At 58.0% G+C, this 275551-nt stretch overlaps 9 protein-coding genes, 1 long non-coding RNA gene and 2 pseudogenes across 20 annotated transcripts; 9 read left to right on the plus strand and 3 right to left on the minus strand.

Moving 5' to 3' along the window:
• Window positions 1-13284: 13284 nt before the first annotated feature.
• On the plus strand, window positions 13285-32266 carry CTDP1 (CTD phosphatase subunit 1). 2 transcript variants are annotated; one of them, XM_045850111.1, is made up of 13 exons: window positions 13285-13428; window positions 18948-19031; window positions 19431-19524; window positions 20008-20136; window positions 21438-21588; window positions 22307-22397; window positions 22985-23151; window positions 23525-24511; window positions 24788-24929; window positions 25381-25584; window positions 28697-28859; window positions 31062-31249; window positions 31552-32266. In XM_045850111.1, the coding sequence occupies exons 2-13, from the start codon at window positions 18991-18993 to the stop codon at window positions 31688-31690; spliced, it is 2496 nt and encodes an 831-aa protein (XP_045706067.1). In that variant the 5' UTR covers window positions 13285-13428; window positions 18948-18990; the 3' UTR covers window positions 31691-32266. The 2 variants fall into 2 exon arrangements, with proteins under 2 accessions (XP_045706067.1, XP_045706066.1); XM_045850110.1 differs by lacking the exon at window positions 13285-13428 and adding an exon at window positions 16040-16549.
• Window positions 32267-63351: 31085 nt separating this feature from the next.
• KCNG2 (potassium voltage-gated channel modifier subfamily G member 2) lies at window positions 63352-74802 on the plus strand. Its single transcript, XM_045850449.1, is given in 3 exon segments — window positions 63352-63378; window positions 63381-63998; window positions 72073-74802. Coding segments are annotated over 3 exon segments (1449 nt in total). The 3' UTR covers window positions 72877-74802.
• A 125-nt stretch (window positions 74803-74927) lies between these two features.
• On the minus strand, window positions 74928-95601 carry SLC66A2 (solute carrier family 66 member 2). Of its 2 annotated transcripts, XM_045850450.1 has the most exons (6): window positions 95448-95601; window positions 94873-95179; window positions 90622-90755; window positions 87651-87698; window positions 83372-83588; window positions 74928-76563 (listed from the first exon to the last, which is right to left on the minus strand). In XM_045850450.1, exons 2-6 carry the CDS (start codon window positions 95073-95075, stop codon window positions 76356-76358), a joined length of 810 nt encoding a protein of 269 aa, XP_045706406.1. In that variant the 5' UTR covers window positions 95076-95179; window positions 95448-95601; the 3' UTR covers window positions 74928-76355. The 2 variants fall into 2 exon arrangements, with proteins under 2 accessions (XP_045706406.1, XP_045706407.1); XM_045850451.1 differs by lacking the exon at window positions 87651-87698.
• On the plus strand, window positions 80304-82096 carry LOC123826447. The gene is made up of 3 exons (XR_006787038.1): window positions 80304-80387; window positions 80889-81560; window positions 81794-82096. It is a non-coding gene; the product is annotated as an uncharacterized LOC123826447 (long non-coding RNA).
• A 2534-nt stretch (window positions 95602-98135) lies between the features above and the next one.
• Window positions 98136-102917, plus strand: HSBP1L1 (heat shock factor binding protein 1 like 1). Of its 3 annotated transcripts, none has more exons than XR_006787039.1 (5): window positions 98136-99081; window positions 99234-99361; window positions 99789-99856; window positions 100766-101201; window positions 101704-102917. XR_006787039.1 is itself a non-coding variant. In XM_045850455.1 (5 exons), the coding sequence occupies exons 1-5, from the start codon at window positions 99034-99036 to the stop codon at window positions 101734-101736; spliced, it is 372 nt and encodes a 123-aa protein (XP_045706411.1). In that variant the 5' UTR covers window positions 98136-99033; the 3' UTR covers window positions 101737-102917. The 3 variants fall into 3 exon arrangements, 2 of the variants coding, with proteins under 2 accessions (XP_045706411.1, XP_045706409.1); XM_045850455.1 differs by having other exon boundaries at window positions 100766-100860; XM_045850453.1 differs by having other exon boundaries at window positions 100766-100860; window positions 102484-102917.
• Window positions 102918-106655: 3738 nt separating this feature from the next.
• Window positions 106656-114674, minus strand: TXNL4A (thioredoxin like 4A). 3 transcript variants are annotated; one of them, XM_045849950.1, is made up of 4 exons: window positions 114548-114674; window positions 114114-114283; window positions 108828-108931; window positions 106656-107770 (listed from the first exon to the last, which is right to left on the minus strand). In XM_045849950.1, the coding sequence occupies exons 2-4, from the start codon at window positions 114264-114266 to the stop codon at window positions 107599-107601; spliced, it is 429 nt and encodes a 142-aa protein (XP_045705906.1). In that variant the 5' UTR covers window positions 114267-114283; window positions 114548-114674; the 3' UTR covers window positions 106656-107598. The 3 variants fall into 3 exon arrangements, with proteins under 3 accessions (XP_045705906.1, XP_045705905.1, XP_045705907.1); XM_045849949.1 differs by having other exon boundaries at window positions 114114-114286; window positions 114548-114645; XM_045849951.1 differs by lacking the exon at window positions 114548-114674 and adding an exon at window positions 111960-112029 and having other exon boundaries at window positions 114114-114249.
• Window positions 114675-117348: 2674 nt separating this feature from the next.
• LOC123826260 (probable 2-ketogluconate reductase) lies at window positions 117349-127353 on the plus strand. Its single transcript, XM_045850246.1, has 6 exons — window positions 117349-117483; window positions 119881-120265; window positions 121276-121447; window positions 122746-122924; window positions 124167-124263; window positions 127153-127353. The coding sequence occupies exons 2-6, from the start codon at window positions 119884-119886 to the stop codon at window positions 127307-127309; spliced, it is 987 nt and encodes a 328-aa protein (XP_045706202.1). The 5' UTR covers window positions 117349-117483; window positions 119881-119883; the 3' UTR covers window positions 127310-127353.
• A 1224-nt stretch (window positions 127354-128577) lies between these two features.
• On the plus strand, window positions 128578-139840 carry RBFA (ribosome binding factor A). Of its 2 annotated transcripts, XM_045850158.1 has the most exons (7): window positions 128578-128775; window positions 129623-129665; window positions 130687-130863; window positions 131440-131552; window positions 133839-133923; window positions 137593-137660; window positions 138624-139840. In XM_045850158.1, the coding sequence occupies exons 1-7, from the start codon at window positions 128615-128617 to the stop codon at window positions 139054-139056; spliced, it is 1080 nt and encodes a 359-aa protein (XP_045706114.1). In that variant the 5' UTR covers window positions 128578-128614; the 3' UTR covers window positions 139057-139840. The 2 variants fall into 2 exon arrangements, with proteins under 2 accessions (XP_045706114.1, XP_045706115.1); XM_045850159.1 differs by lacking the exons at window positions 131440-131552; window positions 133839-133923.
• A 10866-nt stretch (window positions 139841-150706) lies between these two features.
• Window positions 150707-174448, plus strand: ADNP2 (ADNP homeobox 2). Of its 4 annotated transcripts, none has more exons than XM_045849945.1 (5): window positions 150711-150849; window positions 157998-158149; window positions 158623-158743; window positions 167707-167796; window positions 169693-174448. In XM_045849945.1, exons 3-5 carry the CDS (start codon window positions 158636-158638, stop codon window positions 172975-172977), a joined length of 3483 nt encoding a protein of 1160 aa, XP_045705901.1. In that variant the 5' UTR covers window positions 150711-150849; window positions 157998-158149; window positions 158623-158635; the 3' UTR covers window positions 172978-174448. The 4 variants fall into 4 exon arrangements, with proteins under 4 accessions (XP_045705903.1, XP_045705901.1, XP_045705902.1 ...); XM_045849946.1 differs by having other exon boundaries at window positions 150719-150853; XM_045849947.1 differs by lacking the exon at window positions 157998-158149 and having other exon boundaries at window positions 150707-150849.
• Window positions 174449-176326: 1878 nt separating this feature from the next.
• On the plus strand, window positions 176327-178887 carry LOC123825987 (annotated as a pseudogene).
• A 5044-nt stretch (window positions 178888-183931) lies between these two features.
• Window positions 183932-238633, plus strand: PARD6G (par-6 family cell polarity regulator gamma). Its single transcript, XM_045850435.1, has 3 exons — window positions 183932-184188; window positions 208204-208426; window positions 235959-238633. Exons 1-3 carry the CDS (start codon window positions 184117-184119, stop codon window positions 236768-236770), a joined length of 1107 nt encoding a protein of 368 aa, XP_045706391.1. The 5' UTR covers window positions 183932-184116; the 3' UTR covers window positions 236771-238633.
• Window positions 238634-268830: 30197 nt separating this feature from the next.
• The window catches only part of LOC123825988, a 14496-nt pseudogene continuing 7775 nt past the window's right edge, over window positions 268831-275551 (minus strand).

Genomic DNA, 275551 nt, shown 5'->3' on the forward strand with positions numbered 1-275551 from the left:
TGGGGACGACGCCCCAGCATTTGTTTAACGAAGGACCTTTCCCGAGGGCGGGTAAAGCAGATCAAATCCAGCACAGCGGGCGTCTCCTCTGGCCTGCCCTTCATCTTCCTCAGCAGCAAAGTCGTGTGATCTCGGTGGACTGCAGTCGGAGGAGAGCACAGGCCCGGCGGAACTGGTGACGTGGGGAAGACGCTCCAACAGCCCAAACCGGCGGGAAGAAAGGGAGCCAAGCCCAGGACGACTGCAGCGGACTGACTGTGCGCCGCAGCTCCCGGCCGGCTGATGGACGCAGCTCCCGGCTCCTCCTATTACTTGTGCTGGTCAGCATACTTTGGCCCTGATACAACTGTTTAAAAGATACGTAAATTTGTAATGGATGTTTTAATACAAAAAGCTTACAGAATCCGCTTGGGATTGAAAGCTAGGGCTGAGGGATGGAGGGAGACCGGGGTAAGGAGTCCAGGCACCGAGCCAGCAGGTGCCCCTGGGGCGGCCACTGCCCTGAGGAGGCCGCCGTCAGGGGGTGGACAGGGGTGGGGAAGAAGGAGCGCCCAGCTGGACATGGCCTGGAGGACGTTCTCTGTGTGATGTCAGAAGGAGCCTCCTGCAGATGCGCCTGCATTGGGAGCAGCTGGCCGCCAGGAATGCTGAGCCTCCTTTCATGCTGCGGGTCCTTTTTGCCTTGTCTGCTAGGAAGCTCACCGTCAGAGGCCCGACCACCCCTCTCTGGATTTTGTAGCCCTTGCTCTCTGCAATGCGTACCCCCCGACGGCCTGTGCTTCCTTTCCCGTACACAGCCTCAGATTCCTTCTGGAGACAGGTGGGCGGGAACGCAGGCTCCCGGGAGACGCCCCTCCCCGCGCACACACAGGGCACCCTGGGCCTTCTGCACACTGACCTGCCGCGCCCTGTACCCACGGACCCTCCTCGGGGAAGGGACTGCGCGCGTGTGGCGTCCACAGGCGGTTCCCTCCGGAAGCCTGTGGGACAGCGACGTGCTCTTTCCCAGCCGCACACCCAGCAGCAAAGCCGGCGGCAGCTCTGAGGGCGCCCGGGACCCTGACCCCCGACACAGGCGGGCAGCGCTCAGGACGCCCACCTGCTGCTGCCGGTAGTGAGCGCGTGCACACGGCCCAGACTCGCAGCACTGCACAGTCCGAGTCCCCCTCTCAACTCCGACCGCCGTGCTGAGCCCCGCTCTCAGCCACGTGGAGCCCGGGGGGCTACTCCCGCAGGACGCTCAACGGAGACACGTGACCTCCCCCACCCCAAGCCCCGCCCCCGTCGCCTGCTCCCCGCCCGGCCCACCTGGGCGTGTGGACGGGGCTCCAGCCCTAACCCTGCAGGGGGCGCAGTGGAGCCCGAGCCCCGGACCCACCGGCGAGGCCCTGGCTGCCCGGCGCCCGCTCACTCTCTGCATCCCGAGCGCACGTCTGGAATCAGTGTGTCCCCGGGCGCGTTCCTGGAGGACCTGGGGGTCCTCCTGCCGCCTCCAGCCCCTGGCAGTGCCGGCCCCTGGCTTGCGGCTGTGTCGCCCCAGCTTCTGCTTCACCCTGATCACCAGGGCACCCGAGAGAGAGGGAGGCTCCGTCTCGGGACTCCCGGAGCCGAGGGCTCCTCCGCGGCCTCCGCAGCAGGGCGCCGCCTGGTGGGCCTTGGCTTTCAAGGCCGCCGTCCGGGGCCCGGAGAAGTTCACGAGGGGTCAGCGCTGCGCGGGGAGGGCCAGGGCCGTAATCTAATATCCCCCGCTGACTGCGCCGTTGCACGCGAGGCCGCTCTCCCTCCCGCAGGCTCGCCTGCCAGACCCCGCCAGCCACGCACTGTGCAGGCATGTGGCGCTTTCCAAATTAGCTTTGAACCTCGGCGTAATGAGACAGCGAGAGGCGCACTAATTCACTTACCGGGAGCTCGGGGAGCGCGTCTGCAGGCTGCCAGGTTTTTTTCAGAGGGAGCCCGCGTTGTCGCACCGGGAGGCTGCCCCCCCCGCCCCCCGGCCGGCCGGGGGGGCTGCGGTTCCGTCCCCCACGACCGCGCCCACATCTGTTCGAGTGTCCGAGGGCGTAAGTGAGAAACGGACCCTTAGAATCCGCGGCTCCAGGTCGCGCGGTCGGCCCCCGGGGCCGGTCCCCGCCGCTGCGGCTGTGACTGGCCCCTCCCCCACCTCTGTGTCCGCGCCTTCCTCGCCTGGTGGGACACTGTCAGCGCTTCTGCCGGAAAGATCTGCTCCTGAGTAGTCCGTCGCTCCTCTTGGTCCCAAAGAAACGCTCATCGCCTCTCACCTTCAGGCCTTTTCCTCTCGGGGGAACGGACCCCTGAGGACAAAGGGGCCTGCAGGGGCCTCACCTTCCAGGGCCGCATCCCAGGGCCGAGGTGTGGCCGCTGCAGAGCCCGACCGTGTTCACGAGCCCCCGGCCGGCTGCCCCCCCCACCCTGAGGCCCTCTTAGTTTCAGAGGTCTCCCCGCCTGGCGGAGGTCACATGCCTTATCTGAGACCTGGAGGGGCCCTTCCCTGGAGGGGCGACACTATAGGTGCTGTGGGAAGCCACAGAGCCGGGCAGCCCCGGCCCCTGCCCCCCTCCTCGGCTTGCTGGACTGCGGGGCACAGGGGCTGAGTCAAGTCAGGGACACTTGGGGAGCGCGGGCCTCAGCCGGCTCTCCAGGGCACTCCCGCCGGGGAGGCAAAGCAACCTCCCTCGCCCACGCGGGTCTCTGTGCCGTGGCTGGGGCACACGTGCGGGCCTGTCTGTCCTCACACTTGGTCACCGGTCCTGTCCCCTCTGGCCCACAGGCCAGAGGCAGAGCTGCGTCCGTCGTATTAAGAGGAAGAAAGAAAGAAAACGGAAAGAATTGCTCTGAAATGTCTGTGTGCACACATGCCCACCTTCGGTCTTCAAGCAGAATCCACGTTTCATCATGTGCGTTCGAACCCGTGTCACTTGCACGTAACGGAGTGCCTCCTGCACACACGTGAGGAGGTGCCGGCCGTGCGCGAACCCGCCTCCCTTCGGGGCAGGTCTGCAGCTGAGCATCGTCACCTGGGGGCGCTCTAAGTCACCGGGAGCCCCAACTGACAAACGCCACACCAGGGCTTCAGGGGGGACACAGGGTCGGTGCCGGGAGCCTCCGCCCACATTTCCATCATCCTGGACGCACGGACACTTCTGTCTGACGAGGCCATCGGTGCACATCTCAGGCTTGGTGACCTCGACCCCACGCAAGCAGCGAGCAGGCTCCTGCCACACCGCACACTCGGGAGCGACCGCCCAGCCCCCCGCAGCTCGGGGACAGGAGGCAGCCCCCCAGCACCGGGGCCACTCACCAGCAGGGCCACCAACCACGCGCACAGACATGAGCACAGTGTGGCGCTCAGCGGACAGCAAGGACTCGGCTGCAGGCCGAGTGTCGCCCTGCCCCGCCCCGCCTGGGAGTGCCGTGGCCTCGCAGGTTTGCGCGGCGCCTTCCCCCGGCTGCACCCGACTGACTGACGGCAATTTTCCTCGGGTTGCGATCATTTCGGGGCGCCCCATTTGCCCACGTTAAAGGCTTAGAACTGACATAACATCCACTCAGCGTTTACTTCTGTTTAAGCATCTGGAGTCAGAGCACTTTTTCTGCGTTTCCTGCGGCAGTGCTGTGTGGTCGCCGACACTCAGAGCACCGCGGGCAGCGGCACCCTCACCTCACGCACCAACACGCGGGCGGCGGTCCGGGCCCGAGCTCGCAGGGCAGGCTGGGCCCGGGGACACGCGGGTCCGGGCGTTGTGGGTGAGACACGAGACACATTCTCGCGGACCAGCGAGTCCTGTGCAGGAGAAGGGTCGGCACGGCCACTCTCCCTGCCTGGGCAGGCTTTTGTTGCTTCTCTGGGCACATTGCATGGAGGAAGGTCCTCATTCACTACGCACAGGCTCACTGCAAGTGGTTAACTTTTACAGAAAACAAAGGGGAGGATGTTGCTAATTACATCAGAAAAGAAGGGTATTTGCAAATACAAAGGGAAAAGTGGTTGAACTGGTCACCCTCGTCCTTGGAAGGTTTAGCACAGATTTTAGGAAATTACTGCAGTAGATAATGCATTATCTTCTTTAGGAAGATAATGCAGTAAAATGTTTGCTGCCTCAATTCAGGGTGTGGGAGTCTTAGCAAAAAGCGGGTCTCAAAGTGGCCTAGGGACAATGCAGACCTGATTCTCCACGGGAGAACCTATCCGTGGGTGTGGGTCTTGTGTACCGGACCTCACTTCCCACTGGCCTTTCCCAGTGGGTGCTGGGCCCATGCCACCCCGAACAGTCTCCTATAGATCTGGTCTCTGGTCCCAGGGCAGGGAGACCCTCACTCTCAGGGCCCGGGCGGCTGCCACTGACCCCTTGTGATGGCAAGTAGAATCAGCCCCAGGACGAGGAAGAACAGAAAGAGTCAAAACACCAGCATTTGCTGTCCCTGAGCTGCTGGGTCGAACCATCCCTGAAGCCCGTACTCTGGACCTGTCAGCCGGAAGGAGCGACCCATCCCCTTTGTTAGGTTACCGTGCGTGAGTGTGAACTGACAGCAGCTGCGCCAGCGCAGGTGGGTGCCCGCTGAGGGGCGGGGCTTGGCTGCACACCGACCACGGGAAGCGCCAAGGGGCGTATAAAGGGAAGCCTCCCGCAGCCTCTGGAAAAGATTCGCTGAGTGAGTCACAGCCCTGGACGGCTTCTAACTGGGGCGGCCTCGACGGCCCCACGGGCCGAGCCCACTAACTTGGGGCCTCTGCGTCCCCACGGGAAAGCTGGTTTGGGGAGCTCTCTTTCTGAGGCCGAACTCCCCACGTTACAGACGCCGTCTGAAACAGGAACAAGCTCCGCCTCCCAGAGCAGAGAGGGCCTCCCGCGCCAGGTCGGGGGCCGACACCCGGGGTCGTGCGCTTTGACTCACTGACCGGCCAAGGAGCTCTAAGGACAAAGGGGACTGACCGCCGGCCCGGGGACGCGGGGACTTTCCGGTGTCTCAGTGCCCGGCGGCCACGCCGTCATGTCTGACCAGCAGAGCTATTTCTGGGGAAGCAGAAACGGCAAGCTCACTGAAAACACTCATGATCGATCCAAGCTTCCTCTTTCAGAGGAAACTCGGAAGTCTCCCCTTCCGTATTCTTGTGGAAACCCTCCCAGGTGCCGCACACGAGGCCCCCGAGGCCCTGCCGCCGGCTGACTCACCGGCCGGCCGCGCCGATGAGTGACGCCCGGTCACGTTTTGGTCACTGGGTGCTGCGCACTCACCGCGGGAGACGGTGATTAAAGCCCGAGTGGGTTCCTCTCTCGGCCTGGGCACTTGAAAATGGGCGACGTTTCCCCTTGGAGAAGTACAAGGGAGCAAAGCAGAATAAAGCCAACATCCTGCCCTCACGGGAAGGGTGTGCGCCCCCAACACAGGCAAAGATTTGCAAGGATGCAGCCGCGGGGACTGAGGGGCGAGCTTGGGGCCCAGACAAAGGCTGGGCTGGGGGGGCGGGGGGCGGGGCGGGGGCCCGAGTCAGGCCCGGGATCCTGTGAACACTAGGACATCACACGGCAACACCCCGAGTCATCGGCAGAAGACCGGGCTCTCCCACACATGGCCGAGAGACCACCGTGAAAAACCAGTTCATTAGGAGACGGCGTGTGTTGCAATAAACTCCAGCCAGATGCAGGCCAGGCGAGCCGGGCTCTCTGCACAGACAGGTGTGAGCCGGCGCCTGGCTCCCGCCCCCCTCCCTGGCCCCACGTGAGAACCTGGGCCTCTCATCAGGCGCCGGCACTGAGCCCGACAGGCCCCGCACCTGCAGGCGCTCCCCGTTACAGAACGCAGGGCAGCGGGCACCGGGCCCGGCCCGGCCTCCACCCCCAGCCCTGGACGCTGGGCCCCTCGGGAAGCTGTCACCCCGTCTGGAGTCCTTGGTCGGGCGCCCTGCCAGGTGGGCTCCGGGGTTCTGCATCTCGCCATCAGCGTGGGCCCCCGACGGGAGACCCGGCCCCCGTCTGCTGGGTGCTCGTGAGGTCAAGGGCTGCGTGTGGGACACAGTGGAGCCCGGGGCGGAGGGGCAGGCTCCCCTCCCTCGACCACACGGCCGTGGCCACGAGCCCCTTCCCCTGACCGGTCTCAGCCCGCCACAGGTGCCCGGGCCTGGAATCCCTGCTCTCTGGGCCGTGCCCCCGCCTTCTGGACCTCGGCCCGATGTAGATCTGTCACCAGGCGGACCCCTCAGGCCTGATGGTTCCAGCTCCGGGAAGCGGCCCTCGGCTGATGGGGCTGAGAGCGGAGGCCGGGCACAAGGAGTGGGCGGCTGTCTGCTTGCGTCGTGACCCACAGGACGCACGCATGCAGGGCCTCTGCAACACGCCACCAGCACAGAGGTCCCCGCGTAGCCTCGGGGGGCCCCTGTCAGCACCCCCGGGTGTCCCCCCAGCCGGTGCTGTCCTGCCGTTGCCAAGAATAGCGGCCCCGGGGCTGCGGCCATGGCCGCCAGGAAGCCACCGGACTCTCCCGCCCACGGGCGGGGTCTGCGCTGGGGAGAAGCCTGCGGTCCAGGCCCTGACAGACACGGCAGCCTGGTGCCCGGGGGCCGCGGCCTCCTGACGTGCCGCCCGCGCGTCCCCAGCCGCCATCTGGCTGCGGAGGCGGCTCCGGGAGCGCGGGGGAGGCGGCCGATTTCCGAGGGGCGGGCGCAGTGACTGCCCAGCTGACGCCCGTGCCTGACACCCAAATGAGCGGGTGTCCGCCTCCCCGCGGGGACACTGGCCAAGCTGCCGCCGTCCCTCTTCTGTGTGAAGGGCTGCGGCCCCCCCAGCACGGCCCCGGGGGCAGGCGAGGCGACACGGACGCAGGATGAGCTGACGGAGGCGGGGGCCGGGCTGGCGGAAACTGGGGCCGGGACACAGACACACGCGGTGGACTGCCGGCCGGCCGGCCAGCCAGGGCCCAGCCAGACTCCAGGGCTGCGGCCAACACCCCGTCCAGGGCACAGACGCCCGGCACCTAGTGAGGACTGGACAGACGCAGGGACACCCCGGAGCCAGGCAGGAGGTCGGCCTGGACCTGGGGTCACACTGGACCTGGGGTCACACTGGACCTGGGGAGGCCGAGCCCGAGACAGCCCGGACGGCTGCACAGGAGACGCACTGGAGGGAGCGCCCCGGTCTCACGTGCTGTGAAGATGCACAGTGCTGTCCCCCGCCCCTGGCCGGCCTGGACGCGCAGCCCCCACACGGCCTCCGTGGGCCGAGGGAGAAACAGCACCTGGGAAGGGACCTGCAGGCTTGCGAGACCGAATCACGGTCCTCAAAGCCAGGGTGGGAAGGGGCTGGGCCGGGGGCTGCTGGCGGCCACGGCCGGGGGAGTGACTGGGTGGACGACGAGCCTTCTGCTCTGCCCGGAGCCCGCGGGGTGAGGAGGCGCTGCCGGGCCACGAGGCCCGGGGCTGCTGTGTCCTCTGGCCAGACCGAGGTCCGCCCCGGTCACTGTGGCCCCGCCAGACGCCAGGGAGGGGCTCAGAGAGAGAGGGTCCCCCAGAAGGCCCCATCCCTGGTCGGAGTGGGTGTCACTGACATCACACCCACGGTCTGGAGAGGTGCCGGGGTGGAAAGCCTAACTTCTGAGTGATGGCTTCCAAAGGCTCCGAAATTTGGGGTGGGGGTGGGACCCAGGTTTCCCTCAAGAGTTTTCCAGGGTGGGGGGGGCCTCTCCGAAGACCTTCTCCCCCCTGGACTAGGGTCAGAAACGCTCGGAGAAGGGCCGGGGCCGGGAGTGTGTCCGCACCTGGGCTGGTTTCCGGCCGGTCAGAGGCGTTCGCCTGGGTTTTGAAGTGGGACAGTCCGGCCCAGGTCTGGCCCCACCCGTCGGCATTGGCACCGCTGTGCCAGCGTCCGGCCGGTCGCTGAAGGAGGAGTCGGACCCAAAGCCTCTGTAAGTCGGAGAGTGTCAGCGAGGCCCCCCGGGGAGCAGCCTCCCTCTCTGGCGTGAGAAAGAGCATTCACGTTGCTCAAACGGCAGCCTGGCGCCCCCCCACCAGGCTGTGCTCCCTGAACCTCGCACCTGGCCACCGGGCCCACGGGAACCCTGCCCCCCAGGCGGCTGCTGTCTGAAAGGGCCGGGCACCCTCGGAGCAGCCAGAGTCGGCGGGCACTGGTGCCCAGGCAGACGCGCCTGCGGGCCGGGTGCCACCCCGCTGGGGGTCCGTGTGCGAGGAGAGAGCGCTGGACCGCGAGAGCGCTGGACTGGTTCCCCGGGTCTGGAAAGGAAGAGGGCTGCCCACCCCGACCGTGTCCTGGGCCCCGTTCGTGGGGCGGGTGTGGCTGGCCGACTACCAGGACGTAGAAAACGGGAGAGAGCAGAGGGCGGCCGCGGCCGAGCGCACGGGCCGGGACTCCAGCACCTCGCCAGGTGGGCGCACGCGGCGTGGTCCGGCTCGTCCCACGAGCACGCCGGCCTCCAGGCCCCTCCGCCCCCCAGCGGGTGCCAGGACCCCCTTCCTTTCCAGCTGAGCTGCATCCCACGCTGTGAACACCAGTCCCCAAACACCAAGTACGGACGGACGGACGGGCGGATGCCCCTCCGAGACCCTGCAGCCGGCTCTCTGGGGTGCAGACCCAGCCTTCTCTGTGGGGCCTCCTCCACGGGTCTGTGCAATTTAACCCGTTCAGTCCAGGGACCCTGGGACTAACCTTCCTGACGTTCACAGCCAGTGTCGTCCCCACGTGAGCCACGAGCCAGCAAACATCTGGGATCAGAGAGACTGACTGATAGACAGACAGACAGACAGATGCAGGGCAGCTTCCGGGGGCCTCGCTGCTGCCTGGGCTGGCTTTCCCTTTGCCGAGTCTCGGGGGGCTGCAGGCCCCGCCCGGAGTCCGGGGGCTGCTGCCTGCGTGTGGGTCTCCGTCAGTAACACCCAGGTCCTGCCAAGGTTGGAATACGGGCCTTTTGCTCACTCGGGCAACCGCAACCCCCGGGACACCTGTGCCCCCCGGGCCCTGCCACCCCAGCCCCGCCCCCTCCCGTCCGAACGTCCTGCCCACCTCCTGTCCGTGGGGCAGACCTCAGGGAGGTCCCCGAGACCCTGCCCTGAGAACCAGGCGCCCTCAGGACCAGGTGGCTCTCACGTTCCTCCTCAACCAGGGCCCTCGAGGCGAGGGAGGTCCTGGCGAGGACACGCGGCCTGGGTGCAGGGCACGGCCCTCTCTGCCACGCCTGGGCCCGGTCGCTCCCCCCGCTCCCCATTATTCCAGGGAGGACTCGGGGTCCTCACCCCACCCCACCCCACCCCGCCCTCCACTCAGCCTGTGTTCCAGCTCAGTAGGAACGCTTCTCCCCCCTTCTCTGGGTCACGCGATGCTGCCTCTCTCGTGTGGAAGTCCCGTCCCCTTCTTCCCCTGCTTCCTGCACTGGGCTTTGCCATTTTTGTGTGGACCGTGCTGTAACGACCAGAAATCCAGTTGGTCCTGCACTCGGAATCTTCAACGGTCCAATTGCGCCCCCGTGTGGGCGCACACGAGAATGCAAACCAGGGAGCTCGACTCCAGGGACTGGTCTGATCGCTCTGCAGGACCCGGGTTCGTGTCGTACTTGGTAGAACTCATCGGCTTCTTCGTTCTTTAAGACCAGGAGCTGTGCTTATTATAGAATGTATCCGCTAACTTTTTTCCTCAACAAGTATTTCCTAAGACCTGTATATCCCCCCAAGAGTTTTAGGCAGATGCTTAATAGGACATAGCACCGTTGGTGCGACGCGACTGTTTGTGCGAGACCGCAGCTGTCCTCACGGGCCCGTGAGAACCCCAGCTGCCTCCCCCGCCGCCACCGCCACCGTCTACGACGTGAAGGCACCCCAGAGAAGGCGGGCAGCCGCCGTGACCAGAGAAGGCGGGCGAGTTTGCGCAAGCAGCGGCCTGGTCTGGCTGGGGTGGGAGCAGTCCTGGGAACGTGTAACGAACGTGGTGAGAGGAGGCCCGAATGCCACCCCCCAGGGGCCCGCGTGGCTCGGGCACGTCGCCCAGCCGCTCTGCCTGCCGGCCCCTCATCCGGACCACAGGGCTCCGCGCTGCCACTGCGGCACAGCAGGGCAGCAAGGCGGCTCCTCCTGGAGGGCCAGGGGCTCGCCGGGGCAGGCCTCAGGGGGCGGGAAGGGGCCAGAGGACGCCGAGTGAGTCGCCCCACTGCAGGCTCTTCCGACGCCCCACCTGTGGGAGCGCACTAAGGGCTACCAGCACCTATGGGTCCTACTGTGCGCACAGGGCAGACTGACTCCCGGCGTGCAGACCGCGGATCCCATGAGGGGCGGCTCCTGGCCACATTATCTGCGCGAGGAAGCTCCTGATGACGGCAGGCTGCTGTGCCCTCGTGGCCGTGAAACACAGCAGACCCCAGGCCTCTTGCGTCAGAGGCTGGCAAGAGCAAACGAGCTGGAACCTCCCCTGCCATCACCAGAGTCCCAACACGCATGTGAGGCAGCAGTTTCCGTGAAACCGTCACCACTTCCCACTGGTGCCGTACCCACGTCACTCAGGCAATAGATGCTAAATATCTTCCTTTTAAAAAAGATTTTATTTATTTATTTTTAGAGAGAAAGGGAGGGAGAGAAACATCAAGGTGTGGTTGCCTCATGTGCGCCCCCTACTGGGGACCCGGCCCCCAACCCAGGCCTGTGCGCCGACTGGGAATCCAACCAGCCACCCTTTGGTTCTCAGGCCGGCATTCAATCCACTGAGCCACAGCAGCCAGGGCTGAATGTCTTTCTTTAAATCAATTTTTAATGTAATGCTTTTTTAACTTAGCCTTATCCCAAGTAACACAAATAACAACCTGGCTTAACATATTTGTTCTATTCCACAATCGAAACTGTATGACAAGTGAGATCAAAGGAAATGTTTGTCCATGTACTACCTAAAAGCCTTTCTTGTACCAAAGGGTTCGGCGAGGCAGTTTGAGAAGCTGGAATTAACGTTTGCCTCTGGGGAAGCGCGTGGGTCACGCGCACCTGCGAGTCCCGGCGCAAAGCGCTCCCCTCCCTCCTGTGGCTCCCGGTGCGGCCTCGCGCCGCGCGGGGCCGGGTGGTGCGCAGCAACCCTGGCGGAATGTCTCCCTCTAGTGGCCGCCGCTCTCGTTACACCCAGAAGCAGCTCCCGCCGGGGCGCTGGGTAGCACAGGGTTTTCTTTCAGGGGCTTGGACACGTGGTGGGACTGGATGGATGGTGTGAGGGCTGCGCACCTGTGTGAATGCACGAAACCCGCTGGATTGTGCGCCTTAAAGGAATGCTTTACGTTTCGAACGTGTGTCTCCGCTTTTAAAAAGGAACCCCTGTGGAAGGATTCAACGTGCCCGGAAAGTGAAAACACAACTGGCGCGGTCTTCCGTGAAATTACCTGACACGCGGCCAGGGTGCCCTCTTCTCCCCTGCGAGCTGGGGGCGTGGCAGTCCCACCCAGGGGCCAGCAGCCTTAAAAGTGGAAACGGCTTCTCTCCTGTGCATGTTTCTGAGCCGTGGCTACAGTCCCCACTAAGCGCCATCTCCCCAAGCTTCGTTTCTCGGATATTCTAAGGCCATTTCCGCCTAAAAAGAGCTTCCAGCGGTGGTGACGCGGACCTGAGTGTGCAGCGGTCACCGTCGCTCCTGTTCACCGTCGTGGAGTCCGTGGGTGACACCGGGACGCTGTCTCCGAAGGGGAGGCTGAGAAACGTCCGTGCTCCCGGGGGCCAGGCGGGTGCCCGGCACGCCCCTCGAGGTCACACTCCCCTGAAGCGCTCCGGCCGCCGCACGGAGGCCCTGATGGCCCATCACGCACCCGCTGCAGCGTCTCCCTGGAGCTCTCGGGGATGGATCACTGCAATTACTCTGTAAAGGTCTTTGTCACTGGATGCAAAACACCCAGAAAGAGTAATTGTAATCATTTAGAACTCAAGCATTAATTTTCCAGCTGAGATGCAGCCTCAGCCACACACAGCCACAGGTGTGGGGGAGCAGGAAACAAAGCCCCCTGAGCACAGCCCATGTGTAGGGGGGCGGGGGGCTGGGGATGAGGCACTGACAGGGGCTCTCCTGGTCCCAAGGACACACGAGACCCCTCGACCCTTAGGGCTGCCACTGCCACGCCTCGCCCGTAAGCCTCAGGGACACGCCAGCACGGGCCACGCAGGGAGGCCCTGCTGCCCAGCTGCAGCCACAGAGGGGGGAGCCCCCCACCTCCGTCCCCATCTGCAGAGCTGCACACAGGCCACGTCGGCAGCTGGAGGGCCACATGTGCCCGAGTGCCAGGGCCGGCTGGGCAGCCAGCGCTGCAGTTCAGCTCCCCTCTGCCCGGCCTGCTTCCTCTCTCCTCTCCCTCCCCTCCCTCCCCCTCTCCCCTCCCCTCCCTCCCTCTCCCCTCCCTCCCTCCCTCCCCTCTCCCTCCCTCCTCCCTCCCCCTCCCTCCCTCCCTCCCCCTCCCTCCTCCCCCTCCCCTCCCCCTCTCCCTCCCCCTCTCCCTCCCTCCCCTCCCCCTCCCTCCCTCCCTCCCTCCCTCCCCCTCCCCTCCCCTCCTCCCTTCCCTCCCCTCCCCCTCCCTCCCTCCCCCTCCCCCTCCCTCCCTCCGCACTTGGACCTCAACGCACCTCACACGCTACATCAATCCCAGCTCACCCAGTCTGCAGCGCATGGAGGCCGTCCTGACAATGTGCCTGAGACATCAGCCTCTCCGCTGCCCAGGGCTCTGCCACCGGAACCCCCAGAACTTTGATCTCGACAGCCCCGATGCCTGTGTTCTCTTCTCCTCGTGCCGAAACCCCACACACGGTCTCCTTCTCCCGGTGGGGTGGAGAGGCAGGTGCCGCCTCGCTGCTGCTCTGCAGCAGAACTGGAGAAAGCGGGCACCCGCGAGCTCTGGAGACAAGGGGGCTGAAAGGAAGAAAACCCCAGAGAGAGAAGAGCTGGCTCTGGGTCTCCTGCCATCAGCGGCCTTTCCCTCCCCAAGGCACTTTGTGGGTGTGGGCAGAGCCTGAGCCTGAGCTTGTCAAAGATGCAGGGGCTTGGCCACGGCGAAGACAAGCCTCTCTGTGGGCTGTGACAGACCGGAGACAAAGGCTTTCCTCCCGGGACATTTGCATGGTGCTAGGGAGGCCTGCAGGGCTTGGGGCTGTGCCCGGGCTTGCAAGACGGTGCGCCATCCCCTGCCGTTGGAGAGGAGGGTAAACAACTTCCCACCAGCAGGAAGGGCCTGCCCCAGCGCCCAGGCAGCCTCACTCTCGAGATGCCGGAAGCCAGGAGGACGGCGCCACACCTGACTCCAGCACAGCCCTGGCAGAGCTGGTTGCCGACTCGAGGGGAGGCCATCAGCCCTGTGCCCTGTGTGGCTGCCGAAGGAAGACAGGTGTTCTGAAGGCGTTTTGTGGAGGTTCAGGGACCGCACTGGGCCTCACGGGCCTGCGCAGGAGGGAGCCTGGGGGTGAGTCCCGAGACTCGCTGCGGGAACAGTGCCCGGGGGAAGTCGAGAAGGCTCTCTGGGGCGCTGCAGAATGGTCCCTCGAGGCTTATACAACTGTTTGGGGAGGGCGGCAGCGGGAGAACTTGCAGGAGCCGCTGAGCCAGGAAAAGCAGGCTTCTGTGACAGCTGGGCTGACCTGGGCTGATCAGAGGGACTGAGGTCACCTCCTTTTGTCAGGAAAAGGATTCAAGCTCCAGAAAAAAACAATAGAGTACCACCTCTGCAAGGCAGACTAGGTGGTACGCACGTCACCGTGTGGGCCAAGTACGGGGGAGGCAAAAGTGGGTTACAGTTGTGAGTACACAAAACAAGTTTATTCTGAGTTATTTATCAACTATGGTGTGGTTTTCCATAGGAACAACCGCGTGTTAGGATTGGGGACAGCCAACCACACCTGCATGGCAGCAATGTGAAAATTGTGTTGCTGTTTTCTAAACAAGGGTCGAAGTCACTTTAATGGAAAATACGTGCTTTCACCAAACGTGTTAGCTGTGTTAATTCCAGAAAAACAGCGCTCCCTTAGTGAGCCATGTGTGCTCCTTGGAGAACCAGGGAAAGAAAATCAGCAACAGCCGCTGCTGGGACGGGTGGCTTCGTTCAACTCCTGGCCACACCTGAGGACCTGGTCCTTGAAGGAGCCTCGAGAGAGGACCCTGGGCACCCCAGGGAGCTCCACCAGGGTGGGGCCAGGACGCGGGTGCAGAGTGACAGGTGTGGGGGGAAAACCCTCGCCGGAAGGCCAGAGTCTGCCAGGCTTTGGTAGCGCCCAGACGGTGGGATCAGTGCCAGCCACGGGCTGCAGACCCGCCCCCCCTTCTCCCGTTTCTGCACTTTTGTTGCTCCTCCAGGAGGTCACCTATGTCACCTGACTTATCTGACCCTGAACTCGGTGACGTGCGGGCGTTCACGTCGTTCCTGCAGAACCCTTTTTAGACCTGTGAGGCCGGCAGTGCTGTCTTCCCTCCCGCTCCTGACTGGAGTGATTCCTTTTCATTGCCTTGTCAATCAGCTAGTTTGGTCAATTTTTTTAAAAGATTTTATTTATTTATCTTTAGAGAGGGAAGGGAGGGAGAAAGAGAGAGAAACATTAATGTGCGGTTGCTGGGGGCAGTGACCTGTAACCCAGGCATGTGCTCTGACTGGGAATCGAACCTGCGACACTTTGGTTCTCAATCTACTGCGCTACGGCAGCCAGGGCTGGTCAACTTTTGAAATCTTTTCAAAGAATCAACTTTTGGGTTCATAGGGTTCCCCCACTGTTGCTCTATTTCGTTTGTTTCTGCTCTAATAATCATTTCTCGCCTGCCTGCTCGGGGTTTCGTGTGCTCTTCTCTGTCTGACTTCTTACTGCAGAAAGCTGGATGACTGATTTGAGAAACTCCCTCTCCTGCGGGGATGGGTATCTCAGCCGCACACTCCGAGCGCGGCGTCAGCTGCGGCACCCAAGTTCAGTCTACGTCCTCCCTTTCAACCCCGCGTTCGTCCTGCTCTGCGACTCCTGAGCCACGCTCGCTGCTTGTACGGTTTCGTTTCCAGCCAACTGCGAACCCCCCACGGAGACCCCAATTTAACTTCATGGGGGACAGGGAACAAGCTCGGTGCGGATCGCGCAACCTCGGGGAACCGTTGTTAGTCCCGCCCGAGGCCGGGGCGCGCGCTGGCCCCGCAGCCTGCGCCGCGGGTCCCGCCTGCACGTGCTCGAGTCGGGCCCCCGACCTCCGCGGCGGCAGGGACAGGGGCTTCAGCCCCCGGCTGCCTCGACAGCAGGGGTCTGGTCCCCGCTGTGAGGGATGCCCTTCCCGGTCGCCACCGCGACTTCCAGAAGCGCTCCGTACTGGGAACTGGTGACGGCACCACGGCCTCCCGACGGGGGCACGTGGGCACGTGGGTGGAACAACAGCTCGGACGGCAGCCAGAATGCACAAGACGACCTGGGGCGCCCCTCGCCCTCTGACCCCTGACCGCGCGCCAGACTGCCGGGACGGCGACTCTGAGGCCCGCGTTGCATGCCGGGACTCGTAGTTCTCAGAACGACCGCTTTACTCTCCAGGGGTCGTTCGGGCGGCGGCCCGCGTTGCAGGCCGGGACTCGTAGTTCTTAGGACAACCGCCTCAGCGCGGGAGGGGTCAGTAGGTCGGCTGCTCGCGTTGCATGCTAGGACTCGCCGCGTCTAAGGGAGGTCCGCAGTCTGGTGGCGGGCGGTGCATGCCGGGACTCGTAGTTCCCAGGGTGCACACCTCCGCGGGCGAGAGGACAGTAGTCGGCGGCCCGCGTTGCATGCCGGGACTCGCAGCGCCTCCTGGAGACCGCAGTAAGGTAGCGCGCGGTGCACGCTGGGACACACGGTCGGAAAAAAGTCCCCGGGTATCAGCGCGTAAAGGGACCAGTGGGACAGCGGTCCGCGTTGCATGCCGGGACCGTTATTCACAGAGTAAACCGGCGTAGTAACACTATCCCGCCAGATCCAGCCCCACGGGTTGGATCCAGGATGCTTCTGGTACCTATGGCTGGTGCAGCGCCCGTCGGGCCCCGCGTGGGCTTGTGTTTACACACGGGCCTCCTAGCGCATGCACGTGGCGTAACGACGTCACACGCTGTCCCGGAAGTCGGCGCGGACCCGGGTGGCGGGTGGAAGCCGGTGCCGGATTGGGAGTCGCAGCGCAGCCACCGCCGCCGCCTGGGCTGGAGTCGCCGGCCCGCCCGTTCGTCCGCCATGGGCGCCGGACCCTGAGCGCCCGCCCGCCCGCCGCATCTCCGCAGCGACCCTGCCGGCCACGATGGAGGCGCCACCCGCCGACCGCGTTCCCGCCGAGGGTACCCCGCCGGCGGCCGTGGCGGAGGTGCGCTGCCCGGGCCCCGGGCCGCTGCGCCTGCTCGAGTGGAGGGTGGCGTCGGGCACGACTGTGCGCATCGGCTCGGTGCTGGCCGTGTGCGAGGCCGCCTCCTCCGCGCCGCCCGCCGGGCCCGCCCCTGCCCGCGCGGGCTCCGGGAGCTGCGTGCGCGCCGAGCGCAGGCTGAGGTCGGAGCGCGCCGGAGTGGTGCGGGAGCTGTGTGCGCAGCCGGGCCAGGTGGTCGCTCCCGGGTGAGTGTGTGCAGGGGGAGGGCGGACGGGCACCCTGGGCCAGCAGAGGGGCAGGGGCCGGTACTAGGCAGGAAAGGGGCTAGGGGCTGTGCTCCGGGGGAACTTTCCTAGGTGGGACTCCCCAGCCCAGCTGCGTGTTTGCGTTCCTTTTTAAGGGTGCACGGCGGTCATTGCTTGCCAAGTGTCTTTTGAGGTGGGTTGTGTTCGTTTCTTTTTTGTAGTAGGAACCTGTTTCCAAGACACCGCGTTTGTAAGTTAGGAAAACTCGGGGCGACAGCGAGCGCAGGACGCATGAGCGTGCTGCACGCTTGTCATCGCGCTATAAACTCTAGGGGGTGTGCACTTCAGATCCTCGTAAACCTTGTGGAACGCGGTCGTAAAATCCGCTGTTTCTCGTAGTAGTTCAGGAAGGGGATACAGCCGGGCGCGGGTGGTAGTACACCGTCTTAGGAGGGGCCCAGACGCCGGGGCTTAGTGTTAGCCTTGTAAAGGGGCTGTTTTCCTCTGTCGCGGCGAGTTAACCTGTCCGTGCATACTTTGTGTGCTCCTGAGATCGGGTTGAAGTGCGCACAGGTGTGTGTGCCTGAGACGCCTCGATGTTTTTATTGTCAGGAACAGGCGGGGCAGGTGAGCACTCCCGCCTCTGCTTGGAGTGACTGGTGTACAGCTTCTTTCCAGGGGGCCACAGTGCATCCCCGCAGCTGGTTTCTTTCTGTCCACCCCGTCCTTCCTCCTTCGCTGGTGGTGCTGCTGCTCCCTGTGATGTGCTCCCCTCCACCTGGGGCTTGCACTGACTCTCAGCCGCGGAGCCCGTACCCGCCTCAGAAGCTGAGGACCGGGGAGCGATGGGACACGCCCATCCTTCATCCCAGTCCTGATAGTCTTGCCCTGCGCCCACTCTCCCTGCTCGTCCTTTGGAGATGACACTGGGTGCCCACGCCTGCAGCTCAGGCGCCCACGCCTGCCCACTGGGACAGGGCAAGGGGTGCGGCCTGGGGACAGAGCTGGCTTCCTTAGAGGGAGGGGCTCACTGTTGTCCAAGTGACACACTGTGGAATGCTGTCATCGCTGTTCTGGAGTCAGAGCTCAGCTGACTTTTGCTCGGGGCCCAAGGAGCCTGTAAACCCGCCATCCGTGCCTGACGGAGGGGAAGCATGGTCCTGGCGTGTCTCCGTGTAGGAGGCCGCTGAGGTGAGGTGCTGTCCACTCTGCCACTCTGCTCCTCCGTGCAGAGAGGGCCACCGCAGCCCGGGCAGGTGGGTGACGAGACCCGGCCGGTGACTGACTCTGCCACTCACTGTCAGACGGGGGGGGGCGGGGGGGGACAGTGGGGAGGGCGCCTGTATTGAGAGCGAGAGCATTGGAAGGGGGTCTGGGAAGGGGCGGGGGAGAGCCGCAGGTGGGGCGGGTCCTCAGCGCAGGAGCTGGGCGCAGGATTGGAGAAGAGGGTGCAGGTGCTCCTGCGGGGCCACTGAGCCCGGGTAACTGGAAGAAGGGGTGCCCACGAGTGGCTGGGTGTGTGTGGGGAGCTGTGGAGCCACCTGGCAGAGAGGGGCAGCTGGGCCAGCGTCCCAAGAGGGGCCTGAAGGCTGGCTGCGGAGAGCAGAGGTAGGAGGCCTGGTGGCGAGAGCTGAAGAAATTCAGGGACCCCAAGGGGCCAGGCGGGGACCTGGGGCAGAGGCGTCTGGCCACGCTCTGTGGGGCAGGGCGCTTTGAGGAGCGGTCTGGGGTCCGCTGCGGGGCTGGTCTGTCCCTGTTGTCGTCTGTTCAGGGCGGGGAATCGGGGCACTCTCTGTTCAGGTGTTAACTGCGGTTTGGGGGCGGGGGTCCGCCAGGGGGGAGGGACGCCCTGCTGGGGACAGAGCACTCTGGGGCTGGCGGCTTCCGGGACCGGCTGTGAACTCAGGAGGGAAATGGCGACCCCTGTGTGCGTGCGTGCGTGCGTGCGTGCCTGCCTGCCTGCGTAGGAGCTGGAGCTGGGACGGCGGTCTCGGCAGACACGTAGCTGCGTGGCCGCCTCTCTGCCCCACGGACAGACGGATGGGGGAGGGGAGGCGGGCGTCCATTACTTGCCGCTGTTACCACGCCTCATCTGTGCGCACCTTGTCGGTTCTGTGAGCCGTTTGTCCGGAACTGGAGGGAGTGGGGTGGTTTCCACGCCGCCCCTCGCCACCTGCCCCTGCGGGGCGTTCGTCGTCCTGCGCCTGCCTGTGTGGCTCGTCGTGTTTCGGGGAGACAGCTCCCCTTCATTTTATGGCCAGAGAGCTGGGCCCTGGAGGGGGAGACCTGCCGCCCGGGTGTGCAGCGGGCCAGGCATCCCCTCCCCTTGGCATTCTGGGGGGGCGCGCCAGAGCTCCAGGGCCGCCCTTCCTGATGGCTGTGTTCGCCCCGTTCCCAGCGCGGTCCTGGTGCGAGTGGAAGGATGCAGCCACCCAGTCGTCATGAAGGGCTTGTGCGCCGAGTGTGGCCAAGACCTGACTCAGTAAGTCCTGGTCGGGAGAGAACCCGAGTCCCGGGGTGGGGGGGGCGTGGTGCCAAGGAGAGGGGCAGAGGGCACGGGCAGGCTGGGGCCGGCGGCTGCTGGCAGATGCCCTCCCCACACCCCACACAGGAGGCTCAGCGCTCCCGGCACCCGCAGTCGAGGGAGGGGTGCCGCCGGTGGGTTCAGGTGTGTTTCTGACCCCGCTGTGCGTGGGGTGGTGTCCGCCGGCCCGGGCTCCGGGCTGGTGTTCGGGAGCACTCGGGGCAGCTGGGACGTCCCAGGTGGCCGGTCTCCCGTGTGCACCAAGTGGGGACGCGGAGCAGGTGCTGGCAGCACCGCGAGCCCCACGGGAGGGAGTGTGCTCGCCGCGGCTGCCTCACAGCCCCCTCGCTCCCGCAGGCTGCAGAGCAAGAACGGCAGGCAGCATGTGCCGCTGTCCACGGCCACCGTGTCCATGGTGCACAGCGTCCCGGAGCTGATGGTGAGCTCCGAGGTGAGTGCCGCCCGGGGATCCTGGGGTGACCACAGGGGGCGGGAGGGGGGGCGGGCAGGGCTGGGCTCGTCTCCTCCCCGAGAAGGCCCCTGGCCTCTGCTCCCCAGGGCTGGGGGGATGAGCCACGTGACCGGTTGAGGCTGGGGGGCCTGGCCCCCCGGGCTGAGCGTGCAGTGGCTACAGAGCTCCCCGGGGCCCCTGTGCGTCCGCATGCCGGCGGCCCCCACGCCTCAACCGAAGGGGTCTGCGCGGGTGGGGAGCTGGCACTTCACCACCGCTGTTCCTTTCCTGTGTCCCAAGAGCCCCCGAGTCCCTGGCGCCTCGTGTCTCCACGGCCGGGGTCTCCTGGTGGCCGGGTGTGGGCGGAGCTCGCACAGCGGGCTCCAGTGGGGGGGGCGCAGGGGCCACGCTCGGCCTCCTCCCGCGAGCCGGGGGTTGTCTTGCACTGCGAGTGCGCACGCCGCCACGTCTCTCCCGCCGCAGCAAGCGGAGCAGCTGGGCAGGGAGGACCAGCAGCGCCTGCACCGGAACAGGAAGCTGGTGCTCATGGTCGACCTGGACCAGACCCTGATCCACACCACCGAGCAGCACTGCCAGCAGATGTCCAACAAGGTGAGCCTGGCCTTCCACACTCCCCGGGGTCCCCACTCGGGTCGGCAGGAGACACCTCGGCGCGCTCCCGGCTCCTCGACACCCAAGCCCGCCGTGTGCCGGGCCCACGCGAGGCCGTGGTAGCCGGTGGCTGGGGGCTCGGGAGCAGGCCCTGAGGGGAGGGGAGGGGGCGGTCTCACAGTCCCGGGGAACACCTGCCGTGTCGGGGGGCAGCACAGGTGGACACCTGGCCACAGTGGGGGCTGGACGCCCTATGCAGGCTCTCCAGGGCTGGAGGCGTGGGGTGGGTCCCCTGCCTCCTGTGTGTATCTGTGCACGGCGTGGAGCTGCGAGGGCGACTTTCCGGACCTCCCGGAAGGTCTCCAAGCTGCGAGCGGCTGTTTGAGGCCGGTGTCGGCTCCTGCGGCCGTTCTCCACGGAGACGCAGCGTCGCCGAGGCCGTCGTGGTTTGAGCCCCGTGGCCGCTGGACAGTGACGTGCAGACCTCTGCCGGTGCCGGGTTTTTGCTCGTGCAGAGCTCACGGCCCGGTCAGGACAGCGCCGCCGCAAGGCGTCCCGACGGGCGGGGCCCGGCAGCTCGCGGGCGGGGCCCGGCAGCTCGCAGACGGGCGGTGCCTTTGAAGTCCGTCCGGCAGCTCGAACAGGCTGTGACTTGCCGGTTTCTCGGCCGGGGTGGTCCAGGAGGCGGAGGTGCACGGCATCGGCACAGCCGGGCCTCAGCGACTGCTGGTGGCTTCCTCGTGCCCCTGCCACACCCTGCCCGTGGGCTGTCCCTCCGAGGGGCCCCGCACAGCGGGGACGGGGCTTTGCCCACCACCCGGTGCCCACCCACGTGCTGCCCCTGCACCTGGCACTGGTGGCGGCGTCAGGAAGACGCCCCCAGTTCCCAACTCGTGCTTTTGAGGGTGTGTTTGCGGGTCACGGACTCCCTGACTGCTGAGTGGGGAGCTCACAGAGCTCAGACGCCAGAGCCTGCCCACAGAGGAGCCTCATCACGAGCACTTGGACTAGCCCGGACCAGGAAGAGTTGACTGAGCCTGAGGTCGTTTACCTTTTTTCCCTCAGCTGTGGTTCAGAGTCTCGTTCCTGAGAAAATAGCGACCGGCGGGTGGGGAGGGTCGGAGCGCACTCCCTGCGGAGCGCGAGCTCGCCGGCAGGGCGGCGAGCAGGAGCAGGCGCTGCCTCGGGGGCCCTGCCGTCGGCGTTTGGGCGGGGGGGGGGGTGGGGGGGTGGGCGCGTGGGTCTGTGGGTCTGTGGGCGTCCTCGCTGGCCCCTCCGCTGACGCCCCCCCGGCTCCGCAGGGCATCCTGCACTTCCAGCTGGGCCGGGGCGAGCCCATGCTGCACACCCGCCTGCGCCCGCACTGCCGGGAGTTCCTGGAGAAGGTCGCCCGGCTGTACGAGCTGCACGTCTTCACCTTCGGCAGCCGGCTGTACGCGCACACCATCGCAGGTGGGCTCCGGCCCCTGGCCTCCCGGGCGGCCCCTCCCGCCCCGCGTGGGGCCCCCCCCACCCCGCCGCCCCCCTGGGCCAGGCCAGAGGGACGGGCTGCTGTCGCTCACGTCGGGCGGGTGCAGCCGCGGGCCAGTTTGCAGGTCGGTCAGCACCGCGGGGCCCGGGAAAGGGGACCTGTCGCGTGAACGAACCTGAAGGCCGTGTAAGTGATGGGTCTGGGGGCAGGCGCGGAGCCGCGCCGTCCGGTCCGTCTGCGTTTAGCACTCGAGGTGCCGACGACGGCGCCCGTGCTGGGCGTGAGCACTGTGGGGGCTGAGCCTCGACCGGCGTCTCTGCCGGCACTGGGCCGTGTGGCTGCGCTCCTGCTGCATGTGAGGGCAGGAGCCCTGGGCCTGGGGTTGCAGGGCCGCCTCCTGGGGCGCAGGGGCCGACACGAGGCAGCGTGCCTCGCCTGGGGCGGGTGCCCGTGCTTCCCGGGGGGGGGGGGGTGTGCAGCCGAGCCGCGTTGGGGCCAGTGTCTCCGGGACGGCGCCCCAAACCCCCGCTGAGTGAGGAGCGGGCCGCGGGTGGTGGTGGTCTGGCCCGAAAGGGGAGGTGAGGCTGGCGTCCGGGTGTGGCGCTCCGTCCGACGGTGGAGAAACGGGAGCTCCTCGCCGTGCCGTGGGGCCTCCGGCGTCTGGGGCGCCCGTGACCACAGGCGGTCTCTTCCTCGCAGGTTTCCTGGACCCCGAGAAGAAGCTCTTCTCCCACCGGATCCTGTCGAGGGACGAGTGCATCGACCCGTTCTCCAAGACCGGGAACCTCAGGTGCGTCCTTGCTGCCACGCTCCCACGGGCTCCCTGCTCGGGCCGCGGAGAGGCCGCATCTGGGGCGGCAGGGCAGCAGCTCTCTGTTGCTGCTGCCGGGCCTGCTGCTGTCTTTGCCGCTGCCCCCTGGGCACACCTCCCCCCGCCCCCCACCCTCCCAGTGTGTCCTGGCGGCGGCGGTGGGGGCCCAGGGGGCCGGTGCGTGGGAGACGGAACTGGGAGCAGGGCGGGGCGCGGGAAATGGGGTGGCCGTGTGGGCCTCTGGGCGTGGGCGGCTGTCCACTCGGCCACACCTGGCGGTGTGGCATCGGGGGAGCTGGCGTGCCTCGGGGGCCGCGAGCGTGAGCAGCCTGGGTCACGTTCCCACAAGCCCTCCTGCGAGAAGCCCCAGGGCAGTGGGGCAGACCGTCACCCTGCCCGGTGCCTTCTCTGGGGACGGCGTGCCCACCCGGCAGAGGCCCAGGCGGTGTGCGCCTGTTTGCTGCCGCTCGGCTGTGTGCTGGTCACGTGTGCAAGGTCGTCGTGATGCGGGGCGGGTGAGGTGGCTCTGCAGGTGCGCTGGCGGCCCTGACGCACGTTCCCCGCAGAAACCTCTTCCCCTGCGGAGACTCGATGGTGTGCATCATCGACGACCGGGAGGACGTCTGGAAGTTCGCCCCCAACCTGATCACCGTGAAGAAGTACGTCTACTTCCAGGGCACGGGCGACATCCACGCCCCACCCGGGTCCCGGGAGCCTCCGGCGAGGAAGAAAGGTGGGCGGCTGCCTTCCGGGCCCCCCCAGAGCGGGGCGTGCTCCTGTGTCCTGACAGTCCCCGTCGGTGGGGGGAGGGCGCGGCTCTGAGTCCCGGGGTCTGTCCGAGTCTCGGGGTCACGGAGGCTGCGGGGTCGCGTCGGACTGGAAAGCAGGGTGCTGCTTGGTTTCACTTCCGGGTTCCGTTAGCAGTGCTGGCCTGGACGTCTTTGCAGCTCGGGGGTTGAGTCAGGTCTCGGGGTCTGCAGTTTCTGCCGCAGCCCCTGCGGTGGGACTGGGGGTCTGGGCTGCGGGCAAGCGGGGTGCAGCCAGCGCACCCCGCGTTTTCCCGTCTCGGGAATCACGGCGCCCTCTTCTCTCGTGTGCACGTGCAGTGAGCCACCCTCCCAAGGGGGCCGACGCCGCAGAACGCACTCCGCCCGTCAAGGACGCCGAGGACGGGAGGCCAGCTGCGGGGCTGGAGCAGAGCAACGGCCTTGGGAAGCCCTCACGGGAGCTCAACGGGGACGTGGCCTTGCCCGGCCCCGCGGAGGAGAGGGGCCCCCGGCCTGCCACCCGCACCCCCCCGGCCGACGACCGGGGGCCCCCAGCGTGTGCTCAGCAGCAGGGTCGGACCTCGGCGGAGAGGCGGCCCGCCCAGGGCGCGGCGGGCAGCGACCTGGACTTCGACCTGTCCAGCGACAGCGAGGGCAGCGGCGAGTCCGAGGGCCCGTCCTCAGCCGCCTCTGACGGTGAAAGCGGGGAGAAGGGCAGCCAGAGGCGGCCAGAGCCCGCACGGGACGCCGGGCGGGGCGGGCAGCAGGGCGGGCCCGCTGGCCCCGGAGGGGAGCGGCCCGCGGGGGCAAACCACTGTGGGGAGCCCGCGCCCGGCGTGCACCCGGACCTGCAGGAGGAGGGCGAGCGGGACAGCCTCTGCGGGCTGGCGGGCGGCGCGGCGGACCGGAAGGAGGCGGAGACGGAGTCCCAGAACAGCGAGCAGTCCGGCATCACGGTGGGCGAGTCCCTGGACCAGAGCGTGGAGGAGGAGGAGGAGGACGAGGACGAGGACGAGGACGACCACCTGGTGCACCTGGAGGAGATCCTCGCCCGCGTGCACTCCGACTACTACGCCCGGTACGACCGCTACCTGCGCGGGGAGACGCCGGAGGCCCCCGACATCCGGAAGATCGTCCCCGAGCTCAAGAGCCGTGTGCTGGCGGACGTGGCCATCATATTCAGCGGGCTGCACCCCACCAACTTCCCGGTGGAGAAGACGCGGGAGCACTACCACGCCACGGCCCTCGGGGCCAGGATCCTCACCCAGCTGGTGCTGGACCCCGACGCCCCAGACAGGGCCACCCACCTGATTGCTGCCCGGGCCGGTGAGTGCCGGCCGGCCGCGGGGCCTCCCCCGGGGGGACCGGGGGCGGCGGGGGTGGGCCTCCGTGGTCTCTCTCAGGAAGGGGCAGGGCTCCGACTCCATGCGGAATTCTCAGGCGCGTCGTCCTGGGGGTCGCCTGCCGGTGAGACCCTAACGGGGCTGGTTCCGGGCCTGCCCGCCTGGACCCTGCACGCATGGGATGGGGGTGTCCTGGGTGAGGGCGGTGCGTGCGGGCGCTGGGCCCTTGGGCAGCAGGGCCACTGGCCCCTCGTTGCAGGCACGGAGAAGGTGCGGCAGGCCCAGGCCTGCGGGCGGCTGCACGTGGTGAACCCCGACTGGCTGTGGAGCTGCCTGGAGCGCTGGGACAAGGTGGAGGAGCAGCTCTTCCCGCTGAGCGAGGATTACGGCAGGGCGCCCAGGTGAGCCGCTCACGGGCGCGTCCCGCCGGGGCTGTCCCGCCGGTGGGGAGAGGGCGCTGTGCTTCCCGAGCCCACGGGGCTGGCTGTCGGCGGGGGCCCCCGGCTGCAGGCGGGCACGTGAGCCACACGGCCGCTGCAGGGTCGGGTGGGGGCGTGGCCGGGCTGTGGTGAGGGTGCCCGGGTGCCCGTTGCGCCCTCTGTGTTTCTGTTTCCGAGGGCGGCTTGCGCAGGGCGCCCCATCCTCTGTCGGAGTCTGTGTGGGCTGCTAGTGGGGAAGCCCGGGGCGGGCGCGAGAGACCCACAGCGAGCGCGGTCTGTGCTGGGGCCCGCGTCCTGCCCCACTCGGGCGCCAGGCGACCGGTGGTGGGGCGAGGGCTCAGCTCACGGCCCGCTCGGGGCCCCACGTCCACAGTCAGCCCAGCCCCGTCTCATGGCCCGTTCTCGCCCGCAGGGAGGATGGCCCCGCGGCCTTCCCGGACCGGCAGGGCGTGCTCCCGGCTGCCCTGTTCCACCCGACGCCCGTGCACCCCAGGGCCCAGCCCGGCCCCGACGTGCGCATCTACGACGCCAGCACGGGCAAGCTCATCCGGAAGGGCGCGGCCGGGCCCGGGCCCCCCGGCTCCCTGCAGGTCCACGCGGAGCACTCCTCCTTCCGGTGCGTCCCGCTGGGCTTGCCCCGCGAGCTGGGGGGGTCGGGGGGCTCGGGGCTGCGCCCAGTTCCGGTTCTGGATCGGACTTGGCTGCCTGGCTGCGAGCCCTGGCGGCGAGCCCTGGCGGCCAGCACGGAGCCGCCCCCCCACCTCCACGTCCGGCCTCTCCGCGTCTTCTGCCCTGCCAGGGGCCCACACCGAGTCTGGGGCTCGGACTGGGCCAGCGGGGGTGACGGGCGGTGGCGCGGCCGTGAGGCCGACAGTGCTCCCAGCGCCCTCCTGCTCGGACTGAACCTCAGCGCAGCCCCCGCACCGGGGACCGGGGGGCGCAGGGAACGGGGCGGCTGCCCTGTGCAGTCGAAGACCCACACACGGCTCCTGGCTCCCCAGCACGCACGCTGACCCCAGCACCCGCGGGGGACGCTGGGGTCCCCTCTGGAACAGTGCGGGTCAGCAGCTGCAGGTGCTGATTGGAGGGAGTGTGTGTGCCCGTGGCCCACGCCAGTGCACGGGCCGTGCCCGTGTTGTTCAAGGGCCGCTGCGTGCTGCTCTGTCCGGCTCACACAGTCCGGCCCTTGAACAAGATGGCCCGGACCGGCCCGGAGTGGCCACTGGCGGGGCTCCGGTGGCCGGCCTTCTGCTGCAGCAGGGGACGATGCCGTGATTCGCTGCCTTGAGCGTGAGGGGCTGGCGTGTTCCCGGCAGCTGCCGCTCCGTCCCAGACCCTGCGGTCCGGCGCTGCGGGGGGAGGGACGGGCAGGGTGCCGCGCGGTCAGGGCTTCTGTCCCATGCAGGAGCCCGTCGGGGGGGGGGGGGTCTGGGCGTGGGAGGGGGGCAGCGAGGCACAGCCTGGGGGCTGCAGCTCCACAGTGGTTTCTGGAACCCACAGCCGTCAGACGGCCGCTGCGCAGCCTGCGTGAGCGGTGCTTACGTTTCAGACCTGCGCATCACGTCGTTGAAAGGGAAACCGCAGCAGGTGACTTGTGTTAAACCTGAGGAGCACGGGCACGTTGCCTTAGTTGTTTGGGGTATTTAAAAGTCAGGCACGGAAATGGGTTCTGGGTCAGCCTTGCTGCACGCAGGACGGGGCCCTGGCCAGGAGGTGGCGCCCCAGGCTGGGCAGGCCCGCCCCTCCCTGCTCTGGGGCGAGGGCGAGGCAAGTTCAGGGTTCAGGGCGTGAGTAGATGTTCCGCCTCCGAGGACGGCGCCCCGCGGGCTGCACTGGACCCTCACGGGCTGGCTTTCGGTGAGGTGTCCTCCTTTTCCGCACTCGGAAGTGCTCGGTCCCTGCGGTCAGCCACTGCACCGACGTGGTCGTAGGCGTTGCCGCGGAGCCGCCCGTCCTCCCTGGTGCCGCCAGGGAACCGGATTCTCCTGGAGTTCGCGGGCTCTGGGTGCCGTGTGGCGGGTGCTGCGTTCCAGATTGGTGGGGTATCCGCGTCCTGTAAGAAAAGAGGGGTGCCTGTCTTAGCACCCACTGTGCAGTCGGAATGCCCGAGGGCCCTGAGCAGTGGGCCTGGGGGTGCTCTCACGGGCTGTCCCCGTCTGCACGGTCTGGGGGCAGTCCCAGGGAATCCGTGAGTCGAGCTGCCGCCCCCACTGCGTGCCGGAGGGTGGGGCTGTGTCTTATCTCAGGGACACAGAGGGGGCGCTTTTTCTCATTAGAGGTTTTATTTTAAGACGACTGTGGACTCACGGGCAGTGGTGAGAAGGGCCATGGGAAGACCCGGCTGCCCCCAGCTGCCGCCCGGCCTCCCGGCCAGGATGGGGACAGGCGCGTGGGCCGCCCACCCTCCCCCACCCACCCCGGCACCCACAGACCTGTCTCCGTCCCCAGCTCCCAGCATCCGAGGTCCCTTCCTCCTCGTCTCCGTCCTCACTGCTGAGCCTTGCTTTGTGGTGACCACTCGCCACCATGGACACCAGGGTCTGTCCTGCGTGGGGCTGCAGACACCGCCACCCTCCATCCCAGGGGAGCAGCCAGCCGTGGCTGCCACGCCGGGCACTGGGAGTGTGTGTGGTCTCCTTGCGAGGACCTGCCCGGCTGCCCCGGTGGGGGCTGTCTCGTGTCCCCAGCAGCAACTCTGACGCTCGGCGTCTGCCCGGCGTCGGGGTGTCCCCTGCCAGGACACCGGCCCCACGGGTCCAGCCTCACCTCGCAGTCCGCCGGGCGGGCACCTCGTCTGGCTGTGGGGTCTGCTGCCAGCCTTCCCCGCACGCTCTGGTGTCAGGCACAGGCCCGTCACTCCCGTGCGGGCCGAGACTGCCCCACCCGCCCCTTGTCCGTGCACAGTCGCAGTCTCAGCGGAACAGAGGTTCCCGCGCAGACGGGGATGGGGCTGGGCTGTCCCCTTCCTCCCTCGGACCCTCCGCCCGCTGGGCTCGCACCTCTGCGTCTCCGTCTCTGTGTGTGGTCCACCGGGGCTGCCACCCACACCCTGGGACTTGGGGACCGTCAGAGCAGGGGGACCTGGGCCAGCGCTGGGTGTGTCTCGGCTGCGGTCAGGAGACCTTCCCCTCGTGCCCGGAGCGCGCCGTCTCCAGTGGGTGCTGCCCCCCGAGGCCTGTCTGCACCGACGGAGCCGGCCCCCTTCTCTCGGGCCCCTCAGCGGGGAGCGAGGTGCCGGCCCCAGGCGGAGCACCTCGGCCTGGGCCACAGGAGCCGACCACGGACGTGCACCGGGACGTGCAGCCTCACCTGCGCTTTGGGGGTGGGGGCTGTTCCGTCCCCGAACCTCAGCGTGTTCGGGTGTTCTGGGTGTTCTGTCTTACAGCCTGGATAGCACAGAAGTATTTTTCTTTTTTTCTATCTTACTACTTGTTTGACCGTATTTTGAGGATAAGTAACACTTTCTGCTGGTTTCTGGGAAGTTTTCCGTCTTTGCTCTTCCCATTTCCCCTTTGTCAGGAAATGGGTAAAGCCGCACCGGTGCCTGGGAGGGCGGGGGTGGGAGCTGGCTCCCCGCCAGCCCGGCCCACACAGCCCGGGGGAGGAGCAGACTGCATGTATGTGCGTGTGCGTGCGTGTGCACCTGCCCCGGCTCAGGAGTCTGGGTCAGCGCTGGAACGGGGACCTCCAGCGACCTCCCTCACGTGGGCCCTCCACTCTCCTTGCAGAGCTGTCCAGCCGCACCAGCAGCAGATGTTTGGGGAGGAGCCGCCAGGCGCTCCCGACGCCGCGCGGCCGGGCCCTTGTCGGAGGCAGCGGCAGCCCAGCATGTCCGAGACGATGCCGCTGTACACGCTGTGCAAGGAGGACTTGGAGAGCATGGACAAAGAGGTGAGCCGCTCGCCGGCCCAGAGCCCAGCCGCCCGGAGGCCAGCACAAGGCGTGGGACTGAGCTGGGGGCTGGGCGGGGACGCTGCGGGACGGGTGGGGCGTGCGGGGCCGCGCCCGGGGGTGGGGGGCGGCCCTAAGGGCTCGGGGAACTTGGGAGTGGGGCGCAGAGGCAGTGCACGCCGCCTTACCCCTTGGGAAAGCTGGGTCGCCCCGTGTCTGCGGACGCTTCCGTCTCGTGAGAGAGGGTGCAGCGCGGGAAGAGCGGGAAGGTGGGAGGGGGCGCCAGCCCCGGGGGCTGGAATGGGGCCCGAGGGCCGTGTGCCGGGTCTCGCCCCCCCGGGGACAGCGTCCAGCCCCTCCGCCCACCTCCAGGTCAGTCCCCCTGGTTCTGGGGTCGCGTGTCTCACAGGGTCGCTGGAGACGTGTGTGGTGGCAGTGTACGTGTGACCAAGCTCGGGGGGGTTTCAGTCGCTGACTCAGCGAGAGTGAGTTTTGTGTCTCTTCGCACACCTGCTTTCGGATTTCTAAGACTGGAGCCTGTCCGCCTGCGCCCTGTAAAACGACGTGGGGTGAACAGTCCCCCAGACGACTGACTCTCAGGAACGGCGCAGCGGCCGTCTCGTGCGAAGAGCCCGGAAGCTGCCGGCCTCGGGCGCCATCTGCCAGGGGAGCGGGAGTGGGGGCGGGTTCGGGCGGGAGGCCGGCTCCCGTGGCCTCGGTGTCTCTGGCCGGCCGGCCGTGGCCCAAACGCCGACACCGACAGTGAGACCCGGTCCGACCCACAGCAGCTGGTTCAGTCCCGTCTTCTCTGAGGAAAACGAGTGACGCAGTTCAAGGCCTCAGGTGTTTCAGGGCAAAACGCAGCGTCCCAGCGGGAGGCGGGCTCGTCTTAGAGTCGAAACAGCCACGCGCCCGGCGCAGACACCAGGCAGGGCCGGGCCCCTCGCTGTGAGCAGGGGGCACCGTGGGCGCCGCCCTCACCCTCCCCAGGAGGGAGCGGGGGTCAGAGCGTGTTGGGGTGTGAGCGTGAGCGCCTGGGCCCGGCCGGTGCTCGCGGTCGGCGGTGAGTCGGTTTGGAACAGGAGACCGGCGCCACGAGGGGCTTGCGTGGGCACAGTGGGTGCCAGGCGCCCTCCCTTGCACCAGAGCTGGTCCTGGGCTGTCCTGGCCCGTCGTGGGTGGGTGTAGTCCTGTGTCACTCAGAGGGGCTCCTGTGACCGGAGGGCGGGTGTCCACGGCAGGCACCGTGGACAGTGACGCCTGGACCCCCAGTCGAGGGTACCATCCCATGTCAGGTGCCCCAGGCTGTGGCCTCAGCCCTGGCAGTTGTCTGGGTCCCCATGTCCCCCACTCGTTCTCCCATTGGCCGAACGGCCCATGTGCGCCTGTCTGTCACATGGGGGAGGGTTCCCAGGCGAGCCCCAGGGGCCCCGAGTGCAGGAGCTCCCGTCCCATGGGGCAGGGGACACTGCTGCCCAGTGCGTGGGTGCTCCCTCCCATCTGAAGTGCCCGCGTGGGGGCACGTCCCAGCACTCGGGGCCCGGGGGGCCTCCTCGTGGAGGGGTGACCGACCGCCCACTCCATCCACGGCCTGCTCCCCGGCCCCCCCGGGCCTGAATGCTGCAGGGGGCCGAGAGCTGCAGCTGGTCACCACGGCCTGCTCTTCCTGGCGACCGGCCCTGTCCAGGGGCCACCAGAGCCACAGAGCCATGCGGGGACAGAGGTCGCCGCTCTCGCCCACGAAGCTCCAGGGGTCCAGGATCCGCGCTGGGAACCGGGCCCAGTCCAGGTGGCACAGGCCTCGTCTCCCAGAGGAGACCCCCTCGCCGGCCCCGTCGTCGTGGTGACAGGCGGGATCGCTGGGTGTCGCTGCGTTTTCTGTTTACCTTCCTGGGAAAGCAAAACCCCACTACGGTCAGCCGTCCTGCCTGAGCCCACGGGCAGTGGCAGCAGTCCCCTCGCCAGCTGAGTCCTCTGGCGTGGGGTGGCCGGAGTGCCGGCCGCAATCCTGGGTGCCCAGGTTTGGCCGCGCTGGGCCCCGCGCGGGAGCATAGAGCCGCAGCCCATGCGCAGCCCACAGGCTGCGCTGCAGGCGTGTCTGCAGAGTAACAGGAGGGGCCGCGCCGCGGACCTGCCTGCGGGGACACGTGGGCGGGCTCTCCGGGGCGCCGCTGCGTAAGCACTGACCCTCGGCCCCCACAGGTGGACGACATCCTGGGGGAAGGCAGCGACGACAGCGACAGCGAGAAGAAGAAGCCGGAGGAGGAGCAGCAGGAGCAGGAGGGCGGGGCTGCGCCCGGGGAGCCCGCGGCCCCGGCGGCCCCGAGGCGGCCCACGCTGGCGCCCAGGCCGCCCAGCGAGAGGAGCGGGGCCGACGGCCGGGGGCCCAGGTGAGGGGGGGCCCAGGTGAGGGCGGGCCCGCGGGGGCAGGGGCGGCCCCAGGCGCTGGGGGTGAGCGGGGCGCCGCAGGGCACGCGAGCCGTGTTTGGGGGGGGGGGGTCGCGGGCCGGAGCCGCCCTGCCCGCTGTTCTCCCAGGGGCGGGGGCCGGCCGCGTCCTCAGCCTCCGCGCCGGGAGCGTGGCTTCCGGGTGGGGCCTGGGCGGCCCTCCCCTCGGCGCCCCCCCCCTCCAGCCCCCGCTGACGGCCGCGGGGCGCGTGCGCCGGGCCGTCTCAGCGAGTCCTGCTCTTCCAGGGGCCACAAGCGGAAGCTGAGCGAGGAGGACGCGGCCAGCGAGTCCAGCAGGGCGTCCAGCGGCGAGGACGAGGAGGGCAGCAGCTCGGAGGCGGACGAGATGGCCGCGGCGCTGGAGGCGGAGCTCGACCTCGTGTGACCCCCGAGGCCTGGCGCGGACCCACCTCGCCTTCCCGTGCCGGCCCTCTCGTGGGGTCTCCTCCTCCCCGGAAAGACGTGTCTGTTTTGCAGAGCTCCACGCACAGAAACACAGTATTTTGCAGAAGTTAGGGTGTTCTGAGAAGTTTTACTACCAGGAAGCGTGGGCCATGCCAAAGACCTCATCGTGGAGCCCGGCTGCGCGGAACCGGGAGGCGCTGGGGGTGCTCTCCCGCGAGTGCCGCGAGCGCCACGGCTGACGGTTCCGGCTGTGGGCGGGGCCTGGCGGGACCCGGAGGCGCGACAGGAACCCACGGCCTGTACTCCGTCGTCCCTCGGAAGCTCCTGGGTGTGCAGGGGTTTCTGAGAGGCTGGCGTCCACCAGTGGCCAGGCCTGGGGGCCCCACGGCCCCTACCACCCTCAGGGCTCGTTTCTGCGTGGTGCCTGGCCCCTGGCACTGGGCCCGGCCCGGCCATCCGCTCCCGCGCCCCAGACCCGGCGTGAAGTTTTGTACATTTGCTACCCGACGCCCCGCACGGTGGCTCCTCCGTTTAATAAAGTCCTTTTTGTACGCTCTTCCGTCTGGTGCGTTGCCGTGGCGAGTGGGCCCCTCCGCGGTCAGGGAGCTTGCAGGGCAGCCCCGTGCCCAGAGGCCCCGGGCGAAGGACCGCTGTGGGGGTCAGTTCTCAGCCGCCCGTGGCTGTGGGTCCCCCTGTTACTTGGAGAGGCGGTTCGGAGCCTGTGGTGAGGCACCGGGAATGCGGAGGGGTCGCTGCCGATGCGGACCCTTCCATCCGTGGAAACGAGGTGGGAGAACCTGCAGGCGCAGCAGCGCTGGGCACAGGAGCCCCCCCTCCGGCGAGCTGTGGGGCAGGGCCCGGCACACACAGCGCACCAGCCGGGCGTCTGGGCCCCCCGCTGCCCTGGGACCCCTGGGCCCCTCCTCTGTCCCCCTGCGGAGCTCTGGCTGTGGGTTGAGAGCGCAGGAGGCCGGGAGCCCCCGTGGCCTGTGATGCGCCCGGACAGGGCGGCCGCTCCAGGTGATGTCCCAGAGGGTGTGTGGGACGGTGGCCCAGCTGCTGTCCCACGAGGGGGCCCTGCTCCGAGGGGGCCCTGCTCCTCCCCAGCAGCCCCTGTCTCTGGGCATCGAGCCCCCGGGACGCCGAGTGGGACCCTGCTGGTTCCCTGACCTCAGCAAAGGGCTGCTTTTCTCACACGGGAGGAGGCGGCCTGGTGGCTCCACGGTCTGTCTTCAGGGCCAAGTGGGTGTCGTGAGTGTCCAGGCACCTGGCCTGGCCTGGCCCCAGGTGTGCTTCCCCCGTTCTTCCTGCCTCTGCAGAAGCTCCGTCCCCAGGGGGGTGGGGGTGGCTCAGGCACAGCCAGGGGGCGCCAGGAGGAGCCTGAGCTGCAGAGCAGGCCCCGGCCCCTCGAGGCGGGCATCCAGCCCTCCTGAGCACCCTGCCCCCGTTGGTTTTGTAACAGTTCACGTGCGTGGGTGGAGCTGTCCCCCAGCCCCCCAGCAGGACTCTGCTGTCTGCCGTTGGGGCAGCAGAGGCACAGACCACATCCTAGGATGGGCTCCGGACACCCGGGGCACGGCAGCGGAGCGGGGGCAGGCGGAGGCCTCTCCCCCTACGAGTGCACACGCACCACCGGCGGCACAGCTGGGGCTCGGCCGTCCCTGCAGCAGGAGCACGGGAGCCTCCGCGGGACGTGGGGCTCGTGGCGAGCCCCACCAGCCTCTGCAACAGGACGGGGAGAGCCCGCTCACAGGAGCCCTGAGCCGAGGGGCCCCTGGAGGGGGGGAGGTTGTGGGGGTGGGGGGGGTGGCGCAGGTGTGGGAACAAGGACCTGAAGACACAGGCTGGGGTCCAGTTTGCAGGACCCGGCCGCGTTGTCCTGCCATGTCTGCTGGCGACCTTCCCAAGCCCTGGTCCCCAGGCTCGCGGGCCCCAAACACGCCGCCCCCACGCCTGCAGCTGGGAGACATCCTGCTGGCATTTTCCCGGGACCCTCGGGCTGACGGGTCACGTTCTCTCAGAGTGAGACCCTCGAGGAGTGAACACCGAAATATGTGGGAAGAAGTAAAACGTCGCTGTGCTCCTTTGGGTGTTTCCCACAAAGAACACGGCTCCCCAGGGCCCCTCGCCAGGTCGGGGAGTGGGGTGGGTGACACGTGATCCCCCCGTGGGCAGGGCCAGGTCCCAGTTCGGGGCTGCCTGTGCCGGGCATGGAGCCCACTCGCGTCCCCTGTGCCGAGGAGGGCAGGTCGGGCGGCCCACGTACCCCCTCTGCCTCTGCCCCGGGGTCCAGCCCCGGGCCTCACGTGGCGTCTGGGCGCCTCGGCTTGGGAACTCGCAGCCTTTCCTCACGTTGCCTTGCGGATTGGACCCGCCGGGGCACGGCCTGAGCCCGGACGGCCGTCGGGGGGGGCGGGGGCCCGGCTGGGCTGCGATGACGCTCGGGGGCGGGGACGGCCTGTCTTCACACAGAACTCCGGGGAGGGACGAGAACCCAGAACCGTCAGCAGAGGAGCACGGGGAGCGACAGTGAGGGGCTCACGTCCTTCGTTTGGGGAAAATCAGTGCTATTTGAGGCATATCGGAGAGGAAGTGTTTTTTAAATGTGCTGGCGAGGTGGCTTCCACAGGCACGTGTCGTTGGGGTGTCCGTGCCGGCACCAGCACGGCGCACACGTGAGACCCCACCCAGAGCCCGCCGCAGCGACCTGGCACTCTGACAGGCCCCGAGGACGGACCCCCGGGGCGAGCGGCACACAGGCGGGGCTGCGCTCACCCTGTCCACGGGGCCGGGGCACGGGTGCTGGGGAAGGGACCTGCCCCAAAGCGACCGGGCCCGACGGCAGAAACCAGGCCCAGCGCAGGGGCTGGGGGCCCGGTGGCCAGCCGGTCCCGGAGGCTGAAGGCTCTGGCGCACTGACTCAAACACGCTAACTCCCCCGCTGCCTGGGGTCCTCAAACACGCTAACTCCCCACTGCCTGGGGTCCTCAAACACACTAACTCCCCGCTGCCCAGGGTCCTCAAACATGCTAACTCCCCGCTGCCCGGGGTCCGCAGACCCGGAGCTGCCACCCCGCAGGGACACCCACACCCGCCGTGGGAAAGGCCCCGGGACTCTGCAGCCCCCCAGCCCCCAGGGAGGAGGACAGCCCTCAGCTCAGAGCGTAGGGGCCGGCTCAGGCGGCCCCCCAGGCAGTTCTGATCACGGGTTCCTGGGCTCTGAGGATGGACCGCGTCAGGTTTTAAATGGTGAAACCGAGTGCCCAGGTGGGAGGGCGCGGAACGGGGTCGGAGCCTGGGGTTGCGGGAGGGGGGTGGCTGGCGCTGGCAGTCTGGCCACCCAGCACCGGAAGTACGGAGTCCAGAGGGGCTGGGAGCTCAGGGATGCGGGGTGGGGGTGCCCCAGGGCCGTGACGGCCGCCCGGCTGTGGAGAAAGGAAAGGCCGGTGCCCACTGTTGGGACTCGGGTTTGACTGTTCAGACGCGGGTCCGTCCGTCCTGTGTGAGGAGGCCCTCCGTCCTCAGGGGCGGCTGTGGCCTGGGGCCGGGGTGTGGGCCGGGCCCAGACCCCTCTGTGGCCGGGGGGCTGCCCCGGTTTCCGCCCCGCTGCGCCTCCCGGGCCTGTGAGCGGGAGCGTCTCCCCCGTGGTTCACGTGGCCCAGGCCCCTTGTGGCCACAGCAGGCAGCCGCAGGCCCGGGCCGAGCGGCTGGGAAGGCTGTGCCGACCGGGACCCGCCGGGCACAGGCCCTGCTTCTCGCCGGCCCCTCGGAAAGCGGCCGCCAGGTCCCCACCCGCCCAGCTCACCTGGACCAGGAGTCTGGTCTCAGCGGGCACAGGTGAGCCGGCTCACAGGTCTGTGCTGGGATTCGTTCGGCATGGGTGGGCTGGGCTGTGGCATCCGCTGACCTCCGGTGCGAGCCCCCGCCCCCACCCGGCCGGGGTCAGACACGGCCCTGTCACTACCGCGCCAGCGAGGGTAAGAAAACGCAGGACGGGGGTGGATGAGCTTGACTCAGCTGCATCTCCTTCGTGGTCGGTTACGAAAGTCAGTCTCTCATCAGGGCTGTGTGCAGGGCCGCTGCTGCCTTGCTCTCTCGGCGCCCCCTCAAACCCGCCGGCCCCCCCGCACTGGCCCCTGGCAGCCTCAAGGTGAGCAAGCCTTCCTAACCGACACTCGCCTGCTCAGCTGGTCCCTTTATAGCCTCTTAAGAGCCGCTGTTCTTTTCATAGAATCCAATAAATGTCGAGCAGGAGAGACCAGAGATTGGGGCGGGGGGGGGGCACGCTCTGGAACTTTCTCGATGGACCGTGGGCATCGTGTCAGGGGCCGGGGGTGGGGCCCGAGCCCGAGTCTCCGACAGGCTCCCACCACGGTGCCCACCTCCCCTGACTCTGAGGTGGGGGCTCCCTGCCCTGAGAGGCCCCGGAACACCCCCCAGAGCCTGCCACGCGCTGGTTCCACTCGGCTGCTGCCCCCCCCCCCCGTCAGCTCCTGTCAGCCGCCCTTGACCTGCCTCTCTTCTCTCTAAACCCATTACAGACCCAGCTCCTCCCGCACACGCCCCCGAGCACACCTGCACACACGGGCACGCACACACCCTCAGCTGCAGACACGGGCGTGCAGGCGTGCACACGTGCACACACACTCACGCCCCCCACGCCCACCACACGGGTGGGCTGCTGCAAGGCTCGTGGGCAGGGGAAGCCGCACGCCCTGTGCGGCCTCTGTTGGGCCGGCGGTCGGCCACACCCCCCGGACCGGACCACCCGGCTCAAGGCTCCCCCCCCACGTTGTGGGTCTCCTCCGTGGGTGCCCCCAGCCCTGTGCAGGTCCCCAGGCGGAGGCGAGGCGGCTCTGCCCAGGGGAGGAAGCTGGGACCATCCGCCCTCCCCCCGAGGGAGACGAGGGCAGAACTGGTCATGTGCAAACTTAGGTCTGGCAGTTTTAGCTGAAGATGCTTTGTCCTGGAGGGTGACACTCTGGAGGTCTCTGGGCGCACACAGGACGACCCCACCAAGTTCTGTGCCACTGGGGGCACGGACCCCAGGCACAGGCGCCGTGGTATCGATGGCAGCGCTGCCCGCCCGGAAGTTTCCAGATCACACGCAGTCATACCCGGACAGGGCGCGGGGCCGGCTCTGCGGACGGTGCTCTCCCCTGGGTCAGAGTGGTGGACTGAGGCCGGTCTCCCGCCTGACCCGCAGAGACTCTCAAACCAGTGGCCCACCTCCTTCTAAATCCACCCCCCCAGTTCCCTGCTTGGCCAGAGTCCAACGCAGCAGACAAGAAAAATCTAAACCTGGCAGCAGGAGGTGCTTTTTCTCGGTAGCTGCTGTGTCTCCAGCCGCTCCGGCTGCCCAGGCGCCCGGGTGCCCGGCGAGTGAGGGCTTCCCCTCGCCGGGCTGGGTCAGCCTGCAGGGCACGGGGTCTTCTGTCTCTGCCCCGGGCAGCCCCGGGACTTCCCGGCCGTCCCCCAGCAAACCCGGGAGAGTCAGTGACCGAGAAGCCGTTTGAGTCCGGCCCCCGACGGTCCCCAGTTCCTGTGGGACGTCCCACTGCCTCAGGCCCCTTTCGGCACCTGTCCCAGGCAGTGGCCGGGGCGCCTGGCCCTTGCGGGTCCCTGAGGATGGCTGCTGAGGACCGATGAGCTGCAGGGGAAGGGGCGGGGCCAGCCTGGACCCAGCGAAGCTGCCCTTGAGGTCCTCTCGCACACGGCCGCAGGGTGGACGACCCGGCCTTGGAGCCACTGCTCCTGCAGCCTCAGCCTCTCCACCCACACCGCTGCCCGGGCTTCCCACCCAGAGGTGGCAGTCCGAGGGGCCGTGCCCGGCACAGGGCTCCAGACTACAGGCGGGCGACCTGCTCGAGGTGGCTGGAGCCAGGGAGGGGCGGGGCTCCACCCGTCCAGCGCCACCCCCGGGTCCCCCGGGTCCCCAGCAGGACAGACCCCCGGGCAGCCAGGCACGTGCTGCTGCCTGAAGTGTGGTGTCCCCAAGCCTCCATTTCCTCGGCCATCACCCCGCCCCTGCGCCGTCCGGCCGGCACTGTGTGCAGCTCCGCCAGAGCAGAAGGTCCTCGGTGACCGGAACCCTTTTCGCCGCCAGCGCCCGGCACAGACCTCGCGCTGCGAAGGTGGTTCCGGAAAGCTCTGGGGGCAGGGGAAGGACCACTTCACGGGGATGGGAAACTGCGTCGACGGCACCTGTCCCTGCGGCCCGTGCGGTGGATTTGAGGTGACATGTGACGCCTCAGTGAGCCGACTCAGCAGCTGACAAGGGCTGTGGGTTCTGGTCGGTCGCCCGTGGTCAGGGCAGCGCGACCCGTGTCCCGTCTCTGACAGCGGTGGCCGGAATGCAGCCCAGCATGGGCGCCCGCCACACGGGCTCTGCACCTGCGCAGGTGAGGCAGGGCCTCGCAGGTGCAGCCCGTGGAAGCCGCTGGCTGGGCGGGAGTGCCCGAGCTGGGAGGGGTGGCAGGCTGCACTCACCACCCAGAACATCCCGTGTCCGGCCCCGCGGGCCCCACGGTGGGGGTCCAGGGCTTCGGGGACGACAGGGCGGACTGCCATTGTGGGCTCTCATGTTTAGAGGCCCCCTGACTGCACCCACGAGACGCCAGTGTCCCTCCAAGCAGCCCCTCCCCCATCTTGGCAAACAACTCCCCAGTCCTGACCCACCCCTCGACTCCGGGGAGCGGGGACCCCAGGCGCGGCTGCTCTCTCTCCCCCGATGGACCTCCCGGGCCATCACCGCCCTCTTGGGTTTCTCTGGCTGCGCCCTGGCCCCGGGTGGTCTTCGGTGGCGGCGATGGGGCGGGTGCGGGTTCAAAGACAGGATGAGGCAGCTTCAAACGTCCGGGGGAGACGTGGCCGGACTGTTCCCGGGCGTTTCCATTCATCTGAGAAGAAAGGACCCGGCGGAAGCACCACATGAAAGGCGGCGTTGACAGCAGGGGGAAGGGCCTGCGCCGCCCAGATGGGGGGCATGTACACCCCTGCTGCTGCAGCCACCCCGCCCCCCAGTCCTGCCCACGGGAGCTGACACCCCCGTCCCTGCTGCAAGGGCAAAGCAGGGCCCGCGCCCCCAGCCACCCGCCCCAGGGTCCTGTCTTGGGGCCGACAGGCTTTGAGCACCACAGGTGCCCGGTGCAGAGACGGACACCCTGCAGCGGGTTGCCGTTGCTGGGGCGCTCGGGCCACGCCCGGGGGTCTTGGGGTCTCGGGGCCGGGACAGCGTGAGTGACTCTCTTGGGCAGACAGACCCAGGACAGGCCACGCCCTGTCCCCCCCCACCCCGGCCCAGGGGCACCGCCCCCGCCGAGGCTCTGCCGGGGAGTTCCCCGGGACCCGTGGACCCCGATGGTCTTCTGGCCGGGGCCTCGCCTCCTGCTCCCGGAGCCCCGTCAGGGCGACCGCGGTCCTTCCCAGCAGCCGCGGGGGGGCCGAGTGCCCCCGGGGGCAGGTGCCGGCTGGCGGGGCAGCCCCGGGCAGATGTGCGGTCCGCGCCCTGTGACTGAATTGGGCCTCGGAGGGTCGCTGACGTGGCTCCTCAGCAAAGACGCGCCGAGAGCCGACGGGCTGCGCGGGGAGCTGCGGTCCAGGCGAGGCGCCCCGAGAGACCAGGCCGACCGAGGGCCCCCCAGGTCCCGGCCCCGGCGATGTGCGGTGGACACTGCGGGAACCGGCACAGAGGGCGGGCCCTCAACTGGAGCCCCCCCCCCCCCGCGGGTGTCTGCACCGGATCCCACTCACAGACTCGTCACGGGCGCCGGCTCGGGCGCACGCCCGCTTCCCGGTGGATGCCGTCACCCCCGGGCCACGCGGCCGAGGCGAAGGCGCCCCCCCCGCCCCCGTGAGCTCCATGCAGCGGCCGGGAGGGAGGACGACCGACTGACTGTCCCCTGCGTGGAGCTCAGGTTACGACAGGAGACGGGTGACGGACATGCAGGCGCAGGGACTGGGGCAGGGGATGCAACGTAGGAGCTATCTTCAAGGAGGAAACCGGAGAAGGTGCAGCCGGAGCGTCGCTTTGTGAGGGGACGCGTCTGATCTTTCAAAGGGGACGAGAGTCGGGGCAGACGAGAGGCCGCCCGGGACACCGCGGGAGAACCCCCGGGAGGAAGGAAACCGGGGAACAGAGGCGCAGGAAGACGCTGTGTTCTGGGGGCGCCGGGGGCGGCGGTGCGGGAGGGGGGCCGTCGGCGGGAGGGGGTCCCCCGCAGAGGAGGGGGAGCTGGCTGCCGCCGCTAGATGCAGAGGGGGCAGGAGACAGAGTTGGAGACGACCCCTCCTTCCTCGAGAAGAAGAAGAAAGAACGCAAAGGAACGCTTGGAACCCGGCAGACAAAAGGGAGCACGCCTGCCTCTGAAGGCCCCGAGCCCGTGGGGAGCCCCCGCCTTCTCGCTCTGTGGTGCCGGCGGACCCAGAGGAGACAGACAGACAGACAGACAGTCGGACGGCAGCCGGTCGTGCTGCAGGGGCTGGGAGGGCTGGGTGGTGACAGAGGGCCCGGGTCCCCTTACGGGTGACCAAGTGTTCTTTAGGAAGAGGGATGAGCAGCTTTGAGCACCCCAGAACCACCAAGCAGCACATGGGAACTCGTGGGTTCGGTGGGGTCCGAATCCCTCTCAGTCAAGCTGCGGCCAGAACCAGGAGGGAATGTCTCATCTTGTTTTGAAAATCAGCCAAGAAACGAAAACCACAGCTCGACCCCGAGAGGAAAATCACTAACTGGGGAAGCACCGGGGGAGGGAGAGCGGAGACATCCGTGCAGGCGCCGTGCCGGCCGCGGTCCTTGCTGGCGCGCTCCCGGTGACCGCTCGTGGGCACACCGGCGGGTGCCAGGCCGGGACCCACACGCGCCTGCCCCGCCCGGGCCCGGCCGCCGGCTCACCGGAGCTCTGCTGAGGTCCAGGCCGTGGTGCAGCTGGAGCCTCGGAGGCGAGTGAGGCGGCGAGCTTTCCAGCGCTGACACCTGGGAGCCCGCGCGCCCTGCGGCGGCTTCGGCTAAAGGGGGGACCTAGCGCGGGGCGGCCCCGGTGCACTCGCTCGAAGTGACGGGGGAGCCTGCAGTCGGCCGGAAGTGCTCCTTTCCTGTCAAGGGATGGAAACCCGGTGTGTGGGCGGCGGCGTTTTCGCGTGTAAACAAGCACAGACGTGGTTTTGTGTTAGAGAAGACCGGAGTGTTTGGCACCAGAGCAGAAGCGGGGAAGACGTCGGGACGATGCAGGAAGACGGGAGACACAGGAAGTCCCTGACTTTCTCCGTCGTGTCTTTCACAGAAAGCTTACTGATTTTTTACAACGGCCGTTTATTGCATACAACAATGCTTTGTGAATGTTTCCTCCTTTCCTAAAATAGAAGCCACGCACAGTGCAGATGCAACCGCCAGACACAGGCCTGGCGTTACTCAAAAGCAGCAGCGGGGACTCTGCCCGGAAGGACGAATGCCACCCTCTGCACGCGAATGCCACCCCAGCGGCCCCGGCCTCGTGACCGGGGCTGGGGTCCCAGGCGCCTGGCCGCCAGGACCTCCGGGCCAGCCCCTCACCGACGCCTCGTAGCGGTGACACCAGTGTGAGGGGAGCGGTAGAGTCCCACACCCAGAAACACGGCGATCGGAGCGACCCAGGGAGCGCGCGGCAGCCAGCGAGGGCGTGGGAGGGGCTGGGGGGTGAGGGGCGCACACGGGAGCTAAGAGGGATTTAAAGGGACCTCAGCCCCTGAGATTCGGGGTGTGCGCACCTGCCCACCGGCTGGGGCTCTGCAGCTGCGACAGTGGCCCCACCAGCCCCTGGTGTCGCCGGCAGAGCCCTTGGGGGCAGCAGGATTGAGTGACGTCTCCATGGGTGCCCTGGGTTCACCGTCTCGTTTCCACACCCCCGAAGCCCCCCAGGTCACCCTGTTGTGTGAGCCCCCAGACAGCCCTGGCGCTCCCTGTGCTCACGGCCGTGTCCCCGAATCGACCCGCGCGGCCGTGGCGAGGGGCGCGGAGCCGGTTCTGCCCCGGCCCTCGTGGTGAGCGATTTGGCGGAGGACACACACCTCCACGTGGCGGCCCAGGGCTTGCACCTGCCAGGCCCGCGGGGCCACAGCACACGGCTTCGGCAAGAAAAGGTTGCGTGTTCGTCCCATGCTGCCAAAAGCCGTATAAAACAGACCGAATTTGCTGTCTTTTGGGAGGAGGAGAGGGTCATATTGGTGGATTTTCAGCTCAGACGCCTGATTGGCTATATTCGATTTCAGAAAGGGCTTCGCCTGTCTCCATGGACGCCTCCCAAACAGGATGGAAACCGCGGCTTCCCGGGGCGGCCTGGGCCCAGGCAGAGCAGCGCCCGATTCGTGGTCGGTCCGCGCCGGAGCCAGGACCCCGCAGCCCGGCCCCAGGAGCCGCCCCGCCTCCCCGTGGAGCGGTGACTTCAGGACGACTTGGTGTCCAGCCTGCTGCGTGGTCGGGTGAAGGTTCTGCAGCACCTGGCAGCCTCGCCAGAAAGGTCGGTAAGAACTAACGCGATGCAACTGGGCAGGAGCAAACACACTGTAATGCGCCGCAGCTAGAGTTTCCAGAGCCCAAGAGCTGGAACTGACCGATCGGGAGAAATCGGAAAACAGCTGCGCCAGCACAGACAGGGCGACCCACGGGGTTTTGTTGGCCGAAAAGCCAGGGCTGGTGGGACACGTGACGTGGGGGACGCACCGAGGGGCAGCGTCAGGGTCAGGAAAGGGGGTGGCGGCTGGGTCCGCTCTGCGGGGTCACAGCGCCCCAGGGACGCGGTACAAGGTGCGGGGCCTGCCGGAGGCAGCCGGGGTGGGGCTGGGGCAGGGACGCCCCTCCCGGGAGCACGGTCAGGGACTGGGGACCCCTGAGCAGAGAAGCCACACACACAGCGACCGACATAAGGGAGACCACCACCAGCGGGTCTCGCCCCGAGCCAGGCGGGCGCTGGGAGAGCTTCCTGTGAAGCGCCTTGTCGGCCTGTGTCTCCGCGAGTGTTTCCCGGGGCGGGGGTGGGGGCGTCCTGTGTTGAAGGGAGTCTCGCCCCGGTCCCCAAGGAACCACAGGTGTCCACTCCTCAGTGGCACGTGCCGGGGAGACCGTGAGGAAGCCTTCCTAGCGGAGGGAGGAGGCCTCCCAGGGCTATGGTGGCCCGGCCTCTCCAGCTCTAAATGCAATTAGTGTTTCTATGGAGAAAAAGCCTTCTTTCCGGCCGGGGTGTTCAGGCCCAAGCTGCAGAGAACACTGCCTTCTGGCAAACCAAATGGTGAGATCCCTCACCAGAGTGTGCCTGGCCATCCCGATCCCCCGGCATCGCGGCCCCACACCAGGGTCTCCAGGCCCCAGGTGGCTTCCCTGGGGCCCTCAGCACAGCGCCCACTTGGCAAGCCCCCCTCTGCCCTTTGCTCCAGGGTTGCTTGCAGTGTGGGAGGCACCGTGTGTGAGAGCGCCAGTGCCTGGTGGGCGCGGTGCGCACAGCGGGTCCGAGGCTCTTGCGCCCTGGGGGTTCGCGCTGGGTGGACTCCTGGCAGCCGCGCTGGGGTCTGCTGGCCCTCGCGACCCGCGGTCGGGCGCGAGGGGGCGCCGCGCCACCGCAGCCGTGTGGAGCTCCGGGGCCGGGCCGGGGGCGGCGCGCGGGGCGGTGCCGGACGGACTCCGCGGGCTGCTGGCTCCGGAGACGCCGCACTCCGCCCCTTGGAGGCCGCCGGCCGGGCGAGAGAAGCGGCGGCCGAGGAGCCTGGTCCCGAGGTAAAGTTGGGCGTCCGGTGGGGCCGGGAGTCTACACCCGGGGTCCCAGGGAAGAACCGTGGGCTGGGGAAGTGGTCCGGGATCTACACCACAGCAGGGATCCGCGGCGAGCAGAGCAGGGGGCGTGGGGAGGGGCGCGTGCTGCAGGCACCTGTCCCGAAGCGGCGATGGTCAGGTGCGTGCAGTTACCACCCGGTTCCGCGGCGGGGTGGGGGCGAAGGAGGTTGGGGAGAGACGGTGGAAGCTCCCCCCTTCCGCGCGCCCCCCATCACGCCCCTGGGCCACTGGAGCTGGGGTCTGGGCTGCGCTGGGCACCGCCCCCTGGCTCCCCACAAGCTCGAACGCCTGGTGCGCTCTCACGGAGGTCCGGGAGGCGGTGGCCCGATCCTGGCTCCAGCCGCCACCCCCTCTGTGCAGGAGGGACCTGCCCGAGCCCAGGTGAGAGCGGCGAGAGGAGGGGCAAAGCGGCGTCCGCGACGGGCGGCAGGGGCCCTGGCGGGAGGTCAGCGGGGGCGCCCGAGTGGGCTGACCGTGTTCCGCCGGCGCGCCGCCCGGCTGGGTTGCTGGGCGCACCGGCTCCGCGAAGAGGAGGCGGCAGAACGTGGGTGAGTTCTCCGCGCCGCGAGGGCCCTTTCCCCGCCCCTCCCTGCCGCCCCTGTGGTAGTGAGCATCGCCCCCACGCGCGCGCGCGCGCACTCGCACACACGTGCACATGCTTGCACAGGCACACACAGAAATGCACGCCAACACGCGTGCACACGCGCGCACGTGCACGGGCCCTCTCGGCCCCGCCTTCTCTGGCCGGGGCGTGACCCCGGCGCGGACCTGAATCCTGCGAATTCTGCAAACTCCGACCCTGAGCTGAGCTGAGCGGCGAGCCGGCAGGGGGCTTCCACACAGGCCCGCCCCCTCGGCTGGTGCTGGGGCGGGGTGCGGGGAGCAGACCGGGGTCAGCACAGTGGGCGGGCGGGGGCGGGGGTGCTGAGTAGGTTTGCAGTCCAGCAGTTTCCGGGTAACCTGTGCTGGGCCCCCCCCCCCCCCAAGCCTGCCTCGGCTCCCCAGCTGGGCGCCGGGGTTTGGCTCCTGGAACCGGCTGCAGTGGAGGTGGCGGGCCGCCATCCCACTGTGACCTCTCCCAGAACCACAGCCCAGAGCTCGGTTCCGGCTGGACGGAGTCCACGTGGCGGCCTTCACACCTCCAGCAAACCCTCTTCCGCTGCCTGGGGCCTCTCCTCCCCTCCCTTCTCCGGGGCTCAAGGCCCAAGTGCGGAGGGGCTGCTCGTCAGCTGGGTTTTGACGAGGTGCATCGGGATGGCTCCTGCGGGGGGGGGGGCCTCTGAGGAGCCCCAACTGCCCAGGCTGGCGCCCTCTCAGCCCCATTCAGGGGCGAGTGCGGAAAGGGGGGTATCGGTTAGGTGAGCTGCCCAAGGTCACCCTGTCTTCCAGGCCATGGAAGCACAAGGGACTAAGTTGAGGAGTTTTCGTTTCTGCTGAGAAATGCAGCGTGGCTCCCACAGACCCCAGGCAGCTTTAAGCAAAAGGAAGCCCCGCCCCACTGCTGCCCGCGCCCCAGGGTCTGGGGTGAGCCGTGGACGCAGCTGGCCCGCCAGGCTCCGCGTCACGCACGGCTCCCTCTTAGTCGATGGGGGGGGGGTGTTCTGGCGTCCCCTGCTCTGGGACCTTGGGGCCACACGGGGGTTGGGTCCCCTCGGCTGCGGGAGCTGGGGAGCTGGGTGTGTGCACACCAGCCCCCCCCGCCCAGGACTGAGGGACGCTGCCAAGCAAAGACTCTTGCATCTGCACCCGAACCGGGGACATGTTATGAAAACAGTTTTCACATTCGTTCTGAGGCCAGTGCCAAACAGTGTTCTGAGTCCCTTCCTCTTCAATTTATGTATCCCACTTCGCAGTCTTTTTTTGACACCTTGCGATTTCCATAATCTGAGAAGGAGCGGGGTGTTTGTGGGCACGGAGGGAAGGGGCGAGGCGAGGCCTTCGCTGTGTGGAGCGGGGGGCTGAGCAGCTTTCCTCCCGGCGCCTGGCAGCGTCCGCGGTGCCAGATGCTCCGAAATATGTGCTGGTGGGTTCGCCGAGTCGGAGCTGAGAGTTCCTGCGCGGGGCGCGCTGGCTCGGCGCGTCTCCGCCATGGGCGGGGCATGCGTGCGGGAGTCCACACGTCGGGCAGGGCCCCTGGCTCGTGGGAGTGACGTGCGGAGCTGGCCCCGGCCGAGCAGGTGGGCCTGAGCGTCCCGTGGGCTGGCGGCCCGGCCCTGCAGCCTGGGTCCCTCTGGCCGGGGCTTGGCCGCCCTCCAGGAGAGCCTGTCACTCAGGCGCCCGGAGGGCGGGGCCGTGGGAGGAGGTTCTCACTTCTGCTGAGTTCGGATGTGCGGGGGTGGCAGTGAAGGGGAGCAGATGGGGCAGCGCCCGGAGCGTGGGCGCCGGGGGTCGGGATGCGCCGGAAGGGGCGCCCGTGGCTGTGGGGTGAGGGTGGTGGGGGTCCCGGGGGTCCGAGAAGAGCAGCGTGTGTGTCTGAACATCCGAGCCCGTGTGCGGACGGGCACTTTCATGAGGGACAGGGACAACGTGGGGCTGAAGTCGCGGAGGCCCCGCTGCCCGCAAGCCTCCCGCTGAGGCACTGGGCAGGGCGTCCCCGGCAGCCCCGGGCCCAGCGCAGTGCGGGGTCGGGGCCCGCCAGCCCTGGGCACCGAGGGATGCAGCACTCGGCCCTCTCGGGGGGCTGCACGGGCCCTGCCTCCTCCCGTGTGACCGACCTGCCCGTCACAGCGAGGGCCACTCGGGGCCCACTTGGGCCACGTCACCCTCGCCGTCCGGCACTTCCCGGGAGCTTCGGCGGCTCTCACAGGGCCGGCTGGAGTGGAGCCGAGGAGGAGGCAGGCGGCCCCTTGGCCCAGAGGCCCTTTCCCCTGGGGTTGCACCTGTGGGCGCCTGCAGCCTGCCCTGGGCTCCGTTCACCCGGCTGGTTTGTTTGTAAGAAAAACCCGAATCAGAAAACTTTGAGGAGCAACCCAACCGACTGTCGGGGTGAGAAAGACCCCCATGAGGACGCCGAGGGGCCGCTCAGAGCCACAGAGCCCCCAGGAGGAACTTACAAACGCTCCCGTTCAGCGTGCCCGTGTGACCGGGAGGTCAGGCTGGCCAGCGACACAGGAACGGGCTGCTCAGAGCTTTGCGGTGACCACGCCCTCGGAAACCTGTGGTGACCGCTCCCGCGAGGCCGGTGTGCGACCGGGCCTGCCCGCTGGGGCCTCTGACTTCAGAGGGGGCGCTTGTGTCAAAGCGAAGGATCAGGAATCTCACACATCGCTGTAAATGCAGACACCCAAGGTTTTAATCTGATTGTGTGTTTAGAAAAGACTTATGGAAGTGTCGTGTAGAAATGGCACAGAAGACCTTTATGTCACTTAATTAAATCAGTGCAGCAAGACCCTGCCAGAGCTCACGGAGCCAACGGCCCCCCAGCCCCACCTCAGGCGCCGCTCTGGGGTCCTGGTGCTCTGCGGGCGGGGCTGGGGTGGCCCCCATCCTCTGGCTCCTCCCCCTCTCCCTCTGAAACTCAGGGCCTGTCTTGGCTCGGGGTCCCTTCCCTTGTCCCGCTGGTGCACCTGCTGGGCCACCACGGCTCCGTGCCCAAGCTGGGCTCAGCCTCGCTGGGACGCGCGGGCTGGGTGAGGAAGCGGGGCTAGTGCAGGTGTGGCCCGAGCCCCGGGCTGCGGTTCCCAGAATGCAGCGACCTTCCTGGGCGTGTTCAACCTTCTCAGATATCTAAACGGTGGCCTGTAGGCCCTGGCGTGGACTCGGAGAGTGCTGGGCGCGTGGAAATCACAGGCTGGGGCTGCGGGGCCCGGCAGAGCCTCCAAGTCTGGAGGCTGCAGCGCCCTCACTGAGTTCCGGCTCGCAGAGGCAGGTCTGTTTCCGGGAAGGGTCTGCTCCCGGCGCCCTTCCCACTGGCCTGGGGAGGTCGGGGCCACAGAGGGTCTGCCTCCAGTGGGCACCCCAATCTCCTTCCCCTGAGTCCAGCTGAGTGCAGCCTGGAATTTCCAGGAGGGTCAGCCTTGCTCCCAGCCTGGCGCGTCAGAACCAGGCAGATTCCCTCTGGCAGAATCGGCGCTCGTGCAGCCCCCACCCCGCCGCCCGGCGACTCTGGTCGCCTCGGAACTTACGGCCAGAAAGGGGGTTCCCTTCCTGTTTTCTTTCTGGTTTTGGGGGGAAGGGGGTCGGGAGAGGTGTCTCTGTGTATTAACAGGGAAAAAGCACATGACAAGTTTTGCGTCTGGACGTTTTATTTAACGGCATAGCAATTAAAGCGAAGGGCTGACACCCACGGTGTGGAGGCCCGTCCTGCAGACCAGCTGGTGCATCTCGGCTGGAGCAGGCTCCAGCCAGCCCTGGGGGGCCTGGGGCTCGGTGTCTCGAGGGGGCGACGTCCGTCTTCCTCCTCATCTCCTGTCTGGAGTGGCCACCGGTTACGGTCACGGCAAGAAAATGACAGTTTCTGACCGTGAACAAATCTCCTTGAACTTTTCCCATGAAAACAAAAAAAGAACATGACATCTTTTAGATGAGGAAAGAGGGGAAGTCGGTATCATTGGCTTCTTTAATGCTCGCCCAATTAAAAATGGAAACTTCTGGAGTCTCGGGGAATGGGGGGGTGGGGGAGCTGCTGGACAGCACACTGGGGCCGTTGTTCTTGAGAACCCGTAGGATGGGCAGGCTTCCCGGGGCCCAGCCCCGCGAGGGGCCCGGCCCGCGGTCCCGGCCGGCCGGTCCGGTCGGCAGGGGACGCCTGCTGGGTGAGCTGTCGGACCCGCGAGGGTGACGTCGAAAACCAGCCCCGTTTCCCCGAGGCGGCGGCGAGTGCGACCTCGCCCGCCCATCGCAGCTTCCCCTGCAGTTGGGAGAGGCGCCCATGCCCGCAGTGGGCCCGCAGCGTCGGTGGAGGAAAAGGCGCGTTTCCGGCATCTCAGGCGGGGCCCCTCCGCGGGGGCGCAGGGTCCTGATCTACGGGGGTGCCCCTTCCGTCTCTCAGGGTTATACACGAATCACACGCGGACACTCTCACGCCGCCACGCCCGCGGCCCCCCGTCCGGCCAGACTCCTCCCGTGGCTGCAGGTCCTGCCAGGCCCGGTTCCTGCGGGCTCCACCGGAGGGAGGCAGGGAGAGAGGGAGGGGAGGGGGACTGGAGTGGCTTCCCGCCCTTCCTTCCGCGGCCGCCCCGCCCACCTGCCGCGCCCGTGCACCCCGGCCACCCAGGGAAACCACGCGCAGACGCCCGGCGTGGACAGTGCGTGTCTCAGCGACGGGTTGGAGGGGCTTTCCTTCTACTCCGCGGTGCTGTCCAAGTCTCCGTTCGTCCGCGGCTCAGCTGTGTGCTCGGGGCACTAGTTTTGTGACCGGAACGTCTAAGACTCAGGCCCGCAGATTAACGTAGAGAACAAGCAGCAGCCGGACGTCCCCCTGAGTCTAACGGGGTCAGAGGGCAGCGCCACCCGCGCTGGGATGCCCCCCCACCCCCGGGCCCCAGCGGCCGACCAGTAGCCCGTGGGTTTCGCCCAATGGAAATGTAAGAACTTCCTGCACTGGTGGTGGCTGATCTCGGGGTTCATGTGATGGTGCGTTTTGGTTGAATTAACCCCCAAAGTCCCGTCCAGACAGCTGCCTCCGTGGGGCAGGCTGTGGGGACTCTGGGACATTTCCCCGGTGGGGGGGCGGCCGAAGCGCTGATGGGGAAGTCGAGGCAGAGCCCCCAGCTCGCAGTCGGGTGACGGGCATGCTGGGAGTCACTCCCTTGCAGCCTGCGCCTGCGGAAAGCCCCGACCCTCCCTGACACGCAGCTCAGATGGGCTCAGGGACCCTGCGACTCGTGGGGGGGTCACGCACCTGAGCCCTGGGGACAGCGGCGCACTGGGGGGGACTGCGAGCAGGTGCCCGCCCACTGGGGTGGCGCCTCCTCCCGCTGCCGTGGGCCGGGCGTGACAGAGCTCAGCACGCAGACGGCGCGGGAATGAGCCGCTCGGTTGTCCCAAGTTCCCTGTGTTTCTTCCGGAAATGGCTGGAGGGCCCATTTCCAGTCGAATCCGGATGTGGACACGCGTGCTGGCTACCATGTGTCACGTGCTCTCTCTCATGAACGTGAAATCACGGGCCTGACGGAGCGGGGGTAGGGAGGGTGCTGGTCAGCTTGAGAGACGCTGTCCGCGCCCCGGAGGGCGCCGGGGGCGGGGGGAGGGGCGCGGAGGGGCGGTCTGAGTGCTGCTGCACGGTGGGAAGACTGTGGCATGGAGGACGGCACTTCCAGGCTCAGCCCCGCCACCCCATCCTTACTCGGGGACGCAGGGTGCTCCCGTCACCTCCTGCCGCGACAGACGCAGACCCGGGGCCCAGGGTGGTTGGCTGACTTGCCCACGGCGCCCCAGTGCGTCAGCTGGACCCCAGCCACCTGGCCGGGGGCAGCAGCCCTCAAGCCTTTTGGGGCCGGGTTTCCCGTGTGACTGGCTCCAGGTGCGACACCTACGGAGGCTGTTTCTGCAGCTTCCTCCACCCGACCCGGCTCCCGGCTGTGGGTCTCGCAGAATCCCTGCGGGGAGAGTGTGGCCGTGACGGCCTCGACACCGATCGGGCAGTGAGACTGTGGAGAAGCCGCTGTCTGCGTGCTCGCTGACGGGCCACCTTTCCAGCACGTTAAAGCTCACCGACTGGGCGGGAGTCTCCCCCTGGCTGTCTCGCCGCGGGCCTCAGGGCAGGGCTGCCCTGGAGCAGGCGTGTGGCGGGGTGGGGAGAGGAGAGGAGAGGAGGCAGGTGTGGAGGAGGGTGCCCACCGGGGAGCAGAGGGGCTGAAACCCTCTGCAGGTGAGTCCGTCCGGACCACAACCCAGGCTGCGGGCGTGGACCTGGCCGGGCTCCGCGGGGACTGTGGCCTCTCAGAACCGCCCTCACTCTCGAATCTCAGTCCCGTCTCCAGGCTCACAGAGGGGACCCCGGGTCCCAGAGCCTCCTGGGAGGTAGTACGGCAGCTTCCTCACAGCCGCCACCGTGGTCTCCACCCCCCACCCCAGATGCTGCCGGTCAGAGCGCGCAGCCAGGGGGCGGCCGAGGGCTGCGTTCCCGCCCTGACAGGGGCAGCGTGCTGTCTGGTGTGGTTTCGATTCTCGTTTCTCCCACAGAGATTAATGCGATTAACCAGATTAATGGGATTAATAGAGATTAATGATGGTGAGCATCTTTTCATGCGATCGTTGGCGTCTGTTTATCTTCTTCTCCGGAGCAACATCTTTTCATGCCTTTCGCCCATTTTCTTAAAACAGAGGGTTTTGTTGCTTTTGTAGGAGTCCTCTCTACATATTTGGGGTATTAATCCTTTACCAGAGCCCTGGTTTAAAATAGTTTTCCTATAGTCTGATCTGTGGGTTGTCTTTTCACTCGGTTGATTTTGGTGCACAAAATTATTTAATGCTAATGAAGTGCAGTTAATCTATTTTTTGTCCTGTTGCTTGTGCCTTCAATAATGTATCCAAGAAATCATTGCCAACTCCAATGTCATGAAGCTTTTCCTTTCAGAGTCTTACAGCTTTTATGTTTAGGTTGGGATCCACTTTGGGCTGATTTTTTAAAAAAAGATTTTATTTATTTAGTTTTAGAGAGAGGGGAAGGGAGGGAGAGAGGGAGGGAGAGACATGTCAATGTGTGGTTGCCTCTTGTGCACCCCCCACTGGGGACCTGGCCTGCAACCCAGGCCTGTGCCCTGACTGGGAATCGAACCTGCGACCCTTTGGTTCACAGGCTGACAGTCAGTCCACTGAGCCAGACAAGCCAGGGCTGGGCTGCCTTTTGTATGTGCTGTTAGGTAAGGGTCCAGCTTCTGTCTTTTGCATGTGGACGTCCAGTTTTCCCAGTGCATTCGCTGGAAATACTGTCCTTTCTCCTTCAATAGCCTTGGCACCATTGTCAGAGTCCCGAACCACGTGTGTGAGGGTTTGTGTCTGTTCTGTCCCGTTGGTCTGTCTGTCTGTACGCCAGGCCCACACTACGGTGTGTGAATGAACCCTTCAACCCTGTTCTTTCAAAGGTCGCCTTGGCTGCTCCAGGCCCCTGAGACCCCCCATGAACTTGAGGACGGATTTTCTACAACGTTTCTGCGGACACGTGGTGGGGGTTTGATGGGTTTGACTGGATCTGCCCACCCCTTCGGGGAGTGTTGAACTGTAGCAACGTCAAGTCTTCCTGACCACGGCCAGGGGTGCATTTCCGACTGTGTGTGTGTCTTCTTTCATTTCTTCCGGCGTGAGCGGTTGCTTCCCATTCTGCTGGTGCTGGGGTTAGTCCGGTGGCGTGGGAGGCAGTGGCGCACACTGGCCATGTCGAGGGCCCTCGGAGAGGTCACACGAGGCTCTGTCCACCCTTCCACGCCCCCCCGCCCCCAGTCTCTTGACTGCCTGGTTTGTCCCTCCTGGATTTCTTCTGCACGGTGCAGTGGACGCCTGCCCCGCCTCCTGCACCCGCTGTCCCGCCCAGAGGGTCTTCCCATGCTCTGGGTCTTCCTTTGAACCTGCTTGCTCCTCTCCCGGCGCAGCCGGAGCCGCCCCACGCACAGCAGACTCCAGCCTGCGGGTCTGTTCCCTGGCAGGGTACCCATTTCCAGATTTACTCACCTAGACGGTTTCAGAGGGTATCTAATGGTTTTTGAAATGTCTTCTGTTTCGAAAGTTAAATTTCTTTACTATAATCATGGGGTTGCAGAAAGGAAAATTTTTAAAGTGGAGTGACTGGGAAATCTCGTCCTAGAATTTTGAGCTTTAGTGTTTGCAAAGCAACGCGCGTTACGGAGTATTGTTCGCCCTGGTTTGCAAGGGTGGCTGCGGTCTGGATACAAAAGTATCTCTTCTGTCCATCTGCTGCAGCTCGGAGAGCCGCTTGTCTGAGCGCAGGCTCGGCGGCCAAGAGGGCTCGCTCTCAGGGTGTTAAACGCCAGTGCGGATTTAACACAAAGGTGTACTGATCACACTGGCGTTTCGTGAGACTTCAGTCTCGTCATATAAAAGACTATACGATGGGATTTTCCCTCTAAAATTAGAATGTTTATTCTTTTTCCAGATACTAAAGTTATTTGTATCTTTTGCTTTAAAAACAAAAGGAAAGAAAAACAAACTGAAACAAGAGAAATCACCTGAAGTTCCAATGCCCACACTTACGTCCTAACAACCTGCCGATGCCTTTCCTTCCGGAAGTTTCTTTGCCCACCTGCGCACAGGGGCAATGCTGTGCACACACACACACAGTCCCTGTCTGCTCTGGGCTGCGACCTGCTCCTTCCGCTGAGCACCTTGCCCTGGGCTCCAGCCCCAGGCTGAAGAGGACGTGAGCAGGAGAAATGCTGGGGGAGCCCCGGGCTCTGTCCCGTGGGTCTGCGGCCGGGAGGGGGCGGTCCTTGCGTGGGGCGCAGGGGTGTCCGGGTCCTGCTCTGTGGGCCACACCCCGGTCACACGGAACGGCAGTTTCTGGAGCAGGCGGCCCTCGGCGGGAGGCTGACTTCTGCAGAGAGTCAGCCGGGGGTGCGGGGCTGCCCCGCCGGGGGCGGGTCACAGCCACTAGGAGCCGGGCTTCTCCACAGCTTGTCCCACACCTGCGCTGCTGATGGCGGCGGGGTGGCCTCCGGTGCAGCTCCCCGCAAAATTGCCTCATGTGTGGTCCGTGCTGTCCCTGAGGGACCCTTGCTCGGTAACGCTGACTTAAGAACTTTGTGATTTAAAAGTGGAAACTCAGCGTCTGGAGCACTGGGTGTGGCTGGCGCCCCTCTGGGGTCGGGGGACTGAGATGTGCCAGCCTCGGCCTCTCTGGGGTGGGAGGGTGCCTGCTGGTCTTCAGTGGGGTGCAATGGGGGCCCATCCCGGGGACCTCCACATAAGGCTCAGAGAATCCTGGGGTGGGGGACTGCTCCAGGTGCGGCCCACCCCCCAGGTGCTGGGACACCTGTGATATAGGGGCGCGCTCCCCCCACCCCGTGGTGGTGGGCCCAGAATTTCAGGCCACGTCCCCTTTGCGTCCCCTTCAGTCCAGCAGTAGCTCAGTCTCTGTGAGAGCGTCTTCTCGGGGTTGTGTCCAGGGCCAGGCTGGACCGGACCCCGACCTCTCGGGCAGGGACACGGTGGGGCCCGTGAGTGCTCAGGCCCCTCCAGCGGGGAGCAGCCCCTCAAGTTTCCCGGTCTCAGCACTGGAGGGCACGGGGGGGGCGGCTGTGGGTCGGCGTGTCGTGCGCACAGTGTCACCTGGTAGAGATGGACAACTGCTGAGGGCCAGGCCCTGGGGCTTCTCGACACGCCAAGGGCCCATCACCCACTGTCCCCAAGACAGTCGAGGGCAGAGATGCTCAGTGTGGGTGGGGGGTTTCTAGAAGGACAGAGCGAGCCCCGGGAGTGTAGCCCCCCCTCCAGATCACGTCTCCTCCGCGCTGCAGGCGGCACAGCCGGGGGGCAGAAGGGTGAGGCCTCGCCTGCCGGCCGGGCCCTCAGAAGGGGTGGGGGGCTGGGGGGTGGGGCCCGCTGGGGGCTCCGGAAGCACAACTGCTTACGTAAAAGGCCGCTCGCGGCAGAAACGGGTTGACAGCACATCTGCGAACACACGTGCCAGCTCCGCTTCTCCTCCCCACGCGTCAGAGCAGACTCAGCGGCTGGCGTTGTACCCGAGCACAGTGTTCTCCCCAAATGTCGCGGGAACAGGCACAGAGAGGCGTGTCTGACACACGCGTGTGTGCGCGTGGGTGAGGAGACCCGGGGTGACAGGCACTGCGGACTGACCGGGGGAGCCCGGGAGGTTTCCGTGAATACGGACGGAAGGTCCTAAGTGCGTGTGCGTGAAAAGGAACCAGAGCAGGGGGCCGGCTGCGAAAGGAAGAGGAACCCTGGAAGAGTCAGCCCCCCAGTCCCGGGGTCTGCCGTGCGGCCACGCGTGTCGGACGGTGCGGTCGGCGGGGAGACGTTTACGCAGACGCCGGACGGACCGGGAGGTCCAGGCGCAGGCGCGCAGGCGAGCCCCGCGGGGCTCGGACGAAGGCGCGAAGGCGCTCCGTGGGAGGGATGGCGGTCGTCTGGGCTCGCGGTGCGGGCACCGCCGGACGGACGGCCGCGGGCCAGAAGCCTGGGCCTCAGTCCCACCCCGCCACGGAAACCAGCTCCAGGTGCGCCGTGGTTAACTGTGAAGCGGGAAGCTGTACGGTTTAGAAAACCTTTGGGGCGTCGGGCTGCAGGAACTGTCCTTGACCCCAAACGCACAGTCAGTAGAAGAAGAAACGACAACGTGGACTTTCTCAAAAGTGAAACCCTCCGCGTCATGGGGCGTTCACCCCAGAGGAGAGGACGCCTCCTGCGGAGCGCGGCTCGGCTCGCAGCGCTCCAGTCCTGGGGGGGCCTGGGCACACCGGGAGAGGTCGCTGAGGGGGTCCGTCTCTACGCCCCTTGGAGCGCCCGCGTGTGGAGATGCACGCGGGCGGGGGGGTGTCTGGCCGCGTCCCTGAGGCATCCGGGCTGGAAGGCAGGGCTGCAGTTTGCAAGATACCACTGCTGGGCAAACGGGGCGATGGGTACGAGGCTCCTTGCAGCCTCAGAAATAAAGCTGTGATTTATTTTTTAATACATTGTATTGATGATGCTATTATGGTTGTCCCGTTTCCCCCCTTCACTCGCCTCCACCCTGTACACTCCCTCCCACCTACATTGTCCCGCTTTAGCTCATGTCCATGCGTCATAAGTTCTTTAACTTCTACACGTCCCATACTATTCTTGCCCTCCCCCTGTCTATTTTCTGCCCACCATCTATGCTACTTATTCTCTGTACCTTTTCCCCCTCTCCCCTCCTCTCACTCCCCTGTTGCTAACCCTCCATGGGATCTCCATTTCTGTGGTTCTGTTCCTGTTCTAGTTGTTTGTTCATTTTGTTTTGGTTTTGCTTTAGGTGTGGATAGTAAAATGATAGTTTACTATCATTTTACTGTACATGTTTTTTATCTTCTTTTTCTTAGATAAGTCCCTTTAACATCTCATATAATCAGGGCTTGGTGATGATGAGCTCCTTTGACTTGACCTTATCTGAGAAGCACTTTATCTGCCCTTCCATTCTAAATGAAAGCTTAGCTGGATAGAGCAATCTTGGACGTAGGTCCTTGACTTTCATGACTTGGAATACTTCTTTCCAGCCCCTTCTTGCCTGCAAGGTCTCTTTTGAGAAATCAGCTGACAGTCTGATGGGAACTCCTTTGTAGGTAACTGTCTTCTTTTCTGTTGCTGCTTCTAGAATTCTCTCCTTCATTTTAATCTTGACTAATGTAATTATGATGTGCCTTGGTGTGTTCCTCCTTGGGTCCAACTTCTTTTGGACTCTCTGAGCTCCCTGGACTTCCTGGAAGTCTATTTCCTTTGCCAGATTGGGGAAGTTCTTCATTATTTGTTCAAATAGGTTTTGAATTTGTTGCTCTTCCTCTTCTCCTTCTGGCACCCCTATGATTCAGGTGTTGGAACATTTAAAGATGTCCTGGAGGTTCCTAAGCCTCTCCTCATTTTTCTGAATTCTTGTTTCTTCATTCTTTTCTGGTTGAATGTTTCTTTCTTCCTTCTGGTCCACTCCATTGATTTGAGTCCCAGTTTCCTTCCCATCACTATTGGTTCCCTGTGCATTTTTCTTCATTTCACTTAGTGTAGCCTTCACCTTTTCATCTAATTTGCAACTAAATCAAACCAATCCTGTGAGCATCCTGATCACCAGTGTTTTGAACTGTGCACCTGATGGGTTGGCTATCTCTTGGTTGCTTAGTTGTATTTTTTCTGGAGCTTTGATCTGTTCTTTCATTTGGGCCATTTTAAATTAATTAATTAATTAATTAATTAATTGTGTCTCAGCGAACCTGCTACATAGTAAGGGGTGAAGTCTTAGGTATTCACCAGGGCGGGGCAATCCAGGTCATTGCATTGTGACGATGTACGTGGGGGAGGGGTCAAGAGGGAACAATGGCACTTCCTCCACTCTCTGCTGGATTTCAGTCACTTCCCCCACTACCCACAAGCAAACTGGGCCCTTCTGGTGCCTGTTCCCGGGTGGGTGGGCTCGTGTACATCCTGGGACCCTGTGGGTCTCTCCAACGAACTCTCCTGTGAGGCTGGGAGTTTCTCCCGCTGCCACCACAACCCCAACAAGTGTTTGCAATCGGTGGTTTGAGGCTTTATTTCCCGGTGCTGGGACCCCAGGTTGCGGGGTCTGTCCCACTCCCCAGGTGTTCCTCCTGGTTTATCTGCACGTGAGTGTGGGACCACAGGCTCCAACCAGCCGCCCCCTTGCCTGCCCTGCCCCACAATCCACCCCTTCGCTGGGTCCTCCACCGCAGCTGTACTGCGACCCCTCTCTGCCCGGCCGCCCACCTCCACCCCTCCTGCAGGTCTGGATGGGTGTTTCGTCTCTAACTCCTTGGTTGGCAACTTCCATACAGTTCAATTTTCTGTCAGTTCTGGTTGTTTTTTATTTTTAAATTGTTGTCGTCCTTCTTTTGGTTGTGCGAAGAGGCGCAGTGTGTCTACGTACACCGCCCTCTTGGCCGGAAGTCCCCCTAAGAGTGTGACTTAAAAAAACCCTCAGGGCTGCACATGCAGCTCTATCTGGTTGTGTGCACCTTTCTTTGGGGACAGGAGTTAGTAGTTGCCACGTTTCTGGGTTTGCAGATTCTATGTGGGTCTCATACATCATAACAAAAGAAACCACCAATTTCTGTTAACGACATGGCTGAAAATAGATCTAATTAGTGAGTTTTGAGTTCTGCTCATATATGCACTCCAGAAGCCTTTTGTGGTCTGGGTAACTCTGACAGAAAATAAATCCATTTCAACACAAAATAATTAAGCACAAACGAGTTTAACGATCAGGGAGAAATTATGGAAATGACCCTGAGTTCTTTCAGACTCTGAAAACCTCCTAAAGAGCCATGTCTTGCGTGGAGTTAGGTATTTGCGTTGGGCTGTTCATTTTTTCGGGTGCTCAGGGACAGCTGACCCGTCTTTACTGTAACCCCTCGGCCACGGTCGGGGCTGGTGGGTCGTAGGGGAAAAGCAAATCTGACTCAGATTGTGTTTCCTCAACGGGGCCGTCCAGCGCATCTGGCTCCGCCGTAAGACTCACCGCCCCACTGGCGGGTCGCCGTGCTCATTGTGTTAAGAATGTTGACTGTTCCTCTTAAGAGCAGCCGCCGAGCCACCTCCCCCTGCCCCGCCCCCCGCCTACCCCCACGGAGCAGCTGATTGGTCAGGCGGCAGTAGACGCAGCGGGGGGCGGGGCCTATGGCTTCCCGGACCAATCGGTGTGATCAGGCAGAAGGCAGGCGGGAAGGGGCCCTCGCTGTCGCTCCGGGGTGGGGCCGGGGAGCTAGCCTCTCTGCGCCTCCGTTTCCCAACCTGCGAGACGTCCCCGAGGGTCCCGCGCGTGCGACGTGCCGTGCCATCGGGCGGCTCCGAGTCCTGGGGGCCCGTGGGTGCGTGACGTCCCCGGGGTCCCGCCCCCATAGCCCCCGCGGCCCCGGACGCAGACTCCGCGGGTGGCTTCTTGCGTGGGGCGCGTCCGTCCGTCCCGCGTTCGGCCCTGCTCCTGCTGCCCCCGCGTTCCCAGCACCACCGCGCTCCCCTGGGAGGACCCGCCTTCCCCCGACGCGGCGGAGGCGGGCAGACTCGTTTGGCCGGCGGTGCTTCCAGCGTGCTTCTCGGCCTTGACCTTCTCTCCGCCCCACCTGTCCGTCTTGCTGGAGGCGCGGGGGCTCTGCGGGGCTCTGCTCCAGCACCACGTTTCGGGTGGACGCGCCCCCCGTCGGCCCCCTTCACCGCCGGCCTTCACGTCCTCGCGTAGGCGCCGGGGCCGGGGGTGTGGACCGCCTCGGCCTCGCTCTCCAGTGCCGCGTCTGCGCTCCCGCTGAGCGTCCTGCAAGCGCCTCGCCGAGCCGCCCAGGGGCCGTGTGCACCTTAAGGTCAAGGGACTCTCGAAAGTCCTGTCAGCAGGTCGCCGAAGCGGCTGTCCCTGCCGCCCCCCATCCGCCACCTCCACCCCACACCGCTCACTGGGCGGCTGGGTGGTGCCCAGGGACCCTCTGCTTCTGGCAGTCTCATTTCTGGGGGCTGGGCTGGCCGGTGAGCGGGGACGCCTGGGGCCCGTGCGGCCTCCCTCCGCGAGCGGCCTGAGCAAGCTGTCTCGAGACCCGGTGGGAAACAGACTCGAGGCCACCGTGGGCCTGCGGCGACGGCCCTGGCCCTTCCCAGAGGGCTCTGCTCTGACCCTCTGCCCCCCCGGGGCACGGCACCCACGGGACCCTGCGTCAGGGTGGCATCCCTCTCGGTTGCGGGACAGCCCGTGCACTCCAGTCTCCTGGTGTCACTGTTACGAGCACCCTGTTCCTTCCAAAAAGTGCCCCAGCTTGGACGTCAAGTGACCTGAGCTCCCTAAATTGCCTGGGGACAGAAAATGATGGGCAGGGCAGAAACTGGGCATTTTGGGCCACACAGACATATCGTAAAATAGTACTAATTCTCACGAAAGACCCAAGATAGAGTCATTAGATTCCTTTTTGCTGCTGCAGGAAGAGGAAGTTCTATTCTGAGTGGCATGATGCCCAGGAGGCCTTGAATATCATTGGTTGAGTAAATGAATGAGAGATGAATGAGTGGATGGATGAATGAGCGATTGGATGAATGAATGAGTGAGCGAATGAATGAATGTGCGAATGAATGAATGTGCGAATGAATGAATGTGCGAATGAATGAGAGAATGAATGAATGAGTGAGAGAATGAATGAGTGAGCGAATGAATGAGTGAACAGATAAATGCATGAGTGGCTGACTGAACTAATGAGTAAATGAATGAGTGAATGAATCAGTGAGTGAATGAATGAGTGTGTGAATGAGTGAGTGTGTGAATGAGTTGAATGAGCAAATGAATGAGTGTATGAATGAAGGAATGAGTCAATGGATGAGTGGACGAATGAATGAGTGAGTGGACGAGTGAATGAGTGGATGAATGAATGAGTGGATGAATGAATGAGTGGATGAATGAACTAATGAGTAAATGAATGAGTGAATGAATCAGTGATTGAATGAATGAATGAGTGAGTGGATGAATGAATGAGTGGACGAATGAATGAGTGGCTGAATGAAGAAATGAGTGAATGAATCAGTGATTGAATGAATGAGTGAGTGGATGAATGAGTGAGTGGATGAATGAGTGAGTGGATGAATGAGTGAGTGGATGAATGAATGAGTGGATGAATGAACTAATGAGTGGATGAATGAACAAATGAGTGAATGAATCAGTGATTGAATGAATGAATGAGTGTATGAATGAATGAGTGCGTGATGAATGAATGAGTGAGTGATGAACGAATGAGTGGCTGAATGAACTAATGAGTGAATGAATGAACTAATGAGTGAATGAATGAACTAATGAGTGAATGAATGAACTAATGAGTGAATGAATCAGTGATTGAATGAATGAGTGAGTGTATGAATGAATGAGTGAGTGAATGAATGAGTGAGTGGATGAATGAGTGGATGAATGAATGAGTGAGTGGGTGCCTGAACTAATGAGTAAATGAGTGAGTGAATGAATCGGTGAGTGAGTGAATGAATGAGTGAGTGGATGAATGAAGGAATGAGTGGATGAATGAGGGAATGAGTGCATGAATGAGTGAATGAATCAGTTATTGAAAGAATGAGTGAGCGAATGAATGAGTGAGGGAGCGAGACTGTGGATGACATTCTCTGTCACACACTTTCTTCCTGCGAGTTCCTGTTTCCGAGAAGTTCCAGGTTGCCTGGGCTCCAAACTCACCTCCTGACTGTCTGAGCTCAGGTTCCTCCGGAGAAGACCCCATGGCAGGGACTCAGAAGCAAGCGGCTCACCTGGGGAGCGATCCCAGCAAAACCAGTGGGGCTGTCAGGAGCAGCACAAGGAAGGGACGGGGGGCAGAGCAAGTCAGCAAGCGAGGCCCCTGGAGACCGGGAGCAAAGGGAGGACCTGCCCAGCAGCCGGGAGTCCACCGGTGTGTGCACAGGGGGCCCAGGGGCTGGGGGGGTTGGGGGGGTTGGGGGTCGTGGTCTGTGGGGGCCAGAAGGATGTGGGGGATGGGGCATGTGGGGGACAGGGGCCCAGCAGCATGGCTCCAGCTCCCTGCTAATCAGGGTCTCATTCTAAAGCTGACCCTCTCCTCGCAGAATGCTGCCTCTTTCTGCAAAGGAGAGAGAGTTCTCCTAGAAAAGAATTCTGCACGTCTTTTGAAGTCTCGGGCCTCACGGTCCGCTAGAGAGGTTGGAGTCCCTTCCAGTTCCTGTCTTTAAGCCCAAGGTCAGGATGGGAAAGTCGGCGCAGGTGTTTCCTCCGCTGCGGGCGGGCCTTCCCGGCCGGGACCCCACTCCCGATGTGTGCGCTCTCCTCCTTGCTCCCCTTGCGCCGAGACCAGGGGGCCCTGCCCGCGCGTGCGCTCACACATGCTCGCACGCACCCACTCACACTCACACATGCCCACGCGGGCTCACTCACTCTCTGCCAGCGCTGCCTCCGCGGCCCCCAGGAGGGGCTGCCCCTAGCCGGCGCCTCCTCCCTCGGTGTGTGTGCTCCGTTCTCCAGGAGCCTGCTGGCGCTGCGGGCGCTGGTTTCCTGCCAGGGGCTGCTGCCGCTCGCAGGCGCGCGTGGGCAGCGGGCTCACAGCTCCAGGGACGGGGCTGAGGCTGCCGGGCAGGGCTCCAGGATGGAGACGGCGGGGTGATGGGGAGGACACCTCTCGGGCCTCTGAGGGCATCTGCCTGGGAAAGGAGCGCGGACCCAGGCTTTCCGCCGTGACCCGCCAGGTGGGTCCCCGCCCCAAGCACCGAGTGTCCTGGGCACTCGGGCTGGGAACGGCGCAGCTGAGACAGCCAGGGAGGCCGGCGGCCGAGGGCGGTCGGCACTCAGGCCCGACCTTCCCCCGAGAAAAAGCGTGAGGACTTCCTCCAGGTTCAAACCTATCAGGTTCCGCTGCATGCGTTTATTTTAGGGCTTAACGCTCCCCGGTCCCCCAGAGTGCAGCAGGCTGGAACTTTCCGCCTGTCTGGCACCGCCCCTAACACTGCAGACCCAAACCCCAACGCCTTTCCCTCCTTGGTCGACTGCCGCCCCTTCTTCTGGGACTCCTGGTCAACAGATAACACCGCCGTCTCCTCCGAGTGTGGCGTCGGCCTCCTGCTGGCTCCGGGGCGCGCCTGGGCGAGGGCACGGCCCGCCCCGCCTCCCCTCTGACTTGCAGCCTCGTCCCCGGGCTGTTTGTTCATTTCCGGGAGCCGCGTTCCTCACTGAGCCCTCCTCGTCTTCCCCGGGAGGTCATTTCTCCTCTGCGCCTTTAACGCCTTCTGTCACGTCTTTACTTTTGACGATTCTTTCTCTGAAGTCCCTAGGAGCCTCATCCTGTTAGTTGTGTGTCTGCTGGCATTTGCCCACGCGGGATGTTGCCCTGAGTGTCTCGCAATTCGGGTCTGTAAAGCCGTCTCGGCTGGGGCTGCATCGGAGAGCACCCTACGAGGCTTGAACCCTCTCAGCAGTGGCCCCGTGGACGTGTGGGGCTGGGTCCCAGCCCTTTGTCCTGTAGGTTTCTGCAGTGCCCTGGTTTCCATGCACCGAGTGCCTCTCACTCCCGGTCCTGACCCTGCCCGTTGCCCCTGGGGCAGAGTCGCCCTGTGGAGGAGCCCTGCCGGACTCCGAGTGTGGGTCTGGTGGTCACCCACGCCTCAGACAGGCCGCCCGCTGGAAACTACTACTTACGGGGCTCCTTTCTCAGCTCTGAGCTTCACAGACCGACATTCCCACCCCAAACCCACCATGCAGGTAGGAAGTAGGCAAACACACCTGTTTCACCTGAGAGCAGCCCTCAGGCAAGGTTTCTCCCGGACACCCTGGCCCTGAGTGTGCAGCCCGATGGGGTCCCACTTCCTGCAGGGCCCCTGCCGACTTGGCCTGCCTGCCACGGGGGTACAGCCCACCCTCCGTCTCACATGAGCACCTCTCAGGGACCTCGCACCCTGGCGCTTTCATCAGCAAGAGTGTGTGTGGGGCGGGGGGTGGGATCTGAGGTGTTTCGTTTTGCCGTCACGAGTGAAGTCGCCCCTCGTCTCGTAGGTTCCAGAGCCACTCTCCCTCCCCTGCCCCGTGAACTTGGTGACACCTTGTCCATTGTTTCTGCTGAGCAGTCAGTCTCTTTCCTAGACTCTTAAAGAGTAGCACACCAGTCACATTTGTGCTTGTGCACGTATATTCTGGGGGAAGTGAACTTGACAGCAGGAGACCCAGCTTCTGCTGGCTACCCAGTCTTCTCACTGATGATTGTGATGGGGTTTCCTGCCTGCCAAGAATTGGCACACGTTTGATGTGGCTACAAAAGGAGCCGGCCAGCCCAGTCTACGATTTAGTGCGTGGCCCCACAGGGACATGGAGTGGGAGGAGTCAAACCGTGGGCCCCCGGCAAGGATGACAAAGTCTCTTAGGTTTAACACGCCCTCTGTCCCCTTTGTCTTCACTGGGTGACTGTCAGGTAACAGGCTGGTGCCTGGCCCCAGCCCAGATTCCCAGAGGCAGCCTCTGCAGGGCGGGCTTCCTCCCGCCAACCCCCCCCACCCCCCTGCAGGTTAGCTAGTCTCTAGGAGGTAAACTGAGGCCCACCACCACTTAGCCAGGGTCTGGGAGAAAGGCTGGGGTCGCCATTTGGGTCACCTGCAGATGGCAGGAGTGCCAGAGGGAAGATGAGAGGGCGGGCGGAAGGGAGTCCTTGGACCCAGGGAGTCCCCCAGCCTAACGCACTCTCCTTTCCATTCACAGGCCCAGCCTCCTGACCACGGCGCCGCGCATGGGGCCATGGCCCTGCTCCCCGGGTCCGCGGAGCCCCCGGGTGGCAGCAGCAGGGCCCACGCCCGGCACATCATCATCAATGTGGGCGGCTGCAGGGTGCGCCTGGCCTGGGCCGCGCTGGCCCGCTGTCCCCTCGCGCGCCTCGAGCGCCTGCGCACCTGCCGCGGACACGAGGAGCTGCTGCGCGTGTGTGACGACTACGACGTGAGCCGCGACGAGTTCTTCTTCGACCGCAGCCCCTGCGCGTTCCGCGCCATTGTGGCGCTCCTGCGTGCGGACAAGCTGCGGCTGCTGCGCGGCCCGTGCGCGCTGGCCTTCCGCGATGAGCTGGCCTACTGGGGCATCGACGAAGCGCGGCTGGAGCGCTGCTGCCTGCGCCGCCTGCGCCGCCGGGAGGAAGAGGCTGCCGAGGCGCGCACCGGGTCGCGACCTGCGGAGCGCATGGCGCCGGGAAGTCCCGGCCGCCCCCTGGGGTCCCGGGGGCGGCTGGCGCGTGGCCGGCGGCGCCTGCGCGACTTGGTGGACAACCCGCACTCGGGGCTGGCCGGCAAACTCTTCGCCTGCGTGTCCGTGGCCTTTGTGGCCGTCACAGCAGTCGGCCTGTGCCTGAGCACCATGCCGGACATCCGCGCGGAGGAAGAGCGGGTGAGCGCGGGCCGGGACCGGGCGGGGCTGGGGGCTGGGGCGGGCTGGGGCGGGCTGGGGCGGGCTGGCCCGGGGTGCAGCTAGCGGGCAGAGGCCTGGGCCTGGAGGCAGCCGGGTTTAGGGAACGCCCACTGAGTGGGGTCTCAGAAACCTCCTGTCGCTGGTGGCGCAACTACAAGCGCTGGGTCCCCGTGGTGTGCTCCTTAGTGCGCCCTGGGCGCCCCCCTCCCCGCAGGCTGCCATTGCTGCGGGGCTGTACGCTCCCAGGAGATGCTGGGATTACAGGGACGTCCAGAGCTCAGCCAGGCTGTCGCGGCAGCAGGCCCCTCCCGGTACCCCCTACCCCCAGGCCCTGGAGACTTGGTCAGCAAGGGGCTGAAACACCTCGTGTCTTGAAGACTTGTGCGTCTTGGACCCAAAGGGTGTGGGCTCCACTTCTCTGAAGGTGTGACAGCCAGGCCAGGCTCGGGCCTCAGGCGACCCAGGTGCTGGCTTTGTCCAGAAGGGGGCGTTGTTCTGAGCACAGGGTAGGCTTCCCATCCCCCGTGTCCTGTGGGAATGCCGCGTGGGACCCTCCAGGGAATGTCACTCTCCAGGCAGCGGCTACATGCCCAGGACACACGGTCAGGGAAGCCTGGGGTTTGCGCAGTCCCAGCGAGAAGAGGGCACTCTGGGTGCCTGAAGGACGTTGCTGAGTGTTGCCCTGTGCTTCCTGATGGAGGCCGGGGTGGGGGGCCAGGGTGGGGTGAGGGGCCGTCTCGCTGCAGGGGCTGGTGCCGGCTCCGCATGGAGCCCTCCCTCAGGCAGGCCCCGGTGCTGAGGGTCGTGGTAGAGCTCCCCGGTGAGTCCGCGCAGCGTGCAGACAGCGAGGAGCTGGAGGGGACGGGCCACGTGCCCCCGGACCCCGGCCGTCAGCTGGCGTGGCCTCGGGCGTGGCCGCTCTGGCTGGAGGTGGAACTTGAAGGTGACCTGCAGGAGCTGGGCTGGGCACCTTCGTTTGGGGCTTGCAGGTCCGCCCCTCGGGCTCCTTCCAGCCGTGGGAGCCAGGACCGAGTGCCGGGTTCTGCTGCTGAAAAGACGCCCGCCAGATTCCGGTTGTCAGGGCAGCGGCCACGCCACACAGTGTGTGGAGCTGGAGTCACTTAGACGAGGGCCCGGGACGGGAGGCATCGGGGCTGCTTCCGCCGGTGGTGGCCAGGCCGCCCTCACCGAACCCTTGGGCGACCGTGTCTGCGTGTCTGGGTCATCCTCGGCGCCCCATCCTGGAAGGCAGCTCGCACAGCTGGTCACGGGTGCGAGGGCCCCTTCTGGAGGCCCCAGGCGGGCCCCAGAGGCTGCCTGGGAAGAGCCCCCGCCCACCCGGAGGCAGGCCCTGCCCACCCCAGACAACCCCAGACCAGGGTGCAGAGGGCGGCCCTCCCTGTGCCTGGCGCCCCTGGGTCGTCCATGTGAATCCGGGGCTGGGAGCGGAGGTGCCGGCGTCGGCGGGCTGGCTTCGGGGAGGCTCCAGCGAGGGTCCTCTGCGCCCTTCCCACGTGTCCCCATGCCCCTCCTCTGTCCTCGGAGCGGCACCCTGGTCCTTCTCCATCCTGCCTCCGACCCTCTGACCCCCTCACATGAGGACCTTGACCGCACTGGGCCCCTGTAGCCGAGGGCCCTCCTGACTCAGGGTCCTTACCTTCATCGCACCTGCAGGGCCCTCCTGCCAGGGAGGTGAAACAGCCACAGGTCAGGGGACTGGGGCGTGGGTGTCCCCCAGGCCTCGAGAGCCACCCCCAGCTGCGTGACATGTGAGGCAGCCGTTCCTGCCGCCTGTCCCACAGGCCCCGTCTGCGTCTCGGTGCTGCTGACACGTCCCCCGGCCACGGAGCGCGCCTGCCGCCCTGACTCCCGGGGCACCCCTGCGCCCCCACCCCCTGCGCCGTGCTCACGAGGCGGACGGGGGACCTTCCTTCCTCCACACAGGGTCCCCCCCACCTGTGAGGAAGGCTCTGAGGGCGAGGAAACCACAGTGGGGTCTCGGCACTGGGACTCCGGAGCCCCCGGGGCAGAACCGTGGCTTCCGTGCGGACAGCCGAAACGCTCACGGAGTGCAGACCTGTCCGGCGCCTGGCCGTGACGGGAGAGCTCAGAAGTGGTGCCCGGAAGATGCGAGGACGCCCAGTTCCCCATCGTCTTTGAGTGAAGCACTCGCCCTGTGTCCCCAGCAGCTCCCAGCAGCTCCCAGCAGCTCCCAGCAGGGCCTCTGCAACCAAACGAGGTGTGCTTCCTCTCTCTGTGTGTGTGGGCACCCGGGGTGCCCCTCAGCCCAGAGAGAGGGGAGCAAGGCCACCCACCCCATCCTCACTGCACCTGTGTGCCCCCAGCTGCACGGGACCCGGGGCCGGGGCCTCCACCTGCTGGACCTGCAGGGCCCATGCCCGGGGCCCACGCCGCCCCCTCGGAGAAGGTCCTCGCCTCCCAGTGCAGCGCGTGGGCTCCCTCCTCAGCGCCAGCCCACAGCAGGACCATCCACGGCGGGGCCATCCACGCAGCAGCCACGGCTTCTGAGGAAGGAAAGGCTTACGGGTCCCCAGACCCAGACCTTAGGGTGACTCATTCGACAGTCCCCTGTTGTCTGGGGGGTAGCAGCACCAAAACTCTAAGCATCCACAAAAAATTCTGCATTTTCTGATCCCAAAATGCACCCTCTGCTCAACAAGACCCACACCCGGTGGGAGCCTTGCTTCCTGGTGACTCTGGGGAGGGGTGGCCACAGAACCGGTGACAACTGGAGGGCTCTCCATCACCGACGTCCCAGGTTGGAGTCAGCAGACAGGTAGATGTTCTGGTGCCACGTGCGGGGAGGCCGTGGGGGGACTCAGAGCCGGAGGTGGTGGTCTGTCACCTGTCTCTGAGCAGGACCAGGCTCAGTAGAAGGGGTCCCTCTCCAGCTCTCAGAGAGCAAGGCACCCCTGCAGTCAGCCAGGGACCCCAGCCTCCCAGCCCCTGTCACTGTGGAAGCCTCAAGTCAGAGGGGGTGTCCAGACTCCCACTTTCTGCTGCCCCATGGTGTCTTCTCAGGTGGGTCTGCGGCGTTCACGGCTCTGCCTGCCCTGTTCGGGGCCAGGCACCTCGATGGAGGCACCAGCGAGCCTCCAGGTGTGACCGAGCACCCCAGTTCCTGGGGGGTAACCTGAAGCGAGTGTGGACTCTTCTGAGAGCCCATGTCTGCAGTCAAGGTTGTTGACAACGGCACGGTCATTGGGGCTGAGCACCCCCCCCCCCCCCGCCGTGGCCAGGAGAGGTCAAGGTCATGCCCGGGTGTAGGCCGTGGTGGAAGGTGCACAGGACCTGGAAGAGAGGCCTGCAGAGCCGGCGCAGGGCGGGGGCAGAGGCCGGTGTCCCAGCAAGCGGCTCTGGGGTTCCACTGTGCGGTGGTGGCCTGGGCGCTGCTGGGAGACGGTGCTGAGCACCCCAGGGCCTGGCGGAGGGCGGGGCAGGCTGTGCGCCAGCCTGTGGGGAGACCAGGGTGGTCTGGCAGACCCTCGGGGTGGGGCCGTGCTGCGGGGAAGCCACCAGCCACGCCCTCCTCACTGCTCTGGGGTCTGGCTCTGGGCGTCGATTTTCTTTGTTTCGGCTCATGTGATTCAATGGGGACCTGCCTAATTAGTTGTGGATTTCAGGACCGGGATTGCAGCGATCAAACTCCCCGAGGACATTTGGCAATGGCCTGGGAAGCTGGTGATAGTGTTTCCACCGCCTGTGGGTGTGGGTGGGGCTGCTCCCAGAGGCGGAGCCTCGCCGGGCAGAGCACCCCAGAGGCTCAGCCTGGGCTCCGAGGGGCCATCCCTGCTGGAGCCCGAGGGCCCCGCACCAGGCCTGAGTCCTGCTGTCCCTGAACAGCCAGGGTGCCGGTCACACCCCCGCAGGCAGCTCGCAGAGCACCCACTGCCCAGGCCCTGCCCGGGGACCCCAACGGAGCAGGAAGGTGTGGGTAAGAAGGTGGAGCAGCATCTCTGATGACACGGCCCCAGAAGGGCCCGGAACCCCGGACCTTCTGTGCAGGAGGCCTTGGGGTGCGCCCCCAGGGCTGTGGGCGGACCTGAGCCAGGGCGGGGGGCCTGGGACGGGGGCAGCAGGTCCCCAAGCAGCTTGTGGTGGTGGGAGGGGCCTGTGGGGGGAGCGTGTGGTCCTGGATGCAGAGTCAGGGCACGAAGCCCAGGGTAGACGCTGACAGAAGAAAAATGAAGTCAAACTATACATTCGCAGTCAGTGGCATGAGTGAAGTATCTTCCTCTGGGCACTCGGGGAAGCTAACCGTCCCTCAGCACGCAGTGGGGGAGGCCCACAGGCCCATAGGCCCACAGGCCCACAGGCCCAGTGCTGTCTGCAGGCGCTGTCTGCACGGCATCCTGTGGGCCGCCGCCCGCCGGTCTGTTTGGTGCCCATGACAGACTGATGGAGACGAGGGCCTCGGTGTCCAGAAAATAGAGGCAGCAAAGGGGCTCGGACACGCTGGGGACAGAGAACAGGAGAGCCTGGGGGCCTCGGGGTCCTGGACCGACCCCAGCCAGGACCCGCGGCCCGGCTGCGGCGGGGGCTCCGCTGGGGCCCTCCCCGACTGTTGGCTTCCGGAGAGGCCTCCCTGCTGGTGGCCCCCACCTCCTGCTTTCCTGGAACCAGCCGCGTGCTTGGCAGGGCTCACGCCGCTGAAGTTCTGATGCTCTGAAATGAGAACAAGGCCGGGGCGGGCACGCACTGGGGCCAGGCCTCTCCCGGGAGTCGGCCGCCAGCCGCCCCAAGGCCTCTGTGACGGACGAGACTCGGCCCTGAGCTTTCGTGTGTTTTCACTAGGAAATAGAAACAGTGCCAGCTGGATGCCACATGGGGAGGCCGTGCCTTCCAACGGTGGTTTCCAAAACGCTGCTTTTCTGAAAGCGAGCTCGGCCCGCTGTCACCATCCCTGGCCGGTCTGTGGCCAGGCCTCCTCGGCCTGGCGCGGATGGCCCCTCCAGGGCGCTGCTGGCGCTCCAGCCCGAGGGTGTGGACCTGCCTGCAGCTGGGTCCCACAGCCCGAGGGTGTGGAACATTCCGAGCCATCTTGTGCTTGGGTGGGTTTTGTGGCGGTGGATGACGCCGCCCGCACGGGGGCCAGGTACGCACTCACAACCCTCCCCACGGCCCGTGTGTCTGCAATTAGCTCGGAGTTCACGCGTCCTTGAGCTGCTTCCTCGGGGGCAGCTGACTTTAGTTCTTGAGCCACGAGTCACTGGAGGAGGCCCAGTTCCAACCCTGGAAGAAAACACATTCGAAAAGGAACTGGAACCCTTTGGCCCCCAGGAGCAGCCAGCTGGGCAGCCATCAGCAGGATGCTCTGTCCACCCTGGTGGCCAGTCTGATGGGAGCCGGGAGCAGAGCCCGTGCTGCACAGCTGGCCGGGCCGGCGGCGTTTCAGGGACGCCCAGCTGGGCCGGCAGGGCCACGGGGGCAGCTGCGCTTGGTGTGCGGGCCTTGACGAATGCATACAGGCACCTGGCCGGGTTCACGAAAGTCGTGGGCATCTGCGAAACACAAGCAAAACCCAGACTTGTCTGGTCGGGGGAGGGGGCGTCAAAACCTGGTGAGCCAGCTGAAGGGAGATTTATTTCTGACCCAATTTGGGCCAAATAGGCCAGATGTGTCAAACTATGATAAATCAAGGTCTGTTTTCTGGGTTAAAAGTTCCAGAAATAGCTTCCTACAATTTACCTGCACAGCTGGTCCTTAAGGAGAGGGTGGGGGAGGGGTGTGGGGGCTCCCACTGGCCTGTCTCCTCCAGAACCCACCAGGGTAGCTCCTCCTTTGTGGGCAGGGGTCCTTCCCGGACCAGCCCCCACAGGGGCCCAGGGACTGCAGCATCCTCTCCCCAAACACGGCGGTCACGACGCCCCCGGGGGGCTGACGCCGCACCTGGCTGGGTGCCTGTGCCAGGACATGGGGGCCAAACGAAGGGCATTGGGGGGGGTGTGTGTCTGGGGCTGTGGGTCATGGGTCACGGCACCACCACAGGCTCCCTGGGCTGAGGTCATCAGGCTCCTTCTGACCAGGCCGAGGCCTGGTGTCGTGCCTGACCTCCACCCGTCTCCCATCAGCCAGCCAGCCCCCACCCCGAGGATGGGGGTCCCCTCCTCCCTTCCTTGGGCGGAGCACAGGTTTCCAGCCAGCTCTGTCCCAGTCCCCACGGGCCCCAGCTGGGTCTTGACTGAAAACTTGTGGACCTGGTAGAAAGGTCCTCCTGCTCCGTCCTGAGACACCCTCTACCCTCTGGGAGCTTAGACCCGGCTGGACACGGGGCATGGCAGAGTCAGACCCCTCCTGGTGACCCCCAGGCTCGATGTTGGGGCTCAGAGCCCCCACCCGCAGCCCCATGCGGCCCAGGACCAGACCCAGCGTTTCCACTGGCCCAGGCAGCCCTACGTAGCAATGGGCCTTCACTGCCCTCAGGCAACGAACAGGCATCAGAAATGGCTGGAACGAAACCTGCCCGACGCCTGGAAGCAACAAGCGCACTGTGTCTCCTGAGGCTGTGTGCTCTGCTGGGTGTGGCACAGGCGGGGACGGGGGGGAACACCCGTCCCCATGGCCACAGCCTCGGAGACCCTTCCCCCAGGCCGCCTCCCTGGCTGAGCTCCAAGCCAACGGAGAGCCACAGCGCAGTGGGGCTCTTGTTCAGGGGTGACGCCGGGTGTGGGGTGGGAGGCCCAGCCCAGGAGGGTCTGGAGTGGTGCTGGGGGTCAGAAGCCGAGGGCCTGTCTGGGGCGCCCCCTCGTGTCCGGGAGCCCCCTGGGGAAGCCAGTCAGTGGGCAGGGTTTCCGGGCCCACCCCAGGGACCATGACCAGCGCAGCGGCCACGGTGCTGGGCTCGGACAGCTCGTTGCTGGGGAGTTCCCCTCCACGCACTCCTCACCCAGCCCCGAGTGCCGGTCCCCGGGGGTTTGCGGGGCCCCGTTTGCCCGGTTCCTGGCAGACCAGTGATGCACAGCGGTGCCTGGCATGGAGAGACGAGGCAGGACTTGGGGAGCAGCCCTGGGGGCCTCGAGTTCCAAGGTGTTGAAAAGCTCACCGCTGACCCCTGACCTGGTCTCCATTTGAGGCGTCAGGTGGGTCTCGAGCCGCTGTCTCTGGGTGGCAGAAGGGCACTGCTGCCCCCCGGCCCCACAAATCACCTGCTGAGAGGGCTCGGGCAGCTGGTCAGGCGGGAGGGTCTGTTCTCAGCGCCCAGAGGGACCCGAGCCACGTGCAGGGCCCTGCAAGGCGCAGGAGGCCGAGTGGCCCCGGCAGGGCCCCCACTGGTCTCGTCTCCAGTGTGAGGCGGCCCCCAACTCAGCACACGGCCTCTGCTCAGCGGCTCTTATCCACCCCATCGCTTGGGTCCGGCCCAGCGGCAGGCAGCTGGGGCAGCCCTGGCTGCCGAAGCCTCTCTCCTGCAGGGACCCCGGGCTACAGCCACTCGGGTGCCGCACGGAGGCTGTGGTCCCGTGGCAGACCCCTGCCTGCCCTCACAAATTTTCGTAGATTTTCTTTTTTTATTCATCTATTCTTTTATTGAGTTTTTAAAATAGATTTTATTTATTTATTTTTAGAGAGGGAAGGGAGGGAGAGAGAGAGAAACATCAATGTGCGGTTGCTGGGGGTTATGGCCTGCAACCCAGGCATGTACTCTGGCTGGGAATCGAACCTGGGACACTTTGGTTCCCAGCCCGCACTTAATCCACTGAGCTACACCAGCCAAGGCTCGTAGATTTTCTTGATTGCCTGTTCCATCTGCTGCTCACCTTCAACCATTTCCAGAAGCTCTGGCTGTTTTTTAAATGCTTTCCACATTTGCTGGGGAACAGGTCAGCTGAGCTCCTGTGGAAATTTCATCTCCAAAGGAATGTTTTTTTACAGGAATGGGGCATTTTTGTGGATATCCCTGGAGCTCCCCCAGTGGCAGGCTTGCATGGGCTGGGGTCGCGAGTTGGGCCCCCCAACCCCAGTGTGACATCCCCCATCCTGGGGAAGCAAGGACGCGGGCCTCCCAGCCCCCAACACGTGTCCCTCTCCTCCCCAGGGCGAGTGCTCCCGCAAATGCCGCAACCTCTTCGTGCTGGAGACCGTGTGCGTCGCCTGGTTCTCCTTCGAGTTCCTGCTGCGCTCGCTGCAGGCAGAGAGCAAGTGTGCCTTCCTGCGGACGCCGCTCAACATCATCGACATCCTGGCCATCCTGCCCTTCTACGTGTCTCTGCTCGTGGGCCTGGCTGCGGGCGGCGCAGCGCGGGCAGGCGCAGGCGCGGGCGGCAACAAGCTGCTGGAGCGCGCGGGGCTGGTGCTGCGGCTGCTGCGCGCACTGCGCGTGCTCTATGTGATGCGCTTGGCGCGCCACTCGCTTGGGCTGCGCTCGCTGGGCCTGACCGTGCGCCGCTGCGCGCGCGAGTTCGGGCTGCTGCTGCTTTTCCTCTGCGTGGCCATGGCCCTGTTCGCGCCGCTCGTGCACCTGGCTGAGCGCGAGCTGGGCGCGGGCCGCGACTTCTCCAGCGTGCCGGCCAGCTACTGGTGGGCGGTCATCTCCATGACCACCGTGGGTTACGGGGACATGGTGCCGCGCAGCGTGCCCGGGCAGGTGGTGGCGCTGAGCAGCATCCTCAGCGGCATCCTGCTCATGGCCTTCCCCGTCACCTCCATCTTCCACACCTTCTCGCGCTCTTACTCCGAACTCAAGGAGCAGCAGCAGCGGGCTGCCAGCCCTGAGCCGTCCCTGCGCGAGGACAGCACGCGCTCTGCTTGCGCCACCGAGGACAGCTCACAGGGTCCCGACGGCGCCTTAGAGACTGGGGACTCCGCCGACGGCGCGTGGGCGCGCTCAGGGCCGGCCTGACCCGGGCGGGGGCCCTGCCTGCACCCAGAGGTGGCCGTGGCTGGCGGTCACTGGAGGCTGATCCTCTCCAGCTAGAAACAGAACCGCGGTCCTTGCCTCCCACCACACAGAGGGGCAGGGACTGCCCTTGGGGGCAGCACCTCCTGGCGCCCAAAGGGGCCCCCCTCTAGTGGGCGTACCCAGCCACGTGCATGCTGTGAGGAGCAGGCGGCAGAACCAGGCCCCGGCTGGCGCCGGCCCGGAAGTGACGTCGAAAGCCGTCCTGCGCTGTGAGCGGGTCCCTAGGGGGCGCCCAGCCTGTCCTCCTTGCTCGCCTCCCTGGGAAGTCCAGGCTCCTCGGCTGGTGAGTGAGTCCCAGAGCGTCCCAGCCGGTAGCGACACTGGGAGGTCACACCGCCCCAGGCCTCGGCCTGGCTCTTCCGCCTGGAGGTGGTCGGAGCAGGGGTGGGGGTGGGGTGCACCGGCGCGCAGTCCGGGAGGAGCAGTCAGGGGGCAGTTCCCAGGGGAAGGGGGCAGTCCCCTCCTGCCGCGTCACCCGGGTGGGCTGTGCCCCGCGGGAGGAAGGCCTTCCCGGGGCACCCCGCTCTGCAGAAGTCCGCATCCCTGCCAAGCGACAGGCACAGAGGTGTCACGTGGATGCTCGCAGCCTCCCAGTTCCTTGGGGGTGCAGCCCTGCCCTCTGACCTCCGCTGGCCCTGTCCTGCGGGGGTCTTCCTGGGTCGCCTCCTCACGGGTGTCCCCTGAAACGCGCCACCCTTTCAGCTGCCAGGGGACTGCACCCGATCCGCTGGGACCCTCGTCTCCAGTAGGGACACTTCCCCGGGGCTCCAGGCCTAGAGGGGGTTCGGGGAGGAGACGTGGGAGGGGGCCCTGGGCCTTGAGCTGCTAGAAACCTGTCGTCACTGAGGCGGGAGCCTTTTCTCCTTTGGGGGGGTGGAACCCGCCAATCCTTGAGCTGAGCTGTGACTCCTGCCAAAGACCCAGCTGCAGGGGATCCTGTACCACTCAGAGGCCCACCTTCCTCACCCCAGAAGCAGGGCACCTGCCCACCACCACCCCTCCTGCCTTTTGGCGGGGCCCGGGTGGGGGCTGAGCTGGGCAGGGGGCTGCGGGCCAGGGGGTGGCCTCCTGTAGAATGTTCCCGCTGGTCCCCAAGGGCAGCACCGGCACCCTCCTCAGGGCACAGGGGCTCGGGGGCCAGGAGGGGGCTCCTCTGCTCACAGGGAGTCTGGCCATGCAGAGTGTGGGGCCCTGTACCTGGGGAGCACCCCCGCATGCAGAGCCCAGGTGGCCCTCCTGTTCCAAGTACCCCTGGCCTCTGGCTGCCCGCCCCCCACCCCCCCCAGGATGGGGCTGAGTGCTCCAGGGGACAGGCCAGCATGGGAGCAGGCGGCAACCCGTGCTCAGCCACAGGGACAGGCTGGCTGGGCCACCGTGAGTGAGGAGCGTGGGTTTCCCTGTGGTCTTCCTCCTCACTCCCAGCCACGGGTCAGTTGGCATGGGACTGCCCGGGCCCCACCGACCGAGTCTTGGTCAGTGTCAGGTGGACAGGGGCCCGGGAAACAAACACCGGGGTCTCACCAGCAACCAAGAAACTGCAGGGGTCACACTGAGCTGAGGGTCCCCAACCACGGGAGGCGAGGCCTGTCCCCCACCGTCCAGGGTGCCCGTGGAAGCCCACAGCCGGCGGGGAGATGGGGCTGTCCAGGGTGGGCTCCGGGGCTCGGCACCTGGCCCGACACCTGTCGCCCTGCCTGCGTGCACAGACAGGCCCGCCCAGCTGCCTGGTCAGCTGTCCACCCCGGGGGGCCCATCTCACAGGACGGGCCAGATCGGGGCCCCAGGAGGGGTGCCAGTCCAGCCCAGGGGACGTGACACTTCTGGGCAGAGGCCTGTGTAGGGGGCTGGCTCTTCCCTGCAGACCCTCGTGGTGGAATAAGAACACGTGCCCTGGGACCTGGGTGCCCCTCGGACTGCCGGCCACCCCGCGTCCGCCTCACACAGTGTGTCGATCCAGAGTCTCCGTACTGACAGAACCTCAGGCACTGCGGTCACCACCGTAATCAGCGACATTTTAATTTGGAGGCAATTACTGCTACAGACATCTCCCTTCATTATTTTTTAAATAAACATTTTCAAAGCATCTTACAAGCCAAAGGACTAAGCAGGAGTCTCACTCCAACATTCGGGAGCTTTTGAGGAAAACTCAGGCGGAGGAAACAGCTTCTCACTGGCCAGCGCAGACGCCTCGAGCGCCGCGGCCTCGGGCAGTGCTGGCAAGGCACAGAGGGCCCCTCCGCCCAGCAGAAGGGGAAGTGCTGCCTGTGGGAGCCACACGGAAGCCTCTGGAACTCGTGGCATCTGGGGGCCTGGGAGCCGGTGCAGGGCTGGCCCGGCGGCAGAGGTGCCCGTGGACGATGGAAGGTGGACAGCCGTGGGTGACGAACGTCGGACCAGCGGCCTCACCACCGCCACCTGCAGCCAGCACAGAGAGCCGTGCGGACAGGAGAGGGTGGGCAGGGGCGCCCGCGCCAGGCCACCCTACTGCCCTGGAAGGTCACTTCAGGCCCCGGAGCTCAGAGTGTGGGGTGCGGGGCCCCGAGGTGCGTCCCTGTCCTGGCAGACAGGCGTCACAGGCCGTGTGCTGAGATGCTCCTCGCACTTCCCGGGAAAGAGGGGAGCACCACTCGTGCCGCCGCCCGCACCCGCCACGCCCTCGAGGGCTTGCAGAGCGCCCAGGCTCCGGGTTAAACGCCCCTGAGCGTGCTCCGGCCAGCGCCCGGCTGGCACAGATGCAGGTGGCTCCCTCGCCCCCTGTGGGAGGAGGCCAGCGCAGCAGCAAGGCCTCCAGGGCCGAGCCGAGGTGAACGGAGGGCAAGGGCTGGTTCCCAAGCCCCGTGAGGGTGAGGCGGCAGTGCTCCAGGTGGCCCAGGCAAGGCCACCCGGCCAGCGGGACTGGGACACACGTCACGTGCATCGCTGCGGCCCCCCTTCCTCGTGACCAAGCGCCTGGGCCACGCGCTGTGTGCCGGGCTCACCCCGCCCCAAGCCCCTCGCCGCACGCTGTCCCGCAGCGTGTCTGACCGTGGGCTCTGCGTGCTGGGGCCTGAGCTCTCCCTGCGCCGTCTCCGCTCTGTGCCTCGGGCCGGGCCGGGGCTTCAGGTCACATCCGGCTGCGGCCGCCTGCCGGGCCTCCTGACGGCCCGTCCTTCCTGCAGCCGCCTGCTCCACTGTGTCCCGGTCTGTGGGCCTCTCCCCGGGTCCCCAGTGCTCTGAGAGCAGGTGGGTGTGCAGCCTGCTCCCCCAATGCCTGGAAACCACGGCCGCCCCCGGCGGGGGGACGCCGGCCCTCCAGCGAGCAAGCCCGGCCAGGGCGCCCGGGCCCCTGCCCGCCCACAGGCCCAGGAGCCCACGCGGGAGGACAGGGGACCAGCCGGTGCCTGCGGCCAGCAGCCACACATCCTTGTTCTCCGGGCCCCTCAGAGGGCCTTGGCACTGGTGGGGTGCACCGTGTGGGGGCTGGGCTTGGAGGGGCGGCGGGCGAAGGCGTAGGCCTGCGCGAGGATGGCCAGGTCCACCAGCACCTGCAGCAGGCCGCACACGGAGAACTGCAGCGGGGCGCCGTTCAGCAGGAAGTACGCCGTCTTGAAGGTGTCGCCGCTCGTCCACATGAGCACCATCTTGATGCTGCGGAGGCACGGGCCGGGGTCAGGGGGCAGCCGGGGTCAGGGGGCAGCCAGGCCAGCCCCTCCTTCCCGCCCTCCTGTGCTCGAGGCGAGGTCACTGCCTGGCAACGCCAGGGACAGGAAGGCCCCTCGGCTGGGGGGCCCTCGGCCTCCCGGGCAGAGACTGGGCCCACGCGGGGGGGCAGACCCACCACCTCGCAGCGGCACCGGGTGTGGGCTCCTTGGGGGGCACGGGAGGGAGGGCCTCTGCTGGCTCTGGGGGCAGCAGCGCCGGAGAACTCCCACCTCGGGAGACTGGCACTGGCCACAGGGACCCCTGGGACCGGCCTCCGAGGTGCTGGCCTGGCCTGGCTGTGCCCCGTGGGCTGCAGGAGGAGCTTGGCTGGGGGACAGTGGCCCTCTCAGCCCACGCCCCTCGCCTCCAGCCCACAGAGCCCCCCCGCCTGCACCAGGTCCACAGAAGCCACAGAAGTGCCTGGAATGACCCCAAAGCCGCGTCACACACCCCAGGAGGAGCCCACCCGGAGCCACCATTTCGGGGCTCTCCTCCCTGGAAACGCTCCCCGTGGCTGCCCAGACACGCGACCAGACGGACGCACTTCGCGGCCCGCCAGGGGGCCACCCACACCAGCCACACAGGTGGTTCCCTGGGGAGTTTGTTCTGGAAAGGCCAACACGAAGACGGGTCTGCGTTCTCTCTCCCGAGGTCTCCAGCCGACGCTGGCTCGTGACTCCTCCCCGAGGCCGGGCTCACACGGCAGTCACACGTGCACGGCCCCGGGGAGCCCAGGGGCAGTGGGGCCACTCGGCTGCTGGGGCCCCCGGGGCAGGGGTAGGGGAGCTCGTCCCACCAGCTCGAACACAAGCAGGTGCTGGACTCTCGGCTCCCAAGGGCCCAGGCCGCAGCCCTGGTCGGACAGTCGGGGGCCGTAAGGGGGACATGCTGTGAGCTGTGCCGGAGCTGACAGGTGCGGCCTCGGGGTCTGGTTTGCTGGACACTGAGAAACCCGTGCAGAAGGCAGCCCCCCCATGGCACCCTCATGCATGCGTGCCACCTGCCACCCTGAAACGAGACTGGGTGGGCTACGTGGCTCCCGCCTCACAGAGGGGAAACTGAGGCACAGGCTGGTTTAGCGACGCACCCCAGGGCACACAGCAGATGCTGGCCAGGGGGCAGGGAGACAGAGGCTGCACAGCCCAAAGCAGGGCGGGGGGCCGGGGCCACCTGTCGCTGTGCTGGGGCTGCCTGCCCGGGGCCAGGCGGGGCCCTGAGGCACAGGTGCACTCATCACCCGGCCAGCGAAGACACGAGGTCATCTCTGGAGCTGGACTCTGCCTGACGCTCGGGGACACTTTTAGCTACCCGGATGCCTCACCTGCCTGGGCCCTCGGCCGCTGCATGGGGACAGGGATGCGGCTGCCTTGCCACAGCCCCACAACGGCCACCTACATGGGGCTCAGGGAGGACGGGGCCCAGCAGCCAGTCATAGAGCCTCGAAGGGGGACTCTCAGCAAGCCAGGAGCTCCGCCCCTCCCGACACGGGGGCTCCGCAACCCCTGCCCTCCCACAGCGCGGGCACGCAGACAGCCTCAGAGGCCCTGCTCCCGGGTGCAGCGCGCCAGGAGGTCGGAGCAAACACCAAGTGCGGAGTGGCCAGGTCTGCCCTCGTCCTGGGGGCGGGAGTCCCGCCTTCTGGGGAAGCTCAGCCGGCATAGGCTCCGACAGGGCCCGGAGCCCACCCTGGATGCCTGCCCTGAGCAAAGAGATCCTTGCAGGCAGGCAGTTTGAGGGGGAGGGGCACCGTCACCGCCCAGGGCCCAGGCTTTGCTCTCCCGGTCCAGGCTGGTGCCTGGGAGCTGGGCCCCCAGCTCCAGCTGCCGTGTCCTGCACCTGACCCTCCCCCCACCCCGCCCACCATTTTAATCCTGACCCCAGTGACCTCATTCTTGGCTCCACGTTTTGCCTCCCCAACTGGGCTGCCAGATCACTATTCCCAAAATACCTCTCACCTCACCCCCAGCCTGCCCGGCAGCCAGGCAAGCCCCCCCAGCCCGGGGCCCAGGAGATGACACCCCCCAGCTTCTCCGCAGGGGCTCACGCCCACACGGCCCAGACCCGGCCCTCCTCCCCACCCCGGAGGAGCTCTCAGCAATTCGAGCCCGGCCCACAGGTGTCCCGGAGGAGGTCTCAGCCTGGGGGCCCCGGGTGCGACACCAAAAGCATCAGCAACAACATATATTTGTGACGTCATCCAAAGTAAAACCGTTCCTGCCGGGAAGACCGTCTCCAGCAGGGCAGAGAGGGTGGGCAAATCACGAATCTGACGGGGTCCTGGCACCCAGACAACGTAGGGAACTCTGCGACTCGGTCGCAAAAAGACAAAAACAAACTTGAACACAGGCCAAGGACCTGCGTAGGCCTTTCTCCAAAGAAGATGTGCAACTGGCCAATGATCGCATGACAAGGCCGCAGCGTCACCCGTCGTCAGGGAAGCGCGAAGGGAAAAGGCCGAGTGCTGCAGGCCACTCGTGCGAGGGGCCGGGTGCAGACAGACCCACACGGCAGCACCTGGACCCGGGGGCCCAGCGGGGGAGGGTTTGGGGGCACAGGAGGCGTGGTCCCCCAGGGTGCAGACTTCCTTTCGGGGCGATGGCAACGCCCTAAATTAGACTGCGGTGGCGGCTGCGCGACCCCGGAGACAGTGAGATCCGTCCGACTGCACTCTTCAGTGCGTGAGTGCCTGGTGGGTGGCGCCCCAGTCAAGGCACTTTCCAGAGAGTTCCGGCCCCTCTTTGCTGGGCTGCACACTCCGGGCGCGTGTGTGCGTGTAGTGAGTGTGCCCGTGCCCACGCGTGCCTGTAACCACGCACGTGCGCAGCACGCCCCACTCACCCTTCCCTGGCCTGTTTTGTGTCAAAAAGGCACAAAGACAGGCCCTGGGGGCACGGCGGTGAGGTGGCCAGGGCGCGAGACCCGTCCCCCCTCCCAAGACGCCACGGGGCACGGCCACCGAGTGTCTGGCTGGGAGGGGCAGGGCGGCCCAGAGAGCGGGGTTCACGGGGTGGGGGGGAGGCTTGCACCTCGTCCGCAACCCACAGCAGCCGGGACACGAGCCACGCACACCACAGGGGGCAGCCTCCCTGCCCGTCACCGCCTCCGGGGCCTGCGCGGGCGCCTGCCACTCCAGTCCGGGCCGCTGAGCGGCGCTCTCCCGCGATCCCAGCGCCTCCGGCACTCACTCCCCCCGCTTGTCCGAAGCTGCGGCCCCTCTGCCCTCCCACCGCCTCGGGCTCCCCCGTAATCGCGTGCTGGGGCACAGTCTTAAATCTACGAAACGTGGAGGAAAGCAGGGGCAAAGGGCCCACCAGACTCTGCCTCTCAGGGTTTCCTGTGTGAATTAGTAAAGTTACTTCAAAAGCTTCGTCACTGCTTTACTGGTTCAGAAGCAACAATCACTTTACTTTTTTTTTTTTAAGGAAAATCATTTAAAATATCTCTGGCAGTTGCTCCAAGGCAGAAAAAAGCCTGTGTGCGTGTGCCCAAGTGTGGGGCGTGTGTGCACATTAGTGAGCACCTGAGTGCACGGGGCCGGTGTGCAGAGGCACACACGTGCGGGTGCTCCCGACGTCCCGTGAGGGGCAGGTGTGCCAGGCGGCTGGCGGAGCGTGCGGACCTCGGGGGGCGGGGGGGGGGCGTCCCGGGGCCCCTCCCACCCGGCGCGGCCCGGCCCCGCGTCCCAGGGGAGGGAGGGCGCATGCGCATCTCCGCGGCTCAGGTGCCGGTGGTTCCCAAGGACGAGGAGAGAGCACGCAGCCTGCGTTCAGGTACGTGTGACCTTCTGTCGGTGTGTTTGCACACGGGCGTAGGTGCCCGGGTCGCGTGCACACCGTCCACACATCGCCGCGAACGGGAGATCGTTCTCCGGGAAGCGCACGCGCTCTGCCGGACGCTCTGGGGTCGGGCGCGGGTTCCCCGGCCTCCGGCTGCCCAGCTGTGCTGGCCGCTGGGGGCGCTGCGGCGCCGGGGAGCGAGCGGAGGCCCCGGGGGAGGGAGACAGAATGGCAGCCAGGCCGGAAGGGGGATGGGGCAGACACCCGAGGGGAGACGGGGCCGCGTGCTCCGCGTGGGAGATGGCGAAGGGCCGGCGCGGCGAGCTGGGCTGGGAGAAGCCGGTGGAGACGGCCAAACCCCCGTCCCGTCCCCCCCACCCGGGGCGAAGCCGGGCTGGTTCCTCTGCGCCTGTGTTCAAAATTTAGTCCACACCGGACGGACGCGCCGTGTGAGTGTCTCCCACTCGGACGTCTTTGAAATGCACACGTTTGCAGAGGACACCAAGCTGTGACCGGGCTCCACCAGGCCCTGCCCTCCAAACCCGAGTCCAGTCTGCACTCGCCCGAGAAGGAGGATGTTTTCTTCTAAACAGACGCAGGGAGAGGACACCTTCCGGTGTCAGCTCTGGCGCGCGCAGAGTCCAGGAAGGAAAAGGGACCGTGCCCGCCCGTAACAGAAAACCTGTGACCCTCCACAGCCCCGCAGACCGCCTCCTGCACCTCACCTCGCCTCACCTCTCCAGGAGCTGCGGCGTGGGGCAGCACCGCCAGGCCCCACTCGGGCAGAGGCCAGGGCCATAGGCCAAGGGCTCAAGGCCCTGGGTCCCCCATGGCCTGGCCCTGCAGACGCGCTGCACAAGCCCAGCCCAAGTCCCTTCAAGGGGCGGCTCTGCCCGGCAGGCGTCCTGTGGCTCATTCAACGCGACAGCCACGTTGAACAGCGCCTGATGGAGTCGCCCCCCCCACCCCGACCCTGCCCAGCGTGAGTGTCCCAGCGAGGTGATGTGGGTCTCGACGGGCCCGCCCTGCACCTGGCAGACTCGGGGGCCCCGTCCCTGACGGGCCGGCCCTGCTCCGAGGCACGGGCCCGCCCACCACGGCCTTCTGTGCAGGGCCCCCTCCCGGGTCCTCGCACAGACTCGCCCGCACCGGCCAAGCCCCATCAAGGTAACCAGAGTCTCCTCCTCACCTGGGCCTTCTGTCAAGCGCCCTCCTCCTGCATCCCTTGCCCTCAGCACCCCCTGGGAGAAGGTGAGCGGGGCGGGTGGGGGAGCCTGTGGGGAGAGGGCCTGGGCCCCCAGCGGCTGAGGACCACACGTCCTGTACACCCTAAAGTCAGGGTTCCAGGGGACATGCGCGGTCCCCTGACCTGCAGGCGACTGTGGCCTTCCTCTTCTCAGAGCCAAACACTTGCCTTCTGCACAAATCGGTCGCAGCCACGGCCTCAGAGAACGGGAGCTGGGTGAACTGCAAGTGGGACTGGGGACATGCCAGCCCACCTGGGGCTCCGGCAGAGCAGCTTAGACTCCGGCAGGCCGGCCTGGGTGGCGTCTCCCTCCAACACTCCCCCTGCTACCAGTTCTTCAAGAATTAGGATGATCACCCTGGCTGGTGCGGCTCAGTGGACTGAGTGCCAGCCTGCGAACCAAAGGGTCACCAGTTCAGCTCCCCATCAGGGCATGTGCCTGAGCTGTGGGCCAGGTCCCCAGTAGGGGGCGTGCAAGAGGCAACCACACACTGATGTTTCTCTCCCTCTCTCCCTTCCTTCCCCTCTCTAAATATAAATAAATAAAATCCTTAAAAAAAAAAAAAGAATTAGGACGATCGGCCAGGTGCCTGCACTGGACGACCCTCCACATCCATAAGTGTCCCCAGCTGTTCTCGGAGCTTCCAAAGGCGATGCCGGTGGTTTAGAGACCCAAGTACTGCATTTCTTCATTCGTTCATTCAGTAAATACTTTCCGAGCTGCTATAATCTTCCAAACACTGTGTCAGGTGATAGGGAGACAGTGGAACAGGGCGCAACCCTGCCCTCAGGGCCTTCAGGCAAGCAGCTGAGACACCAAAGTAAAACGTCTGAGCACCCAGGCAAGGGCACATCCAGGTCATGGACATTCTGTCAAACACTAGTAAGAGGACTTTCCCAGAGAAGAAAAAGCCAGAGGAGTCTGTGACCACCAAACCAGTCTTACGAGAAATGTTAAAGGGCCTCCTTTAAGGAGAGGAAGAAGCAGGAAAGAAAAAGGAAAGCAGAGGAACATAGTTACAAGAATAAAATGCCTATCGATCCAAAAATCAGTAAGAGGAAGGTCAAAGGGCCAGCCTGCGAGACAGCTGCAGATGCCTGCGCTGCACCGCAGACAAGTGTCCGCACAGAGACAGAGGGTCAGTCAAAACCGCGGGTGACGCAGACTCCGGCCGCCCGGAGGACGGACTCTTCCTCCCTCAAAGCACAACGGGCGCCTGGCCGTGGGGTCCGCGCACAGTGCACTGTGCTCCTGGGCGCTAGCAAGCAGCACGTGGAACTGTAGCTTCAGATGCAACACCGATTACAGGTGCTCACAAGCAAATGAGATACTTCAGTGTGGATTTAGTCCGACACGTCCTGGGTTGTGTCCTGAGAGAGCGCCCGGTCACACAGGGGCCCGGAGCTGCGGCCCTGCTGCTGCGGGCACCGCCTGCTCCCCCCACTCACATGCCTCAGGCTCCGTGGACCGGAAGGAGCAGCTCTCCGATCCCGTGACCTGTCGCCTGCTCCCGAGAGGGTCTCAGCCTCTCCCCACCTGTCACACACACACAAGGCTCACGCGTCGCAAGGCCGGTGGACCCATGTGCTCACACCTGCACTGCTCTCTGACCGGCTGTTTCACAGGTGTAACCGGAAGTAAAGCAGCCAGCTTTGTGCCCATTTGACTTTCACCCAATGCGCGTGCACCTGCTGCCGACGAGGACAGCCGCCGCGCCGTGCGCCCACCCACCTCATGCCCTCCGTGGACCGGTGGCGGTGGTTGCGGTACAGCTGCGGCAGGCCCAGCATGGCCTCCGTCAGCACGGCCAGGAAGCCCAGGGTCTCCACAAACAGCGCCGAGTCGATGGACAGGTACGTGATGTAGCCGGCGACGCCCGCGAAGGCCAGCACGCACTGCAGGTAGTCGGCAAAGCTGCTCCAGTGCCAGAAGTGGTGAGGGTCAAAGTCTAGGGCGAGAGGGGGAGAGGCCAAGGTCAGCGTGAGGGGAGGGACGTGACCTGGGTGAGCGGCTCGAGGTCAGCCTGAGGGAGCCGGATGTGAACTGTGGGCCTCCGCCTGCTCTGCACCGAGGCGCTTCGGAGGAAGCCGGAGTTCCTGCAGGTAACCGCTCAGCGTCACGGGCCGAGTCCCCACCCCCCCCGGCGTGGCACTCCCAGTCCCCCCAGGGCCCCTGGGTCTCTTTCCCGGATTAGAGCGCCCGCCCTTCCCCTCCACAGCCCCTGGGAGGGACGCACAGGTGCTGCTATGCAGGTCGGGGGTGGGAGGTGCCCGCTGTGTGACCCTGAGCCCCAGGGGGATGGCGCCCACCCTGCCCAGGGGCCCCGTGGGGGTCATGCTGTCCCAGGATTTACACAGCCCTTGAGGTGATCCTCATGCACACACCCTGGCTGCTCAGAGAAGCACAGATGGGCCCTGGGCCCCAGGGCACCCTGTGACCCTGCAGACTGAGGGGGTAGGGGAGAGCCCCGTCGCACTGGTGTTTCTGGGCAGCACCCCACTGATGGCCGGGTTATACAACCTCTGGGCTCCAGACCAGGCGGCCCGCCAGCACCCCCGTGTGGCCAGCCCCTGTCAGTTCAGGCAGAGCTTTCCCAGCAAAGCAAGAGAGCTGGGCCCTTGCTGTGGTCCAGGCCCTGGTGCCCCTGGAGGACACAGGATGACCCCCAGCCCGCACAGTGGCAGCTCGCGGCGGCCATGGTGATGACGATAACCTGCTGGAGACAGTGGTGAGAGCCCCACAACGGCCATGGGGCCTCCACACACCCCACTTTCATGGGAGAGACCGTCCTCCGGGGTCCCTGCGCTCACTGGACTCCACATGCCCAGAGAGGCACCGAGTGCCGAGGGCTCAGGCCCCCGGCAGCCACTCGCCTCTCTCACAGAAGCTGCCTGGGGCCCCGAGCTCCTGTGCGCCCCCCCAGCCCAGCCAGCACTGCCCCCCCCCCCCGCCCCCAGGTGCTGTGAGTGCCCAGTACTGTCCTGACAAGGCTGCCCTGGGAAGGCTTGCACACCAGGGCCCACGGCAAGGTCGCCTCGAGGGCCTGGGACCAATCGTTAGGGCAGGACCGCTGGTGGCCATGCAGCCAGCAGCTTCCTCTCAGTCTGGGTCACACCCGAGGGAGCAGGAGAGGGCCTCCCATAACTGTCACCGTGACCTCACGCCTGTGTGACTCGAGATAAGGGGACAGAGGGCCCGGTGCCAGCGCAGGAGCCATCCTGCCCCCTGGGGCTCCCACACTGACCCTGAACCTACACACACACCTGCCATGCAGGCTGCTGTTGGAGCTGACTGCAGACCCCGATAAAACCGCGGGGAACTGTGGGTGGTGAGGCGCGGGCAGCAGGAGATAACCCAGAACCACCTCCCTGGGGAACCCAGCGGAAGGGCAATGCACGGAGGGAAGAGGGAGCTGGAAAGGCCACAGTGGGGGGGGGGGCAGGGAGGGAGGCCTGCCTGGCTGAAGAGGAAGTCACAGCAGATCCGCAGGAGGCAGGGCCCTGGGGCGCCCATGACCGCAGACCCCAGATACCCCACCCTCCTGGGCAGGCAGCAGCAGCAAAGCACTCCCCAGTTCCCTTCTTCTGCACGTTCAAATGCTCAGGGAGGGCCAGGCGAGCCTCCGAGGCAGGCAGCTCAAGGGGCTGCAGCCAGGGGACCCTGGAGGGTCCTGGCCAAAGGCCATCACAGCTGCAGAAATGCACTAGAGCGGGGAAAGGCTCGCAGCACGGACAGGGTCTCTCCCTCAGTCAGGACCCTGGAAACTCCCAAAAGTCACCTTCCAAAGCAGCAGCAGGGGGCGTTCCCTGATCAGGCACCAAGGGAAAAACGAGGGGAAGGGGCTGTGTCCTGGGCCGGGTAGCCCCAGACACCAGGACCATCCCAAGGTGGCTGGACGCAGGGGCCCGCCTGCAGCCCAGGCGGCAGGGCAGAACAGAACAAACAGGTGTACTCGCTGTGTGGAGCAGGCAGCCCTGTGCCCTTGCTGTGGACAGTAAACACGGGAAATCTGAGAAGGATCTGGCTGCAGATCCTTTCAAAGTGCTTCCCAGAAACAAGGATTAATCTCCGGTGGAAAAAGGCGGGACCAGAGGCAGCAACAGCAGGACGCCCCTGACGGGAAAGCTGCCGGGACCCAGGACAATGGGTCTCGAATTGACCCCTGGGAGCCTGGGTCAGGCAACGGCTCCTGAGAACCAGGAAGAGCAAGGGCCGGCTGGACTGAGCCCCTCCTGCTGTTAGGAGGAAACGTGCCGCCTGTGGGGGTCCCGAGCCCTCGAGCCCCTGTTTCCAGGGGACAGATGAAGTACTCGGGTGTGTCCTCTGCGTCCAGTCCGAGTAGAAAAGCAGCAGGCAAAATCAACAACACCAGTGTTGGTTCTTTGAAAACAAATACTGAACTTGAGCAACAGTAGCTGGAATGACCACAAGAAAAGGGAGAGAGGGGAGCCTCAGTCACTAAAGTCAACCACGAAAGAGGGGCCGTCGCGGCCGACCTCGAGGAAACGGAAACAGAAACACAGGGAGCACTAAGAACAACTGTAGCCCCACACGTTAGATAATGTAGGCTTAATTGACAAATTAAAAAAAAACTATAAAAACTAACTCAGCCACTGGAAAACTGAACAGACTTATACTAAGAGACTGCGTTTGTAATTTAAATATTTCCCACAAAGGAAAACCCAGCCCCAGATGGCCTCCCTGGGTAATTCCACCAACATTCAAAGAATTGCTAGACTTGCAATGAGCAGCTAATAAGCCCGGGAGAGATCGTGTACGTGACAGTAAACACAGACAACAATATGGTGTCACAGTCATCCAACTTGCCCAGAGCCTAAACCTAACTATTGCAGCCACCAGAAGCAACAACTGTGTCACCTGACAGGCTGCCGGTCATCGCTGCGATGGCGGTCAGATCGCCACAGATAAATGTCTGCAGTTAACATGTGCACCTTGAGTTTACACAATGTTGTATGTCACACTTCAATGTAACATGTTTTATTAATAAAGAACGGGTGCCAATCCTTCACAAACTTTTCAAAAAAATAGAAAACAGAACACTTGCTTTTCCCAACTTACTTCATAAAACAAGCACTTTCCTGATACTAAAAACCAGAGTCATCACAAGGAAAAAAAAAAAAGGTCAGTATCTCTTATGACTCTGAGCACAGAAACCCTCAAGGCATCACTAGCAGACAGACTCTGGCAGTGTACAGGAAGGACTGTACGTCTTGACCCGATGGGATTTATCCCAAAAATGTGAGGTTGGTACACACACAAAAGTCAATCCATACAATACAGTATAATAATGGAATATAGGACAAAGACCACGTGGTCATCTCAGTGGACACAGAAAAGCATGTGACAAATGTCAATATGCTTTTACGATAAAAAACACTCAACAAACTCAGAAGGTGCTTGCTTAACCCCATAAAGTCCGTCCTACTCAATGGAGAAGCGCCAGCTGCCTCCTCGGTGAGATCAGGAACAAGGAAAGGGCGTCCGCCCAGGTGGCTTCTGGCCAGGCTAATCCGGCAAGGGGAAGAAGTAAAACTGTTTGCAGATGACACAGTCTTGTATACAGAAAACCCTCAGGTATCCACTAAACACCACGACACCTGACACGTGAGTTCACTGAAGCCGCAGGGTACGAGATCAATGCACAAAAACCTATTTTATTTCTACAAAGTAGCAACGAACAACCTGAAATGAGGTTTAGGAGACAGTTCCATTGGCCAGAGCATCAAAATTCTAAAGCTCGTCCTCCGATCCTTCCTCGTTTCCTGCCTTCTCTCTCACGGACCTGCACACAGAGAGCGCACGGGCACCCAGGAGCTGCCCGACAGCAGCAGCAGTGGGCTGGTTAGTCTGCGGAGCCGTGGCCACGCTGGTTAAAACGAGTCACATGCACGGACGAGACGCAGCACGGATGGCAGTGATGACAGACAAGGACAGAGCTGGCGTGCGGTGACCCCTCCGCGTGGGCAGCCCCATGCAGGGTGGTACATACCCAGATACGACCGCCTGGGGGGGGCTCTGGCTTCCTCGTCCTTACTCTCTGCGGCCACGTTTAAGGGGGGGGGGGGACAGGGAGGAAGAGAAGACAAAACAGACGGGTTTAACACAGAGAAGCCGCTGCATCTCTCAGCCTTTTCCGTATTTCTCTTTTTTAATGCTTTATATTTTTTTAAAAGATTTTATTTATTTATTTTTGGAGTTGGGAAGGGAGGGAGAAAGGGAAACATCAGTGTGTGGTTGCCTCTCCTGTGACCCCTACTGGGGACCTGGCCCACAACTCAGGCCTGTGCCCTGACTGGGAATCGAACCAGAGACCCTTCCGTTGGCAGGCCGGCACTCAGTCCACTGAGCTGCACCAGCCAGGGCTGCATTTCTTAAAAAAAAAAAAAATGGAACAGGAAAGTCCACAGACTTTGGTTTCTGTGCATTAGGAAATCCACCTTTGAACTATTGTTCTCCAAACCTGCCCTCTTCCAAAATAAGTGCTTAGAAGAGGGGGAGGAAATTTGGACCAAAACTGAAAAGTAGCCACATTTTCACCTGACTGCCACAGCCAAAGGTGGCGTCTGACTCAGCAGATTCCACTTCTGCCCCCACAGAAGTCAGCGGTCAGCTGCGGTTCAGCCCCAGGGCCAAAACTCCGCAGAAAGCTGCTTGAATAAGCTGTTTTCAGAGGGTCCTCCCTGAGAGCTGGTTCAGCCCTGGGAGGGGAGAGTCTCGGAGGCAACGTGGCAGCCCACCACGGCCACCCAGCCCGGGAGAGCTGCCCCAGACCCTGGAAGACACAGCTGGAGCAGAGAGCCTGCAGGTGGGGCCCCTGCAGGTGGGGCCCCTGCAGGCGGGGTCCCCCGTGGAAGGTGGCTACACAGGAGAGGGAGCCTCCAGCGAATACTGTGAACACCGAGCAGAGCTGGGATCAAAGGTCACCGGCCCCAGGCCATGCAGACTCACCTAAACATGAAGATTGGCAAGTGAACAGCTAAAAGCAAACAGCAGACCTACTGCCCGGCCTTGGGACAGCACTGCGTCCCCGGCCGCCCCGCCTCCCGCCCAGCGGCACCCCTGGGGCTCCTGGACTCTGACTACCCAGAGTCGTGTGGGCTTCCGCGGCCTCTCACTTCTATTTGTTTTTATTTAGACCGATTTCACCAGGCACTGGCAGCTTGTCTAAGGGTCAAGGTCCCAAAAGAGGGAGGGGGAGGGGAGGGGAGGGGTGGGGGGAGACGCAGGAGAGAACCCAGCTCTGCTCCTGTGCGGGTGCCGTTCAGACGCAAACCGCTGTTTGCCTTCCCCGGTGCGGGCCGGGTCGCCCGTGCGAACGGGACAGAAACACTCCTTCCGGAAGAAGGCACACAGAACACCAGAAATCAAGAGGGAGGGTCAGACGTCCACCATCCCACTCACTCCACCGAGAGCCCCTCTGAGGGAGGACCCCCAGGAGACGCATTGCCCTGCTCAGGGTCCCCCCGAGACGACCTGGAGACCTGCGGGCAGATCCCGAGGGAAGGGGGTGTGGGGCGTGGACTCGGGGGGCCCTCCTGTGAGGTCACACAAATGCTAAATCTCAGACGCCTCGTGGCCTGGAGGCCCCCACACCTGCTGCAGCTGGCAGCCGACCTCGCCGCGGGCCCTTCAGACAAGGTCACGCACTGCTCTCGGGTTTCAGAGCCACCACACAGGCATGCTGCACTGCCCACGGCCTCGCCGCCCTCCTGGGCACGCAGGGCAGCAGTAAGACCCCCCCCCCGCCCCTCTGCGGCCACCAGGAGGTCGGTGCCAACGGAGAGGTGAGGCTCCCCGGAGCACAGATGGTGGAGAGAGAGAGACAGGGCAGAAAGCCCGAGTCCGGAGAAGCCCAGAGCCCAGTGCCCAGGGCCCCTCCCCAGGACGGGCCCACTCGCCACACGCTGCTTCCTAGGCAAGGCCAGCGGCGCAGTCGGCACCCGCTCTGGGGGGCCTCCTGAGTGACGCCAGGGCCAGGGACAGAGCCCCCGAGGAGACAGTGGCCTCAAGGGGGAGAACACGCCAGGAGCAGGGCGGCCACCTTCATCGTGCAAGTGACACTGCGTGGCCCAGGCAGCACGCCGGGGCTGCAGGCTGACCTACTTTCCACGGAGGCGGCCGCGGGCACACATTCCTCTCTCTCAAAACACAGGCACCGGGGGGGGGGGGGGCGGGACCGCTCACAGGGAAGATGACCGTCAGGGGCCAAGGCACGGCGAGACCTCAAGTCCACAGACACCCCAAACTGAACACTCTCCGAGGCAAGGACCCGTCACGGTGAGGGCCGTGGTGCACTCGGTCATCAGCGGAACACCGGGAGGGAGGCACGAACCCTCCGCACACAGGAAGCCCACCAGCCTGACGGCCAAGCAGAAGTCAGCTCGGAAGGAGCTCTTCCGAAGAAGAAGGCAACGGCAGGAAGGAGCACCTTCGGCTCCGTGAGCCAGAGCGTCCAGCAGCAGGGGCCGGGCCTGCAGGTCGCGCTGCCCAAGCACAGGCGCCCGGGGGGCAGGTCACCGGCCACCCACACGCTCAGGGCCTTGGGGGCATTGCCAACCAGGCACGCGAGGACCCGGCTGCAGGAAACAGTTTCATGTCCCGGAAAGCCAGAGACAAAACTGCCCCCAGACCCGACGTGACAGGAAGGAGCCCAGCAGGCGCGGGCCCACCGCCCAGTGCAGACTCCAGGCGAGCGCAGCCCCAGCGCCCCTCCCCGTCGGGTGACACCCGGCCCGGGGTCCACAGAAGAAACTGCCATCTTGGGTCGCCTCACATTATGCGATGCTCAAAGTCACATATGTGCTGAGAACAGCAACATCAGTCACGGACGACAGTGCCCTGCGGTGAGACAGGCCGCTCGGGTGACGCAGGGCAGAGGGTCCGCCACGCGCCGCCCCCCCCGCAGACACAGACCGGCTGGGAGGCTGGGGTGGCTCCGCCCCACGTTGCCGGGCACCCACCTGCGAAGAAGCGGCGCTTGACGTTGAGCTCGTTGCTCACGCGGACCTCGGTGCACAGCTTCAGCATCAGCAGCATGGTGACGATCATGACGATGCTCTGCCACAGCAGCGGGGACTCGAAGTGCCTTCCAAACCTGGGGGCGAGGACGCCACGGTCAGAGGGCGCCCCATGCCAGGCGCCTCCTCCGCGCACCCGGCCCAGGTCTGACCGGGCTGGGCAGCCCCTTCCTGCCTGGCTGGGTCACAGCCGGGTGCAGAGGGGCTGGGGCACCCTGACAGCAGGACCAGACCAGCCCCCTCAGCCGGGCCCCTCCGAATCACTCCGAATGCCGCACCCCGCAGACAGGGTGGGAGGAACAAGGGCTCACGACGAGCCAGGCCTGGGTGAGGAGAAGGCGCTGTGGGAAGAGAGACCGGTGCTTGGGGCTTTCTCGGCCAGCGGCCCAGACTGGGGTGGGGGCTGAGGGCCTGCGGGAGGCTGGCCCTTGCTCACCACGGCCCCCAGGCCCTCTGGCCCATGGCCCACGGCCCAAGCCATCTCTTCCACAAAGCGCAGATGCAGCCTCTAAGGCTGTTTGGGGACACTGCTGGTCATGTCGAACAACTGGTCCCCACTGCCTGCCCAGTTGACCCGGGAGGTCGACTCACCCACAGCTGAGGGTGATACAGCGACAGCAAAGGCTCCATGTCACCCTCAGCAGCATCGCAGTAAAACAAGTCAGATGGGGCCCCTCCCACGCCGCCCACTCCCAGCTCTAAGTCCGACGACAGGTAACTTGGGCCGCAATGTGGAAAAGGCCAGTTCCACTTTTTAAATGCCCACAGGAACAACGAGGGAGAGGGACTGGGAGGAAACACCATTAGCGTGTCTCCAAACACAATGCACCGAGAATCATCCAGATGAACTCGGTGTTCGCAGCGAAAATGAGGCTGTTGAACGTGAGTGTCGGGCTGCACCGGCGCGCACGTAGCCGATTTGAGGATGCAGGCCGGCTGAGCGAGACACAGAATTCCAAAAAGCACAGCGTTCCACAAACAAGACACAAGGGGCAAAAGAAATACGAAACACAGTTCAACGCCAGTGATAGTTTTTAAAAGCTAAGTAAAAGAGAAAGATACCATTTTTTAGTCATGAAATTAGTTAAACTTTTTCTTCCTTAGACAGAGGTGTCAGGACAGCACTCTTCCTCTCTGCTCAGGAGTGCGGCTGGCGCGGCCTCTTCCGTCACGGAGGACGCCCTGGCGGGCGGGCGGGCGGGGGCCTGCGCTCAGAAAAGCCCGTGGACGCAGGCTCTCCCCTGGTGGCAGCGCATGTCTGTCTCGCCCCTGGGGAAATACACATTGCAGAGGACAGGCGGTGTTCTGCCAAGCCCAAGCAAGAGTTTCCACAGGAAACATCTTCTCTGCCTCTCACAGTAACGGGAAAAAGTCTTAAGTGGCAGAGAAGTTGTGTATCTACTTCTCTGCGGGGCCTGAGTCCTACGGCCGTTAGCAGTAGAACATCACCCTATCTCTGATACAGTGTTGCTATATCTTTCACACAATGTTTCTAAAGCTTCGATACAGTGTTACCAGGCCTCCAATACAGTGTTGCCGCATTTCCAATACACTACAGTGTTATCGCACCCCTGATTCGATGTTTTCACGCAGTGGGGATGGGCCTGAGGACTGTCTCCATGAAGGCACGAGGCTCTGCAGCACCATCCACACACCCTGCCCCCCACCTGGTCTCTACAAAATCACATGCTTGCAAATATTAGGTACAAGGCATCACTTAGCCCTTGTCCGGGCTTCTAATATCACAAAAGCAAAACCCTGTACATCAGCATTTTATGGAGTATGATCTGCTGAATGCTAGTTTTGCAAAAGAATGGTGAGGATGGTAAGAAATGCGGTGCAGGAGTTCCCCCAAGTTTCCGAAACCTGGGTTTGTGCAGCGTGGTTGTCCCCTCCTGCGGAGCCACTTACATCCTGGCACCACAGATCTGGCAACAGCCTTCCCAGGTGGACTGGGGCCCTGGGGACTGTGGTCCCAGCCAGCTGTGGGACAGCACCCTCCAGTCCTACCTGCCGCCCAGTTCTGCTGTGGACCCAGTTTCTGCCTCCCACGGAGCCCGCTGCAGCCACTGACCCTTGCTCTCCCTCCCCACCCCCCACTTTGTGTGTGTGGCACGCCCCAAACAGCGCTCCCACCGAAGTGCACACCGCAGCATCCAGCCCGTGTCCGGCACACGGGAAACCCTCTGATGCTATTAAATCAAAGGGACTGCGGACCCATGGAGCCTGGAGGGGACGCAGGAGTGGGAGACGAGTACAAGGGAGCATCTGCGTCGCCCTCGGAGCAGTGGGTCTCAGACCTGCTGGTGCATTAGCACAAGCTGCAAACGGAGGCCTGCCCTTCAGCTGGTGTGAGATGCAGGAAAGTGCGCCCCAGGCCAGAGAGTCTCAGGAAGGGACCCTGCCAGCCCTCCCTTCATCCCACGCGTCTCTCCAGCCTTCCGGAATGCAGGCTGCAGGCAGCCCTGTGCGCGCGCACGGGGGCCACAGGACCCCTGAAGTGACCCAGGACAGCTCGGGTGCTGGCTCCGTGGGGAAGGGCCAATCGGACGTGCAGAGACAGGCTCGCCAGTGGACCAAGGCTGGAATCCCACAGAGGCCGCCCTGTGCGGCGTTCGGGAGGGAGCTCAAGTCCCTCTCCAAGGCCCAGGCCCTGCGGTGGAGAGAGGACACAGGCCCAAAGGCACCAGAGGCCGGTTAAAGGAGACGGCCTTCGAGAAGCTGGTTCAATTTCTGACTCCTCCACGCGAGATCCTGAGATGTAGATTAGATATGCTGTTTTCTCTCTGCACTTTTGAATGACTAGCACACTGAGGGAAAGACTTCTAAATGGAGCTACTTTCCCACAGGGTGACCCAACTCTGGCAGTTCCCTCCCACTGCTGGAGAAAACCCGCCCCACAATACAGGGCTCGCTGTGCTGCCCCCCGCCCCGCCGACACAGTGCCTGGCTGGGGGCTCCGGCACCTTGTCCAGTGGGCTCTGGGTCAACACCAGTGTCCATTTCTTTTCAGCCTGCTTCTGTTCAGCCTCAGACTCAAGGCCAGTTTGTGAAAGGAAAGCAAGGTGTTCCGCCTCCGAGGCCCCTCAGCCAAAGGTAAAGGAGGAATCTTCAAAATGCTGGTTCTCAAGTTGTGCTAAACAGCAATTAGCCCCCGCCAGCCCACCGCTGAGAAGTGGGCTCGCCATGGGACAGACTCCAGATGTGCCTGACGCGCCAGCTGGCCTCTTGAAAACCCCCGACAGGGGCAAAACGGACACCCAGGGACAGAGGCCGGGGCGAGCCCGGGCCTGGGCGGGACGGAGGAGCAGAGCGCAGGAGCGTCGGGGCTGGGAAACCCCCGTCTTGACCGTGGCGGTGACTCTGGGGGGTGGAGGGAGTTCGTCGAAACTCACCGAACTGTACTCGCAGAATGGGCACTTGTACTTCATGGAAACCACGCCTCGATAAGATCCACTTAAAATCAATGAGCCAAAGAGCATGGCTGTGCCAACAGCGCCAGGCCTCCCCCAGCAACCCTCCCGCGGGCGGAGGGGCCCGCGCGCCCCGGACGAATGGAAGGAAAGTCCGGACTCGGGGCCTCAGAGCGAGGCTACGAAACCTCCTCTCATTTCCTCCGAGCCCTCGCCCGCCGGGTTTGGTCTGGCTTCTGCAACTGTTAGAATTAATGTCAAGTCCCTTACCGGAATGCAAACGATAAAAAGAGGAAGTCGGGCTGGGAGGAGCGAGAAGAGAGTCTAAGCGTTTTCCAGCAAGTTGACTTCCTACTCAGAAATAAACAGAACCCCGCGCCCCACCGAGAGGCCGCGGGGGTGCCCCCCACTGCGCCCGGGCGGGCTCAGACGCCCCCTCCTGAGGGGTCCGCTGGCCGGCAAAGCGTCCTTCCTGCTGGTCACTGCTGGTTGCCACTCGGGCCAACCACTCGGCTGTTCGCCCTCCCCCACCCCCCACCCCCCGCCGGTCCTCTGGGCTGAGACCAGGACGCGCACCTGCCGCAAGCGCCCGGGGGACACGGAGGAGGCTGGGACTGAGCCCGCGAGCGAAGGGCCCCCTCCAGGCCCCCAGCCTGCCCTGGGAGAGCAGCTGCCCGCTGCCCCGGCTCCTCCTCGCGGGGCGCAGACACCGGCACCCTCGGGCCTCCCCGGAACCCCCCCGGAGGAGGCGCGCCCCCACGGGGAGAGGGCCCGCACTTGCCAGAAGAGGATCCGGAGGATGTTGGCCACCAGGAGCACCAGGCACACGTAGGTGGAGAAGCCCTCGGCGTTCTGGGTCCTCCGGATGTCCCGGTACTGCGGGATGTAGGGCACCACCCCGCCGAAGACCATGGCCCCCGCCGCCGCCCAGGAGACCAGCTGCTGCAGCGGCACCAAGAGCCAGTCCGAGCCCGGGGCGTCCATCGCCCGCACCTGCGCCGCCGGCCGGCGGGCTGGCGGCCGCCTGGCGGAGTCCCCACGGGCTCGCGGGGCGCGCGCTGTCACCCCCGCATGGCCGCCGCCGGAGCCTGGCGGGAGGGAAGAGGGAAGCGCTGGGTCCCGGCCCCGGCCCCGGGCGGGCGGGCGGGCGGGGGGGGGCGGGGGGCTCAGGGCTGGGGCGCGACCCCCTCCGGGGACACGCGCGGTCAGGGCGCCCGGGGCGCCCGCGCAGGCATCGCGGGGGGACGAGGCGCGGACGCGCGGCCCGGGCGGCGGGGGCTGGGTCCTGGGGCCCGACCACGGCGCCCGCCCCCCACCCCGCGCCCACGCGCCCCGCGGACCCCTCCGTGCCCTCACCGGCCGCGTGGGCTCCGCCCGTCCGGCCCGCGTCCGTCAGTCTGCCCGGCCGAGCCCGGGCCCCGCCTCGCCGTGACGTCACAATGCCCGGCCCCGCCCACCGCGCGCGCCGGGCGCCGGCGGGTCCTAGAGCGCGCGCCCCGGCGGGAGGTGGAGGGCGGGCCCGGCCCCGCCGCGCGCCCCGCCCGCGTGAGCGGCCCCTGCCCCGCGGGGCCGCCCCTTCGGGGCCAGGTGCGCGCGTGGGCCGTCTCCGCGTGCCCCCGGGCGGGCGCAGGGCAGACTCGTCGCTCCGCCTCCGGGAACGGAGGACGCGATCCTGTCGCCGCCCCACGGTCAGCGCGTGGCGTGGGGACCCCTCTCGCGGTCCCGGGCGGGTGTGAGCGCGAGCGCCACCCCGCGCGGGGACCCAGGCAGCGGCCCCGGCTTACTCCAGGGGTCCTCCCACGCGGCCATCCTCTGGCGGAGTCGGGCCGCGGAGTCCGGGACGACTCAGAAGTTCGGGAGTTGAACCGGGTGGGGCGGGCGGCCCCTCGCGGACAAAGCCCGCGGCCCGCGGCCGGACCCCAGGCCTAGGGCACGCGCCCCAGAGACGCTGTCGCGCCGCAGCGCAGCCTCGCAGCTCTGCGAGGCGCCTCGACAGGATGCCCTGTGCAGCGGAAGGAAACAGGGACGCGGGAGGGCGTCCCACCGCGGCGAGCCCCCAGGCTCAGGACGCAGTGGCCGGGCCGGGAGTGGCGGCCCCGGGGTGGGCGGGGAGCAGGGCGACCCCGTGTGAGGCCAGCCAGCCCTGCGTGCCCCTCAGTGCTCCTCTCGACCACCCACCGCAGACCCGAAGCACCCCAAAAGGGAAGGCCTGGTGGTGAGAGGTGGCCCCGGGGGCGCAGAGCTGGCTGCCTGCTCCTACCTGGTAGGTTTTGTGGGAAATGGCAGTTACAGCCTGAGTTAGAGCCACTCCCCAACGGGCCCGGTGGGATGCGGAGGGCTTGGGGGGGCGGGGGGCTCTCACTCCTCAGAGGCAGCCCTCGCAGTCTCTGGGTTGTCGCAACCCAGAGTGTCCACGGGAAGCGACCTGGAACGCAGCTCGGGCGTGAGTAGGGAAACGCAAACACCAGTCGGAGAAGGAAGCCGGACAGGGCCGGAGAGAAACGGGGGGTGTTCCTACTGAGCCACTACTGCGCCCACCCCCACAGCCGCCCTCCCTGGGCCCTGCTGTAAAGCCTCTAGAATGTTCCACCCTCTCTGTTCCCGATGTTGAGGAAGGATTCAGACTGCCTCCCGCACCGGAGCATCTGGTTCGCGGCGCTGGTCCTGTGTCCCTGGTACATGTGGGCCAACTGGGGGCCAGCCCACAGCCACCTGCTGCTCTGGGTCCGCCAGGGCGAGTGGAGACGGTCCTCGAGGGGGAGGGGAGGGAATCAGGGGTCCTGGGATTCTGAGCCTAGAGCTCAAAGGGGCGATGCACTTTGAAAACATATTGTAGGAAAGTGTGCATAAGGTCAGACTGACGACCACCTCGGCCATGCTGAAGGGCACCTCGCAGTAGCACTGAGCACACCCACAGGGGCGTGCGGCGTCACCACAGTCCTCTCCACACCGTTCCTTCCCACCGGTCACTCTCTGCGTCCACCAAACACCCACTGCCCCTGCCCGGCACCATCGTCTGCTTCCTTTCGTCGTGAGTTTGACGCTCGAGGTCCTTCACGGCAGGCCCGAGGCACCCCAAGAGGGAAGGCCTGGCGGTGAGAGGTGGCCCCGGGGGCACGGAGCTGGCTGCCGGAATCATCCAGTACCAACCGCGTTATTTCACGGGGCAGAATGTCTTCAAGGCCCCCCCGCGTCCAGGCGACTGCCAGAGCTTCCCTTTGCGGCTGAGTGATGCCCCGCCGCAGGGGCCGGCCGGGCTCTGCCCGTTCCCTGCTGGACTCTGGGCTGCCTCCTCCCCCCTGGGGGTTGTTAGGAGCGCTGCTGTGGACGCTCGTGTGCGCCTTTCCGTGCAGAGGGAGGTGGTCGTTTCTCCGGGGCCGATACAGAAAGGGGGATCGAGGTTTCCTGGACCGGCGGGCTATTCCCACACTGGCCGCGCCGTTTCCCGACTCCACGGCAGCTGCGAGGCCCCAGACGGGCCACCTCCCGTCAGCACTTGTCACTGTCTGGGTCCGACTGTGGCCGTCGTGGGTGCGACCTGGGACCTCAGGGTGGCTCTGATCCGCATCCTGCTGATGACTAACGATTCGGGCGGCTCCGCACGGGCGGCCGCGTTTCACAAACATCCGGCAGCCCCGGCGTCCGAGTGCTGTGGCCCAGCTGGGCCCCTGGGACACGGGGGTGACTCAGGCTGACGCGGCGCTGCCCCACGGAGCTTCAAGGGTGAAGAGTCACGAAACAGGTCGCCACCCTCGAAGGGCCCCGGGAGCGGCCACCCGTTCGGGCTGAAAGGGCACCAGAAGGAGGGGCGTGGGCGGGGGGCTTCCGTCCAGATCTCCGGTGACCTCAGAGCCCAGGTGCACGAGTTGCCCGTGTGCCAGGCATGGGTCGCAGAACATAGAATTCTTGATTTTATTTCTTAAAATATTTTTAGAGAGGGGAGGGAGGGAGAACGAGGGAGAGAATCATCAGTGTGTGGCTGCCTCTCTCGCACCCACCCCCACCCCCACCCCCACCAGGGACCTGGCCTGAAACCCAGGCGTGCGCCCTGCCCAGGGATCAAACCAGCAGCCTTAGCCTTCCGGTGTCCGGAACGACGCCCAGCCCACTGAGCCACACAGGTCAGGGCAAGAGTCTTCGCTGTCAAGTTGGCCGCAGAGTTGGCAGGCACTCGGAGAGCACAGCCTGCTGCACGGGTGATGGCAGGGCCAGGCCCCCAGGGCCCCAGGGCCCCCCCCACCCCGTGGGAGAAGTGACAGCCCGGTGTGAAGGGATGGGACACAGACACAGAGTAGGCGGCAGGGCCCGGGGGCGGGGGCGGGGGCGGCGAGCGTGCCACGGGGCAGAGGCTTAGTTCGAGAGATGGAAGAATTCTGTGGGTCGAGGGCGGTCACAGCTGCACGGCCCTGTGAGTGTGCCCAGGGCCACTGAGCTGCGCCCTGAGGAACGGCCAACATGATGGGTTTCGTGTTGCATATATTTTAAATAGCAGCAATAATAACGAGGCGGAGGCGCGGGAGGAGGAGATCGGCTTGGTCTAGGGCTACCTCTTTCGGCTCCGGCCTGATGGGAGAAGCAGGCCAGACGGAAGGTCTTGTCCCCGCAGACAAGTTGCCGCTCCCCGCCCCGCACCCGCCCCCTCGCGGGACAGTGACCTTCAGGATGAAGCCGCCCCCTGCCTGGCCCTCACCTTCCAGGCCTTCTCCCAGGACCTGCTGGGCAGCTTCAGCGTCTCCGGGTTGGGAGGCGCGCCCCGCCCAGGAATTCGCGGGGGCGTCCGGGTTAGGAGGTGCTGCAGCCCAGCCAGGCTCTCAGGTGTTCCCTAGACGGCCGGCGGCGGCGGCGGCAGCGGGACCAGAAGCGGGCACCGCGGCCCTGACGCGCCAGAGCCACCTGGCCCCACCGGGTCCGCCAGGCCCGCCCCCTGACGCCCCGGGTCCACATGGATGCACAGGAACCCGAAGACCTTGGGCGCGCGCTGCAGGGCGCGGTGAGTGGGGGCCCCGCCCCTCCCTCTTCGCTCTCCCGCCCACCCTGGAGCGGGGTGGGACCTGCGGACCCCCCCTGCTGCACCCCCGCCCACCCTCCGGCAGGCGAAGCTAGACAAGGACCGCCCAGGAAGCACCACTGTCGGTGTTGTAGGTTCTTCCACCTGCGTGGTCCGGAGGAAGGAGACCTGCTGGGTACCGGACACCGCGGCTGGCCGTGGGCGGTGGTCTTCACACCGCGAGGAGGCGGGTTCTGGGCGGCCAGCGGCCAGTCTGTGGCGGGTAACGCTTCTGCGGGGAGGGAGCCGCGTCTGTGAAGCACGAAGCAGCCCGCGCACAGGGCCGGTCTGCCTCCGCGGCAGCGGGCACACTTCCTTCTGGGGCGCGGCCAGCGGCCGAGGCCCAGCTTGGTGGCTGGGACCCCAGGGCCAGGCTCTGGGCCCACGGCGACCCAGGGGCTCCCTGCTGCCCTCGGGCGCCCAGGCTTAGGGGCGGAGTCCCCTTGGGCTGGTCTCTGTGTGCGGTGGAGGGGCCACCAGCTTAGTTATCGTCCCCCCCCCCACTTGTGGAAAAGACTTTCCTTGTCAAAAATCGACTGCGCACACGGTTCTGTTCCACCACGCCTGAAATGCCAGCGTCAGGAGTGAGGATTATGTTCACTGTCTTATGGTTCGTTTTTTTGTTTTTTGTTTTTTGTTTTTTTTTTCAGGCAGAAAAGTCTACTTCAGGGACTTGAGGAACATTTTCAAGCTCTGACTGCAACATTAAATCTCAGAAATATCCTTTTCTGTGTTATAGCAAAAACCGCGGTGCTTTGAACTGACAGATTACCGTGGAATAGCTTTTCAGTGGAGAATGTTTGACCCGGGATCCCCTGTTTCCGTCTGTGCCTGTAAGTGGCATCCTGGTGCCCTCACTACCAGCCACAGCTGATTGTTTCCGGCTTGACTGGCGGCACAAGGCCTTTTCGTGCGGCAATGAAATGTGCACGCACACCACACAGGCCTCCGCAGCCACGCCTTCCCGCCACGCCTTGAACAGACCTGCGGTCTGCCCGGGAACCTCCTGCAGGTGCGCCACGCACTCGGAAACCCGCAGACAGAACTCAGACCACCTCCGGCACGGGGGCTCCACCGGGCTCCCCCGCCTGCCGTGTTCTGTGACTCGAGCAGCTCCCCGTTTTGCTGAGACGTGAATTCAGACACAGGAGAGAAGGAGTGTTGCCGGCTGAGCAGATCCAGACAAGGCGACTGTTAGGTTGTCAGGTGTGCCCAGCGTGAGCTCCCTTCTCACAATCACATTGGCTCCTGAAACACTTTGTGCAAAGCATTTGCACGTAGAACGGGCAATTTCTGATTCTGTAGGTGGGTTCCCACAGGGAAAAAAGTCTGAAACATGACAAACTGAGTTAATTTCCATAATATCTGCATCCTCATCAGAGTTTGGTTAAGACAGTGAAACATGCCAGACTACCTCCCATCCCTGCACCTGCGCCCACACCTGGGGAGCCGAGCTTTCAGAGCTGAGCTGAGATACAGCTCCCACAGACCTCCAGGAAGCCCCTGCCCTGACCCCGGGGGTCTTACAGGTGGCAGCTGGGGAGGGCGTTTGTCAGACCAGGGGCGAGCAGGTGCAGGCTGAAGCAGGGCTTTCCAGCCACAGGCTCTGTGCTCCTTGACACGGCACTGGAGGAGATGGGGAGGCGCCTCCAGGACCTGCAGAGGAACGTGGACGAGCTGATGGTGCAAGCCGGGGTCACGGAAGCCGCCGAGGAGCAGACGGTGAGGCCGTGGCTAGGGACCACGTTCTCCTACGGGTTCCTGCAGAGCCTGCGATCACTTTCGTCTTGAAAACGCAGTCCCACCTTTGCTCACTGCGGGGGTCCCTCCCTTCGTACCTGGAAACCTTCAGAGTAACGAGGCTCTCACAAATGCTCCTTTCAAAATGTACCAGCCGAGCCCTGGCCCGGCCTCTCAGTGGGTTAGAGCGTCGTCCCGGTAAGCCAAGGTGTCGGGTTCGATCCCCGGTCGGGGTGCAGACAGGAAACAACCGCTGAGTGCACCAGTGAGTGGAACAGCAAGTTGATGTTGTTTCTCTCTCTCTCTCTCCCCCCTCAAAATCAGTAAGTAAAAAAAATTAATACACCAATTTAACACTGTTTATCATATTCCTTTAGAAGTGCACGTTTCAAATGAAAAACTTTATTATATAAAAGTTGGATTTCATTCAAGTACCTGTTTACTCCCACTCCTCCCCCAGTTAACCTTCAGGCGAAACACAAGCCACAGTGATTTACACACTGGGGATTGTAACCAGCGGTTCCTGTTGTAGACAATATACTCGTGGGACCACTGGAGCACATGCTGCCTTGAGCCCTCAGCCTACTCCCGGAGGCTGCAGGGCCCCGCCCTTCTGGTGGAATTTTGCACGGCCTCGTGAGATGCCCACAAACGCTTACCTTCGGGTCCTGGACTGGCCTTATGTCCATGTGACGCATGGGGAGAGGCACGACTTCGTTAAGACACATATGTGTGTTTCACTGACATCATGTTCTGATTATATGAGCCTATTTTAATAATCACATGCCTTTGTTTTCCCACTTCTTTGACAACTGTCACCCTAAGCCACCTGGGAAATCGCCCACACTTGCCTGCTAAACCAGAGCCAGTCCACGGTCCAAGACGTAAAGGTCTCCATCCGGAGCACACTGGGGAGGGCTCTCAAACGCTGCCGTGGGTGAAGACGCACCTGTCCTCCTCGCGGAGGCTGCATCAGACGGGCCCACCTGCCCTGCGGTCCCTTCTAGGCCTCCTGGACACTGGGCCATCCCTCTGAGGGCTCGCTGGGGAAAGGCCAGTGCCCGAGGGCAGGGGCAGTGGGCCCGGTTCTGCAAGACCCCCAGTGGGCACACCCCCAGGCGTGGGATGGCGGTGCGGGACTGAGTTCCTTCCGTCATCACCTCGACTCCAGCCGGGTTTTAAATCTGGCCAAACCACACTAAATACTGGGCATCAAACTGCATGGTTCGGTGCGTATCAAGACCTCACTTTCTGATGCTCCTGCAGCCATTCTTCAAAGCAGCAGAGAGGAGCCGCCAGGAATCTAAGTCCGCTCAGAAAAACGTCAATGCCTTTGACATGAAAAGGCCTAAATAAATGTGGGTCTGGTTGGCTAAACCTGTGCTTGTTGGTGATGTTAGGTCAGGGCCTGTGCCACGGGTTTCAGGGGATTCATTTGGCAAACCCCCAAACTCGTGTTCCTGTTGTGGGCATTCTGAGTGGGACGAGAGTCCATGACCCACGTGACGTCAGAAACCACTGTTCTACGTTCGGAAGGACCAGGCTCCTGGCCAGTGTCTGCATTACACTACACCTGTGACACCTGTACCACGTCTCCTTCCACAGACAGGAGGGGGCTCTCCAGACCCCTGGGACCCCGGCGATGGAAAGCAGACGCGAGGCGCCCTGCTAACTGGTCCTCACCGGGTGTCCTCGTTGACCCCGCCTGACTGAAACGAAGGTCGCTCGTCGTCAGGTTTTTCTGCACCCTGGAGTTTCCCCACGCAAAGGGTGTTTCCGTCGTCATCACAGGGGACGAAGGCACCTCCATCGAAAGCTTGGGCCCCGGTTTATTTGACTGGGCGTTAACTGGTGCGTAAGCTGATCTTTGCCTCTTTTCAACTTCTCCCTCACCCCCGCAGACAGCGGACCAGTCACTTGAAAATGTGATAAAATGAAAACTTCTCTTTTAAAATATATTTTGTTGATTATGCTGTTAGAGTTGTCCCATTTTCTCCCCTGTATTCCCCTCCACCCTGCACACCCCATCCACCCAATTCCCCCCCTTTAGTTCATGTCCAAGAGTTGTACATGTAAGTTACTTGGCTTCTACCTTTCCCATACTATTCTCAACCTCCCCCTGTCTGTTTTCTACCCACCATCTATGCTACTTATTCTCTGTACCTTTTCCCCCTCTGTCCTCCTCCCACTCCCCTGGTGCTAACCCTCCATGTGATCTCCATTTCTGTGGTTCTGTTCCTGTTCTAGTTGTTTGCTTAGTTTGTATGTGTTTTTGTTTTAGGTGTGGTTGTTAATAATTGTGAGTTTGCTGTCATTTTACTGTTCGTATTTTTTATAATAAAGGCTTGGTGATGATGAACTCCTTTAACTTGACCTTCTTTGAGAAGCACTTTATCTGCCCTTCCATTCTAAATGATAGCTTTGCTGGATAGAGCAATCTTGGACATAGGTCCTTGCCTTTCATGACTTGGAATACTTCTTTCCAGCCCCTTCTTGCCTATAAGGTCTCTTTTGAGAAATCAGCTGACAGTCTGATGGGAACTCCTTTGTAGGTAACTGTCTTCTTTTCTGTTGCTGCTTCTAGGATTCTCTCCTTCATTTTTACCTTGGCTAATTATGGCATAATTATGGTAATTATGATGTGCCTTGGTGTGTTCCTCCTTGGGTCCAACTTCTTTTGGACTCTCTGAGCTCCCTGGACTTCCTGGAAGTCTATTTCCTTTGCCAGATTGAGGAAGTTCTCCTTTATTAGTTGTTCAAATAAGTTTTGAATTTGTTGCTCTTCCTCTTCTCCTTCTGGAACCCCAATAATTCGGATGTTGGAATGTTTAAAGATGTCCTGGAGGTTCCTAAGTCTTTCCTCATTTTTTTGAATTCTTGTTTCTTCATTCTTTTCTGGTTGTTTATTTCTTCCTTCTGGTCCACACCGTTGATTTGAGTCCCAGTTTCCTCCCATCACTATTGTTATTTCACTTAGTGTAGCCTTCATTTTTTAAATGTAATTTGTGACCAAATTCAACCAATTCTGTGAGCATCCTGATTACTGGTGGAGTTTTTTAAAGATTTTATTTTTAGAGAGAGGAGAGGGAGGGAAACAGCAATGTGCGGTTGCTTCTCCTTCCCCCCACGTCCCCTACGGGGGACCTGGCCCTCACCCCAGGCATGTGTCCTGACTGGGAATCGAACCAGCAACTTTTTTGTTCGCAGGCCCAGCACTCAATCCACTCAGCCACGCCAGCCAGGGCTGATTACCCGTGTTTTGAACTGTGCATCGTTAGTTGGCTATCTCTTCATAGCTTAGTTGTATTTTTTCTGGGGCTTTGATCTGTTATTTCGTTTGGGCCATTTTTTTTGTCTTGACGCAGCTGTCATGCATGAGGGGCGGGGCCTCAGGTGTTACCCGGGCGGGGCAACCCCGTCGCTGGGTTGTGACGCTGTGCGTGGGGCAGGGGTCTGAGAGGGAACAATGGCGCTTGCTCCGCTCTGCGCCTGATTCCAGTCACTTCCCCCGCTTCCCACCAGCAAAGTGGGCCCTTCTGGTGCTGATTCCCGGGTGGGTGGGCTTGTGTATGTTCTAGGAGCCTGTGGGTCTCTCCAGCGAACTCTCCTGAGGCTGGGAATTTCTCCCACTGCCGCCTCAACCCCCACGGGTGTTTTCAGTCACAGGCTTTGAGGCTTTATTTCCCCGCTGGGGCCCTGGGTTGTGCGGTCCATCCCGCTCCCAGGCGTTTCTCCCGGTTTCTCCGCACGTGAATGCAGCTGCCGCCTCGCCCGCACCGGTCCTCCAGCCACTGCCTTGCCGTGAGTCCTCCCTGTGAGTCCTCCCACGTGAGTCCCGGTTGCCTGTCTCCACCCCTCCTGCGGGTCTGGATGAGTGTGTCTTCTTTATCTCCTTGGTTGTTGGACTTCCATACATGTTCAATTTTCTGTCAGTTCTGGTTTTTTGTTTTTAAATTGTTGTTGTTCTTTTGGTTGTGCAAAGAGGTGCAGTGTGTCTACCCATGCCTTAATCTTGGCCAGAAGTCCTCAAAAACTTCTTAATACTCTACGTAATCTGAGTTTTGATTTTTAGTATTTGAAAATTCATTTTAGTAAAATAAAAGATTAAAAAAACAAAGGCCATGGGGTAAGAATGCAGCTCTGAAGGTGATGAACCACGTAACAAAGAGGTGTGCCAGATGGCAGAACGTGTCTCCATCCACACCTGACTTTGGGAATTGTGCAAGAGAAGCGTGAGCTGCGTGAGGCCGATTTCTTTCCGAATTCGATTCTCTGTAGATCTTCTTCAAAGATCACCAGCAGTTTCCTAGTGGAAGTTGCTTTGTGAACAGCTGCATTACCCAGCATTTCCAGTCACGCGGTCTTGGGAAGACGCGCTTTGATCTGTGCAGTCCAGACAGGTTCTGAGAGCTGCGCTCTCCAAACCGAGCCGAGCCTGGCGAGAACCAAGGAGGCAGGTGAGCCAGGAGCACCGCCGACTCCGGGGTGCTCTCGCCTTTTGCTCCCTGGAGCAGTTAGCAACTAGGTCTCTGTAGGTAACGGAGACGCACTTTCAAACCATTACCCAGTTCCGCTCTCTCTGGAACCAGAGTGAAATAAACCTGATCACCCCCCAAAAGGGTCAGTTATAGGCTCTCATTGTAAAAAAATATATATTGCTGCATATAAATCATGTTCATCACTCAAAACCTACCATAATTGTACAATTTAGATTTATTACTGTCAACATCTTTTCCTTTTTGATGTATTGATTTTAGAGGTGGGGGGGGAAACATTGATCTAGAGAACTATGCCTCCTGCATGCGCCCCACTGAACCCACAACCTAGGCATGTGTCCTGACCGAGAATCGAACTCGGGATCCTTTGGTGCATGGGATGATGCCCCAACTGAGCTACACTGTTCACCCAATTTTATATAGTTGGTGTTTATATCCTGTTTTCTTTGCATGCCATGAACACTTTTTAAGATTTCATTAATTTTTTGAGATGGGAAGGCAGAGAAACCTCAATGTATGGTCACCTCTCGTGTGCCCCCTACCAGGGCACCTGGCCTGCAACCCAGGCCTGGGCCCTGACTGGGAATCGAACCGGCAACCCTTCGATTTGCTGGCCAGCACTCCACCATGGAGCCACACCGGCCAGGGCATGAATGTTTTTCCTGGGTGAATGTCTCACACACACCTTCCATGGCTGAGAGTGTCGTCTCGGACACTGAGGTTGTACCGGCTTTCTTGCTACTACAAGTAATCCACAATGAGCACTCGTACCCATGACTCATCTGCCAGAAAAATGCCAGGTCCTGGGGCAGGAAGTCTAAACCAGCAGCAGCAGGTGGAGTTGGTGGGTGTTCACATTTTGTTTGGGAGAAGGAAGGTGTAAGTGGTTGTGAAAGAACGTACCAGCCTGGAGCTCCCGTGCACACTCAGGGACATGAGCAGTGGTCTGTGAGCTGGCCGGCAGCCACTCACTGGGCAGCTGCTCTTGTTGGAACACTGCAGGCCTTCTGTCGGGTCAGTCATCCCCTTCTCACTCCGGACTCGAGCTGCTTGCCCAGGAAGTGACTGCCCCCACCCCCTGCCACTGTGAAACCTGGGAGGGGCAGTGGCTCCAGGCATGCGGCCCACCCCATGCTCCCCACACCCCCCCACCCTGCTCCTGGGCAGCTGGAGGAGAAACTGGAGCCTGGAGTGGAAGCTGTCAGATTGAGGGTTTGTGGACTCCACAGAGAACACAGTACATTAGATACAATCTTAGGAGCAGTAAGAAGCAGTTTACTCTTTATATTTTAAAAAAAGGCCTCCCAAATTACTTTATTGCAGTTTTTATAACCGGAAGATACTTTTGGGTTCTGCTGTGGGTTGAACTGCATGCACCCTCCCACCCCCGGATACACGTGTTGGGAACCCTAACCCCTGGGACCTGAGAACGTGACCTTAGTGGACATGGGATGTTGCAGATGTGATTAGCTGGGATGAGGTCAGGCTGGAGGCAGAGAGCCTTCCTCCAACGCCAGTGTCCTTATAAAAGGGGGCATTTAGCCATGGCCGGGTAGGTCAGTTGTTTAGAGTGTCGTCCCCCTACATTATGGTTGTGGGTTCAATACCCAGTCAGGGCAATGTAAGACTCAACCAAGAATGCATCAAGAAGTGGGACAACAAATCAATGTTTCTCTGTAAAAATAAATTAAAAAAAAAAAAGAAAGGAAGAAATTTGGACACAGACACAACTCGGGGAGAAGGCCTCGAGAAGATGAGAGCTGAGACGGGTGGGCTGGGAGACGCCTGGGGCCCCGATGTCCAGTCTCCAGGCTGTTGAGACACGCACGTCTGCTGGGTGGCGCGGGCGGCCCAGGCTCTGGCCCTTTGCAGCCCAGGAACGGAGGCCTCACCGCCAAGGGGGCAAACCAGAGCAGCCACAGGGCACCCCCGCCCTTCACTCCGGGGCTGGAGAACTAAGCTGCTCTCGAGCTGCGACTGACACAAGGAGCCGACCACTGGGACGCCCCTGTCTCCGCGCACTGGTTTACTTCAGCTGGGTATTTACAGACGCCTGCCAGCGTGGTAGCACGGCCGCCAGGCCACCTCCAGGTGTGGACCACGCAGGCCCGTGCTTCCCCTGACTCCTCCGCAAAGGCTTTGAGCTCCACGCATGTCCACGGGAATCCACGCATGTCCACGGGAAGCGGCTGCTCGGCGCACATGCCCCGCCCGCGGCCGGCGCTCAGTACCGGTACTTCGTGGAGTAGTCCTTCGGGGACACGACCAGGCCTCGGCCCTTGCGGGCACCCCGGTACACGGTCTCGATGATGTCGATCATCTCCTGCTTGTCCTCCATGGCCCAGTTGATCTTGTTGTTGTTGCCGGTGCCCAGGTCGATCATGATGTGCTTGTTCCTGCAGGGAGAGGCACACGCTCACTGGAGCCCCCGAGGGGCCGGGGCCCAGCCAACGACCGGGCTGAGCCTCGGGGGTCCTCCCCCAACCAACCTGCCCCAAGAGAACCCGCGGAGCCTGCCCGCCTCGGGCCTGCAGGGCCCGAGTTCACAAACGGTGCTGTTTTCAGCCACAAAGCTGTGCTGGCTGGTCACGCAGACTGTGAAGCTGAGGCCCGCCCTGCACAGCCCACCTGGGCCGCCCTCGCCAACGGGGGCTCCACGTGTGGGCGGACACGACACTGCCGCCCACTGGCTTGGGTGGCAGCAGCAGCAGGGAGGCACTGGCACATGCGGCAATGTCCGAGGGTGGTCTCTTTCTAATGAGGCCTCCACAACAGAGCCATTTCTTTACTCATGATGTGACCTGACCTTCCTGCTACACAAATACCATCAAACGTACGTGGCATCTGCGCCAGGCCCCTATGGCCCTGGCCGGCGTCCATTCCCACAGCTTCCTCTGAAGCAAAGCTAGTGAGCTGCGGAATCGAATGCACCTAAGGCAGCCAGGGAAACGCTGTTCTTCAGGCCAATAATTCACAGGCTAGAGTCCACAACAGAATGTCTACGCTAATCGAATGACTTGTAAACAAAGAAATTAAGTGCAGGTTTCACAAAGAACACTAAATAGAGTCACTGATGTCGTATTTCAAAAGTGAGTTATTTTAAGACATTTTTCACCAACAGGTTATTTAAAGGTACCTTAAATGTGAGTAAAAATGTCTTCCATGTAATTACACCTCACCTAGGTTTCTGGGCAAAGTTATTTCAAAAGAGTAATTTGTTAGCAAGGAAACACTAAAACTGGAAATTACTTTGGACATTGTTTAAACGATTGCACTGACTGCCTGGTGATACAGTCTGTAAGTGACAAGGCTACGTAACTGACTTCCTTCTGAATAAAAGGATCTAAAGGCACCTTGATCGCATTAGACCTCCGGACCAGCCACTCCAATCGAAACAGCTGTAAGAGGAGGGGGCGACCCCAGTGGCGACTGGGAGGGCGGGAGGGGGCGCACCTGAAGAAGAACATGACCGTGCACGGGTCGTACAGCTCGTACATCTTGTTGAAGTCAGGCACCTCCGTGATGTCCACAAGGTAAATAACTGCAAAGTTTTTAACCTGAAAGTAAAGAAGATTGAAAAAAGTCTGAAATAACAAGTCGATCTTTTATTCTGCAAAAGCACATTAAAAGTGAAAACAACCATCTCTGTGTGTAATAGAGCAATTTCCAAACGAACTCTCCAGCATTTTTTACAACAGCATTAACACAGAAAACAATCCAACAAGCTCAGGATTCTGAGCAATTCACTGGCTGTGTACACCTCCTTTTAACACTTTCAGAATGGTAAGTTACAAGAATCTGCAGAAAATGTCCACACGTGCTGTTATTCACACTGATCTAGCAATAATCTATAGAAGCTTTTCAAAGTTGTACTTGTATGAATACTTCATCACATGCACGGAACAGCTGCTTTACAACACGCCTTTGAGATTCAGCTGTACATTCCCCATGTACTTAGGCTTCGCCTCTTGTAAATGCTAAAAGACTAGTGTCCCAAATAATATCGTGTATGTCAAATTTTCTTTAATTACAAGTTCATCAGAGAAGATTTAGAACACCCCCCCCAAAAAAATGAAAAATAAAATCACCTTCAATACCAACACAAAGTTAACTGCTGCAAAGGTATTTTTAGTGTATTCTTTCCCATTTTTTCCTGGTATATACATAGTTATACTGTAAAAATCTGTTCAGCCCTGGCTGGTGTGGCTCAGTGGATTGGGCACCAGCCTGGAAACCAAAAGGTTGCTGGTTCAATTCCCAGTCAGGGCACGTGCCTGGGTTGCAGGCCAGGTCCCCAGTAGGGGGCATGTGCGAGGTAACCAATAAGTGTATCTCTCACACACTGATGTTTCTGTCCCTCTCTTTCTCCCTCCCTTCCCCTCTAAAAATAAATAAAAATCTAAAAAAAAAAATCTGTTCATACTGTTTTAACAAAATGTGATCATACAGATACAATATTTAGTGCCTGGCTTTAATCACAAGCATTCTCATATACACTGTCCTTGACAAAAACACAACTTTTATGGCTACATTAAACAATTAGTTCTTCGAATGGCTACAGCCTGTACTCCCTGCCCTTCCCCAGCTGACACCATCATTCCCCGCATTCATTAAAGCCGGGAGAAGACCATCTTTCACGGCCACATAACACGCCACCCGGGAGGGTGCACGTTTCCAGTTTCAGCCCCAACGTCCATGCCTGGCCCGCCGACTGCCAGCACCTGCTCTGGCGCTGTCGGGCCCCCCCCCCCCGTCCCCCCGGCGCTGCGCCTGGCCCACTGCCCCCCGTCACCAGACACTGTGGCTGCTTCCCTGTCACTGTGAACGACAGCCGTGGGCCCGTGGGGGGCCAGGCCTCGCCTCCGAAGGGCCAGGGGCTGAGAACAGGGTGACTGCTCGCCAGGCTCTTTGTGCAACGCCGGCCCCACCACCTGAACATCCCGGCTGGAGCACACCCCACACCTCACACCTCCTGTCTCTGAGGCGCCCAAGAAGTGACAGTGCCCATTTTAATGTGTTTCTCTGAAGTTTACCTAACCACCAGAATTTCCCCTTTTTTCAGGTTCTTCTCCCGCTTACCCATGGGACTCGTCTTTTCAAATGGTACCGTGAACTCATTTGCATAAGTCTACCATATTTAAAACTTGCCTCTACGTTGTAGTCATCATAACTGGCTGTTCGGTAGTATGTTTTTAACCATGAACCACACCCACAAATTATACTTTTATCATCAAGTTGTTTCTAATACCCACATTCTGCACATCATCCGCATCAGTAAACACCCGTTCCAGGCCCGCTGCCCGCACACTAACGCACATTTTCCTCAGGGAGCCGGTGACCAGCCACCGCCGCGCCCCTTGCTCGGAGCCCCCGCACTGGCTAGGAGCCCCTCGGACACACCAGGACACGTGGTCTGTGCATCCCCTGGCTAATTGTTACACTTCTAGGTAATCCATTTCAAATCCTCGAAAACAATTACACGGTGACTTTATTTTCTAAAGCTGCGTGCCCTGATTAGCTCCTCATGACTGCTGCAAATTCTGTGACGTGAGGTAAGTGATCACGACGGCGGTGGGGACTGTGGACCGACCACTCCCTACACAACAGGACGTGTTCTGCAGGCCTTTCTGTCCACTCCGCTCTCACAGCTACCGGTGGGTTCGGCCCTGGTGCCCCTCTCCTGCAGACTTCCAGGTCACACAGGTAGTAGGTGGCAGCCTCACCCTTAACCACCGCTCAGTCCTGCCACGCGGAGCTGCTTGCTGGAAGGCTGCTACACCCAGAGCTACAAACCCACAGCAAACACAAAAGTGCACTTTCTGCTGGTTCCGATCAACTCCTCACTGACCGAGCACCAGCTCCCACTGGTCCACGCACATCACGTGATGCTTCAGAAAGCTCCCCACGGCCACCCCCAAGAGTCCTATCCATGTGCTTGCCTTACACACAGCTCCTTTTAGAATGTATAGTTCCGAGCCAATGCCACTGGGGTGCTGCATGTTTTAAACTACTTTCTGGGCTTTTTAACACAAAAATTAAACATTCCATTTACTCTTATCCCTCACGAGACTTAGGTAACAGCGGGCTGTGACACACTGTTTTCCTACAGAACAGCAGACAGCGCAGAGGGACGCGAGCCAGTCTCTCTTCAAAGCTACATACAGCCCTGGCCGCGTGGCTCAGTGGGTGGGGCAACGTCCCACAAACCGAAAGGTCGTGGGCTCAACTCCCCTTCAGGGCACACATCTGGGTTGAGGGTTCAGTCCCTGGTCAGGGCACGTGCAAGAGGCAGCTGAATGATGTTTCTCTCTCACATCAATGTTTCTCTCCCTCTTTCTTCCTCCCTTCCCCTCTCTGGAATCAATCAAAGTAAAAAAAGGGCGGCGGGGGTGGGTGCCCTGCACATAAAACCATCTGCTTAACAGAAAAGTTTGTTATGATCACTCTCCCAACTTTGGGACATTTGTAAAGAGCATCTCCCTGTTTCAGGACGGCTCAACAGGAACCCAGTATGAGGGCCTGGCACTGTCAGAGCACCAAGTCAACACTCCACATTTCAGCCTCAGCACGGGGACTTTTACTCACTTTAAAACAGCTGGGATATCCAAACGGGGCGCGTAACAAGATGAGGAAGATCCCCCATTATCTGCCATTTCTGCAGAGGGAGATTTTTAAATAGAGTTAAATTGTTCTTTACACTAAAATCTTACATTTCAAAAATTCCTGTTGAGCTCCCCAAAAGAACTTCCAGAATTATAAATTCATATTTGGCCCTTATACTAAGAAGGAAATAAAAACATTAGTAGCTTTATAATAAATTTCAAGTTTGCATTTTGAATAGCTACGTAATAGTATAATATTGAAAGTTCATTAAAATAAAAATCCAAATTTTGGGACAAAATAAAAAGAGTAACTTAAAAGGCCAGAGGAAAATGCTCAAAGTGAGTCTAGTTAAACTTCACATCAACAGGTTCACTACAAGAGGAGTGTGGTCATTGGTGACACCGTGATTCGCTTGAAAACTGCCATACAGGTGTCAGAAAAGAACCACTGTGGTCAAAACCCCTAAAAACTTAGGTTAGCGCATAAAATCTGTCTCCTAGCTAAGGGCACCTTGCTGAGTCTGCTCAGACATGAAGAGCCAACCAGCCCTCACGTCTCTAAGCCATCCTAGCCCGGCGCTGCGGGCAGCAGGATCTGGACATCACCAGGTGATGACGCTGCCACCTGCGAGGCAGAGCCCGGAACACACACCCTGGGTTAGCTGACAGCACGCTAAGGACCTGCTTCTCGGGAAAGTGCTCAGTAGCGTCTCCACTGAGCTCAGCAGGACCTGCCCTTGACCACTGCAGCCGAAACAATGAATGAACGAATGGCCCACTTGAGGCTCTCCGGGCTCCCCAGGAGTCTCCTCAGGAGCCTTGGGAATGGCTGACAGGCGCCACACTCGTACTCAGACCCAGGCCTCTGCGGAGGGGCTTCTGAAAGCTTGTTACAGAAGCCGTTTCTGGACCTCGCCCCAGACCCATGGAATCAGAATCTTGGTGATGCACTTGGTAAGTACTCCTAGGGGCACTGATGATGACTGACATGGAAGACCGGTCCCTGACGTCCACAGTGCCACCCCCCACCCCCGCTCTGCCTTTCCTATTGAACAGGAGACTGTAAAATCAGCTTTCCTTTCCCAAGTACAAGACGTATCTTTATCTCTGTTGCTATTGACTCAAAGTGTCATTTTAACCCGGCCTGTGTTAGTATCGCCTATTACCATGAAAGAAAAGGTGATTTCACCCTGACTGGCGTGGCTCAGTGGATTCCGTGCCGGCCTGAAAACCAAAGGATCGCCGGTTTGATTCCCAGTCAGGGCACATGTGCCTGGGTTGCAGGCCAGGTCCCCAGTGGGGGTGCGCAAGAGGTAACCACACACTGATGTTTCTCTCCCTTCCCCTCTCTAAAAATAAATAAAATCTTTAAAAAGAAAATGGTTTCAATGTGTCCACTTTTACTTTTCAATCAAATGAATAACCTGAGATAATTCATAAATTAGTAAGAAGTTAATTATTTCATTAACACTCTAATATATTTGCCTTTTGCTCTATTGCTGCAATTGCAAAAATCCTAGTCTGTTATCTTAAAATCGCCATGAAGAAATTTCAAAAAAGAATTGAGGCCCTGGTTACAGACTAACGCCTACAACTGCACACTTACTGCCTGCAGACAAGCGCCCCAGGCAACCCTGTGTATGGCGTGAAACGTCAGGAAAACCAGATCTAACAAGGAACAATTCTATGTTCTTCGACTGTTCCCTGCATCTAAATGATCACATCAAGTGACACACAATGAGCCTGGTGGCATTAAAATAAAAAGGAAACAGCAGGATTTACTATGCCATTAACATAAACGTTCTGCTTTACAAATACAAGTAAACGTGGTACCAAAAAAAGGACAAACTTTTTAAGCTGAGCTTTTAAAAGTGAATGCCACCGCTCTTGCCAAAGTCTGCAAATGTGTTATGCTCATGGAACTACACATGCAAATTTTGAAAAGCACCCTATAGCTACGGATCAAGCTCGTCACCAAGTCAGTTCTGTTCATTTGGTGGCTTCTGGAAATTAAGGCTTGAGGAATGAGTGCGGACTGCGGCTTTCACCCTCACTTTTAAATTTCCCTGCCCACCAGCAAAGCCAAAGAAAGCAGACACCGAGCAGCTGCGGCGCCCCGGGAGCGGGGCTGCGGTACCTTCTCCGCGATGCTGTACAGAACCTCGTCCATTTTCATGCACGTAGGGTCCCAATCGTGGCCGAACCGAATGACGACCACCCGGTCTTCTTCCGAAAGGATGGCCTGGTCCACCTGCCAGCCGTTGTGCAAGTGCGGGAGCATGTACGACATCTTGGCGACTGTGCTGGCTGCTGTGGGAGAGGGACTCGGTGGCCGAGCTGCTTCCGGCTCAACCACAGCACGCGGCGCTGGCGGGCGGCGCTGGCGGGGGGCGCTGCCGCCGCGACCGCCACTCCCCCTCTGGACCCCGAACACCCACTCCCGGCGGGCCCCATCTCCTCCCAGGACCCCACTCCCGATTCCCCGCCCAGCTCCGCTCCCCTCCGGCCCGAACGCCCGCCACCCACCCCCATGATCCGGACCCCGGAGCCCCGACCCTCGCCCACACGGACCTCCGCAGGTTTCCGAACTCCAATTCAGCGGCCGCCCACGGCCGGCAGGCGGGCAAGGCCGACAAGGCGGACAAGGCGGGCAGGCGTGTGCGTGCGCGTGCCCGCCGTGCGTGCGTCCGCCGTGCGCGCGTCCGTGCTGGGGCTGCCTGCCCGGGTGAGTAGTCTGGCTGTCGCCGAGTCTGGTTGCGAAGGGGCTGGCCCACCGTCCGAAGGGCGGGGTCTGTGTCGGACTGAAAGCGGCTTCAAGGCGGAGCCGCCCTGCCTGGGGCGGGGCTTGTCCCAGTCACTCCACAGAAGCAGCAAATGAAAGCACACTCTGCTTTACTTGCCTAAAGCAGTTTATTGACACGAAAGTACCCCGAGCTAATATATTGGTGTTATTTGCAGCACAAAAGTTTCACATTTTGATTAAGTCCAATTTGTTTTTTTTCTTTTGTTGCTTGTGCTTTTGGTGTCATATGCCTAAGAAACCCAGGTCATGAATGTTTACTCCTGTTTTCTCCTTATTCCTGTAAGAATTTTATGCTTTTAATTCTTACATTTAGGTCTACGATAATTTTGAGTTAACTTTTGTGTACGTCAGGTGTCCAACTTGTTTCTTTTGCATGTGGGTATCCAGTCATCCCACATCGTTTATTGGAAAGATTGTTCCTTCCCCATCAAATTGCGTTGGCACCGTTATTGAAAATCAATTGACTTGAGATGCAAGGAGTTATTTCTGTAGTGTCAGTTCTACTCCAGTGATCTTTGTGTGTTGTGGGGGAGCTTTGTCCGCAGAGCCCCCCGTCCGCCACGGATGAGAGTAAGTCTACCAAGACATGATCTGCTTGGGGAGGAAAGGTGGCCAGCCTCTCACAGGAGGACCAAGAGCCTTTTCCCCAACGGCTTTTATTGGGTTTGTTTACCCAGGAATTCAGGTAAAGCTCACTAATCATTGCCCAGAAGTACAGATCAAATAACAGGGACCTCTGAGGGCCTATTCTGAGTCAGGGTCAGATAGCTAAAGAACTATAAAAAAACTTTGAGGGACAAACTCACTTCTTGCTTGGACCCTTCTCATTCAACTGAGAGCATTCTAAACAAAGCAGGCTTCACAGTAATTTACATGTTCTTTCTTAGGACTCATCACCTAAGGGGGAACCTGCCCTTTGCAGCACAGGGCTGCACCACCCTCTGTCATTGTTTCAGGCTTAGGTGGAGCAAGGGAAGTAAGGCAGCCAAGGGATAAGGAGATTTTCTCCCAGACGATGAGGACTCAGGCTATGTCAAAGCCGAGGGGTGAGGGTCCATCACCTCCTTTTGCTGTAGCCCGCAAAGTCCCTCTTTTGAGGGCCTCCCACGTGATCGTGCCTGTCTTAGATCATTCCCCCCTTGGGGAATCTTACCTGTCTTTGGCTAACCAACCAAGCTTTGGGGGCCAGATATGAATGAAGCAGCAGAAGCAGCGCTCCAGCCAGGGAGAAAAGTTTTTGTCTCCTTGGTGGCTTATGGTCCAAGGTCACTCCCTCAGCCTTAGCCTTAGTGGGGGTTACAGCTTCTGAAACCAGGCAGAGTGGTTCCCAACAATGCGTAGCCTTATGTCAGTCTGTCTTGATTCGTGAAGCTTTGTAGTAAGTCTTGAATCCGAAAGTGAGTCCCTCAGTTTTGCTTCATTTCAAGGCTGGTTTGGCTCTCCTGGGTCCCTTGCATTCCCGACCAACGTTAGGGTTAGTCTGTCAACTTCAGCAAAAGGCAGCTGGGGATTTTGGTAGGGATTTGTGTTGAACCCGTACACCGATTTAGGGAGTGTTACCATTTAAGATCAGTTCTTCCAATCCATGCATATGGGATTCTTTACATTTATTTAAGACTTTTTAAAATTTCTGTGAGTTTTCAGGGTCCACATCTTGCACTTAGTTATATCCCTAAGTATTTTATTCTTTTTGGTGCTATTTAAATGATTGTTTTAAATATTTTCAGACTTTTCATAACTAGAGTATAGAAACAAAATTGACTTTTGTACCCTGATCTTGACCTTGCAGTGTTGGTAGGTGGGCCCTGTGGTTTCTTGCTACTGTTCAGCGGGAACACCGCAAGGGTCTTCAGAGAGATTTTTAGAAGAGTTGCCTCACCCACTCCGAAACTCTCAGACAGTTCTCGCAAACGCCCAGTATTTGTAACCTAATGTCCCCTTGCCGTCGTGGCTTCTCCACAGGTTCTTATCGCTGAGCCCAGCGCCCGCGCCAGCAGCTGGGCTGCAGCCCATCACGGACATCAGGTGTAGCACGCCTTACCTCATTCCTACATCAAAGCAACACTTTACTCTTTTTACAAGTGTATTAAAACACTTCCACTTGTCGTAAGCATGTGGCTCTGAAATCATAGTAACCACACGTACAACTTTAACTGGCTATTGAAGGCGTGCAGTCCCACCCCAGCCTCCGCTCCCGCCGCGCTTTGGCCACGCCCGCCACTCGCCCCTCCTCCCAGGGCCAGAACCGCCCCGGCTTCGCCGACGGTCGAGAAAGAGGCTCCCTCCCAAACCCAGCCCCAGCCACCACTGGCGTCAAACCCTTCTGAGCCACCGTATGCACGCACGCACGCACGCAAAAGCACTTCCGGTGCGCCCCAGCCATGGCTTCCGCGGCGTTCCAGCTGGAAACTAAACCAGGGGGAGGGGCCTGTCGGGCCTGGCTGAGGCGGGGCCGGGGCGGAGCCCGAGGAATAGGGGGCGGTCCTGCTGGTCCCCGCACAGGCGGGGGCGGGGCAGACCGGGGAGGGGCGGGGCGACGCGGAGCAGGGGCGGGGCGACGCGGAGCAGGGGCGGGGCTAGGTGAGGTGTGGTGGACAGGTGCGAGGTCGCTGTGCTCTTCGAACCTTGGCGTTCGCCGTGAGGTGCGCGGCTGAGAGGCTGGGTTCTGCTGGCTTGCCCCCCACATCCGGGGTCTTTTGAAACGGTAAGCGTGCCCCAGCGTGTCGTGGCGAGGGCGGAAGACCGGACGGAGTTCCGCCGCAGGAGTCCGGCGGGGACAGCAGACCTCACCCGGGACGAGTGCGCCGCGTTAGAGTCCTGAGACCCACCCGACCCGCACGGGAGGGTCCTGGGGGGGTTCACGGGGGGAAATGCCGCGTTGCCCCGCTCGGGGGACGATGCCGCGCGTCGGGGACGCGGCGAGAATTCAAAGGTCGATGTGGACAGATGCTGCTTTTCTAAGCCGAGGGCAACGGGCCCTTTGGCTTTAAGTGGGCAAACTTCCAACACCCGCATCGGATTTTAGTTCCTAGTTTACTCCCTTACGCGAACCCGGGTTTTAGGAGCGCAGCACCCGTTTCGGCTGGGACGCGGCGTGACAGTGCGTTGGTTTCGAATTGTAGCGCATTTGTTGACGCCTGGTAACTCAAGGACCTTACCCGCAAGGCGCAAACGGCGCAGTTTTCATTAACCTCGAACGAGCAAACAGGGCCTCCGGGACTCTGTACAACCCTCGGCACATCTTCATCTCTTCGTCCCCTTATGCGGCCCCGTACCGATCAGACACTTGTCCGGCGGATCCAACACCTCCTGCCCCTTCGCTGGGCCCCGGGCCGCGACTGCCGAGGGCCGAAGCCAGGCGCGAGAGACAGAGACCAGGAAAGGCCTGGGCCCCGCTTCTGCGCGCTGCTCCGTCACTGGGCCTCCTCTCCCCCGCCCCCCGCCCCGCCCCACGGGGAACCGCGCCCCCTCGCAGCACCTGGAGCAGCCGCGCGTCGCCTGGAGAGCCTCAGCTCTCTTCCGCCCAGAACCCTGGCCGGAGTGGAGTGATGGGCGTGTGCCATCGCTCTTTCACTGGTGCTGGCGGAAAGTCAAGTGCGAAGTGGTCGGGAATCGAGTTCCCTCTCCGCAAAAGTAAACTGAAGTCTTCTTTTCGTGAATAAAGTATTTTTACCCTTTTACTTAACGTCCAAACAACGTTTTTAAACCAGCTGTGCCCTAAGCGTTAAATATGTTTAGCTAAGTCATGACACAAAGATGTAATGCTTCCTTGGCCTCAATTCTCAAAACACAGCTGCTTTTACTTTTCAGGAAGGCTGTAACATGTTAGAAATACCTTATTTTTAATGAGGGACAAGGAACATAAAACCTTATTTAATTCATTTGACAGATAAAAAATATCTTATTTTCATGGTGAAAAATGGTCACTGTAACTTCCAAACCTGTAGAGAATCTTAACAAGAGTTTATTTGACCCAAAACTGAAAACTGCCAGGAGGCAAGATCTCAAACACTCCCCAGAATGACAGTTTGGGGTTTAAAAAAAAAACCATTGTATTTATTTACTTTGAGAGAGGGGAGGGAGGGAGAAAGAGAGGGAGAGAAACATCAGTGTGTGGTTGCCTCTCACATGCCCCCTACTGGGGACCTGGCCCACAACCCAGGCATGTGCCCTGACTGGGAATCAAACCGGCGACCCTTTGATTTGCTGGCCAGCACTCAACCACGGAGCCACACCAGCCAGGGCATGAATGGTTTTTGTTTGTTTGTTTGTTTTTAATGCACTTGGAAACAAGAAGGGAATATGAGGAAGATGAAAGGAAGGTGGGACAGAGCAGGTGGGGACTGGATTACAGAGGAGCTGACCAAATTGCCTCCCTTGAGGGCGGCCACACTTCAGGGGTCTGAGAAATAGGAGTAACCTGGCATTCCAAAGCCACGTTAACCCAGACACACAACAACAATGGACAGGAGTTTCTTAGGGCAAAGATAAAGCTTTTGCTACAAAAAGTTGTATACCTGGGGTGTGATTTGCCAAGTTAGGAATTTGTGACCTCATAGATCACCCAGTGAGGTTACTTTTTGCAGAACCTTTTTTTTGTCCACAATTTTATTAGTTATTGTTGCATATATAGCAAATTACCCTAAATTTTAGTGGCTGGAAAAACAAACATCTGCTATCTCCCAGGCATCCAGCTCAGAAATCCAGGAGTGCCTTACCTGGGTGGCCCTGGCTCAGGGTCTCTCATGAAACTTTAACTGAGGTGTTGACGGGGGCTGCAGCATCTCAAGGCTCACCTGGTTTAGACCAGCCTCTTAGACCTGCTTCTAAGTCCAGTCTCAGCACCTGCACAGGCTGCTTCCCAGCATCGGGCAGCGACCTCCTGCTCTGCCATCTTCTCTTCACTGGAAGCACACCCCAAGGTTGGGGTCACACCAAGGCCTGATTGCCAGGAGGGTGCCTTCAGAGTTCTGGGTCTGGGGACTTTCAAATGCATTCCAGCTGTGTTGTAATGTAGAAAATCTGAAGATCGGGGGAGCATGCAGGTTGTTGTCCTACAGACTCTGTGTTGACAGCAGAAGTCATGGTTGTCTCTCCGCAGGCCATGGGGGATCAGGACCTACCAGGAGTTCTGGTGTCTGCATTGGAAGGACCGTCTGGTGTATGTGAAGATCATGTTGCAGAGCTGCAGAAACACTTCAATCTTATTACCATGCAAAAATTTCTGGACAATAAAGCACAATTGGGTCCACAGATCCAGGCTGTGTACATCTGGGGCAGAAAGCCCGCTATTACTCAGGAGCTCCTGGAGGGCCTGCCGGCCTTGAAGATTGTTGCCAACTCAGGAGCCGGTCTAGACCACCTGGACCTGAAGCTCCTCGCCAGCTTTGGTGTGAAGGTGGCCAACACGCCGCAGGCTGTGTCCATCCCCATGGCTGACATGGGGATGGCCTTGCTGCTGGCGGCAGCCCGGAGAGTAGTGGAAGGTAAGCCGCCTTGGAGATGCTGGTTTTCCCAAGAGATCGATGGCAAACACTTATTAACAGATGACAAGTATAACATTACTTTCAAACTTCAAGTCTTTGGCCCTGATTGCTTTACACTACGTCCCGGACTTGGTGGCACCTGGGAACTGGAGTCCCTCCTGGCCATGTGCATCCTGCTGAGTGCTCAGGCCCCGCTCCGGGCACAAGTAGTTCAGCAGCCTTTCTCTTGGCAGCCATTTCCCTCCACCAAATGCCACTCATTCGTATGACAGGTGGGAAGTGTGTGCATGCGGTAGTTTCAGCTCCACTCTGGAAGTTCCCTGGGGGTCATTCACTGGCTGGGCAGCATGCTACCTGGGGGTGAAGGCCTGCCTGTGAGTAAGCAGCACCCCACCTGTCCGTGCACCGGACCTCTCAGGGGCGTCCCAGGAAAGGCAGGGTATCCCCTCGGCTCGCCCATCCTCCCTGTGGAGCTGTGGTGTGAAGGGTCCGAGAGAGAGAAGCAGGAAGTAGCCTGTTTCCGAATGCTGGTTCATGCGCGCACACACACACACACACGCAGTAACCCACACGTACTCACAGTCCCACACACAGTCCCACACAGATAGAGTACACATGTGCACAGTCCCACACAGGTAGAGTACACATGCACACAGTCACACACGTATACTCACAGTCACAGATATAAACATGGACACAGCCACGCACATAGTTACATGCACAGACACACCCCCAACCGACTTTAACCAGGAAGACTTCCCCAGTTCGAAAGGACCTGCTCTTTTACGGCATTTCCCCAGGAAGCACTGGCTGTGCTAGGAGGACATTGCCGTTTGTCCCCCTCCTTCCCTTGCAGACACATTTGTTTGCTGTCCCAGAGAGTCCATGAGAGCCATGGTCTGCCACTGGCATCCCCTACCCGTGTCACCCTGACAAAAAGGCCTCAGGAAAGGCTGTGGGTTCCTGTGTGGTGCCATCCCCACTCCCCTCTGTCTTCCCGTGCACCTTAGGTCACCAGCTGGCCGTCTCACCGGACACACAGAACTTTTCCACGAACTGGATGGGTCAGGAAGTGACGGGGGCCACCCTGGGGATCGTGGGCATGGGCAGAATCGGCTACAAGGTGGCTCAGCGGGCCAGGGCATTTGACATGAAGATTCTGTACCACAACAGGAGACGCAGGTGAGAGCCGGAGCGGACTGGAAGTGAGCCCAGCAGAATGCACGCCGGCGCTGCCCTGACTGTGGCTGGGGTGTATGAGTTCCACATTTCCCATCAGACTCCCTGCTCTTTCTTCCAGAAAGCAGAGCTGACGGTTCAGAAAGGGGTGGCGGTATTTTTACCATTACTCAGGAACGTGTGACTGATTTCCATTAAAAAAACTCACCAGGAAGGGATTTTAGCTCAATATAATTGTTCTTTTTTATTTCTTGAGTGACTTTTGATCACGGGAGGTGCCGTCCACACACACACACTGCAGTTTGGCCAGTTAGTTTCTCTAGTGCTGGGCTACGTGCTCACCCCCTCACCCCGTCTGAAGGCCGCTTCCTGTCACGTGCGATTCAGCCCAGCACCAGCCCTAATGGTTCGGTCTCCAAACGGCCTGTTGTCTCACCCCATTTGCACATCCCCCAGGGGCCGCCAGCCTGCTCCTGGACGCCCAGTCCCCTCTGCACATAGGCCAGCACGACACTGCTCCCCGTCGTGGTGGCTGCCCTGGCACGTGGAGTGGAATTGCTGCCGATGAGAAATCCAGGGTGGTGCGGTGAGCCGGGGGACTTTAGGTCAAGACCCGTCCCTGTTTTCAGCCACTGTTTGCACAGCGGGCCGTGGAGGCAGTGCTCAGTGTGAGGAGAGGGCAGAGGCCGAGGCCAGCGCCCTCCCGACAGGGTGCGCCGCGTGGGCAGGGCATCTCGGAGGGAGCTGGGTGTGCTTTCTTCCAGGTGTGCCTGGCTCATAGAATTTCGTGTCCCACTCTTGGTGGCACTGGCAGCTGCCTGCTGTGACCTCCTGGAGCCTGGAATTCCCGTGGAGCGTTCAGCCGTCTGGGGGGGCCAGCGCGGGAGTTCAGACTGGACCAGAGCCGCAGCACAAGCCTGCCTCTGCCAGATGCTCAGACCCTCTAGTCTGGTTAACAGACAGCACTCTCGGCCCTCCCCCGTTTTGTACTGTTTGCTGGGGAGGGTGATGCGTGTCCCCACACTTGGTGACGCTCTGACATGACTGGAAGCACGTCTGACACACAGTCGTGCTTGTACCAGGCTCTGTGGGCTCAGCGCTGAGTGAGAGGACAGCCCTGGCCTCAAGGAGCCCTGGGTCGCTGCGAGGCCCTGCAGAGAGGTCGGTACCCACGGGGTTCTGGGACCAGTCCTGGACCCACCTGGGGACAGTCCCTGGCCCCCTCTGGAAACTCCTCCCCGGGGCAACACAATGAATCTCTGACTAGGAAATGCGGTTTTTCTTCCTCGATCTCTTCACAGGAAGTTGGAGGAGGAGGAAGCTGTTGGGGCCAGTTACTGTGAGAGCCTGGACGACCTGCTTCGGCACTCAGACTTTGTGATGCTGGCTGTGAGCCTGACGCCCCAGACCCAGGGGCTGATCGGGAGGAGGGAGCTGAGGCTGATGAAGCCCACTGCCATCCTGGTCAACGTCGGCAGAGGTGCGCCCGCCCACCGTCTGAGTGCAGGCCCTGTGGCCGGGGGGCCAGGGAACAGGAGTTCCTGGAGCTCCTCGGCATCTGCAGTCAATGTGTTCCCTGAGCGGCTGAAAAATCCACTTCGACGGGTGGGGTGCTGAGCTGCTTATTTAGAAATGTTTCTGATTTTTGCCCTCACCTCTTTTTGAGCCTCAGGTCAGTGAGGGAGTTTTCAGATCCAGGTTTGGGCATCCACTGGGGGTAGGGGCATTGCGTTTTCATCTCCTGGGTGTAATCAAGCAAAATTTACGGGGATGAGTTTTCTGAGCCTTCACTTGAAAAAATGACAGTGTTCGTTTGGTTACTCGACATTTCCGTAGCAGTGCTGTCAGTGTCTGTATGCAGGAGGTAGTGGGCCGGTACTTTAACCAAGTACGGGGGCGGGCTGGCGTGGCATTCGTAAAGAAGGGACATGGAGTCCTCAGGACCCCCACCGGCGACCGCACACAGGAGGGTCAGGAGTGATGCCAAGCTGCTGGCCTCTGCGGTCAGTGGCCGAGGACACAGGTGCGCACTGGCCCACCCCCCTCAGGCTCTCTGTGAGCAAACAGTGCTGCCTGCAGCCCCACTGGCCGCACCAACCTGCTGGAGCTTCTCTGAGAATTCAGACCCTCTGCATGGGCATTACGTGCTTTGGGGGATGCCACAGGCCAGTGACCACAGTAAAGACTCCGAGGAAGCAGATGCCCCAGGCAGGGGCCTCGCACCCGGCTTCTCCCACAGCCACACAGGCAAGCCAGGGGGCTCTGTGCCCTGACTGGCCCTGACTGGGGCGGCTGCTCCCGGCTGGTCAGTGGTGGGCTCCTTGTAGGTCTCTGCTGGAAGGAAAGGGTTTCCTTCTGAGCATCCACCCTGCTGTTTGTGTTGAAGTGACAGTTACAGGTCGTGTTTGTGGCTGCTTCACTTTTTAGTGTGTGTACAGAGTGCATATAGCGCTGATCTCTGGGGGCCGTTTGGGGAGGTGGCGTGAAGAAGTGAGCCAGGCCCAGGCTCAGACCTAGGTTGGCGGAGCCTGTGGTCTTTGCCGAGCGTGCAAACAGGAGCCTCGGCTTGCTCGTCCGACACACGGTGTCGACTGTGGGCGATTGGAGGGTTCAGTGCACCTGTGTCAGGATGTGCTGGGAACAGCGGCTGATGTGGCGGAAGCATCTTTTCTGTGCGCTGCCTGCCTGAGGTGACCGCAGAGGACTTGTCTCGTTGGCTCAGGTCTGCTGATCGATCAGGACGCCCTGGTGGGAGCTCTGCAGACCGGGGTCATCACGGCAGCAGCGCTGGACCTGTCGCACCCCGAGCCCCTGCCCAGGTAAGGACGCCAGGCAGAACCCACAGCCCTCTCTGACGGAGGGGCGGGGCCGGGGCGGGGCCTCAGGCTGTCCTGCTGTGGCTTTTGCAACTGAGTTGTCACAGAAATGCAGGGTGTTGGCCAGCAGGGGCCTGCAGGCCTCTGGGGACCTGTCCAGTCCTGCAGACAGTCCGCCCTCTGCTCCGCACCTCCGCGGACGGGCTCAGCGCATTTGGCAGCTGGCCGCGTGGGTGGACTCTGCACCGAGCCGCCTTCCTCCGGGAAGTCCTCCGCAGACCCCTGGACCTGGGCTGCCCTCTCCAGTATCAAAGGACAACTTTGGTTCTCTTCTCTTTTAAAAACATTCATGTGGCCCCGGCTGGTGGGGCTCAGAGCATTGAGCTCCAGCCTGTGAACCAAAGGGTCGTGGTTTGATTCCCAGTCAGGGCACAGGCCTGGGTTGCGGGCCAGGTCCCCAGTGGAGGGTGTGCAAGAGGCAACCACACACTGATATTTCTCTCCCTCTCTCTCTCCCTACCTCTCTGTCTAAACATAAATAAATAAAATATTTAAAAAAAAAAACCATTCATGTGGTTTAAGACAACTAATACATTTTATCCTAGTCTTTTTTTTCTGAGGCTAAATATCTGCATGTCCTCCGACAACAGCCTAAGCGATGGCACCTCTGTCATTTCTGGACATCCTTAAGGTCCCGCGGCACTCCTTTTTAAGGCCCTCTGGAACTGTGCTCTCGAGACTGAACTCAGTGTTCGTGTCGCAGCCTGACCGCTGCAGAAAATTACACAGAGTTTGTGTTGGCAGCACTTGGTTCTAGAAGCTTCATTGTGCCCTTAGCTCATTGCATTTTTAGAGGGCTAAAATTGTTATTCCTGCAGCTGTTTTTTAAGCATATGTATGGAACTTTACATTTATTTCTGTTGCATTTCATTTGTGTTTGCGTTTTGACCCTAAGACCCAGGCTGCTAGGGCCACAGTCCCGATGCTGTCGCTCCCTGTGAAATGTGATGCTGCCATTTGGTAAAGGCTCTCTGATTCCTCCAGCGCTGGCTTCCCCTCGTCAGCAATTCACTGTCAGGAGGAGGACATTACAACCCCGTTTAATATCTACCTTTACCAAGACTGACCGTAGAACTTACAGGCATTTCTGAGGAAAACAATAATTTATTTAGAACTGTGTTTCTCTCTTTTTAAAAGATTTTATTGATTTTTTAGATAGAGGGGAAAGGAGGGAGAAAGAAGGAGAGAAACGTCGACTGGTTGCCTCTCAAGTATCCCCAACTGGGGATCCAGCCTGCAAACCAGGCATGTGCCCTGATGGGGAACTGAACCGGTGACTTTTCAGTTTGTAGGCTGGCACTCAACCCACTGGGCCACACCAGCCAGGGCAGAACAGTGTTTCTCAAAAGGTGGTCTGGAGACCCTTTCAGGGTTAACACAAACTGTCTGGCTGTGCTCAAGGTCCTAAGGATAGGGAGACGCCACATCAGGCAGTGAACCCCAAGGGCTCAGAGGTCATCTCCCAGAGGTCTGTGTTTGGAATGTGCAGGGTCTGAGCCCTGCAAGCCTGTCTGCCGAGTTAACCCTTTATTTCACCGGTCATCGCCTAACCCTTGACCCACCCGATACAGCCATTGCATGCATTTTTGTATTTTTGTGCTAGCTTGGTTGTTTGCCCACTGCTCTACCACTCTCTGTTCCTTATGACACACTTGTGCCGTACTATGAGTATATAAATTAGCTACTATTTAGCTAAGTCTATTGAGCCAGTCATTGCCCATTGTTATATTCTGAAGAGGCTTTAACTCAATCTCCCAATCCAATTGATCATCAATAGCAGTATTATCTTATGACTTATTTACATGAGGTAGTTAAATTCTACCAACACTGCTAGTGCTACACCATATCAGAATATGATCACGGTTTAATTCCGTTTCATTACAGGACAAATCAGTAACAGTTACAGAAGTATTTGCCACACTTTCTCAACAGAATTGGCTCTTGCCTCTACACCAGATAGTTTGTGGACAGGTGTCACAGTTGGTCATGATTCAGTTACCTCTGGGTCCGAGTCAGTTGCAACCAAGCCAGTCACCCTGCGGTTTCCAGTGTGTGCTGTCACACAGCAGGGCCCGCCTGTGGGGAGGACAAGCGTTTTCAGAAGAGTTCTTGTCCCTGCTAGCTGTACTGCAGGATATGCTGAAATAGGCCAGTCCTGTGGACTGCGGCAGCCACAGTGACAAGTGCCCGCAGGGAATGTCCGTAGGGTCAGGGGTCCATAAGATTGCAAAGGTGTTCCCTCAACAGCCAGGAATGTCACAGGGCTACTCTGGCCGCTGTCGTATTAAAGTAGTCAGGAGGCCCGGCTGGTTACAGCCCTTCCCCTGCACTGGGTTCTAGTGTTACCCGTCACCACATTGAGTCTGCCTGACCCACTGCATTAGGAACCTCCTCTTTCCAGACCGACCCTTGCCCTTCGCACTTATTCTTCCTGGAAGAGAACTCCCTCTAATCTGCTCATTCTAGTTAGGAAATCTCCCTTCAAATGCCACTACTCCCCACAGGCGCGTTCTGCTTGTCCAGTAACGCCGGGACCAGCACCTATGTCTCCGAAGGCCCTTTCGGGTCTTGTGGGCCAGCCTTGAATCCACCATGCATGTTGTGCCATTGTGTGATAATGGCCTGGATGCAGTTAGGGTATGTGCTCTGCACCCAGAAATGTAAGGTCCCTCGCACTAGGGTTGGATGAGCGGTGGCCATACCCAGGTGTGATTCAGAGTGTGCACAAGCCTCCTGCAGCCTTCCCCTCGCAGGGCGGGGATGTGAAGCCAAAGTATGAAGTTCGAGAGACAAACAGCTCTGAGTGGTTTCCCCAACTAATCTGTATTTCAGGGATCATCCTTTGCTGAAGTTGAAGAATGTCACTCTGACCCCTCACATTGGAAGCGCCACTCATCAGGCCAGACGGCAGATGATGGAAAACTTGGTCGGAAGCATCCTGGCCTCTCTCAGTGGCCTTCCCATTCCGAACGAGGTGCTAGTTACATGATGTGTGTGGGCTGAGGATTCAGAGGGACGAAATATGGCAGATTAAATGGGAAAATATCATTTTGTGTGTGTATTTACGTTAGAGTCCAGCACACAGTCCAAGGAGAGCAACGACGCTGACCACTCACTGGGGGCCCGCTAGGGGCCTTACTCCATTCTCATTGCACCCTCAAGGCTGCTGTGCGAGCGGAGGTGTCGCCAACCCTGAGCCCAGTTAACCCTCCAGCGTTTGGAAGCTGCAAATATTTGAACCTGGACTAAAAGCCTGGGCTAGGTCCGTGGATTTTCCACCGGCCGTTGCTTTCCATTCTATTAAATCCCCACAGCTCCATGGAGTAGGTAGCCTTCCTTAAACTCGAATCCCTGTGCACGCCTTTATTCCAATCATTCAAGAAATGACGATGGAGCGCCTTCCAGGTGCCAGAGCTGTTCTCAGTGCTGGGGCTTCCGTAGGGAACGAGTCGCCCCTGTCGAGGGGTTGCAGCCTAGTGGGGGACAGGACCAAACCGCACAGCGTCTCTGAGAGCCAGTGACAAGCGTGGGGGGGGACCCTGGCTGGGCTGCCGCCGGCCGTCCCGGGGTGACGGTGACGGCGGGCTGGGCAGCAGTGGGCCTCCGTCCTGCAGGGGGTTTGGACCTGCTGAGGAGGTGGCACGGGAAGAAAACGTTCCGCGAGAGCAAAGGGACCGGTGGTGTCAGGAGTCAGAAACATGAGGGGCTCCACTCCAGCACGCCCCCGAACCACAAGCTAAGAGCTCCAACCTCCCTCCCGCCCCGATTTCTCCCCTTGCTATCTTGTGGCAGGCGAGCTGCGACGCAGCCTCAACCGTTAGGGTCGAGCGTCAGCAAAGGCCGCACTCCCACCCTCACAGCAGTCAGGTAGTGCCCTCCGATTCGGCCCCCAGGCTTCACGCCCCGCCCACCCCCTCAAGGTCCCGCCCACCCCTATCTAGGCCCCGCCCCGCGTTCTCCACAACGCTCCTCACTCTCGTCACAAACCTTAGCGTCGCCCCGCCCCACCTGACGTCTCCCTGCCGTACGTCATCCCCAGCGCTCAGCACGCACGTCCCCCGGTGGGCTCGGATCCCCGCCCCGTCTCTTCACGTTCCGCCCCGCCCTGCGTTGCTCCGCCTCACGTTTCCCGCCCCTCTGCTTCAGGTCCCTCCTACTCGTCTTCAAGGCACCTACCCAGCACTTCGCTCCGCCCCGCGTGGCCCCGCCTCTTTACGTCCCGCCCCGCCTCTTTACGTCCCGCCCCGCGTCGATCGGGCTCCGCCTGCTCTGCCCCGGAGCTCGCTCGGTCGCCATGTGGGCGACTGCCCCCCGGCTGTTGGGGGTATCCCCGGGGCTCCGGGCGCTGCTCGGTGGGCGCCAGGCGGGGCGTCTTCCCGGCGGCGCCCGAGGCCTGCATGGCTCGCCGGTCCCCTGCGGCAAGAACCTGCTCAAGAAATTTGCCTCGAAAACCAAGTACGGCGCCCTGAGTGCAGGGGGCGGGGGTCCGGGCCTGGAGGGGGTGCCCTCGGGGCGGGAGTGAGGCCCACCGGGCTGTGGTCCGCGGGCCAGGGGTGGGGCCCGCGGCCGCCGGCTCCGCGAGCGGAGCCTTTGCTGGCCAGGCGAGTGGTCCCTGAAAGGTCGCCAGCAGGCCCGCCGCGCCGTTAGCACTCGCCGTTTTCGCCGCCGGGCCTCTGTGCCGTGCTGCCGCAGGCGAGACGTCACGACCCGTAGTTGGCGAACGGCCTCGGGTACCCCGAGAGCTGGACGGGTGCGCTGCTCCCGGGCTGTGTCTTTAGGCCGTTTCAGCTGCACAGAACAGGAGCGCACCTGCCAATGCGCTCACCTGTGACCGCGGCGGCTGCGTGTCCCCGTGCGGGCCTGTCGTAAGGGAAGCTGGAGTTCATGCAGTTCTCCAGCTCCGGTCCGCCGCCACGCGGGCGGGCCGTGCCGGCTCCCCCTCCTAGCTCGCCCGGGACGTCCTCCCGCTCCTGTTCGCGTAGCGGTTCCTCCGCCCGAGTCAGCCGCACACAGGGCTTCCTCGGGTAGGGCGCGGTGCCCCGTGCAGTCGGACAGGCGCGTCGGCAAGACTGTCCTCCGCTGCCCGTGGGAGGGAGGGACACCTTGAGCGACAGCCGAGGTCCTGTCTCTGCCCCCAGCCTCCGCCGTCGTCGGGTAGGTAGCTTCCCATTCTCCTAACGTCAGCGTCGGAGTTCAGCCCCTTAGAAACCGTTGTGGTCTCGCAAACTTGAGTTAGCTTGTGTAACTTTTTCTTCTTTGATTGCTGTCAGTATCCAACACAGTTTTTACTTTCTCCCCGTAGAAAGAAGTTTTGGTATGAAGGGCCTTCCCTGGGCTCCCACCTGGTGAGTCGAGTGGCCGCGATGAGCGCGAGGTCCCAGGAGTCTGCCGCGGGGTGGCCCTTCCGTCCCCGTAGTGGGCGGTGCAGGGTCTGTAGGAGCGGGCCCGGGTGAATTGGTAACGTGGAGTTTTGAGTTAAAAAATATTATCGACACCGAGGTTTTTCCGGAATGTCATACCTATGATCAAATTCTAACATAGCAAAGTGCACTCGGTTTTCAGTGTGTGTGTGTGTGTGTGTGTGTGTGTGTGTGTATCAAACACATGTAGGTACATTGTACCTACAGGTACATAGACTTTTGTACCTACAGGTACATAGACTTTTGTCTATGTAGTGAATGACTTCGGTTAGGAAAAAACACTGTACCAAATACCACTGATCTGAATTTTTTAAAATTTACTGATTTTAGAGAGACAGGAAGGAAGAGAGAAACATCAATTTATTGTTCCACTTATTCACTCATTCATTGGTCGATTCTTGTATGTGCTGTAACTGGGGATCAAACCGGCAACCTTGGCATGTCAGGACGATGCTCCAACCAACTGAGCTACCTGGCCACGGCTGTATTGTACATTTTAAGAGGGAGAATTTTATGATGTGTTGATTATATTTCAGTAAAAGTTTTTCTTGAAAAAATGTGTACTGGCAGTGATTTTTATATTGGAGGGATGCTAGATAAAATCTGGAAGGATCCAGCTCTGTAGAATAAAGTGTATTTTTTTTAAAATCTTCACCTGAGGACATGCCCACTGATTTTAGAGAGAGGGCAGGGGAAGGAGAGAAACATTGATCAGTTGCCCCTCATAGCCACCCCGACCGGGGATGGAACCCACGACCTTCTGGTGTGCAGGGATGACACTCCGACCAAGCGAGCCACACTGGCCAGGGCTAAGCTAAGGTGATTGAGCGTAACATTTGTTTCTTGTTTCAAGGTGTTCAAGTTCTTCCCAGTGGCCTTTTGTAAGCTAGTACGAGTTTACCGCACAGGCTAACGTTAGCCTTTGTGTGTGTTCTTGCTAACGCAGACTTACAAGCCGTCCCAGCTGGAGTTCCTGACAAAGAGCACCTCGAAGAAAACCAGGAAGGAAGACCACGTGCGCCTGAGGGCCCTGAACGGCCTCCTCTACAAAGCGCTCAGCGATCTGCTGTGCACCCCAGAAGTGAGCCAACAGGTGTACGACCTGAACGTGGAGCTGTCCAAGGTAGGCCGCGGGGCCACACCGAGAAGGAACGTGGCCGGGACTGCTAGCCCAGCTGCCGGGAAAGGGGCCCCGGGCCACTGCCAGGGCCCTTGGTCTGGGTTGCAGGAGCATTGCTAAGTGCGTCCATTTGAGCCCTAAAGACAGACGGAGGGGACACGTGTGCTGCCACAGCAGGGAGGGAGGCGTCTCTGACCGGACAGCACCGAGAGCGGGGTCAGACATTCGCAGACCTGTGGGTCAGATACGTGGCTACGTCACCTTCGTCTCGGAGTAAGGACGAAGGAGGTGACCTCCTGCCATCGGTCTAGTGAGAGTGAGCGCAGCTGAAGGGAAACAATGAGGAGAACAGTGGCGGTTGGGCGTTTCCCGTGAGTGCCGTGGGGTTGGGGAGGGGAGGGGAGGGGAGGGTCGGTTTCCAGCCCCGCGTCACTGGCCGTGAGTGTGGTGCCTGCGACGGTGCGGCTGGAACACCAGCCCAGGTGGTGGGTGGAGATGGCCGGCGCACTAGCATTTGGCTCCTGCGTGGTGTCTGTCTGCGGGAAACCCACTGACGCCGAAGGGGTGGGGGGCCCTCAGGTGTCTCTGACCGCAGACTTCTCTGCCTGCCGCGTGTACTGGAGGACGCCGCTCCCTGCCGAGCAGAACGCGCATGCCCAGGCCACGCTGCAGAGGCACGCGGCGCAGATGAGGTGAGGACGCCGAGCTGGCCCAATGTGTTGGCTCTTGCAGCGCCCGGAGTTGCCCCGTCTATTTAGTGATGTATTTTTGCTTTTAAGAAGAATTTTAGAAGTGTTTTTTTTTTTAACTTCGCTGTGGTCCTGGATCCCTAGCGGCCCCCGAGATCTTTGGGGGTGTTCGTCAGGTTAAAGCTGTTGTCACAGTGGGACATTACTTCCTTTCTCACTGTGTAGACGTTTGCACCAAAGCTCCAGTGGGTAAAGCTGTGGGCCCAGAGGCCCTGAGCTCGGGGGACCTCCATGCTGCCTGCTTGCAGTAAACACAGGGCCAGTTTTATTTAAGAATGTCCTTGGTGGATAAGCAAACGCTACTAATGTCATTAAATTATGACCCTTGGGTATGGACCTGGTTCGTATTGTGTGCGGTGGGAGTGTGCGTGGAGCCCTGCGGGGGGCCGGGCTGGAACGGCTGTCCCTGGGACGATGCCATGCACACGGAAAGAGATACTTTTTCACTTGAGGGAGTAAGAGAACCAACCATGGTTTTTCAGATTCGGGTACTTTGACAGACGTTTTCTGCAAATGAGCCAAGTGAACCTGTCACTTCAGGGAAAACAGTTGATCATACTTGTTGCCGGTGATAAAATTCAAGCCTTCAAGTAAAAATCAGATTTTTAGGCAGTGTTTCTACTGCTGCGAGTTTGGCAGCTTTCCAACACGTGCAGCCTCTTGATGAGACGGTGGTGACAGGTGTCAGCCTCCTGAAACCGGCAGACCTTGGTGAGCCAGTGTCTCCTGACGCCCAGGGTGTGAGGTCACAGAACCACGTGGGAGGAAAGGTCAACTCAAATGCAAGAGAGCCCAGGCGTTCCTTGTGATGGTGCGATGTGTTCATTGGTCTGGTTTCTGATTCCACATTGCACCTAATCTTTAAAAAACTGCCACATGTTGAGTTTTTGTTTAGCACCAAAAAGGTCCACGCTTTTTGTGAGCGTGTTTAGACGGCCCTCCGTCTTCCAGTCACAGATCCGTGCGAGGCCAGGTTTCCTTCTTGTGTTTCGACCAAAATAACATCTGAACAGATTGGGTGCAGATGCAAATATGGGAATCCAGCTGTCTTCCATTAAGCTGGGCATTACAGAAATCTGCAACTGTGTACACAGCGCCAGTCTTCGCAGTAATTTTTTTTAGAAAAGTTATTTTTCATTGAAAATGTCTATGTGAACATTTAGTAGGTTTAAGTGAATTAATAAATATATTTTATATTCCTGGTATTAATTTCTAGTATGGTATACATTGCTGGATATAGCCCACATAAACACAAGCTCCTTGGGATCTTCAGTAATTTTCTGAGTGTAAAGCAGCCCTGAGGCTTTGAGAACTGCTGAGCTAGGTGGTAGCAGGGAAGTTACTCCGTTTCCTCAGGCTTAAAATACCCAGACACCCGACCCGCCAGCCCTGGAAGAATTGGAATGCCTCCCTCCCGCTGTCCTTGGCTTTCTCCCCACTCTCGCCCCTCCCCCCTGTTCCCTGCACTGTCAGAAGGGGGCAGATGCTGAGAAGTCGGAGTCGCACAGCAGCTGCCACACTCATGTCTCCGTGTAACTCTCCTGCGTCGTGACCACAGATGTCCACCACAGTGGTCCCTCAGCGTCTGTAAAGTTGCTTATTAAAGGTTGGCAAGTGCATTTCACTGCTACATTGAACAGAAACAAGAAAGTGAGAAATCTAACAAGTGTCGCCGTAACAGTACCGTCTCCTGATTAATTTTTAGGCAGCTAGAAAATTCAGTTCAACAGAACGTCCTCTTTCCCCACTCCTCCGGCCACCCTGGGTTTAGTGTGTTCCATGACCCACTGTCACTGAGCGGATGTGCTGTGTGTCACAGCCAGATTGTCACCTTTTATCTCCCTGTTGCATAACTGAAGACCACAGAGATCACTTCTGTGTGGCACGGGGTGGTGGGTGGCGTCATTGTGCAAATCCATTGGCTGGAGGAGGAAGTGTTGACGGAGGTTAGTGACCAGCCGTGGAGCCCACGGCCACCGTGATGCCCAGGTGGGAGCCTCTGGTTAGATCCTATTATTTAGACTTTAGAGGGGTCGTTTCTTGTCCCTTTTGTGATGTGCAGCTGGCTGAAGGAGACTTCTGGGCTGATGTTTTCATCTTGGAGTGATGTGATAAGCAACTCTTCTCTCTCATGTCTGTGTGAAATCGTAAATGTTTGTTTCCGGCACTGTCACACCTCTCCTCTCACTGTCACCTGCCTCTGCACTAATGTGCATCCTCTCTCCCCAGGCATCTTTTGATGTCCCAGCAGACTCTGAGGAACATGCCACCGATAGTGTTTGTCCAGGACAAAGGCCACGCAGCTCTAGCCGAGGTGAGGCCTCTAAACCATGGGCTCTGTGACGTGTAGGTCGGATTTCTAAGAAGATAATGTATATAGTTCTACAAACGAACACTGGGAGGGGTACAAATGACAAGTAAGACTCCATGCTTGTTCCCAGCAACAGTCACCAGAGGTAGCCTTATTTTCTGACTTTAGTTTTTTTATGTTTATCTCTGTAACTCTTAACTAGTAAGTCAGATCTCCAGGGCTCGAGTTATGAACCTGAGGCGGTCGAAGCCGCCTGCTCTCACTTCCCCGGGTTTCAGCCCAGCCACGGCTGTTTCACGTCATTAAGGCTCACAAGGTTGACATGCTGCCCTGTGACTGTAACTTTTACAGTTCCCTTGCTTGCTTTAGTCACAGGTTAATTATAAAGGTTAAAACCTGTAAATGTATGTGTTATTTATTTATTTATTTATTTATTTTTAGAGAGGGAGAGAAACATCAATGTGTGGTTGCCTCTCGAGTGCCCCCTATTGGGGACCTGGCCTGCAACCCAGACATGTGCCCTAACTGGGAATTGAACCGGTGACCCTTTGGTTTGCAGCCCATGCTCAATCTACTGAGCTACACCAGCCAGGGCATATGTGTGTGTGTACTTTAATCTGGTTGGTGGTTACCTGGTGGTTATTAAGGCGGTTATTAAAAGTCCTGGCTGGTGTGCCTCAGTGGATTGGGAATTGTCCTATGAACCACAAAGTTGCTGGTTCAATTCCTGGTCAGGACATGTACCTAGGTTGCAGGTTCACTTCCCTGGGGCAGAGGTCCTCATCCTTTTTGGCACCAGGGACTGGTTTCCTGGAAGACAATTTTTCTGTGGACTGGGGTGGGGCAGATGGTTTTGGGATGATTCAAGGACGTTACATTCAAACTCACCTCCTGCTGTGCAGCCTGGTTCTTCTAGGCCACAGACCAGCACCAGCCTGTGGCCTGGAGGCTGGGGACCCCTGCCCTCAGGCACATATGGAAGGCAACCAATCGATGTTTCTCACATCAATATTTCTCACCTTCTCTTTCTCCCTCCCTTCCCCTCTCTAAAATAAAATAAAATAAAAATATAAATGAAATAAAAGGATCCACCCAGGCACATGTGGTCAGACTGGGAGAAGGAAACCCTGGCGTGGCTGGAAGACGAGCCCCCTGCTCCCTTGCCCACCCTGCCCCTCCCTCTGAGGTGGAGAACCAGCAGTCTCCAGGCCCCACCTGGCTCTGTGGGTTCCTGTCCAGAAGAAGCCACTGGGAGGAGGGAGGTGCATGAGATACGTGTTCTAGAGAGGCCCTTTCTCCAGAGTCTGCTGGTGGGTGTCTGTGTTGGAGGCTGCCTCGGGCCTGTGCAGCATCCGTCCCACCGTGCCTGTCCTGCTGCAGCCCACGTGTGCCCAGAGGAGGTGGGAAAGGGCCTGGCTATGTGCCCCACTGCCAGGGTGGGTCCTGTAGGTGCCCGGAGCCCAGGGGAGCCCGGGTGTTGAGCGGAGGCAAAGTAAAGACTTGGTCTTGGCTTGGCTCGCTGTCGTGAAGTCTGTCTCACTGCAGGTAGAAGTAAGTAAAGGCCTCACTCGGAGAGGGTCTCGGATTTGCACAGATGAGTGTTTGAGGGCACGTCGTTTCCTGCTTGCCCTTGCGTTTGTGATAGGTTGAAGTCAGGCAATGAGAAAGCAGCTTGGATGGTCATAAACATTAAAGTTGGGAATATGGGTGAAAGTTTGAGTCTTCTACCGGTTTATTCAGTGTCTTATGTTGGGTGCACTGTGTGGAAAGCTTGCAGGGGGTGTTAACAGTTTCGCCTCCTTCCTGTACCTTCTCAGGACGGTCTCCAGGTCACTGGTGCGGACATTTCACAGAGGGGTGGTGATAAGCTCTATCCACACTGAGACCATTACTGCTGGTAAACCCAGGTGCGGGGCTCAGCGTCATGGTCATCAGGAGCGTGGACGTGAAGCCACAAAAGTTCCAGTGTACACCCTGCCCCAGCGAGGCTCACTGGACAGTAGTGAGGACACTGCAGGTCCTGACCAAAGCAACAGGCTCCCGAGCTGTTTGGGCGTGGCCACTTTGGAGGGTGAGGTCGAACCTTCAGAAGCTGAGTGGACTGCGCCCCACCATTCCGTGGGGGTACCGATGGCGGTGGGAGAGTGTGTGTGGAGTTCCCACAGACACCGGGCATGAGTTGGCAGCAGCTGAACGTGCTGTGGTGCAAGCCAGATGTCCCCCTGCACCCAGCACCTCACACCAGAAGCCAAAGGAGAGGCCCATGCTCTGGTTCTGTTTATAAGAAGTGCAAGGACAGGTGTGCTCGCCTTCGACTTTGGAAGTCAGAGCACCGGCTGCCTTGGGGTGGGCGTGGAGGAGGGCGTGGTCTCCAGACGTCTCATGCTGTGCATAGAGGGCTTGTGTGCTTGTCCTATGCATTTTACACTTCAACCAGAAGGCGTTTACAATGGGATTTTTCATAACTATAAGGGAAAAAAAGTCTAATTTTTTAAAGAAAATACATGGACTTGGAGGCCAGTTTTGTGGTTTATTCTGTTTGCTTGTCGGGGCGCTGAGAGCAGAGCGCCGGCCTGGCGGAGTCAGTGGGGCCTGCACGAGGGGTTCTCCACAGGATGGTCTGAGAGACACAGCACGCCGGTGTTCACGTGTCAGAACTGGGGCTGCATTTGGTTCTTTGATAACCCTTCTAAAATAAGCTTTATCGACGGGTGATCTCCCGTCATGGGCACAGAATGCACGCCTTCCTGCCCACCCCGAGGAGCTGGCTCCTTCGCCCCTGGCGCACCTGATTTTCAGGCCCTGAGGACAGCAGCTTTCAGCCTCTGGCTCGGGCAGTGCTTCAAGACTCATCCCTGCGTTTCCTGTGGGTGTGGCACCTTTGGGGACAGGTATCCGCCCTGGGGACACAGCACAGCGACTCTCCACCCGTCAGCACCTGGTGGTCCTCTGCCCAAGTGAGGCTGTGGTGGGCAGCTGCCCTGCGCGGAGACTGGCAGCATCCGTGGGCACCTGCGGGCTGGGAGCGCCGGCCTGGTGGGGTCAGCGCATGCCTGGAGCCCTGCGGGTCGTCCCTCCTTCGGTGATGCCTTCGGTTCTCGCGGGTTGTCTGGCTGTGCAGCTGTGTGGTCCAGTCCACATCCCTGGTCAGAGCGCGCGTTGCAAGTCTTTCCTCCCCGCCTGTCCACGGTGTGCAGCGTCGCCAGTCCTGTGCTCGGACACGGTCCCCAGGTCTGCGTCCTCACACGTCCAGGGCCGTCCCCGGTGCTGGGTGACTCTGCACTCTGGCTCCAGGGGACACGCTCTGCCGGCCTTCCCCTCCCCACGCCCCCAGCGCGTCCCGTGCGGCGGCGCAAGGGCCTGGGTAGTTCGGCTGACGTCCAGCTGCTGGGTCATAACTTTCACTTTTACACGTTTAAATCCAGTTTTAATATGTTTTACATGTTTAAATCCAGTTTTTAAAAACTTCATCATTAAAGAAACGTGGCTGTTAGGACAACAGCTGTTTGAAAGGGGGTGAACGCACTCAGTGCCCGGAAGTTGCCACCTCCGGGAGCGACGTCAAGCGGCGCCGGAAGGAACCCACGGCGGTCGCGCATCCCTCTGACGTCACTCTGACGCAATGCCGCGCGATCTCGCGTGCTGAGGGCCTTCGTTCCTGTTCCTTTCCAGGTGGAGCGGTTACTGGCAGCCGCTGATCTGGGACCGGCAGATGAAGACCTTGGACGCGGGGACCTCAGGTGATGCTTGTGGGCGTGCGTGCGGGCCTCCGGCGGCGCCTGGCCACAGGGCCCCTGCGCGCCCTGGGGCTGTGGGCATCCGCCCCTGGTGCTCGGACCTCTGGCCGCTGCGGGCACTGCAGAGATTCGTGAGCAGATGCTCGGCCGTGCGTGGGGCCTGCATTTTGCGGGGAGGCGAGCGGCAGCAGTGAACGTGGAGATGAGTGCGGTGGGTGAGGCGACCTTGCAGGGGAGGCCTCGGGAGGGGTGGTGAGGAGCTGGGGGTGTGGAGGGGCCGGCCCAGGCAGGGGAACAGCCCGAGCAGGCTCGCGGCCCGGGGTCCGAGACCGGCTGCACCGCCGCGCCGCGCCCCCCGCCCCGGGCTGTGTTAGGACCCAGCCTGCCGCGCGTGCTCTACTCCGGGGCCGCGGGGCTGAGCTGAGGCTCCGCGCTGCAGCGAGGCCCTGCGTCTGGGACCAGCCAGGAGCCCGCGGCGGGGGGTGGGGCGGGCAGGTAGGGGCCAAAGCCGTGGGCGTGGGGCCTCCGTAGTGGAGAGTTGGAGGGATCCGAGGGGCGACACAGCCGGATTTCGGGTTTAAAGGGTCCTCCCAGTTTGCTGTCGGCGTAGAAGCTTCTCTCTTGCTTTGGTTCATCAAGTCGGCTGAGCATCAAAGGCCCCACCCACAACTGTTTCACAGGGCATTGGCCAAGTTTAAGTCGGGGGAAAATTTAAAATGTGTTTAATGACGGTGCAGATGGCAGCGTCAGACCTGGGATGGCCAGTGCCACAGGCAGGTGCCACCAGTGCCCTGGGTGGTCCTGGGCTGGAGACGGCCCGCACTGCGCCGTCCTCGCCATGGGCTGCAGGCCACTGCCCGGTGTGAGCATGGCTCACGGGCGTGGGGTGCGGGGAGGTGCAGCACCAGCCAGCCCGGGCGCCGCACTCACTTGCTCCGGCGCTTCATCTGCACTTCTCCCCCGCAGGGACCTCGAGGCCCCAGAGGCCCCCTCACCGTATGACACCCCGGGGCCTGCCGTGCCCTCCAGTCTGTGCGGGATTGACCACGAGGCTCTCCACAAGCAGATCGCGGAGTACAAGAGGAGGAAGGAGAAAGGGCGCGAGGGCGAGAGTGAGAGCCCGGCGTGCCCGGGGCTCGAGACGGCGGCTGAGCTGCGAAGGGCAGTGAAAAGGCGGAAGAAGGCCAGGCCCCGCAGGGTCGAGGAGCTCTCCCCCAAGAACTACCCGTGGGAGCTGGCGGGTGGAGACGACCTGGAGGATGGCAGGACCCTTCCCGAGGAGCTGGCCCTGGGATGCGAATGGGAGTGCGGACAAGCAGAGCCGGACACAAAGGCAGAGCGAGGCGGGGGCAGGAGGACCGAGGCGGCTGTCGCGGATCACGGCGGGCGTGGGTTGTGAGGCTTCCGCGCTCAGCCCCATCGGAATTCTGCTCTGGGAAGCACCGTCAGCTCTAGTGTGTTCGCAGGAAAGCCTCTGGTGACTGGCACGGAGGTGCCCACCTTGTCTCTCTCCGCCCTGTGGCTGCTGCCCCTGTGCAAGGTGAGACAGGTGATGAGAAGCTGGATCCTCATCACCTGCAGGTTTGCCTCCTCGCTGGAGTCCCGGTGACCCCTAGTCACGCTCACTCTGGGACGCACCCACAGAGGTGGGGATTCAGAATCCCGGGGCGCACGCATCTCCACGGAGGCTCGGGCATTCCTGTCCTGCTGTAAATGGCTGCTTTTCACAGTTGGTTTCATGCCGCGTTGTCCACATATTTGTCTTTTTTCAATCCTCACCTGAGAATATGTCTGTCCATCTTAGAGACAGGAAGGAGAAAACCTCGGTGTGGGAGAGAAACACACCAGACCAGGGATTGAACCCACAACGCAGGGGTGTGTCCTGACCAGGAGCACAGATGTTCCCAGTGTATATGAAAGCAATTTGGTTTCCGTCTGTCTTTAAAAAACAAACTTTCAGTGGCTGAAGGCAGAGCAGAAAAATTTTAGCCTGCAATATTTCATTTATCTCTGGATAATGCTAAGTTCTATGGAAGGAATGCCCCATGACCCCATTTTTATAAGGCTCACTCACGCATAGTGCTTCTCAGCATGGAGCACGAGAAAGTCACATTTGGCTTTTAAGAGAAAGCTGTTTTGGGAAGAACTGGTGCAGAACTCCCAATAAATACGTGTCCAGTAAAGCCTCTTCACTCCGCCCCAAACAACATGCCTCCCTGTGCCCCCGCTTTGCGTGCAGGCGCTTGGGCCCTGGGTTTGCCGAGGGGCTCGATGCGGGCGAGTCGGCCGTGCGATGCAGGGAGGCGCCCTGTTCCTCCAGCAGAGTGACTGGTGTGGCCCTGGCCTCTGTGCTCTGCAGGCTGGTCCTTCCCTCTAGGCAAGTTGAATTGCTGATGTTGGTCCCTGCTCAGGCCCATGACTTGCACATTGGCACATGGGCTGGATGCCTGCCTCACACGTCATTGGGGCCGAGAAAGTTGGCGAGGGGTCAGCTGCCACCTTCTGCCTCCCGTGCTCCAACACTAGGTCTTCCAAGCAGTTTTATCAGACTGTGTTAATCTAGGTGAGAAAGCCAAGAGTAATTGCAAGTGTGTTTTAGTTACCAGAAGAAGAAAAGCAGAGGAAGAATCTCTGAGAAATGACAAGATTCACCACAGATTTTGCCTGAATCTTACTCATAAACCAGCAAAGCATGGATGTGTGCTACATACAACCTCAGAACACTGTCCTAAAATGTGTGTGAGTGTGAGTGCCCATGTGTGCAAGTGTACCCATGTGCGGATGCCCGTGTGTGTGAGTCTGTGTGTGTGTACCTGTGCTTAGGCCTGCAAGGTCTTAAGATACAACAGTCGTGACAGGCACTCTTGCCCAGCCTGTGCCACCAACAGGTGTCTTGTGGGTTTGGCTCCATCTGGGGAAGCCACACACCCCTCGAGGTCAGGGATACAACCCACAATGAGAGGGGAAAAAAGGACATTAAGACAGCAAAGGCTGCAGAAGGATCACAATCTGATTTCCAGAGTTACTACACTGCAACAACAAAACTGTAAAGAAATAGGAAAGTATGGCCCATTCAAATGAAAAAATCCACAGAAACTGTCTCCTAAAAAGTTCTGGAGGTAGATTTACTAGACAGAGACTTTAAACCTGTCTTAAAGTGCTCAAAGGGCTAAACATTAGAGCAAGTCTAGAAAATGATACATGAACAAAATGAAGTTAGCAACAAAGAAAAAACAGAAACCATACAGAAATTTTGGAATGAAACATTCAGTAATGAAATGAAGTATTTGCTAGAGTGATTCCAACGCAGATTTGAGCAGGCACAAGAAAGAAGGCACAAACTGAAACAAGATCATCAAAATTATAGTCTAGGGAATGGGAAAAAAGGACTGGAGCGACACTACAGAGCCCTAGGGACTTGTGGGACACTGGAGCAGACCAGCGTGCCGGGGGAGTCCCAGGAAAAGAGAGGAAGGGGTAGAGAGAACATTTAAAGAAAGAGTGGCTGAAACTTTCCCACATTTGATGAAAGCTCAGTGTGCTCCAAGGAAGATGAACTAAGAGACACATAGTGAGACTTTTAAAAGCCGAACACAAAGAATCAAAAGCAGCGAGAGAGCGAATCATCACATGCGAGGGATCCTCAATTAGATTAACATTTCTCATCAGAAACTTTGAAGGTCAGGAGGTGGTGGGCTGATATATTCAAAGTGGTAAAAGGGAGGAAAATCAACCAAGAGTCCTATATTTGGCAAAATTGTCCTCAAGTGAGGGAAAAATTAAGATGTTCCCAGGTAGAAGCTAGCAGTTTGTGACAGCTGGACCTGACCTGCAAGAAAGGAGTCTTAAAAAAAGTTTTGCAGGTGAATTGACAGGGTTGTAGAGAGTGACTTGAAGCCTTGTGGAGAAACACAGATCTCAAAGGTAAATACATGAACAATTGTAAAAGTTAGTTCTACTGAAGAGCAGTTTGTAACTACTCTTGCTTTTTGTATGATGTAAAAGAGACCAGTACATTTTAATAAATTAATAGTGTAGCCCTGGCTGGTGTGGCTCAGTGGACTGAGCATGAGCCTGCAAACCAAAGTATTGCCTGTTCAGTTCCCAGTCAGGGCACAGGCCTGGGTTGTGGGTCAGGTCCCCAGTAGGGGGTACAGGACGGGCAACCACACATTGATGTTTCTCTCTAAAAATAAATAAAATCTTTTAGACAATACTGTAAAAGCTAGTATGATTGTAACTCCACATTTTTTTTCACATAATTTAAAGGACTACAGCATTTAAAAGAATTATTAGTTTATGTTTTAGGGCACATGATGTACATACATGTATCTTTGTGACAACAGCCAAAGGGTCAGGGACATAGCTGTTAGAGTTTCTGTGTGTCCCTGAAATTAAGTTGGTGTAGATTCAGAATGTTACAGCTTTAGGATGCTAAATGTAACCCCAATAGTAACAACAAGGAAAATAGCTTTAGACTATGTATAAGGAAATATATAAAATAAAATGAGAAAGGAATTTAAATGTTTACAAAAAACCCACAGAGTAATGCAGGAAATGAGGGACAGAAAGCTGTACAGCATACAAAAAAGAAACAGCAAAACAAAACAGTATGAATTAAAAAGAAAACATTGTCCAACCATATGCTGTCTAGAAGAGATTAACTTCAGATTCAGGCATAAACTGACTGAAAGTGAAAGGGCATAAAAAGACATCCCATGCAAATAGTAACCGAAAGATACCACCGTTGGCTACACTGACACCAGGCAAAAGTGACTTTAAAAAGGTTACTTGAGACAAGGGAGGATCTGTATTAATAATAAAAGTTTCAATAAAGGAAGATACATGGTAAACATGTAGGCTCTTCATGACGAACCATCAAATATTAAGAAGAACTGACATAAGTGACAGAAGAAACTTCTGACGTAGCAACGGGAGACTTCAGCACCCCTCTCACAGTGATGGACAGGAGACCCAGACAGAAGATGATGAGGAAGTGGAGGACTCACAAGTGCACTGCATGCAGCAAACATGTCACGCGCGTGCTCACGTGTGCATGAGGCATTCCACAGGAAAGACCATCGGGCCTCAAATCAAGTCCCAGTAGATTTAAAAACTATCATGCAATATCTTCTATGAACATAAGGGGATGAAGTTAGAAATCAACAAAAATAAAATGGAAATTCAAATCTGGGAATTGAACAACATACTCTTTTTTTTTTAAATGTTCACTGCGGGGATGGATGGTGAGGATTTTTTTTTTCATTGCTTTTAGGAAGGAAGGGAGAGAGAGACGTACATCAATGCAAGATAGAGGCATTGATTAGTTGCCTCCCATTTGCACCCAGGTATACGGGAGGTTGAACTCACAACCTAAGTATGTGCCCTGACCTGGAATCAAACCTGCAAACTTTTGGTTATGGGATGATGGTCCAACTATGTTCGCCACAGCAGCCAGGACTAACAACACACTTGTAATCAGTGGATAACATAAACCACAGGGAAATGAGAAAACAGGTGAAGCAAAGCAAAACAACAACATAGTGAAACTTACCAGACATGGTGAAAGCAATGCTTCGTGGGAAATTTATAGCTATAAATACATGAAAAAGATGTCAAATCAACAATGTAACTTTACAATATGAGGGAATAGAAAAGGAACAAATGAAGTCCAAAGCTAGCAGAAGTAAGAAAAGAGAGCAGAGATAAATGAAATAGAGAATAGAAAAACTGCAGAATATCAATGAAACTAAACGTTCCTTCAAGAAGGGCAACAAAATTGAAAAATCTTTAGATGAAGTAAGAAAAAATATTCAAATTACTAATATCAGAAATGAAAGTGGGGCCAATACTACCTATTTTACAGAGGTGAAAAATACTATAATTATACAAAATTGTATACCAGCGAATTGGAAAATTTCAACAAAATGGACAATTTCCTGAAACAAAAGCCTACCAGGACTATACCATGAAAAATCAGAAAGTCTGTAGAGACCTGTAACAAGTAAGAAGATTGAATCAGTAACCAAAAAATCTCCCCAAAACAATGACAATTACCTGGACCCGATGGCTTTACCTTGTACCAAATGTTTAAAGACAACGAATACCAATCCTTCTCAAACTTTGACAAAAACTTGAAGAGGAAGAAGCACTTCTTAACTCCTTCTAAGAAGCCAGCATAACCCTGATTCCAAAAGCCAAAAACAATACAAGCTAAGAAAACTACAGACCAGTATCTTTATGAACATTGATGTAAAAATTCTAGCAAACAGAATTCAACTGTGCATTAAATACATTACACACCATGACCAAGTGGGATTTATTCCTGGGATGCAAGATTCAACACATGAAAAATCAAGTAATATGCCATGTTGACAAACAGGAAAAAAACATGATCATCTCAATTGATGCAGAAAAAGCACTTGACAAAATTCAATACTTTTATGAAAAATAACAAAATAGGAATAGAAGGAAACTTTTTTTAAAGATTTTATTTATTTTTAGAGAGGGAAGGGAGGGAGAGAGAGAGAGAGAGAGAGAGAAACATCAATGTGCGGTTGTTGAGGGTCATGGCCTGCAACCCAGGCATGTGCCCTGACTGGAATTGAACCTGCGACACTTTGGTTCGCAGCCTGTGCTCAATCCACTGAGCTACTCCAGCCAGGGAAGGAAACTATCTTAATATAACACAAGCCATGTATGAAAAACCTGCAGCGGATGTGATAATGGTGTAAAACTGAAGGCTTCCCTTCTAAGATCAGTAATAAGACAATTATATCCACTTTCACCACTTCTGTTCAACATACCAGAAGTTCTAGCCAGACCAATTAGACAAGAAAAAGAAATAAAATTACAGCAGATTGGAGAGAAAGAGGTAAAATGATCTTTTTGCAGATTATATGATCTTATGTCTAGAAAATCCTGAAGACTCCACACAGAAGCTGTGAGCTCTAATATATGAATTCAGCAAATAGCAAGATATAGAACAATATAAAAAAATCAGACATTTCTATACACAATGAACTTTCTAAAAAAGAAATTGTAAAACAATTCCATTTACAATAGATTCAAAGTAATAAAACACTTAGGGATTAACTCAGCCAAGGAGGTGAAAGACTTGTACAAAGAGAACTACAGAAGAGTTCTGAAAAAAGTAAGGAGACAGTAATACATGGAAACACATCCCGTGCTCATGGACTGCGGGACCTCGTTACCTTGTTTTCATTGCCCGTCCTAAGAACCTAGGGAAGTGATTGTAAAGGGATCTGTGTTTCGACTATTACTGTATTCAGGTAGTAGGGTCACGAGGCTGAGGTGGCTTCAGAAAGCAACCTCCGTCTGCTACACTCCCTTGTGTTGGGCTCAAGATTCTCTCTCACCCACGTTTATGGCTTCAGTTGTCATCCATGTTACGGTGCCTTTAAATTCGTATTTCCACCCTGGGCTCTCTTATATCCAGACCTGGATTTCCAACCATCTATTTGACAATAACCCCTCCAGGTCTCAGCAGCCACGGTCAACGTGGGTGAGGCAAATCTTGTGACCCCTCGTCCTCCCTCCAGCGTGTCCACTCCATCCTCAGTGCTGCCGTTCTGGACCCTCCACTCGCAGCCGAGTCCAGACTGTTGTCAGGTCTTGTTCACTTCACCCTCCGTATCAGCCCCGCCTGCTCTTCCTCACCTTCAGTGCCACGCACGGCACTCAGTTCCAGACTGCCGCCCTTCCCGCCTGGACCTCTCCAGCCGTCCCCTCGCTCTCACCCCTACATCTGCCATTCTTCCAGCGCCCTGCAAATGGCAGCCAGCTGCACTTTTTCTTTTTCCCAGAGTTTTGAAACTGTAATAAGATTTTTAAAAGATCATGACTCAGAACTGGAAAACATACATGTTTAGCACACAAATGTTGTAATATGAATAAACTCCATTTTAAAATGTGTGAATCAAATTACACTTTTAGAAGCTAGTAATTCACATTTAGGCAAGTTAGTGCCTTGCTGAGTTCAACCTTTATTTTTAAAAAAGACTGACTGCATATTGCAATGGCACAATGTGCTTCAGTGCTGTTTTGCTGATTTTCTTCACCTTATTAAACAAGATCAAGTTCTTGAAAGTTGATAGATAATGGCTCACTTCCTATGATGTGATGTTTCCAATGGTAACAGTTACATTTTGTAGCAGAATACTTTTCTGTCGATTTCTTTTCCTATCTTAAAAAAAAGCAATCATTTGCAAGCACTGCATCAACATCAATTTAGTAAAGGAAGCTCAAGCTTTATTGAAACTGCTTGCATACAGGATATATTGCACCATAACCAAACAAATGTCAAAATAAATACCAATCTGTTGTCGCCAATATGTATGAAGAATATTGCCCAAGAGTTGTTACATTATAAACTCATTCTACCTTGGTTAATTACCCACCATATTTTAAACCAAACAGTTTACTGATGATGTATGCAAGGTACCAGTTTCTGTTTTCAGATACTGTGCATTCCCAGGGTAATTAACTAGAAATCAACAGTAATTTGGGGGGATGCTTTTAAAAGACTTTTAAATACTCTTGAAGCCATGTGCAGTTTGTTGCCATTTTTATATGCTTACTTGCAAGCAAGGAAAAAGTAAGTGTAAGACAAAAGTTCGGAGACATAAACACTAAATGCACCAGAAGCAGAACTTTGGTTTGTATGGCTCTGTACAGGTTCAGTGGTACCCCAACTTGGAGTTGGTTGGTTGGTTTGGTTTTTTTGAAGAAAAATGCCAGCTGTACTTTTCAAATGCAAATATGCTTCTATCAACCCACCCACTAAAAACACTTTGCTGGCTTCTCCTTGTTCTTACAAAGACCGAACGCCTTCCTGGTCTGGTCCCTAGTCTCCCCCATGACACTTTCCTTTCTGTGACCTGCACAGCAGTCCCGGTTTCTTTGGTCCACCTGCCTGCCCCACTCCCTCCAGGCACAGGACCTTCACAGGGGCTCTTCCTGGTGCTTGGAGTCGTCTCTCTTGCCCACCTCACTGCTTCAATCTGCTAATGTCTATTTGTCATATCTCCAAGACGGCTGGTCTAGATCTGCCCTCTTGGCCGCAGATGCTCGGAGAGCCGACCTTCGGACGCTTCACGGTGCAGTCATGCCGTCAGTGGCATCCTGTCCCCTGGGGCCTAAGCTGTAGGAAAGCAGAGAGTGCGTCTGCCTTTCTGCCCGTTGTGACTGCTTGGCACCTGGTAGACACACACAAAGCACAGGCAGAACAGAAGCGAGCAGGGCAAGAGTTCACAAATAATGTCTCCCTTTTCTAAGAAAATGTCAGTGGTTTTGGATTCATCTTAGCCACGTATATTATTGTGGATGAGCATGTGCGCAGTTGTCTCTTTGGCAAACATAGCTGTGGAGCTCACATACATTGAATGGAAGCCAGCCAAGGTAGGAGAGTGGCAGCTGGAATCCAGCCCTTGGCGCTGCACAGGTCTGCACCCTGAGGGGGGCTGGCACTTGATGATAGTAATTTTGTCCTGGAGCTGGAGCCCTCCAGATACCGCACATCCACAGGGCTTGCTCCTTTTTCCAGTTTTCATGAAGGTGAGCTGATGTACAGTCTCTGGGGTCAGTATGAGATTTGTCTCTCTTCTGTGGCCTCCCAGTGGCTGTCTTTATGCCAGATGGTACCTTGACAAGTGCTGGTGCCGACTCCGGGGGGAGCCAGATGAGAGGGTCGGAGAGGTGCAGCGTAGCAGCCTCGCTTTCACACCCAGATGGACACTGATTCCACAGCACCAGGACCTAGACTGATACCCAGCAGGCTGGGGACGCGGAGCACACCTGCACGTGCTGTGACATGCCCAGCAGACAGGTCCTCGGGTCTGACTTCAGGTTCAGAATGACTCGATGCCATCACTGTCATGCACTTTCCTGAATCGTGAAAATAGCCTTGACGAGTCCCACTGAGCCACTGAGCCACATTGCTCCTTCCTTCTGTGCTGGGAGGGACCGTCCTTGCAGGAGCAAAGCTGTTGCCCGCAGTTTTACGTGCCATTTCTCATGTACCCGTGCTGAAGTGCTTGGGGAAGTAGTGGATTGATGTCTGCAAGTTTCTTTGCCTGCATCCAAAAATAAGTAAATAAATACGGATGGACCAAGAGATGAAGAGTTGGGTGGCTGGGTGATGGAGTGATGCAGCCAAATGTTAATTGTAAGATCTGGGAGATGGTGCTCACTGCACAATTATTTCACTTTTCAGTATGTTCCAAAATTTTCGTGAGATGTTGAAGGAAACTTCATTCAACACTTATTAAAACTGTATTATATCTATGAAAGCATTCATCTCTTTGTATCAAAGGAGCCTAGGCACCAGGGAGGCAGTGATGAACAGGAAGGCAAGGTCTCTAGGGGAACGGTGTGGCCTCCCTGAGGGAAGTGCGTCAGCAGGGGAAGTACAACACCACAGCGCGTGCAGTGAGAGTGTTCTGGGAGTACCAAGTCCCCACCACATTGCGTCATGCATCACACTGAGTGTGGTGGTGGCGGTCAGGGAGATCTTTCTGGAAGAGAGGCCCCCAGAACTCAGCCCTGAATGGCAGTGGGACAGAAGTTAGTTCAGGTAGTGGGGAGGGAAGACATCCCACGAACAAACCTGGTGGTGTTTGCGGGAGCGGAGAATGGGCCGGGCTGGGTCGGTTTCAGGGAGCTGGAGTGTGCGTGTTGACCCCCTGGCCTCGGTCCTGCGGAGGACTTGGGGTGGCGGAAGGGAAGAAGGGGAGCGACAGGGTCAGACGAGCTCGTAGCTACCTAGATCACCACGGTGGCCAGCGTGAGAAGGCCGCCGAGGCATCGAAGCTGGAGGCCGGTAGGTGCCGGCGTTGGTGTTCCCGCCAGGACATGGCCTGAAGGGCCCCTGGGTGTTAGGGCTGCAGCTGAGCGAACCGGTTTGAGGAACATTTAGATGTGAAACTGGGGAGTTGGAGACGGGGGAAGGAAAGAACAGGGCAGCACGCTGCTTGCTGTACAAGAGGCTGTTGGGGGGGGGTAAAGGGTGTAATGTTAAACATTTTGAATTTGAAGTACCTCTAAAGCACCCAAGTGGGTGCTGCCCAACTGGCAGCCAGAAAAATAAAAGTGAAACTTAGGAAAGCAGTGGAAATCCCGATTTTGAACTGAAACAGTGAAGTTTGAATCCGCTGTTGTGATGGAAAAGGGAGAGTAGGCAGAGCAGCACATGAAAGGTGTGGGTTTTCCGTGCTGGGTGCCGTGCCTGGCACTCCGGACGCATCTGATGGAGGGAAGAGCCAATAAAAGTGGGCAGGACCCTGGAGACGCACTTTCCAGGACCGGTGAGGAAGGGAAGCTGATGAGGAAGCTGGGAGCCATCAAAAGGCAGAGATGATTAGAGGGCCTGTTCAGGGAGTCACCAGGGAGGCAGAGGGGTTCCAAACAGAGGAGGACGAAAACCTGTTCTTGGGTTCAACAAGGAGGAGGTGACTGGTGACCAGGGCGCCGCGCGGAGTGGGGTGGGTGGTGGGCTGGGGGGGGGGGGCGGCGGAGAGCCTGAGGACTGCCCGGGGTGGGGGTGGGGGGGGCAGCAGAGGCCCTTTAGGGAAGTGTGCCCAAGTGCTCTCGGCGGACTGCAACGGCCTGGAAGGCTTTGACTTGACTTTCCATCACACTCAGTTTCTCAAAGGAAGGCAAAGGGAGAGCTAGCACACCCACTTACCGCTGTAACTCATTATCAAGTCATAATTCATAAGTATAAAGCTGTCTTTCAGTTATGGTCAACCAGACATTTATATGGTGCCTGTTATATTTTTAGTCACTGGGCTAAAACTGAGCAGAAGGTACAAGTAGAGAGAGAGGGGGGGTAATGACTGGACCATGAGGAACCTGCAGGGCGGGTACACCAGGCCCAACCACCAACAGGCTGGTCTTGAAAACAGACAGACACGTGCTCAGAGACTGGCTCTACGGTCAGGCTGGTTGTTGAGGAAATAGGTGCGCATGCAGGGCTGGGAGGCCCAGGGGGACCGAGGCTGATGGCCTTGGTGCTCTGGAAGAAGGAGAGTGACCTTCCCCCAAAAAGGACGTTGAGGAGAGGCAAGTGTTGCCCAGGGAGCCTCAGTGAAGTGGGGAAGGTCCGGGCAGTCATTAAGGGGCGGGACTAGGGCAGGGACCGACAAATGAAAGTAGGTGGCAGCACGCACCTCTGGCCTCATCCACTGCAAGCTCCCTGAGGGCGGTGCAGTCCTTCTGGTCCCTGTGGGCACTGACTCAATGGATGAAGACCCAAAGCCATTTTGAAAGCTACTCCATGTTTTCACTCATTTTGAAAAATATGCTCTTGCTTCACAATATTTAATAAATCTAGGCAAAAGTGAAATTTAAAGCCCTTTAGGAGTTTTCACAAATGTATGCGATTAACCTACAAAATACATAGTGGCTCTGACTTAAAAATCAGAATTCTCAAGCAAAGGTGTGACACAAGGGTTCGTAGACCAAAGTCAGGAGGAGACCCTATCCACTCAGTTCACCAAGATGTATCACTCAAGGACACACTTGCAAAAGTCCTGATAGCCCAAGTCCTACTCTCCAATGGCATGGCAGGATTCTCCTCCTAGCTAGTTTCCTATTGGCCCTGAGATGTGGGCGGGGCCGTCCATTCCTGCTGCAGCCACTAGCTCCACCCCCATTTCATGCAAATGAGGTCAAAACTCTGGTGAGCCCGTGATTGGCCACGTGGTTGATGACACAATTGCCCCACCCCTTCAATGACGTCATTGCCCACTCAAACTCTCACGAGAGTTTGCACAGATGATGGTGAGGGGTAGCAGGCCAGTCCAGGAGGGCAGGAGGGTGGTCAGGGTAGGGGGCTCTTGCAGGACATCCCCACTCCCACCCCAGAACCTCCAGTCCAGGTTTAGGCAGGGGCCCCAAGGGGTCTGTGGGGCCCGGCCCAGGGGGTCCCATGCACCCTCTCTTCCCATTGGCTGGTTGCACTGGCATGCAAATAAGGATGCGCGTCACTTCCGGAGGCAAATCGAGCGCCATTTTCTCTTTCTGGCAGAGCTAGGAGGAGGGGACAGGGTCGCGCGAGGGTGGGAGCGCGCCGAGGCGGGGGTCCCGCCGCGCGGGGCGGAGGCGGGCGTGGGCCCCGGCGGGGCGAGGCGAGAGGCGGCGGGGGACGCGGTGGCGCTTCAAGCGCCCAGCGGTAGGTACGACCCCGGCCCGGCCCCGCGACGACGCCCCCGACCCGGCCGGGCCCGCGAAGTCCGGGCGGCGGCCCCGCCCCGCCCCGCCCACACCCGCGGCCGCCTCACGAATCCCGAGGCGTTCACCAGGCGCGGGTTCGCGGCCCGAACGGTGCCGGTCGTTCCTCCTCGTCACGTGCAGCCGGGTGGGCGCCGTGGGGCGGGGCCGTGGAGGGGGAGGGTCCGGGACCGGGGCGCAGTGGCGGGCGGCGGGGGAGTGGGGGTGGCAGAGAAGGGACGGAGCGGGGAAGAGGGGGCGCGGGTCGGGGGAGGGCGGCTCGATTCTTCCCCAGCCTGTCCCGGGAGCAGCCTGGGGTGGCGGCGGACGTGGGCCGCGGAGATACGGTCGCACCTTCGTCGGCCCCGCGGCGTTTTCCCCCAGAAGGAGCGGACCGTCCAAGCAACGCTGACGGCAGATCCTATTCCTCTGGCCTTGAGCGTTTCCTGTGCATATTGATAATTTAATAGGCAGGTGCTAACATTAAAATTTTAGCTTTTCGTGTGCTCGTGCTGGTTGCGTTGACGTAGATTGTTTGCCAAATTTCTGCTAACATTTGGCTTTGGAATGTCAGAAATTCTAACTGCCAGATGAGATTGGGCGCAGTTGCAGAATGGCCAATGACGAAATATTTAAAGTATTTTCTTGGCGTCCGAAGGAGAGACTTGCCTGGACGCTGTTAAAATTATGGCGAGGGTACGCCGGTTTCGTCCGTCGGGCTCGGGGTCCGGGAGGCGCTGGTGGGGGTGACCGCACGTAAAAGCCGGAGGGTCGTGAAGGCGGCGCGTTCATCTGCGGTCGGAGTCGCGCGGCGGGAGGGACTCGGCGCTGCTGCCGGAGGGTGGGGACGAGGTAGAGGGCACCGTGCGCGTCCGAGGCCGGAGTTGGGGCTGCAGTGATGACGGCTTGTGGGGGGCGTGCCCAGTCTCTAGCCGCAGAGGTCCTGGGGTGCCTCTTGAACTTGGACCCGGGTTTGCTAGGCGGTTGGTGGGTTTATGGTGGTGGCCCCTGTGCAGGAGCAGGTCCCCAGCATTTTGTGTTCCGTCCACTCTGCTGTCACACACCGGTTAAGGCAGCGTGTTTTGGAGGAGGACTTGCACGAAGGCCGATCACTTGGTGAAGGCCAACCAAGACCTTCTGAGTCGTGCTTCCGTGTATGGCCCAAATAACAGGTGTTTTTTGAAGTTTTTAATTTTAAGCCCCGTATTCCAATGCTTGGGACATTTCATTTAGATTTTTGGAATTAGACCCGTAGAGACTCAATGTGCATGTTCTAAGCGCTTTCCGTGTATGAACTCATTGATCTTCACAACTGCTCCCTGGAGTAGTAGCTTGCCTGTCCCAGTGCCCCAGGCAGCTGAGGCCTGGGGTTAAGTGAATTGCCACAGATTGCAGAGCTAAGGCCCTGGGGAGCGGATCTGCACCCAGGCAGTGTGGCACCGGAACCCTTGCTGGTGCCGTCACGGTGCTGTGGTGCCTCTCAGGTGAAATTCTTTTAGAAGTGAGATTTCAGAGAAACTCTCAGGAGGTTCTGTGGCTTAAAAGGTGTTTATTATCTGATTGACTTTATGTTTTAGAGCAGGGGTGTCAAACTCATGTTCACCAGGGGCCACATCAGCCTCTCGGTGCCTTCGCAGGGCCTTAGTAATTCTAGGACTGTATAAATGTACCTACTCCGTAATCAGGGACAAGGAGCTCAGCGCTGCCATTGGGTAGAATCAAAGTGCTGGGCTGGATAAAACAATGTGGAGGACCAGATTCGGCCTGCGGGCCTTGTGTTTGCCACCTGTATTTTAGAGGGTATTTTTTCCATAATGGAATATTCTTAAATGGTCCTGATACTAGGGGAAAAAAAGGGGGGAACCATTTAAGTGCCCCTTTGGGAAATAGCATTTGCTTGTACCCATCAGTGGACTTTTTGGTAACTCCAGGTCTGTCCGGCACTAAGAAAGTAAAGGTAGTTTGCTGTGAACTGAGCCTGAAAGATCAGGGCAGCTGCTGTGGCCTGCCGATTCCTGACGTGCCCCATTCACCAACGCACAGATCTAACCGAGTGCTAAGGACGTGTGGAGAGCAGTGTCGTTGGAAGATCCAGAAGTGCAAAAACATTGAGCAGTTTCTTCCCTGGTTAATCCACTGGGCATGTTGTGTAGAATCCTGCATCTTAGACTAGATAAATTATGGTATTTTAGAATGGAAAGATCCTGGTAAAACTGAGCTGCTTTTCCCCAAAATGACAACATTAGACCTGGGCTCCTGAAAGGTCATGAAGCTTATAATTTACCTGTTTTGTTTTTTGTTATTCTTAAACAGTTAGCAAACTGCTAAAAAGGGGATCAGTGTGCTTGGTTTGGGGGGAACCACAGTAACAATGATGAGGCAATGGGGGCATGTACAGTTTGAGAATAAAAATGTCCTGTTCTCCAAATTTAAGAGAGAAGATTGACAGTTCCTTGACCTTGCTCCTGACCTTGAACATCAGGTGACTGTGGAGCCTGTTTGAAACTTGCCCAATCACAGCCTCTTCACAGTCTCCTCTTCCTGAGCCAGCCATTCTGCTGCAGCCTCCAGGCACCAGCCTATGAAATCAGCCCATCCCCAAACTGCTACTGGGCAGTCCACCAATCCCTGTTCTTTGTGTTTCTCAAAACATGTAATAGGATCAAGTGCTAGGTCGGGCCAGAGTTCTGTGCAAGCAATAAACTTGGCCTCCTTGGGATAGAGAGGACAGTGGAACTTCAAGGCGGAAATGAAAACAAAGCTAACTGAGTGGAAAGCATCTAACAGGTGGTTTTGTGGAGGCCTCGCTCTGCGAAGAAGGCAGTTTGGGCTGGAAAGTGGCGTTGTATGTAGTTTTTTAAGAAAGCCGTCATGAGGTTCTTGACAGTTCTCTGTCAGTTGATGCTCTTGAAGACTAGAACCCAATCCAATGTATTTTACTTTTGATAACTTTCTTTTACCAAGGTCTATAATACTAAATGGTCTTTTCCGAGGCTGTCCAACATTTTGGCTTCTCTGCACCACACCGGAAGAAGAAGAGTTGTCTTGGGCCACACATTAAATACACAAACACTAATGAAAACTGATGAACAAAAAAAAAGGTTTTAAGTAAATTTACAGTTTTGTGTTAGTCCACATTCATAGGCATCATTGGCTGCAGGTTGGACACCCCTGCCTCCTCCTGAGCCTACGATACTTTCCACATAGATGAGTTGTCTGGAAAATTTACCCATTCCAAATCAGCTTTTCAAAAACTTCATGTTTCCTTATTATTGACCACAGCCCCTCCTCCTCACATGTTAACCCTCCCTGCTCTCCACCCATCCCCCATTCGGTTCCAGTCTACCTTTTTGGCTTAATTTACGTTTTGCCAAACAGATTCAGACTTTTCTTCCTTCAGTCATTTTAGCCCTTTCTCCATGTCTCATGATTCTAGCTCGGAATCGCTCATTTATTTTATTTTATTTTTATTTATTTATTTTTAGAGAGGGGGAAGGGAAGGAGAAAGAGACAGACAGAAACATCACTGTGTGGTTGCCTCTCTCATGCCTCCTACAGGAGACCTGGCTCACAATTCAGGCATGTGCCCTGACTGGGACTTGAACCAGTGACCTTTTGGTTCCAAGACCCTTTTGCTCATTTATTATAGACATTTGCTATGTATTATGCTCTGTGATAGGTCCAGCCATGCAAATAAAACATGATTCCTCCCCCCGAAGCTTAGTCCAATAGGGGAAATAGATATAAATAGATAATTACAACACAGTGAGGTAAGTGTGATAAGAATTATAAACTGGTCCTCTGGGGATTCCTGGGAGGGGCACTGAATTCATCCTTGGGTGAGGGGTCACAGGAGAGGCCCATAGTGGAACTGCTGACCCACAGAAACCATCACTCAACATCTTGCGAGGCACCGGCCAGTTGCCCTCTAATCGTGAATAAATTACAATTTTTCTACTTTTACTAGTGAATATTGTCAATCTTTAAAAGTTATTGTTTTGATAATAAAAATTCAGCATTCGTTATTTTACCTGGCATTTCTTTAACTCAAATTCTACTGATTTTGTTTTTAGCTTTTATAGTTGATACATTTAAAAACTTTTAAAACTAATTGCAGATTTATGGAAAGTTGCAAGTACAAAGAAGTTTTGCCCCTGATTTGTTTGAAAGTGGGTTCCCAGATAAGATGCCACATTACCTCAAATATTGTCTATTTCTTATAAATAAGAACATTCTCTAACCTATCCAGAATACAACCATCAAAGCAGGAAATCGGTACATTATCACCATTAAAGTTTTGCCAATTCCTATAACATTTACAGTAGAATAATCAAGGTAGAATTGCATACTATATTGAATTACCCAGTTTCTTTCAATCTGGAGCAGTTCCTTAGTTTTCTCTTCTGTGATCTTTTTTTTAAGACTTTATTTATTTTAGACAGAGGGGAAGAGAGGGAGAGAAACATCAATGTGTGGTTGCCTCTTGCACGTCCCCTACTGGGGACCTGGCCCACAACCCAGGCTTGTACCCTGACTGGGAATTGAACCGGTGACCTCAGTTCTCAAGCCGGCACTCAGTCCACTGAGCCACACTAGCCAGGGCCATGATCTTTTAAGTGTGTAATTCATTGATTTTTAAATGAATTCGCAGAGTTGTACAACCATCACCACAATCCAATGCTAGAACATTTCCAGCACCCCTCTGGCCCTCGTCCCAAACCTGTGTATTTGCAGTCAGTATCTGTTCCCACCCTGGCCAACCACTAATCTGCCTTCTGTCTGTAGGTTTGTCTTCTCTGGATGTCTCCTATCCATGGGATCGGATAGTCTGAGGATGTCGGCATTCACCGCCTTTGACCCAGCGTCGTGTTTCTGAGTTGCACTCGTGTTGCGGCACGCCTCAGCCCTAGCCCCCTCCCAGTGCCGCACTGCGTTCCTCCGTGTGGCTGTGCCTCATTTGTTCCCCCCTCACCATGCTATGGGCTTGGGGGCTGTTCATGCTTTTGGGCTACTGTGAGAAGTATTGCCTTGTATGATGTGGGCACTTGACCATTTTAGGCTAGTTGTTTTTTTTACACTGTCTCTTAATTTGGGGTTCTCTGCCAGACTTCTTGAGCTACCCTTTTTCCTTGGTTATTAAGTGTTTTGTTGGGAGATGCTTGGACATCATGTAAATATCCCATTTCTCATCAAGCTTTCATTTATTTAATTATAGCACCATGGACCTAACTTTGTATTCTAGTGGATTATATTTTAGTTATCATTGCATGCCCAACCACACCAAATCAAACTTGGGTGGAATAAAACATTGTATTTAAAAAGCTCAGTAGCTCTTTGGTCAGGAGCTCAGGCAGGATTCCCTACTCTGGATGGCCCGCCCCTGCCCCACAGCCTCTGGGCCGTGGTCCGGGAACTCGGGCTGCGGCGCGCCGGAGGGATTCCCAAGGTGTCTGCACTCGCACCCCTGGTGCCTGGTGTGAACCTCCCACCCGTGGGCGCCAGGGCTCCTTGAGCTTCCTCGCAGGGTGGGGTCTGGATTCCAAGTATGGTGGGCCCCAGAGAACAGGCAGAAGCGAGGCATTCTGATGGTCTAGCCTTGGGGGTCCCGTGGCATTGATCCTGCCGTACCTGGTGGGGGGGCAGCCATAAGGTGCTGTCCAGGTTCCAGGGGCTCTGATGCCCTCACTTCTGGAAGGCGTGTTGACATCCCATTAGAAGAAGGGCACGTGGGATGGGAGATAGTACTGCATTATCTTTGGAAAGCTGATCGCCACAGGCTGCATAAGCTGGTACTGGGATTGTTTAATGCCTGAGTCGTCCCATACTTGGCTTGTGGGAACTTCCTCAAGCTGGCTTCCATTGAGTCCTTTTCACACGTCTCGCCATTCTCTGGCCAGCTTCCTTAGCTTCTGGCACACGGTGTTTCGGGACCAGCTTGTCTTTTCCATGTTCCAGCCCTGAGATCAGCTGTTTTTTAAGGAGCCTGTTTCCTTTTCATGGACAGTGGCATTTAGAAATCGAGGTTTGCACCCAGGGAGTGTTCACTGCTCCTGGGCTGTGTGGCTGCTCCTGGGGCAGAGCTGTGGCGTGTACACACCCAGTTATCTTCTGTGTGGGGGGTTCGAAGCAGGACGGTGATGCCTGTGCCTTCTTGTCCAGTCAGGTATCACAGGGCTTATTTTAATTTTATGCCCTTTCAGGTATTTTAAAAGCAGATTTATTGGGCTGTAATTTATGTAGCATACAGTTCACCTGTGTAAAGTGTACTGTTCGCTTTTAGTATATTTGCAGAGTTGTGCCGCCATCACCACAGTCAGTTTTAGGACGTTGTCTTTCATCCAAAAAGAAGCTTCCTCTGCTCTGACCCATGTGTCTCTCAGTGGGTTGGGCATTGTCCTGCAAAGCAAAACATCAGCGGTTTGATTCCTGGTTGGGGCAGGTGCCTGGGTTGCAGGTCCCCCGTTAGGGGTGAGCAAGAAGCAACCGATGGATGTTTCAATTGTGCTGATGTTTTTCTCCCTCTCTTTCTCCCTCCTTCCCCTCTCTCTAAAAAAATAAAAATAAATAAAATCTAAGAAGAAAAAGGAAGAGTGGTTCTCCTCAGCCTCCACTCAGCTGTCCCCTCCTCAGCCCTGGGCAGCCAGTGTTGACCTGTGTCTGTGTGTACCTCGTCTGTTCTGGGCACGGCACGGCAGTGGGTTCCGACGACACGTGGCCTTTATGTCTGGCTTCTGCCACTGGGCACCATGTTCCCCAAGGCTCCTCCACACTGACACGTGTTGGTGCTTTTATCTCTTTTTAGGGCCAAACGATACTCATTGTGTGAGTGCACGACGCTTTAGTGCATTCATGGTGGGCGGGTGTTCGGGTGGTGTCTGCGTTCTGGCTATTAGGGACACTGCTGCTGTGACTGCCCCTGTGCAAGTGTCTGTGTGGATGCACGCTGTTCATTTCTCTGGTGGGGTTGCTGGCGCAGGGTGCCCCGGTGTGTTCTGCTGAGGAAGGGCCAGGCTGTCCTCCTGGAGGCTGCACCATGGACAGTGCTGCCGGCAAGGTTGAGAGGGCGCCTCCCCCGTGTCTTCACCGACAACTGTTATCTTCTCTTTTCAGAATCACAGCGTTCCTAGCAGGTGTGAAGCAGTGTCACCACACTGGTTTCCGTGTGCATCTCCACCTGGCTAATGCTGAGCATCTTTCATGTACCGACCCGCCATGGGCGTATTGTCTTTGGAGAAGTAGGGATTCAGGTCCTTTCCCCATTTGTAAGTTGAGTTATTTGTCTTTTAGTGACTGAGTTATCAGGGTTCTCTTTTTATCCCAGGTATAAGTTCCTTATCAGAATAAAATTTGCAAACATTTCTCTCATTTTGTGGATTCTCTTTTGGCTTTTTGCATGGTTTCCTTTAAAGCACAAAAGTTTTAAATTTTCAAGAAGTCCAACTTACCTGTTTTTTTTTTCTTGGAGCTTTTGGGTGTCATCTTAAGAATCCATTGCCAAATCCAGGGTCGTAAAGATTTATGCTTGTGTTTTTTCTGTGCGTTTTAGAGTTTTAGCTCTTCGTGGGAGGTGTGTGATCTGTGTTGAGCAGATTCTTGTGTGGGGGGGGCAGAGGAAGAGTGCGACTTCACTCCTCTGCACGTGGTGAGCGAGTCGTCCCAGCAGGACTTGTTGACAGTCTCTCAGCGTTTTACCAACCCTGTTACTTACTGCCGCTTTGTTCTCTTCCCTTCCAAGGAAAACTTCAAAAATGTTTCAAATTCCCGTGGAAAATCTCGACAACATCAGGAGGGTACGAAAAAAGGTGAAAAGCATTCTTGTGGACATTGGGCTGGAGAGCTGCAAGGAGCTGCTGCAGGTGAGAGGGCGTCGGGGTCAGGCGGAGAGCAGCCAGTGGCCCTGGGGGTGCCAGGGCCCCAGGGTTGGCCTTCTGGGGCTGGGAGTTGACCTGGGAGTTTTGGGAGGATGGGCGAGATTCCTCAAGGTGGAGATCATCATTCGTTCTAATTTATGTCTCTGTGATGTAAACTGTGTAATTTTAAGCTGTGTAAGTTTTTAAAGTGACTTTTATGAGGGTTTTTTGTAGTCGCTAGTTTTAAAACGCCGTTGACCCTGAGCGACGGGTGAAGCTGCGCGGGCCCGCGTGTGCTCGGCGTTTCCGGTGGGCGCGCGGTCGGCCCCTGCGCCCCTGGCCTCAGTCCGCGGGTCCAGCCAGCAGCAAACCGGAAACGGCAGTTCCGACCTGGGAGTTGCAGGCGCAAGGGGCTGACTGGGTGCACTGTTCTAGGCCGTTCCACAGGGGGACTCGAAGGTTCCCGGGTCCTGGTCTTCGTGGGGGTCCTAGAGCCGATCCGCTGTCGCTGCCCAGGGACAGCTAGACTTCTGGGGTGTTGAGAATTGTATGTGGGTTTTCAGCTGCGGGCAGAGCGCTGGGTTTGGGGGTTGGGACCCCCAATTCCCATGTTGTTTGAGCGTTAACTGTGTGTTTGTTTTTGCTCTTTGAGGAGAACATGTTGAATTATTTATTATTTTAGCAGAAAACCCTAACTTAATCCCCCAGTATTGTTTGAGTAACAAATAAATGGGATGCATGCATGATATGATAGGGTGTTGTTTTTTCTGACTTGTGAATTTAATATATTTATTCTTACAAAAGTTTTAAAATTAAGGTCACAGCCACACTCCTGATAAGTTGTGTTCACTTACAATTTTATATCCTTTCTTAGAGCTTGAGAATCCATGGTTGGCATGTCTAGTAAAGAAGTAAAAATGGGTAAACAAGGCATGTTGTGTGACCTTATGGCCATTGATAATTCTATACGTATTTTATTCATAACTATTAAAATAGTTATGAATTGTCAGCTTTGATTTTTTTTAAACTTGTGAAGAATTTGATTCAAAGTATTTTGGCCTGGGAAGAGTTTAATTTCTTAAAATTTTCAAATCTCAGACTTCCGACCAGATTGATTTTACTGATAAAAAGGCAGTCTGATGCTACTAGGGTGGTAATTTCCAGGATTCTCGTTAATGGTCAGCAGGTAGACAAATGTTCATCTCTAAAGGACCCCAGGGAGCTCTTCTCGCTCCGACGGGGCCTCCCCACTGTGCTCTGCTCTGCCGCCTGCTCTGCTGCCTTCGTAGCTCCCAGGGTCCTGAGGTGCCAGGTTCCTTCTGTCTCCCACTCCTGAGTGTAGGGAGGCAGGGACCTCACTGTGTTGTTATCAGCTCTCCTACCTGTAGCCGGAATTATGTTTGGCACATAGACACTTAACAAATGTATATATATATTTTAACCAAAATTTTTAAATGAATCAGTGAGAGTAAGTACTTTTGGTAACAGATCGATTGAGAGTTCACTTGGAAATAAAGGGAGATACTGAAGTGGAAGCTCTCGGAAAGACACGACTTCTCAGGAGCAGTGTTCAGATAACACAACTCCCAGGGTTCCCTGCAGCCCTGTCTGCGAGTCAAATTTTATGACTTCCATGAGGAAGAAAGCAGGTAGTTACTTGGATACAAGATTGAGAAGGTGGATAATAGACACATAGTCCATTAATAATAAAGAAGTATGTGCCTTTAGTATTTGCAGAGAGTGTAAAAACAAGCTAAGAACACAAGTGTATGAGTGTAGACTGAGGAAATTTCAACCAATAATAAAGGGGATGCTCCTAGAATGTGCCTTGTGTGTGGCTGATACTAAAAAAGTTAACCCGGAAGGTATAATAGTTCCCTTTGGTGAACAGAGAGAATACTGCTGAATTATTTAAGGGATAAAGAGATGCGTTTTATTTCAGTCCTGGCTATTGGGAAATGGTGTGACCTTCAGCAATGCAGTCCCCCTTTGGGCCTCAGTGTCTTCACCAGGACGGTGACGGAGGAGAGAGACTCAGTCGGACCCTGAGGCCCAGGAGGGAAGTGACGGTCCAGTAGGAGCAGAGAGACCAGCTGAGACAGCCCTAGAGAGAAGCCCGCAGAGGGGTCGCGTCTGACTGGGGGCCCTGGGGCCTTGGTAGCGGAGGTAGGGCTGGAGCTGTTGGAAGGAACGGGTGGGGTTTTCCGTTGGAGAGAGGGGGAGGGCGCTCCGGGAACTTGGGGTAGAGGGCCATGCCCAGCTGACAGGCCTCCATCAAACCAGAAGGGGTTGATGAAGGTTTCTTTTTTCAGTTGTTCCATTTGGAAATAATTTAAACTTACAGAAATCTTACAATAATAGAAGTAGTACAAGGGACATTCACTAACCTTTACTTGGATTTAACACTTGTTAACATTTAATCCCACTTGCTCTAACATCTCCTTCCTTTGCTTGTGCTGGGCGTGTGTGTTTGTGTGTGTGATGTTTCCCTGAGGTACTTGAGAGTGAGTGGCACATCTCATGACCCTGACTCCCTGAATGCTTCAAGTGCGTTTTCTGAGAATAAGCATAGACTCTTGCCTTGGCTGGTGTGGCACAGGGGATTGCGTGCCAGCCTGTGAACCAAAGGGTGGCCGGTTCAACTCCCAGTCAGGGCACACGCCTGGCTTGCGGGCCAGGTCCCCAGGAGGGGGTGCACGAGGGGCGACCACCCAGGGATGTTTCTCTCCCCCTCTATCTCCCTCCCGCCTCCTCTCTCTAAAAGTAAATAAACACAGTCTTTTTCAAAAAGTAGAACAGTCTCGTCACAGGACGATCACCAAGCCGAGTGAGTTTGACGTTGGTAAGGTACCTGCGTCTGGTCTAACCTAATCGCTTAGAGCACCTCGTTCTCCACGGTGCTGGGCCCCGTCCAGGGTCAGGTGTTGCTTCTGGTTGTCATGTCCCTTTCGGCCCTTCAGTGTGAACTCGGTTTTATTTTTATTGTATTTATTTGTTTTTAAAGAAATATATATTTTTAAAGGTTTTATTTATTTATTTTTAGAGAGAGGGGGAGGGTGATATCGATGTGAGAGAGAAACAGGACCAGACCCACAACCCAGGCCTGCGCCCCGACTGAGAATCGAAGAGGCGACCCTTTGCTCTGCAGGACCATGCTCGACCAACTGAGCCACAGTGGTCAGGGCTGGCCTCAGTTTCTAAGTGAAATTCTGTTACAAAATTGGTTTTGTTTTATTTTTAAATAAAACACCAGTAACAACTTAAATGGAAATTTTCATCCTGGAGTCCTTTCGTAAACGCTGGTATAGAACTGAATATCCTTCACTGACTTGTGCTGCCGTAGTCAGCCTGATGGGTTTGCTCATGTGGTTTGCTCAAGACTTGACCTTTTCTTCCAGGAGCAGGACACAGCTGTGCACACACCTCACAGGGCAGGGTAGGAGATCTGAACAGCTTACAAATATCGTTAGTTAGACTGACCGTTGGGTTAAATGTTATTAATTCTTTTGTGGGAATTTTTTTGTTTTAATTAATTTGTAGTTGGTTCTATATTTACTAAATTTTTAAAAACTCAAGCAGTGTAAAGGTTTATCACAGAGCAGTCAGAAGACGCCATGCACACAAATGTAGTGGAGAGGGGAGACCGCGCCGTTGCCCCGAGTGCCCATGGCTGCTGCTGTGTGTGTCCTCCGCGTCTCCCCAGACGGGGCTGCCCCAGCGGGACCGCGCGGGTCTGCTTTCACCTTTCCACGGACTCTCTCAGTGAGAGCTTTCCCCATGCCACACGCGCCACCCTTAGTGCACCGTAGTGTTCAGAGCTTCTTGTTTCCAAGCAGCAGAAGCCCACGCTGACCGGCTCAGAAGGGGTCATCCGCCGGGGAGGCGGCGAGCCCTGCCGACGGCCCGCGGTTGTCTCTGCGTCCTTCTTTAATTTCGGTCGTGAATGGCTTCGGTTGGTCTGGTGGCATTTTCAGTGTCCTCGACTTTCACCTGCCTGGTTAGATGTATGCTTAGGCACGTTATTTTCGATGGTATTGAAAAAGGACTTGTTTTCTCTATCTCCTTTTCAGATCGTTTATTGCAGGTTTGTAGAAGCACAACTGACTTGTGTGTGTTGGTTTTTAACCTGTAGGTCTGCCGAATTATTACTTCTGGTAGGTTTGTGTGTGTGGGGGGGTGGCTGGCATTTTCTATAGATAGGATTATGGGATTTGTGAATAGAAATAGTTTTCCTTCTTCTCTTTCAACTTGGATGTCTTTTATCTCTTTTTCTGACCTAATAGCTCTGGCTAGAGCTTGAGTACAGCACTGTTGACTAACAGCGGTGAAAGCCAGCACCCTTGTCTTCTGCCTGATCTTAGGGGAAACCTTCAGCCTCTCACCGTGGAGCAGGATGGCTTTGGTAAAATGCCCAGTGTCCTGCTGAGGGAGTCCCCGAAAGCGCTTTGTCCTGGGAGGACGCTGGGCTCCGTCAGAGGCCGGCTCTGTGTCGGTGACGGCGGGTGTGTGGCTCTCCTCCCTCCTTCTCCGGTGGCGTGTGGTGTCGCGTCGATGGGTTTTCTCATGCTGAACACTCCGCCCTTGTGTCTTTGGTATCAATCCCACCTGGATATAGTGTGCAGTCTTTTTAAGTATACGGTAGGGTTGTGTTTGCTAGTATTTTGGTGAGGATTTCTCATCTTTATTCATGAAGACCATTTGTAATTTTCTTTTTTGGTGATTCCTGGGCTGGCTCTGATAGCAGGGTCCTGGACATTTCCGCGTTTGACGCGTCTGATTGCCGTTTTAGTCTCCACTTGTTAGTTGTCCTCTGAAATTTTCTGTTTCTTCTCGAATCAGTTGAGGTGATTCTGTATGGTTCTGGGACTCTTTCCAGTTCATTTCATGTATCTGTGTGCATACGGTTGTTGGCAGTGTTGATGCTTGTCTGACCCTTTTACTTCTACGAGCTCAGTTGTAATGCCCCTACTTTCATTTCTGATTTTAATTATTTTTATCTTCTCTCTTTTTCTGTCAGTGTAGTTAAACATTTGTAAATTTTGTTAATTTTTTCAAATAAGCAACTTTTGGCTTGATTTTACTTTTTTAATCTTTGCTCAGTTCCCGGGTGATTTTGATCTTAATGTGCTGCTGGGGGTCGAGACCCCTCCTCTCCACGTGTTCTGCTCGGGTCCGCTCTTCACACCAGGCAGCTGAGGCACGGAGCACAGGAGCTTCTGCTGAATTATATTTTAATGCTACAAGACAGTCGTTGAAATTTTCTTCTACGTTTGCTCTTAACCTGTTTTCACTTACACTCGTTATTTTGCTGAGAGTCCCCCTTATGAAACATGACAAGAAGTTTCTTTATAGAGCCGCTGTTAGGAGTGTATGTGGCATATGTGGGCGCACCGGACCCACCACGCGGGTCAGCCTGCCCCTCCTGCCGAGAGGTCACCCCGGCCAGGTGCACCGCCCCTCCGACGGCGGCTCTGCTTCGCACCCGTTCCGAGGCGAAGGACTGCGGCGCTGGGCTGGACTCAGAAACACAGATGATGGGGTCGGTGGAGAAGTCGGGGAGACACCGGGGGTTCTTTCTGGGTGTGGGGCGTCTCCGTGTTTATGGTGAGAATGTTGGAGACAGCATGGAATTGGGTCTTGTTTTTGTACCCAGTCTCATAGTCTGTGTCTCTTAGTGTGCGAACTTCGAGCAGGTGCAGGCGCACTGTGGCCCAGAGCAGGGGCCAGATCTGGCTGCTGTGTCGGCAGCCTTTCCAGAGCACAGCCACTTGCCGGGGCCCGCGTGGCGTCCCTGGCCGCCCCGTGCGTGACGGTGGGGTCGAGTCGTGGGGTCAGAGCCTGCAGTGCCGCAGGGACTTGCCGAGGGCCTGGCTGCACCTTCACAGAGGCTGGCCAGCCCCCATCTCTGAAGGTGCTTGTTGACTGTCGGCTCCGGTTTGTCCCCCAACTCGCTGTTCGCTTGTACTTGTCTCATCTGTTCTTTGTTCCTTTTCCCCTGCTTTCTTCTGGCTTGTGTATTTTTGTGATTCCGTTTTCGCCTCCATTACTGGCTTACGAGCTCCGTGCTGTCGTTGGCTGTTTGGATGGCATGCTGCTTGCTGCCCCGGTGATGCGCGAGCCTCACAGCGCATGCTCTCTCCTTCCCGCCTCCGTGCCGCCATCCCCGCTGCCTCCCTGCGGTGCGTGACAGCCCCACGGCGTGTGTTCCCAGTTTGCGTCCTTGTCACCGTGTGTGCTGTGCTCTGGCTCTGAACTGACTCGTGAGCAGCGGTGCGTTAGCACAGGTGTATGCAGAGACAGCGATTGCATTGACTCTCTTTTTCTGGTTTAAGTAGTATTTTTTCTTTTTTTCTTTTTTAAAATATATTTTATTGATCATGCTATTACAGTTGTCCCATTTCCCCCCTTCCCTCCCCTCCACCCTGTACACCCTCTCCCACCCACTTCCCCCCTCTTTAGTTCATGTCCATGGGTCGTACATATAAGTTCTTTAGCTTCTACATTTCCCATACTATTCTTGCCCTCCCCCTGTCTATTTTCTACCCACCATCTATGCTACTTATTCTCTGTACCTTTTCCTATTCTCTCCTCCCACTCCCCTGTTGCTAACACTCCATGTGATCTCCATTTCTGTGGTTCTGTTCCTGTTCTAGTTGTTTGCTTAGTTTCTTTTGGTTTTGGTTTAGGTGTGGTTGTTAATAATTGTGAGTTTGCTGTCCTTTTACTATACATTTTTTTTTATCTTCTTTTCTTAGATAAGTCCATATAATATAATTTAGCATTTCATATAATAAGGGCTTGGTGATGATGAACTCCTTTAACTTGACCTTATCTGAGAAGCACTTTATCTGCCCTTCCATTCTAAATGAAAGCTTTGCTGGATAGAGCAATCTTGGATGTAGGTCCTTGCCTTTCATGACTTGGAATACTTCTTTCCAGCCCCTTCTTGCCTGTAAGGTCTCTTTTGAGAAATCAGCTGACAGTCTGATGGGCACTCCTTTGTAGGTTACTGTCCCCTTATCTCTTGCTGCTTCTAGGATTCTCTCCTTCATTTTTACCTTGGCTAATGTAATTATGATGTGCCTTGGTGTGTTCCTTCTTGGGTCCAACTTCTTTGGGACTCTCTGAGCTTCCTGGACTTCCTGGAAGTCTGCATCCTTTGTCAGATTGGGGAAGTTCTCCTTTATTATTTGTTCAAATACGTTTTCAATCTGTTGCTCTACCTCTTCCCCTTCTGGTACCCCTATGATTCAGATGTTGGAACGTTTAAAGATGTCCTGGAGGTTCCTAAGCTTCTCCTCATTTTTTTGAATTCTTATTTCTCCATTCTTTCCTGTTTGGTTATTTCTTTGTTCCTTCTGGTCCACTCTATTGTTTTGAGTCCCAGTTTCCTTCCCATCACTGTTGGTTCCCTGTGCATTTTCCTTCATTTCTTTTATGGTAACCTGCGTTTGTTCATCTAATTTGCAACCAAAATCAACCAATTCTGTGAGCTTCCTGATCACCAGTGTTTTGAACTGTGCATCTGATAGGTTAGCTATCTCTTGGTTGCTCAAAAGGATGAGTTCTGGGGGCACTGATTTGTTCTTCTGTTTGAGCCATCTCTCTCTCTCTCTCTCTTTTTTTTTTTTTGTTTTGGTCTGGTCGCTCCTGTTACGGTGGGGGGCGGACCCTTAGGTGTTCACCAGGGCTGGGCACCCCAGTTGCTAGATTGTGATGTTGTATGTGGGGGCGGGGGTGGGAAGGAACAATGGCGGCAGCCCCACTCTCCTGGGACCTCGGTCCCTTCCCTGGGATCCTGGATTGCGCGCTCTGCCCTGGTCCACAATCGCCATCTCACTGGGTCCTCCAGCTACCGCTTGCGTACTCAGGGTCCACCTGCTGTGATCTCGCGCGCCCCGGATGCCTTACGCACTCCCGGTTGCCTTGTGCGCCCAACTCTCCCTGTTCTCCATGCCGTGACCCACGCCCGGCTGCTCCTCTCCGCCCCTCCCACCAGTCTGGATGAACAGGTCTACTTCAACTTCTTGGCTGTCCGACTTCCATTCAGATAAATTTTCTGTCAGTTCTGGGTGTTATTCTGCCTCTAAATTATTGTTGTTCCAATCTTGGTTGTGGGTAGAGGTACGGTGCGTCCACCTATGCCTCCATCTTGGCCGGAACTGTATTTTTAATAAATTAAAAAGACCTTATTATAAAAACAGTAATACAAACTGTGAAAGAGAAACTGCAGGCAGTTATTTCTTTAGAAAGTAGAATTTTAAACGCCACACTTCCACCACGCAGGGGTCACCAGTCCTGACACCTGAGTGTTGAGCCTTGTCTCCGTGTGTGGTCTCTACCCCTTGAGCTCGCATTGATCGCGCTTTGCTTTTCTCTGTTACCTTCACCTCTCTGTCTGTCTTATTGCCCAGTTTGTACCCAGACTTCTCCAGTTTCCCCCAGATACCTTTCACCCTTGGTTTGTTGAGCCCTGCAGGACCAGCCTGGGCCGGGCTGCCTCCGGTGGCTGGGTTCTCAGAGACGCCATCCCCTTCCGTCTCGGCGCCCTCGCTGTCCCAAGCGCCGCACCTGGCCCACCTGGCCCACGGGGCCTCCCTGTGGCTGGCGCCTGGGGCCCTGGTTTGCGTGCCCGTGCTGCTCCCCCCGCACACCCCAGCGCCCAGCAGTCCGCGCTGCCGGTGGGGCTGGGGCAGGCTGGGGCTTCTCTCTCTTAGAAACTACTTGTGGGAAGTGCCATCTGTTTATTTCTTATAAAACTGTAATTTTAACTTGGGTTCTTTCAACCTTTTCCTCGGACTCATACTTAACGGGCGCTCTGTCACAGTTTGCTGGTGGGCTGCAGTTTCATTCAACTTTCCCCACGTAGAGCCCGTAGGTGCCAAGGAGTCCCTTCAGGTTCTAACGACTGTTTCTTTATCTGCTGAAATTCCGTAATGATTTCTCTCCTTTTCCCCTTTTTCAAAAAGGACCTTAAAGGCTTTGACCCAGGAGAGAAGTACTTTTATAACACATCATGGGGAGACATTTCTCTCTGGGAACCTTCTGGAAAGAAAGTGGTATGTATTTTTGCATTCGATTTTCATGTTTCCTCCAAAGCGGGGCGTGAGGGCTGACTCAGTTCTGAGGGGCGGAGGGGTGCGTGGTGGCCATTGCTGTCCCCAGCCTGTGGCTGCTCCTGCTGGTTTTGCACTGTGGCTCTCACCGAGCAGAAGCTGTCTGGCCGTGATGGAGTTTAGTGTATTGTTTCTTCCTTTTATGGATTGTGTTTAAGACATTTTCTGCCAGCCGAGAGATCTGTTCCACACTAACAGATGATGACATGCAGTGAGTTCTGTTGGTTCTTCCATTGAGTGTAATTTTTGCTGAGTATCTTGTTTTTCAATATAGTGTTTCATTGATATGAGACACTGTTTTTTGGTGAACCTCTGATAAAACTAAAGCCATGCTTCACTCAAACTGTGCCACCGCGCCATCCGCTGTAAAGGACTGCCAGATTTCGGAGACACTGAAGTATGAAAAAGGAGTCTCTCAGAATCTTTGAGAAATGGAGCTTTTAGTGCGTGGTTGGCTGTGGCCCTGGGTTTATGGTCAGTTCTCCCAGAACTGCCGGAACTTGGGGCTGCTGGCTGCAGAGGAGGCGGGGCGGGTCACTGCGTGTGTCTGGGTGATCGCTGTGGCCCATGTCCTGAGACGACGAAGTGCCAGAGCAGGAGTGAGCCAGGGTGGCAGCCACAGAGGGGACGCTGTGTGTGGTGAGGGAGGGACTGGAGGGGGAGGCGCAGGCCTGGGCGGGGGGCGGACCTGGGCACACTGTGCTGCAGGGGGCAGGGCCCTCCTCCCCGTGTGGGGTGACATCCGCACAGCCCACAGTGGGGCCCTAGAAGAAGCGTTGGTCTGTCCAGGTCTCACCAGGGCCGGGTGTTCCGTGGTCTATGGCTCTGGGGTCTGGAGGTTGCTGAGGCCTGAGGGCCCCTCCTCGAACAGCTGCACAGATGAGCGGGTGCCTGTGCGCCCCCCCCCGCCCGGCCCCAGCCAGGGGGCTCAGATCCTGCTCTCGTGCCTGAGTGTGTTGAGTTCCCCCACGTGGGCCTCAGAGGGAGAGTCCATCTTTGTCAGCACTGTCTTCTGCGGCCTGAGCCCCAGTGAGACCTGGCTGAGGATTGTTGGTGGTGACACATGCACGGTGTGCCATGTGGTTTGCTGGGCGCTCACACCTGCTGAGCTCGGTCCATCAGGCTCTTAGCCTCCCCAGGACTAGAAATGGGAGTGGGGGGCAGAGGTGGTGTAGGTTTCACAGTTTGCTAGTCAGGCTACCTGGATAAATCCTGGAGGTTTTAGAATGTGGAGTAAAAATCAGAAAAATAGGGTGGAAAGAGGAGAAAGAAACTATATCTTTGCAGGGAACTGAGCTGATTTTCATTGATGCAGTTAGTTCGAAGTATAGGACGAAGGAAAGAGATTTGCGGTTTCAGTGGGTGGTTTGGAAATGGATCATGCTGTGTGTTTTTGTATGGACTAGAAGCTAAGAAGAGTTGTTAAGTTTTTAAATGTTTGAGAAGGAAAAAATGGGGAAGAATGCCATCCTGTACATGGAAGTCGTTAAAATTTGAATGAGCACAGTTTTACTGGCACAATTTGAATGAGCACAGTTTTACTGGCACAAAGCCATGCTCACGGGTGTTCACGTGGTCTGTTCGCTCACTTGTCTGACCAGCCGGTGCCGAGTGGTTGCTGTTGAAGCTGCTGTGTGGCCCCGAAAGCCTTAAATATTTACTCTCTGGCCCTTTAAGAAAAAGCTTGCCCTGGCTTAAAACACACACTGCTCCCTGAGAGGTGACAGTGTCAGCTGTCGAGCACAGCACAAGAGAAGAGTCGTGTGCTCATGAACTGTGTGCGGTGCGGCTAGCATCGCGTAGCTTTATTAAAGGGTGCTCGACTTTTTCTTTTCACAGAGATACCGAACAAAGCCGTACTGTTGTGGCCTCTGTAAATACTCTACAAAAGTGCTTACTTCGTTCAAAAATCATTTACATCGCTACCATGAAGAAGAAATTGACCAAGAGCTGGTGATCCCTTGCCCAAACTGTGTGTTTTCCTCTCAGCCCAAGGTGGTGGGGAGGCATTTCAGAATGTTCCATGCGCCTGTTCGGAAAGTCCAGAACTACACAGTGAACATCCTAGGTGAGACTAAGTCGTCTAGGAGTGATGTCATCAGCTTTACGTGTTTGAAGTGTAACTTCTCCAACACTTTGTACTACAGCATGAAGAAGCATGTGCTGGTGGCCCACTTCCACTACCTGATTAATTCCTACTTTGGCCTGCGAACGGAGGAAGTGAGTGAGCAACCCAGAACTGACGACCCCCCTTCGACGGAGAAGATGCCGCCCTCTGACAAGTATTACTGTAAAAAGTGCAATGCCAATGCCAGCAGCCAGGATGCATTAATGTATCATATTTTGACATCAGATACACACAGAGATTTGGAGAATAAGCTCAGGTCCGTGATTTCGGAGCACATCAAGAAGACTGGACTTCTGAAGCAAATGCACATCGCTCCCAAACCCGCGGCACACTTGGCCATTCCCCCGAGCGGCGGCGCTCTGGGTGTCCCTGCCACGTCCCCTTGCTTTCATCTCGCCTTGCCACCAAGCAGCCAAAGCCAGACCGCCGTCCAGCCAGTTCAGGGCACGGTCCAGCCAGTGACGGTGACCTCGGGCGTTTCCGGAAGCCTCACCCATTCTCCGCCCTCCGCTGCCCAGTCCCACGTGACTCTGGTCTCCAGTCCCCTGCCCGGGGGCCAGAGCGGCCTCACTCTGCCGCCCGCACCGCCGCAGCCTGTCTTCCTGTCTCCTGGAGTCCCGCTTCGCCAGCCAGCCAACCCCCCTGTGCTGCCCCTGAGTCGGCCAGTGGGGCCCGTCAAGTCCGTCGGCACCGGTGTCCTGCCCGTGAACCCGACCATCCGACCAGGGGTGTTACCCCTCAGCCGGCCTGTTGGGCCCGTAAGCCGACCAGTTGGGCCTGGAGTTCTGTCGGTGAACAGGCCCGTCGGGCCAGCTGTCCTCCCTGTCAGCCCCTCTGTCACTCCCGGCGGCGTTCTTCAGGCCGTCTCCCCAGGAGTGATTTCTGTGAGCCGGACTGTCCCATCAGGCGTCCTTCCTGCAGGCCAGATGACCCCTGCTGGGGTTATCCCTTCAGGACAGACAGCAACTTCTGGGGTGCTCCCTGCTGGCCAGATGGTCCAGTCTGGGGTTCTCCCCATCGGCCAGACGGCTCCGTCGGGGGTCCTTCCCCCTGGGCTGACGGTGCCGCCACGGCCGCTCCCTCCCGGCCAGGCGGTCCCGCTGCGGGTTCTCCCCGCAGGCCAGGTGGTCCCACCTGGGCTCCTCTCTCCCAGCCAGACAGTCTCGTCCAACCTGCTCCCTGGGAGCCAGGCTGTGAACTCTGGCGTGCTGCATCTCAGCCAGCCGGTTGTGTCAGGGGTTCTTCCGGTGAGCCAGCCGGGGAGGCCTGGGGTCCTGCAGCTCAGTCAGTCTGTGAACCCCAACATCCTGCCCGCGAGCCAGCCGGGGAGGCCTGGCGCTTCGCAGAACACTGCCTTCCTGACGTCAGGCTCCATTCTCAGGCAGCTGATACCTACGGGGAAGCAGGTGAACGGGATCCCCACGTACACACTTGCCCCAGTGTCTGTCACACTGCCCGTGCCCCCTGGAGGCGTCGCAGGGGTCACCCCGCCCCAGGTGCCCATCCAGCTCCTGCAGTCGGGCGCAGCCGCACAGATGGCCGGTCCCGTGGCCGGCATGCCCTCCCCGTCTGTGGTGGTGAGCGCGTCTCCGAGCGTGTTCCTGCAGCCCCCCGCCCCTGGGGCAGAGGCGGGCCCGGGGCTCAAGCCAGCGAAGCAGTGGAAAACCTGCCCGGTGTGCAACGAGCTCTTCCCATCCAACGTCTACCAGGTCCACATGGAGGTGGCTCATAAGCACAGCGAGTCCAGAGCCGTTGAGAAGCTGGAGCCGGAGAAGCTGGCTGCGTGCGCGCCGTTCTTGAAGTGGATGAGGGAGAAGACGGTCCGGTGCCTGTCCTGCAAGTGCATGGTCTCGGAGGAGGAGCTCATGCGCCACCTGCTGATGCACGGCCTGGGCTGCCTCTTCTGCCCACGCACGTTCCACGACATCAGGGGCCTCGCGGAGCACAGCAGGACCACGCACCTGGGCAAGAAGAAGCTGCCCGTGGATTACAGTAACAAAGGTTTCCAGCTGGACATCGATGCCAACGGCAACCTGCTCTTTCCCCACCTCGATTTCATTACCATGTTGCCAAAGGAAGAGCTGGGGGAGCGGGAGGTCTACTTGGCAGTCCTGGCTGGGATACACTCCAAGTCGCTCGTGCCCGTGTACATTAAGGTGAGGCCGCAGTCGGAGGGTGTGCCTGGGGGCCCCAGCAAGCAGGTGTTGACCTGCCCTTTTTGCTTCGGCACCTTTCTGACAACCGAGGCGTATGAGCTGCACTTGAAGGACAGGCACCACATCACCCCCACAGTCCACACCATCCTGAAGTCTCCAGCTTTCAAGTGCATCCACTGCTGTGGGGTCTACACCGGGAACATGACGCTGGCGGCCATCGCCATCCACCTGCTGCGCTGCAGGAGCGCCCCGAAGGACAGCAGCTCGGACCTGCAGGCCCAGCCCGACCTCATCGAGGACAGCGAGCTGCTGCTGGTCAACGGCGAGGTGGTGCACGACCCCAGCCTCGCCGTGAAGAGAAAGCTGCCCGAGGGCCCGCCCGGGGCTGAGGAGGCGCGGGGAGGGGAGCAGCGGCCTCTGGTCGTGAGCGCGGAGGGGGGCCCGGCTCCAGAGAAGGCGCTGAGTGTCGCGCCTTTTAAACGACAGAGAAATGAGAGCAGGACGGAGGGACCGCTGGTCGTGAACGAGGACGCGCTTCAGATTTTAGCATTAAATCCCAGAAAGTATGAAGACCGTTCTTACGAAGAAAAAAAGCAATTTCTTAAAGATTATTTCCACAAGAGACCGTACCCCAGTAAAAAGGAAATAGAGCTGCTATCCTCACTCTTGTGGGTGTGGAAAATTGACGTGGCTTCGTTTTTCGGAAAAAGAAGATATATTTGCATGAAAGCAATAAAAAGTCACAAGCCTTCTGTCCTTTTAGGCTTCGATATGTCTGAACTCAAAAATGTTAAACACAGATTGAACTTTGAGTATGAACCACAAAATGTAAAAAATTAGGAAAGTAGTTTTTTCAATTGAGGTTTTTTGAAAATGTTATTTTCTTCACTGTATATTGAACTAATCAATTTCAGTGGTCTTTATGCTGCTCTTTAGGTGTATTTCAGGTGCTCAGCAAGACTTCTGTACGAAGAAGTGATAGTTCTTTCAGAGTTACTATTCCCTGCAGTTGGGTTTTGTCACAGTTATTTTTAGTTTGTTTTCTCTGTCGAGTCAATTAAATCTCTCGATGTTCCACGCACGCCTTGCTTTCCCGGTAGTGTCAGGACCGCACGATAAAAACTGAAATCTACACATGTTGGTGTTTTCATTTAAGGAAATTTCAGCTTGTTTCAGAATACTTAATTACCTGCAGATCTCAGCTTCGATCTCCCTCAGCCTCACTGTAGCTGCAAGTGATGCAGTGAACGTTCAGTGATGTCAGCACAGACCCTGTGACGTGTGCGGCTCCTGAGGGTGCATGGCCTTCACTCTGCCGGTTGCTTCTTTGTAAGATACTTGCTTATTAGGTTATGGTTTTCATTTACATTGTTTCAGGTTCGTCTTAGCCATTTTTGATCATAACTCATAGAGAACCAAATATTTTCATTGGTTAGAAAATAAATACCTGAAGTCTGGTATTTTAGCTCATAAGTCAAGAGTTGTTTTACAAATACAATAATTCTGTAGATGCAGGAATACTTTTCAGTGTAGACTGTCCCTCTTTTTGATGTGGCGGTAAGTCATTTTTCCATTCAAAGGTGAGACGACAAATCTTTAGTGCCTTTAGAGTAAACACTGAAAACACATGAGCTCTTCTACTAACCTAGCTACTCTTAAACCACGGAAGGGAAGGACGAGGACCACGTTACTCAGGAATAAAGTTTTTACCCCTGAGTGTGGACACTGACATGTAGACATAGGTTTTCAGGGACAAGGGGAAACCAGTAGACCAAGAGCTAAGTTCTGCGGCTGGGCCATTGCTTTTTGGCAGTTTCCTAGCGGTCAGCACATCCGTCCTGGGGAAATGGGTGCTCCACAGAGCACCCTGGTGGCTGGCTGGCTGACGGGCTGGGCGTCGCTCAGGAACTCCACTGTGTCACTGTTCTCTGGACAGTTAGACCTCGGGGTTTTTCACATAGTCACACAACGTAAAAGAACTTAAAGCACCAGAACCAGTAATGGAGACCAGCCAGGTGAGACTTAACCTTAAGTCCTATTTATTGCTGGTGACACACAGGAGAGGCACCTGTCCAGTATGTTCAGAGGATATGAGTCTCTGGGAAATAAGATAATGTTACTATATGGATTTAAAATACAATACTTGCATGTAATTGCTCTAGTGTGCATTTTTTGAGGCAGTTGTGGAACTGGTCTGTGATTATTGGTGTACTCTTGTAAATTCAAACAGAGGTTGTTGAAGTTTATTTTTTTTTTACCTATTGTTTTCAGAGTGTCTATTTTGAATTAAAATTTGTTATACCACTACAAATAGAATGGTTTAATTCTTTAATCATTAAAATGTCGCTGTGACTTCCAGGAATAATGTCAGCATGGAAATAGGCACCACGTGTATTTTCTAAAAAAAACCGACACATGCCTTGCCGTTGTGAAAATGAGCCAGTATAAGCCAAGAGGGCTGGTCAGTTACTGGGTCCACCGGAGAGATGCGGCTGAACCTTCGTGACGTGCCTGTGTCCTCACTCAGAGGGGTCACCTGCACGGGGGCCAGGCTGCTGTGGGGGGCCCGGTTGGGGGGGCCGGCAGCCAGCTGTGGTCCGCTAGTTCATCCCACCTTGCTGTAGTTGTGTGTACCAGGCTTTCTGTTGGCATTTTGGGCCAGACAACTCGTTGGGGTGACTGTCCTGTGCATTGCAGGACAGCAGCAGCGTCTCGGCCTCTGCCTAGTCCTGACAACCAAAGTTGTCATGTCCCAGTGTCCCTGGGGGGATCAGCCCTGACGGGAATTGCTGTGAGGGAGAAACGCTGACTTGGAATTGTACGTCAGCTGTGGTTCTGCTTGGGGTGCTGAGTCTCACGTTAGGCCAGCCATTGGTTGTCAAACCATTTTTCAGGATCCCAAAGTTAGGCAAAATGTGGTGTAAGCCGAGCTCCCGAAAGCCCCTGTAGGAGTTCCTGCAGACGTGAGGAGACGAGTGTGCAGGGCAGGGCAGACACAGGCCCCCAGTGTGGCTGGGCGGGGCGTGCAGGGGAGGGCGGTCACAACAGTTCTGCCAACTCAAGAGTGTCTCAACTGTGAACCTACTTTTGCCCACCCCGTGTTTATCATTTGACAAAGGAAAACCACTACAGGGTAATAGGTGGTGGGGGTGGGTTATTAAAACTGTCTTAAAAGATGATTAGCAATTGAGAAGGGAAGGAGACTTTTTTTGATGGGTACAAAAATTGTGTAAAGTATGTACGTAGAATCAGTTTTTAAAATATTACATACTTGAAGTCTTCGGTTAAAATATAGCATACTATTTTAGCTTCTGTGAATTCAGTGTCCTTTAACAGTGTTTTTAATAAATAAAAGTCACACCAGTTCCCTTGTTTTCCGTGAATAAGTGAGCGGGCCCAGACAAAAACAGCGCGACTCCCGTGAAGCTGCAGGGCGCTGGCCCTCAGCTGCTCTGTCGCGGGGGCCACGGTGCAGACCTGGGGTGCAGACCTGGGCAGCAGAGGAGGGCGGCACAGGGACGGGCGGGTGCTGGGCTTGCTCGCAGCCCAGGCACCAGAGTCAGCCAGGATGCGGCGGCCTGAGCCTGGAGCTGATGGTGCCGGTGCTGACGGACTGGGCCAGCATCCTGGACTGGGCCAGCATCCTGGGCCGGGAAGCTCCGCTGGGCCGCTCTTCCTCGTCCTCCACCTCCGTCCCTGAGCGTTGAGCGCAGCCAGAGCGGCCGGTCAGCGAAGAAGCCTCCAGGAGACGAGCGTCCGTCTGCCAGCCGAGGACACGGCAGCACAGGCTCTGCCCAGCTGCCGTGGCACCAGGTGGACTGCAGCCACAGCCCGACGTCGGTAGTTTGGGCGCAGAGGGGCTTCGGGTGCTGCCTCCGGGAGCTGCCAGGCCTCGCGGTTGCCAGGAAAGGGCTGCCGCTCGTCCAAGACCTGCCACCGGCCTGTGGCACCAGACACAGGGACCCGGGGTCCCCGTGCTTCTCGCTGTTTATGAAGCTCCGACCGAGGGCTGGACGTGCTGTGCTGCAGTGGACACTCTGGAGACCCTTTCAGAGGCGGCAGCTGGCCGGGCCCCCGGTGGGTGGGTGTCCTCTGAGCTCAGCGTGGCCTTGCTCCCACAAGCAGGTCCCGCCGAGACCCAGGAGGGGCGTCCACCGCGCTCTTTCCCAGTGGCGCCCGTCGTCCCACGATGGACGTGCGCTCCACTGAGCAGAGCATCTTGACCCTGCCCAAGAGAAGGAACAGCTCAGCCCCAAAACCGGAACCTTTTTACCGTAGGTCTTAGGCAGGCCTTCCCAGTAAAGAATAAGCATTTATCAACCATTGCTGGGAAGTAAACCAGACACTAACAGTAGTGATGACGTCACACTCAGGGCTTGCTGGGTTCTCTGCACTGTCGCAAGGGTGGCGTGCGTTTCCCCACAAAGTGGGTGGTCGTGTGCCATTTCGCACACGCAGCCCCCAGGCCCACTTTGCCCCCAGTCTGGGGGCAGTGAGGCGGAGAGAACTGGGCCAACAAAGGGGAGGCCTGGCTTCACTGAGGAGACAGCGCCTCTGCGCCTGTGCTACCCGCTTGCACCTCAGCAGTTCTGTGACGCAGGTGTTACTTTGTCGGCACCGTACAGGTGAGGAAACGGATCCGGAGGTCAGGTGGCTGACTGCACTGGTTTGCTCAGGACTTGGGTTTTTCGGGACTTTCAGTCCCCAGACTGGAAACATCCAGGTGAGCAGGGCCAAGTGGGTACTGACCTTCTCCGAGGTCAGTTTCCTCCCCAGGGTGACGCGTCACTGGATGCTGCAGTGCTATGTCTGAGAGCCTGCTAGCTAGGCTAGCACGCAGCTCTTCGGAGCCACGGGGCGCAGGGAAATGGGGTGCGAGACGCCCTTTCCGACACCAGCATCGACAAGAGCCGCCCACTGCGCCAGGTGCCAGGTGCCATGTGCACACGTCGCGGGGTGCAGTGAAGGGGGACAGGGACGCTTCGGTCGGGTCAGGGTTGGGGTTCGCATGACAACAGAAGGCACATGGTTTTGCTTTTTAGATGCTTGGGGTGTTTCCCCATGTTTCCCCCATGTTACTGACAGCTGAACTTTTTTTTCCCTTAAATCCTCACCAAGGATGAGTTTTCACTGATTTTAGAGGGTGGGCGGGGGAGGGGAGAGAGTGCGTGAGAAACGCCCACCGGTTGCCTCCTGCATGCGCCCCCACGGGGGTGGGGCTTGAACCCTGTTTGGTGAACAGGGGGCTCTCTGACAGAGCCACTTGGCCAGGGCCATGCTGAGCTTTTTATCGACTAAGGAATAAAAAGTCATGTAGGCGTTACTTCCAGAAAACTTATTTTTAGCTTTAAAAACTTGAGCCAAATTTTATTCCCTGTTGCTATAATTTTAGAGCTTTCAAACCAGCTCTCTCCTCGTGGGCGGTCAGAGTGCACACTAAACAGACATTTCTTGCGTCGGAAGCCTCACTTCGTAGCACAGCCGCCAACCGACGCCTCCGGGATTCAGGTTTCCTGTTCCGCAGTGACTAAATTTCTGCTTGGGAGCTTTTCTAGTTTTCAGTAATTTGTGTGACTTAGTCTTTAAAAGTGACTACAAGTTTAAGAGTCATTTTCGCAGTGAAGATGTTGCATAGGGAAACTCCTTACCTTCGGTGACTGGGCCACCGGAGCACACTCCTTGCAGCAGCCGCCGGCAGTGATTTCGGATTCTAACCTCAGGCGTCTCGGGGTCCCGGAGCCGTCGAGTGAGATGTACAGATCGACGGGGGTTCAAGTCTGGATCACACGGTCAGGTTTCCCACAATGCACGGCTGAATTTCCCTGCGCCACCAGCCTCCGAGGCCTGTGATGATGGCACATGGAGACAGCCTAGACAGTGCGAGAGTCGGGGGTCGTCTGTCCAGGAGAGCCGCCCGATGAGCCCGACGAAACCCAAAATCTGCTGTATCTGATGGAGGCCCATGTTACCACCATAAACCCACCGTATTGTCCGTTTGAAAACAAATACTGCTAACACTAGTCATTCACACCAATCACACAAATAGTCTATTTACACACGTTGAGAAAGAAAAAATATATAATACTGCCAAGTAGCAGTTGAGGTCTGTTTTTTACAGCCTTTAGAGGAGGATACTTCCCGCAGTGGCTGGTGTGGCTCTGGGCTGAGCACCAGCCTGCAAACTGGAAGTTCCCTGCTTGGAGTCCTGGTCAGGGCAGGTGCCTGGGCTGCAGGCCGGGTCCCAGTTGGGCGTGTGAGAGAGGCAACAGATCACCGTATCTCCTGCACATCGATGCTTCTCTTCCTGTCTGTCTCCCTCCCTTCTCTCTGAAAAATAAAAATAATATAAAGTCTTAATAAAGAAAGAAAAAGAAAGAGCTTCCCAAACCTCTTTATCCCACTCATGAAATCATGAGCAATATGATTGTTTATTTTTAAACAAAGTACGTAAAGTCGTTTTCAGAAGGGGAGCTTTTCCAATAAAAATATAAAATTTTGTTAATATTTAAATTACAACCCACCAAGCCCCTGCTGCTGTCCTGGACACGAGCTGTGTGCTAGCTAGGGTTGCCCAGGTGCTGGGCGGGACCGGCTGGTGGGGGCGGTGCACACAGGTACGCGTGGAGCTCGTGCGCGACAGGAACCGTGCGCGACAGGGACCGCTCCGACCGCAGCGCGGAAGGCCCCGTGTGGGAGGGCCCTGTGCTCGCCCTGCGGGAGTCAGAGCAAGGGGCCCGGAGGCTGCGCTGAGTTGGCATCTGGGTCCTGGGTGTCTAGGTGGACGACGTGGCCCCCGGGGAGGACATTCGACTGTTAATACAGCGTTTGTATTGTAAGTAAAAAAATTATAAACCGAAATTCAGCAACCATATCGACATGTTTACTGGACATAAACTAAGGTTGTGTGCTTCTGCTTTCCAGCACAAACTCAGAATTAGCAGCCAGAAACGATGATCTGTTTTCAGAAATTAGCTTCTTACAGTTTAAACCCACAATATGGAAATTTTAATACAATGTTAAATACTTTACATAAAGGTAAAGGGTAAAATCGAATAATTAATAGCAGTGAGCAATAAGAAGGCCTAATGGGTTCAACAGCTTTTCTTAAGACGGCTTCTCCTGAGAACACTGGAAGGGGCTTTCACACCGACTCAGTGATACGGTCCGCTCCTTCCAGGAGAGTGTCTCGGGCCCTGAACAGCCGAGGAGCTTCATCCACGATGTGCTGTTTTGTGGAAGACGACTTCTGAAAACAACGGGGAATGCATGAGAATTCATTTTAGAGAAATTACGCATTTTGCAGGGAAGGTAATTTTTGGGTAATTTAAAAACTAACTTTGTCTAGATTTTATAAGTGCTTAAAAATGTTTATTTATTTTTAGAGAGAGGGGAAGGAAGAGAGAGAGGGAGAGAAACATCAGTGTGTGGTGGCTTCTTATGCGCCCCCTACTGGGGACCTGGCCCACAACCCAGGCACGTGCCCTCACTGGGAATCAAACCGGTGACCCTTTGGTTCACAGTCCACTGAGCCACACCAGCCAGGGCCATAAGTGCTTTCAAATAACTAGAGTGAATGTGTAGACCAAGGAGACAACCTGCAGGAAAAAAGGGGGCACAGCAGCTGATGCTGTGGGCAAACCACAGGTTCAGCACCCCTCCGCGACTGCCCTCCCCTCTGGTCATGTGACGAGGGTGCCAACGAAGGCCTGCTGCCTGCCGGGCTCTGAGGCAGGTGCCCTTGGGCACCTCACTGGAAAGTCAGTCGACTCCGACCAGAACTGCGTGGGGCTGCCCCAGGGGTTCTGGGTGCTGTTTCCTGCCACCACCTCGCTGTCGACTTGTTCTGCTCTGCGGTGGTGGTGGCGAACGTCTTTGTCCGATGTGTCACTGACTTAGAAGATAGCAGAATAAACACATATCAGCAGTTTTCTGATACCATACAGTTTTCTAGCCATATTCCAGCTATTTCTTGCCATTTTTCTGTCTTTTATATAACATTCTGTGTTAATGGATTTGATGACTAAAGGTAAAAGTTGAGATACTAAAAATAGATGTATTGCTACAGAAAGGTTAAACATAGTATCAACTCAGTATTTTAAAAATGAAAATGACAAACTTGGTAATTTCATTATGAGATGTATTCAATAATAAAGTTGGAGTATCTGAGGACAATACCATATTTAAAGTTTTTTATCATTTTGAGTCCCACTTGGAAATAAGTCCTTAAATACATGTTTAGGGTAGCACAATATTGTCCAGTTGAAACATACTTGATTCCAGGATCAAACATTTACCCATATCTGAGGGACTTGGTAATATTTCAGCAAAATACCCAATCTAATCTCTCAGCACTGAAGGAGTTCTGAATGTGAACTGTTTAACCCTATCCTGTCCTACCTGAGAACCTGCGCTGAGTTCTTGCTGCGCCTTGCCTGTTTTGCCACTGAAGACACGGTGGGGAGGAGGTGGTTTAAGCCATTTCGTAAGAAGTGGCCTCAATGTAACCACCCATTTTGCTGTCCACGCCCCAGAAATGGAGAGCGGGCCTTTGCCGCTTCCCGAACGGTTCGGAGCTGCAGACTTGCGGGACCCACACGAGGACAGAGCAGTGGGCGCCTGTGCCGTGTTCTCCCTCCGGTTCCTAACGGGACTGCAGAAAACCAGAGAAGACTGCTGTCTTCCTAGACGGGAAGATGCTGTGTGTTCTCGGGTCTCTGCGCTCTGTCAGACGGAGGCCGCCTGGCCCCTGGGCGTTTGGCCGCACAACCCGCACTGTGGAGACGCACACACGAGCCTCGAGGCTGAGACTGTCCCTCCCACCCGGTCTGCGCGCCTGGGCCGCCAGGTCCCTCCACCTGTGAGGACGGCGAAGTGCAGGAGGGACCTCCAGGAAGGCAGGGCCGGACTGGTTAGTGTTTAATTCAAAGCTTAGTGTTCATTTATTTAAGAAATTGAGCTGCCCTGGCTGGCGTAGCTCAGTGGATTGAGCGCGGACTGCGAACCCAAGTGTCGCAGGTTCGATTCCCAGTCAGGGCACATGCCTGGGTTGCAGACCATGACCCCCAGCAACCGCACATTGATGTTTCTCTCTCTCTCTATCTCCCTCCCTTCCCTCTCTGAAAATAAATAAATAAAATCTTTAAAAAAAAGAAAAAAAAGAAATTGAGCTGCTAGCTACATTGGGTAATGTGATGCTCTCCCAACAGTGTTTGCAGCTGGTAACACGCTGTTTGCCGCATCCAGTCAGGCGGCGCACAGTTGTGACTTGGCCCGTGGCCGGCGCTCACGTTCATCGCTTGGTCAAATGGTGTCTGGCAGACTTTGCACCGTGAAAGTCCGCTATTTCCCTTTGTAATGAATACCTGCGTGGGCAGGTACTTTGAAGTTATGCGATTGTCCTATTCCTCATTAAAAACAAAGCATTATTTGTATGCATACTCGAAGATTATCAGCGAAATTATTTTATAAAAAGTTCACTGTACATGGGACAACTGTAGTAGAACTACAAAAAAGAAAAAGAAAAGAAAAAAGAAACCCAGTGCCCTAAGGCGGGGTAACAAAAAAGTTCTCTGTGCAGATAACACTTTTCTCGCTAAATCAGTGAAGGACCTTTGGACCGGACTTCTCTGGGAACGTGCTGTGTACACTTGTCTGCCGGTCGAAGTCCCTGTCAGAGTAGGTGACCGGTCCAGTACTGGAGAGACGCTAATGAGAATGCAAAGGGCAGTTTGAGACCCAGTCGCGCGAGATGAAGTGCTCCAGCCGTTGAAGACTCGCCTTGTTTCGTGGTGCTTTGCACATACAGCGTCTTTATCACCATCGAGGCAGATTCCCCACCAACAAACTGCTCACACGACTCGCGCTACGGCCACACTTGATTGGCTGTGAGACTCGCCTTGCTGGGGTGGCCTGGAACCAAACCTGCAACACCTCCGAGGCATGTTCGCATGTAATTTTGGATAAATGTGGCCTTCATCGCTATATTGTATATAGCACCGGTTTCTAGAGTCGGTCAAAACCCGTCATCAGTGTTGGGAACGGGAAGTGTTCCGGCGGCTCAGCCCGCAGCCCCCGAGGCCCCTGGGGGTCCTGCAGAGCCCGTGCGACTCAGGCTGCTCCGGGCCCTGCCCTCACTCTCACACTCTCACATCCCCCCTGTGAGTTGGTGTCACGTGGCTGCGGACCACAAGCTCAAGCTGCCCTAAGTGTTTATTGCATGTTTAATATTTATCAGTTTTGGGGAGAGGAAGGTGTTGGCAGGGCGGGGCGGCGGGGGGGGGGAGACAATGATGCATCATTGGTTGCTTCTTGTGTGTGCCCTGACCGGGGCTGGAACCCCCAACCTTGGGGTATCGGGACGACGCTCCAACCCCCTGAGCTGCCTGGCCAGACGCCTTGTTTCAGAACTCTGTCTGCGTGTCCGGCCCCCTGGGCAGCCTGGTGTTTCGCTCTCGGACAGAGACTGTGATTCTGGGCCTCTGTGACTGGATTCCGCACAGCGCAGGACCGTTAGTGAAACTAAATGAAAATCAAATATCGGGTAACACAATTTGGCAATCCGCATTAAAGGGTTTAGAGACACGTGTTCTTTGTGGTCTGCTAATTCAATGTTTAGGAGTTGATTCTAATGAAACAATTAGAAATAAGTGAATTCAAGAAACACATCACTGTATAAAAGCTAAACATTGGAAACATCTTAAATATTCTATAATGGAATTGTATCCAAAATTATGGCTGTGTTCATATATGCAGCTTTTGAAAACCATCTTTCCTAGGAACACCAAATGAAAATGTTCTTTAGACAACATGGGGCGACATCAGCAGGCTGCCAGACTGCACTCTCACGACGTTGTAAAATACCTAAGTGCACGTGCGGAAGATAAACAGACGTGAGAATACACGAAAAAGTCAACAAAACGGAATGCCGAGTAGTGCGATTGTTGGTGGTTTTCACTTTCTCCCTTTCTTCGCATTCTCTGCATTTCTCTTACAATAAGTTTATACACAATAAACTTTGTGAGGATTCTCTCCGGGTGGTAACAGTCGGTGCCCTCTGTCTGCCAGCGCGTGCGTTTCCACGAGCCTTGGCACAAGTCTTTCCCGCTCGTCTGGCTGCGCCGGGTGTGCGGCAGGAGTTCGCCGCCTGCAGAACCTGCATCCTGACCACCCACCACCTGGCAGCTAGTGCAGGTAGGTGTGGTTCCAGGTCGGGCAAGACGAGGCAAACAGCAGCCCAAAGCGGCCCCTCCCGGGACAGGGCGGTGGGAGTGGAGGCGAGCTCCAGGGAGAAAGCGCGGGCGCCGAGGTGGGAGCGAGGCACCCGGCGGCGGGGCTTTGCTTCTGGCCTCGGGCTCCGGCTGGCGCGGGCAGAAACGCGCACCTTCCGCCACTCGCAGCCTCCTGGACAACCCTCGGAAAACCGGACCCCCGTGTTCTGGGGGCGGGTCCTCGGAGAGAGGAGTGGGGCTTGGAGGAGGGTGTTGTGGGCACTGGGAGAGGGCTTAATAGGCCCTGGAGATCGGGGGCGGATCCTCGTGGAGCGGGCCCGCGGGGAGCGGGGCGGGGATTGGGGGGGCGGATGGCAGGTCGGCGGGCGGTTCCTTGGGGCGCGGGGCGGGGATTGGGGGGAGGATCCTGGGGCCGGTTCTCGGTCGCAGGGCTGGTGCCGGGGGGCGGGTCCTTGGGGCGCAGGGCGGGGTTGTGGGCGGATTGTGGGGCGGATCCTTGGGGTGCGGGGCGGGGATTTACGACCGGTGCTCTGGGTGGCGCGCGCTGGCGTCCTCCGCCCCTCCCGCGCGCGGCCCCTGAAGTCCCGGAGGCGCGCGGCAGCCCAGCTCGGGCCGCCGCAGTGCTAGCAGCGCCGCGGCCGGGGAGCGCGGGCCGGGGCCGGGGCCGCGGCGGGGGGCGCCGCCCCCAGCGTTTGTCTGCAGCCCCTAGAGTGGGGCGAGGGCTAAGACAGGGCTGAGCGGGGCCGGAACCATGAACCGGAGTTTCCACAAGTCTCAGACCCTGCGCTTCTACAGCTGCAGCGCGGTGGAAGTCAAGAGCAAGGTGAGCCCGGCCGGCGGTCCGCTCCCCCGGCGAATGAATGGGTTCTCGGCGGGCACTGGGAGGCGCGGGGGCCTGCGCAGGCGACGGCTTTGGCCCGCGGACGCCGTCTGCGCTGTGCGGGGTCCGGCCGCCCTTCCCGCCCCTGCGCGCACACAAAGCCCGCAGCCCAACGCATCCAGCGGGCGCCCCGGCGCTCGGAGGGCTGAGCCCCGGCCCGGGCCGCGCGGGCTCGGGACCCCCCGCGGGAGCGGCCCTTTTGTTCCACGAGCGGGAGGCCCCTGGCACGCCGGAGGGTGCGGGAGCTTCGGGGGCCCGGCCGGGGGAAGGCCCTGACTGTGCCGCCTCCTTAGCTGCGGAGGAACCTCGGAACTCGCGAGGGGGAAACGGCAGCGGGCCCTGACCCCCGGCCCCGACCCGTCTCCCGGCGCGCCCCCGGCCCAGCCTCCCCGGGCGCGCCCGCCGCGGCTGCTCCCTCTGCCTGCGCCCGGCCCAAGCGTGCCCGAACTTGTGGGCAGCCGTGCGCTCTTGGGTTCCTAGCTGATAGGATCTGGCGCTTCTGTACTTTGCAGGGCGGCTCCTTCGCCCTGGACGCTTTTGTCTGCGAGGGTCCAGGTGGGAAACCCCGCGGGCAGAGGCAGAGCTGCAGCTGTTCGGGGTGCCGGGGAAGGGGCCCCCTCGGGCCTTTCGCCGAACCCTGCCTGGTAGCCGGCCCTCTCGCCTTTCTCTCTGCGCGCCCTCCCTGCGGTGCAGCGGGGCGGAGCAGCCTGGAGGGTGGGCTCCGACCCCCACCTGTGCGCACGTTTGGGGCGGGCGCCCCCTGGCCGGGTGTCTGGGGAGACCAGTCCGCGGTTCCGTGCCTGGGCGGCCCGGGCCGGCGACGGGGGTCCTCCGGTGTAGGGCTTCCAGGGCGTCCGCGGACGAAGGGGGTTGTGGGAGTTTCGAAGCTGCAGTGAGTTGCAGGGTTTTATTCTTCCTCATCGTCACTCTTCGACCTTTCATGCACCCCTAGTTTTCCGTAAGATCAATCCCGTCCCCCCAGTGCTGACTCTGTGGCCCTCTCGTCCACCCATCGGCTCTGTAGCCGGGCACTGCCCCGCCCCCCAGTCAAAGGTGCCCCCCCAGTCGTGCGGGGGAAAAAGCCGCAGGCATGAGTGTGAGCTCCAGACGACTTGGTTTGTTCAGCTCGGAGGGAGTGTGGCTTTTTCAGCTCGTTGTCCACCACAGTGGCTGAGCAGGGTGGCGTTTCATGTTTTGAACTTTCATTCTGAGATCACCCTAGATTCCCAGGCAGCTTCAGGACGAAACACAGAGACCGCTCCTCACAGGTGACCACTGCAGACAGTGTCCCATCCAGGGCCTCGGCAGACACGTTGGCATGTGTGGCCGTGGCCGCTTCCGTCGTGTGCACATTCCTGCCACCAGCAGTTCTGTCTCGAGGCCCCTCCTGCTGCCCCTCCACGGTGGCCTGTGACACTCGCATTAACGCTGTTCTGGGCGGCACCTGCCACATTCCCTGTGCTCAGCCCCGGGGGAGCTGGCAGCTGTCTGCTTCACAGCTCCCGGGGGTCCGCCGGCAGCAGACGCCCTCCCCAGGGCCTCCTCCTGCCAGTCTGGACTGCGGGCTGCGGGGGCTGGAGAGGGAGGGCCCGCCTCGGCCCACGGTGGCGGCGCTGGGGCTGTGGGCGTGGGGGGGGCCCAGCAGGGTGCCTCATGCCTCCCAGATCCTGGGTTCAAGTTCAAACACAGTGAATGCTCCCCTGGGGCTGAGGGGCAGCGCTGGAGTTCTGGCTGAATTTGGGAGCACTCCTGGGAGGGCCAGCCAAGCGGGTGGTTCTGCAGCCCCTGCCTGTGCTGTTTGTGCTGAGGCCCTTCCCTCTGCTCAGCCTCCCACCCGCCCTCTGAGTAGTTCGCGTCTGCTCCCGGCGCGCCCATCTCTGCAGGGTCCTCCACTCCAGCCCTCAGAATGCAGGAGGAGCCCTGGCTGGAGCGGCGGGCTGGGGAGCACGCTGGAGCCAGAGGGTTGCAGTTCCCATGTCCGGTCAGGGCTCCTGCCTGGGTTGCTGGTTGGAGCTTCAGTTCCTGATCCCAGGTCTGGGTGCACGCGAGGCGACTGACGCTTCTCTCGCGTCCATGTTTCTCTCTCACATCTGTTTCCGTCTCACATCGATGTTTCTCTTTGCCTTCCTCCCTCTCTAAAATCAATGAGAAAAAAATGTCCTTGGGTAAAGAGTAAAAAAAAAAATACAGAAGGCAGCCCTGGCTGGTGTGACTCAGTGAATTGAGCGCTGTCCTGAGAACCAAAGGGTTGTTGGTTCGATTCCTGGTCATGGAACATGTCTGGGTTGCGGGCCAGGTCTTCAGTAGGGAGCTCGTGAGAGGCAGCCACATGTTGATCTTTCTCCCCCTCTCTTTCTCCCTCCCTTCCTCTGTCTAAAAGTATATAAATAAAATATTTTTTTTAAAAATACAGGAGGCAGAGCTCTATGATAGGGATGTCTGCATTTGACCGCAACTCCTGGGTTTGTCCGTGAGGAAAATGGTGCTGGGGAGCCGGGTCCAGACGGTTCTGACACCGACCAGCCCTGTGAGCTTTCAGGCAAGTCGTGTGACTTCTCCGAGCCTCCGCGACTCCCCTGTGAAACAGGCAGGGGCTTTGTCACCTCCGCAGACCAAACGAGCTGGCGGGTGAGACAGTGTCCTGGGAACTGCTCGGGACCCAGAGTCGTTAGAGTTCAGGCTGCAGATCAGGGTTCTGGTGCGTTTCAGGATACTGGATCTGAAGTCATCTCTGATCCTCTCCGAATAGTTGGGATCAGCCTCCTGTCACAGCCGGTCCGTCCTCAAAGCTCTGGGGACCGTATTTCTCGCCCTGGTGGCTCTCCCGTCATGTAGCCTCTGATGCTTCCCCAGACATTTTTCCTTAGTGCCTGTGATTCCTCAGTCTTGGCTGCGGGCCCCCCCCCCATCTTTCCACCTGCTTGGGCTTCTGCCTCTCCTCCCGTGGGAGCTGCCGTGGGGACAGGGGCCGTGCAGGCAGCGGGGAGGAGCCTCGGCCCACGGGAGGGCAGCAGGAAAGCCGGTGCTGGGACCAGTGCAGGCGCTCGATGACTAGGACCATGTGTCACCCGGGGAGAAGGTGGAAAGCGACACAGTGCCGTCGAGGACTCCTCGGTGCCTTTGAGCACGCCAGCGCTCCGCAGCCCCACCAGCACCCGTGGGGGCCCACGAGAGCAAAGGGACACAGGTCTGCCATCTCGGACGCATGCCGTGCCCTCGCCGGCCCCACGCTGGCCCTGTCCACGTTCCCTGGCCCCTCTGGAAATGCTGTCTGTGAGCCTTCCCAGCCATGACCGCCCTCCTGAGAGCCCGTCCCCTGCCCGCGCCGGGGAGGGGGGGGAGGGTGTGCCCCCTGGGCCCTGGCCCCCGTTCTGTGGTCCCTCATCCCAGGGCCCTTTGTCACCTGCTGACTCCAGGCAGGGACCGAGGGTGTTTGGGGCAGAATAGCAGGATGGAAGCTATTCACACAGCTTTTTGCTACTTTGTTTAAATAATGTTGGAGGCCTTGCAGACTCCAAACAAATCCATGGTCATGGTAGACGTGGAAGACAGATTGGGCAGAGGGCGGGGTACTTCCCGGGTCCACGGGGGACCCGCTGCCCGGCCCGGGCTGCGCATGCGCCGCTGGCCCTTCCGCGCCGAGGACGCGCTGCGCCTTCGCTCGCGGGAGCGGGGTCGGGCGTCGCGGGCGCGGTGCCCCTGCCGCTGCACTCCCCGGGCATTGCGACGGTTTTCTCCCGTCGTAGGTATTTTTAGGAAACACGCTAGAAAAACGACTACACAATATCCCCTCTTCTTTGTGCACTGTGATTGATTTGACCGATATCCTGTGTCAGGTCGGCCACGGTGTGGCCGGAGGCGCTGGCGTGACAGTGCCGTGAGCCCGTGTGTCCTGGCCCCCCCACACCGTGTCCCCGCCCGCGGGGACGCGCCCTTCCGTCGGCCGCGCCGGCTCCCGGCCAGGCTCCCCAGGGGCGCTGGACCCTTGCCTTCCGGGGCCCGTTGGGAACTGCCTGACACGTTTGACTCAGCTGTGTGTCGGCTACACCCTTTTAAGGCCCTGGTTTTGCCTCTGAGCGGGCCCCGCTCAAACAGGTTTGGTGGCCTGGTCTGTGACGTGGCACCTAGAGGAGACTCTCCTGGGGGGCCGGGGGGGGACGCCGGTCTGTGGGCGCTGTGGGTGCCAGTGACAAGCTGCGCGGCAGGAAGCCCGATGAGCCTTCCTGGGGACCCCCAGCCAGCGGGGGCTCGGGCCCTTTCCCAGCACCCCCGGGCAGGTCAGACAGCTGGCCCCCGACCTCAGGAAGGGAGGAGTGTCCAGGGTGGGAGGAGGATGCAGCCCTGTTCAGGGTGTCAGAATCTCTCGTTGGTGAGTCAGCACCGTGGGGAGGCCCCCTGGCGTTTCCCGAGACCACGGGCCCGCCTGGGCTTCCACAGGCCAGCGAGGGAGGGGGCTGGAGCGACCGCAGCAGGGGCCCCAGGGCTTGGATGCCTAAGGGGTCCTGGGGCTCACTTGTTCGGCTGGCTGTTGTCATGGTTACTGGCTCCCCGCTTCCTGGCCGGGATTTCTGCTCTGCTGTGAACCTGGAGCCATGGCCGCCCCTGATGGCTCAGGTTGGACATTGCCCTCCGTACAGGCTGTGTGCACAAGTCTTTCTTCAAATTTATTGACCACCCACCCCAAATAGATAGGCGTTTATGTGCCCAGACGCTGTTTGGGAGGCATTGTGATTGCAAAGAATAGCTCACGAGTCCCCATCGCTACCGTGTGGGGTGGGTCCCTGTGTACCCCCACCCTAACAACACGGGGTCCGGGGAGAGTCGTGGAGCTGCCCCAGGCCGGAGTCCCCTCGCCCTCCTGCCGCTGTCCGGGCCTGACCCTCCCTCAGGCAGCCCTGGAGTCCCGGTCCCTGTCGGCGCGCCTGCTCCCGGCTTGCGCTGCCGCCCTGAGACGGCCCCTCGGCCGTGTGGGTCCAGAGCCGGGGAGGGCGAGGTCTTGTGCTTTGGGGGAACAACTTCTGCTTTTCCTGCTTCTCTGCAGCTGTTTCCTGCTCCGCGGCCTCGGGGGAGGGCCTCGGCCCCCCCGTAGCTGTCCCTCAAGTCTGGTCCCACCACCCGCTCACGTGCTCGCTCACAGCCACCGCATGCCCGGCGCGGGGCCGTGCTGGGCACGGAAGGCAGTCGCCCAGCCAGCCGGCGTACGCACCTCAGGTTACAGGCCGGCGGAGGTCCGCCCGGCCAGTGCGCCGAGTGACAGGGGTTCGCACCTCCTTCCGACCCGAGGTTTCATTCGGGGCAGCCTGCCGGCACCCGCCTGCCCAGCAGGACCCCTCAGGACCTGCTCTTTCCTTCTTTCTCGTGTCGGCCTGCCCTCCTTGGGCCCTGGTCCCCCCCTTCCTCACCTGGGGGACTCTTTGGTCCTGTCCACCTTCCCTACTGCCCTCCAGCTCAGAAAGTTGGCTGCATTTCCCAGCAGTATGCTCCATGGGAAATTCAGCGTCTGCAATGAGAGGGACAGTGCTTTGCATACAGTAGGCACCCAATAAATGTTGGGTAAGTGACTCAGAGGGGGAGTCGCTGTCTTTTCCTGGTCGCTGCTGGTTCAGAAGTGGTGGTTAGGGTGTGTCAGAGGGTATTACTTTGTGAGGAGGATCGGCAGAGCTTGACCCACCTGCTGGCCGGGCCCCAAGGTGCCTCGGAGGGGTCAGCAGCCTGTCCCCTCCCTGCTCGTGCCGCGAGGGAGCGAGGTGGCCAATCGGGAGAAGAGCCGAGCAGACAGAGGGGCTTTGGGAGCTGAAGGGAGACTGGTGTGGAGGCTGCGGGGGCAGTTCTGCAGTCACGGCTCCAGCTTCAGGCCTGTCCACCATCGGAGCACCAGCTCTGCGTCACCACAAGCTGCCCCTGCCTCCGCCTCGTTGGCATGGGCCTCCAGGTGTCCCCTCCAGAGCCACTGGGCAGCCTGTGTCACCGCAGGACTGGGCTCACGGTGTGGGTGGGGACCCAGGTTCCCTTTGACCCTCAGTCCCCTGTCCCTTAAAGTCTGTTCCCCAGGTTCCCGGCGTCCAGGGGTGCATGTCCTACAGCCACTGTCCATCCCTCCGTCTCCCCAAGGCCGTTCTCCACCAAGCCGGTGGCCCAGCCCCCATCCCCAGCCCAGCGTCTGCTCTGTACTCGGGGTGCGTGTGCAGCAGTTTACTTGGAGGGGGAGGAAAAAGGGCCGTTGCCACCTGGAGAGTTGGAAAACCACCCAGGTCCTCCCGCCTGGCCCGGCCATTAAATGCTCACTTCGTCCCCACCCCGTCCACGGCCGAGCGTCCAGCAACCCAGCCCTTTCCTGCTGTCGCCCACAGAAGCTCAGGCTCCGGAAGCTGCCGTGGGCCGCTTTCCCTGTCGGGGGTGGGGGCGGAGCTCGGTGGGGTGTCCAGTGGGCGTGACAGCAAAGCTCACCGGTCCCAGGCCAGCAGCGCGATCAGGCTTCCTGTGGGTGCACCCGGCGACCGCTGCTCGGGGCGAGGTGTGGGACCCTCCAGCACGCGGGAGGCTCCTCCGCGCCTGCCTCGTCAGCCCGCACCCCCGCGTGGTCCCCAGCAGGGGCCCTGTCACCGAGGACGCAGTGTCAGCACGCACTCAGGGGCGCCGGGGTCCCTCCGCGTGCTGGTCTGTGTTACGGTCCCAGCAGCCCTGTAGTTTGCTGTCCTGAGCCGCGCGCTCCTCTGGAGGCTGCAAGTGGGCTCCTCGGGGGCGGCCTGTGGTCCCGGCAGCCGCCTGCGCTGCCACGAGCCCCTGCTCCACAGGACGGGCGGCCCCGCTCCGTCTCGCCCACAACTCGGGCGGCTGCTCCCGAACTGGGTGTGTGGACGTGGGCCCCGGCCCCGGCTGCCGTGGACTCTGAGGGCTGGAGTTCCCAGAGACCTCCCCCCCGAAGCTCACGGAGCATCGTCCACGCACACGGGACGGTGGGGGGGGCGGGGGGCGGCGCCGGAAGACGCCTTCGGCCTCCCGGAGTGCTGGCGCCCCTCCACCGAGAGCGGAGGGCTCTCCCGGCCCTCCGTTCGGTCCTGCGTCTGACTCGTGGCCCTCACGCCCTTCCGGGCGCCCCGTCACCCTCGCCCCCTTCTGCGAGCCACCCTGGGGGGCCTGGGGGCTCCTCGCGGGTCACGGGGCAGCTCAGGCCACAGGCTCTTCAGTGACGGTGGGAAAACAGTCTCCCACACGGGAGGGAGGGAGGCCCCGCGGCCCTCCGAGGGGTGGACTGTGCAGAGACCTGCGGAGCGACACGAGCAGCTCACACCTGAGTCACCCGAGTGGGGGAGGGCAGCTCACACCGGTGTCACCCGAGGGGGGGGAGGGCAGCTCACACCTGTGTCACCCGAGGGGGGGTGCAGCTCACACCTGCATCACCCGAGGGGGAGGGAGGGCAGCTCACACCGGCGTCACCCGAGGGGGGGGGCGGGGGCTCTGTGACGGGGGTCCCTGCCTTCCCGGAGCCCCTGGCCTAGCGAGCAGGTGTGTTAACTGTCCATGTGGCCTCAGAGGCACCCGACAGGGTCCACGGCAGGGTGCTGTCAGGTGCCGGGTCCGCGCCAGTCACACCACCCAGCGGACTTCCCGGAGCCTTCGCTTCTGAGGCGTGACGTGAGCACTGGTGTGTGGTCCGGAAAGGCCCCCTGCAGGGGCCCCCGTTCGGGCACACGTGCTGCTGTGGACGGTCGGGCCCTGCGGCCCCTGGGTTGGGGCTCTGGGACCGAGAGCCGTTTGGACAGCTGTGCCGGGAGCTGGACGCCGAAGTGACGCTAGTATCCTGTTTTCCACGGCCTGGGGGCCTCAGCCGCTGGCTCCGCACCCGCAAGCCCTGACCTCACTTCCCTCGCTGGTCTGGAATAATACCGGGCGTTGTTATGGCCAAACGCGCTGCTCTGCCTGTAGGACACACAGGGGAGGCGGTGGCAGGGGCCCTGGGCAGTGGCCCCCGGCCCATCAGCCGCCCTGCAGGGGCAGGCGTCGGAAGGTGGGGATCAGACTTCACCAGAAGGTGCTCCGAGTGCCTCGAAGGGGACGCGGGAGCTCTGTGAGCTGCACAGGCGGCAGACAGACCCCCCAGGCGTCAGGGCACAGGCCTGTGAGAACGGTGTGCTGAGGAAGCCCCACTCCGCTGCTCACCTTGGGCTCAGAGGGACCTGACCCATCTGACCCTGTCCTGGGCTGGAAGCATGCTCCGGGGACATCGTGGCCCCTTGCTTGTCAGTGGTGCCTCTTCGTGGCTCTGGGGGGCCACACACTCTGGCCGCAGCCTGGATGAGCACCAGCCCTTCAGAGCGGATGGGCCGTGGGGCTGCCTTGCTGTCCCATCTCAGGTGTGTTTCAGGGGTCACCCAGTCTCTGGGTTCCTTCTGGCTGCAGAGAGGAGGCCCCAGGGGCTTGACCTGGCGGTCCACTCACCCAGCCAACCGTGGTCCTGGCCGTGGACCCAGGTCCTAAATGCTGAGCCGCCACACCCGGTCCCGTCCAGTTCCCCTACCCCTGGGTTCCACCTCCTGGGAAGCAGACGACACCCACCTGCTCCGACATGGACTGAAGTCACAGCTTGTGTCCCAGCACCTCCCTCCCCAGGTGTCCTGGACCCTGGCTGCCTGTGGACCCCTGACAGCACAGCCTGTGTGTGTGTGTGTGTGGGGGGGTGGCTGCAGGGGGTCCCTGGCTGCCTGTCTCACTTCCTCCTGTCCTGCTACATAGGCTCTTTGCAGCTGCCACCAGAGTGTCCTCAGTGACTTCCCAGGGCCCTAGCACACCCGGACATGTCCCTTAGCTGAGGCCCCTTGAATTTCACGGCGGAGTGGGCACACCTGCTGAGCGGAGTCTCCATGGTGAGCACAGCCCTGAGAGATAACAGCCTGCCCACAAGGGAAGGGACAGGCCTAAGGAAGCCATGGCCCCGATCAGCAATGAGGAGGCACCTCACAGGGCAGGGGGCGTGCCCGCGACAGGCTTGCTGGCCTGCTGTTGGGAAGCCACATGTGCAGGAGGGCGGCCGTGTGTGTGTGCCGCAGAAGGTCCCTGGGAGGCGTGCGCCCCCTGCCCCCGTGCTCAGCCCGGAGGAGGGGGCTCCGTGGAAGGCCCGTGGTAAGCTGCTGCCGAGATGCTGCTGTTTGTGGGGTCTCCCTTGGCACATGCACTTGGATTTCATTCTGATAACAATCCCACTAGGAATTCGCTTTTGCCCCTTTTTTGCAAAGGAGGAAATTCACTCAGGGTGAAAGGGCCGCGAGTTGCGCAGCAAGCAAGGAGCCAGGAGTCTGCGCTGGTGTTCCCACCCAGGCCGCTCGGAGCGGCTCTGCCCCGCAGTCTGAGAGGAGGCAGCCCTGGCCGGGCCACACGCCTCCCCAGCCTGTGCCCTCGGTCTCCCACTCCTGCCGGGACGTGACTCTGCTTCCCCGTGCACATTGGGGTCCAGGCCCCTGGGCCGAGGCGCTTTCTGCTGTGGGAACGTCCCAGGGACGTGGGACCCATGAGCAGCCCCGTCTGCAGCTCGTCTCCAGCACCCAGGTCTCCCCACACCTGCACCCCAGCGCCCCTCCTTGCCTGCAGAGTCAGCTGTCCTTTCCTGCTGGGCGCCCCTGCCCTTCCCTGTGGGGTTCTCTGCTGCCATGGGCTCTGCAGGGCTGTCCCCTCCCCTCCTGTGGCAGCCTCCTGGGTGAGCGGGCAGGTCCCGATCCTGCTGGCCCAGGCTGCCGTCTGTGAGTGGAGCAGGGGCACTCGGTTGCTGTCGGGGTGAAAGAGCGTGCACACAACGCTGGGTGCCGGCCACACCTTCTCCCCCAGACTGCAACGCTCCCTCTGCTGGGCAGAGGCCACAGGCCGGGGCCCTGGACCTCCCTGTCCTCCCCGCAGCCCCGCCCACGCCCGCAGGGCAGTGCTGGGTCCCTGGGCGCAGGTGAGACGCAGGCCCGCCGAGGGGACCGCGGGTGCAGTGGGTCCCCAGCGGGAGCCGGGTGGCCTCTGCCAGGGTGCGGGCTTGTCGGGGCAGGTCCGCCCTGCCGACAGTGGCCCGTCATCGCCCTGGATCGCGGTGGGCTCGCGCTCGGCCCCACCCTGCTGACTCACGGGCCTGCGGCCCGACCGCAAACTGCCCCGACGGGCCAGGCCAGGAAGCTGTGCCGGGGCAGAGCCCGGTGCTCCAGCAGACTCGGCAGGTGCTGGCCGTGTCTGTGGCCATTCCCCAAAGGGGGCTCAGTTTTCCACCCGGTCCCTCGGCCCTGTCCCCAAACGGCCCCGAGATGCCCCTGGGGCCCTACCCCTGCACGCAGCTAGGTCTCTTCTGCTGGGGTCCAGCCCCTGCTGGTGACAAGCCTGGACCCTGCCCGGGGTGGGAGGCTGTGAGGGTGGGGGGGGTCCCGCTCCCCTGAAGGGACTGGCTCAGAGAGGGGCATGGGACACTCCCCGGCCGAGTGACAGAGGGTGCTCTTCCTCCGAAGGTCCTGTTGGTTGTGACTCCAGGACCCACCTCCTGGAGCAGGGGGACATCAGCGGTGCCAGTGGGCCTGCGGGTCTGGCCGCCCATGCTGCCTCCGCGGTTCGGGGGCTGCTGTCCGTGGGCGGCACCGTGGGCGCAGCGCCCCTGCCCTCCCTCTGCCCTCCCTCTGCCCTTCCGACCCGGCCTGCGCCGCAGTCTCTGCGTTTTGCGTCGCGTCGCGTCGTGTGTGACTGCACATTGCTCGCCATCGGCCGTCAGACAAACCCTCCGCCCCCTAAGGGCTCAGGGCCGGGGCCCTGTCTGCGTTCAGTCGGTTTTGTTGAACGAACCGCCTGGAGCCGGCACCGGGAAGATGCTTACTGGATGTCTCCGACCCCGCGTTTCAGACCAGCGCGCGGTCAGAGTGCAGGCCGCGCGTCTCCGCCGGCCCAGGTGCGCTGCTGCTGCTGCTGCTGCTGCTGCTGCTGCTGCTGCTGCGCCTTCCGGAGCCGGGCTGGCGTCTCAGAACCTGGGGGCCCGGCCCAGAGACCCGGGCTGGCGGCGCGTGGGCCGGGTGTGCGGGGCTCCAGCTGCGAGAACGCCCGCCGCCCCCGGCGGGCCCTGCGGCCTGTTCTGTGACTTTCGACCTCCCCGGAGCGCGCCGCGAATTCAGCCTCCGCGGGGTCAGGCTTCCAGGGTCAGGCCCGACACCGCACGCGGGCGGCTTCTCCACATCTCGTCCCTGGGACGTGCTTCGCCCGTTCGATGAGCTTTTACGGTTCCCGTTTTTCACTGTTGTGAGTGCTTTGATGAACATTTTCCTTCGTCCTCGGTTTCTGATAACCTGCCGCTGCTCACACCCGACAGGCCGGCCCACCTGGGAGCGGCCGGCGGGGGCGGGGCCTCGGAGGGGTGGGGTCCCGGCGGGGGCGGGCCCCAGTGGGCCGGACCGCCTCCCGCTCCCCCGCTAGAGGCTCAGGGCCCCCCCGCACACCAGCCTCTCGCACGTGCTCGGTTCAGGTGTGCGCTGCAGGGCAGGTGCCAGGGCCTTCCTCATGTGAAGGGCGTCGTGGCCCCCGCTGCCCGCGGGAGCCTGTGTCCCGGGTGAACACGACCTCTGACACTGGAGAATGACCGCGGGGTCCCAGGCTCCTCGGCCAGGCGCCGGGCGGGCAGCGCTGCTGGGAGGGAGTGGGGGGCCGGAGCCGGAGGGTCGGGGGCCAGGGCCCTTGGCCCCTGCAGAGCAGGGCGATGGTTGTACTGGGCTGGAGCGGTCGCCGCCCCAACCCGCTCTGTGTGCGAAGCCCCACAGCCCCGCCCTCACGTGCCCAGCGGGAGCCCAGAGAGGCCGGAGCAGGCCGTGCGGCCGGGACTGGCCCAGCGCCGGGACGGCCTGAGTCCGCTCGTCGTCCCCGGAGGAGGAGGACCGGGAGGTGGGCTGCAGGGTCCCGCCCGTCTCCTCCCGTCCCCTCCTCCTCCTCCCCGCCCCCGCACACCGGCCGCTCACGTGTGTTCGCTGCTCAGCCTGGAACCGCGTCTCTCCCCCCCGAGGAGGCAAGTTCCGCGAAGGACAGGCGTTTTCTCTGCTGCCCTCCCGCGCTCCCCGGTGTGCAGGCAGCCGCCAGCCCAGAGCCGTCGGACGAAGCCTGAGGGTGGTTGGAAGCAGGGCCCACCCCCCACTCGCGTCCCTCCTTCGGGCCGCGTTCCGAGTGCCTGTGACTGCCCGGGCCTGTGGGGGACGACATCGGGTCGCTGTTATCACGGCTGAGAGGCCCAGTGCGGGGCGGTGTCTGCTCAGTGAGTTCTTGTTGGCGGTTTGGGGGGGGGTGCAAGGAAAGGGACACATGTCACTTTACATGACGCTTCTGGGAGAGGGCCCCGGCGGTTCGGGGTGCCTGGGGCCGCTCTCCTGGAGGCTGGAGGGAGCAGTGCAGGAGGACCATGGCCACCCCGGCTTTTCTCAGGGAGGTGCCCAGGGCCTTCTGGGGGCCTCCGGGTGTATGGAGAGCCCACGTGACTCTGTGTCTTTCACACTGGCAGCCGGTGTTGAGCTTTGACGCCTGAAGTGCAGCCACGGCCAGCGCCCTGCTGGCGCCCTGCAGACGGTATGGGTCTGACACGCCGAGAGGCCCCACTCACACGTCCGTCCGCAGAGGAACCCACGTGCCGTGCCTTCTCCGTGGTGCCCGTGGGAACACCGCCTGCTGACGCGAGGCCCCTGCTTGGGGGTCACGGGCGAGGCAGGCGCAGGCAGCTCTCACCCGACCCCCTGTCCTGTGGCTGTCGGTCCATGCAGGCTCCGTGGAAACCTGTGGAGGTTTACTGGAAACGGTTAGCGGCGGTGCAGCCCATGAGCGCGATGAAGACCTGGCTGCCTGCTGCGCCCAGAGCGTGCCGGGCACCCCGGCCAGACCTGCTCTCCTGGGCTCGTGCGTGCGGTGGCTGAACGTCTGGGGCTGCCCGGGGTGGGGGCGGTGTCTTGGAGTGACCCACTTTCGGAGCTGATTTAACTGGTGAGTGCTCTTCCCTAGTGCCTGGCTCCTGCGGCCTCGCCTGGTGAGTCTGACCACGCCCAGCGTGCCCCGTGGGCACCTTCCAAACCCAGGGCCTGGTGGCCTCGCCTTTCTCCAGTTCAGAGCACATTGAGCCCGAGCTGCCGCCCCCACGGGACCAGTCAGTGTGGGGGTCGGAGGGGCACTTCCCAGTGGGAGGCCTGCCAGCGCTGTGGTGGGCACGCCGACGGCGGCCAGCCTTGAGGGGCCCAGCAAACAAGCCTTTCCTGCCGAGTTGCACTGGTGTCTCCCCACGGCGCAGTTGCTTAAACTCATGGGTGAGTGTGGAGACACTAGGTGTCAAGAAGAAAAAAGTTTGCATTTTTAATGTCCTTAACATGCAAAACAAAACATAATCATGGTAGTGGATTCCCCTTGGGGTCACATGACGTTGAGAGATGAAACAGACTCACGTTGCCAGAGCTTCGTGCCTCCTGAAACGCCCTTCACAGGAAGCTTCAGGCTCCGAGCTGGAGAAGGGAGGCTGAGGGCTTCCTGCCGTGCGTGCGTGGCCAGGGTGGAGAGGGGCGTGTGAGAGGAGGCAGGTTCCGTCCTGCTCCGGTGCCTGGCCCGGATCCTGCTCCCCAGTTCAGCTCGGCCGGACCGATTCGAGCCAGAAAAGCTGGCCCTGCCAGCTGGGACCCAGTGTCACCTCCCGCTTCTCCGCTGCGGCCCGCTGTCACCGGGGGCCTCCCCAAGCTCTCAGGCCCTCACCTTTTGTACTGATGACAGCCCGTGGTTGGACCCCGTCCGCTGGGGCCCCCTCTGTCTGGGGCAGAAGCAGACCCCCCATTGGGTGACATGTGCAGTGCCGCCCCTGGGGTCTCCGTGTTTGCGAATGAGGTTCTCAGTCACCTTTCAACTATCTTTCAAATTTTATTTATTTATTTATTTATTTATTTATTTATTGAGAGAGGGGAAGGGAGGGAGAAAGAGAGAGAAACATCAGTGTGTGGTTGACTCTCACATGCCCCCACTGGGGACCTGGCCTGCAACCCAGGCACGTGCCCTGACTGGGAATCGAACTGGCGACCCTTTGGTTCGCAGCCTGCACTCAACCCACTGAGCCGCACCAGCCAGGCAAAATTATTCTTTAAGGTGAAATATTTAGACAATCGCTCTCTAAGCTATAATTCACATCGAGTAGAAACCGTGGCTTTAAGGTGTGAGGTCAGTAGTGTTTCGCACATTCTCAGTGGCGTGCGGCCGTGACTGCGACTGACCTCAGAACGCTTCCCGAGCCGCCGCCCGCTGGCCATCCTTCTCAGCCCCCCCAACGCCCAGCCCCCGGCGACCCCGGTCTGCTTCCTCGGGGGCTGCCTGCTCTGCGTGCTCCGTGCACATGGAGTCGTGGGGCCGTGTCCTGGGTACCTGGCGTCTCTCCCGGGGCGCATGTTGCGGAGGTTCCTCTCTGCCGAGCTGTGTGCCGGCACCTCACCCCGTCCTGTGGCTGCGTAGCAGCTGTCGGGATAGAGCACGGTCTTCCCTCCGTCGTCCGTGGGGGCACCTGGCTTGCTCCCACTCTTGGCTGTGTCGTCAATGACGCTGCCGCGGACACTCACGTGCAGTTCGTGTGGGCGTCTGTGTTCGTCCCTCTGGAGTGGGATCTCCAGGCCCTGTGGTAACCCTGGTCAACACTCTTCAGAGCCTCCACACTGACTTCCAAAGCAGCTTCCACCGCTTCGCCTCCCTTCCTGCAGCGGAGAGTCCGGATTCCCCCACCGTGCTCCAGCGCATCGCCACCTGTCTCTGTCTGTCTCTGTGGTCCGAGTCATCCTGGGGTGAAATTGCACCTCGTCACAGGCTGAACGCTGAGGCCTTTTCATGTTTATGGGCCGTTTGTGCATCTTCTTTGGAAAAATATCTACTCAAGATTTTGTCCATTTTTAATGGGGTTGCCTTTTTATTGTTGAGTTTTAGATGTTCTTTTTATTTTTTAAAAATATATTTTATTGATTATGCTATTACAGTTGTCCCATTTCCCCCCTTCACTCCCCTCCACCCTGCGCACCCCCTCCCACCCACATTGTTCCCCTTTAGTTCATGTCCATGTGTCATATATATAAGTTCTTTAGCTTCTACATTTCCCATACCATTCTCGCCCTCCCCCTGTCTATTTTCTACCTACCATCTATGCTACTTATTCTCTGTACCTTTTCCCCCTCTCTCCTCCTCCCACTCTCCTGCTGCTAACCCTCCATGTGATCTCCATGTCTGTGGTTCTGTTCCTGTTCTAGTTGTTTGTTCAGTTTGTTTTTTGTTTTTGTTTTAGGTGTGGTTGCTAATGATTGTGAGTTTGCTGTCATTTTACTGTATATGTTTAATCTTCTTTTTCTTAGAGAAGTCCCTTTAACATTTCATATAATAAGGGCTTGGTAATGATGAACTCCTTTAACTTGACCTCATCTGAGAAGCACTTTATCTGCCCTTCCATTCTAAATGAAAGCTTTGCTGGATAGAGCAATCTTGGATGTAGGTTCTTGTCTTTCATGACTTGGAATACTTCTTTCCAGCCCCTTCTTGCCTGTAAGGTCTCTTTTGAGAAATCAGCTGACAGTCTGATGGGAACTCCTTTGCAGGTGACTGTCCCCTTATCTCTTGCTGCTTCTAGGATTCTCTCCTTCATTTTAATCTTGGCTAATGTAATTATGATGTGCCTTGGTATGTTCCTCCTTGGGTCCAACTTCTTTGAGACTCTCTGAGCTTCCTGGACTTCCTAGAAGTTTATTTCCTTTGCCAGATTGGGGAAGTTCTCCTTTATTATTTGTTCACATAACTTTCCCACTTGTTGCCCTTCCTCTTCCCCTTCTGGTACCCCTATAATTCGGATGGTGGAACGTTTGAAGATGTCCTGGAGGTTCCTAAGCCTCTCCTCATTTTTCTGAATCCTTGTTTCTTCATTCTTTTCTGTTTGGTTGTTTCTTCCTTCTGGTCCACTCCATTGATTTGAGTCCCCTCCTACAGGTCTGGATGGATGTTTCTTCTTTAACTCCTTGATTGTCAGACTTCCATACAGTTCAATTTTCTGTCAGTTCTGGTTGTTTTTTGTTTCTAAATTTTTGTTGTCCTTATTTTGGTTGTGTGAAGAGGCACAGTGTGTCTACCTATGCCTCCATCTTGGCTGGAAGTCTCTAATTTTAGTTGTTCTTTATGTATCTTGGACACAAGTCCCGTATTGTACACATGATTTGCAGTAGTTTCTCCCATGCTGTTGGTTTTCTTTTCACTTTCTTGATGGTGTCCTTTGAAGCACAATAGTTTTCCACTTTGATGCTGGCCAATGTATCTATTTTGTTCCGTTGTGGCTTATGCTTTTAGATCAAAGAATCATTGCCTAACCCAAGTAATGAAAATGTAATTCTGTGTCTTCTAAAAGTGTCATAAATGTATCACATTTCCATCTCTATCCAATATGAGCTAATTTTTGCTCGTGATGTGAGTGAGGTAGCAGTCTGGCCTCCTTGGTGTGCATGCGGTGTCGAGCCAGCACCATCTGTCGAAAAGGCTGCTCTTTCCACCACGGACTTTCCTGGCATTCTTATCAAAGGCCAATGGATCGCAAACCTGAGGTGGTTCTTTTTTGGACTCCAAATTCTGTTCTATCGATTGCGTGTCTATTTTTATGCCAGTGCTGCACTGTAAGTTTTGAATTTGAAAAGTGTGAGTCTTCCAACTCTCTGTTCTTTTTCAAGAATCTTTTGGATTTTTGGGGGGTCTCTTGCATTTCTGTATAAATTTTAGGAACAGGTTGCCAATTTCTGCAAAAAAGGCAGCTAGGGTTTCAATATGGGTTGAATTGAATTTTCAACCAACTTGGGAGGTATTGCTATCTAAAAATCTTGTCTTCCAATCCGTGAACATCAAATGTCTCCCCGCCCTCCATTTTCAATGCCTTAAGTAACTTCACCTGTTCTCTGAAGACATCTGCTGATGACTTTGATCAGAATACCAGGCGGAATAGAGAACTGTAGTTCGTGTATCAGAAATGAAGAGCAAGATGACTGTATTTCAAATTGTCAAACTTCCGGAATGAAAGTCTGGTTTTTTTGCTTTATGCTGTTGAGATGCCCACAGGATAACTTAGGCATCTAAATACTGTGAAGGGTTAATTTAATTTTGCATTGTTATATGCACTGTAGTTTTCAGTGTACACATCTTTTCACTTCTTTTGTTACATTTTTTCCTAAATATTTTCATCCTTTCTGATGGCACTTTAAATACTATGTCACCACCCTGGAATTAAGACGCTTCCCTCTTGAGGGTTTGTGGTTGGTGCTGGTGTGTGTGTTGCGACTCTCCTGGGCTAATGCTGGACCGAGCGTCCCTTCTCGTGTGTGGCCGCCCAAGCATCTGCCTAGTCAGCTCGGTGGCCACGTGACGACCGGGCAGAGCTGCTTCAGTGGCAGGAGCGGGAGCCTTCCGGCCTGTGCGCCTGGCGGGGCGCACCTTCCACCCGCCAGCACGTCTCGCCCTCGGCCTCCTTTCCCCGGTGGCAGAGCGTCCCACGGTCAGCCAGGTGACAGGTCAGCCAGGTGACAGGTCAGCCAGGTGAAAGGTCAGCCAGGTGAAAGGGTCCCGCACACAGCCCGCACCCACCTGAGTGCCCTCCGGGTTCCCAAGTGTCAGGCATTTCCAAGCCACCATGAGCCTCTCGCTCCCCAGGGTGCCTTTTCCCTCTTCTTGGCGTCCGAGTAAAATACGCATGACGACATTTGCCGTCTGAAGCGTTCTGAGCGTGCGGTTCAGGGCTATTCAGTACCTTAGCGATGCGACGCTGCTGTCGCCAGCACCTGCGTCCTTTGGTCTTGGGACGCTGAACGCTGTGCCCTGGAGACGACCGCCTCCCGCCTCCCGCCTCCCCCCTCCCGGCCCCTGGCAGCCGCTCCGCTCGCCGTCTCCGCGCCCGCCCGTGACCGCGCGGTCAGGGTCAGAACGCTGTGCGTGCGGTCGCGCGGCTGTCGCATCCGCCGGAGCCCCCGTCGGTCAAGGCGCAACAGCCGGCTGAGCCGCTCCTGCGCTTGGCGACTGCGGAGGAGGCCGCCAGGCGCGGCTGTGCGCGGGCGGCTCCCCAAGACCCCCAGACCCTCCTCTCCGTTTTTCCGGGTGCGCGCTCAGGAGCGCAATTGCTGGGTCAAAGGATAATTCTGTTTTTAATTGGGGTTCCGATTTCTCCGTGTCTTCACCAAACCTTGCTTTCTGGTGCGAGCCTGTGTTTTTTACTCAGTGGTCGCCCCGACAGGTGTGAACCCCAGCTTTCTCTGTGCCCTTTGTCCGGCTCTTGCCGCAGCGGCTGCCTCGCCTCGGGGGTTCTCTGCGAGACTCCTTTACCCTGAATGTCTTCAGACACCACAACCCCCCCCCCACCGAGAATCTGGGGACTTTCACCTGTGCAGGTGATGACACATGTGGGAGGTGGCATCTAATTTTCTCGCAGTGAATGTACAGTTACAAAGTACGTAATTTCTACCATGTTGTGAAAATCTCCTTTAAAAATGGAACTTTCCTCGTATGACCTTGCATCGAGAAGCAGTGGCCGCGGACTGTCCTTCACGGATGCCCGGAGGCTCGGGGTTTCGCCCTAGTGCGCTCTGCTCAGGCCCAATGAGCACAAGCCCTGTGAGTGGGGCGTCTCCAGGGCCGGCTCCTGGCCGAGGGGCTCTGGGTGGGCGCACCCCGTCCTGCCCTCTCGGGCTGTTAGGCGGCTGCCTTTCAAAGCCCCGGGGGTGGGGAAGGAGGGAGGGAGGGGGTGAAACCTCCGCAGAGCTCGAGGCCCTGAGGTTCGGAAGGACCCGCCCTGGGTGGTTACAAGCCTTCGGTCAGTTCCCACAATTCTGGGAAAGTGGGTTTTGGCCATTGTCGCCAGCGTCCTTGCTGCCTGCAGGCGGCGTGGAGCGGTGCAGACTGTCACTCCACGGTCCCCGAGGGGCTCTGAGCGGGACCGGCAGAACAGCAACGGCTCGAACTTCCCTAGCGGTCTTGGGGCTCTACCACGTGGAGCCTCCTCGCTCCTGGGCCCAGGAGGAGTGCCTTGCTCTGGGGCACAGACCTTTGGCAGTAACCCCATTCACTCGGGGCGGCGCGTTGCTTTTGTAACAAGTGGAGTTTTTCACCCCCAGGAGCACTTGTCGCCGCCTCCCCTCCTTGACTGACAAGAAGTTAGATCAGTGGGTGGGGAGACCGGCAGAGAGACAGAGCCTTTCTTTCCTGAGTGGAGCATGATGACCATATTACTGTTACTTGTCTACTATTTTTAAAGCAAATAGAAATGAATTACACTTAGAAGCCGGTTGATTCACTTTTGTTTATTGGCCTCCTTACTTTGTGTTTGAGATAATTTTTTTTAACTTTAAGAGGTAACCCCCATTTTTTACTATTCTGTTGTAGGAATGATAGCTGGGTTCAGCTATGAAATACAATAATTATTATCAAAATAATAATAGAACGACAGTTTGTTTATCTGCAAGCTCTGGGAAGCAAGGCGTTGTACTTCTGTGAGTTTCCTGGTAACAGATGATGTTACTTTTGAAAGAGTGCTTGATTCTTTACCAGTTTTCAAAACAGTGGGTTGGTTCCCTGGCCTTATTAAAAAAGTAAAAGAGAAGTTTTTGGTTATGATAATCAAATGTATTTGTATATACATACTGTATGTGTTTCAGCCCTTAACAGTTATGATCCTTGCTAATGATTAAATGCACAAATAATCCCATCTTCGGCTTTCGAGAGATTATTTCTTTTAAAAGATTGTATTTATTCCTTTTTAGAGTTCGAGGAAGGGAGGGAAAAGAGAGGGAAAAAAACATCAGTGTGTGCTTGCCTGTCATGTGCCCCACACAGGGGGCCTGGCCTGCAACCCAGGCCTGTGCCCTGACTGGGAATTGAACCAGCGACCCTTTGGTTCGCAGGCCAGCGCTCAATCCACTGAGCCACACCAGCCAGGGCTGCTGGGAGATTATTCAAGCTAGTTCCCGGGTCCTTTTGGTTTGACCCTAATAGTCTTCAGGTCAGCCGGGTGTCGGCACCTCGGGGCCCTGCAGGACGTCTGCTACGTAAGGCCACTCTGCCAAGACCAGGAGACGTAGCAGATCACAAATGCAGGGAAGCAGCCAGAGTGACGGAAAAAAGAAATGTGTCCGAAATGAAAGAACAGGACAAAATTCCAGGAAAAGAAATAAGTGAAACGGAGGCAAGCAGTCTACCAAACACAGTACAAAATACTGATGATAAGGGTGTTCAGGGAACTTTGGGAAGAGCAGGTAAGCTCAGTGCAAACCTGCGTGAAGAACTAGAAACCATGAGGAAGCACCAGTCAGAAAGGAGATGCAGTCACCGACACTAAGAACACAGTAGATGGAACCAGTAGGAGATGTGACAAAGCAGGGGATGGACCAGTGATTTGGAAGATAAGGTAGCAAAAAGCTCCCAGTCAAAACAGCAAAAAGGAAAAAAATTAAATGAGGATAGTTCAAGGGACCTGTGGGACAACATCAGACGTGCCAATGTTCGCTTCTAAGGGTCCCAGAGGGAGGAGAGCAGAGCGAGGGACCGAGGGCCCGTCTGGAGAAACGACGACTGGAAACTGCCCTGAACCGGCGAAGGAAACGCACACGCAAGTGCGGGGAGCACAGAGCGCCCCAGGCAAGAGGGACCCAAAGAGGCCCACTCCCAGACACATCTTGGTTAAAATGCCAAAGGTTGGAGACAAAGAGAGAATCTTAAAAGCGGCAAGAGAAAGACAGTTACCTGCAAGGGAGCTCCCACAAGAATGTCAGCTGATTTCTCAACGACACTGTGCAGGGCAGAGGGATTGGCCTGAAATATTCCAAGTGATGAAAAGCAGGGACTGACAGCCAAGACTGCTCCTCCCAGCGGAGCCACCATTTAGAATGAAAGACAGACGAGAGCTTCCCAGACAGGGAAGGGCTGACGGAGTTCACCACCAGCCAGTCAGTATTAGAAGAAACGTTAAAGGGACTTCTTTAAGGGGAAGATGGAGAAAGGGTAAGAAATATGAATAATAAAATGACAATAACTACATACCTACGAACAATTTCTTTAAATGTAAATGGACTAAATGCTCCAGTCAAAAGACACAGGGTGGTCCAGTGGGCAGGTAAACAAGACCCCTACATGTGCTGCCTCCAAAGGACCCACCTCGGATCCGAAGGCACAGAGACTGAACGTCAAGGGCAGAAAAGGTATTTCCTGCCGATGCCCGCCACCGAACAGATGGAAAGGTTGGGGCGGCAGTGCCTAGACGAAGCACTGTGAAGTGGAGAGTGTAACAAGACAGAGACGGACATCAAATGCACAGTGACCATGATGCGGACACAGCCTGAGGTCTGCTGGTCGGCAGAAGAGGTCGGGGTCCAGAGGTGCAATCAACTGTGATCAGCCGTGAAAACAACGAAACCTTTCCACTTGCGGCAACACAGCTGGACCCAGAGGGCATTCTGCTCCGTGGAGGAAGTCAGACAGAGAAAGACATCTACCAAGTAACTTCCCTTACTTGTGCGATCTAAAAAGCAAAATGAGTAAAACAAAAACAAACTCACAGACACAGAGAGCAGACCGATGGTCGCCAGGTGCAGGGCGGGGGGCTGGGGAACTGAGTGGAAGAGGCGAAGGGGGGAGAAGTTCGGATTGGCCGGTCCAGACGAGCCCCAGGGACGCACAGCGCAGCCCAGGGAACAGAGTCGGTGATGTCGTCGTCAGAACTGTGAGTGGGGCCGGGCGGGCGCCAGGCTCCCCGGCGTCACTCGGTGAAGCGTGCGGTCGTCCCTCCGCGGTGCTGTGCACCTGGAACCGGTGCAACACTGCATGTCACCTGACGCTGGGAAATAAAAAAATGAAAGAGTGCTTAAGATGGTAAAGCTTATGTTACGTGTATTTTGCCACAACTGCAAAGTGGGGAAAAGTGCTTTTATCATGTCGCATTTCACACCCTTCTTTCAAACCCCGTAGCTCCTCCGGCAGAGCCAGCCGCACGGTCAAATGCAGGTCACACCTGCGTCCGCCAGGAGAAATCTGTGCTTGCTTTCACTGCAAATCACCAAATTGTGCACCCGAACGCAACGCAAGTTTGGAGGACAACTGCGTTTCAGCTGAAAAAAGTCACGAGTCGACCTGCTCAGACACACTTGAGCAAAGTCACTGAAGGGACCGAGAAGCAAATGGAGATGCGTCTCAGACCAAGTGCCACCTGCCACGGTGACGGAGACACTGCCGCTCCCCGCTCCCCGCTCCCCGAGTCGGGCCTGTGGTTCCGTCGCTGCGATCGCAGGGTGGGGCACAAGCCCGGAGGCCGTGGGGCGCGGGGCGGTCTGTGCGCCCCAGAGGAGGACGAGGGTGTGGTGCTCCGTGTGGGGGGACGTCGGACTGCAGGTTCTGCGTGGGCACCGGAAACACTCCTACGGTTCCATCAGACGCGACGAACGTCTTTATTTTATGTGCGAGTGAGAGGCAGGCGTGCACTGATGACAAGCTAATCGCCCGGGAAGGTGGCAAATGTTAGAAGCGTGAGAGGGGAGTGAGACGGTGGGTGACACCCGTGAACACGTCCGGTGCGGCTGGAAGCCAGACCTGGAGAACGCCGCCTCCCACTCGTGTCGTGGGCTCGCCGTCCCTTGTGTCCCAGAAAGCTCTGCGCACACTTAGAGCAACCACCGAGGACAGGGGAGGCCCCGGGCTTGCTCCCGGCCGGCCGCAGCCCCAGGCCCTGGCCCTGCCCCGGCCCCGGAGGGCCCTGCGAGCCCCCAGCCTTGCCACCCTGACCCAGCCGTGGGAGGAGGACCGTCCCAGACCGGTGCCTCGCGCTGTCCCACTGCCCACTGCCCTGTCCCTGGGGGGTGTTTGTTCCCGGGGCAGCGCAGGGTGGGTGAGGAGTCTGTTTCCCTTAGCTTTTCAGAAGGGAAACGCCTCAGGAGACTGGCTCTCCGAGCCAGTGGAAGGTGACGTGTGGACAGTGATTCCCTTAAACCCGGGGGCTTTGTGTGCGGGGTCCCCAGGCTCCGTCTGGGAACTTGTGAGAAAGGCAGACCCTCGTCGAGCTGCCAGTGGCAGGCCTGGGGGCCGAGCCAGTGCCCGCCCAGCAGTGAGAGCCTGGCGGACCTGGGTGGTGTGGGGGGTCCGCCTTCGCACGGAGGCCAGAGGATGCTGCGGCTGGTTTTGTGTAAACATCAGGCATCCCCCTGCTGTGTATTTTGGAACCAGTATAATGACTTTGTGCCGTTGTGTTGAGGAGCGCGGACTCTGTCCTGCCTGTTGCCAGGCGAGGAGAGCGGCCAGACCTCCGTGCAAACAAACAGAGGCGGTGTCTTTGGGCCCCGCACCGGCCACCCGATGGGAGGTGACCTGGGTCCTCTCCTGGAGCTCTGCCCAGCGCTGTGGCATCCGAGTCAGGCCCCGAGGCTGGGAAAGGGGGCGGGGCGGCTCCCAGCGCCAGGAGAGTGAGGAGCATCGTTTCTGAGGAGACTTGCCCTGTCCCCTGTGGTGCATGGAGCCCCTTTCCACCTGGTTTCTTCTTTCTCTCATCTGCTTCCCCTCTGATCCGTTCCCAGGGCTTCTCTTTGTTCTTTTAAAAATGCAAATCACATCAGGTCACTTCCTTGTTTAAAGGCAAAATTGTTCCAGCACTTCCCCTGTCCTTAGGAAAAAGTCCGAAAGTTTCAGCTGTGCGTGTCCCGCTGCATCTGAGCCACCTCAGGGCCGTGCAGGCGCCAGGGCCTGGCCCGTGAGGGGGCCGAGGGGAACTCCAGGTTCCATCCTCGGTTCCATCCGCTTCCTTCCCCTCCTTCCCCTCGGCCTGAGCTGGCAGCTGCCCCCTCGGGGGCTCCCGCTCTGCCCCCTGAGGACCCCGTCCCGCTCTGCCCCGGGCCTGGGGAGGCCCAGTACGCACTTGTTGCTGGTTCTCGGTGCCCTTTCCCTGCTGCTCATTGACGCCCGTCTCTTGCGTTGTAGTTTGGGGCTGAGTTCCGAAGGTTCTCCTTAGACCGTCAGAAGCCCGGCAAGTTCGAGGACTTCTACCAGCTGGTTGTGCACACCCACCACATCGCCAACACCGAGGTGACCATCGGCTACGCGGACGTGCACGGCGACCTGCTGCCCATCAACAACGACGACAACTTCTGCAAGGCCGTGTCGAGCGCGAACCCCCTGCTCAGGGTCTTCATCCAGAAACGAGGTACTGGGGGCGGCGCCCGGCCCGAGCCGCAGGGCCCCGGGCCCTCGCCGGCGTGAGAGACGAGGGAGTCGCACCGCTTGGCCAGCACGACTGCGTTAGAAAGGCATAAACATGTTTAAACTGCGTTTCCCGCTGGAAATAGTGTTGCTTTCTGATTTTTAAGTGCCGAGGAGGAAACAGTGTCGATACTTTTAGTGTGCGAATGGAAGCGAGTGAATTCAGTGACAAAAAGGCCGTAGTCAGTTACCCAGGCAGGAAACGTGAGTTTCTCGGGGTGTGTGTTTGGGGTTGGGAGACGGTGCTCGCCTGCCTTCCGGCGTCCCTGAGTTCAGGTGGTGTCCCTCAGGTTCAGGTGCCCTTGGAGGCCTGGCGTTGCCGTGACAACGCACCTGCCCCTGGGAAATAGGGCCCGAGGCGGCGGTCATGGGAGGCCGGCCTCGTGCTGCCCACTCCTAGAGCCGCGTTTCAGGTCTGGCTTCTCTGTGCCGCGTTGGGGAGAACCTACACATTTCCAAATAACGTGCCGTCCCCCCAGGAACTACACAGGGTTCGGGGTGGCACCCTCGAACATGCGCGAATGCCGCTCCCCGAGTGTCGTTGTCTGTGGGTCCCCAGGGGGATCGGGGCCGGGGCGCCCTCGGGTCCCCTCTGGGACGGCCTGGCCCAGGGCGCCTGGTTGGCCCCCCGCTCCCGCGGCCCCCAAGCAGCGGGTGGTCATTGCAGGAAGCTCGTGTGCGACTGGACCGTGCAGGCCGTGCCGTGCTGTCGGGGGGCCGGCCGTGCTGTCGGGCAGAGGTACCCGAGGGGGCACTCGACATCCTGAAAGTGGCGTTTGGTGGTTGATTTGGTCCTGAGGGCCTCTCCTTCCCTGAGGGCACCTTCTGCCCCAGGTGAGCGCTGAGCGCCCGCAAGGAGCGGGGTGGCCGGGGCCCCTCGCAGCTCGCCTCTGTGCTCCTGTGACTCGGAGCTCGGCAGGAGGGGAAGGGTCCCCGTCTCCAGGTGGCGGCGGCTCCCTGGGGCAGAGCTGAGCACCAGCTAGAAGCAGCAGCCACAGTGTCCTGGGCGGAGCCCTCGGGGACTCGGGGCCGGCCGGTGCCGCTCTCCGCCCAGGTGGCCAGGAGGTGAGCGGGCAGCGCGGGCACAGCTCAGAGCACGCTGGCCGGCGCACGCTGGCCGGCGCCCCGTGGCTGTGAGCCGCCGCGTCTTGTTTGTGGTGACGCAGGCAGCAGCAGGAGACCGCTGGCCCCCCTTCGGCCGGCCCCCTGGCACGAGATCAGAAAGCTCCGCATCTGTGTTCTTGCTGAGCCCGGTGTCCTGCTGACGGTCTGAGGAGTCAACACAGCTGCCCCTCCTCACCGTGGCCGGGGTCGGGGTGGCTGTGACATCAGGGCCCTCCTCCGCCTCTGCGGGGCCCGGCTCTGCTGTCGCTTCCCCCGCAGCCCCCACCACACGCCACCCTCTGCGGAGGGCGCCCCCCACTGCCGTCGGGGCTGGTTGGTCCCCCGGCTCTGCCCGCACGGGTCACGCCAGCTGCGTGTGGGTGCGGGAGGTGAGCAGTGGGGTGAGGCACCGAGTGCACAGCGACGACCGGGCTCTGCCGCCTGTGGGGCAGCGGGGTGGGGCGTGGAGCAGGACCGAGGGCGCCTGCTGCCCTTCATGGGCCCGTCCTCGGGACACCTGGCAGCTCTCTGCTGGTCCCCCGACGCTGAGTGAGTGACGCTGGGAGCCCCAGTCGGTGTGCAGGCGGGCGTGTGCGAACTTCCTCGGCCCTTTCCCCCCGCCCAAGGGGTCGAGCGCCTGCATCCTGGCCGCCATCTGCCTCTCCTCCTCCCTGCGGCCTCGGAGACCAGGGCGCCAGAGTGCGACCAGGGCCCCCTTCCAGCCCCGCCTGTTCTCGGCCGGCCCGAGGGTGTCACCCGCAGTCCCTGACTATCTCTGCCGCGTGACAGCAAGGTGCTCCGGACCCCGGGTGCCCGCCTTCCCGCTGGCCCCCGGCCCCTGGCTGCGACCGGCCGGTCGGTGCTCCTGGCCTCACCTGAGCCCCGCGGGTTGTTTCCGGGGCTCGCAGGAGCGCCAGCGTCCTGTCGGGGCAGCGGGCCTGGGGCCCGGCCACCGCAGGAGTCACCGGCCCTGTGCTGGGGGGGGGGGTGGCGGGCAGAGGTCTCGAGGACTAGTCGCAGTAGATCGTTAGTTTAAAACGAGGTGCAGATCGTTACTGAACGTGTTAGCGGGGAAGCACCTCGGCCGGCCCTCCCTGCCCGTGGGCCCAGCGCCCACGGGGTGGACCGACCACCGCCCTGTGTTTGCAGACACGCGCTGTGCAGGGAGGCGCGCAGTGAGGCCGCAGTGGTGGCATCTGCACGGAGCGTGTGCAGACTTTCCCTTGTCACCCGGACAAGGTGGTGTGCCGGCGGCCCCCAGGGCATTTGCACTGTACGTGGCGGGGGGTGGGGGTGGGGCAGTGGTTGTGAGGAATGCAGAGATGACTTAAAGGACGCGGGAGGCCGGCGGAGGTTGCACACAGACATGCCACAGTTTTACAGGAGGGGCTCGCGCACCGTGGATTCTGGCGTCTGGGGGTCCTGGAACTGGTCCCCAGGGACGCTGGGGGACGGTGGTCCTGGGTGGTCTCGCCTTTGCTGCAGCAGCATTTTGATCACTGTCTCCAAAGTGACGACCGTGGGCTGTGACGCCCTGCGTTTCACTCTGGGGCTCCAGGAGCGTCGCTCTGAGACTCGCTTCTCCACGCACCACGAGGCTGCTGACGGGCCTTGTGCCTGGGGTTGCGGCCCACAGTCAGCGCCCGGGGCTCGGACCACAGGCCGGGACTGACTGGGCCGTCCCGCTCCGGGACCCCGGCCAGGGCTCTTCCCGAGGACTCGGGCAGGTGTTTCTGGCGGCCGTGGGGCACGCGTCTGCCGGCCCTGTCCACCCTCCGTCCAGGCTGGCCGCTGTCGGAAGCTGTGGCTTCTCCTTGGTCCAGGACGGCTGTTCCCGGGCCTTTCACTGCCACGCTTCACCCACTCAGGCGAGAGGACAGAGTGGTCACAGAGGCAGAATCTGGGGTCCTGTCTGCACCTTTGGGTCCCAAGCCCAGCCGGTGTCAGGGACGCACTTCCCTCTGCGCCCCGCCGGCCCCTGTCCTCCCCAAGGAGCTGGCCCAGGGCAGAGAGCACGGGGGACGGGACCGGCAGGGACACTGGGAGTCTCTCTCTCTAATTTTAGCAGGATAAACAGGAAGTGCAAACAACATCACATAATTACTTCAACTGCCCGAGTACCCTGGACTCTTGTCATTACAGAGAGGGGCCTTGGCGTGGCCCGGGCCGGCCTGGGAGTGGAGGTGGGACCCTTGCTGAGTGCCAGCTGCTGTCTGTCCCTGGGACCGGGGCCACCCAGGGCGCCAGAGGCTGACGAAGCCTTCTGGGTACCGCGGGATTCCAGAACCATCCGAGCCCACAAACTGTTTACTTTTAAGCCAGCCTAAATATAGCACATTCGCATGTGTTTGTTCACTGTTCCCTGGCACGTCTTTGGGTCCCTAGAATGAGGAGGACACGTTTGTAAATGTTGTTTTACCAGAAGTTGCGTGATGGGAGCCGGGGGAGGGGTGGTCCCAGTGGTCTCACTTGAGCGAGCTGCCAGAAAAGGCGGTGAGGGCGTCCTCCACAGCTGCGTGCGTGGAGCTGCCGAGACTGTGGTGGAGGCGCTGGCAGGACCTCAGGGCCCCGGGCGTGTCAGTGCCCGTCAGGGCGGCTCTTCGCCGACTCTTCCTGGAAAGTCGCTGCAGGCGTGTTCGGTGTTCGGTTGGGGCCCCCGTGGAGCAGGAAGCCCTCCTCGCGTCTGACGTTGTAGCTGCACCACGGGTTTCTGTCCCCCGTCCCGTGTTACCCTTTGCTCAGACTCGGCCCGGCTGCCGAGGCCGGCCGAGCCGAGGGCAGGGCAGGGCAGGGCAGGGCAGGGCTCGGGCTGGCTGGACCGGGCCCCAGGGTCCCCAGGCCTGGGGCTCCACAGCCTCTGCCATGAAGCTTCCTCCTGAGATGCCTCTGCTTCTTCATTTGTCACTGGTTCCTGGAAGTGTTCGTATCTGGAGAATTTCTCTCTTTCTGTTTTTATTTTTAATTGAAAAAGAGGGCAGAGCCTCTCCCACCACCTCCCGTGGGAAGAGGCAGGAACAAGCATCTGACCTGCGCCCCCTCCCTCCCGCACCGCAGCGGGAGTGATGGGAGAGAATGTGCTGATGCGGCGCGTGGGGAGGAAAGCAGAGCCGCCCACCGGCCGGGAGCCCAGGGCTCGTCCCGGATGGCTGGCCGCCCTGAGCGGCCACGGGCAGTGCCGTCCACCTGCATCCGGGCGGCCTCTCCCCCCGCCAATCTCACCCTCTGACAGCCCAGCAGCCCCCTGGTGTGTAAACAGCCAGAGTTTGTACAGCGGAACTGGATTCTGTTCTTTTCTTATTTGTTTTCTAATGACATGTACTTTACACATTCAAGTCCATAGTATGTTTATAATTTGGATTCATGCATTTAGAAAACTTAACAGCAAAACCATGTCCTATGCCATTAAATTCTTTGTAAAAGTTTTTGTTTTTAAGAGCCTTTTCTGTTTATAGCATATTTGTAAAAGGAAATCAAAACCATGGAAACGACCCCCACCCCGAGGTGACCACTGTCCGCATTTCGGTGGGGTCTGGTGTCACGTGTACAGACCGGGACGTGACACGTGTACTGTAGGGGTTATTCTAGCCGAGAGTGACGTTGTTCACCTTCTGTGCATGCAGTGGGACGTGTGTCACCCTTTTGATGGACACATTGGTCGGTGGTGTGAACCTCACCAAAGGGAACCAACGACCTACTAACTTACACTTCAGCCGTGCCAGTTTCTCATGGTCACAAACAGTGCTGTGCGTGTGGGGCGCTGTCAGCGCGGGCTGGCTGGCGTGTCCTTTTGGGACTGAAGGGCACGTGTGTTCGCGCGTGTTCTGGACTAGCATGTCTGCGGCCAGGGCGCCTCTCTTCAGCAGGGCGTGAGCGGCAGGACTGTGAACTGGAGCCTGCGCCGTGGAAACAGGTGGGCCTTGAACTTAGCCTGTGGGGCGCTGTGGGGGAGGCCCAGGGGGCGTGGGGTGGGGCCGGCCCTTGTGCTAGGACAGTGCCCAGTGGGGGCTGCCACAGACCCCGAGAGTTTGGGGCCTCCGACTGCCCTGCCCCTGACACCCGGTGCTCCAGGTCCTGTGGTCAGAGGGCCTCGTGCAGCCTGGCCTCGCCGAGTGCCAGAGAACGTCCCCAAGGGGGCCATGCTGGGGACCAGCGGCTTCCCTGGAGGCCATCGTGTTGGTGGCTGGACTGGCCACGTCGCCGTTTCTTTTCTGTCACATCGGAGGGGCTCACAGTGTCAAGGACACATGTATTCGGGCTGGTTTGCGATGAGGACGAGCTTGAGGATTCGCATGTGTGATAGGAAATGGGCCAGCAGGGTCTGGGGCTCTCTTCCCACGGCTGAGCCCGTAACCCTGACCAAGGGGCGGCTGTCAGGCCCCTCCTGTCGGCAGGATTCCTCTTTGGAACGAAGAGCAGCCGAGTCCTTGGAGGGTGAACCACACCGTGTCTGCCTGCAGGAGGTCAGGGCCCTGGGCCTGTGCGGCTTTCGGGGTGGGGGGGTCCTTGACCCCGGAATGGCCCTCCTGTGTGCCTGACCGCTGGGATGGGGCTTGGGGTGCAAGCCCTGGTCCCCCCCACCCCGCCCCCAGCCGTGCAAGCTGCACGCTGGCCACTGTCGCCGCTCTGCTCTGCGAGCACAGGTTTCCTGGGGCTGTGGGTGCGCAGCAGAGCCCCGGAGGTGGACGCTCAGGCTGTGCTGCGTCCGACCGGGACGCGGGGGAGGCTCGAGCTACGCAGCGGCTGCTGCAGCAGGTGCGGCTCGGGAGGGTCCTGCTGTGTCTGGAGAGCGTGGGGTTAAAGTCTGGCTTTATTCGGTGTCCCGGAAGTTGGAAGAACAAGTGCTCCCCCCCCCCCGCTTTGCGACAGAAGGGGTTAAATCCATGCTGCGAGGCCCTGGTGGGGGTGGGTGGCCACAGGTGCTGTCACAGAGGTTTCGGCCTCTGGCACCTCCCAGGAGTGGGTCCGTGCTTTGTTCCCCTTTGACCCGGAGGGTGGTGCCCGGCTCAGCCAGCCCCGACGGCACCCTGGTGTCTGGACCCCTCCACCACCGCCCTGGTCCCCGCCGGGACACGGCGGACTCCCACAGTGCATCAGCGAAGCGTTCCGTGGACAGAGGGTTTTGCCTGCACCGGTTTGGAGCCCAGAGATACAAAAATTTCCACCCTGGCCACTTCTCTGGTCCAGCAGCATGAGCAAGACCGGGATTTCCTCCTGTGCGACGGTGTGTCTTCCTGTTTTCTCTGGGGCCTCTGTGCCCTCCTCACTGTCCTGTGGGAAAGGCCTCAGCGCGGGCGCCCCCTGCCCCCGGGTTCCCGTGCACGTGCGGCCCTCCGCAGCCTTTACCAGATGCACACGGAGAGCTGGGTTTGCAGCTGCTCACTCCTGAGCTGCTCCCTGTGGGGGCTTGGGTGCAGGGCACGCCCCACGGGGCTGCCCGGCCTCCTGGGACCCACGGGGTGTGACGGCGGGCCGGCGGCCTGTACAGGAGGGGTCGCTCCCCCGTGTGCTGAGTAACAACAGAGGCTGGGTTTTGTTGGGGCGAGCACCCACGGCCTAGAGGTACCACGGTGACCGCGTGTGACTGTGACTCACACCTTCAGGCTCATTCTCGGTGTTGTGTGCCCACCACCCTCTCCCGAACGGGCTCCTTTTCCCGCCTGGGACGGTCGCGGCACAGCCCTGTCTGCCTGGCCGGCCGGAGTCAGGCTCCGAGCAGCAGCCCTGTCCCTGTGAGTGCAGTAAGTTCCTGTAACACGTGCGTGGACTCATTCGCAAGTGAGACCTGCCCTTGGTCTCGTGAGAAGCTTCGAGTCACAGCAGACCACAGGAAATCATGGTCACTCGTGGGCGGAGTCGTGGTATCCCTGAAGAGACACCAGGCCCTGCCCGCAGGTGCTCACACCTGTCCCTGAGCGTGGGCTGCCTCAGGGCTGCACACGGCAGGTGGTGAGTCTCGAGTGACATTACCAGGAAGGAGCCCCGGCCAGCCCCTCTGGGGGTGCGGCCCCTGGCAGCGACTTGGGAGGGGGCGTTGTGGGACCTCTCTGAGCCTCGCGTCTCGAGACGCCGGTGCTGTCTGGGCTGTCATAGCAGCAGGGATGCTGTGGATCTCCGCCCTCCAGACACTTCCGTCTGGCCTCCCAGAGGCAGGTGAGGGGCACCTGGTGACGGCCCAGCCCCCACAGTCCCTCCCCATAGCTGTGAAGCCCAGAGGCTGTCTGCCGACAGGGGCAGGAGCAGGACAATGGGGAGGCTTGGGCTGGGGACCCTCCTCTCCCAGGGTGACCTGCTGGAGGTGTCTTCCTTTGTGCCCCTCCCATCCTTGCGTCTTGGTGTCGCCGGACCCTGGGCCGGGCACACAGCAGGCCCACCCGCTGCCCTGGAGTGGCTCTCAGTGGCATCAGACCTGCCCTGCCCAGGCCGTGGCTCCCCCGGGGCTGGGGTTGGCCGGGTACCCTCCTGGGCTCCTGGGCAGGTGAGCCCCAAATGGCCCCACCCACCCCCGTGGGACCTCAGCGCAGAGACCACTGAAACCAGGGTGTGTTGAGGCTGCTGGCCTCCTGGGAGCACATGCCCGAGCAGGAGCACCCTCCCGTAGAGCGCTGTGTCCCCCAGGGCCTTCGTCTGGGGTCGTGAGAAGTGGGAGCAGCAGTGGCTGCACCAGGAGCTGCTGGCTTGGACAGATTCCCGCGGGAGCCCAGTGGCAGGTAAGCCAGGTGCCTCACGGTGTCTCGGTCCAACCCTCTCAGAACCTGGTCTCGAAGCCTGTGCTCCGCTCCTCCTCCGGGAGGCAGGTCTCACGTAACAGAGGTGACAGGGGACACCCACCAGGCCGTGTCCCCCTGAGGTCTCCAAGGCCTGCTGAGCGGAGACACAGGCCAGAGCTCGACCTCAGGTCGCTGTGGGGGCCCTTCCCCAGCCCCCTGCTCGGGGGCTGCCGGCGTGGAGACGGACGCTGAGGGGGCCAGTGTGGGGGGAGGCTCAGGGGCAGAGACGGCGGCCCCGTGGAAGGGCCGGGGGCTGGTGGGGTGGGTGCTGCCCGGGGCCTCGGCCGAGCTGGGGTGGGACGGGGACCTGGCCGGCACCCCCGGGGCCCCTGTGGGCTCCTTAGTTCTCCTGCGAAAGGAAAGGAGACGGTGGGTGTGACACCCCGGCCACGGGGCCACGGCTGCTGCGTGCGCGTCTGTCGCTGGAGGGTCCGCGCCACGTGTGGGGCTTTCCTGCCAGCAGTTATTTTCAGCTGTTTGATTACAGCCCTCCGGTCTGGTCACTGCCGCAGCGTCCTGTAAACAGGCGGAATCACAGCCCCGGGCTGCAGGGGCGGCTGGGCGGGGAGGGGACCAGAGCTGAGCTCGGCCTCCAGCGTGGTGTGCAGGGCTGGAGGCTGGGCCCTGCATGTGAGCAGCTGGTCAGCCCCTAGAACTGCCCGTGTCTCGGTTCTGGGTGCCGGAAGCCGGGTTTCCAGGCGGCAACAGCACACCGGCCGCCCGCAAGGACTCGGGCTACAGGAGGGCTTGCGGTCACCCGCACCCCACCGCTCGGGGTCCCTGAGCCTGAGATGGAGAGGAAGCCGTGTCTGAGCGTGTACGTCACGACTCAGGGGTGTAGGAACTCTGCTGAGCGAGGGGGTGGGCTGAGTCCCAGGCACCGGCGTCTGGTGCTGCGAGTTCTTGGTGTGGGTTCCTTCTTTTTGTCCGAGACGGTCCCAGCGCCGGCGCACCCCAGTCCAGCACCCGGAGACCGCCAGCGTCCTGTCGCTGCGGGGCTGCCGTGGCCCCCGGACAGGACCGCGGTTCAGTGACCTGCCCCCTCTGCTCACCAGCGTGTGACCTTGGCAGGTCACTTCGTCTCTCCTGTGCCTCGGTTTCCTCACCTGTTAAAGCCCGTTCGAGGTGATGCAATATTAGGAAACCCCTCAGAACAGAGCCCACACAGCAGGCTGGGCTGAGCGGGAGTGTGAGCAGCCCCCCGCCCTTCCCGCGGCCCCGGAGGTGTGACGGCCGGTCCTGGTCTCAGCAGCAGGAGGGAAGGGCTGGGTCTGCTGGCTCCCCCGGCACCCGAGCAGCCTCTGCCCAGTGCCTGTCCTGAGAGTACAGAGCGTCGCCCTTGCTGCCACTGTCGCCAGTGCCCCAAAGCTGCTGTTCTCACGCTGCCCGTGGGCGCCAGCTCCCAGCACCTGGAGCAGGGGGCAGGGACAGTGGAGCCTCGGCAGGACGTGCAGTGCTCCTGGGGGGGGGGGGGTTGGGTGTGCAGGGCCTGTGTGTTGCCCCTCCCCCCGACGCAGAGTCAAGCTCGGCCGCCTTGCTGCGGGAAACAGCCTCACTGGGTTTCAAGACCATCACAGCAACTCTTACTGGACTCTTCCTTGATTTGTTAAGACGGTTCTGAACCAGAAAAGATGTGAAGCATATTTTAGGGATCAAGGGCAAAATTTTGTGTGTTACTTTTACAGTGATCTTGTGCAAGTTACTGTGTAGACATATGTGTTCAGTTCAGGTTGGTGGTTCCTCAAAATGTTAAGCATCGAATTGACATGTGACTCAGCAATTCCACTCCTGGACATAGTTTTACTTTTTCCTTTCCCACCTTTGATTTCTTTCTTTTATTTTTAAAAAGATTTTATTTATTTATTTTTAGAGAGGGGGGAAAGGAGGGAGAGAAACATCAACATGTGGTTGCCTCTCACGTGCCCCCTACTGGGGACCTGGCCCACAACCCAGGCACATGCCCTGACTGGGACTCGAACCTGTGACCCTTTGGCTCACAGGCCAGCGCTCAGTCCACTGAGCTGCGCCAGCCAGGGCTGGATGCCTTTGATTTCTTTTTCTTTGTTTTAATTTTTAAAATAAAGTTTTATTTATTTTTACAGAAGGGGAAGGGAGGGAGAAAGGGAGGGAGTGAAACGTCGATGTGAGAGGGAAGCGTCACTTCTGGTCCGCGCCTTGACTGAGGCCTGAGTGTGCTGCCCAGGCATGCGCCCTGACTGGGGATTGAACCGGCGACCTTTCAGTTCGCAGGAAAACCCCAACCCGCTGAGCCACACTGGTCAGGGCTGACTTCCGTTTCTTGCTGAATACCCCGGCTGGAACCTCCAGTGTAGGTCAAATAGAAGAGCTTTATCTAGACAAGAGAGCAGGCGCCCTTGTCCTGTTAAGGGATGGTCGCTGGCACGGATCTGGCACCAAAAGGAATTCCCAGTTTGGGTTGTGGTGAAGGAGGAAACTTCATCCAGTGCAAACAGCTCAGTGATGAAGCAGCACAGCCATGCAGCAGCCCGGCTCTGCTCTGCTCGCCCCGTGCTGGCAAGATGTCTTCTTTGGCATTTCCGCTCCGGTTGTGGGAAATGCAGTCAGCAGTCTGCTGTGGGAAGGGAAAGTGCCCTCCCGAGCCACAGGGCAGCTGGCTCATAGGGACAGAAACCCCCTCTCCGGGTCCCAGACGGATCTGTCCTTGTGCAGATGAGGACTCCAAATCCTCACCGTTTGATTGGTCCAAAAGGCACTGTCATGATTGGTCAGCATGGAGCCACGAGATTGGTCAGTGAGATGCTGATGGGGCTATGCTGCACAGCTCCGACTGGATGGAGGAAGCCTCATTCTTTTGGGGAAAGTTCCATTGGCTGGAGCAGGATCCCAGGAACCCTACTCTAAGGGCTGCTCTTACGCCAGCAGCCAGGGGCAGGCAGGTGGTCCCTGCAGGCTCCTCCCTGTCCTGCGGTTTGGGTGAGAGGCCCCCGGGCAGGAACGGCTCCTTTTCAGCCACCAGTTAAGGCACCAGGAGCCCCTCTTGGTAGGCCCCTTCTTTCTCGGGGTGCACAGCGCTACCCCAGACCTGGGGGCGAAAGCACCCAGTCTTCCCTCAGTGAGCGTGGGGTTCTAGTGTTGGTTTGTTACGTCCGGGCAAGTGCCTTTGGGGTGGGCGGTGATTTTAATTCCGTCTTGTTTGGGAACTAAAAGGGATCAAAGACAGCAGAGCTACCTGACCACTAACACAGCTATAAAAAGAAAGTCCATAAAAACAAGAGTTTAAGCTCTCTCGGCCATGTCCATGTTCCCGGCCCTCACGTCGCTGGAACCGCAGCTGCGGTTGGTGTCTGTGCGGTGGTGTCCTGGTGTCCCTGGCGCTCGGCCCACACCAGGGCGTCTGAGCCGACTTCCCGACTTGGGGAATTTAAGCTGTGTACCACAGCTCTATTTAGGGGATCGGTTGCATTGCATTTTCCATTCCTTTTTGTTTAAAAATCATACAAAATGTTGTCAAGGCTGGTTTTGGTGGAGGAGGGTCATTATGGCTGGTTCTGCTAAGTTCTCATCTTTGTGGTCTGGGGAACAGTGGGGTGCAGAAGCCAGAGGAATGTGCAGAGACCAGGGAGGTGCCGCCAGCCTCCGCGGAGCAGCGCTGGGTGTCCCTGGCACGGAGCGGGAGACGGAGACGGAGACGGACAGGCTCCTGACCCTGGTGCTGGGGGCGGGGGGGGGGGTGTGTGTGTGAGAGGCTGGCTTGGCTCGCAGCGGGGTTAGCTGGTCCCACTCTGCCGTGGGGGGGGGGGCAGTGTGCACCCCTGGGGCCACGGAGAGTTTCCCAAATGTAAAGGAAGGAGGCGATGCTGGCAGTTTTGTGTCTCCCGGTTTTGCAGTTCCGTTGTTCAGAAGCAGCTTTGGGAAGACCAGCACACTCGCCCACGGCAGCCCCCACGTGGCTCCCGTCCCCCTGCTGCTCGTTCTCGGCCTGTTTGACGGAAATCGGCTGTCACTCTCGCTCACCAGCTCTCACACGGCCACCTCCCCTTCTTCCTCAGTTTCCCTTCAGAGCCTCCTTCAGGCAGGGAGCTCACAGGGGTGGGCTGGGACGCAGGCCCCTCAGGGGGACACCTGGGCTGCGCGGGGCTGGAGGAGGGGCCTCTGCTGGCAGACGAGGCACCTCGGCATTTGGACACACGTCAGCTTCAGCGCTGCGCCCCGCAGAGAAGGTCAAGCTGGGGCAGCGGGCTTGGAAAGGCGTCCGTGGGCGTCTGTCTCGCCCACACAACGACGGCAACTTTCTAAGGAGGCGATCCCGGCGTCGGTGAGCTGCGTGAGTGTGCTGGGCTGTGGGGTGGCTGGTGCAGCCCAGACTTGGCCCAGATGCTTCAAGGGGGGATGCCGTACCTGTGGCTGCAGGAGGGTCTTCAGTGCCTGGGCAACCCCCTGCTTCCAGCCTCAGTTTCCCTGCCAGTGGGGGAAGGGTGCAGCCAGTGCAGGTACGTGGGATTCTGCTGCGGGGCAGGTGCCGGCATCCTGCTGTCCAGCTCAGGGATGGCTGCACGGTCCCACCTGTCCAGCAAGGCCCTGCACCACCTGACACAGGGAGGGACAGGGCCGGCGGCCCCCACCAAGCAGGATGCGGAGCAAGGCCAGGCCTCCTCTCAGCACCTGCGGGGCCCGGGGCCCAGGGTCCGACCCCGGGTTGGGGACTCTGCGGGAGAAGGGTCCAGGCATCTCCATGGGAATTCTGTGTCCCCGATGGGAGGTGCTGGGCTGTGCCCCACCCCCACCCCTGCTGGCCAGCTCGTGTGCAGACCCTGTCTTCACCCGGTGCTGGCTGTCCAGTTTCAGCCCGGCCTTACGACAGCTGAGCCTGCAGGTGCTCCCGCTGCCGGTAACATGGGTATGGCGGGTGTCTTGCCGCTCCCCTGGCGTCCTGAGCACCTCGGGGTGTTTGCCTTTACCCCACCCATGGGATGCCAGGAATGCCCCTCGTCCTGACAACCACAAACATCTCGGTGGTTACCACCTGTGCCCTGGGGGTTGGGAGCCTCAGGGTCAGTCATGGCTACTCCCTGGGCTGCAGGCTGAGGCTGGCCTCCCCAGGAAGGCCGCCCCGGGGTCTTGGGTGTGTGGGGTGCACGGCAGTGATGGGCAGGAGCTGGACCAGGCCTGATCCTTACAGTGTGACAAGCACCCACCACTGGTGTGATAGAGACAAGTCAGTTTAAAACCGATGGTCCTTCTGGAAACTTCCAGGGCAGCTGCAGGCCCTAGCCATTGGGTGGTTCCCAGCCCTGCTGCGGTCAGCGTCACCAGGCCTGGGAAGAACAGGGGTGCTGCGTCCTGGGCTCCACCCGGAGCCTGGTCGGATCGGGCTGGGGAGTGCCCGGGGCAGCTGGGCACGTGGCTCAGGGTCTCCTCGCTCTCAGGATGGCCGAGAACCCATGCAGGGTGAGTCCACTCCTCCAGGCACAGAGCCAAGAGCTTCCCCATGGGCCACGCTGCTCATCCCTGCCTGCTGTCACCCAGCTGTCACCGCCGCACCCTGCCTGAAACTGTGGTCAGCAGGGCTGCCAGGACTGAACCCCTGGAGCAGGGCACACGGCTGCCTGCAGCCCCCCTCTGTGGAGCGCTGGACTTTCGCCGCGGCCGGAGGCACAGTGGGGCTGCGGGCAGACCTCCGCCTCCAGCGAGGCAGCTGCCCAGGCGTGGGGGAGCCTGCGGGACGGGGCGGGGCTGAAGCCACAGCCCTCGGGATTGCGGTGCTGAGCTGCCGGTGCACCCACACCTCCCAGAGCCCCTGCTCTCCGAGGCTGGTGGTGACAGAACACGGCCCTGTCGGGAGGGGAATGTTCTCCCCTGCCGGCTCCGGGGCCTGCCAGCCTGGCTGCCGGGGGTGCCCTGCGCCCTGGCCTCGCTGTGTCTGAGGCTGCCTCGCTGAGTGAGTGACACCTGGGTGACTCTGGCTCCCAGGATGACTGAGTAAAAATGTCCCCCTGTGGTAAAAAAATGTGACTGCAAACATCTTCCAGGCAGGCAAGGGGGCCACGCCTCGTGGGCCCGGCCCTGGGCACAATGCCGGGAGGTTTGGCGAGGAGTGCCCCCACGTGGGCTCGAGGCGGGAACCCTGAGTTCCGATTGGTGCTTTGCTCTCAGCCTCCCTCTGTGGCTTCTGCAAAAGTGCAGGGAATTGGAGGGTAGCTCTCTTCTGCCCTGGGCTCGGCGTGCCACCGCCCCACCGCAGCCCAGGTCGGCCCCTCCCACTGCTTCCGGGGCCTGGCGTGAAACCGTGGGCTGTTCTGGAGTCGCCGTGGTCCTGTATGGTGGGGGGGCTCGGGGAAGGACATTCAGGGGTCACCCTGGAGGCTCTTGGTGTCCCTTAGCCCACTCGTCTTTGGCCCACGCCCCTCCTGAGCGGCAGGGGCCCCACATGCCCGTCGCCAGGGCGGAGCCTCTGTTGCCCTCATCTGCTGCCTGGGTCGTCTGCCGTGTGTGCCGTGGAGATGGAGACGCTCTCTGGTTTCCCAGAAGAACTGTGATGAGAGGTTTGTGCTGAAGGTGATGCCCCTTCAAGCTCAGTGCCCCACCTGCCCAGCCCCTTGGGAATCACTGTCCTGGGCTGGCCCAGCCTGAGTGCCACCCACGACCAGGGAGTGTGCAGCCAGGGCTGCCGGCCGGCCAGCAGGGCCCGTGTGGGGTTCTCCCAGCAGGTCCCGCGGGCTCTCAGCCTCTGGGCTCCCTCTGCATCCTGGACTGCAGAGGGCTCTGGGGAAGGCTCCCGCCGTGAGTGCCGCTGGGGGTACGGGCGGGGCTGGGAGCTTGGGGCTGGGGGCCTGGGGGCTGGGGTCCTGGGGCTGCGCTCAGAAGCTCAGGGAGGACTTGGCCCCAAAGGCACTGAGTGCAGTGTCCCAGTCGGAGGCAGAAGTTTCTGCCCTTGTCCCTGGTGGTCGGGCCCTTGGGAGCCACCCTCTGATGGGGCGGAGGTTTTTTTTTTTCTTGTTTTCTTTTTATTTAATTATTTTTAGAGAGAGGGGGAGAGAGAAAGAGAGGGAAGAGAAACATCAGTGTGTGGTTGCCTTTCCCATGGCCCACACTGGGGACCTGCAACCCAGACCTGTGCCCTGACTGGGAATCGAACCGGCAACCCTATGTTTCGCAGCCCACGCTCAATCCACTGAGCCACGCCAGCCAGGACATGGGGGTGGAGTTTTTACTGAGAATGCCTTTTAGCTGATGGCTGTCGTCAGATGTAACTCACAGGTCCCTACCACTCTGCTGTCGTCCCCAGCGGTGACTGCGCTGGACTCTCCCTAGTGGTCCCAGCTGTGTCACAGTCGTGTGGCTGCTGGGCCTCCCCAGGCCGAGGCCCACAGAGCCGATGTCCGCAGCAGCTGCTGGCTTTGCTGTTCGGGGCCGTGGGGGGCGGTTTGCTTTCCATTGTGAAGGGAGCAGGAGACACACTTCGTACTCGGGTGACGGGCTTGGAAAAGCATGTTCTGAGTTCAGACTCGTCATGGGGCAGGTCCGTCATTCTCGTCTCGGCGTGCGTGTGCGCTCTTCCAGGCGGGAAGTCAGGGATGCAGGTCACAAAGCACCGGTGCACGTCCTGTGGGGCTGGGCGTTTCGCTGCCCCGCCCCCACGGCCGCCACTGCCTCGAGTTCTGAGTGCCTCTCCATCACTGATACTTTCCAGTTAAGCCTGAATCCCGACAGGTTCACGAAGTGTCCACTCGCCCCCCACCCTTTGACCTCCTCCCAACTTCCTCCCTCCTCACGACTCCTCCCTCCTGCACGCCTGGGCCAGCCTCCCACAGACCCTGGGTGCAAACCCACAAGCCTCCCTCTCCTTCCAGAGCGCCCCCTCCAGGAAGCCCCTGGGACTGACTGTCCTCTTGGCAGAGGGCCTCGCAGCGGCTGGGGGCTGGGGGGGCAGCGGGGTCACCGCCGCTGGAGGAGCGGGCAGGGAACGTCCCGCCCTGGTCCTGCGGGTCGGCTCCGAGCCCCGTGGCCGCACCGCGGGGAGAGCCCGTCAGGAGCAGCATGCCCTTGGCGGCGTGGCAGCCAAGCTCTGCCCCGACACAGGAAGGGCGAGTCGACTGTGACGGCGAGCGCGGTGCTGGGGCCGGAGTGGTGCCCACAGTCCACGCGGGGAAGCCCCGGCGCCAGGGCGAGGGTCCGTCGGGGCATTAGGGTTAAAACAGGCACAGGCAGGGCCGGGTCCTCACACGGAGGGAAGAGCCTGTCGCTGGCTCGCGCGGCGAGGACCCAGGCCAGGACGTGGCGTTGCCGACCTGGCCGCCACTGGGGCCTGAGCGCAGGCTCAGCCTCTGCAGCCCCACTGGGCGATGGTCTGCCTTTCCAGCCGCTGCCTGTGCCGCCCGCCTGTGCCACCCACCTGTGCCGCCTCGCTGCAGCAGCTGGAGGTGACTCGTTGGCTCCCACTTCCACCACCAGACGGCCCCCGAGCTGTTGTTCTGCGTGTTACTGCGTGTGGGGGGGGATTTTGATGGTTAGTTTCATGTGTCAGCCTGTCTGTCCCCAAGGGTGCCTGTTCGATGGCCGAGACATCACTTGTCGGTGTGGGGATGGTGCTTTCAGGGGAGGTGGCATCCCAGTCAGCAGACCGAGTCACGCAGACGGTGGGGGCCGTCCAGCCCACTGAGGGCTGCAGGCAGCCCAGGTGCAGGGGCTGAGCGTCGGTCACCTCCGGCTCACGCCCGGAGCTCCTGGGCTTCCAGCTCTCGAGCGGCTCTCTGGGGGCCTCCCGGTCTGCACGCCTGCCCAAGCTGCTCCTGGGACAAAACTTTCACGTGTGTGTGTGTACCTGTCCCGTCCATTCCGTGTGTCCAGAGAAACTGGACAGAAACACGTGTGTCTTGGCTGCACGGGACAGTTGGGGGACTGGCCCTGGGCAGCCTTTCGGGCGGGGCAGGGCCACCGGGGCTGTTCCTTCTGTGTTGCCTGTTGGTCCATTGGACCCACCGTCTTCGAGTTCTGCTCCCAGCAGCCGGACTCCAGCACTGTCTCTCTCCCCGTGGGGTGGACCGGTGACGAGCAAGCAGAGGCAATGTGAGTTTCCCAACGGCATTTTCACCATGACAGAGGGGCGCTTGCCTTTTGAGGGTCCCCTCCTGTGCCCAGCACAGCACCAGGTCTCCTGTCACCCAGCATTAGTGGCGTGCAGCCTCAGTGTCCCCATCTGCTGAAGGGAGGCGTCATCGACCTCAGGGCCACCGGGGCCAGGAGGAGAGGGGCGGGCGGCCCGGCCTGGGTCCCACTTCCAGGACCGGCAAGCGCAGCTGTCGGGCCCTCAGGCCCTTGGGGGGGGGTGCCCTGCTCCGCCCGCCTGTGGACTGGGGGTGGGGGTGCTGGGTGGAGGGTGGGCGCTAGGGTGCTGCTCAGCACCCAGAGCAGGTTGGAGAGGGGAGGCTGGGTGGCGAACTCGGCGCAGGGCTGGCGTTTGCCGGCGTCTGTGCGTTTCGTGCTCAGGAACATTGCCTCGGCCGACGGCCCGCTCCTCCCGGCGCCCTGAAGCCGTGAAGCCGAGAGCAGCACATTCCCAGACCCTCACCGCCTGCACCCCGGCCGTGAGTGGAGGCACCGGGGCGGGGCGGGCACGTGCCGCCCTGGGAGCCTGCTGTGAGCGGTGCTCATTGGGGCAGGAGGGGCCTGCGGGGCAAGGAGACAGTTTGAGGCTTCGGGACAGAGTCTGGCGCGGAGGAGACTGCGAGGGGTCGTGGGTCCCTTCGTGAACGTGCCACACGTTGTCTTTTGACTTGTGTGGTGGCCTTTGACGGTGTTGACATTTCCGGAGCCGAGGCCTTGTCCTGACTTGCTCCGATCTGGTGGGGCGGCCCTTCCAGAAGGTTCCCGTGTGTCTGCGTGTTCGCTCAGGCGTGGGGAGCGCCCCTGCCCGGGACAAGTTGAGACTGGAGCTGGCCTCGCAGCGGCGGGTGGAGGGCGGACGTCCAGTCAGTCGCCGTGGGAGCGCTCAGGCCCCCCTGCGTGCGCATCACAGCCGGGGCGAGCAGCAGCACCCCTTTACTTCCACACCGTTCCTGCCTGGAAGGGAGCCAGCATCCACTAACTGGCCCACTTCCTGTGGTGCCTGGCCCTGACGATTCCCCGGGGACCTGGTCGGATGGGCTCCCGCGGCCCATCCTGTGGCCCTGACTGACGCCAAGTTTGGCTGCTCAGGAAGCTCTTCCCGCTCTGGTCCTGGGCAGGCAGGACGGCAGTGGAGGGTGCAGGGCCAGCCCGGCCGGCCAAGGGGGTGGCCGTGCAGCCCGCAGCCCGCAGCCCAGCCGTCCTCCCTCCCAGGGAATGCGACCGCTCTCCGCCCTGCGCCAGGGTCCCTGCTCCAAGAGTGAAGCGCAGGGGTGGAGCCCCCGCCTCGGCCCGTGCATCCTGTCATCCCGCAGGGTGCCTGCGGGCTCGGGGTGTTGAGTCTGCGGAGTGCCAGCCCGGTGCTCACGGTGTGACGGCCGCTGTGTGGACGGCGCTTTCTCACGGCCCTTCCTGTCGCCGCCGTCACGCTGATGTGTGGGTGCGCGCTCCGTGCAGGCGGCTGCGGTGGCTGCACGGTGACACCCTTGCCCGATGACCTCGCCACAGCTGACACTGCGAGCCCCCGCGACGCCCCCCCCTCCACCAGCCTCGCTGCGGTGCGTGAGATGGGCAGGGGCCTCAGAGCTGGCGAGAGCGGAATCCGGGCCGATCGGGGTGGGGGGCGGGGATGGGGGGGCCGCGGGTCTTTGAAAGGGTCTCGGGGAAGAACCTCCGCGGAGCGAGCGTTCCTCGCGGGCAGGCAGCGTGACGGCGCTCTCGCCTGGCACCTGAGTCCACCGCTGCGGCGCGCGCCTGGCCCTGGGCCGCGGCAAGGTCGCCGGCCGTGTCGCACGGAGGGTTTCCGAGCGGCCCTTTCCTGGGTCGCGGGAGCCCACGGGGCCGAGCCTGCGCGCGGGGTCCTGCTCTGGCGCGGTCTCCTGCTGACGCGGGACCTGGGGGCGGAGCCGGGAACGTCACTCACCGTCAGTGGGGAGGGGGCGGGTGGGCACCTCCCCAGACGACGCGTCCTGCCCTGGTAGTAGTGCACTTCGGGGAGAACACGAGACTTCAGCGGTCGCTGGGTAAAGCAGCTGTGTCGATCTATGTGGTTTCGTAAAAACGCGTTTTCGGAGCCCAGGTTGGAACCCTAGGAATGAGGCACGCTGTAGAGGGAACTTTTGTCCTAGGGCGGCTGGGAACTTCTGACTGACAGGGCCCACACTCGGGGCTTCCTGTGTGGAGGGGGCGGGGCATCCGGCGCGGGCGCGGGCGCAGGCGGCCCGGTCAGCCGCCTTCTTCCAGCGCCCCGCCCCCCAGCAGGCCTGCCCGCCTGCGCACCTCACCGGAGCCCGCGTGGCCCGGCCAGGGGAGCGGCTGGAGTCACAGTCACTGCCCCCCTCGGAGCCGCCGACCCTGACAGACACCTGGACCTGCTCACCTGTGAGTTTCGGCAGCTGGTTTCCAACGTATGGAATGTCGTTAACCTTCGTCACCAGCTCAGACTCGCGGGCGGTGGAGGCGCAGCCTGGCCCACCCGCAGCGCCACCACCCAGACCTGGGTCGCAGGGCGGGGGAGGCATCGCCCATGCATACAGCAGGACCGCCCAGGTCCCGAGCCCACGGTCCTGCTCAGCACTTTCGGGGTCCCTCCCCCTCCTCCCACCTGCTGAGCGTTTCCTCCTGCCACAGCCGAGCCTGGAGGTGCAGCCCCCATCCTGCAGGGGGGTTGCGATTCGCCCCTGGGTGTGCGAGGCCCCGACATGCGTCCTCTCTGAGGGTCCGAAGAGGCCCAGGGCCCGATGGTCAGCTCTGCTGTGGAAGCGACATTCAGGCAGGACAGCGGGGACCAGCAGTGTGGACCCCACAGATATGCTGAAATGAGAGCTCTAAGCTATTTTCCTCTAACTTTAAAAAAAATTGATTTTAGAGAGAGGAGAAGGGAGGGAGGAGTGGAGGGAAACATCGATGTGAGAGAGAAACCTGGGTTGGCTGCCGTCCACAGGTGCCCCCACAGGGACTGAGCCTGCCATCCAGGCAGGTGTGCGGGCTGGGAGTGCAACGGTGACCTTTCCGTTTGTGGGACGATGGCAGCCAGCCGAGCCCACCCACAGGCTGGGGCTCTGGGGCCTCTCAGACTCGAGGAGAGCATGCAGTGGGGGGGCTCCCTGGAAGTGGGAGGACCCGGACTCCAGGCACGGGACCGGGCGCACTGGCCGTGGTCTGGGCCCGGTGCCCCGGGCGTGTGAGACAGGCCCGGGGCGGGGGGGGGGGGGGCGCCCGCTGAGCTCGGTCCAGGGCTGGGGCAGCAGAGATGGGCCTGCATCTGTGGCAGCAGAAAGACCCTGCTGTCAGCTTCACTGATGTTCTCTGCTCTTCTCAGGTGTTCCGTTTCACTGAATCACGTTTTACCCTCATAATTTCCATTCGGTGTCTCTCTTGGGCTTAGTTTGCTTTTTCTGGGTTTCTGAGGTTGGGGCCTAGAGTGCCGACCTGACTTTCCCTCTCTGGTGCGTGTGCTGCTGCCCAGCCCGCACTGGTCAGCCTGGCGTGCTCGGCCACCAGTCGGGTTCTCACAGGTCAGTGCGGCGTCTTCCTCAGAGATTCCCCCTTTGAGCTGCAGGTTAACTACCTACCAGTGTGTTGGTGGTTTTCTGAGTGTTTGGAGACCTTCCTGTGGTCTCCCTGGTGTCGATTTCTAGTTTGATCTCATGATTCACGTGTGCACAGTGCGTGGTGTCTGTTTTTAAGACTCTGTGGAGGTCGGTTTGCACCATCCAGGACACCGTCTGTCTCGGCTACGTTCCCGGGGGCGTGAACGCGTGTCCCACCGTGTGGCTGCTCCGACGCGTCTGCTGGCTCCTGCTGGTTTGCTGCACTGTTGGGTGTGTCGCTGATTCTCTGCGAACTTGGTCTGTGAGTTGCTGAGAGGAGGGTCGGCATCTCCGCTGTAACTGTGGGTCTCTCTCTTTCTTCAACCTTCTGGGGGTTTTGCTAGTCTTTCCACCTTGTTGGTTTTGCTTCCCGTGACTTTCACATAATTTGCATCATCTGTGGGCTACTGTTTTGTCCTCGTGTGTCCCTCCGTGTCCCTGTTCCCCACAGCCCCTTGGCCTGGAGTCTCCTTTCTCCGATGTCAGCAGCGTGTCTCCTGCTGTGTTTTAATTAATGTTTGTGTGGGTCTGTGGACCGGCCTGGCCGCTCTCCTTCTGCTTGGCTCCTCCTCCCCGCGGGCGGGAGGCGAGCTCCGACCCGAGGGGGCACTGTCCCCACCACATCCAGCGCTTACTCTTCTCACTGCGCTTTCCAAACGGCTTCACGCAAAATTGTGTCTGTGCCTCTCTCTGCCACTAGCTTCTCGGTTTCTTCAGGACAGACTGTCTCTAACTCATGGCTGTGTCCCGGAGGAGCTCGGGGAGCATGTGGGAGCACGCCAGCTGGTCACCCACACTGGAACCAACGGGACAAAGGTGCTGACGGCCATACACGTGCCCAGTGAGCGTGTGGGAGGGTCCACATGCTGTGGGCACGTCTGTGGGGCAGAGCAGAACATGTTCATGGGTCACAAGTATAATTTTTTTTAAAGATTTTATTTATTTATTTTTAGAGGGGGAAGAGAGGGAGAGAGAGAGAGAGAAACATCAATGTGCGATTGCTGGGGGCCATGGCCTGCAACCCAGGCATGTGCCCTGACTGGGAATCGAACCTGCGACACTTTGGTTCGCAGCCCGCTCTCAATCCACTGAGCTACTCCAGTCAGGGCTTACAAGTATAATTTTTTAAAACTCACCTTATTTCGAATGTCCTTCTGGACCTTGCTATATCAACGTGGAATAAAAAATGGTGATGATGTGTTTGGTGGTGTTGCCAGTTCACTGGTCAGTCAGCGGAAGGCTGGTCTGGGGTCCTGGTGCCCGGCCCTCAGCACGCCCAGGTGTGCCGGCATCAGGACATGCAGGCCCGGTGGCCCGACTTCCTGCTCTGCACTGGGTGTTCTTTTGTCTTCGAAGTCCTTTCCTGGGCGGGACGACGTGCCATCCCCACCCCAGAAGCAGTCACAAGCGGCGAGCAAGGCAGGACACGTGTGGGCCTGGGAGGGCGGGTGCCAGGCCTGTCCGTGGAGGGAGGTGTGAAGGCCTTTTCCGAGGGAACCGAGCTGGGGGAACGCCCTCGTTTACACGCGATTGAGGGCGTTCTCCTGGCCGCGCCCACGGTTATTCCCAGTCATTCTCCTCCCGTGTCCGCTTTTCTCCGACCCAGCCGCCCCACCCGTGCCTTCTGCGGCTTGTTGCTTCGACACCGATCCGTCTTTTGTCTCGCAGACGCACGAGGTGAGGCCAGTGGTCCATGGGTGCCGTGCGTGGTTCCCGCTGTGGCTGCTGTGGGGCACCTGCCAGAGCTGGGGGGTGAGGACCCCCGCCCCCTTGTCAAGTTCCCATTAGCGAAGCTCGGAGGCGGCTCCTGCCGCAAACGGGCAGGCCCCAGGATGCAGCGCAGACTCCACGTGCAAAATCGGACCTGCGTGTGCGGCTGCGCCCGGGAGGGGGCGCGGTTCCCGGGTGGCTCCTCCTGCCCAGCGGCCCGGCGTGGACAGCCCTGGTCTCCCGTCCCCACAAACCACCTCCTTCGGCTCCCAGCGCTTTCCTGAAAGAGCCCCCTTCCAAAACAAACACACACAACAACAAAATGACGTAGAATGGAAAAAAGGGGAAGAGACCAAGCAGGCTGTTTTCCTGACTGAGGAGATGCTTGGCTCAGTGTCCCACTGGCGCCTGCCGGGCGGGCGGCCTCTGCTCGCGGCCCTCCGGCCTGTGGGTGGAAACGCCCCTGCTTCTCGCGCGTCCACCTGCAGCCTGTGACTTCGCCGAGTTCATTTACTGGATCTGAAACTCTTTGCGGAGTCTCTAGGATTTTCTACATGTAGGATCGTATCTGAAAATAGAGATGATTTTACTTCCTTTTTTCCAATTTGGAGGCCTTTTCTTTCTTTCCCTTGTCCAACCGCTCCGGCCGGAACATCCAGCGCCGTGGCCAACGGCAGCGGTGAAAGGGGGCCGCCGCTGTCACCGTGCTCCGTGCGTTTTGCGAAATTGCGGTTGTGTTTTCACGCATCTCCACGTGTTTTCTGGTTGCCCTGTGATTTCAGCCCTGTGGTGCACTGGCTGTTTAGTGGTGGGTTGTTTGGTTTCCGCACGTCTGTTAGTTTTCCAGTTTTCTTTGTGGGATTGACGTCTAGCTTTATTCTGTTGCAGTCAGAGAAGATTCTTTGTATGGTGTGTACCCTTCTAAATCTGTGGAGACTTAACTGGAGGCCTGACGCACACGCTACCCCGGAACGTGCGCGCACTCCACCCCGAACGTGCGCGCACTCTAGAGCGAACTCTCACCCGGAACGTGCTCACGCTCTTCCGGAACGTGCTCGCACTCTCCCCCGGAACGTGCGCGCACTCTACACATACGCGCACGCGAGGCAGCTCGGCGAGCCACTGTGGGAGCTGAGTGCGCGCCTGTTGGGGGTCGGTGGGTCATCATGCCAAGTGTTCCGTGTCCTCACCGACCTTCTCTCCGCTTGTTCGCGATGCAGATTCTGCGAGGCGTCTGCTGAAGTCCAGTCGCTGTTACAGAACTCTCTTCCTTCCGTTTTATCGGCGTTGGCTTTCTGTATTTTGAGGATCTGTCATTAGGTGTATAAATGTTTGTAATTGTTACATTTTCTTGCTCTGTTGAACCTTTTGTTAATGTGCAGTGTCCTCCCCTGCCTTGCGTGTTTTTCATTTCAAATCGACTTTGTCTGGAGTCAGTGTAGCCCCCCTGCTCTCGCCGCCGCCGCCCTCTCCCGCTCAGCCTGCGGCGGCTCGGGATTCCAGGCGGGTCCCTTATGGGCAGCACGTAGTCGGACCACGTGTTTTCATCCATTTACTTCGCCAGTCTCTGTCTTTGATTAGAGAGTTTAATCCATTTACATTTAAAGTAATTACTGATCAAGAGTGGAATTACTTGTCATATTTCCGTTTGTTTTCTATGTCACCTTATAGGTGTTTTGTCCCTCATTTCCTGCATTTGTCTTCTTTTGTGTTTAGTTAATATTTTGGAGTAAAATATCTAATTTCCTTTCTTCTTTTCATGTCTGTTCTATAGCTGTTTTCTTTGTGATTGCCACGTAGAGTACATTTATCCTTCTAAAGTCAGAACATTCTGATCTCAGTGTACAGCTGTTTAACTTCAGCACAGACAAAAACCCTGCTCCTTTACAGTTCTAAGTGCATTCTAAGTACTTTGGGTTGTTGATGTCACAAAACCCACATCTGTATACACGTGTGCCCCCAAACATAAACTAAAACAATTCTTGTAAATGCTTTAGTCTTTTAAATATAGAAAACAAGATTTGATGTTACAAACCAAAGCAACAATAATACTAGGTTGTTAAAATTTTATAATTATTTTTTTCCTTTAAATTTTCCTTTCAGTGTATTAGTCTCTTAAGTCATGGAGAATCAACAAGTGCAGTTTCTGGCCCTTGCTGTAATAATGCTAGCGTTTGTAACTGCACAGGTACTCACCTTTGCTGAGATCGCATTTCTCCACAAGTCTTCGAGGTCCTGTCTGGGGTCCCTTCCTGGCGCCCACAGGACACTCTGCAGCGTTTCTTGGGGTGTGGGTCTTGCGCTCACAAACTCTTCAGCTTGTGTTTGTCCGGGAATATCTAGATTCCTCCCTCACGGTTTTGCTGGATATAACATTCTCGGTTGACAGTTCTTTTCCTTCAATGATACTTTATACAGGCCCACTGCCCCCCGCCCTCGAAGTTCCTGATGAGAAACACGCAGCTCGTCTCCCTGAGCCCCCCACCCCCGTATGCCATGGCCGTCTTCTCTCTTGCTGCTCTCAAGGGTCGCTCTTGTCTTTGTGTTCTGAAGTTTTTATTGTACGGTGCTTCGGTTCTGGTCCCTCTGACTTCACCTTACTCACGGTTTGTTGAGCTTCTTGGGTGTTTACATTCAAGCATTTCATCAAATTTGGCGAATTTCAGGCACTGTTTCTTCAAATGTTCTGTCCACCCCGTTCTCTCCATCTGGAACTCCCGTGATGTGCACGCTGGTTGTGCTAACCTAAACACAAAAGGCCTTTCAGAAAGAGAAGCAACACGCGTGTATGTGAGATCAGTAGGGCTGGCTGTTCAGGAAGCACGGATTCAGGCAGAAGCCCAGTAGTGTTCCGGTCAGGAAACCAGGGCAGGGGGTGTTTGTGAGAGGGGAGGGCTGACTGTATCCTGGGAGGAGGGTGTTTCTGTTGGTGCCGATGACAAGGCACAGTGACCCCAGTTCTGAGTAACGTTTCCAGTTTTCAGTCTGGCCGTCATCCGTCTAGTGTCCGAACGACTGTTCTCTTGTTATGTTTGCAGTTTTCAGGGGCTCGAGTCTGCTGGGGCCCCGCCCGTCCCGTGGTCCTGATCAAACATCCAAAAGTTCGAGACCTGAGACGCGCAAGCTGGTCCCTCTGGGCGGGCAGCTGGGCTCCACGTTAAAGGGGCGCCGTTTGTGTTATGATTTACGGTGTGCTTTGTGGGGTCCTACAGGTCCTGAGGGCTGCTCATTCACTAATCTTCATTTTTTAAAAAAGATTTTACTTCCCTGGCTGGCATAGCTCAGTGGATTGAGCGCAGGCTGGGAACCAAAGTGTCACAGGTTCGATTCCCAGTCAGGGCACATGCCTGGGTTGCAGGCCATGACCCCCAGCAACTGCACATTGACGTTTCTCCCTCTCTCTCTTTCTCACTCCCTTCCCTCTCTAGAAATAAATAAATAAAATCTTAAAAAAAAAGATTTTACTGATTTTTAGTGAGAGGGGAAGGGAGGGAGAACAAGAGGGTGAGGGACATTGACTGGTTGCCTCTTGTACGCACCCCGACCGGGACGATTCCACAACCCAGGCAAGTGCCCTGACCAGGGATCAAACTGTTGACCTTTTGCTTTGCAGGATGACACCCAGCCCACTGAGCCACACTGGTCAGGGCTCAGTTTTCTTGTTTTGACTTCTCAGTAACAATAATTTACATTGCGCTATCTATCGTGACTTTGTCGATTCCTTGTTTTTGTGTGTTCAGAGCGACATCTGAATCCCCCTGGTGAATTTTTCATGTCAGTTGTTGTACCTTTGAGCTCCAGAATTTCTGTTTGGTTTCCTCTCAGGTTTTCTATCCCTTATTGATATTTTCATTTTATTCACACATTGCTTTCTTGTCTTTTCAGAGACAGTTTCTGTGTTGTTTTTTTTTCCTGTTGAATGAGCCGTACTTTCCTGTTGCTTTGAATTTCTTGTTGTTTTTTTTTGTTGTTGTTTTTGCTGTTGTTTTTAGTGGAACACTGGACATTTGTATCTATTTAACTTAAGTATGGAAATCAGAATCTACCCCTTCCCCAGGGTGTGTGGGGTTTTTTGTCATTTAAAAACACTTTTTGTAGGGTTCACTTTGTGCCTAGAATCAGCCTGAGGTGTGAACGTAATGTCTCTTCAGGTCTTTTCTGAGCCATTCCCTGCGGAAGGGTGGTCACTTTCTGATTGTCCTCTGCGTGCAGTTGTTTTTGAATGTTCTAGTCTCTCACGTCCGGCTCCTGCACACTCTCCCTTTAAATTTCCTGGAAGCCACGTAAGCCACCAGGCAGGAGCCTGCTGCGGGGCTGGGGCAGGGGGTGGGCAGCCACAACCCTGCCCTCCTCTTGGCCCTCCTCTCCTTCACCAGCAGCAGCAGTCAGCGCCCGGCATCGACCCCAGTGTCTGGAGGACAGACTCTGCTGGCCTCCGCTGGCCTCCGCTGGCTCCCACCCCCACGAGCTACACAGTGACTGGAGGTGAACGGAGACTGGAGGTGACTGGAGCTGCACAGCGGCCTGCCGGGGCTGGGGTGGAGGTCGTGCTGCCATGGCACCAGTGGGGGATGTGCTAAAACTGACCACGGTTAGATGCAGCTCTTCTTCCTGGCGCTGCAAGCCTTCAGCGAGACTCCAGGGTCCCAACTAGTGACTCGGGTCGATCTCACCCTGCAGCCGCCCTGCTGAGGGGGAGGCCTGGTGCGTCCTCAGCACCATCTTCCAGGGGCCCGGCCGGCCCTCATCACCCTCCTGTCCCGTGTCCATGGTCTTCCTCCGGGGGCCTGCTCTCGGCCTTCTCACCTTCCCTCATTTCATTGGCTGCTGTGGGTCAGTTTGGAGATGTGTAGATGGTTAATTGCGCTTGAACCCGGCCTCAAACATTTGCCTGGTGAGCACTGTGGGGCCAGCTCAGCGGGCACCAGGGTGGCTGTGCCCATGGCATCCTGGGGGCTGTTTGACACTTAACAGAACGGGGAGTGCGACGAGGGTGACAAGTGAACAGGCGGTTCCACTCTGAGGCGTGTGTGCGAGATGTGTGTGCAGTTAGTTCCCTGCGGCCGGCGAGTGGGGGGAGCGGCTGAACGGCGAGCAGCAGCCGCAGACGGAGCCGAGCTACAAGGCAGGACGCCGGGGCTCCAGGTGTCCCCGTGCGGTTAGACTGCGCTTTGTCCTTGCGCGTCCCCTGTTCTGACTGTCCCCTCTGCTCTTCCAGAGGAGGCGGAGCACGGCCTGGCCACCGGCTCGCTGTCGCGGCGCAGGAAGGCCCTGGCGCTGCGGGAGGAGGGACCCCGCCGGCGCCCGCACCTGCACATCGGGCTCCCGCACGACTTCCGCCCCGTGTCCTCCATCATCGACGTGGACATCCTGCCCGAGACGCACCGGCGCGTGAGGCTGTACCGGCACGGCTGCCAGAAGCCGCTGGGCTTCTACATCCGCGACGGCGCGAGCGTGCGGGTGGCGCCGCAGGGCCTGGAGAAGGTGCCCGGCATCTTCATCTCGCGCCTGGTGCCCGGCGGCCTGGCCGAGAGCACCGGGCTGCTGGCCGTGGACGACGAGGTGCTGGAGGTGAACGGCATCGAGGTGGCGGGCAAGACCCTGGACCAGGTTACGGACATGATGATCGCCAACAGCCACAACCTCATCGTCACGGTCAAGCCGGCCAACCAGCGCAACAACGTGCTGCGCGGCGGCCGCGCGTCCGGCAGCTCCGGCCGCTCCTCGGACAGCGTGGCCAGCCGCCACAGCCTGCCGGCGCCCGCGCCGCTCGGCCTGCACCCCGACGACATGGAGAGCGACGAGGAGCCTGACGTGGTGCTCGAGGGCGCCCTGGAGCCCCGGCCGCTCCCACGGCCGCCCGGCAGCCTCACCCGCGTCAACGGCGCGGGCCCAGCATCTGGACTGTCCGGCCTGGGGCGCGAGGGCAGCGTCCTCAGGCTGCTCAGCTCGCTGCGCTCCGACCCCCGCCACAGCCTGGCGCTGCCCCCGGGCGGGGTGGAGGAACACGGCCCGGCCGTGACCCTGTAGCGGGGCGGCGCCCCGCAGCGCCCCGGCCTGGCCTCCGCCTCCGCCGGGAGCCCACTTCCCAAATGTGCACTCTCATTTTAAAATAAGAAAATAATTGTATGTGTGACCCTTCCTTCTGTGTTTTTATTTATCCCTCCCCTTTCTTCCGCAACCCTACCCTTTGTTTCAACTTGAGGACAGAAAGTAACAATGCAGTCTATTTTTATAAATGTCTCCACAAACAAAAAGGGCACGCGCGTGCGCTCCAGGCCGGTACAGGTCCAGGGCTAATTTTTAAATTTCAAAAACTTTATTTTTTAAAAGAAGCTTTAAAATTACTTTTTAAAAGGACACATTCATGTCTTTAACTGCAGCCAGGCAAACACGCGCTGCTTGTCGGCGCCGAGTCTCCTCCGCCCCGCACGGACCCTGCGTCCCGGCCGACGCCGCGCGGAGGGTTCGGACTGGTTTCCGAGGACAGATGCGCCCGCACCTGCGACAGGTGTGACTGCGGAAGACGAACCTCCCCGGCTTTCGTTGTTCGAGGTGCTCTTTCAAATAGCCAAGAGGGCGCTGAGCTCCCAGACCTCGTGGGGAGAGAGAGCGCCCCTGGGTGGTCCTGCCGCGGGACCGCGGCCCAGGGCCAGCGGGTGGGCGGCGGGGACGCGGCGCGCTGCCCCGGTGCCGGTGCCGGTTGGGGTGAAAGCCGGTGTTGACTCGGAGACAAAAGCCAGCCCTTCCCACGGCTTCGTGGACTCTGAGCGCCACTCGTCAGACGTGTTTGCAGGACTTCGAAAGCTCGGACTTTTGGGCATATAGGTTCTCTTTTAAATGACAAGTCACACACAGCGTAGTGGTTTCTAACATGGATTAAATTCGCTGTCACTTCACTTTGGTCTTCTAGCAATATTTACATATTTAGTAATTTTGAATGTTTACTCATGTTTATACCAATGAAATTTTATATGAAGTGCATATTCTGTTTGAATCCGATGTTGAGGAGAAAATGTTACAGTTATATTTTCAGAACTAAACTTTGACCAAAAAAACTTTCGTATGAGCACAGGTAAAAGTATTTTTCTAGATGCCCTTTCAGTGCGGCAGCTTCTCCTGTGGCCCAGCACCCCCTGCTGGTGGGCGGCATAATTGTCCTGCCTTCGTGGATGTCGGGCTGATAACAGAAGGAAAACTGTATCTCACTGTTGCCATTTTTCCTGAATTTGTTAAGCGAGAAGCATGTTATTTTTCTTTTGTGCAGAAACTATTTATTGTTCAGAAATAGCTTTGACGGAGGAGTTGTTTCCTGTGCCTAGGTTTGACTTTTTATTTGAATGCCAGGCTCTCTGTCCGTGTTGCTCCTAGGCACAGGGCAGACCAAAGACCCTCCCCCGCGAGGGCCGAGTGGGGGCGCTGTCGCTTCCAGACGCGCCCCACGGAACTGCGCGCCTGTGGTTTGGTGCGCCAGCAGCCCCACGTTTTTCTTTCCTTTTTCTTTTTTACTATGACAAGTAGTATATAACCAAAAATGTAATGCTAATTTACTACCACAAAGGAAATGTTCTTTTACTGTTACTGATGGTTCATGAGTATCTTGTCGAACAACTGGGTCTGTTACCAAGAAGGGAAGTTATATTTCTTACCATATTTTAAGTTTTTAAGCAAATGTGAATGTTTTTTCTAAAGAAAAGAAGAGGCTTACTCAAATTTGTGCACCACTCACTCGTAATTTTAGGGTTAGAGACTGCTTGGAACAGCCACTTGAGAGTATTTTTCTACCCAGTTCGATCCTTCTGCCATTTTCTTAAACAAGAAGCGATGTTGTATCACATGTCAATGTGTTCTTGGTTTTATATATCAAAGAATAAAAACGTTTGCTTTGCTTTTCACGGTGTTCTCCCCTTGTGTTCTGAACGGCAGAAAGGACGCCAGCGCTGACAGTGAGCAGCGAGGAGCTCCCGGCGCGGGTGGGAGGCCTGGCACGCTCGCCACGTGCCCGGCACGGTCCTGTTCGCTCATTGACCCTCTCACATTTCCCCGGAGGCAGGCACTGTCCTCGTTTTACAGATGAGAAAATGGGCCCAAGCTCAGGTAGTAGATCATTTTAAATTACCCAATTATAGTCATGTTTGGTGAGAGATTGTTGTGTCTTAGGCCCAGAACCTTCTTTTGAAGTCCTGTTGAGAAAGCTGTTCTGAATACTTACTTACTCACAGCTTTTCCGAAATATACTCAGGTTTGCAAAATTTCCATGGACACACTATCATTCTGATATCACTAACTGTGGTGCACAGCCGCCCAGTCCACTTACGGAGGGAATCACCAATGTCACGGCGACTGAGGGAGCACCAGTGATTCTGGGAGAGTCAGGCACACGCAGCCGTGTGAGCCGGAGGCAGCCCTGGCCCAGTTTCAAGTCAGGGAAGCTGCAGCAGCTGGACACTCACCCTCAGAGCCTGATGAGACATCACCGAAGAGACGAGAAGTGCTGGCGAGGACGTGGCGAAAGGGAACCCTGGTGCCCGGTGGGTGGGAATGTCAACCGGTGCGGCCACTGTGGAAAACAAGATTCACAGTCATCAAAAAATTAAAAATAGAAGTACCTTGTGATCCAGGAATTCCACTTCTAGGTATTTAAAAAACCCTCAAAATACTAACTTAAGAAGACATATGCATCCCTATTTCATTGCAGCATTTTTTTTCAATAGGCAAGGCATGGCAACACCCCCAGTGTCTGTCACTGGGGCAATGGATGGAGCTGTGGCGCATCTCTACAACAGAACGTGACTCAGCACTAAGAGAGAATGGCAGATGTGACAGCATGGCTGGATGTGATAAGTAAAGTCAGTCTTCCAGGGGCAGAACTGGCTGTGTGCCTGTGTGTGCAGCGACAGCACATGCGTGCACACACATGTGTGAGAAAGTTGACCCCCAGGACACTTCTCCACCAGGTTCCAGAAGGACCCACCTTCTGGACCCACACCCCTGCCCAGCCCCTGCTCCACCTCCGCACCTCGCAGGGCTGCACTCTGCCCTCCGGGCTGCAGACCCCTCGGTGCCTGCCCCCAGCTTGGGCTTCTCTGTGCCCGAGGTCCTCCTCACCGCACGTGTGGGGACAGTGGCCACGGTGCTGTGCCAGACCCTGCTTCCCTCCCACGCTGCTGCCCACCCCCACGCCCCACACCCACACGGCCCCACAGGTCTGTTCCCGAGTCTGACCGAGAGGGATGGAGAGGGGGGAGACGGGCTGTTGCTGCAGGCACAGACGTCCTGCCGTAGAGTGCCACCAAGTGCATTTCCTCACCAAAGTCGAAGCAGGAGCGTGTCCAATTCTCGACTCCGATTCCCACATTGCCTGGCGGTGTCCTCCCTGGTCCTGCAGGCCAGACTCAGCGCAGCGCGTGGCTGTGGTAGGCTGGGGGCTCCGTCCGTTCCTGCTTCATCCCCAGCGTTAGGCAGAGACTTGCACGGAACGGAGCCCAGAGGGTACATGGAGAATAAATCACGGTGGTGACGTAGTTTCAGGACAGAGGCAGGAGAAAGTGCCGCCAGCAGCCCCGTCTCTGCAGGCAGCTTACAGGGTGGGACGGGCCCAGCAGACAGCCTTACTCAAACTTTCCAGGTGTGGTGATGAGGGTTTTTTCCAACAAACATTAAATATGTGTCAAGACCAGAAACGTTTTCTGCTGCTTTCTGGCTCCTTGACTGTCTGCCCTGCACAGAGTGTCCATCCCCGGCTCCTGGGCAGGGTGGGGAGCCATGGGGTGCCCCCCCCCCAGCTCTGTGAACATCCGGGAGATAGAGCTGCTGTGAAGTGCGTGCCTGCAGCCTTCGTGCTACGGGAAAGGAAGCGGTGCAGGAGGAAGGGTTTCCAGAACAGTTTTACGGGACTGGTTCTGGCAGGAGAACTTGCCCCTGTAAGACACAGTTGTTCGTTTTCTGGCACTCAGTTTTCAGAGGCAGTAAAGACATTTTCATTACTCGTGTGTCCTAGAACTCAGCTGTTGGGGGCGATCAACAGTCAAGCCAAGGGCCTGCTTGCTGCCCCTCGAATGCCAAGCGCTGAAAGGTGCACACAGTCGGGCAGCCCCTTCGGCAAGGACCGTGACGACCGTGCATGGACTTCGTGGGCTGGTTGGATGTAATCACTTTTCCAGCCGCAGCACTGCTCGGTGACACGCCACTGACATTTTTAGACAAATAAACACACGTTGATTTTGTGTAAGATACAGAAGACACAAAGAAGAAACTGACTCCCAGCCTCACCACACACGTGTGGCTGGGGTCTTACTGCACGTCACTTCTTGTGACACGTGCTTCGCAGGTGAGCCCGACTGGTACCTCGGACACTCAGAGTGTTAGTTAGAAGCAAATGAGAACAATATTAGCACACCCATGTTCACAGCAGCATGATCCACATTAGCTGAACGTGCAAGGAGCCCAAGTGTCCACGGGCGAGGGATGGGTGAGAAAAATGTGGCCCCTCCACACAGTGGGACGTTTCTCAGCCTCAGAAAGAAGGAAGTCCTGACTCCCATGACAACCTGGGTGAACCTGGAGGCCATGGTGCTCAGTGAAACGAGCCAGTCACAGGGACACAGATGCCGAGAGGTCTCACTCACGTGAGGTATGTGGAGTTGTCAAAGTCAGAGACATCTCTCGTGCCGTCACAATGGCGCACACGCATGTCCTGGATGATGTGCTTAAAAGTACCGACAATGCCAGAAAGAGAGGCACGTGCCAGGTCTTGTGAGCCCCTGCTTCAAAGTCACGGTCTGGTTTCCAACTCTGTCGATGAAGCATGGTTACACGGGCGAATTCCAAGTTACTGATGACCACAGAGCTGGCAGAATGGCTGTGAACCTCTCAGGCAGCTTGGGCAAGTGTGGAGCCATCAGCCCCAGCTTTGATGAGCAGCTCAGAGGTCTAGGAAAACGGCAGCTTGTGCTGCTTCCATCCCATCAGCTTGGTTTCCTTGTAGTGACAACCTCAGCGGGTGGGTGTCGTGGACCGTGAGGAAGCCAGACAACACCACGCAGGAGGGGAAATCCTGGGGTCCTTTCTGCAGGGATGGAATGCATGCATACAAGTGATGCCTCAATGGAAAAAATCAGAGACAGAAAGTGGGTGGTGGGCGTGAGGGGCTGGGGAGGCAGAGGGCCAGTGAGTGTTTAAAGGGGACCAAGTATCAGTTTGGGAGGACGAGGTAGTTCTGGGGAGGATGGTGGCGGTGACTGCTCAGCGTGTGGGTGTGCTAAATGCCACTGAGCTGTGCACTGAAAAATGGTTAAGAGGGTAAATTTTGTGTGTATTCCACCACAGTAAAAAAATGGGAAAAAGAGCAAAGAGAACAACTCCCAGTTGTTAGCAGTCCGGGAACACGTTTCTAAATCCTTAGCTGATGTGTTCTCGGAGGCCCCTGCCTCTCTCTTCGGGGTCCCTGTGTACCATCATTCATGTGTGCACACCCCCACTGGCCTGCGGTCTGATCACACTTTAGGACCAAAACTAAAGGGAGCAATGTCATTTTTGGGGTCTGCACTTGAAGGGACCTCAAAGGCCACAAGACAGTGTTTGAGGACACTCAGACCTCGTATTGCACGTCACTGGTGCGATTTTTTACAAATTGAAGGCAAGACCCTCCACCAGCAAAAAAGCAGGATTCCCTTTGTAGTGAGACTCTCTTTATTGCCGTGGCTGGTCCTTAACTGCAAGGAACACTTAAGAGCACTTTGGAGGCTTCTGGTGGGAAAAGCGAGGGCAGCGATGTCTGGGCTGGCTGGCGGTAACCAGACGGTGGTGTCTTCCAACTGGGTATGACATTCAGTCCCCACAGGGAAACCCAAACGAACCCCATCTCCTTCCAGCGAGGACAGGTCCTGTGTGCCCCACACGTCCTGTGGTTTTAGAGACCAGAGTCTTTGTGCCCTTCCTTGGCACAAGCACAGTGGACACAGGGGTGAGAGGACTGTCATCACCGATCTGGGAGAACAGCCCCAGCTGCACAGAGAAGCTGCTCCAGCCCCCTGTGGGGGGTGTCTCTCCTCACCGCGGGGCTGTGCCGGTTGCCAGGTTTTCTTCTACATTCTACCCGGATTCCAGAGGCCTCTGCAGGTGGGGAGGATACAGTATTGCATCCAGTTGGTTGGGTGTCATCCCACAAAGTGAAGGGTCGCTGGTTTGATTCTTGGTTGAGGCAGATGCCTGGGTTGCAGGTTCAGTCCTGAGTCAGGGCATGTGCCAGAGGCAGCCCATTGATGTTTCCCTCTCACATCCATGTTTCTCTCCCTCTCTCTCTCCCTTGTCCTTGCTCTAAAAATAAATAAATAATTAAAAAAAATACTTGTGTCATTCTTAGGCAGCATATGCTAGGAAATAAGCCAATCACTCCATTTAGCTCTTGCTTTCCCAGCTACCCACTACAGGCCAAGAAGAGTTGCTTCACCCTCTGCCAGTTTGCTCGTCGTCAAGAAGAAAAGCTTCACATGCTTCTCCCACAGGACTGATCCAAGACTCCGATGGGCAGAGACTGCAGGTGCCACACAAATACAAAGCACTGTCAAGAATCACATTCTGTTGAAACATCAGAAAAAGCACACATTTCTCATGCGGAATCTCAGAATTTGCCTTTAAAGAAAGCTGCACTTATCATCAAACAACTTACCAGGTACCAGTTCACGAATGCTCTCGTCCCACTCCCAGCATTGTATGGAAGCAGCAAGATAAGCTCAGGAAGTGGGTTTCCCACCCAGTCGACAGGAGACAGGTGTTGGATTCAAGTTCAGGTGTTGCACTTCTGACTGGGCACTTGTGGGCTCCCTCGGCCTTCAAGTTGTAAGGATAGATGGTCAGGTGGCTAGATGGAAGGACGGATGGATGGACGGACGGACGGATGGCTGCAGGGAAGATACACATGTGGATACTCTGTGTGCCCCTCTGCAGCAGCAAGTCCCTTACCATTCAACGTCACATTCCTAGCACAGCACCCTGCATATGGTAAAGACGTTTGACTATATGTGCTTTAAAATTTACACACATCAGAAATCACAGCCTAGGCTCCACGGTTCCTTTTAGAAGTGACATTAATGAAACAAGAAAAAGTTGAGTTAGGCCCTGGCTGGTGTAGCTCAGTGGATTGAGTGTGGGCTGGGAACCAAAGTGTCCCAGGTTCGATTCCCAGCCAGGGTACATTCCTGGGTTGCAGGCCATAACTCCCAGCAACCACACATTGATGTTTCTCTCTCTCTCTCTCTCTCTCTCTCTCTCTCTCTCCCTCTCTCCTTCCCTTCCCTCCCTAAAAATAAATAAATAAAATCTTTAAAAAAAAAAAAAAAAGAAAAAAAGAAAAAGTTGAGTTAAAAAAAACTCCTCTGTGTTGTCATCTAGTGTTCACCTTGAGAATAACACCTCAGTGGAGGTCACCAAAAAGGCTCTCCTCTGCCGCTATCTAGTGTGCAACTAGTAAATAACCCCCGATTATATGTCAACAGAAAAAGTTACAGTTCCCATAACCCATGCATCTTGGGAATAACTTACTTATGGAGGTCACTATCAAATGCACCGCTATGCTGCCATCTAGTGTGCAATAATGAATAATACCTGAGTGTAAGTGATCCTGAGAAGTTACTCTCTGCTGCCATCTAGTGTGCATCTTGTGAATACCATGTGACCTCCTGTCACCAAAAAAGCTCTTTTTTTACTGCCACTTAGTGTGCAAGTAGTGTTTAAGATTTTATTGTATGGCTTTGGCTGGTGAAGCTCAGTGGACTGAGTGCAGGCCTGCGAACCAAAGAGTTACTGGTTCAATTCCCAGTCAGAGCACATGCACGAATTGCCAGCGAGGCCCTCAGTAGCGGGCACGCAGGAGGCAACCACACATTGATGTTTCTCTCCCTCTCTTTCTCCTTCCTTCTCTGTAAAAATAAATAAACAAAATCTTTTAAAAATATTGTATATCATCATAAAAATTATTGGAGATCTGACAAGGCTTTTATAATAAAATGTTACTGTTGCCATCCAGTGTGCATTTGGTGAATAACACCTGTCAATCAAAAAAACCTCGTCTCTTCTACCATTCAATGTCACTTTGGGAATGACACCTAAGCGCAGGTTATGGAGAATAGCACTTCTATGCTGCCCTCTGGTGTGAAAACTGGTAATCACTCCATTTTGAAGGTTCTCGGAAAATGCATCTCTTTTCTGCCATCTAGTGAACATCTTGGGAATAACACCTGAGTGGAGCTCACCTGAAAAAGCTCTTCTATGCTGCTATTTTGTTTGTAAATTGGGAGTGACGTCTGTGTAAATGTCACTAGGAAATGCACTACTTTGCTGCCTTCTAGTGTGCAACTAGTGAATAACACCTGAGTGCATGTCATAAAACCATTTTCTACTACCATCTAATCTGCATGTGGTGAATAACTCCTGATTGGTTCTCCCCACACCTCTCTCTCTCTCTCTCTCTCTCTCTCTCTCTCTCTCTCTCACACACACACACACACACACACACAGCTCTTTGCCTTGAAAATATGTCCTGAAGGCATGTTATGAAGAAAAGCATTTTTCCATTGCCATCTAGTGCATAAATTAGGAATAACTCTATGGTTGAGGTCACCAAGAAACACACTGCTCTGCTGCAATCTAGTGTGCAATCAGTGAGTTACACCTAAGTGTGTATCATAAAGTTTTCTGCTGTTATTTAGAGTGCATCAGGTGAATAAGACCTGAGTGGTTGACACACAAAAGAGCTTTCCTTGCTGACACCAGTAAATGCTTCACTCGTCTTTACTGAGTGAACGCGCTCCCCTCCCAGGGCGAGGCCGCCCTCCAGTCCGCGTCCTCCGCGCCCCGCCGGGGCCCCACTTGCTCAGCGCTCGGCTCGGCCCCCCTGCGGTTCTGACGGTCCTGATGGTCCGGCCTGGTCCCGGAGCCCTTCTCAGGCCCAGCCTGTCTGCCCCCCTCCCCGCGGCCCTTCCGTCCCCTCTCTGCCCCCACAGCCGCGGAGGGACGTGGGCGCGCCCGAGGACCAGCAGGAGGGGGCGGAGGGGTGTCGGCGGGGTAGCGCGGGGGCGAAGGTCTCTGGAATTCGAGCAGAGCCGGGCGCGGGCGAAGCGGGTCCCGGGAAGTCCGAGAACTCCCCCAGGAGGAGAGCAGGACGCTGCCCGGTGAGGGATGGAGGTGCGGAGGATGGAGGTGCGGCGGTAGGACTGCGGAGGTGCCGGTGGGGCAGCGATCCCGGGGGTCGGAGTCGGGGTCGGGGTTCGGGGGCAAGCCCGGGTGAGGAGGGAAGGGCGGCTGGTGTCTGCAAGGAGGACTGGAGTCTGGTGCATGATGCTGGGAAGAGGCGGGTGCGGGGGAGGGTTGGACCGGAGACGCCTGCGGGAGGTTTGAACGGGTTACACTGGGGGCGGGAGGGGTAGGGCCCGCGCTGAATTCGGGTGGACGGGTGAGGAGTGAGGTTTGGGGACCAGGACCTGCGGTGGGCGGAGGTGCGGGAGACCGTGACAGACTCGAGGACCCTTTGCGCGGAAGGGCGGTGGGGTGGAGACGGAACACGGGTCTCGCGTTCCCATAGGTTTGGGGGTCCCGTGGGAACGAGGAAAGAGCGGCGCAGCGCGCACAGGCTCCAGCCTCTCACGGGCGGGCGGGGCGCAGCGCGGGCCCGGGGGCTCGAGGAGCGGAGCGGGCCGAGGGTTCGCGTGGACGCGCTCTCCGAGGCCGCTTAGCTCCCTCCTCTCTTTCCTGGCTGTGAACAGAAGGAAAATCGGGAACATCGGCGTCCTGGGAGCGTGGCAAGGGAGCGAAGGACGTCTCCCGTTTTCCGACGTTCGAGGGCCGGGACCGAATCGCGCTGCGCTGGGCCCCACGTGCGGACGCGGAGGCTCCGGACGCCTGAGCCGGGGACCCGCACGCACGGGCGGCCTCCAGGCAGCGGGCTCTTTACACGCGCGCCCTTCTCTCCGGACCTGTCTTCGGCGGTATGGGGGGCCAGCGCTTATGTCAGAACCGTCCCGGGTGAGAGAAAGGTCCGGGTCCGAGCGGACCACGCCCCAGGGGGCCACGGCCCGGGGGCGCGTCTCGGGCTCACCGTGCGCTCGGCCAGGGGGAGGGCTGAGACCGAGTGTGGGGACAGTTCCGGTCCGAGAAGTGACCTGACGAACGGAGAGGACCTTCTTTGCTGTAGCCACGGCGACCCGCTTTCCCTACAGATGCGAGTGAACCTTGATACCGTAACCAAGTTGGGCGGGTCCCACACGGTCTTGAGGAGTCAGGTCGAAGGTGTCAGCGGGTAATGGGTTTTCTCTCGGGTTGTTAAATTCGGGACTTTCTTGCCAGGAGCGCCTGGAGGTTCTCGGGGCTGGTGCGGGTCTGCGGCTCGTCGTCACTGTGTAGCTGGGACCACGGCGCTGGCTGCCTGCGTCCTTGTTTTCCAGCGGTGAGTGACGTGGACACGAGACGCTTCTTTTCCTGGGGGCTGTTTCCAGTTTGCGATCGCAGTGTACCTACTTTAGGAGAAGTCACGGCATGTGTGGCTGCATTGCTGCTGGAATTTTTCCAAGTTTAATCAGGGTGGCTAGAAGGGGACCCCGGGGCCGGCCCTGAACTGCGAGGAGCGGGCTGCACGGCCTCTCCGACAGGGGGCGCCAGAGCCGCCTCCTTGTCCCTCAAGGCACTTGGGCACACATAGGGGGGGATGGCATCTCTGCACGCCCAGCAGCTGCCAGCTGGCGCCTCCTGGGACCAGGAGGAACAGGTGAGGCAGAGGCAGTGTCAGTCTGCGGAGGACCAGCAGAGGTAGGCCTGCTCCTAGAGGAAGATCGTGGGTTTTGAAGGTTTTTGTGTGGTGTGAAGCAGTGCGAGTTTGGGTGAGGGTCAGGCTGATGGAACACTGATATATTTGTGTTTTGCTGCAAATTATAGAGGAACTAAGGATATTCGAGATTATTAGTAAACTTTTCTTGTGGAATATTAAAAAACTTGTGTTATAGGCATATTTCTACAAGCGATTGGATTTGTTTATAAATATCAATCTGAAGATTACTGGTGTAACAGGCATTCCATATTTTTTTCCTCTTAGTTTTCACTGGGAATGAAGGTTTTTAAAAAAGGTTCAGAGTTCTAAGTAAAGTACAGAAAAAGCAATAGAGAAAATAACTGTAATGGAAAAACAAGATAGGTTGTGACTGAATAAGAAGGTACGAAATATGGGCATGTATTTTTCAAAGAAAGGGAATTAATTTTGTCCTAAGTGAGACAGGGGAACCAGGATGCAAGGCTGAAGTGACAGGACCCCCAGCTTTCCCAGGAAGCCCCTGCTCCCCCCCTGCCCCGCAGTGCACAGGTCCCATCACACTCGAAGGCAGGGATTGTCCCCGCAGTCACGGACCCACAGCCTCTGTGCACCTCGAAATCACAGGGCCGGTGTGGCAGAGCCCTGTGCTCTCGGAGGGGGGCTGTGTTCAGGCTCCCAGGACCCACAGCTGACGTGACAGGACCCCCTGCTCTCTCAAGTCAGACCCCTCCCCACAGTCACCGGGATCAAAGGTGAAGGGCCAGGACACTTGCATTTCACAGGGAGGGGCCTTTCTCAACCCTCACAGGACACAGATGTGCAGTGACAGGACACACCGGTCTCTGGTGTGGTCTTCTCCACACTCAAGTGGCCCAGGCCTGAGGTCACAGGGGGGCCCTTCCGCTTGCTCATGAGACCTGAGCTGACCTGACACGACCTCTTATGCACTCTGAGGACCCAGAGCTCATGTCACGGGGCTCCATCCTCTATTAGGTGATAGTACTTCTCCCAGCAGTCGGAGGATCCAGGGCTGATGGCAGGACACCTGCTCTCTGAGTGGGACCTCTTGTCACACTGCTGCACACCGCCGTCTAGTGTGCATCTTTGGAAGAGCATCTGAGTGGAAACCAGCAGGAAATGCTTTTTTGTTGCCACCTAGTGGACATCATGGGAATGGCACCTTTTTTCATAGCATCTCCTCCTCTCAGTTCGCAAGGTCACTGTGAAGCCTCAGGGCCTCAGTACTTTTTTTGTGCCCACGTTTCCTTTCTATGTCTGATGCTCTTCTGCACGTGGGGTTTCTGACTCTCATGTGAGTGAGGTTCCCATGCCTATGCTCGTGTCAAATTTGGTTGTTTCATTTGCTGATCTGTGTCATAGTTGTTGGATTATCAGACCAGCCCAAAGATTCTTGAGGTTAGAGGAGGGATTGTTTCTCCACCATGTAAGCAAGCAGTCAGATGTTTACTAGGAGGTGAATTTGGGGAGTGCATGTTCGTAACCATTTACTTAAACAATTTAACTGAAGTAACTTATTCTCAAAACTGAATATGTCAATGAAGTATGGAACAATGTATAAATTTAGCTTGTGGATATAAAACTTCTATTTAAAGTTTCAAAGGTGGTCATGAAGAGGGCCAACATTTTGCACTTGGCAGGTTGATTTTAAACTGGCTGTTAGGGAACACTGAGAAATTACTTAGGATTGTCATCTCATTTATTCTTAAGAGGTTTAGTTGCCAAAATTTGGTTCAGGACGAGAGCTTCAGCACAATCACCTCAGCTTCAGACAGTTAGACTCCTAGCAAGAGCCTGTGGACCCTCTTACCCTACTCCTTGTATCTTAAAGTTGTGGGAGTTGCCCAACAAAAATCAACCTGAAAGGTATGTTGCCTTTTATCTAAATTACCTGCATGTCCCTCATTTCACGTTTGAAATCCAAGACTCTGTTCTTCCATTTTCTAAAATACCCTGTATGCCCAATATTACTTCATTGTGTTTGGTATTCATTTGAATATGAATTCTTGTACATGTATTAGATGTTGAATGTCTCCCATTAATCTGATTATGTTAATTTGATCATCACCCCAGCTGTTAGAATTTAGAAGGAATGGCAAAAATAATGTTTAATCCCCCACAGTGTTGGTGAACCGGCCATGTGACATTCATGGCCAGGACACTAAATTCTGGAAAGTGCAGCTTCTGAGAGTTCATGGACATCTCCTGGCAAGAGTAAGCATTATTATTACTTTTTGCTCTGTCAGCCTTTTTGGTCTATTTCTGCAGGGCTTGGTATAATTTAGTAGTGCCAGGAGTGATTTTCTTCCATTGTACACTTACATTGGCATGAAAAGCTATTTCTGCCGCTAGCTGCTTGGACTTAGAGTGTCAGGGATGCTCTTTATCGGCTCCTGGCTCTGTTTACATTGCGAGGACTCACTTCTGCTCCTGCATCTGGGAAGTGGGCTCCATTGCCCAGCTCCAGCTCTGGAGTCTGGCTGTGGGGTCCTGGTTACAGATCTGGGTTCTGTCTCCTGGGCCTGTGTCCTGGTGTTAAATCTGTCTTTGGCTGTGCGTCTGGGATCTGGAGTCTCTTTGGGTGTGGCTTCACATCCTGGGTTGGTGCCTGGGGTCCGTGTGCAGCTCTGGCTCTAGGGTCTGATGTACGAAATCTGGTTTTCAGGGTTCTCTGTTAGTCTCTGGTGTCTGTTGTCTGGCATTCAGGGTCCATGGTCTGGCCTGGGTCGTGGGGACAGTTTTGGGACTGGGGCCAGGGTCTGGGGTTCAGCTTTATGGTTCTGGGTCTGCTCTGGGGCCCAGGTTCTGGAGTCCAGGGCCTGTGTCTGGTTCTGAATCTGTCTTTGGCATCTGGTGTCTGTGAAGTGATGGTCACTGGCTCCAATTCAATGCCAGCAGGAGTTCCAGAGTTAGGGTGTGGGGAAGAAGGAAACTCTTTTTAGTGCGAATACCTCTGTTTTGGTACTGATGTCTATGAGTGCAGCATGGCTGTTAGGAAGCTCAGTGTTGTTCCAGGTGAATTATGAAGCAGCAGCTCTGTGGGTCAGCCCAATGCTGCTGCTGCTTAGTTGTGAAGCGTCTTGGCTGTGAGGGGGCCCTGGAGTGAGGCAGCCCTGGGGTAAGGTCCCCCTCAGGCTGTGCTGCTCAGTGCTGCTGTGCTCATTCTGTTCTGGTCCCGTCCTTTCCTCTCTGCTCGACTGCATTTGTGCACAAAGAAGCACACTTTGGAGAAGGGGCCCCTCTGAGTGAGGAGATAGGGCTGGGTGAGTAGAAAAAAGGCCTCTGGTGTTGTCACCACAGCAGTCTATTTATTAAGTTATGCCAAGTTTTCCTTTTGTACCTTTTTTAAACCCAAACTGAGACTGCCTTTTTTTGGTGGCAACTTCCTTAAATTACATAGAGAAATAAAAAGTAATTCCAAATCCTACCCAAACAGGTAATAGCTGCTATTGTTTTAGGTATATACCCTTCAGGACATCTCTCCTTGCCTATTTCCATGCTTCCAGTTTCCAGGATTTAATTTATTAATCTGGGTTTGCAGTATGGATGCAAAACATGTGAATTTTCAACTGTTTTCCCCTAATGTGCAGATGTATCACCATGTTTTCCCATAGGTTTTTAATGTATTGTTTTAAATATTACTCAGTTGAAATGATGTTTTAACTCCAATTGTGATTCTTTTTGAGGGATATTTAGAAGTATATTTCATAACTTCTAAATGTAAGACTTTTCTGGTGACCTTTACAACTGATTTCTAGATTATCTACGGTTAGAGCAAGAAACTTCATGTCATTTCAATCCTTTGAATGTTTTCTAAACTTTATTACCATATTGTCAATGTAAAAAATTGTTCCAAGTGTGCATCTCTGGTGCCATCTCGTGGTCATTTTGGGAATATCACCTTAGGGCTGGTAAGCAGGAGAAGCTGTGCATAGTGGGTTATGTATGAATGTTGAGTCCAGTGTGCCGCCACTCATGGTGTTTCTTACATCCTTACTGAATTTTTTGAGGTGGTCTCTTGTTTCTGAAAAAGGAATACTGTATTCCTGATGAGAGAGGTTTATTTAATCTGTTATGATTATAGATATTTTTGTGTCTCTGTTCTATATAATTTAAGTTTATGACATTGTGTAGGAAATTGGACTTCCTGGTAAATGAAACTCCTTGATGGGAAGTGCTCTTCATCTCTAGTCATGCTTTTTACCTTGAATCCCACCGCATGTGATTATGTAATTTTCATGTGGTTTATGTGTGCATAAGACAGGGTGGGGCAAAAGGAGGTTTTGTGTTTGAGGACGAGAAACGAAGTTTATTTTTGCCCTATTATTCAATAATGATGACATTATTTTCATGTGAACAACTGTAAAGCTGCTTTTGCACCATCCTGTGTACCTGTTCCTATTCTTTCACTTTTGATGTTTTTTCACACCACGTTTTAGGTCATTCATGTTTTCTCCCAGTTTGTGTCTTGTCCTTTTATTCTCTGAACTTTTTCAGAGTATTATTTAACTTTATAAAGTATACATTATTAATGTATTTCTTCATTGCACTGCATGTCCAGAGGTATACTTGATTGCTGGCTGGTTTTGTTTAAATGGACCACTAAAAAGCAAACTTATAGTTGAGGGCAGGGTCTGTCTAAGGTCAGAGGCAGGACTGGTCTGGAGGTGAGAGGGGGCCACAGATGTGGGTGGGGCTGGGTGGGAGGCGTATTTAGGCTGGCGAGTGTGAGGGGCGGGCAGTTCTGGTGGAGAGGGGAACAACTACGTGGACTGGAGGGTAGGGGCTGCTGGCTGCAAGTCTCTGTGGTCACGAGGCGACGCTCACAGCCTAACGTGATGCAAGCAACACAAGCAATGCAGTCCAGGGGCAGGAGGTGAGCTGCGTGGGGGCTATGAGTTGAGGCGGGTGAGGGGCAGATACAGCCACCCTGTGGGGAGCAGGAAAGGGGGGCCAGACTGTTTCTGGGGTACATGTCTTGGGTCCCAGTTTAACTGACTATTTCCTGTGGGACCACTTTTCTATGTTTCTCTAGATATTTCTGTTGTAGATAACTTTGGTAACTGGATATACTAAGATAGCCGGTTTTTTTAACCCCGAAACAAGATGATATTTTTCATTTGTTCAAGTTTCTGTTATTGTGTAGCAATTTCCAATTTCATTCATACAGATCCTGTAAACTTAACATCGTTGTTAAGTTTATTCCCAGGTGTTTTTTTTTTACTTGTTTTGTTGCTACTGAGTCTTTTCTTAAATTTATATCTTTAATTTACTATTTCTACCTATTTATTTTTTCATATTATTTCCCTATCATTGTCTTAAATTTTGTTTGTGATACTTTTCCATTGAATCTCATGAGTTACAAGGGTAAACTTGCTCTCATGCAATAATGATCATTACATGGTTGTAGCTGTACATGACCTAGAAATAGTTAAAGCTTGAATGAAAACATGAAGTGAAGTAATGTGAGGAACTAGGAAAATTCTCTTTGTTAGTCATGAATATATTGACTAAATAAAATAGTAATATCCTTGTTAGCATATTAAATGAGTTTAGGGCCTGGAAGCACAGTGTTGTAGAAATCAGAAGTATTTTGTGACAGGAAATGTGCCTCCAGGTAGGTACTCTGAAGAACACAAAATGTAGCAAATGTCCACATTTTCAAAGAGGAAAACTTGCGATGGTAAAATCTGGAATCTAACAGAGTAAGACTCTTTGTTCTAAGTGACACTATGAATCAGTTATTAAAATGATGTATGAGCAATGGAAAGAAGCAGGGATCCTCAGAGGCATACTGTGTTTAATCACAGTGTGATGTGGTCTCCTAAGTGGACAGATCTTCCTTTGCCTCCTGACTATTGCCTAGGACACTTCTCCCTGACATTTGCAAGATGGCTGGCATTTTTTGTTCTTTCAGTTTCAGCTTCAGGCTTTCTGTTCCAAGAAAGGCAGCCTTTGAGATCTAGGATGCAAAAGAACATACTGTTTGTATTCTAATGAAGTCTTCATGATACAGAGTAGGGTTTGTCATTCTCAGTACTATGGAGTTTTTGGTCCAGAGGATTCACTCTGGGGGAGGGGGGACTGTACTCTGCATTGTAGGTGCTCATTAGCATCCAATACCTCTACTCACTGCTGACACCCTTGCTTCCCTTCCACTGAGGACAGTCTAACATGGCTGAGAACATTGCCTGAAGTCCTCTTGGGGGCACAAATCACCTTTGGTTGAGAAACAGTTTGAAGGTTTTATCATTTTTGAAACCAGAAAGATTTTGGTCTGGTATGCAGTCTTTTTATTATTTTTCTAAGCAAATTATTTTCTACTCTGTGATTTATTTTGGGAAGGTATTTAGAAGTGTATTTTAAAACATCTAAATATAGGGAATTTCTAGTTTCCAGATTAAGGACTGGTTTCCAGATTAATGGGAAAGAGAACAGTAAGCATAGTTTGTGAGACATTTGTTGAAATCTGCTTTATAGCTAAATATAGTCATTCTTAAAGAAGTTCCAAGTGTGCTTGAAAAGCATTTTTTAAAATTTTTAAAAAATTTCATTTATTTATTTTTAGAGAGGGAAGGAAGGGAGGAAGAGAGAGAGAGAAACATCAATGTGCAGTTGCTGGGAGCCATGGCCTGCAACCCAGGCATGTGCCCTGACTGGGAATCAAACCTGCGATGCTTTGGTTTGCAGCCCGTGCTCAATCCACTGACCTATGCCGCCAGGGCTGAAAAGGTCACCCGTTTGTAGTGAAAAGTATTCCCAGTCACCAATTTGTAGTGAATTCTGGCTGAAGTGCAATTGGAGCACTTAAGAAACATATTGTATGTAATTTCAATCCGTGATGGTTGTTGAAACTGTCTTTATATTGGCTTGGCTAAAAGTTAAAAACTTTGGGGAAGATGGAATAATGAAGATGCTAGAAAGTTTGCAGAATAGTGGGACAAGATGGTGAAAACGTTGTTCAATGAAATTATTGGTGAAAATGAAAAACGTCTCATTGTGTCTTTACCTGAAAACCGAATGAACCTTTTGGCCAAGCAAATAGTACAGTGTGCATCTCTGCTGCCATCGCGTGGGCCTTTTTGGAATGACAAGTTAGTAGCTGGTCAGCAGGAAAAGTGGTTGACTGTAGGAGAATATCAATGAATGTTGGTTGCAATGTTATTGAGACGTGCATTTAGTAAGTTTTAAAGATCAGGACTTAGTAGTTACCTTTTGTTCCCGATTTCTATATTATCAGTAATGACAGAAAGAAACATACTGTATATAATTTCAGTCCTTTGGAATTTCTTAAAACTTAGCACAGGATGGTCCCTTTGAAAACTGTCCCAAGTGTGGCTCTCTGCTGCCATCTCGTGTGTAACTTGGGAATAACAGCTTCGTGCAGGCCAGCAGGAAAAGTCATTGGCGATAGTGAATTATCTACCGAGGGTTCATGGAATATTATTTACGAAGTGTGTTTCATTACATTTAAATGATAGGACTTTCTAGTTATCTTCTCTTTCTGACTTCTACATTAGCAGCCATGAGGCGACACATGTGTTTTTTATAATTTCAGTCTTTTGAAGTTGGTTGAAAACTGATGGAAGGTACAATATGGTCATTTCCAAAGTGTTCTGAGTGTGCACACTGCTGCCATCTCGTGGGCATTCCTGCAAATAACACCTTCGTGCAGGTTGGCAGGAAAAGTGATTGATTCCAGTGGAGTATCAACGACTGTTGATTGCAATGTCGTTTAGAAGTGTATTTTCTAACCTTTATTTATTTTTAAGAGATTTTTAAAAGATTTTATTTATTCATTTTTAGAGAGGGACGTGAGGGGGAGGGAGAGAGAGAGAGAGAGAGAGAGAGAGAGAGAAACATCAATGTGCGGTTGCTGGGGGCTGTGGCCTGCAACCCAGGCATGTGCCCTGCCTGGGAATCGAACCTGTGATGCTTTGGTTCGCAGCCCGCGCTCAATCCACTAAGCTACGCCAGACAAGGTGTATTTCCTAACCTTTAAATGTAAGGATATATTAGTGACCCTATGTTCCTGATTTTTACATTAACAACAATGAAAGTAACAATTATAGTCTATATAATTTTTGTTCTTTGTAATTTGTTTGATCTTGCTTTATGGCTCATTATGGCCACTTAGCAAAATGTCCTAAGTGTGGCTCTCTTCTTGTCTCAAGTGCATCTTGGGAAGAACACCTTAGTGCAGGCCAGCAGGAAAGGCTGTGAGCTGTAGTGAATGATCTATGACTATTGAATGGAATGGTAGTTAGTCATGGATGTTATTACTTTCATATAAACGGACTTTTGCAGTTCATTTTCCCTTCTCTCCCCCACATACAACAGCGGAGTCTTTATGTCAGGTAACTAGGTGCCTGTTGTGGGCCAGACCTGTGTTCATGTTTCAGCCGTGTCCATGTCTGTGTGGTCCAATGTCCTGTGTGTGCTGACATCCTGTCAGCATCGATGTCCCTCCCGTGTCCACGTCCTCGCCACACTAATGTCCCAGCCTCGCTGAAATCGTGACTGTGTCCAGGTCCCCTCTGCCTGATGTCCTGGCCATGCTGCTGTCCTGCCTGTGTTTGTGTCCCTTCCACATTACTGTCCTGTCTGTGTCGATGTAGAGGTCGTGCTGCTCTGTGGCCTGCATTTCAATGTCCCACATCTGCACTGATGTCCCCGCTGTGCCGCTGCCCCACCTGCATGGATTTCCTGGCTGTGCCACTTTCCTATCTTTGTCGATGTCCCAGTCCCTTGGTGTCCCTGTCGTACTTTCTGAGTCAATGCCTTGACCAAGTCAATATGTGAGCTGCGCTGCTGTCCTTTCTGTGTAGATGTCTAGGCCTTGTCAATGTCCTGTCTGTGTCGGTGTCCTGGCTGTTACTTTGTCCTCCTGCATCAGTTCACCTGCTGGTTGATGTCCTAACTGCACTGATGTTTGAAACGTGACCGTATCCCGGCCACCTGATGTACTGGCAGCACTGAGGTCCTGACTGCGTCATTGTCCCACCTGTGTGGCCATGGGTTGCCTCCTGGTTGTGGCTTCACGGTCACCTGACTTGCACTCGTGGGCTCCACTGTACTCCGCCAGCTGCAGGCAGAAGAGGATGGTCCACAGTGAACTGGGCAGGGACACTCAGTCCTTTGACCCCCCTGTGGGCAATGAGCTGGTCGCTCCCTCAGGCTGTGTCTGCTGCTGTTGCCACAAGATTTAACAATTTTAGCAAAGTAACCTATTCTCAACTGAATGATTACGTGGATGAAATTTGGAAGAGTTTATTAATTTAGCTTGTGTCCTATAGTTTGTGGGATTGTCTAACAAAAAGTAACATTCCACAAATGCTGCACTTTTCACAAATTACCTGTCAATCACCCACTTTACTGCCATAAGACCCTGTTTCCTCATACTCCCCAAGGTCCTATACACCTGATATCACCTCATTGTCTGGTAGTCATTTGTACTCATGCATGGATTAAATGTTGAGTGTCTTGTATTGATCTGATTATGTTATTTTAATTATTATCCCACAGGTATTAGAGCCAACAGGGTTGGTGGAAAACAATCCCTTTTTAATTCCCCACAGGTTTTTTAAAAATACATTTTATTGATTATGCTATTACAATTGTCCCATTTCTCCCCCCTTCACTCCCCTCCATCCTGCATACCCCTCCCACCCACATTTCCCCCCCTTTAGTTCATGTCCATGTGTCATAAGTTCTTTAGCCTCTACATTTCCCATACTATTCTTGCCCTCCTCCTGTCTATTTTCTGCCTCCACCACCTATGCTACATATTCTCCGTACCTTTTCCCCCTCTCCCCTCCTCCACTCCCCTGTTGCTAACCCTCCATGTGATCTTCATTTCTGTGGTTCTGTTCCTGTTCTAGTTGTTTGCTTAGTTGTAGTTTTTGTTTTAGGCGTGGTTGTTAATGATTGTGAGTTTGCTATCTTTTTACTGTTAATATTTTTGATCTTCTTTTTCTTAGAGAAGTCCCTTTAACATTTCATATAATAGGGGGTTGGTGATGATGAACCCCTTTAACTTGACCTTATCTGAGAAGCACTTTATCTGCCCTTCCATTCTAAATGAAAGCTTTGCTGGATAGAGCAATCTTGGATGTAGGTCCTTGCCTTATCATGACCTGGAATACTTCTTTCTAGCCCCTTCTTGCCTGCAAGGTTTCTTTTGAGAAATCAGCTGACAGTCTGCTGGGAACTCCTTCGGAGGTGACTGTCGCCTTATCTCTCGCTGCTTCTAGGGTTCTCTCCTTCATTTTAATCTCGGGTAATGTAATGATGATGTGCCCTGGTGTGAGCCTCCTTGGGTCCAACTTCTTTGGGACTCTCTGAGCTTCCTGGACTTTATTGCTCTTCTTTTTCTCCTTTTGGCACCCCCTATAATTCAGATGTTGGAGCGTTTCAAGATGTCCTGGAGGTTCCTAAGCCTCTCCTCATATTTTTTGAATTCTTGTTCCTTCATTCTTTTCTGTTTGGTTGTTTCTTTCTTCCTTCTGGTCCACTCCATTGATTTGAGACTCGGTTTCCTTCTCATCACTATTGGTTCCCTGTGCATTTTCCTTCATTTCGCTTAGCATAGCCTTCATTTTTTTTATCTAATTTGTGACCAAAATCAACCAATTCTGTGAGCATCCTGATCACCAGTGCTTTGAACTGTGCATCTGATAGGTTGGCTACCTCTTGGTTGCTTAGATGTATTGGCTCTTGAGCTTTGATCTCTTCTTCTGTTTGAGCCACTTTTTTGTTTGTTTGTTTGTTTTTGGTCTTGTCGCGCCTGTTACGTATGAGGGGCGGTGCCTTAGGTGTTCATCTGGGCGGGGAAACCCAATTGCTGGGTTGTGATGCTGTATGTGGGGATGAGGTCCGAGAGGGAACAATTGCATTTGCTCCGCTCTCTGTCAGACTTCAGTCCCTTCTGCCACTTCCCACAAGCAAACTGGGCCCTTCTGGTGCTGGTTCCCAGGTGGGTGGGCTTGTGTACGTTCTAGGACGCTGTGGGTCTCTGCAACAAACTCTCCTGTGAGGCTGGCAGTCTCTCCCGGCACCTCAACCCCAACAAGTGTTTCCAATCGGTGCTTTCAGGCTTTATGTCCAGGCCCTGGGGCCCTTGGGTTGCATGGTCTGTCTTGCTCCCTGTTTTCATCTGGCTTATCTGTGCGGAGATGTGTGTCCAAGGTCAGCCAGTGGCCTTGCAAGCCTCACTGGGTCTGCCCGTGGCCACCCCGCGCCGGGGGCTGCTAGCCTGTGCATGTGCACCCAGGACCTCCAAGCACCGCTTTCTCCTGCTGCAACCCCTCTCCACAGGCCGTGGACTCTGCCCCTCTTACCAGTCAGGATGAATGGTTGTCAGACTTCCGTACAGTTCAATTTTCTGTGAGATCAGATTGTTTTTTTGTTTCTAAATTTTTGTTGTCCTTAATTTTGGTTGTGTGAGGAGGCACAGTGTGTCTACCTATGCCTCCATCTTGGCCAGAATAATTCCCCACAGTTTTGAAAAGCCGGCAGTGTGGAATGAATGGTGAGACAGCGCTAACTCCTGAAGCTGTTGCAGCTGAGAGATCATGGATATCTGCCATGCAAGGTCAGCATCCTTTTTGTTCACTCAGTGTTTTGGCCTATTGGTCCTGGGTTTGGTAAAATTTTGAAGTTTGCATTTGGAGAGACAAAGGTTTTATCATATTGAATCACAGGTGGTTTACAGTGTGAAGATCTGGTTCAGCTGCTGCCTCTGGCCTCTGGCAACGGGGGCCCAGCATCTGGCCCCAACTCCAAATTCTGGCCATAGCATCCTGGTTACAGATCTGCGTCCTGTGTCCAGAGCCTGTGCCTCAGAGTCAAAATGTATTCGGTTGTGTGTCTGCAGTCTTGCACCTCTTAGGATGTGGCATTGTGTCCTGGGTTTGCCTGCAAGGTCCACGTGCAGATGAAGATTTAGGTTGTGGTGTATGGAATCTGGCATTATAAGGGTCCAATGTCAGTCCCCGGCATCTGGTGTTTGGCCCTTGGACCACATGGTCTGGGTCGGGTGGGCACAGGGCTTTGCTCCCGGAGTCCTGGTTTTGGTTTGGGTCCACTGCAGGGTCCAGGTTTTGGAGTCAAAGGTATGTGTCCAAGGTCCTGAGTTTGGCTCTGGTGTCTGGTGTCTGCCCACAGATGATCATTGTGTCAAATTCAATGCCAATGTGAGTCCCCAAGTGTATGGAGTTTAGGCACATTAGTAAAAAGCGAGGAAAGTTCCTTGGCAAATGGAATGGGAAAAGTGAGTTTGAGAGCTAAATAAGGCCAGCGATGTACAGCCCGGTCATAAGTCTGAGGATCCAACTTCCCTAAGCAAGGGCATTGGAGAGCAAACGGTTTACAAGTTTCAGTCCACGCAGGGGAAGGCCCACCTCAGTCCCAGCCCTTCTCTGGTGACTCTTCTGAAGGAGAAGTTCACCAGAGAAGGACCCTGACCACTCTGTGTGCTCGCTGTGTTGCATCAGCACATCAAAGGGCGCCCTGGAAAGCTGAGTGTTCTGTGGAGCTGACTCTTCTGAGACCTCCTCGAAAGTCCTCAATGTTAGAAAACAGGTAAAACCCTAAAGACAGAGCACCCAGCACGCACTGTTTGTTGAGCACACATGTGCCTTCCCTGCTCTTCTTTGCTGCGTGTCTTCACTGTGTTGCTCCTTATCTCCTTATCCCTGTGGGACTTGCAGCCAGGGGAGCAGTGGGCAGCGGCAGCTCGTCCCGGGTCACCCCGATTCTGTCTCCAAGGACCTTCTTTGCATCTGACTTTTCTGTTTCCCCAGAGGCAGTGCCACCTACGCTCACTCTTGTTGCTCTGACTGTGCCTCTTCTCTCTGAAGCCCTTTCTTTGTTTCACTGTCCTTACATTTAATATACAAACTCGAAATTCCCTAGGTTTGTGTTATGAAACTTTTTACTGCACAAAGTCAAGTGTCTACATGTATGACACCTTGCCAGGGCAAACCTGCCTTGGAGTAAAAGTCCAGTAACTTCTCGGTGACAGAATAACCAAATTTTGTGTATTCATTTACTTGGGGATGGACATTTGAATACTTTCTACCTTTTGGTTGTTGTTAACAGTGCTGTTAAGAGTAAACATGTATAAGTTTGTTATAACATCTGTTTTCAATTTCTCAGCTATATATTTCCAAGTAGAGTTCTTGAACACAGTAGGGTAATTTTTTTTGACAAAATGCCAAACCATTTTATACAAGATCTACAATATTATACATTTACAAAAGAAATGGTCAATTGTTCTAATTTCTGTTTGTGATTATAAACATTTCTCAGTTTTGCTTTCTCATTATAGCGTTTGTACTGTGTGGGAAGTGGTATCGTGCCATGATTTAGCCATTGAACATCTTTTCTGGTATTTTTTTTTTACCACTTGTATGAATACCTTCTCTTTAGAAGGGACTATTCAAGTACTTTAAAAATATAGATGTCTGTCCTGCATGGTGTGGCTCAGTGGATTGAACACAAGCCTGCGAACCAAAGGGTTGCTGGTTCAATTCCCAGTCAGGGCACATGCCTGGGTTGTGGGCCACGCCCCCATTAGGGGACGCATGAGAGACAACCACACATTGATGTTTTCTTTCCCTCTTTCTCCCTCCCTTCCCCTCTCTAAAAAATAAATAAATAAATAAACTGTTTAGAATAATATAAGTGTCTCTTCACTGATGAGTCATAAAGTTCTTTGTTGTGGAAGAGTCTGATCGAAAGTATAATATGCAACCATTTCTTCAATTCCGTGGGTGGTCTTCTGACTCTGCAAATACCTTCTCCTGCTACCCAGAATTTTTTAATCAAGAGGACATCACATTTACTCATTTACTTTGATCAATTTTGCTTTCAAAGAGTATGCCTTGTTATGCCCACAGCAGCCTCCTGTATCTCATGTCTAACATGCATCATCATTGCATCGTTTGTTTGATTTAATATAACTTTTTTTTTACAGAAACCTAGTTTATGGTTTTAGACATGAGAGGATTGCATTTCAAGGGTTTACAGGTTTCAGTAGGAGGACACACTGTTCTCTGTGGTATGATGTCCAGAGCCAGGCATCTGGAGTCAGGGACAAGCTTCAGATACCCAGTCTGGTGCCAGGTGTGTAGCATGGTTCGGGGGTTAGGATTAGGGGTTGGGGTTGTGGTGGATGCCATGACTTGTCTTTAACCTCATTCGAAACCATCATTTAGACTGTATTGTGACAGGTGTCCTATGGGTGTGTGATAAAAAAAAATCTCACCGCAAGTGGTGAGTGTATGGTTGGCCATTTCCACAGTGAAGATGCATGCAGAAAAGCAACATTTTCGGTCCCTTTGGCTTAGTCACTTCAAAGAAGGGACAAGGGCAACTGTACGGCGAGAAAAGGTCTGTGGTGTGTGTGGAGACGATGCTGTGACTGATGAAGTGTGTCAGAAGTGGACTGTGAAGTTTCATGCTGGAGAGTCCTCCTCCCACAGGCAGGCAGACCAGGTGCAGTGGAGAGCCCTCAACAGCAGACGTTCACTGAGGACAGAGCACGTCATGGCAGGCGGGAGACAGGCAACACGTTCAAAGTGTCCTAATCAGGCTTTGAAAACCATTTGCACCAGCTTGGTTATGTTCATTGCTTTGTTGTGTGGGTTCCACAGAAGTGAAGTGGAGTGGTGGGGGACCTTTCATGAGTGGATTTCCACAAGGGGTTCTCCACTGAAATGTAAGGAAAATGTTCCGTTTCCAGGAAGTTAGTGTGTGTGTGTGTGTGTGTGTGTGTGTGTGAGAGAGAGAGAGAGAGAGAGAGAGAGAATCTTCGATATTTGAGAATAATGTGGAATGGGGGAGACTGAGGGCAAACAAAGGAATCACCCCTAGCAGCCCCCTCAAAAGGGAGGTCTTCATCCAAAGGAGGTGATGATGCCCTGGTGGTGGATTCGGGAGGGAGTCCTGCAGTGGGAACTCCTGGGAAAACCAGCAGGTTACTCTCAACAGGCACTGCTCCCAGATGGACCAACTGAAAGAAGGAAAGAGTCTGGAATTTGTGAGCAGAAACACATGAGCTTCAAAATAAGGTGGGAACACACGTTTCTCTTTGGTGACCAGGGAAAAACAGTTCCAGCCTGGCTGCGCAGCTGTGATTCATCCGCAGTGCTCACAAGACCTTGCACCCTCCAATGACCACTTAGTTTGTCTCTCCAAATTTCTCTTAGTGGAAAGAAATTTGCATTCCCTAGAACACTGCAGAAGGCACCTGGAAGAGTTCTCTGCTCTGAAAGAGAACAGTGTTGTGGGACCATGGAATGGTGAAGTTGCCTGAAAGATAGCAGAGGGCAGTGGAACAAAAAAACCACGACTGTGTTTTGTAGTCACATTTTGGGGGTGGAATGAAAAGTGCCTGTCGTTGCATCTCACAGTAAAAAGCAAAGCAATCTTTCAGCCAAGCCACTATTGGGATATGCGTTCCATCTGTCGGTCTCTGCTACCATCTTGTGGCCGTTTTGGGGAATGACACCTTAGTGCAGGTCAGCAGGAAAAGTGGTTGTTTGCGATGGAATATCAATGATTTTTGAAATTAGTGTAATTTTGAAGACGTCCAAATATCAGGATTGTTCAGTTACCATGTAACTGGTCTCCAGATATTGGCTATTGGAGCAATAAGCGTGTTTTATGTGATGTTCTTTGAACTGGCTTTGTAACAGAATAGAGGCAGGTTTTTACAAGTGCCAAGTTTGCTTGACCGTCGTTTGTAATTTGCTTTGTCTGTTGCAGCTTCCTTAAATAACACAGAGGTCAAGTTTCTTTTAAAATCTCCACCACGAGGTAAAAAAAAAGGAAAGGAAAATACAAGCGGCTTCATTTTATGTTCGCCCCCTCTGGACATGGGCCAGTTTCCTGCACTTTGCCTGGACTTCATCTGGTATTGTAGGTCCCTCTTACCGGGGAAAAAAAGCGAAGTAAACTTTCTGTGAAGCCAATGTTTCGAGTGTCGGTCTCTGCTGCCATCTTGTGGTCTTTTTTGGTGAATGACACCTTAATGCAGGTCAGCAGGAAAAGTGGTTGATAATGTCAGCACTTTGCAGGTTAAGGACAGAGGGAGCGATGAACGCATCTCGTGTAACGTTTGTTGGAACTGGCTTTGTAGCGTGCTAGCATCAGGCTTGGACAAGCTGCAGGCATGCCTGAAAATTATTTGTAATTTTATTTGTCTGTTGCAGCTTCCTTAAACAATGAGAAAAGTAAAGTTGATTTAATCTTCTCTACCATGGTGTAAAATAAAAACTAAAATGTATAAATGAAATAACAGTGCCATCATTGTATGTATCTGGCCTTAGGGACATGTCTTTGGGCTCTTTTTTCTCTTCTTTGTATAGATGTTCTGCACTCCTCATAGGGGGTACAGAACTGTTACATTTCTGTTTCTAATATGTGCATATAAGGATGAAAATTTCTTTGTCAAGTTTTGGTACATAGTGTGTTAAGCAGATTTCAGTTAAAGGTTATTTTGTACCTCAAATGGTGGTTCATTTTGGAAATTATTTAGGTGTCTGTTTCATAAATACCAAACAACAAAAGTTTCCAGTCACCCACTTTCAGTGAATTCTAGCTTAAGTGATATGACAGCAAGAAACTCACTGTATATGACTTCAATGCTGTGATGCTGGGTGAAGCCTGCTTTATACCAGGTTGGCCAAACACTCAGTTTGGTCCCTCACCATCCCCACCTTCACTCCACCATTATGTGACTCTGGTTATGTACTTGTCTTTAATTTTATTTGAAACCCTTTGGCTAAATTGTATCATGAGAGATACCATATCAGCGTGTGTTTAAGAAAAACTCATCGAAACTGTTGAGTATGTGGCCATTTTCATACTGAAGATGGATGAATAGAAGTAATATTTTCAGTACATTACACTGTGGCACATCAAGAGGGTTAAAAGGCCAGTTAAGTGGAACACAAGATTTGTGGCTTGTGGAAGAAGGTGGTGTGATGGATCAAGCATGTCAGAAGTGGTTTGCAAAGTTTCTTGCCGGACATTTCTCACGTGAGGGTTCCCCACATGTCAGATGGACCAGTCGCAGTCGATAGCCATCCAGTCCAGATATTAATCGAGGACAGACCACATTATGCCACGCTGGAGCAGGTGACATGCTCAAAAAACCCAAATGAAGCGTTGAAAATCATTTCCACCAGTACAGTTACATTAATCGCTTTGATGTTTGGGTTCTACAGAAGTTAAGGGGGGAGGAGGAGGGATCCCTGCCTGACCACATTTCCACATCAGATCGTCTGCTGATAAGTGAGGAAAACGTTGTGTTTCGAAGACATTGTAGACAGGGGGATGAATCGTTGATATTGGACATTAATGGGGACTGGGAGAGATGGCAGGCACACGAAGGGAAACACCAGCAGCCACTCCAAAGTGTGGTCTGCACCCAAAGGAGGCGATGCTGTGGATATGGTGGAATCATTAGGGAGTCCTGTACTAGGAGCTCCTCACCAGAAACCAGGTGGTTACTTCTAAGAAGTACTGCTCCCCATTGGACCAATGGAACTCACCGCCCCAGGGAAAGAGTCCTGCCTGAATTTGTCAGCAGAAGACGCGTAATCGTCCATCAGGATAAGGTGAGAGAGCACGTTTCTCTTTGGTGACCAGGGGAAACCGGTTCCAGCCTCACTGGGCAGTCCCGATTCATCCGCAGTACTCACAAGACATTGCAACCTCGGATTGCCAGTTATTTGAGCCTTTCCAAAATCCTCTTAATGGAGGAAAACTTCCAATCTGTGGAAGACTGCAAAAGGCAACTGGAAGAGTTAGGGTACTGTGCGCTAAAAGATAAGTGTTGTGGGCAGATGGAATGGCGAAGTTGGCCGAACGATAGCAGAAGGCAGTGGAACTAAATGGTGAAACCGCTGTCAAGTCACATTGTTGAGGAAAATGAAAAAAAATGTGCCTGTTATTGCATCTTACCAAAAACCTCGAAGGAACCTTGTGGACAAGCAGAGTTCAGTACGTTCCAAGTGTCGGTCTTTTCTGCCCATCTCGTGGTCACTTTGGGGAATGACACCATAGTGCGGGTCAGCAGGAAAAGTGGGTGATCCCAGTAGAATATCAATGACTTTGGGTGACAGTGTTATTTACAAGTGCATTTGAAAACGTCTAAATGTCAGCACTGTCCAGTTACCTTGTGACTGGTTTGCAGGTTAAGGGCAAAGGGAGCGAGGAATGTGTTTTATGTGACCTTTGTTGGAACTGGCTTTGTAGTAGAGTCAGGTTTTGACAAGTTGCAGGTGTGCTTGAAAATCATGTCATTCTTTCATCTGTTGCAGCTTCCTTAAAAATTGCAGACATAAAATTTGTACATAATTATCCCCCCAAGGGATACAAAAAGAAAGCAAAGTAAAATATTCAGCACCATCGGTGTTGGTACGGTTATTACCTCCTTTGCCTAGACTTCGTTTACCATTTTAGATTCTTTGTATGGGTGCAAGCCTCGTCCTTTTCCAGCTTCTGCTTCTAACCCGTGCATTCCAGAATGAAGATTTCTTTCTCAAGCATTGGTAACTGGCATCTTTAACATCATTTAAGTGAAGTCACTGTGTCATTCAAAAGTGGTTCATTTTGGAGGTTCTGTAGGAGTCTGTTTCAGAAGTCCTGAAAAACAGAAGTTTCTCCTCATCCATTCCCTGTGAATGCAGGCTTAAGTGCTATGAGAACAAAAAGACATACTGTATAGGATTTCAAGCCTGTAATACTGGTTGAAGCTTGCCTTAAATGGGGTTGACCAAACAGTCTGTTCAGCCAAAAAGTCCATTCAGCCAATAAGTCTGTTAGGCCCCCAAACCCCACTTCCACTGATGCCCCCCACCACCCCCATGACGTGGTTCTGGTTGCCCACACTTGCCTTTATTGTCCTTCAAAACTGTTTTTGTCAGACTGTGTCATACAGCTGTGTTAACAGCGTGCGATAAAACAAATGTCATCACAACTGGTAAATGTGCATGTGGCCCTTTTCCCACTGAAGACACATGAATGTCAGCAACATTTTGGGCCTCTTAGGCTTGTCATTTCAAGAAAGGTACAAAGGTACAAAGTGTAAGGCAAGAAAGGATCTGTGGTGTGTATGCAGAAGGTGCTGTGACTGACAGAATGAGTCAGACGCGGACTGCGAAGTTTCACGCCAGGGATTTCTCATGCGCGGTTGCCCCATGGGTCGCCCCATGGGTCTCGCAGACCAGGGGCAGTGGAGAGCCCTCAATGGCAGACGTTCACTGAGGACAGGCCATGTCATGGCAGGCGGGAGACAGGTGACACACTCGAAGTGTCCTGATCAGGCTTCGAAAATCACTTGGCACCAGCTTGGTTACTTCTCTCGCTTTGCCGTTTGGGCTCCACGGGAGTTAATCCGGGTGGTGGGGGACGCTTCCTGACCACATTTCCACGTGCAGTCCACTGAAACATAAGGATAACATTCTGTTTCCATGAACATTATGGGTCAGGGGGAGGTTGAATCGTTGCTATTTGAGAATAGTGTGGAACTGGAGAGACTGTGGGAAAGCAAAGGAACCACCACCAGACGCCCCTGCAAAGAGCGGTCTTCATCCAGAGGAGGTGATGATGCCCTTGTAGTGGGTTTGGGAGGGAGTCCTGCAGAAGGAGTTCCTTGCTGAAGGGCAGCAGGTCACTCGCAGTAAGTACTGCTCCCCATCAGACCAACTGAGAGCACTGCCCTAGGGAGTTTCGGGAATTTGTCAGCAGAAGACATGTAAGCCTCGGGATAAGGTGAGAACACACGTTCCTGTTTGCTGACCAGGGTAAAACAGTTCCAATCTGGCTGTGCAGTCTTGATTCATCCGCAGTGCTCACCAGACCTAACTGCACAAGCCTAACTGTCCAGTAAGCCCAGCGGCTGTCAGCGCCACACTGACCTGCGGGAAGGGCTTCGGTTTGCTGCGTCCTGACCTTCCATTACCAACCACAGCATCTGAGGCATCTTGGGGACCCCCCAGTAGAAGGCATCACCTGGGCAAAAAGCTGCAAAACCAAAGAGAAGTAGGCCAGGGCACAGAGGACAATGCCCGTGGTCCCACCCGAGAGCCACCACTCAGCGTCGTGTTTCTCCTCTGCTCCCCAGAAAGCAGTGCCCCCCCACCCCCCCACCATGGTCTCAAGGATTTTGAAACACCTTCCTCAGCAGAAGAAGGCTGGGAGGAGGAGGCTGACATCCTGTGAGGCCTGAAGGTAGAGTGCACTTTCCCCTTACATGCGGGACACTGGAGAGCTCTCCTGGGCCCCGAGCGCACTGCACACACTGCACACTCACGTCTGTACCAGAACTAGGCTGACATGTGCTGTACAGACTCTCCCTGGAAACACCATTCTTGTCCAACCAGGGGGGGTTGGTGAAACCTCAACCTAGCCTGGGGTGTGGGACCCAGTGTACCTGTGGAAACTGGAGGAAGGTGTTCAAGGCATGTGGAAGAGAAAGAGGCTGCTGAGGAAGTCAGACGGGGCTCTGTACTGTTTGTAAAGGAAAGGTGTGCGGGTGTGTCCGTGTGCACATTCACCGAAGCTCTAATTTGCTGTGTTAATTGGTGTGCCTTCTGGATTATGGAATAATGGGTGCTTTTATTTCCTGTACTTCCCAAACTCACTTTATTAAAATAATAGCTGCATATTGTTAGGGAAAAAAACAATAATGTTCTCATCAAATATGAGAGCCTGCAAAAGATCTTAAGAGTGCAAATTTCACAATGTTACAGCAGTTTTCTCCAGGTGATGAGATTAAAAATCTTTTATGTAAGAAATTATTTTTTAAAAAGCCTTGTTTAGTAACTTTTATGAAGTCTGGCATTTGAAGACAGCATCTGTGGGTATCATACCTCCCCAAGGGCGGCTCGCTGGGTCAGGAACTTTCCAGGGCAGTTAGGACTGGGGCCAGACCAGGGGCCAGACCAGCGACAGACAGGGCAGGGTCTGGATGTCAAGACAAATCTGCCAAATCTCTGAAAGGCTTACTTGACCCCAGCTTAGAGGGCAGGGAGCTGTTGTTTGTGGCTGACCATTCTGGCCAGTGACCCCTCAACAGCCCAGCTATGGCCCCCAAGCCATCCCAGAGCTCCCTTACCTGGGTGGCGGACAATCAGAACATAAACCAGGTGGGACTCGCCAGAGCTGCGGTGGCCACTGTAGTCACAGTCGAGTGTGTGATGGAGGCAGGTGGCCATGCTGTCCTGTCACCTCAGCCACTGATGTCCTTTTTGCCCAAGGACTATTGACCTGCCCCATCCAGGTCACTCACAGTGTCATGTGGAGGAGTTGGGAAGCCAGCAGGTGCAGCCAGCATGGCCTTGGAGGCATACCAGGTGTCATGGGGACAGGACAGTGACTTCAGCTGCCTGTCAAGGGCAAGAGACTCAGAATCCAGCAGATGTCAGGCTGCCCTCACTTCTTGGAGCCTCCACTTCAGAAGCAGAATGATGGATGCCAGCCGCTGAGTTGGTGGGCGGGAGGTGTGTGTAAACACCCAGCTCCCTGCACAAGGTGGTCTGAGACTGTGCGAACTATGCAAGCAAGGCTGAAACAAAAGGGCCTGTTTATGACTTAGCCTTGAGAGCCACGCACCATTTTCACAATGCAGCTCACCCCGGTTGTGTTGAAGGAGGGAGTGTACAAGGGCATGTGCATTTGGGGGACACCTTGGAGGCTGACAGCTATACTAGGAATGTGGTTTGCTGCTGAAGGGGAGGGAGAGGGAACAGACCTCTCTACTCATCTTGAATCACTAAGCCTTCTGGGAGAACTCCAGGGTCTGTCCTGGTGTTGGGGGTGGTGAGCATCACGTGGCAGTCTGTGGGTTCCCCTTCCCACTGAATTCAATGTCAGCCCCTCTGCCAGCATTACAGCAGGACTCTGCCCCTCTCCCATGGCCCATGCTGAAAGCCACAGAATATTGAGTTTATGGTGTTCTCTCTGGGCTGTGGTGGTGGGGGGAGAAACAGGGAAGGGAAACAAAACCCAAGAAATACACCTTCCTTTAAAAAAAGCATAAAAGAACATAATAGTGGGTATTTATTATTGAAATCCACATAGTTTATGTAGACACTCTTCTTCACAAGCCTGGCACTGGGAGGACAGAAAGGTCATTGTTCCTGGTCATGGGGGGTGGGTGTCCCCCCTTTGGTGAACCCACCCCAGCAGGAACAGGGTGGGTCATGCTTAGGTCTCCCTCATGCAGGAGAGGGTATGATGGGGTCCTCACTAATTGTTCACCATCTCTGTGTATTGAATTCAGCTCTGGTTCTAAGAAAAGGGTGACATCTGGGAGCTGTTAGCACCCTTCCTTATGCTTATGAAGATGTAGATGTTTACCCCTGTTCTCACCTTCAGTCTTGCTGGACTCCCACCATTGGGCCCACTGGAATTTTGTCCTCCTGGGCCATTGTGGACATTATCTGTGAATGGGTGGCCAGGAATGACCAACAGTGTGCATGTCCATTATCTCATCAGTCTTGACCTCACAAACAAAAGTGTAAAGATACAGTAAGTACTAATTTCAAGATGGTGTCAGTGGTGTATTCAGCCCTTGGGACCCAGGTACAAGGAGAGTGCATTACAGAAGCTCCTGTGCTGCAGGCTTCATGAATGACATATGCAGACTGGGTGCACCTGTCACAGGAGAAACTTGGTTCTTCTTGCCAATGCACTAAAGCATTATAGATCAGCAAGTGTATTAGCGTGCAAGCAGGATTTGTTAGTGATACGTTCTCATGGAAGAGGACAGGTCTTGCTGAGATGGGAGTGAAAGGCAAGAAGTTGGGTGACAAGAGCACCAGGTCCTTTGTCCTGAGAACTTATATAGTTGGTGCGATGGGGGCAAAGAACTTACATATTGGTTGACAGGTAAAAGTGGTACCAGCTTCCACGGGGGATGAGACTACTCAAACATAGGTATGTGTGGGCGTCGGTAGCCCAAATCCTTATCTGGCTTCAGACCCCATTTGGTCATCTTGTCAAATACATATGAGACAGGAGACAGTTAAAGTTAAAACAGTTACCCAAAGTTATCTATGGGCTCTTTCTGTAAACATTAGGGACGCTTCATAAAACAGACAGTTGACAGAGGCAAACGGTTAGCCTATTTTGTTTTACGGGTCCTTCCTTGAGTGCTGTGGACCCCCTCCCATCTTCTAGGCCTTGGGATGAATAGTCTGAAAGCCTTTCTTTCCCAGATGGTGGAAATGATACCTAGAACTTCCATGTGTTAGCATGGAGTTTCTTGTGATGCTGCACCATCTAGCAATAGAATTGGACCAGGCTCAGGACTGCTGAGTTAGTGGGTTAAGACCTGTCTTCCTTGTCCTCCCTGCCTTGGCTTACCATCTATCCTCACACACCAGTGCATGCTGTGCACCAGGAAATGCTGACTCTGAAGGGGCAGCAAGGAGAGTGAGAAAGACCAGGTGCTCAGATTGAGACAGGCTCACTCCCGTGCACTAGCATACATCCCCCCGTGCTGTTCACCTCTGAGGCTTCGGAGGTTGTAGGAAACTAGAAGAGCCAAAAGAAGCCAAGGGAGGAGGGTAGGGAGCCTATTAAGAGAAAAGGCCCCACTTCCCAGGAGTCCGGGGAATTCCCTTCTCTGGTGAGTCTGTCTCAAATCCCTGTCTCTGGGCAGTAACCAAAGTAGACTGGCTCCAGACTCACCCATTTGTAGGGGTTGAATTTCTGTGGCTGAGAGAGGGATGTGGGCTTCATTTTTGTATGGAGATAAAACGGGATGTGGGCTTCATTTTGTATGGAGACAAAACTCCAGAAAAAAGCCATCAAAAAACCATGAAAGAGATTGGTGCTGATATCCCCATATTACTCATGGAATTATTTGTCCATCTCATCTCTTGTCATGAAACTGGAGGGTTTGTTTAACCAGTGACTTCTGTACTAATTACCATCTTGGGGAGAGTAAGGTTCCATAGACGTCTGAGGGCTATTGACATGTGATTTAATGGTAATGATTCATTCACTTCACCTGCAAACATAGGGCTTCTCCCCGGAGTGTGTCCTCTGGTGTGTGATGAGATTTGACTTGCATGTAAAGCCTCGCCCACACTCCCTGCAAACATAGGGCTTCTCCCCTGAGTGTGTCCTCTGGTGTGTGATGAGATTTGACTTGCATGTAAAGCCTCGCCCACACTCCCTGCAAACATAGGGCTTCTCCCCTGAGTGTGTCCTCTGGTGTGTGATGAGATTTGACTTCCGTGTAAAGCCTCGCCCACACTCCCTGCAAACATAGGGCTTCTCCCCTGAGTGTGTCCTCTGGTGTGTGATGAGATTTGACTTGCATGTAAAGCCTCGCCCACACTCCCTGCAAACATAGGGCTTCTCCCCAGAGTGTGTCCTCTGGTGTGTGATGAGATTTGACTTCCATGTAAAGCCTCGCCCACACTCCCTGCAAACATAGGGCTTCTCCCCAGAGTGTGTCCTCTGGTGTGTGATGAGATTTGACTTCCATGTAAAGCCTCGCCCACACTCCCTGCAAACATAGGGCTTCTCTCTTGAGTGTGTCCTCTGGTGTTTAACGAGATCTGGCTTATATGTAAAGCCTCGCCTGCACTCTCTGCAGACATAGGGCTTCTCCCCTGAGTGTGTCCTCTGGTGTGTGATGAGATTTGACTTCCGTGTAAAGCCTCGCCCACACTCCCTGCAAATATAGGGCTTCTCTCCTGAGGTTGTCTTCTGGTGTGCGATGAGATGTGATCCATCATTGAAGCCTTGCCAGCACCCACCGTGCTGGACTCTTAAAAATTTTTGACATTCCAGCTTTCACAAATAATTTCCCTGTGTCCTCTGGACTCTCTTCCTGGCCTCTGCGGGGCTCTTCCTCCATCATCCTCTCATGCTCACTAGAACTTGTCATTTGTTCTTTGGAAGGTTGGAAAAAGGGTCTTGAGAATGTCCTGTGACTGATCCTTTTAAGCAAAGGTTTGGACCTTTCTTTGACTTCCTGACCTTCAGCTTTATCATTCCAGCTGTGTGTACTAGTATGTTGTTGCTGCTGATTCTCATCCTCTGGGCAGGGGTCCTCTGCTTGGAGGTGTTTTCTTGCAGATGTTCCCGGGAGAATCTGAGAGGGATGATTGAGTTTCACGTGTTGGCTGAGGAATTTCTGACTGGAGAAGGCCAGAGAGCAGGAAGGACATGGGTGCACCTCTGGCTTTGGTTCTGCTGAAAGAGAAAGTTTTGGTCAGGGCAGATGTTGATGAGAATGCCTGGGCCATATGACTTGTCTCCTGGTAAGACCTGCCCCATGAATCCTTCTTATTGTGGTGACAACGCAAGCTCCGTCTCCCACAAAGTGTGCACTCCCAGTCTTTCTTTCTTTTTTATTTTTTATGCAGTGCACCTTCTTCAGAATTCCAGAAAGCCTACATGAAGGGTCTTTGCTAACATTGCTCAGACTGAGAACTTTCGAGTAGCAGGAGAGGCAATTTCACTCCCTGAACGGCAGTGACCTTTCCCCTCTACAGGTACCCTCTACGTCATATTAAATAAAACTAGGAATTGGATCTCTTTCAGTTTTTCAAAACTATAAAATAGTATCTTTCCTGCTCTTGCTTGTGTGACTCAGTGGATTGAGTGCCTGCTCGTGAAGCAAGGGCTCACTGGTTAGATTCCCAGTCAGGGCATGTGCCTGGGTTGTGGGTCAGGTCCTCAGTAGTAGCAGGGGGCATGTGAGAGGCAACCATGCATTGATGTTTCCCTGTCTTTCTTCCTCTTCCTCTCTAAAAATAAATAAAATCTTAAAAAGGAAGTCATTCCTCAAGCCTCACACCAAATATTTGTGCTTCATTTCATTCAGTGTTAGTCCATTTCAAATATCCTGGTAAGTCCTGTTTAAAAATATTTCTCCAACCACATGTCTTACATGCCTGACTCCTGTTGCTCTCTGGCCAATCCACCATGTGCTCTCACTTGGAGAGGAAATAATCTCTGAGGGGATTCCCCACTGGCATTTATTTTCTAAAAATTAACAAAGCATGATCAGAACAGAGAACACACCACTCTGCAGCTGACGACTGCACACTTGCACTCAGAAAAGTGCCCAGTGTCTCAACTCTGGTCATCAGCACTGCATTCTTGGGCTCTTAAGCATCTGTCTGATCTCTATTCTTACCCTCTAGGCTGAGATGAGACCTGAATGACCCTCAGCCAATTCAATGCCTCACTGTTTTTCTTCCCTGCAGTAGCTGCTCCCTCTGCCTGCAGGTATTTTTTATAAATGTTCTCTCCTGAGGGAGCCCTTCCTGGACCACGTGCCACACCTTACCTCCCCTCACACTGATCCCTTGGCACTTGTCTTGGATTAGTTTTCTCCAAAGCACTAACCACTGTGTGGTGTTATGCACATGCAAGCACGTGTGCCTGGGTTTCCCTCCTTTATTGGTCAGCTCCTCAAAAACAGTGATTCTCACCCTCATGTTAATCTGTATTTCCAGGTCCCAGGACCGTGTGCGCCTCAGAGTAGGATCTCACCTGACAATTCACTGAAATGGTGAACAAATGTGCCCTGCCTGAATGGTGTGCCTTGGTGCTTTGGGTGTTGTCTGAAAACTGAAAGGTTACAAGTTCCATTCTGTCAGGGCACATGCCAGGGTTGGGGGCATGCCACAGACAACCAATTAATCTTTCCCTTGCACATTGGTTTTTCTTTCTCCCACCTTTCCACTCTCTGTAAAAAATAAATAAAAGCTTGTTTAAAAAGATTTGATTTATGTATTTATTTCTTTTTCAGAAAAAGGGGGAAGGGAGGGTGGGAGAGGGAGAGAAACATCAATGTGTGGTTGCCTCTCACATGCCCCCCTACTGGGGACCTGGCCCCAAAACCCAGGCATGTGCCCCCAACTAGGAATCAAACTGGTAATCCTTTGGTTCACAGGCTGGTGCTCAATACTCTGAGCAACACCAGCCAGGATAAAATCTTTAAAAAATAATGAATGCCTATAAACAAAAATGTTTTATTTAGAAGTATGGAGGAAAAGTAAAAAGAAACAGCTATAAAAGTGTCAGAAAAACTGCCTTGGTGAGAGAACTGGTTAGTACTTAAAAACTTTTTTTTTGCCCTTCAGTCTTTTAGTACTATATGCAGTTGTGTATTTTGTTCATGAAATATTTTAAAAATAATATAAAAATTTTGCCTAAGAGTCAAAGGCATATGAATGAATTGTGAATTTCTGAAGCATCTGAGTTGAAACTTGACTGACTTTAGAGTGGATTTTACTCTACTTAAGAGTTGGATCATGAATATTTCTATGGAGAATTCTCTCTTTTCTTTCTGTTTTGTAGAACAGTGGTGCCCACCTCTCCCGGACTCGATCTCTCTCTTCCACTTGCTGCCCCACTTGCTGCCCAGCTCCTGGCCATACTCATCCCCGCACCAGACCAGCAGCTCACAGCCTGGCCTGACGACCCGGCAGGTTCGGTAGAAAATCTGCCCTGTGGTATTGAAAGGCCACCAGGTTCTGTTCTTCATCATCCCGGGCACAGTTCACATACCTGGGATTGAGGCAGAGGAAGGGAAAGAAAACCACAGTGATGAGTTCCCACTACCTGTTACATCCATGTCCAGCTCCTCACTGATTCTTAAGGCCCATTAGGCTCTGGTATTGCCCACTGCCCCTCATGCTCCTGGGGAATCTGTGTTCAGTGTCTGAGTGTCTGTCAGCATGTCACGTGAATTCTTATCTCCAAGTCCTGCTTGCAGTGCAAATGCTGCCTAATACCATTTTCTAAAACACAGTGTAGACTTAACCTCCACCCTGATTGGCCATAATATTTAGTGATCTCTGGTTTCTACAAACTCTAAATTGAGTTGTCTCACACCACAGAGCCTGGTGCTTGATCTAGGGCTCTGCTTCTAAATTAGCTCACTAATTATCCAGTACTCAGCCAACATCTATTTTCTCTTGAGAGTCCTTTGTCCAACCCCCATACAC

The sequence above is a fragment of the Phyllostomus hastatus genome, unplaced genomic scaffold, assembly GCF_019186645.2.
Source record: "Phyllostomus hastatus isolate PE091 unplaced genomic scaffold, TTU_PhHast_1.1 phas_contig_80, whole genome shotgun sequence".
NCBI lineage: Eukaryota > Metazoa > Chordata > Mammalia > Chiroptera > Phyllostomidae > Phyllostomus > Phyllostomus hastatus.

Bases quoted from the DNA above. Each gene is read 5' to 3' on its own strand.
- ADNP2 (XM_045849947.1), top strand. From the start codon at position 158,636: ATGTTTCAAATTCCCGTGGAAAATCTCGACAACATCAGGAGGGTACGA. The intron at 158,744-167,706 runs GTGAGAGGGCGT...TTTTTCAAAAAG, and splicing joins GCTGCAAGGAGCTGCTGCAG to GACCTTAAAGGCTTTGACCC. The intron at 167,797-169,692 runs GTATGTATTTTT...TTCTTTTCACAG, and splicing joins AACCTTCTGGAAAGAAAGTG to AGATACCGAACAAAGCCGTA.
- CTDP1 (XM_045850110.1), top strand. From the start codon at position 16,245: ATGGAGGCGCCACCCGCCGACCGCGTTCCCGCCGAGGGTACCCCGCCG. The intron at 16,550-18,947 runs GTGAGTGTGTGC...CCCCGTTCCCAG, and splicing joins GGCCAGGTGGTCGCTCCCGG to CGCGGTCCTGGTGCGAGTGG. The intron at 19,525-20,007 runs GTGAGTGCCGCC...CTCCCGCCGCAG, and splicing joins AGCTGATGGTGAGCTCCGAG to CAAGCGGAGCAGCTGGGCAG.
- LOC123826260 (XM_045850246.1), top strand. From the start codon at position 119,884: ATGGGGGATCAGGACCTACCAGGAGTTCTGGTGTCTGCATTGGAAGGA. The intron at 121,448-122,745 runs GTGAGAGCCGGA...ATCTCTTCACAG, and splicing joins TACCACAACAGGAGACGCAG to GAAGTTGGAGGAGGAGGAAG. The intron at 122,925-124,166 runs GTGCGCCCGCCC...TCGTTGGCTCAG, and splicing joins CCTGGTCAACGTCGGCAGAG to GTCTGCTGATCGATCAGGAC.
- PARD6G (XM_045850435.1), top strand. From the start codon at position 184,117: ATGAACCGGAGTTTCCACAAGTCTCAGACCCTGCGCTTCTACAGCTGC. The intron at 184,189-208,203 runs GTGAGCCCGGCC...CTTGCGTTGTAG, and splicing joins CGGTGGAAGTCAAGAGCAAG to TTTGGGGCTGAGTTCCGAAG. The intron at 208,427-235,958 runs GTACTGGGGGCG...CTGCTCTTCCAG, and splicing joins GGTCTTCATCCAGAAACGAG to AGGAGGCGGAGCACGGCCTG.
- TXNL4A (XM_045849950.1), bottom strand. From the start codon at position 114,266: ATGTCGTACATGCTCCCGCACTTGCACAACGGCTGGCAGGTGGACCAG. The intron at 108,932-114,113 runs GTACCGCAGCCC...CTTTACTTTCAG, and splicing joins TGTACAGCATCGCGGAGAAG to GTTAAAAACTTTGCAGTTAT. The intron at 107,771-108,827 runs GTGCGCCCCCTC...CTCTCCCTGCAG, and splicing joins ACGGTCATGTTCTTCTTCAG to GAACAAGCACATCATGATCG.
- RBFA (XM_045850158.1), top strand. From the start codon at position 128,615: ATGTGGGCGACTGCCCCCCGGCTGTTGGGGGTATCCCCGGGGCTCCGG. The intron at 128,776-129,622 runs GTACGGCGCCCT...TTCTCCCCGTAG, and splicing joins AAATTTGCCTCGAAAACCAA to AAAGAAGTTTTGGTATGAAG. The intron at 129,666-130,686 runs GTGAGTCGAGTG...TTGCTAACGCAG, and splicing joins CTTCCCTGGGCTCCCACCTG to ACTTACAAGCCGTCCCAGCT.
- HSBP1L1 (XM_045850453.1), top strand. From the start codon at position 99,034: ATGGATGCACAGGAACCCGAAGACCTTGGGCGCGCGCTGCAGGGCGCG. The intron at 99,082-99,233 runs GTGAGTGGGGGC...TCGGTGTTGTAG, and splicing joins GGCGCGCGCTGCAGGGCGCG to GTTCTTCCACCTGCGTGGTC. The intron at 100,861-102,483 runs GTGAGGCCGTGG...CTCCTTCCACAG, and splicing joins AAGCCGCCGAGGAGCAGACG to ACAGGAGGGGGCTCTCCAGA.
- SLC66A2 (XM_045850450.1), bottom strand. From the start codon at position 95,075: ATGGACGCCCCGGGCTCGGACTGGCTCTTGGTGCCGCTGCAGCAGCTG. The intron at 90,756-94,872 runs GCAAGTGCGGGC...CCTCGCCCCCAG, and splicing joins ATCCTCCGGATCCTCTTCTG to GTTTGGAAGGCACTTCGAGT. The intron at 87,699-90,621 runs GTGGGTGCCCGG...ACGTGGCCGCAG, and splicing joins CAAGCGCCGCTTCTTCGCAG to AGAGTAAGGACGAGGAAGCC.